Raw genomic sequence first — 258,567 nt, 5'->3', positions numbered from 1 at the left:
TCAAACAAACAAGGTAGGTTCCAAAGTCCAAAACCGAGAACTAGTTATAATAGGGTAGGTTTCAGGTTCTAGCTTTGGAACCTACCCATCCTAGAACCAATCACCCTTAACAATAATTGTAGAAACAAGTTTCTATTTTTCTTTATTTCTAATGTGCCTTTTTCCTCGTGTTATGTATAATAATGGCATGAAAAATGAAAAAATTTCATTATTCTATACTTGATCGGGAGAAATTTTCCTTCGACAATGCATTTTTAACCAAAAATGACAGGACTTGAAAAATGGAAGGAAGTCAAGGATCGGGAAGCGCCGAACATGACAAAGAGGAAAACAAAAAAGAAGTGACAGAGCCGGAGATGCAATGAAATTCGAAAATCGAACCCGTCATGAACCGATGCAAAAGTAAATGTTCTATAAGGAGGAAGGGGATGAGCTACCCACAGATCCGAACAAAACCAACTCTGCAAAAATCTATTATTTCCCTTCTTGCTTGCTGGTTGCGTGTTCATTCTGGTCGGTTCAGACCGGGCTAATTGAATTACTTCCTCCTCTTTTTCTCCCCTGTTCTGGTAATCAAGCCTGCCACGGGTAAAAACAAGAAGGGAAGAAGAGGCGAACTCGGGCCGTTAGCTAAAGGTGAAAATGGCGAGTATGCCATCTGATTATCGCAAATGGTGGGTGCTGAGGCAAAAGCTGATGTGGGTCTGATTAGTCTGTGGCATTTTGGATGGGAGTCGAGGGGTCAAAAGAAGCAACAGATTTCTGGGTACTTTTGTTGACAAAGGGTAAGAAAGCCCAGAACGGCTTTTAATGTTGGAAATTAGATATTAAAGCAAAGGCGCTGCTGGTTCGTGATGGTCCAGTCCTGAATTTCACATGCGATGTGCCGTAGCTTTCGGCACCACTGCAAAATCCCTCCTTTTTTTTTTACCTGCGTCAGTGATCTCTGCTGCGTGCTGTAAGTTGCTTTTCTGCAGCACGCCCGATCGTGCATGTTACTTCATTTAGGATTCACGAAGCCCATGCATTCCACGCTTGAATGATGTTGCGTCCGATGCTTGCGAGAAAGCTCCCACCGACAACGTGTTAAGATGATCGATGTCATTCCATGACCTCCATTGGTGCTGAAGTCTACATGTGATCGGACTGAGACAAAATTGCTTCTCAATTGTATAACTCATGTGACTTCGAGTATTCGCAGGGGTGATATGTTAAGTAGAAAGACGGGACGTCAAAGGTTCACGAAACCACTTTATTAAGACATCATTTCAAAACTCTCGAGATTATTTTAATCATGCTTTCATTACAATAAATTAGATATTTCTTGCTTTTGAGCTTCAAAATAGAACTTGAAGAAGAATTCATTTTTGCAAGTTGAGTCTTGACTTGTCAACGAATATTTGTGAAGAAGTCGCCTTAGAAAATTGTTGGAGTTGGGAGATGGTGAAACGCAAGGATTACTGTGTTAGAATGATGATTTCTCTCGCCTAGAATAACCATGGAAGTCATTCATCACTTTTCAAATGTAGTTTTATTCGAGACATGCGGAAGAAATGATTTATATACATATATAGATATTAGTTGGGCACAACATAGCTTAACAAGAAAAGGGTATTGCCATTAGCAAAGTTGGCCATAGGTAACACCATTGCCAAACAATCATGATCACCGCAACAGTTCTTATTGATTAACTCATAAATATTAGTTCAGACCACAAATTCAAATATCTCATAGTATGTGTCAAGCATGGTAATGTAATGATAAATGGGTGATACTGTCTTTTAAAAAATCAAAAGTTTGAGTTTTGTATAAGAAAAATCTCCGACTTATTTAAGCTTTGGCATTTGCTATCTTATGTAAAGAGATTTTTTGACTTCTGGCTTGCTGTTGGGCTAATAATGATGGGTTCATACCAAGTAGTTATGACTCATTAAATATTTTATGATGTGTGTGACTCTTGCGATAAAATTTAGAGGGTAATTAGTCAAGCACTTTCCCACTTGCTTACTTAAAAGGAAAGAAAAGAAAAGAAGTCACCATCACGAGGCACACATTAGTAATTTTCTTATCACGAGAAACTCAAATTGGTAGACTCTCCTATATTTATCATAAACAAATTTTTATGTCATAAAAAATTTCAAATTACTAAGCTAATTTTCGTGTGATGAAATTTGCTAAAATCTCTAATTTTGCCTCACGGGGATCACTTTTGGAATTCTCTGCATGTGAGAGGAGTAATACCGGCTAGGAATTTTCGATGATGTTAACTCTAAACTTAAAAGAGAGAGAGAGAGAGAGAGAGAGAAGCAAGATGCATCACTTTTTCAAAGTCCAACGGCTATCGACGAAACCGTTCGAAGAAGGATTTTACATTGAATAAGTAACAGTCGAGGGGGACTTCGAATTGTAAGTTCGTAACTGCTCGAGAAGAAAGATTAGTCTAATCAAATCCGAGGAACAAGAAAGAAACTCTGTCGGGAACAGGGGAGGAGAGAGAGAGAGGGGGAGAGGGACGGAGGGAGAGCCATGCCAAAAAAGCCTTTGCCTCGCGATTCGTGCGGCGTCCTGAAAACCTCTCCTTAAACCCCTCCGACGCACGAACAGAGAGAGAGAGAGAGAGGGTATTTACCCTGCGGAAAGTGGCCTCACAAAACCCACGTCCTCTCCCTCGCTTTGACCCTCTCTCTCTCTCTCTCTCTCGCTCGTCGTCTTCTTCTTAGTACTCCCTCTGTGCTCTCTGCAGCCTGCGCGCAGAGACACAGGAGAGAGAGAGAGAGAGAGAGGAGAGAGGGACTGAGAGAGACCCTCCTCGTCGTCTTCTTCTTAGTACTCCCTCTGCCTGCACTCTGCAGCCTGCTCGCGCAGAGAGAGAGAGAGAGAGAGGGGGAGAGGGTGGGGGCGTGTGGGTCAAAGCGAAAAGATCAGTGTGAAATCTCTGTCGTTACGGGGGAATAAACCTGGGGCTCATACATTATGTCTCCCGGAGCTCCATTTATTAAAGCTCGCGGCCATGGCCTCTGTTCCTTCCCATGCAAGCTCACGACTTTCTGGGAGAATCCCTTCTCTTCTCCGAGGTAGGCCTTTTTCTTTCTTTCTCTCGAGATTTTCTTGGGGTTTTTCTTCTCTCGAGCTCCTTCCCCTTCGAAGCAGAGGAAAACGCATTTTTTCCTCTGCTTTCTTTTGCTTTTGGGCGCATGTGGTTTCGGTGAAGAAAGTCTCGGGCTTGATGATATAAAATCTGGAGTTTTACCCAGTTTGTGGAGCCTCATCGCGATGTTAAAGCTCAGTTCTTGTTGGGTTGAGGACTCGACCGTTTCTCTTCTTTGTATTTTTGGAAAAGGGTCATTTTCACTTGAGACCATTTTGCTTTCGACCCCTATGTGTTTGTGAAAGCAGAAAAAGGTCTTAACTTTAGCGCTTACATTTGTTAATCTGAAAATTCTCGGCGTGGATTAATGTTGGGTATCTGATGCTTCGGTAGCGCTGCTATTTATTTATGGAATATCTGAGAATTGGGACCCGATTGGGACATACCCCTTGAAAAGTCTAGGGTACTATTAGGTTTGAGAAGTTATTGAGCTCTGAAACTAAATTTATCAAGCTCTAATGCCATGTCACAAGCTATTTCATTAAATTGTCGACTGAAGAAATGCCTGAAATTGTTATTTTGTTGGTGCCGGGACAAGATTGCAGAGAGTGAGATTGCTGTGCAGAGAAGGTATTTTGTTGAGAGTAATCAACAATTTTAATCATGGATGGTGACGTCCCCCGGTTAACTGGATGATAGGGATGGAAAATGGAGATTGATTTTGAGCATGCCTTTGATTGTTCATGCTCGGTTAGTTGGCTTTTAGGCTTTGTGAAGTAGCACATCGTAGGGAGACAGCAGTAATCTGGTCAAATGAAGGAATGTCTTCTTCTGGGATTTTAAATTGTCCCTGAATTAGTGGTTTCAAGTGACCTTCGCCATCAATTTTTGAAAAGTTCTGTAGTAGAAATTGACTCAAGCGTTGAGTTCACGCTGGGCCTCTGCTGAGAAATCTGGGATAAATGAAGTAGGTAGACAGTATGAAGGCGTGACGTCTATATGAAGTAGGAAACTGGAACTTTCAGTAATTAGGTTCCAAATACAGTCAGGTGGTTTGGTTAAGAGTCTTTGATCAGAGAACACATTTAGGAGCTCATTGGGTGTTTGTTTGTCCTATCTTGTACAGACATTCTGGCTTTGTTGACTTTGATTTGTAAAGTGGGCCAGGGATGTGATGGCTGTCTTCAGAGCTGTGATAATATTTTCTTAAGGACAATATAGGCAAATCATACTGAGTCATGAGGTTCTGGAAGAAAAATGGAAGATTCAAACTGACAATTGACCCTTTGATAGAGTTCATGGAATGTTATGTAGAGCTGCATTTATCGATTAATTCTGTAGAGAAATAAGACCTGGCATTGGTAGTTAATTGTACAGTCGTTAAAAAAAAATTGAGAAATGCACCTGTGGAATCCAATAAAGTTGATTGTATGAGTATCAAAGTCCTTGTTATGAAGTTCACTTCCTCTTGGAACCATGTAAAGCTGGTTGAATCGCAGTTTTCCTAGCTGCAAGATTTCCAGTGTTGGTGAAGTAGTTGTCCTCTTGTTTGAGTGGTTTCTTCAGCATTTAGTAAAGTTGCAATTTCCTCTTACGAATTCCATGTGTCTTTTGGCTGAAAGCATCTCACAACGCTGATTCTTCTGACCTCCATATGTCTCTGATACTTGCCTTTTCCCATTGTATGACAGGTCCCGAGATGGCAGTAGTTTCTGCTTTGCAATTTCGAGTGGTTCAACCAGCATATGTGACCATATTTCTCATCCTCTATAGTGCTCCTGGAGTATGTTCTAGATAAGTATGTAGTGTATGTAGTAGGGAATGAAGCTGTTGGTCCGTCGAGCATTTTATTTGCCCTATCATGTCGACTATTACTCTGAGGGATTCAAAACCCTTAAGATGGTCTGAATGTGTGTGCTGAATTGAAATGCCGAGAGCTTTGTGGGGTTATCATTTTTTTGTGACTCTATCAACTATACTTGACAATTTTGTATAGGTTTCAATTTTGAATGATGCATTAAATCTCCTTTGCTACCATGGCTGAAGTTCATGATGTGCAAGTTATCGAGTCTATGGTTCTTTTCAATTAAGAAATTATACTTGAGACAGATGATTGTCATGGAGTTTTCGCTGGTCGAATGTTTTTTTATCTTTTATTTTTAGCTTAACTGTAAGAGACTGGGAGCCAGACTGGTTCACCCGGTGATATTGTCATTTGATTGCTCTACTTAGAAAGCAGAGCTTTAGTGAAAGGGACATTGAAAAAACACAGCGGTGCTGGGTTTGAATTCTCTAGGTTCAGGTTTTTGACAATGAGGTTGTGAATGTATACTTTGGAAAGAGCATGGCATCATAGCAGGTCATGAAAGTATACATCACACAGACATATATCAAGCGTTCAGAGGAAGTTGATTATTGAGGCCATGAAGAAGATTATGGATACAGCAATATTGGCGAAATTGCCTTTTATTGATATTACTTGTAGTTACACAAAAAAATAATGAATGAATTTTGCTCACGACTTTATATCACATCTTGCGCAAAAGAATCAACCGACTGTGGTACTGGAAGTTGATGCAGCTTCAGCTTCAGAGGAACCTCGATCTCTTGCACTCTGGCGGTAGACCCTGAGGGAACCGTTTAGAGTCGCTGCAGTAGTTATAGATCATGTACTTCTGCTGCACCCAACGGAGCCTGTTCCTGCCAGCCGCGTTGAGGGATTGCTCCTGCCACGCGCTTGTCTGCAAGTTATTGGTGGACTTCGAGCCACAGGAGGAAGACCCGGACGAGACCACGCAAGCGTTGGCGTTGAAGTTCCTGAAAGACGCGGTGAAAGGAGCTTTGGTCCAGTCAGTCTTGACGCGGCCGCCCATCGTCGCCCAGTCATCAGCGTTCCAGAGGCTAGAGTAAATCCTCATGGGTTGGTTGCTTGGGAAAGGCACGCCGATCGACTCCAAGTTGTTGAACACTCTTATGGGACTGTTGTCCACCAAGAATCTGAAATAGGAATTCGCGGGTTAGTCAGCAACAGGGGCGGTATTCTAGTTTCGTATAGAGAGGAAAAAGAGGTCTTCGTCATGAGCTTTTGGGACATTACATGATGCGTCGAGTGTTCCAGACGATCGAGTAGGTGTGAAATGCCTTGGTGGGATCGAACCAGAGGTGAAATTGCTGTTCTCTGTTCCCTTTACCCTGCGAGAACACGTTGGTGTGGAGCGTGTAGGGGTTCCCGGAGAGATTGCCGAGGAACTCGAAGTCGATCTCGTCGTGCGTCGGGCCTTGAGAGGACAACTGCAGGAGCCATAAAAGATAAACCGTAAGATTTTAAGCACGGAGAGGCTCGCATGATTGCTACGCATGGCAAAGAGCGAACGGCTTGTGGAAAAAGACTCACGTAGTATGCGTTGACCGTGCCGGCCGAGTTGCCTTCTACGAGCTTGATCTCCATGTCGATCCTTCCGAAGAGGTACTCGTTCTTGGACTTGAAACCGGACCCAGAGGCCTGGTCGAGAGAGAGCGTGAGCTCTTGGCAGCCGTTGAGTATCTGGGCACGGTGGTCGCCCCAGGTGATGTCGAAGTCCTTGTAGAAGTTGCCGGCAGAGGCGAGGGCGGAGATCGCGGCCAGATGGAGCAAACAGACGCAGAGCCTCGTCGAGGGCGACGTCATCTCAGCCTGTCTTTGACTTAAATCTGAAGAGACCAAAAGAGCAGCACGCGCTTCGGAGTCGGAGGAGGATGAGGATGTTTGGGTCAGGTAGTACGATGATTTTGGTGGGGAGACTGGTGAGGAGGGGAGGGAAGGAGGAGGAGGGCATTTTATAGGTGAACGTAGGAGCTGTAAAGGGTGGGCGAGAGAGCTGGCAAATGCAAAGCTAGGCAAGCAAGTTGGCGTGTGTGTGTGCGCGTCTAGTGGTGAAGCTGGCAAACCTTTGAATGTCTTTTTCGTGAAAGAGGAGTTGGGATAAAGAGAGAGAGAAGAGAGAGAGGAAGGTACGCAGGAAGCAATGGAAAGGTGGTGGTGGTGGTGGAGGTGGGCGGGGTTCAATTCAACATCATGACCGGCGCCCATGACCCAGCCCAGTTCAACCCAAGCTGTCAAGCACGTCATCATATCTTCTGGCTTGGACAGGACAGAAAAGGGAATAACGCGTTTGGGTTGTGGTCAGTGGCTCGCGGGGCCAGCGCCGACCCGTGACTCGCATCAATAGGATCGAGAGAGCTTTGCATGCGTTTGGATAAAGCGTCTTTTTGTTCGGTTCTGAGGTGATCATGTGATGAGTCTGAGCTGTGCGGATGTTAGATCCGCTTTGGCATCGCCTTGTTTTGAAGGGCTCCATGCTTTGGAGTAGCTACGGAAAAGCCTTGATGCCAAAGATGGAAAGAAAACTGCTCGCGCTTCGCACTGCATGGCTTGTCTAATCTTGTCGAAATTTAAAAACATTTTTTATTTCAAAGGTTGTAATTGTTGCACCAAATTATACGGAGGATTTTGTTAGCAAGTATCCTAAGAGCATCTCGTTCAAAAAATTAAGTAAGAAAAAAGTCGTTTCTCTTATATTTTTTTTATTTAATATGACGCGATACTCGTTAACAAGACTCTTTAATAAAAACACTATTTAGTCTTCTAGATATCATCTATACCCACCTGAAAAACTTTTCTTATCCTCGTTTTGGTTTGATCAATGAAATGATCCGGCGGAGCCATATTGTCCATTTTGTCTTGATACATGGAGAACATTTTAAGTAAGAAGAGAGAAGGAAAATGATCATTCAAAATTCAACCGTTGTGATTACCCCCTGTATATTCCTGTCCTCAAATGTTTTTTTTTTTTTGGTAAAGGTCCTGTCCTCAAATGTTCTAGAAAACTAAAAAGGAAAAACGTTCATTTTTATTCCTTTATGCACTTACATTATATAATAATTTTTTATTTGGCGAGGACTAGTTACAACAATGCTTCCAATTGCTAAGATATTGTTCTCTCATTACACGGCATTTGGAAAATTGCCCAAAATTCCAAAATCAATTTTCCATTGGTCAATGCAATCCTAAATTTTTCAAAATTGTGTTAATTTAATTCTGAACCTTTAAAGAAATTATAAATTAAGTCTTAAATATTTTAATGAATTACCAATGTAATCTTTATGCCTAATTTAGGCCAAGAATTACTCATGTGACGGTCTAGTCAACGCTAGTTGTTCTACATAACGTGGCCGACAACTAACATTAACGTGGACTATTTTTTGATTGTTTAAAAATTTTCCGAAATTTTTGTGGATTTTTTTGTACCTTTTTAAATTTATTCACTTTCTTTTCTTCTTCAGAGGATCAAGGGGGTTGCCCATGTGGAAGCTTGACCCTACGGTTCATCATGCCGAGTCATCTGATCGTTGAATTAGTCGTAATCTTGACCGCATCGTTCCAGACGGTATGTCGACATGTATATCAGGTCCATATAAACGAAATCGTTCATCACGCTATCGTCATCTGCCTGAACTTGAAGCTGGCACCAGCCGAGGCATTTATATATCCACTTTCTACTATTATGGTGATGAACTTTGTCGAAGGCTCACGCTAATAATAATCACAAGAAATGTAGAAACGACAATGCTTTCTACATGTGCTACTCACGCGCGATTTACGTGCTCCTAAGAATAAAAGTCGTGACCTTTTTTCTTCTTTTGATCGAAGAGATGGGTGGCTTGAATTTAGAGAGAGGGAGAGACCGTTCGCGGCGCGGGTACGTTTATAATACTCATTATCGGTCGCGTTGAAAGCTCCAAAGGTTTGTTGGAGGTGCAGAAGTGTGCCGTGAGCAATGGAAGTAGAAGATTGAATACGACCATCAGCGTTCTGTATTTTTAATATGAGAGTTAATTGTAAAATTAACCAAAGGTAGGTGATTTAATTGCGATACTAAACAAAAATGTATTTTGTGATTAAAATGTAATAAATCTTCATAGAATATCGCAAACTAAAGGAAAATATATTTTAGATTTTTTATTGTATTTGGTCATATCCTAGCTTCAAAAATTCGCAACATTCGATTTCTTTTGATTTTACATTCGCGACTCTAAAATGCGTCGTGCTAGGTGGTGCAAAGTCAATGACATACGTAGTGCCCGACTTGGGTTCATTAATTTTTTTCCTTTTTATGAGATCTCTTTCCATTATCCTAATGCCTCCATATAGACGATTAAAATCAAGTAAAAAAGTTCGAGACAATTTCATTATCATCTATAAAAAGCATTTGTATACTTCAATTGTTAAAAACATTTGTAGGACGGTCGGCACTTATTAGACTATTATGTTAGCAATTTTCGATCAAAATTAGCCAGAAGGATTCCATTGACAATTCGTTAAAAGATTTAAGGTTGACACAATTGAAAATTTTAAAATTGAATTGGTCTCGTATAATAAGTTTAAGACTGAATTAACAATCGAAACAATAGGTTTATGATTTTTTAGACAGTTTTTTCCATATCATTTTAGCTAATATTTACATTCGATAGTTCAAATTTAGAAACCCATACGATCATGCCTAGAGTAACCTAAACAAATAGGGAAGGAACTGAATATCCAAAATCTTTCATTTCATTTAAATTTGCAATAGCGCAAGTACAAGGTTGACCAAAGAGTTCCGTGAATCAATTCTCATGAAACCACGTACGAAAATAATAGAAAAAAAAAATCATGGCTCTATTTGTTTCATGAAAAATAGATAATTTAAAAAAAATATTTTTCTAAAAAAATCATTTGTATTGCTTAAAATAATTAATTGATTAAAAATGTTTTCATTATCAACAACAATATATGTCTCAACATTTTTACGAACAATAAAGATATTTTTCATTAATTCATTTTTACAAGTGATATAAATTATTATTTTTTAAAATATATATAAATCATTTATTTTTTACGAAATAAATAGAGCCTATATATCATCAAAATTTTGCCTATAGAAATCTTGATTTCCTGCATTCCCGAGGAAGGCGTCGAGGGTACCGCTTAAAGTCTGTGCAGTAGTTGTATATCATGTACTTCTTTTGTACCCATCGGAGCATGTTCCGGCCCTTAACGCCGAGCGTTTGGCTTTGCCACTCATTGCCCGGTGTCGGACTTGATGAGGGACAATTCGAGGACGAGGACGGCCAGACACAGGCACTTGCGTTGTAGCCCTTGTAAGAGGCGATGAACGGAGCCTTCGACCAGTCAGTCTTCACTCGTCCGCCTTGTGTGGCCCAATCTTCGGCGTCCCATAAGGTCGCGTACATCTTCATCGGCTGGTCGGATGGGTATCGCACTCCCTTCGTTCCCCAGTTCCTGTAGACCCTAATTGGAACTTCATCCACCAAAAGTCTGGCCATTTTGCAGAAACAAATGAAACTCGACGTCATTTGGGTGCCTCCGCAATCTCTTAGATATATTTGATTATTGTTGGTTAGGCAATATGGTACAAGCGAGAGATTGTTTTTTCAACGTCAGAACTATTGAAGGAAAGATTTTGTATGAGGGAGAGAGAGGTTGTCTTACATGATGTTCTTAGGGTTCCACACGATTGAGTACAAATGGAAGTCCTTTGTGGGATCGAACCAAAGATAGAACTCTTGTTCCTTGCCTCCTTTCCCTTGCAGGATTACGTTCGTATGGACAACATACGGATCTCCTGATGAATTGCCCAGAAACTCCAAATCGATCTCGTTGTGGGTTGGTCCTTGAGAAGACATCTGCAATATCGGTCGATGAATGCCGTAGATAAATTAAATTCGGCCTAGCAGTATAATAGTGCTGTTGTTGCATGAATAAATGCTGTGGTTGATGAGAAATGCATATGCACACGCACATAAAATGTGGTGACCGTGCCAGCGGAATCTCCCCCGACTAATTTCATCCTCATGTCGAATCTTCCGTACAGATATTCGTTCTTGGATCTGAATCCCGCCCCGGAAGCCTTATCGAGAGAGAGCGTGATCAGCTCGCCTCCCTGAAGAATTTGGGTGCGCCAATCCCCGAAGAGGACATCGATGTCTTGATAGAAATTCCCGGCCGTGGCAGATACGAGACAAAGGAACAGAGAAAGTAAAACAATCGGGAAAAGCCTCGGGGAAGACATATCTGGCATAATTAGGTTGACAATCCCAGAAGGCTTTCCGCAATTTGGAAAAGCCCTATAGGATGATGTTACCTACGGCGCATAGATATTCAAGAAGGAGGACCTTATTTATGCATACACAAACACGATATGGAGGATTGTTATTGGTGACAGCTACAAGAGAGTCAAAATTTGGTAAAAATAGAGCTCTCTAAATTTGATTTGCCTCAAGATGAGATAAGAATTAGAGGAAGGTTCAAATTAAAGAAGACGTAGGAGTCCAGGTTGATAAGAAAATCCCTATTCTATCTGTAAAAACGATTTTTAGCTATATTTAGTGACAGATTGGCACATCTGGAGGATCTGAAGAGACTTGCGCTATATCTATTGTGGCTCCGTACCTTGATGAGTTCAGGTCTAAAACTAGTACTAATTTTTCTTGTTCAGCTAAGGGCTTGTCTAAACGGGCTAACAATTCTTCTACATCCGCAGAAGTAGATCGTTGGTTTGATCATTCGCACGTGTTGTTCTTCCGTCTTCTCAGCGGACAGTAAATGGTCGACTTAAGACAGAAATGGTTGATCTAATCAAATATAATTACTTGATACCCGGAGCTCTAGTTCCTTCGTCTTGTCTTGCTTATTATGGGGACAAGTTGAAAACCTCCTTCCAGCTTCGGTCATCCGTTGGGATGGAAACATTTTTTAAGAGATTGTTTTCTTGTGACATGATTTCCAGCAATGCTGCAAGTCAAAATCAGACACGAAATTTCCCGACGGTCAGCGACCAGCAAAGCTATTCGGGGTTTTACGTGTGTTGTGTTACGTAATACAAAAGGGAATCTCAAAGCAACGATTAGTTTTTCATTATGACTTGTAGCCCAATTTACAGAAAGAACAAAACAATCGAGCAATATGGACAGGCTAGTTCATCGGAACATCGCGCAAGAAAATTCCTTAGGTTCTCTAAAATTTCAGCACTCATTTCTTGCATTCGGGAGGGAGGCCCTGAGGGAAGCGCTTTAGGTCGGTGCAGTAGTTATAGATCATGAACTTCTTCTGCACCCACTTGAGCCTCTGCCTTCCGTTGGCATCCAGCGCCTGAGTCCGCCACACATCGCTGCTGGAAGTGGTCGAGCTGGTGGTGGTCGTGGAAGCACAGGACGACTTCCCGGCCGACCATGCACAGGCGTTGGCATTGAAGTTGCGGTAGGAAGCAGTGAAAGGAGCTTGAGTCCAGTCGGTTTTGACGCGCCCCCCCATGGTGGCCCAGTCATCTGCGTTCCACAGGCTCGAGTAAATCCTCATGGCCTGTTTGTTGGGGAACGGGACACCCATCGATTCCTTGTTGACGAATTCTCTTATAGGCACGTTGTCCACCAAGAAACTGATAGAAATTGAAAAAACCAATATGTTAGCGTGTGTCACGTTTAGCTAGAGAATTGTTACTCTGATGAAAAATCATCAGAATGATTTATGAACATACAGGATGCGTTGAGGGTTCCAGAGGATGGAGTAGGTGTGGAAGGCCTTGGTTGGGTCGAACCAGAGATAAAACTGCTGCTCGCGATTGCCTTTGCCCTGAGTGAATACGTTGGTGTGCACAGTGTAGGGGTTGCCTGACAGATTCCCCAGGAACTCGAAGTCGATTTCGTCATGCGCCGGCCCTTGAGAAGATAACTGCAGATATAGTGTATCAAAAGAATGTTGTCAATCTAATGATGTTTGTCGATGGTAATTAAGTTGGATAGTACTATTAGCAGGCGTGCAGATTTAATGAGTGAAGACACATACATAGTAGGTGGTGACGGTGCCAGCAGAATTGCCGGGGACGAGCTTGAGTTGCAGGTCGATGCGGCCAAAGAGGTACTCGTTCTTGGACTGAAACCCGGAGCCTGAGTACTTGTCGAGAGAGAGGGTGAGAAGCTGGCCACCTTGAGATATCTTGGCTCGCTCGCCGCCCCAGGTGAGGTCGAAGTCCCGGTAGAAATAACCGGCTTGAGCCCCCACCATCACGAGAGAGCTCATGACCAGAGAGACCGCTACTAAAACCTTCATCTTTTCAACACTCCACAACACGGTAAGGAGAAGAAGAAGCTTGAAACAGAGGGCTTTGTGGGTGATGGATATGATGGGTGCATGGGAAGAAGGTATTTATACGCGTTAATCAGCGTTGTTAGTGTTTAAAAAGGTTTGACTCTAGAGAGAGAGGGGAGAGAGATTCTTCCAGCTGTAGACAGAGGATATGAATGCTTAACACATGTCGTGTGGTTATATGGATACTGCGCGTCTGGTTAGCTTCTACACGAGGCGGCTCTGTGTCTCTCATGAGATGGAAATCGCTTTTGTGGCGTTGGCACTTGCGGGAAGCTGTCGTCGAGAGCTTAGCTTAATGAAATTTATCAAATCACCATAAATTAACAATATTTTCCACGCACTTGCACCGTCACAATGCGGTCCACCTCTTAAATATATGTAAATCCAACACCTATCTCGTCAGGTAGGTTTGACTTTTTGATGGGCTTTCAACATTTCCGACGGCTTCCTTACTATGGCAATTGCCCATTCATCAGGTGGTGGCCTCCGTGGACTTTTCCCTTCAACGAGGGATTAAACCTGTCGGATTTTCCGCTCCAGGCCTGCCTTCCTTGGCTCATTGAACTCGTCATGGTGAGCTGGCTCGGATTGGAAATAAGGTCTCGGACATTCAAACATCAACAATGGAAGTTTCCTGATTATATATATGCTCATATGCATGAGAAAGTTCTGTTATTACCCAGGTAAATGAGTAACTCTTCAATGTGACGAGGGGAGAATTTTGGTTGGAGGGGCGAGGTACGAAATTCTACGACATTTTTTAACACTCGAGAATCGTTTACCACAATCATTATCGACATATAGGAATAAGATCAATCACCTGTTTGCGCATATAAGAAGAATGTTAGCAGGAGGGAATTAGAGAAGGGTTAAAGCAATTAGGTTGTGCAATGTACGCACACGCCAAGGAGATATGATCTACCCTAGTTCCTTATTATGCATCGATCTTCTTTATCATTTCCCTTTGAGTTATCCTTGGAGTTGGAGAAGCGCGTGTGACAGGCTAACTGATTAAAGCTATTCTTTGCTTCGGTCCACGCAGCTGCCAGGCCATTCAACCCGCACGTGCCATAAAATAATGTGACTTCCCCATGCTTTGAGCCGCATTGCCCCTGCCAAGGGAGACAAAAACGAAAGCCACAAGAAAGAATACGTAGGAATCTCTCTCTCTCTCTCTCTCTATAAAAAATTTAGGTCTGGTTCTCAAGGAGGGTGTCTCTAGACGTACGTGCTTGAGCAGTGGTTGCATGCACGGGTTTGCCTTCTGCTTTGTTTCCAAAGGTGGAAATCTTATCTGTCTTTCCAATGGGCATGGACCTGGCCAGGTGCATGTAAGTAAACCTCCCCCAAAACTACCTTGTCCCAGTTGAAATATTGCAAGCTGGCGTTTGGTTATTGCTTTGGAAGATTATCTTGTCATGGAGCCTTCGCCGAATCAGGCATGCCTCTGTTGCCTTGCTATGTACCTTCATTCCTGGCCAGAGCTTTTCCCAAAATGCCTGACCAAAAAAGAGAAAGTGCTAGGGACACCACAAGACTATTTAGTACGGTTTTTGTGGCAGTTTCAATCGTGAAAATAACTGATGTATATCTTAATAAGGTGTTTGACGTACATCTTGAAATTGCGATGCCTTTTAACAATTTTTAGCAATAACTTTGACAACTTTTAGAAAGCGTTACGTCGGTTTAAATGCAATGTATGTTAAAAAAAACCCATATCGTTAAGTAGTTAATTACTTAGAACAATGCTTCACAACATAATTTCTGGGTGCATAGCACCATCATGACACAATGAGTCTATATTATGTGAACATTGATACCAATCTACATGCAAAAGTGGCATGTACTAAGTGATGTAATTGGGTATTTATTAAGTGATATTTAGCATGACCAAATTTCTCAAACGACCAATTATAAGTCAAATTACTTGATTAAGTTAATAGTTTTTCCAAGCCCTTTTTAACTATTTCATCGAGGTCATACTTTTTTCTAGCTTTAAACATGACTAAAATATCAAAATGGGTTATTTTTGTTATGTGCATGATTATCCAAACTTTGATTCAACAAATTTTGACGGATGCAAGAAACCATCTCATTGTGTTGGAAGTGTGTAGTAGAAACTTGATTTTTTTATATAAGAATATTGTCAAGAGGAAGCCCAAGTCTGAATCCATAATATATCCCATTAAACCCATTTTCACTTAAAATGTTAAGCTAATAAGTTATGGGTTAACTAGGATTATTAACTCCTCAATACCACATCAAGTATCTAATTTTGTGACTTTTTCTAATATAGCTCATGTGTGCATCTCAACAATTGAGCTTTCATGTACAAGCTTAGGGTTAAGTCTGCTCCCTCTTAATTCAAGTGTGCTTCTATATCAACATGTCTCAACTTAATCTCTACTATCCTTCATCACCAGACTTTTCTTTAGACCATACCATGAAAGTTCACATCATCGGGATTGCATTGGTATGCCATAACACCCACCTTCACCTTAGGTCTCTTCTTCAAATTGAACAATGAATGCTGCTGTCGGGATGGTGTTACCACAGCATAATGCCACTTTCATCCTTGGTCTCTTTCGTCAACCTGAACCATGAAAGTTGCCCAAAAACTATGTTTATCACGAGATTACTTTTTTGAGATATTCACTAGAAACTGATATACATTGTGAGTGGGTCACCAATCAACCATTGGCTCTAACACCAATGTTGGGAGCACACAACAGAAGCCCGATACCTTTACTTGAGGAAATTGCCAAGAGAGAACCAAACTTTGAACTTATCAATATATCTAGTTGGACGTGTTTTCACTAAAAAACTTAAGTCAATGAATTACAAGGTGATTAGGATTATTCATTACTCCACAACACATCAAATATCTGATGTTGGATTTTTTCTAAGACAAATCACACCTATATCTCAACGTATCATCTTTAAAATTATTTTCAATGGAGGGGGTCGCAATTCGGAGTTTATGGAGCTCTCATACCAACTGGGGGGCAAATATTGGCCTTCTTTTCTATCAAAGTGGGTGAGGATGACATTGCTGACATGGATGCATGCCAATCTTCCTTCTTGGCGTGGTTGTGTTGCAATAAATATGCATCATGGGCAGGTGTATGTAGATATGGTTTTGAAATTGAATTCCGTTCTGGGAAACAATTACAGCTGATTAACTTAAAGTTTGTGCACAACGCCTCAAGTGGATTAGAATATTTTTGTTGGTTTACCCTTGTGTATCCCAAGCAATAAGCAGACAAGTCATTCATGGATGATGCCAGAGTGGATTTAAGTAAAAATTATTTTTGACGTCAATTTCCAAATATAAGTAATTAATCGAACTAAAACATAGTAAGTACTCCAGCAATCATAATTTTATTAGCTGTAAATGAAATTTCAAGAGACTAATAATTTGGACTAAGGCCGAATGGGAGGAATCATTCGGAATTAAATGTTTCTAAGAAAACCTGTGGAAAAACTCTGTTTGTTCAGAATTATGTGGACCGTTTCCAAGGTCGGAATCAGAGCTTAATTAGTCCAGTCCGAGATTCGAGTTGTTGGAACCGGACCGAATGGTTCCCTTTGGAATTTAATGGACAATGCCAGGTTCAAGATCGAACTTGGCCAACGATTAAAGGGGAACAAGAAATGAAGTCAAGGCTAGTTAATTATCCACCGACGATCAGCAAGTCGTTCACATCAACGTGTCATGTAAAATGATCGGTGATGATTGGGCATTATGTCAGTAATTTCTAGCAACAACTGACCGGAAGGATTACGTTAGAATTTTGTACAAAGCTTTAGGATTTCATTGATAAAATTGAAAAATTTATGAATGAATTAGCATTCTTGTAATAAATTTAAGATTGCTTTCATAATTATTCCCGATTAGAAGGGTGAGATAAGAAATTCTACAGCACCTTAACTCTCAAGAATCATCGACCAAAATTGTTATCAATACATAGGAACAAGATCAATCACCGGTTCGTGCATATAAGAGGAATTTTAGTATGAGGAAGTTAGAGAAGGGCTAGAGCAATTAGGCTATAGATATGATCTACCCTAGTTCCACATTGTGCACCGATCTTCTTTTCTTTCCTTTGAGTTTTCCTTGGAGATATGAGTGCGTGTGACAGGCTGAAAGATTGAAGTTTTGCTTTGCTTCGGTCTACGCAGCATCAGGCAACCCGCACTTGTCGTAGAATAACGTCACTTTCCCATGCTTTGAGTCGCATCTGCTCCTGCCAAGGGAGACAAAAACGAAAGCCACAAAGAAAGAAAACGTAGGAATCTCTCTGTAAAATATTTAGGTCTTGTTTTCGATGAGGGTGTCTCATCACGTACGTGCACACAGAGTGAATAGTGGTTTCATGTACGGATTTTGCTTCCAATCGGTGGGTAGGCCTGGCCAGATGCATATATATCAACCTCACCCAAAAACTACCTTGACCCAGTTCAAATATTGCAAGGTGGCATTTGTTTATTGCTTTGAAAGATTATCTTGTCATGGAGCCTTCACAAAACCAGTTATCCCTTCGTTGCCTTGCCTTGTACCTTCATTTCTTGGCCAGAGCTTTTCCCAAAATGCCTGCCCAAAAAAACAAAGAAAAAGTGCTAGGGACACTCCAAGACTATTTGGTATGGTTCTTCACAGTAGTTTCAACTGTGAAAAAACTTATGTATATCTCAATAAGGTGCTTGACGATCATCTTGAAATTGCAACGCCTTTTAATAATTTTTAGCAATAGCTCCAACAATTTTTAGAGAGTGTTCTGTCCAATTTCAATATGGTGCATGTTTAAAGAAACTTGTATCACTAAGTAGTTAATTACTTATAACAACACTTCACAACACAGTTTTTGGGCGCATAACACCGTCATGATACAATGAGTCTATGTTGTGAACTTTGATACCGATCTACATACAAAAGTGGTATGTTATAAGTGATGTAACTGGTTATTTATTAGGTGCTATTCCACATGATCAACTTTCTTAAACGACCAATTACACGTCACATTACTTGATTGAGTTATTAGTTTTTCCAAGCCCTTTCTAGCTATTTCGTTGAGGTCAGTTACCTTTTTCTAGCTTTATATATAAGACGAAAATTAAAATGGGTTTAACTTTCTATGTGCATGATTATGAAACTTTTGATTCAATAAATTCTAATGGACACAAGAAACCATCTCATTGTATTGGAAGTCTGCAATAGAAACTTGATTTTTTCCAACTAGAGAGATCGCCAAGAAGGAGCCAAAGTCTAAACCTGCGATATATTATGTTGGACCCATTTTCACTCAAAATGTTAAGCCAATAAATTATGAGCCAACTAGGATTATTAACTGCTCTATACCAAATGAATTCTCTAGTCTTGTGACTATTTCTAATACAACTCATATGTGTATCTCAACAATCTTAACCCCATGTGCAAGCTTAGTGTTAGGTTTGCTCCCTCTTAATTCAAGTATGCTTTTGTATCAACATGTCTCAACTTAATCTCCACTATCCTTCATCACTGGACCAAACCAGGAAAGTTCACATTGGGATTGCGTTGGTATATCATAACGCCCACCTTCACCTCAAGTCTTTTTCTCCATACCGAACAATGAATGCAGCTGTTAATCCGTGCATCACTATATATCATAACGCCACCTTCATCCTTGGTCTTTTTCGTCAAAATGAACCATGAATGTTGCTCGAAAATAGTGTTCATCACAAGATTATTTCTTTTAGATATTCACTAGCCTCTAATACACATCGTGAGTGGGCTACCAATCAACCATCGATTCTGACACCAATATTAGGAGCCCAAAATAGACTCGTATATATTCACTTGGGGAAATCATTAAGAGAAAGTCCAAGTTTGAATTTGTCAATATATCGAATTGAACTTGTATTTCCCTAAAAACTTAAGCCAATGACTTATGAGGTAACTAGGATTATTCAATGCTCCTTAACGCATCATGTCTTTAATATGGGACTTTTTCTTATACAAATCACACGTACTTCTCAACGTATCATGTTTAATACTATTTTAAATAGAGGGCGTCGCAGTTCGGAGTTTCGGGAGCTCTCAAACTCAGTGGGGGGCAAATATTGGTCTTCTTGTATCATCAAAGTTGGTGAGGATGACATTGTTGACATGGATGCATGGTAATATTCCTTCTCGGTGTGGTTGTGGTGCAATGAATAAGCATCTGGGGAGGTGTATGTAGATATGCTTTTGAAATCGACTCCCGCTTTGGGAAACAATTACAGCTGTTTAACTCAAAGTTTGTGCACACACGCCCCAAGCAGATTAGACGATTCTTGTCGGTTTACCCTTTTGTCTAAAAGCAAGAGGTAGACAGGTCATTCATGGATGCTGCCAGAGTGGAAGTAAGTAAAAATTATCTTTTAACGTCAATTTCCAAATTTAAGTAATTAACCGAACTAAAACATGGTAAGTACAGCTATCAAAATTCTATTAGCTATAAATGAAATTTCAAGAGAATAATGTTTTGGACTAAGGCCAAATAGGAGGAATCTTCATAATTAAATGTTTCTAAGAAAACCTATGGAAAAACTGTTTATTCAGAATTATGTAGACCGGTTCTAAGGATGGAATCAGAGCTTAATTGGTCCAGTCCTAGATTTGAGTTGTTGGAACCGGACCGAATTGGTTCCCTTTGAAATTCAATGGATGACGCTAGGTTCAAGATCGAACTTGGCCAACGATTAAAGGGGAACAAGAAATGAAGTCAAGGCTAGCTAATAATCCACCAACGATTTGCTTTCATTATTTCTAGTAGCTCAGCTTACAGAAAGAAAACAAAAAATTGGCAATATGTACACAGTAATTAATCAGAGCACACGTACAAAAAAATCTTTTAGGTTCCCTCAAATTTCAGCCCTCAATTCTTGCATTCGGGGGGAAGGCCCTGAGGGAAGCGCTTCAAGTCGGTGCAGTAGTTATAGATCATGAAGTTCTTCTGCACCCACTCGAGCCTCTGCCTTCCGCTGGCATCCAGCGCCTGAGTCTGCCACGCGTTGCTGCCGGAATTGGTCGAGCTGGTGGAGGTCGTGGAAGCACAGGACGACTTCCCAGCTGACCATGCACAGGCATTGGCGTTGAAGTTGCGGTAGGAAGCGGTGAAAGGAGCTTGAGTCCAGTCCGTTTTGACGCGCCCGCCCATGGTGGCCCAGTCATCTGCGTTCCAGAGGCTTGAGTAAATCCTCATGGCCTGTTTGTTGGGGAACGGGACACCCATCGATTCCCTGTTGACGAATTCTCTTATAGGCTCATTGTCCACCAAGAAACTGATAGAGATTAAAAGAAAAAATGCGTTAGTGTGTGTTCAGGTTTAGCTAGAGAATTGTTACATTGATACATTAAAATGATTCATGAACATACAGGATGCGTTGAGGGTTCCAGAGGATGGAGTAGGCGTGGAAGGCCTTGGTTGGGTCGAACCAGAGATAAAACTGCTGCTCGCGGTTGCCTTTGCCCTGAGTGAATACGTTGGTGTGCACGATGTAGGGGTTGCCTGACAGATTCCCAAGGAACTCGAAGTCAATCTCGTCATGCGTCGGCCCTTGAGAAGACAACTGCATATATAGCGTAGCAAAAGAAGGTTGTCAATTTAATGTTCCTTGTCAGTGCTAATCTGAGTGGCAAAGAGATTAGTATAATTAGCATGCTTGCAAATTTAATGAATGAAGACACATACATAGTAGGTGGTGACGGTGCCAGCGGAATTGCCAGGGACGAGCTTGAGTTGCATGTCGATGCGGCCAAAGAGGTACTCATTCTTGGACTGAAACCCGGAGCCAGAATACTTGTCGAGAGAGAGGGTGAGAAACTGACCACCTTCAGATATCTTGGCTCGCTGGCCGCCCCAGGTGAGGTCGAAGTCCCGGTAGAAATCACCGGCTTGAGCCCCCTTCATCATGAGAGAGCTCATCATTAGACAGAACACTACTAAAACCACCTTCATCGTTCAACGCTCTACAACAGTGAGGAGGAGAAGAAGCTCGAATACGAGTGATGGATATGATGGATGCATGGGAAGGAAGTATTTATACACGTTAAGCAGTATTATTAGTGTTAAAAAAAGGTTTGACTTCAGAGAGAGAGAGAGAGAGAGAGAGAGAGAGAGTCTTCCAGCTGTAGACAGAGGATATAAAACCGCATCAAATGCCGTGTTGATATATGGATAGTGCGCGTCTGGTTAACTTCTACACGAGGCGGCTCTGTCTCTTATGAGATTGAGCTCATTTTGGTGTCGTTTGCACTCGCCGGGAAGCTGTCCTTGGGGGGGGGTGTGGGGTGGGGACAGGCTGACGGATAAGGTTTGCTTTGCTTCGGTCTACGCAACACCAGGCAACCCGCACGTGCAGTAGAATAACGTCACTTTGAGTCGCATCTGCTCCAGCCAAGGGAGACAAAAACAAAAGCCACTAAGAAAGAAAACGTAGGAATCTCTCTCTATAAAATATTTAGTTCTTGTTTTCGATGAGGGAGTCTCATCACGTACGTGGTAACAGATTGATTAGTGGTTTCATGCACGGGTTTTGCTTCCAATCGGTAGATAGACCTGGCCAGATGCATATATATAAACCTCACCCATAAACTACCTTGACCCAGTTGAAATATTTCAAGCTGGCAATTGGTTATTGCTTTGGAGGATTATCTTGTCATGGAGCCTTCGCGGAACCAGGTATGCCGTTGTTGCGTTGCCACGTACCTTCATTTCCTGGCCAGAGCTTTTCCCAAAATGCTTGACCAGAAAACAAAGAAAAAGTGCTGGGGACTCTATGGGCTTGACAAAAACAACAACGAAAAAAAGAAAGTAACTTATTGTTTCCAAAAACAATTTTTAGAAATAAGTCAATTTTTTCTTTTCTTTTTCTTGCTTGCTATGGCCTTGGGTGGCTGACTGCCAACCGTTGGCGGCCTCCGGCCAACCGTGGGCACCGTCGGCCGACCGTTGCCCCACCAACAACGACCATCGTTGCCGTCGTCGTGTGATTGTCGCTGTTGCCACCCATAGCCCACCAACCACTCACGACCGCCGATGATAGCCACTGACCGCTGTTGCTGTTGCCGTAGGGATCGTCATCACTTGTCACGGCCGACCCCGTTGTCATTGCCCGCCGCCCGTCACCACCGTCGTCGCCATAGGACCGGCCAGCGGCCGATGGGCTGTGGGTGGCAATCGTGCGGTGGTAGTCGCGATGATGGTTGGTAGTCGGCGGTCCTACGACGGCGGCGTGACGGGCTGTGGGCGGCGGCGACGGCAGACGGCGATCGGCGGTTCGTGAGCAAGAATAAAAAACAAATAAATACAAAAAATAAAAAATCATACCAAACACATTTCTATTCCTTTTCAATTTCAAGAATATAAATTTTGTGTAGTTACCAAACATCTTATTGTACTTATAAATTGTTTCCCGGAGTATAAATAGAAAGAACTATATCTGAAAAGAAACTGTTCCCAGCCAAGAAACGTACTTATAAGATTAATTGGTATGGTTTTTTGTGGCATTTTCAACTATGAAAACAAACGATGTATATCTCAATAAGGTGTTTGAAAATATCTTGAAATTGTTAACACATTTTAACAATTTTTAGCAACAGCTTTGACAACCTTTAAAAGCGTTACATTCGGTTTGAATGTCGTGCATGTTAAAAAAAACCCGTATTACTAAGTATTTAGGACACTTCACAACACAGTTTCTGGGTGCAGCACCGTCGTGCTTGTATCGTATAAACTTTGATACCGATCTACATACAAAAGGGGCATGTACAAAGTGATGTAATTGGGTATTTATTAGGTGATATTCAGCATGACCAACTTTCTCAAATGACCAATTACATGTCAATTACTCTATCAAGTTATTAGTTTTTCCAAGCCCTTTTTAACTATTTCGTTGAGGCCAGTCACTTTTTTCTAGCTTTACATAGGACTAAAATATCAAAAAGGGGTTTAGCTTTGTATGTGCATGATTATCCAAACTTTAGTCTTAACAAATTCTGACAACTGCGATAAACCATCTCATTGTATTGTCAAGGGGGAGCCAAGTCCAAACCCATAATATATCATGTTTGACTCATTTTTACTCAAAAGGTTAAGTCAATCAGTTATGGACTAGTTAGGATTATTAACTACTCCGTACCACATCAATTCTCTAGTTTTATGACTTTTTCTAATACAGCTCATACGTCTATCTCAACAATCTTGCACTCATGTACAAGTTTAGTGTTATATTTGCTTTCCCTTAATTCAAGTATACTTTTGAATCAACATGTCACAACTTAATCTCCACTTTCCTTCATCACCGATTGTTTTCTCTAGACCATACCTTCGTCGAAGCGGAGGGTGCCATGCAAATGGTCCAGAGAGGACAGAGTTGCATGTAAATATCTACAAGATTTTATCCAAATTCTTTATTTGTGTTTTGTTCTAATAGATTTCATTTATGTTTTCAATTCTAGTGAAGTAAATGAGGCCATAGCCATCTGCAATGCCGCTCGAGCAGAATTGGATGGGGTTGCTGAAAGGATTTGACAAGTGGACATATTGGTGCTGCATACCATTGGACAGGCAAGGGCCTTCGTCCACTTCATTCCAACGTTCAATAATCGAGGCAATCTACAGCAAGTGGAAATATCAAACAATATCAATGAGCGCACTATGCATGCCATGCGCAGAGTCCTCTTCCCCTGTTTAGATATATATATATTTTTTTACTGCAGATATAATTTTGCTTATTAATTATTTATCATTCCTGATTTTGTAATTTGAATTTTTAAGTTACGGAATTAACTCTTTTGCGTTTTTACCCAATATGGGAAAGCGGCAAGGTCATGAATAATGAATGTTTTTGGTTTTTGTTTTAACTTTCCAAATGGCCAACATCTTTTAAACATAAGGGAGGTAGGTGGATCACGTGCTCTTTCAAACTCTACTTTATTTTTATGTTCTTTTCATCGCATTCAAAACGACCACAATAACCCAAACACAAGTGGCCAATATCGCTGCACTCTTACAGCAAGCTTACGATGCGTTCGCCGAAGCGGAGGGTGCCATGCAAATGGTCTAGAGAGGACAGCAGCGCATGTAAGTATCTACAAGACTTTAACCAAATTCTTTATTTGTGTTTTGCTCTAACATATTTCATTTATGTTTTCAGCTCTAGTGAAGTAAATGAGGCCATAACCATCTGCAATGTTGCTCGAGAAAAATTGGATGGGGTTATTGAAATGATCCGACAAGTGGATACGTTGATGCTGCATACCATTAGGCAGGCAAGGGCATTCATCCGCTCCATTCCAACGTTCAATAATCGAGGCAATCTACAACGAGTGAAAATATCGAACAATATTAGTGAGTACATTGTGCAGGCCATGTGCAGAGTCCTCTTCCCCTGTTTAGACTTTTTTTTTTTTTACTGCAGATATAATTTTGCTTATTAATTATTTGTCATTCCTGATTTTATAATTTGGATTTTTAAGTTATGGAATCGACTCTTTTGCGTTTTTACCTCAATATGGGAAAGCGGCAAGGCCATGTTTCTGGTTTTTGTTTTCAATTTACAAATGGCCAACATCTTTTAAACATAAGGGAGGTAGGTAGATCACGTGCTCTTTTAAACTCTGTTTTATTTATATGTTCTTTTAATCACATTCAAAACGACCACAACAATCAAAACACAAATGGCCAATATCGCTGCACTCTTACAGCAAGCTTACGATGCGTTCATCAAAGCGGAGGGTGCCATGCAAATGGTTCAGAGGGGACAGAGGCGCATGTAAGTTTTATCCAAATTCTTTATTTGTGTTTTGCTCTAACAGATTTCATTTATATTTTCAACTCTAATGAACTAAATGAGGCCACAATCATCTGCAATGTTGCTCAAGCAGAACTGGATGGGGTTGCTGAAATGATCCAACAAGTGGACACGTTGGTGCTGTATACCATTGGGCAAGCAAGGGCCTTCGTCCGATTCATTCCAACATTCAATAATTGAAGCAATCTACAGTGAGTGAAAATATCAAACAACATCAATGAGTGCACTGTGCAAGTCATGCGCAGAGTTCTCTTCCCTTGTTTAGACTTTTTTTTTTTTTTACGGCGGATATAATTTTGCTTATTAATTATTTATCGTTCCTGATTTTGTAATTTGAATTTTTAAGTTATGGAATCAACTCTTTTGCGTTTTTACCCAATATGGGAAAGTGGCAAGGCCACAAATAATGAATGTTTCTGGTTTTTGTTTTAACTTTACAAATTGCTAACATCTTTTAAACATGAGGGAGGTAGATGGATCACACGTTCTTTCAAACTCTTTTTTATTTATATGTTCTTTTGATCACATTCAAAACGATCACAACAACCTAGACACAAATTGTCAATATTGCTGCACTCTTATAACAAGCTTACAATGCGTTCGTCGAAGCGGAGGGTGCCATGCAAATGGTCCAGAGAGGATAGAGGCGCATGTAAGTATTTACAAGACTTTATCCAAATTCTTTATTTGTGTTTTGCTCTAAAAGATTTCATTTATGTTTTCAACTCTAGTGAAGTAAATAAGGCAACAACCATCTGCAATGCTGCTCGAGCAAAACTGGATGGGGTTGCTAAAATGATCCGACAAGTGGACACGTTCGTGCTGCATACCATTGGGCAGGCAAGGGTATTCGTCCGCTTCATTCCAACGTTTAATAATCGAGGCAATCTACAGCGAGTGGAAATATCAAACAACATCAGTGAGCGCACTATGTAGGCCATGCGCAGAGTCCTCTTCCCCTGTTTAGATTTTTTTTTTTTTTTACTGCGGATATAATTTTGCTTATTAATTATTTGTGGTTTTTGATTTTGTAATTTGGATTTCTAAGTTATGGAATCGACTCTTTTGCGTTTTTACCCAATATGGGAAAGCGGCAAGGCCACGGATAATGAAAGTTTCTGGTTTTTGTTTTAACTTTACAAATGACCAACATCTTTTAAACATGAGAGAGGTAGGTGGATCACGCGCTCTTTCAAACTCTTCTTTATTTATATGTTCTTTTGATCATATTCAAAATGACCACAACAACCTAAATACAAATGGCCAATATTGCTGCACTCTTACAGCAAGTTGACGATGCGTTCATCGAAGTGAAGGGTGTCATGCAAATGGTCCAAAGAAGACAGAGACGCATGTAAGTATCTACAAGACTTAATCCAAATTCTTTATTTGTGTTTTGCTCTAACAGATTTCATTTATATTTTCAGCTCTAGTGAAGTAAATGACGCCACAGCCATCTTCAATGCCGCTCGAGTAGAACTGGATGAGTTGCTGAAATGATCCGACAAGTGGACACGTTAGTGCTGCATACCATTACGCAAGCAAGGGTCTTCGTCCGCTTTATTCCAACGTTCAATAATTGAGGCAATTTACAGTAAGTGGAAATATCGAACAACATCAGAAAGCGCACTGTGCTGGTTATGCGCAGAGTCCTCTTCCCCTATTTAGAGTTTTTTTTTTTTTTTTTTTTTGCTGAATATAATTTTGTTTATTAATTATTTGTCGTTCCTGATTTTGTAATTTGTATTTTTAAGTTATAGAATTGACTCTTTTGCGTTTTTACCAAATATGGAAATGCAGCAAGGTTACGAATAATAAATGTTTCTGGTTTTTGTTTTAATTTTACAAATGGCCAACATCTTTTAAACATTAGGGAGGTAGGTGAATCACGCGCTCTTTCAAACTCTGCTTTATTTATATGTTCTTTTGATCATATTTAAAACGACCACAACAACCCAAACATAAGTGACCAATGTTGCTATACTCTTACAGCGAGCTTATGATGCGTTCGCCGAAGTGGAGGGTGCTATGCAAATGGTTCAGAGATGATAGAAGTGCATGTAAGTATCTATAAGACTATCCAAACTCTTTGTTTTGTGTTTTGCTCTAAAATATTTCATTTGTGTTTTCAGCTCTAGTGAAGTAAATGAGGCCACAACCATCTACAATGCCGTTTGAGCAGAACTGGATGGGGTTGCTGAAATGATCCAACAAGTGGACACGTTGGTGCTGCATACTATTAGGTAGGCAAGGGCCTTCGCCCTCTTCATTCTAACGTTCAATAATCGAGGCAATCTACAGCGAGTGAAAATATCAAACAACATCAGTGAGCACACTATGCAGGCTATGCGTAGAGTTCTCTTTCCTTATTTAGACTTATTATTTTTTACTACCGATATAATTTTAATTTAATAATTATTTGTCGTTTCTGATTTTGTAATTTGGATTTTTAAATTATGAAATCGACTCTTTTGCATTTTTACCCAATATGGGAAAGCGGCAAGGCCACAGATAATGAATGTTTCTAGTTTTTGTTTTCACTTTACGAATGACCAACATCTTTTAAATATGAGGGAGGTAGGTGGATCACGCGCTCTTTCAAACTCTGCTTTATTTATATGTTCTTTTGATCACATTCAAAACGACCACAAGAATCCAAACACAAATGGCCAATATCGTTGCACTCTTACAACAAGCTTACAATGTGTTCGCTGAAGCGGAGGGTGCCATACAAATGGTCCAAAGAGAACAGAGGCGCGTGTAAGTATCTACAAAACTTTATCCAAATTTTTTATTTGTGTTTTGTTCTAAGAGATTTCATTTATGTTTTTAGCTGTAATGAAGTTAATGAGGCCACAGCCATCTGCAATGCCGCTCGAGTAGAACTGGATGGGGTTATTGAAATGATTCGACAAGTGGACACGTTGGTGCTACATACCATTAGGCAGGTAAGGGCCTTCGTCCGCTTCATTCCAACGTTCGATAATTGAGGCAATCTACAACGAGTGAAAATATCGAACAATATCAATGAGCACACTGTGCAAGACATGCACAGAGTCCTCTTCCCCTGTTTATACTTTTTTTTTTTACTGCGGATATAATTTTGCTTATTAGTTATTTGTCGGTCCTGATTTTGTAATTTAGATTTTTAAGTTATGGAATTGACTCTTTTGCGTTTTTACACAATATGGGAAAGCGGCAAGGCCACGAATAATGAATGTTTCTGATTTTTATTTTAACTTTACAAATAGCCAACATCATTTAAATATGAGGGAGGTAGGTGGATCACGTGCTCCTCTGCTTTATTTATATGTTCTTTTGATCACCTTCAAAATGACCACAACAACCCAAACACAAATGGCCAATATCGCTGCACTCTTACAACAAGTTTACAATGTGTTCATTGAAGCGGATGGTGCCATGCAAATGGTTCAGAGAGGACAGAGGCACATGTAAGTATCTGCACGACTTTATCCAAATTCTTTATTTATATTTTGCTCTAACAGATTTCATTTATGTTTTCAGCTCTAGTGAAGTAAATAAGGCAACAACCATTTGCAATGCCGCTCGAGCAGAACTGGATGGGGTTGCTGAAATGATCCGACATGTGGACACGTTGGTGTTGTTTACCTTGGGGTGGCAAGGGCTTTCGTTCGCTTCATTCCAATATTCAATAATCGAGGCAATCTACAGCGAATGGAAATATCGAACACCATCAGCGAGCGCACTGTGCAGGTCATGTACAGAGTCCTCTTCCCTTGTTTAGACTTTTTTTTTTTTTACTGCGAATATAATTTTATTTGTTAATTATTTGTCGTTCCTAATTTTGTAATTTGGATTTTTAAGTATGAAATTGACTCTTTTGCATTTTTACTCAATATGGAAATGCAGCAAGGCTATGAATAATTAATGTTTTAACTTTACAAATGGCCAATATTTTTTAAACATGAGGGAGGTAGGTGAATCACGCGCTCTTTCAAACTCTGTTTTATTTATATGTTCTTTTGATCATATTCAAAATGACCACAACAACCCAAACACAAGTGGCCAATATCGTTGCACTCTTACAGTAAGCTTACGATGCGTTCGCCGAAGCGGAGGATGCCATACAAATGGTTTAGAGAGGACAGTGGTGCATATAAGTATCTACAAGACTTTAACTAAATTCTTTATTTGTGTTTTGCTCGAATAGATTTCATTTATATTTTCAGCTCTAATGAAGTAAATGAGGCCACAGTCATCTGAAATGCTGCTCGAGTAGAACTGGATGGGATTGTTGAAATGATCCGACAAGTGGACACGTTGGTGCTGCATACCACTGGGCAAGCAATGATCTGTCCTATTCATTCCAACGTTCAATAATCGAGGTAATCTATAACGAGTGGAAATATCGAACAACATCAGTAAGCGCACTATGCAGGCCATGTGTAGAGTTTTCTACCCTTATTTAGATTTATTATTTTTTACTGCGGATATAATTTTGGTTATTAATTATTTGTCAATCCTGATTTTGTAATTTGGATTTTTAAGTTATGGAATCGACTCTTTTGCGTTTTTACCTAACATGGGAAAGCGGCAAGGCCACGAATAATGAATGTTTCTGGTTTTTGTTTTCACTTTACGAATGGCCAACATCTTTTAAACATGAGGGAAGTAGGTGGATCACGCGCTCTTTCAAACTCTGTTTTATTTATATGTTCTATTGATCACATTCAAAATGACCACAACAACCCAAACACAAATAGCCAATATCGCTGCACTCTTACAGCAATCTTACTATGCATTCGCCGAAGTGGAAATTTAAATTGTTTAGAGAGGACAGAGGCACATGTAAATATCTACAAGACTTTATCTAAATTCTTTATTTGTGTTTTACTCTAAGAGATTTCATTTATATTTTTAACTTTAGTGAAGTAAATGAGGCCACAGCCATCTGCAATGCCGCTCGAGTAGAACTGGATGGGGTTGCTGAAATGATCCGACAAGTGGACACGTTGGTGCTACATACAATTAAGCAAGCAAGGGCCTTCGTCCACTTCATTCCAACGTTCAATAATCAAAGCAATCTACAATGAGTGAAAATTTCGAACAACATCAGTGAGCATACTGTGCAGGCCATGCATAGAGTCTTCTTCCCCTATTTAAACTTTTTTTTTTACTGCGAAAATAATTTTGTTTGTTAATTATTTGTCGTTCCTAATTTTGTAATTTGGATTTTTAAGTTATGGAATCGATTATTTTACGTTTTTACCCAATATGGGAAAGCGGCAAGGCCACGAATAATGAATGTTTCTGGTTTTTATTTTAACTTTATAAATGGCCAACATCTTTTAAATATGAGGGAGGTAAGTGGATCACGCTCTCTTTCAAATTCTGCTTTATTTTTTTATTTTTTATTTTATTTTTTGTGACCCAGGAACCTCCGTACGCCGCTTCGCGGCGAGAGTAAACCCTAGGGTGGACTGGGCCACCACCACAGACCCAACCACAAGTAAATCGTGCATTTTGCATTGAAGCAACGCGGACGCGGAGTCTCGAACCTTTCCCCCTGCGGATGGGATACCAAGCCTTAACCATCGCGGCCACCGCGGGCGGTAGTCAAACTCTGCTTTATTTATATGTTTTTTTGATCACATTCAAAACGACCACAACAACCCAAACACAAATGACCAATATTACTATACTCTTACAGCAAGCTTACGATGCGTTCATCGAAGCGGAGGGTGCCATGCAAATGGTTCAGAGAGGACAAATGCGCATGTAAGTATTTACAATATTTTATCCAAATTCTTTATTTGTGTTTTGCTCTAACAGATTTCATGTATGTTTTCAGCTCTAGTGAAGTAAATGAGGCAACAACCATCTGCAATACCGCTCGAGTAGAACTGGATGGGTTGCTGAAATGATCCAACAAGTGGACACGTTGGTGCTACATACTATTGGGCAGGCAAGGGCCTTTGTCCGCGTCATTCCAACGTTCAATAATCGAGGCAATCTACAGCAAGTGGAAATATCGAATATCATTAGTGAGCGCACTATGTAGGCTCAACCATCGGCCCGAAGTAGACGGGCGAGTCATGTGACATCCCGATTTTCCAAGACTATTTTCAATAAATTGAGACGGGCATTTCGTTGGCACGCATATAGTTTTTTCCCTTGAGTCGGCCACTCATGTGAAAACTAGTCTATCAGGTGAAGCAGTTAAGAGTTTCTAATGCATCAAACTCGAGAATTTGACTAGGAAGCGACCTTTCGACGAGCTAATTTGCAAGGGTCATTACGGTACAAATAAAAATCGAATAGAGATCGGAGATAGGTTGACTCGACAAAGGCATGTGATCGAGTGTGGGTGATTCCACCAGATCGCACAATTCTTGTTGATCGGCACTGGACCGACTTTTCTGTTGATTGGGTACCCTGTGTTCATATTTGAAATCTTGAGATTACCTCGACAACCGAAAGTCGTCAATGTTTCAAAGATGTACATTGTGGCTTGAGATGATCAACCACAGGTCAAATGCAAGAAAATTTCCTAAAGGCTACCCGGTAGGTTGGACCGCGCTAGTATCGTGCCAAAGTGAAATTAACCGTGGAGTTGAAATCGAATTCAGAAATTGGAAGTCTAGGTGTGTCACAAATCATTTTAGGAGTATTGACTCATATTTGGAAGATTTTTCATGTAAGCCGAATTTTTCAGCAAAATAATCAGAGAATGGCTAATTTGGCTCGAGAAATTAGTAGGCCCGTCTTTGGTCGCGCTTTTGGGACTTGAGTTGATTCTATGGACAAGTGAAGATGTGAATTGAAATGTGGTAACATTGGATTAATTTTACGGACTTTAATTGGACTCAATTGGAAGAGAATCGAGTGGAATTGAAGAAATTGTTGCACAAAGTTTTATGCGGCGGAAAATGAAATTGGACCCATTGAAATAGGTTGTAGAGGAAATGAGTTAGTGGAAGATAACATGGGATGATGTCATGGTGGTTGGGCCAAAGAGAATGAGATTTGGACAAGTGGAGGGTGGATATTGGCTCTTGGAAAGGCACCCATCAACATCATCTTCAAGCTTGGGACTTTGGAGAAGAGAGAAGGGGAGCTTCGACCGGAAGCTAGCCGAGCCCGACGCCGCCCTCTTCGCCCGCTCGCACGCCCGTTCGCCGGAGCTTGTCGTCGCAGTCGCCGTTCGCCCGCACGCCCGTCGCCGTGCCCGCTAGTCATCGCACCGCCTTCTCGCTCCGCTCGCCCGCGCCAACCCGTCACCACCGTCGTCCAGAGCTGCGTCCAGTGTTGCCGGCTGCCGTTCGCCGTCGCCAAGGTCGCGAGTCCCTTTGCAGCCGTCGAGACCAGGCTGGCGCCACCGCCGGTTCTCCTTCGCTCAATCGATGGATCCGCTCCCTCTCGGCCCCAAGACATCAACCAAGAAAATTGGTATAGCAGCGGATGTTTGGCCCGTTTTGGCCCCCTTCCCGAGCCCGGATGCTCGGCCCGCCTTGAGGAAAGTCGATCATCGCGTCGTCCCCGTCGTTTTGGTCCGCTCGGTTCGCTAATCCGGTTAGTTTAGCTCACTAAACCTTGATTAGAGGGTTAATGATGCTGTATGTGTGTTTAGTTTATGTTAAGTGTTATTAGATGGTTAGTTTAATTTAGTTAAGAGTAGATTATATTAATGTGCTTGATTAACTTAAAGTTGGTTTAATTTAAGGCTAAATGAATGCTTATATTAATATAAGCTTTGATGTGACATAAATGAATTTACTTTTGATTTATTTAAATATCTCGAAATTATTAAATAATTAAATAATATATTATTATTCGAAATTATTAAAATATTATTATTTAATTATTTTCGGAATAAATATAATTATTTATTAAATTAGAAAATTTTGTCAAGACCCTAAATTCTCAGAATTTCGTGCCAATGTTTTCTTTGTGTAGTCAGATTTTGAAATTGATGATTGGATATTATAAATTGAGTGTGGATCGTGAAAAATATGGATATTATTATTTAATTAATTTTCGGAATAAATTTAATTATTTAATAAATTTCGAAAATTATTTCAGGATCTTATTCTCTCAGAATTTCGTGCCAATCGCTGCTGTGTATTTAGAATTTGAATTTGATGATTGATTGTGGCAAATTGAGTGTTGATTGTGATAAATAGGGATTTTATTCATAAAAACCCAAGTGTCGGGTTTTGATGCAAAAATTGGATTTTAATGATTATATTAAATAGTGGGGTTTGAAAAATTGAGATATTGGCTTTTTGATTTGAAATAAGCGTGTCCCCACACACGTGAATAATTTATGGAATATTTTTAATATGAAGAAAAATAGCCGGGATCACTATTTTAAGTGGAAGCATTGATTGAAATATAAAGTGTCCTGGGGTCGAGTATGATTTGGCTGTGTGATAATTAAGAGGAATCGTCTTGGGCTGTTGAGCCAGACTTGCCCCTATATGGGATGCCCACGATGCGTTGCGGGTCTTGATTGATTACGGGCCCATGCTCCTTCGAGAACGCCGTCGATGTATTGGAAGCCGCGCTCCAAGGTGGGAGGCGATGCCGGCTATATGCCAGTAGATAGTCGAACAGCGAGTAGGCTATGCCCTTGTGTGGCAATTAATAACAATTGGAATGCATGTTGAGTGTGGTTGATGTGCCAGATTATGGGACGGAATTGTGTGGCATGGAATGGGACGTGTCATAACGATTTAGTCTTAAAATCAGGACCCCCGCGGTTGTTGGTTATATGAAAGAGAATGCGTTTCAGTTGTTTAAGTTCCTATTACTATCTATGATTGAGTGATTTGAATTGCGCTAACTTGTAGGAAGGAACTGAGGCGAGGTAAGTCTTATGTGTGATGTGGCTAGGCCACCCGGGGTGTATTTTCTTTCTAATAGGGGTTTAGGTGGTTGAACTCGCTGAGACATTGTCTCATCCCGGTTTGGGGATTAAAATTTCAGGTCCCTGGTGGACGGAGCGGCTAGATAGCTTTGGTTGACCTTGAGGAGTTGCAGAGGTGAAGTCATGAGGATTGGAGAATGTGTCCGACTTGTAGGTCGTAGGACAATTCATTTTTAAGAGCCGGTCTTTTGTAGACTTTTGGCTGTAGGCTTCTGTTTGTAATTCTGTTGAATTGTGAAAATGTTATGTTGTGGTTTTGCTTCCTGCTTTTCTATCCCGTATTTCATTATCAGGGGTTTTATAATACGTTCCGCTTGCGCAATAATAAATGAATGGGGTCGGCGACACTACCTGGAATGTCGCACTTGCATGACCATGGTGGGATGTTTACGCGCTCGAGGTTCGGGGCGTGACAAGTGAAGTGGACCGAGTGTGGGAATGAATCCCTACTCGGGATTTCATAATGTGGGTCATGAAATTGGATCGAGCAGTTCGGGTCCGAGCGCAAAACCCTACTCAAATCTCACGCCCGGATTTTTTCCGTACCAAATCCTCGCTAGTGGCCAGCCGGAACCCGGCAACCTCTTTACACAACAAATGACGATAGACCGAAACTAAAACTCATCGGTCAACAGTTAACTAGTGCTGAAAATTATTCGAGCTGGTCGCGAGAGTTCCGAGGAGTAGTGGTAATGAAGGATAAGGAGGTTTTCATTGACGGAACGTTTTCGATTCCGTTCAACGAGCGAATGGCACGACTTTGGAAGAGATGCAACCAACTAGTCAAAACATGGTTTGGGAATTGCATCGCATCCGAAGTTGCGACTAGACTTCACTCGATGGAGGATTCGAAAAAAAATGTGGGAAAATGATCTCAGATTTAAAACAAGGGAACATAATTGTTGCAACCATTTACAACAAGCTTTCGACTCTTTGGAACAAATTAGAAGTAGCCGAAGAAAGATTTGACTGGCCCGATCACATTCTACAACAATACAAGAGCATGCGGGAAAGGGAGAAGGTGACGAGGTTTCTCCTCATCCTAAATGAGACTTACCTCTCATTCTACTCCAAGATCTTGACCATGGAGCCCATGCCGAGCCTTGACCACATCTATCAACTCGCTATTCAAGAAGAGAGTCAACATAGGATAGTGGACCACGGGAAGGGAGGAGATGGAATGGTCCTGGCGACAAGGAGCCATCTTTGCTATTCGCAGAGGAGCACGGGAGCAGAGGAAGAGAGGCGTATCTAGGGTTCCCCGACGAAAACCCTAGATGTTTCAAGAAAACCACCGACAGTCCCAATTTCATTGAACAATCGAACGGCCCATGTTTGCTTCTGGCAGGAACTGGATCCGACGGTCCACGGAGCATCAATCTCGCTGAATCGGATGTTCCACGAGGAGTGAATTTCCATGGGCCGGATTGCTCATGTGGTAGTTTCTTTGGTGGATCGGACGACCCATATGGCCCAACTTTGTCCCAACTCTGGCCCAAGTTTTTTAGCCCACAAATAGGCCCTCCTCAGCTGCAAAAAATAATGGCCAAAAAGGGAAAGATAAATTGTATTGTGATTATTTTAAGCACCCGCACCATACAATTGAAAACTGCTGGAAATTACATGAAAACCAGGAGAAAAGGAAAAATGGAAATTTTCAATAGTTTTTCAAGTTTTTGGCCAACCAATGGGGAAATCAATTACCCATGAACAATATCAGGAGCTAATGGAAGCATTAAGGAAATTGGATGCTTCTGATAAGACTGGAAGCTTCACAGGTACATCATACTCTCTGATGAACTCAATTTCGAAGGATGCATGGATTATTGATTCAGGTGCTAGTGACCATATAGTTTGTGATAATGTTTTCTTTTCCACTATTAAGAAGTTACTCTTTCCCATATCAGTACAACTTCCAAATGGAAACATCACACAAATTACCATGTCTAGCACTATGAATCTTAGTTCTCTCATTACACTTCGAAATGTGCTTTATGTCCCTGATTTTCATTTCAACCTCATATCATTTTCTCGAGTTTGTGAAGAAAATTCATGTTGCATCTTATTTCATTCTGATAAATGTTTTTTTTTTCCAGGCCATTTCGACTAGCAAACTGATGAGCTTGGGTAGAGTCGATCAGGGGCTGTATTTTTAGATGGATTTTTCGCACAGTTTTAAATTACCTCCTGTTGAATTCAATAAATCATTGTGTAACACTACTACCAATTATAAGAATTTTCTTAATAATCAAAGATTTGGTCATATTACATTGTTTCCTTGTCCTCAGTGCCCTATCTGTCCTATGGCAAAACAAACATGTGCTCCTTTCCAAAATAGTACTTCTCAAGCAGACGATATTTTTTCACTAATCCATGTTGATGTTTGAGGGCCTTATCATACTTTGAATCATGATGGCTCTCAGTTTTTTCTCACAATCGTAGATGATTTCTCCCATGCAGCCAAAGAGTACTTGTTCTTGGACTGAAACCCCGAGCCAGAGTACTTGTTGAGAGAGAGGGTGAGAAGATGACCACCTTGGGAGATCTTGGCTTGCTGGTCGCCCCAAGTGAGGTCGAAGTCCCGGTAGAAATTGCCGGCTTGAGCCCCCATCGTCACAAGAGAGCTCAGGACCAGAGCGACCACTTCTAGAACCGCCTTCATTTTTCAAAACTCTCTACAAGAAGGAAGAGAAGAAGCTCGAAGCAGATGGCTTTTGCGAGTGATGAATTTGTTGGATGCATGGGAAGGAGCTATTTACACAAGTTAATCGGTGTTTTTTAGTTTTTAAAGAGAGGTTTAACTCTAGAGAGAGAGAGAAAGAAACTTCTTCCAGCTGTAGACAGAGGATATGAATGCTTATAAAATGACGGGGTTGCTATTTGGATATTGCGCGACTGGTTAATGAGGTAGAGCCAAGTTCTTATGTCATTTGCACTTGCCGGGAAGCTCCGTGGAGAGCCTAGCTTAATAAATTATATTAAATTCACGCAATTTAACGACATTTTCAGGCACTTGCACCCTCAAAATGGGGTCCATCTCTTGAATATATATGAGAATCAAGTGCCTATCTTGTCGGCAAAGGTTGGTTTGACTTTCGATGGGTTTTCAAACAATTCCGACGGCATCCTCATTACTGCAGTTTGCCCATTCATTAGGTGCGCCCTATTCTCCTTGGCTCATTGAACTCGTCACGGTGAGTTCGCCCGGTTTGGAAATAGGGGATACGTTTAACAGGCCGCACTAAAATAGGACTCAGATATTTAAACATCAACAACGGAAGCCTTCTGATATTCGCCCACATGAAATTTTATGACATCTTTAACTCTCGAGAATAGTTGACCAGAATCATTATCGGTGTGTAGGAGCAAGATGAATTACCATTTTGTGCAGAGCTCCTAATCATGCATCTATCTTCTTTATCGTTTTCCGTTTGAGTTATCCTTGGATATGCGCGCATGACAGGCTGACAAATTACAGCTATGCTTTGCTTCGGTCAACGCAGCTGCCAGATCATGCAACCCGCACGTGTCATAAAATAATGTCTTCTTCCCCATGTTTTGAGCCGCATTTGCTCCTGCCCAGGGGGACAAAAACGAAAGCGACAAGACGTAGGAAACTCTCTCTCCCTCTCGATCGAAAATTTCGGCCTGGTTATCGAGGAGGATATCTCAACACCTATGTGCATAGACCTTAGAAAGTGTTGATACTCTTTGGAAACCTTTATATCATATTAGACAATATGACATTTTTCGATATTTGATCAACACGTATCTAGTCAAATCTCATGACATTTTTCAACACTCAAGTTTGAAAATTTAATATAAATGTTCGAAATTTTGATATGTGATTTCAATTAGGGATGTCCAAAAAATCTGGCCTAACCCAACTCAAACCCAACCTGAACATGAAACAAGTATAATACATATTTTGAGCCTTGATATTATTTGGGTAACAGATAAAAACAAGCAAATAAATATATTTTGGGTCAAGTCAGGGTTGAAACATTGTTCGACCCCGGAACACATTAACTCTAAAGTTCCAAACAAGGCAACAAACAAAAACACGTTCTCATCTTTACCCAAGGCCAAACACATACCCTGGTCGACTTTGTCTTCTTCTCCGACGACTGCGCCTTCTCCTTGTCGTTGACTCCACCATTGTCCACGACTGCATCTTCTCGTCGATTCTGCTGTTGCCTTCTTCTTTGCTCCTCGCATTCTAGGGTTTCACTTCGTGGTAGGATCTCCAACGGAGCTTTCGTCGCCTGCACTCACGACTGTCGGTTCGAGATCTGCGGCCACTACTACGCTCCCTCTCTCCTCTGCCTGCACTGTCGGCGCCCGATTGTGGCTGCCCATCTCGGCCGGCGATAGGCGACTCAGTCTCGTGACTCACAAGCTCGCGTTCGTCACAAGAGTGATCGATTCCACTCAGCCCGCGTCGCAAGACGATTATCCCCAACGATGAGTTCTCTCTAGCCAAGGTTTTGCTTTTTCCCCTTCCTCTTTGTATTTTCCATTTCGGGCTTCGATTTTGACTAATTTTCATGAGCTTCGCATTCTTGCATGTGAAGTGGGCTTGGGTTTCTTGTCTGTCCGAAGTCAAAGTTTGATTGTCTTCACGGTTGTTGATTTTCTTACACGCCAGATTTCTTCTCTCTTTTCTCCTTTTTTCTCGTTTGGGTTTCCAGATTGTTGAGTTGTTGTCTATGTCTTTTCTTTCCATAGTGCTTATTTGATCTTGCAAAGCACCAAGAAAGAGAAAAGGCGAAGATATGAGATTCTGCTGTAGTTTCTCTAAGTTGGGCTTTGTTTACTTTCACACATTCTTTAAGTCCACGTCCACCGCACTACTCTTGCATGGAAGATGGCTCGAAAGAAAAGAGAGCTGCTTAAATTTTGAAGGAAAAAAGTCAATTTGTTTGCTTTTGTTATTAGTTATAGACTATGTAGATGAGAACACTGTATTTTCTTGCTCTTTTTAATGTGCAATCAGTGCATTGACACCAGCCAATCTATGTCAAATCCATGCGGCACCGCCATTCCAATTGATTTCATGTTTGATGCTGGATAGTGGATAGTTAGTTGTAGGGTTTTATAGTGGGAGATGATAGGTTATTAAACACATAGATTGCAATGCTATAATGGCTACGAAGGAGGCCTTTCAAGTATGCTGCTTCAATTTCAGTTTTTGGTTTCTTCTTTCTCTTTTTTTCCTGTCAAGTCAGCTGATAGGGGGTTGTTGTTTGCAGGATCAGGAACTTCTTGATTGTTCTTAACAGCATCCAGAAAGGCAATCCAATGCTAAGTAAATTTTATCTGTCAGGTCTACATATGTGCATTTTAAGCGAGCTGTTGTGAGATAATTTTAGCTGTCTCATCAGTAACGTTATGCATCCCAAGTTTATGTAGTCACGGTTGCTGGTGTCTTTGTTTTATCTGGATCTGCTGAATAAATACACCCACCTCACTGATAAATAGTATTTATTAAATACACCCATTTATTAGTAATCCAAGTTTAGTTATTTATGAACTACAAGAGTACTTGGGCTTAACTTGGATCTTAGAGAACGTTGCAGTGATATGGAAATGTTATGATAATTTGATACTTAAGACAATGCTCATCTTAGGCTTACTTTGTTTTACTTTTGCTCAAACAATATACATTTATTTGCCTTTGTTGGCTTATGTATCATAGAAGAAAGCATCTGACTCCCTAACTTACTAATAATAAATGTAACATTTTGTCAAATCCAGTTAGTGTTAGTTTACAACTAACCAGGACCCTGTGACTTAGATGTTTTTGATATTAAAGATGGATAATGTTTCATTGTTTTCTAAAGTTAGCAGTTGGGGCCTGGCAAAAGGAAGAGAAGCGCATGAAGCAACACCAGGAAGAATTGAAGTTGAAGCAGATGAAGAATTCAGACACGCCTTCTTCGTCTGCAGAGAGGATAAGGAAAACTCAAGCTCAAATGGAGACACCTTATCTTGTGCTTAGTGATCATGTTAAGCCAGGCATGTTTTCCTGTGTTAAAAAATCAAGTTGCTATTTCATTATTCACTGGCAATTAAGTACATAGCATTTAAGATTAACCTGACTTTATGAGATGTCAATGTGGAGTGTCTTGTTCTAACCAAAGTGCTCGACTGTCTTTTTGCTTTGCTCCTTCAGATTTTCTACTTATCCTAAATTCCTCGTAGCCTGGGCTCTGTCAAGGATACATTTCTGTTTGCATATATACAGCTTCATAGATCATTGCCTAGACGACTCTTTTTGGATTATATTTCCCCAGGCAATGGTGTTGGGGACCCCAAACCTAGGCGTGCCACCTGAAAGATAAAGTCATGGTAATAGATAGAGATCTCGATGTGTACTCATTAGTGAAGACGGATTCGTTGATCGGCACCGATTTTGATTTGAAGAAATCTCAAATCTGCAACCTTTGGAGTTTGTTTTGTTTTGAAATTATTTGGGATTTGTCTTGATTTGCTGTTAGACTAGGATATTTTTCTATTGTATTTTCGTGGAAATAAATGAAAATTTGACCCCAAAGAAAAAAAAAAAAACAAACACAAAACAAAAGCCGATCTAGAGATCCCATTAGCAAAAATATATTTCTCAGAATATTTCTTTTTGTGTAATATAATTTGTACAATTTTAATCGTTATAGACGTTTAAAAAAGATATCGCTGATTTGAAAAGATATCGAATGGGAAGCGGTTTCTCGGAATATTCCCTAAAATCTGAGGAGGAACGAGAAGAAAAAAAGGAGATTTAAAGACGGGCTTTTGCCAAAATGAAGGCGAACTAATGCCGGCGTCTATGGATTCTCCATCTCCAAAGAGGCTTCGCTCTAAAAATGAAGACGAATCTGCCGACAAGGTAAAGAATTTTGGTGCATAAAATTTCGTTTTTGACCTTGGAACTAGTCGTAAGAGACGCCTCAGATAATCATTGTGATTTTTCTCACCTTCTTTGTTTTTCTTTCGGTGAATCTCAATCCAAAGGATCGGATTAGCTGTTTGCCCGATGATGTTGTAGGCTCTATATTATCCCTTTTGAGATCTAGAGAAGCACAGGCGACTTGTCTTCTTTCCAGAAGATGGAGGCATTTGTCTACTTGTCAGGTCACCAACCTTGATTTCGACTGGTCTGACTTGTTGGACGAGATGAAAGGTAACCCTGAGTTGGCAGAAAAGGAGAGGGCAAGATACGTGGCATGGGTGGACAATGTCTTGCATCGTCACAGCGAAGGATTCCATTTGCGTAGATTTGCGTTATACTTTGACCTGAATATCTCGTATAAGTCTCACATCGACCGGTGGATTCGTTTTGCATTGACAAAACGAGTTAAAATTCTCAAACTAGATTTCGAGCCCGTGTGTGTGAAGGATTTGAGGCGTGATTGTGACCCTAGTCGCTTGCCATATCCATTGGGGCATGAGATACTAATGGATGTTGATATAGGGTGCTCACGACGAGCTCCGGGTCAAAGTAATTTTGGCTGGAACTCTTCTAGTTCTTGGCATGTTGAATTTAAGTATCTCGAAGAGCTCTACTTGAATCGAGTAAGTGTGGAGGAAGAACTCATTGAGCAACTACTTGCCAATTGTCCGGTTCTAGAGCGATTGGTTTTGGAGCATTCTCCTACTTTGAATAGGTTGAGAGTCTCTGGCCAATCACTGAAGCTGAAGCACTTGTGCATAGCATATTGTAAGGATCTTGATCGCGTCGAGATTTATGACACGGGCCTTGTGTCCTTCACTTTCATGGGATGTGAAATTCCTGTGTTTGGACAAGCTCCCGCAACTATCTGATGTGTTTATTAGGAAATCTCATTCGGTGCTTGTGCATAGGACCTTGTCTCAGCTTTCGAATCTTTTTTGTTTGCAAATTCTCAAACTTCAATTTTCTGATTCACCCAATGTAAGAGCACCGACTTTTTTCGTAAAGTTTCGTAAGTTATTTAATTTTTATAATCTGCGTTGCCCATGATTCTCTCTCTGTCTATATGTAGGAAGACCTGCATATTTCTCAACTGCCTAAATTAACAAATGTCAAGCTATTGGAATTGAGAGTCTTTGGAAAAAGAGGTGCCAGCCTACTTCCATTGACTCCCGTGATCGAGGCATGTCCCTGCTTGCAGAGTTTTGTGTTTGAGGTGGGTTTTCGATCTCATTCAAGTCTTCACCTATTTAGGCATTAGACTGATATAGTAGGATGGAATATGATAAACCAAGCCATCTACTTTTGGGTGAGTTGTCGGGACATCATGTGATTAATATATGCATGGCGTGATAATTCTCATAATTCCATTGTAAGTCACGGTTCTTTCTTCCACTGGCATTCTCCCAATCTTGTGGTAATTAATAATATACAGCATTCTTCTTTTGCCACAGATGATCTTGCCATGGAAGATGCTATGCACACACAGAGAACCAAAAAGAGTTGTTGGACCTCCCCATCAGCACTTAAAGGAGGTTGAATTTCACAATTATTATGGTCAACCTTGCAAGCTTGAGCTAGTGAATTACCTTATTGACAATGCCATTGCTCTTGAGAAGTTAGTGGTAAATCCTTGTGACGAAGAATACTTCTCAGACTTGGACAAGTTGAAAAAAGTGATGGAACCTAGAGAACGTGCTCTGCAACAGCTCAATGGAAAGTTATCTTCAAGAATTGAGCTGGTGATTAATTAACAAAACCAGAGCCTCATTCACTTGAGCTGGTGATTAATTAACAAAACCAGAGCCTCATTCACTTGGCATCCATAGTATCGTCATGGTTGACTATTATTCTACATTTTAATCCTCTTCCCCTGTTTAGATTTATTTTTTTCCGGTGCGGATATAATTTTGCTTATTAATTATTTGTCGTTCCTGATTTTGTAATTTGGATTTTTTATGGAATCGACTCTTTTGCTTTTTTACCCAACATGGGAAAGCGGCAAGGTCACTAATAATGCATGTTTCTGCATGTTTCTGGTTTTTCTTTTTACTTTACCCAACATGTCACGAATAATGCATGTTTTTTTTATTTTATTTTGAGTTTTGGTTTCCATTCTAGTTGAGTGGCCAACAACCCAACATTAGGATGTTTCTGCTTTCCATTCTAATTGAATGGCCAACATCAAAACATGAGGTAGGTAGGTAGATCACGCGTTTTTTCAAAATCTGCTCTATTTATATGTTGTTTTGATCACATTCAAAATGACCATAACAAGCCAAACACAAATGGCCAATCTCGCTGTACAAGCTTATAAATAATGCATGTTTCTGGTTTTTATTTTGAGTTTACCCAATTTTCTGGTTTCCATTCTAATTGAATGGCCAACATCAAAACATGAGGTAGGTAGGTAGATTAAGCGCTTTTTCAAAATCTGTTCTTGTTTTGATCACATTCAAAACGATCATAATAAGCCAAACACAAATGGCCAATCTTGCTGCACTCTTCCAACAAGCTGGATGGGTGGGGTTGTCTTCCAACAAGAGGACACGTTAGTGCTGCATACCATTGGGCGAGCAAGGGCCCTAATGAAGAATCAGGCCATGAAGAATCGAGGCCACAACGCCATCTGCAAATATCGAGCAACAGAACTGGATGGACTGGGGTTGCCGAAATCATTCCCATGAGGACATTTGTTAGTTGCTACATACCATTGAGCGGACTGTGCAGGCTTCGTCCGCTTCATTCCCATGTTCGATAATCGAGGCAACGTACAACGTTCTGCAAATATCGAGCAACATCAGTGAGCGGACTGTGCAGGCCATGCACAGAGTTCTCCGCGATGGGGGCCACTTCATTCCCATGTTCGATAATCGAGGCAACCTACAGCGTCTGCAAATATTGAGCAACATTTGCTGCACAGTGGGCAGCCAGTTGTTCTTGCTACCGCCGGCACCGGAGCCGGACCGGAGCCTCCACAGGTGCCACCGCCACCGCCTCCACAGGACGATAATGCGGCAGACAAGGAGGAGGCGGCGAACTAGGCGGTGCCCAGTAGATTTCTCCAGGGAGTCCAGCGATTGCCAGCTTTAATAGATTGTCTGAGTCTTTATTTTTCTTCTGTTTTAGGCCTCCCTCAAAAACTTTAATAGGAATTTCTCTCTATAAAATATTTAGTTGTCGTTTTCGACGAGGGTGTCTCATCACGGTACGTGGTAACAGATTGAGTAGTGCTTTCATGCACGGGTTTTGCTTCCAATCGGTAGATAGACTTGGCCAGATGCGTTGAAAATAAAGCCCTCTTGGCTCATTTCAGTGTGCACATTTCCAGCGCTTCCTTCATGGCCTCCCTCCCTCAGGATCCGCAACTCCTGAGGAAGGGAGGCAACTCCTTTAAATCTAAAGTAAGCTCTTTTGTCCTTAAGAAAACATGCTTGTTATATTGAAATAAAATAAACAAATAGTCAGCTTGATGTTACCGACACATTTGGTTGATTAGAGGATGGTCTGTGATTTAATCCCATCAGGATCGCCGACCACATTTGACTTTTATCAAAAAGGTCATCATTTCGTGAAACACGATATTATTGGTTGATTATTTTTGTACCGGAGTACAGGTAGCAATTTAGTCATTTTTACGTAATCTCAAAAAACCAGCTTAATCTCGCTACACATGACTTTCTTTCTGCCGTATCTCTTCTTCACGTAGATTTTTCGCAGTCTAAAGCATGAATAGATTAGTCCAGACTTCTAAGTCTTTCTACTGGAAAGACACCTATTGTTTATACAAGGCATCATCACTCGTTCATCTCCCGTAAGAGGATTCCTTCTTCCTGCTACCACTCGAAACAACCGACCTTACTTACACGCAACCCGGTCGGATGATTCCTTCTCGCTCCGCCGCTCCTTTACGGAGCCTCCTCCTCCTCCTTCAAGTACCCCGTTGCTAACTTTCACCAATTCTGGAATGGACCTTCATCGGTCAGTGTTCCTACCACACGGACTGCCAGTAAACCTGATGGTATCAAGGCCGTGCTTTACGGATTAAACTCAGGACCATGTTTCTTATGTGGCTTCATGTGCGTTGATGGCGGTAGCTGCTATTTTGGCCTGCTTTATCTCCAACCGTTACCCAGGACATGAAAAACATCAATCCAGAATTAATTTGGTTCGTCAGTCGTAAACCATATGAAGGACACTGCCCAAATGCTACTCACTGGGGAGGGCATCTGAAGCTTTATGTTTATGACGAGAACTTCAATAGTTGAAAGGTGATGGATCTTAACCAAATTGAAGATTGCAATCATCTAGATATGGCATTTTTTCATATGGCCCTCGGTGTCCAAGAGAGACGAAGGAAATTGAAGAGAGGGATCTGTCTTCCGGGTGCCATCCCAGCTCACCTATCTCTTGTGATTTACAAAATAACACTTATGGTTAACAATGTCGAACTAGTGCTGACACCTCAAATACAACTGCAGAGATTTGCAAGGAAATGTGTTTGAGGAAGGGGTGCTCATGGCACTATTTCGTAAACAAACAATTCTCTTTGGTGGAGACTGTTAATTATTATCGATTCATTTTCCCTTTTCTGCCATAACTTACTGATGCCATTATCAATCTTTCCAAGAAAGAGAAGGGGACGAACCGTCTTAATACTAGGGACTACTGTTGGAGCAATTTCGATGTTCTTAGTAAAGCCTATTTGGCATTTATATTTTAAGTAAGGTGAGAAGAAACGATGTCGAGGATGATGATCCAGACTTATGGAGGCCCCAGATAACTAGATTCTTTTATGAAATTGAACATGTGTTATTTACTAGATATACGGTAATAAAAACAAATAGAAGAGATACAAAGTTAAATACTGAAATTTTTTTTTTTTGGTCAACATAAGGGACATGGCAACCGAACCTCCATTGACACTCTACAATGGGAGACTAGTCCGAGAAGCCGAAGATCTCCCTTCTGAGGAAGGAGCCCAAACCCAGCCATTGTCAATGTTTTCTCCATCCGTGCAGCGATTCACTTGTCGACATCGGCGGCGATCTCCACGCGGCTGAGATTGTCAAACTCCCCATTACGCGTCACATTACCACAATTTTTTTTTTTAACATTACTAAATTAAGTAGTTATTTTTTTCAACTCCTTTTAACTATTTTTTCGACGTCTGTTACCTTTTCTGGCTACAGATATGATTGTGGTATCAAGATGTGGTTTAACATTACATGTGCATGATTATCCAAACTTTTGATTTGACAAATTTTCACAAATGCACAAAATCAATCCATCGTATTTACAATTATTTTGAGTGAAAAATGTTGTGATTTAGAATTGGGAGCTCCCATACCAAGCTAGTGAGGATGAGATTGCTGACATGAATGCATGCCTTTCCTTCTTCTTGGCTTGGTTGTGATGCAATGAATATGCATCTAGGCAGGTGCATATCCCTATGCTTTTGAAATTCTACTAATTCTACTTGGGAAGCAAATTTCTACTAATTGACTGAAAGTTTGTGTACACACGCCTCAAGGAGATTAGGATAATCCTGTCGGTTTATCCTTCTGTCTCCCTAGCAGGAAGCATCCAGGTCATCCGTAGATGATGCCAAAGTGAAAGTAAGTAAGATTATCTTTCAAAGTCAATTTCCAGATACAAGGAATCAACCAAACTAAGATATGGTAAGGCTAGCTATTTTGAAGGAGAAAGAAATGAAGTCAAGGCTAGCTAGCTAGCTACAACTCATGCATGCAATTAAAAAAAGGTCCGATCTCAAAGTCAATTCGACCGAGATGACCGAGTTTGAGCAATCCCGGGTTTGATCAAAAGAATTGACCACTTAACAAATCTCACGCATATCAAACAGCTGCCTCGTGCACGAATTGAACCGGACTCAAACAACAAGAGAAGATAGGACATCATCGTTAATCAATCTGATCTCATCATTTACTCAGGCTCATGGGACGCCAACGGTCAGGTCACCGTGGGCGGTCTCCTCACGGCCATTCTAGCCTGTTAGATTAGGATGTGTTTTTGAACGTGAACAAGTGAGCGGGACACTACTAAGAAGGGGTGCCCTCTTGTCATTGTATCCATTCAACTATTTCATAATCAAAGTTTTATTTTCTCGTTCAAAGTTTCTCTCTCTAAAAACTTTGTCTCTCTACAAACTTTGTCAATCCAAGTGAGAGTGAGTGAGTGAGATGTTTCCAAAAATAATTTCTTAAAAAATCTTTTTTCAAAGGTTGATTTGAATTAAGAAAGAGTCATGATTTGGACCATATTTAATATATATGCAATGCTTGTAAATGCATTTATACTAATTCCGAGCTAGCGTTGGCAATTGAATATATTCCATAACCTAGATATTCTTTAATCTAAAATATTTCAAATTTCTTTAAATCCCAATTTGACGATTGCGAAGGTTATGGTTTAGACTATATTCAAAATGTCTGCGATAGTGTATTTATACGAGCCCGAGCTAGTCTTGGCAATTCCTAAGAAAACTTGACTTAGGCGCTCCAACGATGCCAAACGATAGTGATACAAGGGCCTTCGTCCGTTCTATCCGATGTTCAATGATTGAGAAATCTACAATAAGTGGAAATATCCAATCATATCAACGAACACCTACCTCCTCGACAATTCGTCCATTTTATCCCAATGTTCAATAATTAAGGGAATCTATAGCAAGTGCAAATATCCAATGATATCAACGAATGCCTACCTCCTCGACAGTAGAGTCCAGTACCGTCAAAGATGGATGATTGTAATCTAGTGATGGTTGGTTGTCTTTAATGCTTAATGCCGATTAGTTAGTAGAGTCAGTACCGTCAAAGATGGATGATTGTCTCCACAGTAGGAATCCAGTAATGGTTGCTTGTCTTTAATGCTTAATGCCGATTAGTTTTTCAAGGAAGGATGCTTGTCAGTGAATAGTTTTTCAAAGGAGGGTGATTGTTTCAGAGTTGCTCAGTTTATTCACTTCCCTTTCCTTTTCTTTTGTTTTTTTTTTTGTTTTTGGCTTCCATTATTGGAAAACTTTCCTCTCTTTGTAGAGGAATGAAAGAAATGTTCAATTGATTGGAATATGGGGATATAGCAATGGAAAACTTTCCTCTCTTTGTAGAAAAATGAAAGAAATGTTCAATTGATTGAAATATGGGGATGCTATATATGGTAATAAAAACAAAGAGAAGATACTGATTATTAATTTTTTGGTCAATATAAGAAGCCTTCATTTTCTTCGTAGAGTAATGAAAGAAATGTTCAATTGATTGAAATAAGGGATGCTATATATGGTAATAAAAACAAACAAAAGATACTGATTATTAATTTTTTGGTGAGCGTTCATTTATGGCATGTTTGTTAACCTGCCAAACAATGAAAATTTCAATTCTTTTGTTTCTAAGAGTAGATTTAGAACAGAAATACGTTTGGTAAAAATTTTATTCCCATAAACAAATTTATTTTTTTTCTCGAAAATAGATTTCGAATAGAATCGAGAAATAAAAAAAGTTGATTTTTTATTCCCAGGAACAATTCTAGAAGCAAATACTATTTTCTCTCTTTTTTTTTTTTCTTGTTCTTCTTCCCTCTTTCTTCTTCTTCAACTGCCATCGCCGCTTATGTTATTGTCGTCCACCGCCATCCACCATCCGCTGCCCACCGCCGTCAGCAAGGCTCGGCCTCGCAGTGGCCAAGCGAGCCTCGCCAAGGCTTCCCCCGACCATCGGTGAGGCTTGACCTCACCGAGCCACCGCGAGGTCAGCATTGCGGTGGCTCGACGCCCAAATTTGTCGAGGCCGAGCTCGCCAACGCTAAGGGCCGACAACACTCCGATGAAGTCGCCAGCCCTCGTATAGTAGGTCGCCGATCATCCCAAACGCAATTCTATTCCAGGAATTAAAATTTTGGACAATTACCAAACAGTTTAAAATGCGACCGGTCACCTTGAAGGAGAAGAAGGGGAGAAAGAAAGGAAAAAAAGAAAAGAATAAAAAAAATTATTTAAAGTATAAATTTTGAGCATGGTACCAAACCTAATTCTATTTCAGGAATGAAAATTTAAACAGTTACCAAACGTCTTAAAATGCTTAGAAATTCTTTCAGAGAAAAGAATAAAAAAGAATTATTTCTTATTAGAAATTATTGTCAAGAATAGAAACTTTAACAAACCTACCCTAGTTGCAAAAGATCTCCGGAGGGAGGAGCTCGAGTTCAACCATTGTCAACATATGGTCCATCTGCGCAGCAATTCACTTGTCGACATGAGCAGAGATCTCCACACGGCTGAGCTTACTATAGTCAAAAAATTGCGACAAGAATTGCGTGAACGCTCTCGCCTGCTCCAGGGTATTGATAATCAACGCTTCCTCCCGTCGGAGGAGCACCATGACCTCGTCCAAAGCAGCCCTAGCTGCACCCTGCGCCCCCATGGCATAGGCGACTTCTTATGGGCAGAGGGGAGAAAAAAACATCTGTACGACAGCCAAAAAAAAAAAAAGATAAAAGAATTTCGACCAAAAGAATTGTAAATAAATACTCACACAAAATTCAGTTTGTTTGGGCAATAGTATTGCCCCGTTAAACGAGTGGGTCGGGTCAGGTCATAGATTGTCCAACCCAAATCGACCCATTTAACTCGTTTATGACCTATTTACTACAATGCAAAAAATTTTACTCATACCTGACCCGACCTATATTCAACTCATACCTGACCCATTTAACTAAACTTAAGATATATATATGTATTTAAATGGTATTGCTAAAATAGTTTTATACAACACAAATTTAATAGAAAATTTTTATAATTTTTAAAATAATTATTTTAAAAAATCAAAATTAAATTTTTTTATTTTTTAAAAATTAAATTTTTAATTATTTTTATTTTTTTTTTTAAATATAATTTTTCTTTTTTTCTTTTTGTTCTTCTTCTTCTTTGGTCGGCCGCCGGCCACGACAGCCGGCGACTGGCCATAGGCGAGCCTCGAGCTCGCGCAGCTCACCGACATCCGGCGAGGCTCAAGCCTCGCCCCACGCCAGTGAGCTCGAGTCTAGCTAGATTGGCGAGGCTCAAGCCTCACCGAATGTCGGCGAGGCCTCTGCCTCGTCAGATTCAGCAAGCTTGAGGCTCGTCGACATTGGGCGAGCTCAAGCTTGCCCCTTGACGGATCTAGCGAGACTCAAGCCACACTGGGCGTCAGCGAGACCTCCGCCTCACCAAATCCGACGAGCTCGAGCTCACTCGACACCGATGAGCTCGAGGCTCGCCTAGCCGATCGCCATGCCGGCCACCGAAAGGAGGAAGATGAAAAGAAAGTAAAATAAAAAAATCAAAAAATAATAATTAAAAGAGGGAAGAGAGACATTATAAGGTTTTGGTTGAAAATGGGTTCTAAATCCAACCCATTTAAGACCCACATATCTTAAGTCTTTAATTGTTAAACCCATTTAACTACTTTTTGTCAAAAAATAAGTGATCCATATATGACCCATTTATAATTTAAATGGGTCATATATGGGTCTAAGACCCATTTTGCTACCTCTAGGCAATACGATACTTCTCATCCGCCGCTTGAAAAGCTTGGAAAGGGACAAGAAGTCCTGAGTATGCATACATCATAGATTTTTTCCATGAGGAGGAGTTATTATCCCTTTCCAAATTCACCTCCAAAATCTTTTCTGTTTGTATCACCTGATTCTCTCTACTTCATAAAACTCAACCTTATTTTTTCTTTTGAATTAATATCACGGAAAACTCAAATTCAGTACAACCATCACAAATTTATTCCAAATATTTTTTAATCACTAAAAACCCTAAATTGACACATTATAACAAATTTAGTTTCTATTAGATCAAATTAATACCACGAAAAATCACAAACTAGTATATTCGGAAAGTAAAATCATAAACTAGTAGACCCGTCAACTAACTTAGTAATTTAACGGTAAAAATTAATGAAAACTAACTATGAGTAAATTTGTGACATATGTACTAGTTTGAAGTATTTTGTAGTATTTTTCTTTTTTCTTTTTCTTTTGAGGATCTTTCCATCAAATCCAATGCCAGATTGGAATTCACCCTTTTAAATAATTCATCCTTATCTCCACCAGTAGGCCCTTAGAATCCAAGTGCTCCTTAATCAAAATTTATATTTAAATCTTAACTGAATTTCTCCTGTATTCCCTATTTTGCTAAGATTACTTGCACTCTAGATCACTTACCTTCCACATTCAGAACATCAAATTATATTGCATACATGATTTTCAGTCAAGAAAAAAAAAGAAATTGATTGGCCGAAGATTTGATTAAATGGGCTTGATCTTGTAAATCCAGTTAGGATTAGGGCTTCCCGTATAGCACTGTCCTAATCCAATTAAAATGCAATTTATGTGGACCTAATGTTACCAAATAAAAAGTCCTGATATGAAAATTAAAATTATTTTTTATTTAGAAATCAAGGTCTACCCCTCATTTATACCTAAATGGGTCGGCAACATTTCATCACTAGAGGGCCCCGATCACCTATGGCAGCAAGAGCACGAGAGCCCTTGCCCTGACTAGGAAAGGCCCCTAGCTGCTCGCGCCATTGCTGGCCCAAGGTATAAAAAAGAAAAATTAATTAAAATAAAATATCGTAAAATTGTAAAATTTGTCCACTTCAACAATTTTCTATTCTAGCCAAATGTTGATCCAATTGAGAGGTTTAAGACTGAATCAAATTAATGAAATAGGTTTAGAATTGATTGGAATTCAAGATTATGTGTTGCCGTGCTATATGCAACGTAAGTAAAAAAAAAAAAAAAAAAAAAAAAAGAGAGGAAATAAGAGCTTAATGCTGAGTATTATCTTTTTGGTCAAATTAAGCAATATGGAGTTCAACAGTTGGACGTTGAATTCTAAGTTAGCTTTATGCTTTACGCTGATTATTATCTTTTTGCCCTGCTTCTTCCCTTATACCCTTTTTTTTGGGGGGATTCCGTTGTTGGGAAAACAGTTTTCTTTCCTTTTTATGTTCCATAGATACCTTGTAATCATGTTTTGGCGTGTCTATTTTCGGAGAAAGTAATTAGGGTTCAAAGTTAATGTGCTGCAATGCCATATCCAAGTAATAAAAACTAAAGTGAGAAATACGAGTTTACTTTTTGGTCAAAATAATGAACTTGGTGTTAAAGCAAGCAAATTACAAACTACACCTTATTCAGATTTTGTGAAAAAAAAATCGAATGAAACCGTTAACACTTCTAAAATAACATTGAAGCAAGCAAACTACAAACGACAAACTATTCGAATTTCATGAAAAACCGAATAGAATCATTGACACTCCTAAATAACATACCTAAGAGAGTTAACACACTGTATTATACAAAACGAGAGACTAGTCCGGTAAGTAGAAGGTCTGGGTGGGCGGCCTGAATCCAGCCACCTTCATAATGCTGCACATCCGTGCGGCGGTTCTCTCGTCGACCCCACCAGGGATATCCACGCGTCTGAGATTGCCGTAGTCAGGAAATTGCGCCACGAATTGCGTGAACATCCTCGCCTGCTCCAGGGTATCAAGAATCAGCACCTCCTCCTGTCGGAGGACCGCGACGACCTCGTCCAGGGCGGCCCTAGCAGCAGCGCGCGCCTCCATGGCGTCCGCGACTTCATGTGGGCTGAGGAGAGGAAAATAACATAAAGAACAATACTCCTTCGACTAAAAAGAATCGTAAATACTCACCCAGGGTTCCGTTTCTTCTGGGCAAAATAATACTTCAGATCCGCCGCTTGAAAAGCTTGAAAAGCCTCTTGGAGCTGCGCAGCAAGCGACATGATGACAGATCGATGAAATTCACCTCTGAAAAGGGTCTTTGCGTTTCTCTTTTTGAAGAGGACTGAGAAGTTATATCTTGAGATTTTTGCCACGATCAAGGAGTGAATTATATAAAGAGGGATCGTTGTTTCTTTCGCTTTTCCGACTGCTGATCCGTAATTGGAATCCGAGTGCTCCACAGTCAAAACCTGTAATTCAATCTTAACCGAGTCTCTCTCCAATTTCCTGTTTTGCTGAGAGATTATTTGTACTATAGATCACTTACCTTCCAAATTCAGAACATCACTTATGATATATCGCATGCATGATTTTCGGTCAAGCAAATAGATGGATTGGCCGAAGATTTGGTTAAATGGGCTTGATCCTGTAAATCCGATTAAGATTAGGGCTTCCCGTTCAGCACCAGCCCATTAGTCCTAATCCAGTTACAATGCAATTTATGTGGACCTAATGTTATTAAATGAAAAGCCCTAATATGCAAATTAAGATTATTATTGTTATGATTGAACCCCGACCTTTAGGGCTTCCAAAATTCACAACAAATATGTATTCATGAAACCTTTAAGTAATCGACACTTGTGAATCCTTATATGATAAATGCGTAAATCATTCATAAGGTATCAATCCGCCTCAATCGTGATTATTGAAAAATTCATAATAAGATTTTCCCTAGAATATATCGGTCATCTAGGACAAACTTATAAGTACCAAACATAATCAACCCTTGGTTTGAGTAATCGCTAATTAATGCTAGCAATGCAAGAGGTCTCTCACCATGAGAAAGTCCTAGGGATCTATTCAAGAGCAAACCTTGGTTTGAGTAATCTCTACATTTAGCGTACCATGGGGAATACCGCCCTATAGATTTAGGTAATAAAACCTTAAAGTTTGACCAGGAGCCGCCCTCCTCATTATTCCCCAAAAATTCCATTTAAAACTATAATCATTGGACTCCATAGATCGATTTCCCACGCGAGTTTTAGCAACTTGTTGAAGAACTTTCATTGAAATTTGATTTGAACAAAGAAAAGATACAACTGCATCTCTCCCCAGATAAATGAATACACACGAGTGGATCAATCGATGGATCGTCGCTTGGGAGAAATCCGAATGGGCATCCCGTGGACAGGATACGGGAGCGGGTCCGAGGTGACCGGCTCATCGGGGTGGATCAGGGACCAGTCGTAGCGGGTCACCACATGGTGCAGGAGCATGAGGATGTTCATCCTCGCCAGCTGGGACCGAGCGCAAACCCTTGGCCCGCCTCCGAAGGGCATGTACACGTATGGCGGCATCGCCTCATCAAACCGGTCCGGGTCGGAGCTCATCGGGTCTGGGAAGTGTTCCGGGTCCAGATGCTCTAGGGTTTCGTCGAGCCGGGTCTGTTCGTCGGGCCAAGTTCAGAATTCGGGCTGGGCATCTGTCCTGTGGGCTGAGCGAACGTGGGCCTGGGAGGCTACGGATTCGGCCCGCATTTCGGGCCCATTCGAGCCTTCCCAGTCCCATCCGAGCCAGTTGCATATGACCCAGGTCGAGCTAGACCCGGAAGTCCGACTTGGGGCATTTTTATAATATTATACTAATATTTTAATTTTAAAAAAATAGAAAATAATTTATTTTCCAGAAAAATATCAAAAATATCCCATGTTTTCCTAAATAAGCCAAAATCAGAAAAAGCCAAAAATGTTTTATATTTTCCAAAAAAAAAAAGACCAAAATATCCAAAAATCCCTTTTATGTCCAAAATATGAGAAAAATGTCCAAAAAATGTTTTTCTTCCACGAATGCAAGAGAACCCCTCAAAAAAAGAAAAAAAACCTTAAGGTTTAAATAAGATTAGGTATTAGAAGAACATTAGTAATTAACTAGTGTAATTAAGTCCCGAACTTAATTTCTCTAGTTGTGCAGGAGCAAATATTCCCGCCAATATACCACCGGCCGCGGTGGCTCCACTAGATAAGGCTCTGTTGATCCTCAACGAAGAGGTGAAGGGTTCAAAACCCAGAGGAGGCGCTAGATGTATTAAGTGTGACTCAGGGGTGGTGGGTCTTCCTGCTTAAGTGTCACATGAGGGTTTACGGCACGGCTGTCGGCTGCAAGCCGGTTCCTCTAGCACAAAAAAAAAAAATATATATATATATATATTCCCGCCAATATTTCGCTTGGGTTTCTAATCGATTCACCCCAATTTGATTAGTGGTGACTTCGTTTTAAAATTAACTTATAGGTTACAAACTTAGACTATTAAGTCGTTAATTGGTAGATTTAAGAGAGTCTGGGCTAGGTCTAATAGACATAGCTGAACCATTAACCTTCACAGGCGCCCAACCCTAATCAGGCGCCGAAAGAAAAGAGGCCGCAACAAAAGTAAGATAGATTATCTTTCAAAGTCAATTTCCAGATACAAGGAATCAACCAAACTAAGATATGGTAAGGCTAGCTACTTTGAAGGAAAAAGAAATGAAGTCAAAGGCTAGCTAGCTAGCTAGCTACAACTCACGCATGCAATAAAAAAAAGGTCCGATCTCAAAGTCAATTCGACCGAGATGACCGAGTTTGAGCAATCCCGGGTTTGATCAAAAGAATTGACCACTGAACAAATCTCGCGCATATCAAACAGCTGCCTCGTGCACGAATTGAACCGGACTCAAACAACAACAGAAGATAGGACATCATCGTTAATCAATCTGATCTCATCATTTACTCAAGCTCGTGGGACACCAACCGTCGGGCTACCGTGGGCGGTCTCGTAACGAACACTCTCGCTGCACCGACTGCCAGCGCTTCCTTCATGGCCTCCCTCCCTCCCTCAGGATCCGCAACTCCTGCACCGACTTGTTATTGTGTGAATCACAAGTGATAAGTGAGAATAATAAAGCCCTCTTGGCTCATTTTCTTCGATTCTAATTGACTGATACGCATTGCGTATTGGGCCACAATGGTTGCGAGGTTTCAGAGTCGGTCCGACGGGAAATATTGGGCGAAAAGGCCTATCTTTGTATTCCGAATTGACAGCACGCACGTGAATGCAACAAGTCTTTTTTGTGGTCCGAAACCGAAATACATATTTGACCATCACGAAGGCCCAATTTAAACCAGGGAATATATACTATTGAATCAAATTAGCCGAAGAAAATTATTTTGTATAAAAAAATTTAGAAAATTTCAATATTTGTCTACGTTAATGCTGGTTATGTCATATTAGATAACCGGCATCTACATTAACAATACATGGACAAAATTGGTCAAATTTTTCAATTTAGCATAACGATAAAAGGAAGTTCTTAGATCATAGACATAATAGTGTTCGTTTTAAATCTACAGTAAGCTTTTTTGTCCTTAAGAAAACATGCTTGTTACATTAAAATAAAATAAATCCACATAGTCAGCTTGATGTTACCGACATATTTGGTTGATTAGAAGATGGTCTGTGATTTAATCCCATTAGGATCGCCGACCACATTTGACTTTTATCAAAAAGGTCATCATTTGGTGAAAGACGATATTATTGATTGATTATTTTTGTACTGGAGTACTAGTAGCAATTTAGTCATTTTCACGTAATTTCAAAAAACCAGCTTAATCTCGCTACACATGACTTTCTTTCTGCCGTATCTCTAAAGCATGAATAGACTAGTCCAGACTTCTAAGTCTTTCTACTGAAAAGAGACCTATATTTTGTACAAGGCATCATCACTCGTTCATCTCCTGTACGAGGCATTCCTTCTTCCTGCTGCACTCGAAACAACCGACCTTACTTACACACAACCCGGTTGGATGATTCCTTCTCGCTCAGCCGCTCCTTTACCGAGCCTCCTCCTCCTCCTCCTCCTTCAAGGACTCCGCTGCTAACTGTCACCAATTCTGGAATGGACCTTCATCGGTCAGTGTTCCTACCATACGGACGGCCAATAAACCTGATGGTATCAAGGCCGCGCTTTATGGATCAAACTCGGGACCACGTTTCTTATGTGGCTTCATGGATGTTGACGGCAGTAGCTGCTATTTTGGCCTGCTTTTATCTCCAACCGTTACCCAGGACATGAAAAACATCAATCCAGAATTAATTTGGTTCGTCAGTCGTAAACCATATGAAGGACACTGCCCAAATGCTACTTACCGGAGAGGGCATCTGAAGCTTTATGTTTATGACGAGAACTTCAATAGTTGGAAGGCGACAGATCTCAATCAAATTGAACATTGCAATTATCCACTTATGGCATTTGTTCCTATGGCCCTCGGTGTCCAAGTGAGACGAAGGAAATTGAAGAGAGGGATCCGTCTTCTGGGTGCCATCCCAGCTCGCCTATCTCTTGCAATTTGCACAATAACACTTTTGGTTGACAATGTCGAAATAGTGCTGACATCTCAAATACAACTGCAGAGATTTGTAGGGAAGCGTGTTTGAGGAAAGGGTGCTCATGGCACTATTTCGTAAACAAACACTTGTCTTTGGTGGAGACTGCTAATTATTATTGATTCATTTTCCCTTTTCCACCATAACTTACTGATGCCATTATCAAACTTTCCAAGAAAGAGAAGGGGATGAACCGTCTTAATACTAGGGACTACTGTTGGAGCAATTTCGATGATCTTAGTAAAGCGTATTTGCCATTTATATTTTAAGTAAAAGGTGAGTAGAAAAGATGTCGAGGATGATGATCCAGACGGAGGCTTCAGATAACTAGATTCTTTTATGAAACATAACATGAGTTATGTACTAGATATACATTAATAAAAACAAATAGAAGAGATACAAAGTTAAATACTGGTTATTATTTTGTTTGGTCGACATAAGGGACATGGCAACCGAACCTCCATTGACACTCTACAATGGGAGACTAGTCCGAGAAGCCGAAGATCTCCCTTCTGAGGAAGGAGCCCAAACCCAGCCATTGTCAATGTATTCTCCATCCGTGCAGCGATTCACTTGTCGACGTCGGCAGCGATCTCCACGCGGCTGAGATTGCCGCGGTCAGGAAATTGCAGGGCAAGAATCGCGCGAGTGCTCTCGCCTGCTCCAGGGTATTGAGAATCAAGGCTTCCTCCCGTCAGAGGAGCGCGACACCTCGTCCAGAGCGGCCCCAGCCGCACTTAATTTCCCTCTCCAAATTCTCATCTTTATTCTTTTTCCTGGTTCTATCACTTGATCTTCTCTTCTTTTCAATAACTCGCGCTCACTTTTTCTCTTTTGTCTTTTCGGGATCTTTCATCAAATCCATTGTCTGCTTAGAATCCAAGTGTTCCTCAGTCAAAATTCTCTGCCGATTTCGTTCTCATAAGTGTTAGATCTGTGCTTGTTCAAAATTATTTCTCTGAAAGGCAGTGGCGTTGGGGATTCCGAACTTGGGCGCACGTCACCAAAGGGTAAAGTCATAGCAATGGATGAAGATCTTGATGTGTACTCATTAGTAAAGAAGATTCTTGATCGGCTACTCATTTTGGTTTGAAGAAATTTCAAATCTGCGCTTTGTAAACCATTTGGAGTTTGTTTTGTTTTGAAATTTTTGGGATTTGTCTTGATTTGCTGTTAGATTAGGATATTTCTGTCTTATATTTCGAGGAAATAAATGGAATTTTGACCCCAAAAAAAAACAGAGAGAAGAAGCTGATCTAGAGATGCCATTAGCAATAATATATTTCTCAGAATATTTCTTTTTGTGTCATATAATTTGTACAATTTTAAACGTCATTGATGTTTAAAAAAGATATTGCCGATTTGAAAAGATATCGAACGGGAAGCGGTTTCTCGGAATATTCCCTAGAATCTGAGAAGGAACGAGAAAAGAAAAGGGAGATATAAAGACGGGCTTTTGACGAAATGAAGGCGAACTAATGCCGACGTCTATGGATTCTCCATCTCCAAAGAGGCTTCGCTCTGAAAATGAAGACGAATCTGCCGACAAGATAACGAATTTTGCTGCATAAAGTTTCGTTTTTGACCTTGGAACTAGTCATAAGAAACGTCTCAGATAATCACTGAGATTTTTCTCACCTTGCTTGTTTTTCTTTCGGTAAAACTCAATCCAAAGGATCGGATTAGCTGTTTGCCCGATGATGTTGTAGGCTCTATATTGTCTCTTTTGAGATCTAGAGAAGCACAAGCGACCTGGTCTCTTTCCAGAAAATGGAGGCATTTGTGTCACCAACCTTGATTTCGACTGGTCTGACTTATTGGAGGAGATGAAAGGTAACCCTGAGTTGGCAGAAAAGGAGAGGGCGAGATATGTGGAATGGGTGGACGATGTCTTGCATCGTCAACGTGGAGGATTCCATTGCATAGATTTGCGTTATAATTTGACCTGAATATCTTGTATAAGTCTCACATTGATTGGTGGATTCATTTTGCATTGATGAAACGAGTTAAAATTCTTCAACCAGATTTCAAGCCCGCATGTGTAAAGAATTTCAGGTGTGATTGTGACCCTAGTCACTTGCCATATCCATTAGGGCATGAGACACTTATGGATGCTAATGTAGGGCATTCACAACGAGCTTTAGATCTAAGAAATATTGGCCTGAGCTCTTCTAACTCTTGGCATGTTGAATTTTGGTATATCAAAGAGCTCTGCTTGAATGAGTAACTGTGGAGGAAGAACTCATTGAGCAAGTGCTTGCTAATTGTCCCGTTCTAGAGCTTGGTTTTGGAGAGCGCTCCGACTTTGAATAGGTTGAGAGTTTCTGGCCAATCACTGAAGTTGAAGTAGTTGCGCATAGCATGTTGTAAGGATCTTGAACACATTGAACTTCATGACATGGACCCTTTCATGGGACGTTAAATTCCATTGTTCTCTGACAAGCTCCCCCAACTGTCTCAGGTGTCTATTAGAGGATCTCATTTGATGCTTGTACATTAGACCTTGTCTCAGCTTTCGAGTCTTTCTTGTATGCAGATTCTTAAACTTCAATTTTTTTATTAACCCGATGTAAGAGCACTAACTATTTTCATAAAATTTCATAATTCATTTCCTTTCTCGGTCTAATATGTAGGAAAGCCTGCTTATTTGTCAACTGCCTAAATTAACAAGTGTCAAGCTTTTGGAACTAAGAGTCCTTAGAAAAAGCGGTGCGAGCCTACTTCCATTGACTCCCTTATCGAGGCGCGTCCTTCTTGTGGAGTTTTGTGTTTGAGGGGGTTTTCAAGTCTCATTCAAGCCTTCACCTATTCAGGCATTAGACTGATGTAGTAGTTAGGACAAAATATCATAAACCAAAGCCACTGTTGAATCCTATTCAGCTCTTTGCTTATGGGTGAGTTGTTGGGACATCATGCCACAATCCACAAAGACTTTACTTTCCATTGGAAGTTGCTTTATTTTGCAAGTTCTTTCTTCCACCGGCATTCTCCAATGTATTGATCTTGTGGTGATCAATAACATACGGCATTCTTCTTTTGCCACGGATGATCTTACCATGGATGATGCTATGCACGCAGAGAGAACTAAGACCAGTTGTTGGACCTCCCAATCAATACCTAAAGGAGGTTGAATTTTACAATTATTATGGTCAAAATTCTTATCTCAAGCTAGTGAATACCTTATCAATAATGTCATTGCTCTTGAGAAGCTAGTGGTGAATCCGTATGACAAAGAATTCGTCTCCGACTTGGGCAAGTTGAAAAAAGTGAAGGAACCTAGAGAACGTTCTCCGCAACAACTCAAGGGAAAGTTACCTTTAATTGACCTAGTGATTAATTAACAAAACCAGAGCCTCATTCACTCGGCATCCTTGGTACTGTCATGGTTGACTATTATTCTACGTTTTGATCCTCTTCCTCTGTTTAGACTTATTTTTTCGATGGCAAATATAATTTTGCTTATTAATAATTCGTTGTTCCTGTTTTTTTAATTTGAATTTTTAAGTTATATGGGAAGCGTCAAGGCCGTGAATAATGGATGATTCCGGTTTTTGGTGTAACTTTCTCTTGTGCTTCCACCTTTTTGGTGGTGATTAAAGTGGCAGTAGGAGGAGAACGTATTTATCTAGTTATGGTCTAGTCAATCTAGTCAAAAGCAAATATTTTTGTGTGCCTAAATGATAGTGCACTTCACTCGGTACAAACATATCATGCTACTATGTTGCGCCTAGATTAACGTGGGAATTCCCTTGGACATTGTTACCAGCTATAGCGGGTCACATGAGAATACAAATGCGTAGATGTAAGTTATTACCGTATGTTAATAATATGGGCCCGATTAAGTATGAATTGAATTGGGGTTGAGTCAAGTATGGGTTATCAAAATTGAATTGCATAAAAATGGATTGATCAATATGAGAATAAATGGGTCGATTTAGATTGGACCATTTTCCACCCAACTTCGACCTACCTATTTGACAGCCCTGCTCAAATTGAAATTGAAGAATCTAAGAAGAATTTATTTGGGAAGAAAATGTTCATTGTTCATGAGGAGATTAGGTGAACATCTTTTAAACGTGAGAGAAGCTGGTAGATCACATTTAAAATGAACTCTTTCAAATTCTACCTTATTTATACATTTTTTGATTACGCTCAAAATAACCACAATAGCCCAAACGCAAATGGCCAACAACATGAATATCACTGTACATTTGCAGCAGGCTTGATGCATTCAACGAAGCGAAGGGCACAATGCAAATTGTCCTAAAAAAAAAAAAAAGAGGCGCATATAAGTATCTACAAGACTTTACCCAAGTGGAGTAACTAAGGCCACAACCATCTGCAAATTCTTTATTGGCTTGTTGCTCTCACAGATTTCATTTGCTCTAGTGAAGTAACTGAGGCCACAGCCATCTGCAATGCCACCAAGCAACATTGAATGAGGTTGCTGAAATGATCCGACAAGTGGAGACATTGGTCTTATATATTATTGGGCAAGCAAGAATCACGGTCACAAGGTTCTTGTGACTAAGGGACTGTGCATGACCGAAGATCCCAAAAATTGCCCAAGATTTCCCTAGGAGCTTTTGGAATATTTCCACAGGCGAGATGGTAATTGGGCCGAGGATCTAGAACTCTCTCAACATAATGCCAGTAGGTGGTAGGTTAGAAGGGATGATCTCATCCGCCGGATCAAAAAACAATCAATGGTTGTAATTTAAGGGCCACTAGTATAAAAAGGGGTGACCTCCCCTCATTGTATCCATCTAACCATTTCATAATTTTCCAACCATTTCATAACCAAAGTTTATTTCGTTCAATGTTTCTCTGTAGAAACAATTTGAGTGAGCAAGTCTCTTTAGAAACAATTCGAGTGAGCAAGTGAGTGAGCGATTGATCCAAGAAAGGCTTATTCGTTTTGTCGTAAGTACGTAACTCAACAAGAAATTTCCCAAGATAATCATTCATTCTCATATAAATAGTCATTATCTGTCCATTTGGGGCTGATTGGGATTGTTTGCTCCCGCCGGAGGATCACCACCACCTCGTCCAAAGCAGCCCTAGCCTCACCGTGCGCCCCATGGCGTAAGCGACTTCTTATGGGCTGAAGGGAGAAAAAAAAAATCCATACGACAGCCAAAAGATATATAAATACATATATAAAAGAATTTCGACTAAAGGGATTGTAAATAAATACTCACTCAGTCAGTTTTGTCTGAGGAATACAATACTTCTCATATGCCGCTTGAAAAGCTCGAAAAGCCACTCGGAAGTGCTGGGAGGCACGGCGATCAATTTGAGCTGAGTTCTCTCCTTTGAATGATCGCTGAGTTCTCTCCTTTGAAAGGGACAATGAGTGCTGAGTATACATATATCATAGATTTTTTCCATGATGAGGAGTTATTTTCTCTTCCCAAATTCCCCTCCAAAATCTTTTTTGTTTCTATCACTTGATTCTCTTTACTTCTTAAAACTCAACCGCACTTTTTCTTTTCGGTTAATATCACGAAAAACTCAAAATCAGTACAATCGTCACAAATTTATTTCAAATATTATTTAACCATCAAAAACCTCAAAATTGACATGTTTATGAAATTTTATTTTCATTAAATTAAATTAATACCATGAAAAACCACAAATTAATATATCCAGAAAGTAAAATCACAATCCGGTATACGCGTCAACCAACTCAATTTTTTGACGGTAAAATTTAATGTAAATTTGTAAATTTGTGATATGTGTACTAATTTGAAGTTTTTTGTATTATTTATCTTTTTTTTTCTTTTTCTTTTGAGGATCTTTTCATCAAATCCAATGCCAGATTGGAATTCGCCCTTTCAAATAATTCATCCTTATCTCCACCAGTCGGCCCTTAGAATCCAAGTGCCCTTTGAATCCATGTCAATAATTTTCTATTCTCGTCAGATGTTGATCTAATTGAGAGGTTTAAGATTGAATTGAATTAATGAAATAGACTTAGAATTGATTGGAGTTCAAGATTATGTGCTGCCAAGCTATATGCAACGTAAATGAAAAATATAAAAATAAAAAAGAAAGAGAGGAAGTACGAGCTTAATACTGATTATTATCTTTTTGGTCGACTTAAGCAATATGGAGCAATATGGCGTTTAACAGTTGGACGTTGAATTTTAAGTTAGCTTAATGCTAGGTTCCGTAGATACCTATAAGTGATTTTTGTTTGATTGAAAATGAGATATTTATTAAATCATCCGAGGAACTTATCTCTATTTTGGAGAAAGTAATTAGGGTTCAAAGTTAATGTGATGCGATGCCATATCCAATTAATAAGAACTAATGAGAGAAATACGAGTTTACTTTTTGGTCAAAATGATGAACTTGGTGTTTAAGCAAGCAAATTACAAACTACACCCTCTTCGGATTTCGTGAAAAAAAAAATCGAATGGAACCATTAACACTCCTAAATAACATTGAAGCAAGCAAACTACGAACGACAAACCATTCGGATTTCATGAAAAACCAAATAGAACCGTTGACACTCCTAAATAAGATACCTAAGAGTTAACACACTGCATTATACAAAACGAGAGACTAGTCCGGCAAGTAGAAGGTCTGGGTGGGCGGCCTGAATCCAACCATCTTCATAATGCTGCACATGCGTGCGGCGGTTCTCTCGTCGACGCCACCGGGGATATCCACGCGTCTGAGATTGCCGTAGTCAGGAAATTGCGCCAAGAATTGCGTGAACACCTTCGCCTGCTCCAGGGTATCAAGAATCAGCACCTCCTCCTGTCGGAGGACTGCGACGACCTCGTCCAGGGCGGCCCTAGCAGCAGCGCGCGCCTCCATAGCGTCCGCGACTTCACGTGGGCTGAGGAGAGGAAAATAACATAAAGAACAATACTCCTTCGACTAAAAAGAATCGTAAATACTCACCCAGGGTTCCGCTTGTTCTGGGCAAAACAATACTTCAGATCCAGATCCGCCGCTTGAAAAGCTTGAAAAGCCTCTTGGAGCTGCGCAGCAAGCGACATGATGACAGATCGATGAAATTCACCTCTGAAAAGGGTCTTTGCGTTTCTCTTTTTGAAGACGACTGAGAAGTTATATCTTGAGATTTTTGCCACGATGAAGGAGTGAATTATATATAGAGGGATCGTTGTTTCTTTCGCTTTTCCGACTGCTGATCCGTAATTGGAATCCGAGTGCTCCACAGTCAAAACCTATTATTCAATCTTAACCGAGTCTCTCTCCAATTTCCTGTTTTGCTGAGAGATTATTTGCACTATAGATCACTTGCCTTCCAAATTCAGAACATCACTTATGATATATCGCATGCATGATTTTCGGTCAAGCAAATAGATGGATTGGCCAAAGATTTGGTTAAATGGGCTTGATCCTGCAAATCCGATTAAGATTAGGGCTTCCCGTTCAGCACCAGCCCATTAGTCCTAATCCAGTTACAATGCAATTTATGTGGACCTAATGTTATTAAATGAAAAGCCCTAATATGCAAATTAAGATTATTATTGTTATGATTGAACCCCGACCTTTAGGGCTTCCAAAATTCACAATGAGATATGTATTCATGAAACCTTTAAGTAATCGACACTTGTGAATCCTTATATGATAAATGCGTAAATCATTCATAAGGTATCCATCCGCCTCAATCGTTATTATTGAAAAATTCATAATAAGATTTTCCCTAGAATATATCGGTCATCTAGGACAAACTTATAAGTACCAAACATAATCAACCCTTGGTTTGAGTAATCGCTAATTAATGCTAGCAATGCAAGAGGTCTCTCACCATGAGAAAGTCCTAGGGATCTATTCAAGAGCAAACCTCGGTTTGAGTAATCTCTACATTTAGCGTACCATGGGGAATACCACCCTATAGATTTAGGTAATAAAACCTTAAAGTTTGACCTGGAGCCGCCCTCCCCGTTATTCCCCAAAAATTCCATTTAAAACTATAATCATCGGACTCCATAGATCGACTTCCCACGCGAGTTTTAGCAACTTGTTGAAGAACTTTCATTGAAATTTGATTTGAACAAAGAAAAGATACAACTGCATCTCTCCCCAAATAAATGAATACACACGAGTGAATCAATCGATGGATCGTCGCTTGGGAGAAATCCGGATGGGCATCCCGTGGACAGGATACGGGAGCGGGTTCGAGGTGACCGGCTCATCGGGGTGGATCAGGGACCAGTCGTAGCGGGTCGCCACGTGGTGCAGGAGCACGAGGATGTTCATCCTCGCCAGCTGGGACCCAGCGCAAACCCTTGGCCCGCCTCCGAAGGGCATGTACACGTACGGCGGCATCGCCTCGTCAAACCGGTCCGGGTCAAACCTCGTCGGGTCTGGGAAGTGTTCCGGGTCCAGATGCGTCCCGTAGGTCGTCCACAGCACCTGAAAATCAGAATTGGCTCCATGAAATCACGTAACTGTGTACGGCATTTTTTTAAATCGCGAATTTGTCCGCATCCTAATTTACATATCCTAGGCTAAACGGGGAAATGTCTAGGTAGGGAAGGTTTACAATATGAACAAGTGGCTTATTTTAATGCAGCTTGGACCGTCATTTAATAAATCAAGTTAAGGAAAGATGCAGATGACTTCGCTGCCATGCATGCGCGTGACGACTTTAATTTAATTAACAAGCGTGCATGTACTGTGGACATTCTCTTTTCAAAGCAATTTCAATCAAGTGAGCGTGGGCGGCGTACCAAGACTTTTCATTTCCAATTAGGTGAATAAATATGGAGTAAAATAAACTATGGCCGGTGTTGGACTCGGTCTATATTTTTTTTTTTAATCAAAAGTGGAGTTGTATCGAGGCTTTTGAGACTCAATTTTAGGCTTCCCATACGGCGACGACAGCTCTTTTCTTATTTGACCATCACGACACGTCGCTTTGAGAGATGAATAAGTCGTGAAAGTGCATTTAAAGTGTATCAGTTCTAATTCCATGAGAATCGATCAAGGTCAAATTATCGATTGAAACTTTGCGATTGGATTAGAAGTTACGTACCTTCCATCCTTTCGGGATGGTGAATCCTTCGTAGTCAATGTCGACGATGGCTTCTCGGAAAGAGCCGAAGATGGGAGGGAACAATCTTAAGGTCTCACGAGCAACCTTCCACGTATAACTCATCTTCTTAATATCTTCACCATTGATATCCTCCCCTCCTCTTTTTCTGCTCTTGAAATCCATATGTTCTGCAAAAGAACAAAGTTCACTTATTTAATAAAATAAAAACTAACATAAAAAAACCCAAGAGAATATTCTAATAACATAGTCCATATTTTTTTATGCAATGTCACTAATTAAAAACTCAAGACTATTCACAATAGAATGAACATCATATAATATAAACCAATCAAAGACACGAGAAAAAAATAAGTCATAAAACATGCAAGAGATTGTCACCTTTTAGTAGCAACTGATAGCAATGTGGATGCTGAGCCAACATTCTAAAGGTCATAGCGATGGCGAAAGAGGTGGTGTCTTGAGCACCAAACACCATCAACACCATGTTATCGATCACCTCCTCCTCGCTCATCTCACCCCGCAACATTGCCGCCACGTACCGCGGCAGCAGCACCGCCTCTCCCTCCTTATTCCCGCCTCCACCTCCTACCGAATTCTCCCTCTCCAACTCCTCCTTCTTCTTCCTCACAACCCTCACAAACAGGCTCTCTATCTCCTTCCTCGCTCTCATTGCTCTCGAAAACTTAGTTCCAGGGACATTAACTGCCGGCATGAAGACTCCCTCCAAAATCCTCTCAAATATTTCCGGCATTCCCGGCTCCACATCTATCCCTAACAAACATTCAAACACAATGTGGAATGTCAAATTTTTGGTGAAGTGGTATAGGTTGATTCTCTCCTGGCCACTCCAATGTGCATCTAGGTGGCGTTGTACTAATTTGCTCAACTTTGGCACTAAAGACCCCGCCGACGCGCTGCCAAGGCTAGAGGCGACCAGTCCATGGATGTGGCGGTGTTGCTCGCCGTGCTTTTGCATAATGGAGTTCTTGCCCATGAGCTGAACTGAAGAAGAAGGCCACGAGCTTATCACCAGCTTGAACTCACTGGACAAGAAGAACCGGTTCGCTTCAGCTCCACTTACTATCACAGTGGGCGACCCCATCAACCTTGTTTTGAAGATCTTCCCATGTCTCCCCATGCGAGGTTGGACAAAGTCCTCGAATAGCCGGTTGGCTTGCTGGGCTCTGTAGAAATCCATGGTTTCGCCGAGCCACGGGATGCCCATTTGGCCCGGGGGTAGTTTGTGCTTGGTGCTGACACATTTTTGCTTGAGTTTGAGAAGAAGGAACAAGGGTGCTAGGGCTAAAATGAGAGTGAAAAGCCAAGAGGAAATGTAGTGGTTGATCTCCATGGCTAAGAAAGAGTGCGGACGTTGTGTTTGAGAACTTGGAAGCTTATAGTTTGCTGTGGGGTTAACGTGATGATAGAAAGGATGCGGGTTCTCTATATATAGGTGATGTTCCGCTGGTTCAACCATATAATAAGTAATAAAATAATCGAACAAGCTGTTCTTACAACAAGTCAGATGACTATTATAATCTAAGAGGCTAACTGAATTCGTTATTAATTTAATGGCACCATGTTTCAATTTGTCCACGGGAGATACATTGCATAGCGCCCATGCAACTCTTTTTTAAACTTCCAATTATGAGTCCAAGCAATCATCGGCTCAATTTCTTCATACCTCATGTCAAAAAAAAAAAAAAAAATTCTTCATACCTATTAATCAAACAATCAGTTCAATATCATATCGAAATACAGTGGAGCTTGCAGTATTCTCAGGGGGAAAAACACGCATTCTCGCCCACTTTTTTGCATTATATACATTTGAGACTTGATTAAGAAGGGATTACCAAACCAAGTAATGATTAAGTAGCGCCACCCCCCCGCAGGCACGCATGTGCTCTTACGCGTAGTACCTAAACATTACCACACCGCCCACTGAGATTCAATCCGTCTCATTCCTCACCGAGCTGTACCTGGAAATCCTGACTTATTTTTAAGAAGCGAGATATTACCCAGATTCTCCGAGCCGTCCATGGTCAATATGGTTGAATATTCAAATGGCCAGAGGATCCCTAGATATCTGGCTTAGAGGATCCCAGTTGACCTTTAATTTTATATCATTTCTCGTATTTGGCAAGTCAAACCCAGAAACGGAATCTATTACAGCTCCTACAGTTACAACACACAGAGAGAGAGAGAGAGAGAGAGAGAGAGGGACGGGGAACCTAAGTTCTAATCCATTTTTGTGAACTAACAAGGGGGCATGTGAATAATTATTTGATGCACCGCCTGAATCTTGTCAAGTTGGCCGGACCCGGGGGATACGATGCGCCGGCTGAATCTTGTTTTAGGGTTTTTCGTCTTTGAGAAAAATTGTGTTTGCAAGTTTCTTGTGAGTTGGCGTGTCAAGACAAAAGATGGGGAATTGACATCTATGACAGTGATGAGAAATCCCATAGTACAGCAGATGGACCCGACTTTCTTTCCTCGAATTGTGATTCTCTTAATGGCGGTGGGTTCTCTCTATCTGTGAAAAAGAAGGCTTGCTCCTAGCCACATGAATTGCGAGAACTGGGAAAAAGGTATATAGAGAAACTTCAGTGGCTTGTAGTGAGACGTAGGGTGTTTTGCACTATTGAAAGCTAGAATGACATGGAGCGCATATCCGCAAATCCATTAAGGACGACAAAGATAAACATAAAAAGGGGGCCGGTACGCTCTAACTTTTGGAGAATTTTGGTGAAGATAAGGTCCCATATCCATTATTATAAGGGAAAAAATCATCAAAATTCTCAAACTCTATTCAAAATGACAAATTTACCTCAATTTTTTTTTTGACATGAAATATCCTAAACTTTGCTAACCGTAACACATTTACCCCAAACTTTATGACCAATGACATTTTCATCTTATTTTTTATGTTTTTCCTTTTTCCTTTTTCTTTTTTTTTTCATTTTTTCTTCTTCTCTTTTCTCTCCGCCGACCATGGCGAATGGAAGCAGGACTCAAGCAAGGGTGGCCCTCGCTGACGTCGGGTGAGGGCGGCCCTCGCCTGTGTGTTGCCCTTACCAGCCCAAGTGAGGACGGCCCTCGTTGGATTTGGCAAGGGCCATCCTCGCCAGACGCCAACAAGGGTCGCCCTCACCTATATCGAGCGAGGATTGCCCTAACCCCTCGCCCAACGCCAACAAGGGCCGCCCTCGCTCGACGCCAGCTAGGGTGGCCCTAGCCAACCTAGGCGAGGGCGACCCTCACCCGATGCCGATGAGGGCAGCCCTCACCTGAGTCCGACTTCCCTCCACCATGGTTGGCGAAGGGAAGAGAGAAGAAGAAAAAAATTAAAAAAATAAAAATAAAAAACGAAAATATCCTATTATTTAAGGTGAATGTGTCACACGGATACAAGTTCGGGGTTTTTGTATTTAGAACAAAGTTTGAGATAAATGTGTCACGATTAGTAAAATTTGGGATATTTTATGTCACAAAAAAAAATTATAGTAAATTTGTTATTATGAGCAAAGTTTGAGATTTTTTGTAACTTTTTCCTGTACTAGAAAATGTTCAATATAATTTGCACATACAGAATAATATGAATCATATAAAAACATGAAAGGATAAAAAGACGGTTTTCCTCAATTTTGTGAAACTTCACTTTTAGGTCATGACTTGTATGGAAAGAATTAACAACGAGGGAATTTACACCTTAAAGAGTAAAATGGTTTCTTCTCCCTTCTTCGTATCTCTATCTATAGAGACTTTAGTGATCTTTTCAATATCTTCTTTCAATTCCATATGCTGCCTTTATTTTTCTTTTTATGGGAATTCTCAATTTTCTTTATGGTAACCATTTGATGTCTTTCTTCTTTATTTTGGAAAGAGTGGAACTATATCTCATCATACATATCACGTAACATACAGAATTTTTAGACTGCGGAAATATACAATATTCAATTTATACTGTCAAAGACATTCCTGACGTTTCTTCCCCAAGAATGTTAATCTAGAATTCCCTTGAAATATGCAACGTGAGAGAAATAAATTATTTGTCAGTTCACTTCCTCTCCATGTAAGGCTTCTTCAGATACATTTTTTTTATTGATGCAAGGAGCGGACACAGAAAAAAAAGGTTTAGATTAGGGAGCGTTTATTATCTCAGGGAGCAAAAATGGAAATGAAATAATATCATATAACAACCAATGTAATATGACTAGCTAGTAATGAAACTTAATCACGGTACTCGACCCTAATGTCGAACTAGGTATCTCAAGGTTGATGCTATGGTGTCGTCATGGACAACGCGGCTGTGCTTTGCCTAGAGACTCAATTCTCGGGAAACGATGCTTCCACGTCCACCAGTAGCAACGAGACCAGGGGGGCATTTACTATGACAACTCAACGGGACAGACTGCACGATCACGTGCTCGGGAGGATGGTCAAACTGTGTCGCATCAGGCACCCAGCAGGGAAACTGAGAATGGTTCAGCAGCTTGTCTACCAATGGGTTTCCCAATAACTCCGGAAGTGATGGTGAAACGCTCGTCTACCAAAAGGGTTTCCCAATAACTTTACGATGGAAAGTTGCACCGAAGAGGGGCTTCTTTGCGTGGATATGAATCCTTCCGATATGTGAGGTTATCCCAGAATTTATAAAGAAAAAAAAACAAAAAAGATTAGTTATGAGTGAATTCAGTCCGAAAGCCTCCATCCAAAACTTACATCTGCCCCCTCCCTACTGGGGATTAACAAAAAGAATTGTTAGTTATGAGCAGTTTCTAAGAATACCAGTCTGGTTCCAATTTTAGATCCACCAACCCTGATCACTCAAACTAGACCAATATTTTTTTTTAATTTCTTACAAATCTGTAAATACCCTAATCTTTCGCAAATTTTCATTCAATTACGTTGCACACTGCATGACTCACACGGTTACACCCGCCCTAATCCTTCACAAGCCCTAATTACGTTGTTCACGCCTCTTATGCTTGCTCAACCCACGCCTCAGTCACTCTCTCACTTGACTCTTGGTCACGGCTCTCTCAATCACTCTGTTGCTCAACTCTCAAATGCCTCCCTCTCTCCCTCAATTCTTGGCCAATCCCATTTCGAGGCTAGGACTTTCCAAGCTCCTGCTCTGGGAACATTGTAGCCGGTTGCAATTTGGATCTCATGATCTAGTGAGTCTGCAACCTTATTTCAATAAATTTGTTGTTTGTCTAGTTTGTTGTAAGTGCAAAAATGTTTTGAGTTCGTGCTTTCAAGATTGGTTTGGTGGAACGTTGGTGCAAGAAGATTGTTTTCGAGTTAATTCCATGGTATTATTAGTGTGAGATTATTGCGTCTAAATATGTGCTTCAACCATTATGTCTGTACTGTTTGTTTTTGCTAAAATTAGTACGTTTCTGTTGCTATATCACTGGTTTCATTAGCCTAGCCAGTCCAATCCAATTCCAAGACCTGGTGGGCTGTCCAGCTTTTCAGAAACTAGGAACCGGCCTCTCTAGTCCAGTCCCAGTTCCTAAGTGAGAAGTGAGAACCGGTCCATAGGGAAACCAATTACCCCTAATCCCACTCTCTAGTGTCCGCCGTAATTGTGCTCTGGTCGCCACCTTGACACGTTCTGGTCGCTGCCATTGTGCCGCCATTCCCCCCTCCCCCCCGGCGGGGGTCTCTCTCTTACTCTCCCAGAACATAGCAAGGGTGCGTGGGTTGCGCTCACCACACCCAGCCTCGGGCAACCCAAATTGAGGGTCGCTATGCCGGGTTTCTTGGACCTAAGGTTGCGACCTCATATCGAAGTCCACCGTGGATTTGCAAACACAGAGGGGGTGCCTTTACATGTCGAACCTCACCAATCTAGTCATAAGAGTCATCCTATCAAAAGATACACACTGAGACGCCAGTGAACTCTGTGGATCACCCCTTACTAATTCGATATTTCATTTCTTCCTCTCTTTTCTTTCTCTTGTGACATGATTTATTGGAAATACTTTCTCCAGTAGCTTGAACTGGGACTATGGTTATTATATATCTTAGCTTAGATATATTGTACTGTGTCCTACATAGCTACTTTTTCCATCCCTCGAGATGTGCAAGTTCTTTCCATTGAAGATGGAGAGAGGACTACTCGGCGCTCCGCCTAATTATAGCACTGTATTTGTACGAACACTGCAAAAATTTGTACGCAGACTGTGAGACAGGAGCACGTAAATGCTACTTCAATACTTCAACCAACCGCATCGGTCCATCCCCACCAGCCATCTTTACTCCGCTCAGATTCCAATGGATTTTTACTACTTAACGTCGCTTCCCCTGATTTCTCAGGTATATATTCTCATATGCGTCCTTCAATCCGTAGCCTCCCAACCTTAAGCGTTCCTTCCGTGACGAAATATGGCAAGAAGAGGACAATTCGTTTCTTCCCTCGTGGGAGGTTGCGTTATGGTTGTGGGGTGGTCGCTGCTTCTCCAGAGCTTCTTGCTTGTTGAAGTCATAGGCACTGAACTTAAGGATGGGAAGGCCTATTACTCTCCTCCAGGCCCTCGCTCTCGCTCTCCTCCCTCAGGTCAAATCCGTTTTCGCTATGAAGAAATCTCCAGATGCTGACATGTTTGTCATGATTGTTTTGGCATGAAAACGTCTTACGGGTTTGGTGACATTTCTCCTAGTGCGTTTGACTGCTATTCCTTGTTAAGATCAATGAAAGAGATACCACGTGTCCGGAGAGACTCCTGCAGAGGAGTTCATTCGGTCATGATGTATATACGATTTAGTATTAGGCATAAATCGTATGTCTCCTGGAAATGTCGGAGATTTTACTCTTAACTTCAAGAATTCATTGTCCCGACATCTCATGTTCATTTCCCCCTCCTTGTTCTTTTCTTTTCCTTCCATTTTTGCACCTTGATATTATGCGCTATCTTAAATTTTATACCTGATGAACAGGTTCACGCGGACGTGGCAGTACCCCTCGGGTAACTTCGCCGACGACTGCCAGATCTTGTGGCAGCCCGCCGCGGGGACAAGACCCCAGCCGGTCGACGCGGCCTCCTAGTGGAGGTTACTACCGTTCTCCTCCCACTTCCGGAGGCACACCCTCGACTCCAGTGACCACTCCTGTTGATCCCAGGACCCCGAGTACTCCCACCACCACCTCGCCACCGAGCGGAGGTTACTATCCATCTCCGACTTCCGGAGGCGATAGCCCCCCAACTACGGTGACCTCGACGCCACCGGCCACTCCCATCGATCCCGGCACTCCGAGCTTCCCTTCCATCACAGCACCTCCTTTCGGTTTCCCTACAGCACCTCCTTTCGGTTTCCCTCCTTTCGGTTTCCCTCCTATCATAAATCCCTTCATCCGCCCTTACAAGTAAGTTCATCATCACAAAGAGGAATGTCGTGCGCTCGTGGTATATTTTGATCTAATTGAGGAGTGGCGTTTTGGCAACTAGGCCCAAATTTTCAATTTGCACGGAAAACCTATAGTTGTTTTTTGTACGGAATGCAATAGTATTATAGTTTCCTAGCTTAATATTACGTATAGACTATAGAGTCTCTTAACCCAAAATAAGAAAAAAAAACTCGAGGAAACACAATATGCATGAGAAAGTACTTCAGTAAATGATTTTGCAAGAAATGGATCATGAGTACAATGTATATTTCCCCCTTAAAATGCATGAACGATATGCATGGATCAAGTTGATTATTATTTTCTTGTTTCGCATGTATAGTTGTATTCTGTGTAACATTAATTAATCAAGCTTTCGGTCGATGATGTCTATTGCTACAAACTGCAGTTACTATCTATCAAATCCAGGAGTGATAATTGGGCTGGTTGGGTTTGTGATGCCGATGGGACCCGCCTTCCGCGTGACCACGCCCGTCCCCGGGTTCCCCGCTGCCCAAAACCTGATTCAGGCGCTCGGGAACACAAGCGCGGACGGCCTCGGCGCTCTCTACCGAGAAGGGACCGCAGCGCTGCTCAACTCCATAGCTAGCAACAGGTTTCCCTTCACCACCGCCCAAGTCCGACAGAGCTTTGTCTCGGCCCTCAGCTCGAACGAAGCTGCGTCGGCTCAAGCTCGGCTCTTCAAGCTGGCCAACGAAGGCCGTCTCAAGCCCAGGGCTAATTGAAGTGAAACCGATCATCACTGTTTTATCTAAGCTATTCTAGGTTGTCGGAGCAATATGTGTTGGTGTTCGTGTGGTGTCCTCTCTTATTCTTAGCAGGGATTTGAGGTGTAAGTCTGCTTCGTGTACGTTTGTGTACGATTTAGCTTAACTTAGCATGCATGATATTGTTGTTAGCAATATTTTGTCGGTGTCAGATTTCCCATGGATTGTGGTACGTAGACATTAATTTGACTTTCATTTTACTTTTCGTAGGGTTGTAATAACTTGTTGAATGCTATTCGGAAACGGTCGTTTGGGATCATATAAGTGAACTAAACCACATGAACTCATCATCAATTGTCATCCAATTAAACGTGCATGAAAGACGATAGCAAAAGAAGGGGAGATATTTCCTGTCACAGAGTAATTTAATTCTGTTCTTGAAGCTCGAGGAAGAAAATTTTCGGTAATTTTGTAACTTACTAACGCTTTTAATAAATTACCAATTTTTGTACTACCTTGCCGATGTTCATTAGCATAACTTACTATCGCTTTGAACTGACTATCTCATGAATGAAACCACCGACCTAAAATCACCGTATTTTGTCGGATCATACTACCAATTAATTTCAGGTTACAAACTCTCCTCTCGTTACTTACCGAATTTTAATTATTTTTTTTTTGTGCCAGAGGAACCGCTTTGGCCGACAGCCGCCACGTAAACCCCCAGGTGATGCTAGCCCAGGACCCACCACCAGGGCGCCACACGTAATACACCTAATGGTTTGCCAAGTTGCAGGGGCTTCGAACACCTGACTTTTTCCTTCAAAGGCAAGAGCCTACCCAGCAAAGCCACCACGGCTGATGGTTACTTACCGAATTTTAATTGTTCTTCTTCAAACTTTTATTTATCAAGTGAGGGCACAAAAGAAGTTGTAGAGACCTTGTTTTGGGGAGAAGATTAGAGAGGAAGAGAGATTCGTTCGGTGGGCTGGGATTGTTAATGTCGGCCTAAAGAATGTTGCGGGCTTCGGCTAGATCTTATTATTGATGGGCCGGGGGGATGTCCAACGGCTTAGATGAGGGGAAGAATACAAGCCATGTTCCCTCCAAATTCCTCAGGTGGGGAACATAGAATTGTACTAAAGCATACTAACAATTACGTCCGAAGTTGATGATATGTTAAGATAAGTATCCTACAAAACCATCTAGAGGTTCAGTGGCCGGTTAGAAAACTTAAAAATGGCTATTGCCAACTGAGCATATAAACAAAGAGGAGATGGTGCATCGTGGTGGCACCAAAAAACCCTTTAATGGGAGGCTTTATTGACTTCAGTGTCTTAAAACGTGTGAACAAACGAGACACTTTGAGTAAGAAATCAAGTCCAGAAATAGAATCTGAACATTGTCGATTTACATATGGTTCGCGAGTTCCTTTTAAGGGGGAAAGATCAAGAAGAGGGTTCCACTGTATCCAAGAAAGAAAAGATTATAATCGCTCAAGACGTTCATACTAAATGTGTCCCGACCCTAGATATACACAGACCCACAAGAATAAATCACAAAAGAAGAGTATTCAGACTCTCAACTCTCTTGAATGACAGCTTTCCTAATTCTCCAGGATTCTCACGAGTTTTTCTTTTTAAAAAAATAAGTTTTGAAAATAGGATTTCAGTAAATTTGGATCGGGACCACGTTAGGATCCCATCGCCTGCCCATATAGGCCAGGGCGCCGGCTAACGCACTGAGAAACCCAACAGCTACTCGGAACTACCCCATGAGCCTGGCTGGGCCACTCCTTGACAGAGCGCCCGCGTAGCACCCTAGTTTGTCCTTGCGCGAAGCGGGCCGTTTCCCTCTCTTCGATCATTCTACTTTCATAACCCCACAAACACGCCGAGTACCCCGAAATTCAGGAGCTCATGTAGATTCCAGATTAAATGGAAGTCATTTCAAGCCACAATCAACAGAAACACCTTCCGAGAAAAGAAAAGGAAGGACAAGTATGAACAGAGGCGGGCGAAGGGAAGTAAAGATGATCTTTAGAACTGAACAGCATATACCTTTATTATGGTCATTGATTCGTTGGTCGGAGGGAAAAGGTCAAAAGGGAAAGTTGTCACCAGAAACGTCAACATGAGAAGCTCCTCCTCTTGACATTGGTAATGTATTTGAACAGTCGATCTAATTGACATTTGTCATTAAGACACGATTCATTTGGGTCTCTTTTATGGATCGGTGTGTCATCTCATCCCTCGGGCGCACGCGGCTCTTGCTATTTCCAATTGTCATGTTGAAGTCAAACTCTCTAGGCCCCCCGGAGTTTGGCCGAGTGAGATCAAGCGTTTCATCCAATACTGATTATGCGTCTCAATCGTGACGACTTCACTTAAATTAACTAGTTTATCGAGTCACGCTAGCCGCGCAAAAGGATTTTAGAACCTTGGTCAATGCTCGCGGACAAGACAATCACATGCCCTCGGAGAGTTTGATGAAATTGAAAACCCAAAATGTCGCTAAGAACAAGTGAATGGGACATCTACAAAGGTATAATCTGAGAACTAATTAAAGTGCATTATGTGATTAGTAAGATCTGTTGACACCAAAAAATGACCAAACTTAAATTATAATTAACAAGTGATAGACTTAATCAATAATGACAGAGTTTGGTGAAGATAATTCATCGATGAACTAAATAGTTAGCAATTTAAAGAGAATTAACAACTCTTCGATAATGTTATCGGTAGCAAACATCACTTCTTAAGGAGACCCTTAATCAAGGATAATTATCAAATAGAGATATTTTAGATATATGTCTTCTAGCGGAGATATGTTATTACATGATAGGAGATTGCGTAATTTCTTATAACGACCAATAGAATTAGGAATTCAATTTTATTTTAATAATTATTATATGTAACCGTTGTAGTAATTATCAGTAGAGGATTCTAAATACTCCAATTGTCCTCATTCTAAAATTCTCAATGAATCAAAAAACTCAACCTTCTCTCAAATTTATTTTTCTCTTTACTTTCTGCAATTTTAATGGCCAGTCGTTATTGCCTCCGGTTGTTACACATTTGAATTTGTTCTCATTTATTTTCCCATCCAAAATTATGAAAGGATCCTTTGGCAACATTTGTCAATACATATGATCCATTCATATTCTCGGAGGATAATTCATCGTCACTTTTGGTGAAACAAGATTAGATCGAAAAAACATCAAATCTTAGGCGAATCTTAATCGTACAATCGTTTCATGCGTTACTTGGGCATCGAGGTCCGAATCAAACCGCTTCGATAGGATGTCGCCGGTCATGTCCGATTGTCATCGCTCGTCGATTTTGACGGCTCGCGTTGCGTAACGAAATGGCCGGGAAAAAGTCGCCAATTTGAAAAGCAAAACGTGGGGCACGCGAACAGAGACCCATCGAAAACGAGAGAAATGTGGACAGCCTTAGTCAGGAAAAGAAGAAAATTTTACGTGGGGAATTAAAAAGGTGTCGGTGTTTGAATTTCATTCGCCGGGGCGGGTCCCCGAGAGCACGTTGCTACTTGCCAGGGCTAAAGTCGTGGGCCGATCGAAAACGTCGTGAGCCGGAGGAAAATCGATCTCTTCGTTTCGGGAAACGACGCGAAACCATCGGTCCCATGCCTGAACCATGAAGAGACCGTGTGGTTTCATCATGCAAAAGGCGAGCCGCGTGAGCCCGCTCTGGTTCGATTTGCGTCTCGCTTTGGAGTCCGACCCACGTCATGTTTCCCTCGACTAAATTATTTGCATCTATATGGAAGCTAATCTATCGTGACTTGTGAGTATAGATAGCGAAACCACTGACTTTATTGTGGGAAATTATAAAAGACGGGAAAGGTCTCAAAAAAATCATAAACCTTTTACATTCATGTAAATTTAGTAAGAAATCTTTTATTTGTGTTATTTAACTTTAAATATTTTCATTTAGTGCCAATTCAGTCATTTCAGCTAATTTTGGTTGGATTTTGCTGACTGAGTATTGGTCAACTGGCGTGACAAGATTTACACCAACATGAACAATTTTTAATAATATTTTAATATCTTTTTCTTTTTCTTTTTCCTTCTTTTTTCTCCAACCGGTCATTTGGACATCGGCAACCGCCCAAAGGCAACAAAAATGGCAAGGTCGACTCGCCAAAGGCCGGGAGGCCTACTCGCGCCGGGCAACAAGGCTTGACCTCGCCATCGGCCTAGACGGCTTGGCCTTGCCCATGGTCGACGAGGCTTAACTTTCAACCAAGGCAAGCCTCACTGCCCAACATGAGTAGGCCTCACGACCTTTGGTGAGGGCTCGAGGCTCGCTAGTAGGGCAAGGTCGACCTCAACCTCACCTACCATCGCCTCTTGCTAGGCACCGAGGTTCGACGACCAACTAGAGGAAGGAGGAGGAAAAGGAAAAAAAAATTAAAAAAATTAAAATATTATTAAATATTGTCCACGTTAGCCAACCTAAGCAACCAACAAGTCGACAAAATTCGGCCAAAATTAGTTGGAATGACTAAATTGACAACAAATCAAAAAGTTTGGAATTAAATTGACACAATTAAAAAATATTTATTATTATTTTTTTAATACTTTTCCCTATACAAGACAATACTTTTTTTCAAAGGTTTTATTCAAGGACTTTGGTGTAAGTCGCTTCACTGTCTGGTTGAACAGTCCTGACATCAACTATATAAAAATGACTTTGAAATAAGGATGGATATTTTCTTGTCAATTCTCTAAAGTCTTCGGGGGCATAATGTCTAATGAAAGCAATGTCCGCCTACTTCATTGATGGGAAGAAACTCTATCCACTCGCTTTTATAATTGGCGAATTACAAGGGCATATATACCTCTTGCACGTTAACTTATTTGGAGAAATAATCAAACCGAAATCTAATGCTACATTTAAATACTATTTATATATATTTGATCTCATTCCACTTATCAACTTAAACTTTGGATTTTTATTATATAACAATCCCTACGTTTGACCTCCAACCCCTTCTCTCTTTTCTTATGTGTGCACACCTCTTCTGATCATTGGCCTTATCGCCATCTTGTTGTCGCCACCCATCATCAACATTAGCACTCGATCCTCAGTATCCATCAAGCTCTCCCCCACATCGGCATGCAAGGCCCCAAGCTATGGGGCTCAACCTTTGATGGACCATTTGTGGAGAGTGACAATAAGAATTTTGTTAATAGTTTTTTCAATATGGCCATTGTTAACAAATATCCCATAGGCAATCATTAAGCAATTGAGCATTAAAAATTTGTAGCGTTTCGACACTAGAGTCGTGTATAATTGAAAACATTTTTTTATCTTGTATGCTTAGCAGGTGCCTTGTATACTTGTGTAAAACGAAGCTATAGTAGGCTCAAACCCTAGAGCCCTCCTAACCCTAGAGCCCTCAAACCTCAAATTTAAAACGAAGCTATGGTAGGCTCCTATAATTAGTTAATTACCGTCGGCACAATCCACAGTAGATCCTAGTAACAGTCTACGGAGGCTGCGCGATTGACGTGGGATTTTGCTCCTGTCGCTGTTCTAGCACAGTGGTACAGACCATCCCAACTAATCCTCCACTTCCCTCCACCCAATATTGCGCGCCAGCGTGGAATATGGCTTGCTTTGCTGACGTGTCGCTCGACTGGGACAGCCTACGTGTCGCACTTGAAGCCCCTCAATTTCTATTTTCTGGACGGGAAGCCCTCCAATGTGCGGCTTTGTTTGCGAAGAAATTGGGTGAGTCAAGAAGTTTGAGATTTATTACATTTCAATTCCACAGCGAACCATTTATAAAGGTGTCATACCGCTTTGGAATCGTAGAATTACCGAAGAAATTATACATGAGAGAATTAGGGTGAATTTAAAGAATAGTAGAGGTAATAAAATTCGTCTGTCAAATTAAATTGTATGTTTGTTGTTTCTATTATCTATAGCATTTGAGATCGCAATTTTAATTGGCAGTGATTAAAATACATCATGCTTGAACAACATGTATATGGATTTCAACATGCAAAAACTAGCCATTCTTTCGCAATCTATGTAGAAAAGTGAAATGATTTTTTGGAAACAAAAAGATAAGTATTTTTGAATTAAGGTAGCCTTTTTTTAGTATCATATTATTTCTAAACAAAAATTGATTGCATCATAAATTGTCCGCTATTTTCCTAACCTTTTGTTCTTAGTTGAATCATTTTTAAGGTTGAAATACATGAGAGTAGGAAAAAATAGCATTTCAATCCTAAACTTTTGTACCGATTTTGATATATTATTAAACCTTTCAATTATTCTAATTTAAACCTAAACATTTGTGTGAAATTTTAATGTAGTACTTTTCATCAATTTTCACATGAAATTACTAATACAACGGTCCTGTCATCCCATGTTGCCCTATGTGGTACAATTGATGATCCAATGTGAATAAACTTAAGTAAAACGACATCTTTTTGCATTATTTTTCATATTTTTTCTTTTATTTCCATTGAGAATGAAGCCAAAAGCGGAAGCAACATTCAAAGACTAATCTTTTTTCTTTCTCGGAAAATCTCACATGCAATTATCAAGAGACATAGAATTGTTCTTTTATTAACCGAAGCGACGTCCATATACTTTGTAAGAGCTTATAGGTATAAGTACGTCCGGCAGCTGCCAATACTATCCACCAAACTTACACTAATAAACCAACTTTACTCAATAAACTTCTCTTTTAAATGCGAAACAAGATTCGAAGCGCTTTGTCATGCAGGGAAGGCATTGTCCCCGCAATCATTTCTGTCAAATTCCGAGGAGAATATAATTAAATGAAAAGCATCTGTAATTAATCCGTAATTCCAAAAATAAAAAAAAAAATAGACCGCATTTGGAAAATTCATAAAAAGAAATAATAATAAAATGGCTGCTGAGTGACAAGGCTTGAGAGGATGAGGGTCACTTGTACGGCGTCGCCTAGAAGAGAAGCGTGCCCTGAATGTCAGCCAACTTGCGCACCAAAGAGAAAAATGATTGGAGATGAGCATAAGATAGATTCGCTTTATTTGAATAATCCCAATGGCAACTGTCCATGTAAAGATATTGCTACAGTTTCCAAAAAATAGCTCATGATGCCATATCATGGCTCCTCAACAAATAAAAAACATATGGCCGAATAATGTTACAATAGGCATTAATATCCCATGATGTCGACTACTTGTTAAAGTCATCGTACAAGTCAGATCATCTTAACATAAAAGGAAAAATGTCACAAACAATCCCTAAACTTCTACTTAATGTGTAATCTCGTCCCTCGATTTTTAATTTGTTCTTTTTTTTTTAGTAAGATAAGTAATATATTGAATTTAAACCACAAACCAGACAATAGAGGGTTCTCGGCACCAAAAAACTTACACTCATAAAGACAAACATGTCAAAATGAGTAAAAGGGTGTCGAGAGAAAATGAGAACAAAAAAAACCAACCTATGATAGCCAAATAGCCACCTAGTATTAACTAGTAGCCAAACAGTGGCATTAAATAGGAAGGAAGAAGGACAAGGAGTCTAGATAGCAAACTACGGCAACCCACAAAACGGTCCAGCAGCAAAGCAACATCAGTGTTTGAGGAATCGAATCTAGTCCCCGAAGTCAATGAGCCTTCCAACCCACAGTAGTAGCACCTCAGAAGAGAAAAGGCTGTTAATTTGTTTAATTTGGTTTATGAATTATCGATAAATGTCTAATCTAATCCCTGACTATTTGAAAATTGATTAATTTAGTTATTCCAAGTTAACGGAATTGACTTACATGGATTTTAATCTCTTAAATATAAAATAAAAAAAGATATGTGAAATATCCACATGGAAATTACCTTTAAAACATGTCAAATTGTGGCCATCATCCAAAAAAGAGATACAAACCACTTATTCTCTATGCTTTTGTGATTAGTACTCTCATATCTAGCTGATTCCTAATTTGTTTTCTTTTTTAAATATATTTATTGACTCATAATTCTAGTAATCAAACTTAGTTCCACGTCATCAATTAATACTCCACGTCATCACTTAACGGTTTGAACAAACAAAATGATTAGATGAAACATTTGTTAATAGTTATATTATATGAAAGTTCATGGACTATTTGTGATATTTTTCCTAACATAAATCCTGCGCGTATTCGGATGCCCGCTTGATTTTTTGTCGTGCCATATCTGCCGTGGTCCAAAGGACTCGAACCGGCTTTTGTTTCGAGAGAGGCAAGGAATCGGCTAAGAAGCCAGCACAAGATTGAACCCCACCGAAATAAAACGACGATGCCCAGCTGCTACCATTTCAACGGGTATTAAATGCAGAGAGAGAGAGAGAGAGAGAGAGGGGCGCCGCGGAGAGATCAACATGTCAAGCGAGGACGGCCCTACTCCTGCCGGGCCTCCGGACTACACATCACCGATCCCTGCTCGCCAGCCGCCCAACACCATCCCCCCCGTCACTGAAATTCCCGGCGATGGCCCGAACGCGAGCATCGCGAGATCCACACGGTTCATGTGGGGGATGCGGATCGGCTGCTGTACAGGATCGTGGAGAAGAAGTTACGGGCCGATCTTTGCATTAAATGGACGATGCATCGGACGCAGTAGCTCAGCCTCCGCCCAGCCTAAAAACGTGCGGGGGTTTTTGCGGGTACATCGCTCGTCATGTGACTTGACTGCTCGGGTTTTGCTCCAAACATAAAGAGAATCGATGCCTCTCTTTCTCTCTCTCTTTCTTCCCACTGCTTTAATGGCTTTTCCTTTGTAACACATGGTTTTCTCCGTTTGGTCACGAATGGTTTCAGAGCGCCCGAAGATCCCGACTTCAAAGGGTTGACTTCTAGCAGGATGCGTTGAACTTGAACGTGAGACCGTTTAAATCTCATAAAAAAAAAAAGCGGAAAAGTTCTAGCATGGGAGATATCAACGCATATTTATATGACAATTTCTAAAAGATTCGTGTCATTCACCCGATGCGGAAATATATATAAGACGTACTAGGCTCTAGATAAACGAATCAAATCAACTACGTTTTTCTTTTCTTTTTTTTCTTCAGTAAAGCGATAATTTTAAGATTGAGAGGAACAAATGAATTAGTTAAAAAGAGTAAGAACAGAACCAGGTGGTGTGGGTCCCACTCCAAATTCCCCTATAATTTATATCTGTCGGTGAGATGAAAGCGAAACTAGGCCACACGACGAGGTCGAACCCGTAATAACGCTCGTACCCCAAGGTCAAATCACAGCCCCCGACAGCTTCGCCCAATTGCAGGTGCACTGCGCCCCACTCCCAACGTTTGCACATTTGCATTTTTTAAAAATATTTCCTTATATATATATATTTTTATAAAAAGTGTACTAAAAATTCTAAAGCTTATGAAAAGAATATAATTGGATCGTAAAATTTTCAGAAAGCATAATTAAGTACTCAAACTTTCAAATTAGTGCCATGAGATTTTATGGGACCACAACCAAGTATTCTAAAACTTCAAATTATTAGATAAATGCGTAATTTAATATTTAATTATTTTCACACTTTTCTTCATGCTTAATTTGTTTTTCTTTTGCCAAACTAAGTGTGAACATTTAACTAAAAAGGTAAATGGGATATTGAAAAATTCAAACTTAAGACCTCGAACTCTAATACTATGAGAGAATTTTGGAGTCACAACCAATTATTCTAAATGCTTGAGTTATTAGATTAATACATGGTTTATTATTAACATTTGCGATCTAAAAATTTAAGCTGCATATAATTAATGAAATTATTTAATTGCAATAACTTGACAAATTTTAGTAGTTGATTGCATTTTTTTGAAAATTTGAGAACCTAATTATAATTTATTGATAAGTTTTAAAACTTAATTATATTTCTTGATAATTTTATTATTCAATTGCACTCTTGCAGTAAGTTTTAAAACTTTTAACATATTTATCCCTTTTTCTTTTCTTGATTATTTATTATAAGTCGATTTCATCATCCAACTTTCGAGCGCCAATTATGCTTAATACGAAATTAATTCAATTACTCGGGTATTGATTAGACACAATAATAGGGTTGATAGCGTATTAAAAAAAAAATGGCGAAACTCTCGTTATCCACCGTTTATTAGGAATCGATACTATAACAACAATAAATAATAATAAATAATTGCGGACGCTGCATTATTATTTTCCCGCGGCATCGAACGCGGCTTCACTTTTTGGCTTTTTTCACTCCTCTCTCTCTCTCTCTGAAAATGGAATCAGTGGTGCGGTATCCATCCAACGCCTGATTTAATAGGCGCAGCGAATATAAAACAGCTCGTGATCTTCATGTTTCATCCTCCCTCCTCCTCCTCCTCCTCTGCGGTCATCATCTCTTTCTCTCTCCCGGAGTCGGTCGATCCCCTCAATCGTTTCCGCCATTAAAATCCTCTTCCCCGCGCTCCTCCGCCTCGTGACCCATCCGCACAGGTCGACATTCCATCATCCGTCGCTCCCGAGTAGTACTTCCTTTCTTTTCCCACCTCGGTGCTGTGCGCCGGGAGGGGGAATTCCCTTTCCGACTCGCTTTCCCATCCCCCGCTCACGTACCGCCCTCTCCTTTCTTTCTTTTTCCCCACTTGCAGGATCTTTGGTACTCGGTGGGGAGGCTCGGGCTTCCAATGACGGTAGATCTCGCGCCCTCCGCGCCCGCCTGACGTGACGCTGCTCTCCAAGCGCAGATGGTTTGTTCGGTTTCGGAGGAGAGTGCAGACTGCGCCGTGGTGAGACGAGCGAATGGTAGCGGCGGGGAGCGGGAGCATGAAGTTGTACATATCCGCGGCGGGGGCCACGGGGCTTAAGAAGCTGACCATATCCGGCGGCGGCGGCGGGAAGGGGTCGCCGTCGACTGCTGCGGCAGCTCCGGCGAATCCGGCGAATCCGGCGGGCCGTCGGATCGCGAGCCGCGCGGTGCTGCCGGCGGTGCTGGTGCTCAGCCTCGCGCTGCCGTTCCTGTTCGTCAGGGTCGCGTTCCTGGCGCTGGAATCGGCTGCCGCTTGCTCTTCCTCCTCCAACGGTATCCTCTCTCCCCCGCTATCGAATCTCCGTTTCGGTTTGCTGCGTTTTCCTTCGATCGAAATTTCCGATATTCGAGATGCGATTCCGCGAGAGAAGAGAATCGAATAAGGGGCCGTTTCGTGTGAGCTTATCAGTTCGTATCGAGCAACTGCGCCCGTACTGTGCGATCGCGGGTTTGCGACCGTGTTCACGCGTCCGTTCACGAAGTGAATGTTTAAGTTAGCAATGATTCGTCGCCGGCGGCTGCTCCGATCGCCGGCGTTTCATCCGGAGAACTTTTTTCCGGTTAAAATATCGGCAGTTGTAACCTCCGGCGACTGGGACTGTTTTCTGATGGTCTCTCTCTCTCTCTCTCTCTCTCGCTTTCTGTGCAGATTGCTTTGGCTGGAGGTTTTTCGGCGTGAATGACGCGGCTCTGGTAAGCATCACTCTCAAACCTTTCTCCTTTCCGCTTTCAATTTTCGACTCTTTAATCCGTTGAATCTGGGGGCTGTGTGGAATCGCATCGTGTAGTAAAAACGCCGCATGTAATGACATTTTCGACCGTCCCAATACCCCCGGTCGGCACGATAAACTGCGCTAGAGATGTGAATTCCAAATTAGGTCGTAGCAAGAATCCGAACGAGGCTAGTTGCCGAAGCTTCACGCTCTAATGGTGAACGCACGCGCGCGCTTCGTGACTTTCTCTTAGTAAGATTCGAGCTTTCTTCTCTCATGAAATTACTTCACGATTAAGACCGGTCTTCAGTTCTTTTTATGTTCTTGTGGTCGAGGCATGGTCTCAGACGTGCCTCGACCGCCAAAAATCAACCCTCCCTCCGTCCCTCGCGGGTCATCAAAAGTACAATTCTTATCGCATTTCCATCTGGGGTCCTTTGCGCTTCCCCATTGATGGGGGGACCAGTCGCAGTTTCCGGTCCTGATTGTTAGGTTGTTCTTATCAGTGGCCGATGGATGGAGTCTCGTTTCAACTGTTGACCCGTGTCAAACCTTTGACATTTCTTTTTATCGAATTCTCGTGTCGAGGAATTTTATGCGTGTCGGGTTTGGTGAATCCGGACCTTTTTCTCTCTCTCTCTCTCTCTTTTCTACTGCAGATCCTGTGAGCGGTTAAGACTCCCTCGATCTTCCACCAATTATGCATTCTTGTTTCCTTCTGAGGGCACGCCGGTCTTTTCAGCACTCGGTCGCTCTCTCCCCGCTTCTTGGGTTAGCCCGATTTGACCTGTCATTATTTTGGTTCGGTTCGATCCGGCCCAAGATTACACGTCGTCGTTTGGTGTTAGTTCAAACTTGCACATACATGGCACGAGATGACGGATGGGGATGGGGATTTCGTCGAGCCACATCGTTGGCAATGGGCGGATGTGATGCTGCGGTGCCTGTTATTATTGAGGATTAAGCACCCTTTCGAAAAGGTGAATGGACGGTTTCTGGGGGACCCGGAGACGGCTAATGGCCCCGTCTGTCTCGTTGTCTGGTTAATTGTTGGAACATGTGCGGGACGAACATGATTAAAAGGTTTTATCTTGAAATTGTCCAGACGGCGATGCTCGCTCGCGAACAGTCCAGGGATAAGCGCACTTTCAGGAGCTGTCGGCACATCGCACAAGAGGCCAGTTGCCCTGCGATAGTTCGCGACCCCCCCATCGTTCTCCTCCACTCAATCGAAAAACAATATTCGTCTGAATAGAATAAGGCTGAATAATTAGCGGGAACCATTTTCGCCGTTTTATCTTTTTCTCCTCCGCCGAAGTAAAAAAAAAAAAAATAATCATAATTGGTAAAAAAAATTTAACTTTAGAAGAATTCGTTATGCCACGGATGATGTGACGGATGAAGAAAACTCGAAAAAGTGGCCCTTCGATTCCTATGGTGATTGGAAAGGCAACCGTAGCTACTAGCTATGGAAGTAAATCGGTTGTGCCTTTATGTCGAATTAGCTGTAGCGATCACAGCCGTTTGAGGTTTATTTTGTCTGTTTTTGGGTCCGCACGTCAACGCGGTATTTTGCATGTTCCGAGGCCACGCCGCTGATGAACGTGGTGGGGTTGTTGTGGGGCTGTGGGTGCAGCTCAGGGAGGAGCTGACGAGAGCGCTGCTGGAGGCGAAGGAGAGCAACGTGAACGGGCAGGGGACGGAGGGTTCATCGCTGGAGTCGTTCGATGAGCTGGTGAAGGAGATGACGTCCCGCAGGCCCGACATCAAGGAATTCGCTTTCAAGACCAAAGCCATGGTGAGTGTGCGCGAACCGTGCTTCTTTCGATCTTCTTTCACAAAATGTGTGTTTGTTGTGGGTTGTTGGTTTGTTTTGTATCGCGTTGTTTGGCAGATGTCTTTCGTGGGTCGATAGATTTTCTCAGAAAAAATCACGAGATGGTCAGTTATTAATTGTTTGTTGAAGACAAAATTCGTACTAGCGATCTTCATCCCCAAGTGGTTCACGTGATGAGACTCAAAGTCCGTTCACTCATTGCCTACAAGGCCAGGGTAAGACTCGGAGACATTTGATGGCCTTGTCTGCTGTGCTGTCGAATGGCCCTGTTTACTTTCTTGAATATCGTCAAATAATTGATGTTGGCACCCCATCACACCACACTTTCAAGCACAATTAAGTTAATTTGGACAGCAACCTCAAGGGGCCACCGTAATGTTGGTTAAGATGTAACACCAAATTGCGCCTTGAAAAGCATGGTCAAAGTGCGAGTTCTACCGAAGGCGACCCCAGCCATTCCGGGGCAGGGACGTCCTTCTCTTGCTTATTGGATTTTCAATCTGTCACGTTATGCTTAAAGTAAATGGAAACTGAACTAGTTGTTCTCGTGTGCAATTTGCAAATCCCTGTGGTTAGGATGTTCTGGAGTGTCATTTTCAAATTTAAATCTACCTATAACTGTACCAGTTGCATTTTATCAATCCACCTATAATCTTGGATTTTGCATTAAATGCTAGCACCCTTTGAAGGCAAAAATGAATGATCTCATAATTGTTCATATAGTTCTACGATCCTCTTGCTCTGAATTGTACTGATCAGTTTGCACAGCACAAAAGCATGAAGAAGCCGCTACTTTGTTAATATAAAAGAAGGTTGGAAGACCTTCAGGGCTGCAATATTTGCTGGAGTCTTTTTCCATCTTTATGAACTTAATTAATCGAGGGGTATTGCGCACCAGACAAATGGATAGTGAGACTTGTCCTTGCTCCTTGTTTATTGCTTGCCGGCGTTAGTTGCATGCTGAAATTTGTAGTTGTGACCAGACTGGATAATGTGTGGAATCTCCTCGGTGAACTCTATAGTCTGAACAACCTCTAGAATCGTGTAGTCTTGATGAGGATTCTAAAGTCAACTTGTTTTACCATTAACTGGAAGATGCATAATGGGAATATTGGAGCCCTGAAAATTCCTTCCATAGTGCTCAACCTGTACTCCAAGGATTATTCACTTAAGATATAACCTATTCAAATATTGAACACTGTTTCCTGCTGCTGCTGGTGATACTGATACTGGTAATAGTTAAATCTCTAACAGTGTGTGACTTTTCAAAATTTTGATGCTTTTATATTTTGCTTACCAAGGGAGGAAGGACATTTTTAGATTAATTTCTTCCCAATAAGTACAGGACACAATATGGGCTTGTATTCTACTGTATCAACCTCTTTCCATTGTTAAAGAGAGTGAAAACATGGATAAAAGTAAGGTGTTTGCTTTCTGGTGATAGAACAAACACAATATGGAGGACACAGAGATGATTTTTGCTTCAGATCATAATATTCTCGCTCTTTTGCAGCTAAAAAGGATGGAGCGGAAGGTTCATTCGCCAAACAGCAGGAGTCAATTTATTGGCACTTAGCATCACACGGTATACCAAAAGGTCTTCATTGCCTTTGCCTGAAACTGGCTGAAGAATATGCAGTCAATGCTATTGCTCGGTCTCGTCTACCTCCACCTCAATATGTTCCTCACCTTGCTGATCCTCACTTCCACCATGTTGTCCTCATGACTGACAATGTCCTTGCTGCATCAGTTGTGATCTCTTCAACTGTGCAAAACTCAGCTAAACCTGAAAAATTGGTATTTCACGTGGTCACTGATAAGAAAACATATACTGCTATGCATGCCTGGTTTGCCATAAATCCAATCAGGTTAGCTGTGGTTGAAGTTAAGGGACTGCACCAATATGATTGGTCTCAGGAAGTCAACACTCACGTCAAGGAGATGATAGATTTTCATCGTCTTTTATGGAGACGCTTCTACAGGAATCTGAGAGGAGAGGATTTAGATGAAGCAAAAGAAAAATATGTTGAGGCTCTCAGTCCCAGCAACCTTTCCCTCTTGAATCATCTCCGCGTTTTCATTCCCGAGGTAATTCTTTAAATAGAGAGTCTGCTGCCCTAGTTGATGGCATGTAACTGTGAACTTAGTATTTGATCGTTGAGCTGATTTCCACGGTCACAGCTGTTTCCAGATCTAAACAAGGTGGTGTTCTTGGACGATGATCTCATAGTTCAACGTGACTTATCTCCACTCTGGGAACTAAATCTCGAAGGCAAAGGTGTTGGTGCAGTTGTTAATTCATGGTGCGGAGATGACTGCTGCCCAGGAAGACAGTACAAGGATTACTTGAATTTTTCACACCCTACTATCTCATCCAACTTTGATTCGGATCGTTGTGCATGGTTGTATGGGCTTAATGTTTTCGATCTGGAAGCCTGGAGGAGGAGTGACCTCACAAGAAATTACCTAAACTGGCTAAAAAAGGTGGGCAGCCTCTTTGTTTCATAGTTGTCAAGTTATTGCTGTGCTGATTCTGTAATATCGATCTCCCTCTCTTGGATGCACAGATGCACTAAACTATGACATCTTTGCTGTAGCGTTCCGGTTTTTCTTTTTCCAAGTGTGGTAGCATTCGGTTCCCGAAGTAGAATTCTTTTTTTAGAGCACAGCGCACTTCCTTTTTCAGTATCATTTATGTTTTTCTTTGCCTAACGCCTTTTGCCATATTTTCCCATGCACAGAGCCTCAATTCGGGATTGGAACTATGGATTCCTGGAGTTCTTCCACCAGCCTTGATAGCTTTTGATGGTCATGTGCATCCAATTGATCCTTCATGGCACCTGGCCGGATTGGGGCATCGGTTCCCGGACACTCAGGGAAGGCTAGTGGAAGATGCTGCAGTTATACATTTCAGTGGCCCTGCGAAGCCATGGTTGGAAATCGGATCGTCCGAGGTACGGAGCTTATGGTACAGGCATTTAAATCCCTCAAATAAGTTTATTAGAAAATGTAGGATAACCGGTTGAAGAGGACAAAGATGTCTTTCAGCCCTTTTTGTCTGGACACTAGAGCAGATATAAGGAAGGGTACAGAGGGAAGAAGGTGTTGCCTTCAGTCTCTGCCTCCTGCACAGCTCTGCCCTAGGCAGTATTACAGAATATCTTGTCTATAATAGAGAGAGAAAAAGGATGAAGATATATTGTCCTAGGTATATACACCACAGTCAGGTTCAGCCCCTCGGTGTATCCAGAATTATGCAAATCTTTGACATTTATGTAAAGTAGTCTGGTTAGATGGAATAGATTTTGTTCAATAAGTGTTAGAAATGATCTGTAATGCCTACAAAGAGGGGATTACATTCGCTCTTTGTCCGTGATTCAGCTTCCCTTTCTTGCCTTTGCCTTTCTAAGAAGTAACTTGCATCAGAAGTAATACTTGAAAGCCGCGATGCTTCCCCCAGTTTAGGACATAAATTAGTCTCAGGGAGCTCCTTTTGGACTCAAGAAGGAGATAAAGAGAGAGACCATTGCCTGCCTGGAGGGATGATGCCACGATGATTCAGAGCGGATGTGATGTATAAACGAAATTGTTGTATCGGTATGGTAGCATATAGTGAAAATCTCTCGGTTTCTTGATTGTCGAAAGATAATGGTATCAAAATTCAAGATCAGTTGCTTTGAGCCATATGGGTTTTCTTGGAAAGAGAGTGGAAAAGCTTTCGTTTATTGCAACAACTGCAGTCCCTCGACGAGCTCCCTTGTTTCGATGCCTACCAATCTCGCCAATACTGTCCATGCCCACAAAAGTATAACACGGTAGGAAATGAAGGTTGATTTTGCGTGGGTTTATCCAGAATTGGTGAGTTCGTAATCTGGAAAAGAAAGGAAATGTAACACCCATGATTAATTTTGCAGCTATACATCCTGCTTAAAGCATTTTCCCACCGTTTAAATACGAGATTATAATATGTTTTATATAGATGTAGTCTCTCTTTACCCAAAAAATCAAATTTAGAGAATATTTATTGATTTCCATTCACTTGGTCATCCTCCACTTTGCAATCAACCGATCTTTTTTTTTTTTTTTTTTTTGGTGAGAATAATTAATATAATGAGCTTTTTGCCAACATTTATATAAGATCCGGTACCACAAAACTTGTACTCAACACGACACAAAGTCGAAGTGAGTGGAAGGGTGCCGGATACAAAAGAAACTGCAAGAGCGGGCCAAAGCGAGGAAAAGCCTAAACAACAGGTAGAGAAAGGCCACGTAGGGCCAAAGGACACGAAACTCACCTTAACAACCAACAAGGCACGAAAAAGACAGAAAGAAAAAACACCAAGTCCAGACAATAAGAAGCCAATCCAGAGAAGACGGTCGGATCCGAAAGAAGAGGCGGTAGACTATAGCACTCACCCGAAAAGTGAATGCCCTTATCCCATCTACAGTCGTCTCGAATCCACACCAAGAAAACCTAAATATCTGCCGGAGCTGGAGAGAAAATGCACGAATCTATCCTCCAGTTACGCTGAAGCCATCTGTTTCTAGGATTATCTTCAACATTCTTGAAGGTTAATGCCTTATCCTTCACCACTTTGATAAGATGACTTTTGACAGTCGCAACCGCCAATTTATGATCTCTGAAGAATATGTCATTCCCGTACTTCCAAATAAGATAGCAAAAGGCACCAAATGAAAACTGGCCAATGCAATCAACTGATGTTGGTTTCCAAGATTACTCACTGGCGAGAAACTATCACCATTCGAATGCGATAGATCAATGAGATAATCTATCATCGACTTGTAAACATGCCTCGACATATAAGAAATCCTTTTCTTCTGAACACATGCATGTGTGCGATGCATGCATGCAAGGTTATGGTCAAATGCACCCGAAATAAGTGACGATGAGAGTCGGAGAGTTGAAGATGATCCTATCTTTTCTACTTTTCATTTAAAAATGTTACGTTAGTATTTTTCATTAGACAAATTGACGGTATTAACAGAAACACTCAATTACTTCACTTTGATAAATTTTAAGACTTAATTGCATTTTTTAAAAATTTTAGGATTTAATTGTACTTTCACGATAAGTTTAATGACTTGTAATACACATTTCCCTTCTTTCTTTGTTTCAAGTCACCAGAGATAATCTTTTTCTAGTCACCTAGTGACTAGTAATCTACAGAATATGGGGAAAAAAAGGTGTACCGAAAAGCGAAAAGTCATGAGAATGCATTCACAACGCAAGCTACGTATCGAGCAAAACTTGTCTATGAAAGTTACGAAGGCAATCTATATATATGAAAATGACTAGTGCATGTGATCTTGACGCATGGGGCAACGACTTTAGGTTCGCAAAAGCTAGTGCTTTTTCTTGAACTATTTTTCTTGTGGCTGGTCTTTAAGTTTTTTTTTTTTTTCATTCCAAGGACACAAAAATCCGAGAACAGTGTCGATAGAAATCGCATTTCAAATCGATGCTGATGAACGTGGCCTGCGTTTAAAGTAAAGAAGAGGAGAGAGATTAGAGATTGTATGACATGTGAACAGAATGGGGTGGCCGAGGGACTGCTTTTTGGAGAAACTGAGGATGTTTCTCTCTCTTTCTTTCCTTCATGTGAGATCAGTAAAAGTAAAAAGGACCAGCGCCAAAAGAAGGACGATTTCATTTGATGCGCTTCAGTACTGTGTACTGTTGACAAAATCCCAGAAGCAGCAGTCCTTGTCGTGCATGCCCGTGGATGAACATTGAGCAGGCAAAAAGACGAAGCAGATAGCACGATGATGACTGCACAGCGACCGGGTCCAGCCACGCAGCTGGCTTGAGAGATGGGATTAGGAAGTATGGCCAATTTGACAAGAGATGCCTGTCGTTTTCCATGGCCTAAATCAAGCAGAAGTTGCACTTGCAAATATACGCCAAATCTATAGATTCGCACTTCGATTCTGTTGACCATTTTGCTTGTTCTTTCTTGTAATTTGGGTACGAAAGACGCTTATTCTGTGCTGTAGTTTGAGATTAAGGAGATCACAGAGCTGAAAACTCACAGCGCACAAAAACGGACGATCAAATAAAAAAAGCAAAAGACAATTAGTTTCTACCTCTTAAGAATAACACGCGTATTTTTGAAAAATAACCAGAGCAAACAATCTACATAAGCAAAATATAATAACAAAATAACATAATTAGAATAACACGTGAAAAAATTTATTATTGAAATTCACTGAAACCGAGGTTACGTCTCCTAGCATAAGCACTTTGTGAATTCGTTGGATTTCAAAGAAAGCGAAAATATAATGATAATCCCCTCTCACAATTAGGGCAAAAGAGATTAAGAATTGCCAAAAAAAAAAAAAAAAAAAAAACTCACTTTTGCTGTTCTCTTTTTCTTTTCACTCTTTTTTCTTTTTCAGCCCATTGATAGCTAACATCTTATAATTGATATGAAGTGCAACTTTTAACCTAAAAGAAAAATTAATGAAAAAGACAAAAAAGTCCTTAAAAAAATTTGGTTTCAGTCACCATACTACCAAGATTATCAAATTCAGTACATGTTCTATTATTAGTAGGCCTAGCTTCTAGATTTTATAAATTTGACATGTATTGCCCGCTTTGCAAACAAGACCTTGTTTACTTCATTCATCAAGTTCTCACATTTTACAATTTTCATCACCCTTAATGGCTCATTTGAATATCTTCTAAGTCTGGAGATTCAAACCTCATATATGAGTGTTTGATTAAGTTATGTTAATCTCAAACAAATTATGTTAATTAAACATAATATTTTGCTTAATCGACGATTACCAGATCAAAGATCTATGGATGTAATCGGACGGTTTAAACTAGAACGATGGATGCAACTTTCACTGGTCCTTTCTTGCGTAACAGTGAGGAAGGCCTTCAGAAAAAGCATTTGACGTAGAACAGGAAAAGGAAAAAGAACTCCAAACTTCAGATGAATCCTAGGACAAGAATACTTCGAGGCTTGCCTTTCCCAAACTCTCCATTTACGTTGCAGGAAGAGGGGTTTTCTGCATATATTCTTCTTGTAGAACGAAAGGAAACCCCAAACTTTTGACGAAATTAATCACTAACATGACAAAACAAATGGCATAACGCAACAAAAAAGTAAAGATGCAATCTTTTGGAATCCTTCCTACGCACGTTTGCATGCATGTGTGGACTTAATTTTTTTGGTTTTCGTTTGGTCTACATGTTTGCTCTTACTTCTTGTTGGAGGAAGGAAGACTTCTTGCCCACACACTAAAATTCATTCTTTTCTTCATGCCGTCAACCCCTTGTTGTCTTATAAACTCGGCACGTCTGATTCTCCGCTTCAAGTTACTTCTTCCAAGTCTAAATCTATTCATCGAGACCTTTGTAGAACCGCGCAAGTTCAGCAATCATGGGTATCATTGGAGTTGTCGCCAGACGCTTGGACGCATTCATCGGGTGCGTAGCTATATCACAGCGCATGTCGTGCATATATTGGGAGATTGCTTTTGTCAAATTTTTTGTTCTTATCTACATCTACGCGTTTAAGTTATGTTAGCTGGATGGGATTGGTCAATCAAAATGGACCGATCAATCAGCCTCAGATCCTTGGCGTTTGGTTATAGGTTACCTCACCAAGACAAAAATGGTTTCCTACCGATAGGGGCCGTCTATGCTTGTCCGCTAACGTGGCATGCTATCAAACTGCATTTTTTATTTTAACGTGCGGTATTCGCACATCCTGTCTCCTCAATTTCTCTCTGCATATTTATCTTCTTCAGGACAAGAGAATACCCTTTAAGTGTTTTATGTCTAAATGGTGTCGAGGCTTGCATGAGGCCTCAGACGAAGCAATATAAGGACTCACTTAGGTCCATATATTGGGATATTACTTTTGTCAACGTTTTTGCCCTTATTTATATCTACACGATTAAGTTATGTTAGGAGGATGGGATTGGTCATTCAAAATGGACTAATCAATCAGTCTAGATTCTGTTATAATCAGTGGATCATATATGTATGAAGCACAATACATATACTATTTCCCACTGTTTGAGAAAACGTAAAGTATATATGATCTTGTCGGGCAATCTCATAATTGGCAAAATCTGATGCGTTGTTGGTTTTGCAGCAGGCCTGGAGTGATGCTTGTTTTTCCACTGTAAGTTTTGAGTTTACTACATAATACTGTCATTTTGTCATTAAATGGATAATGTCGAAGAAACTTGTGAAATCGAGATACTGATGATAATCAAATGGGGTTGATCGTTGCAGGTATGCATCCATGAGAGCGATTGAAAGCCCTAACAACGTAGATGATCAGCAGTGGCTGACCTACTGGGTCTTATACTCCTTCATAACGCTATTCGAGCTATCATTTTATCAAATTCTAGCTTGGTAATAAATGCATGCATGCCCATGCACGTACCGTTTCATTCGATTCTCTTTCATGTATTAATTAATCGAGAACCTTGCTGTATCATTCGCCAAATATCAAGCATGCACGTAATGTTGATCACGATGTATATATCAGGCTACCCTTCTGGCCGTACTTGAAGCTTTTGTTCTGCATGTGGCTGGTGTTGCCAATCTTCAATGGAGCTGCATATATTTACCAGAATTTCGTGAGGAAGTATGTGAAGATTGGAAATCAGGTGAGCTCAAGTTATTCGGAAAGCCAAAAGAAGATCCTTCTTATGATGAGCCTCGATGCAAGAAAATCCGTCGAGCGGTACATTGAAAAATATGGACCCGATGCTTTTGATCGAGTCATCAAAGCGGTAATTTTTCTTCTTTCTTTTATTCCCAGAAACAAGACGATCTCTCTTTCTGTAAAAGAGACTTTATCTTCTTGATCTCAAATTTGTCAACATTCGTGCAGGCCGAGAAGGAAGCGAAGAGGCAGAGGGAGATGAGACCTTAGTTCGTTTGTTCCTTCGTTCTTTCTACCTCACGAAAAACTCAAATATATATGTAACCCATATTCACAGTTCTTCGTGTAAGAACATTTGAGAATAGTATATATTCACGTCGAACTCAGTATAAAGATTGTTCTGTGCTTTGTTCGCCATGTCCCTTGTAAATGTAATAACCTATGGTTATAAAACATGATGCTGTTCATAGTTTGGAGCATGCATGCATGTGCATGTAACAACCTAAGGTTATAAAACATGATGCTGTTCTTAAATTGGAGCATGCATGCATGTGCATGTAACAAACGAGAGTGATGAAACCCCAGTACATGCGAATCTTCAAATGAAATTCGATAAGCAAACCAAACCATTTTTCATTTAATAACATGTTAAGTTCGACATATCATCATGCAACATAACCTCCCGATACTGTGATCAAGTTAAAATAAATTAACCGATCGCATAAAACTAAGGAGGACCACAAGACGTGAATAGATAAAACCTAGCAAAGCCGACGAGCTCTAAAAAGCAACCGTAAATACAAGGTTCTTACTTCATCTTAACTCCGGTGGCAAACACGAGTTCTTCCAGAATTCAAGCACTCGAGGAAACAATCCGAAAAATACTGATACGGAAATTTAGAGTTGCAGAAGTTAATTGACGTGGCACCAAAAACACTTGCTACAATCACTTTAGAGAAACTAAAGGAATAATTAACCAGCCTCTCGAATTGGCTTTCACACCACCCCGAAATGCTTGCCAAAAATCACCTGGAAACCGAGGAGCAGTGATATTACACATCTTCAAAGTCACCCATTGAAGGGTAATAGTAGCCGTGCTTCCTCAATTCCTCCTCAATCACTCGAACAGCAATGGCATGGAATAGGAGAATTAGCAATTATGAAGCACGGCCTTCATATTCTGTTGGAGTAGAAGAACCTCGCCCACTAAAACTCGTATATCTTTGCCGACTTCACTTGAGATTCCGGAACCATAGTGACTCCAGCAAAAGGGATTGTTGAATGAATGGGGATGGAGTTATCGCGGTCCATGTTCTTGCTCGGTTTCAGAATATGCTTTGCTCCAGCGCTCAGTTTTGTTGGACCTGGTTTGGCAGCTTCAGTCGGTTTAAACGACAGACCACCAGGCAAACTTACTAACCCATTCTGCTGAAACCCATCCTGAAGACATACTGTGCTGCATGCTCTTTCCCCGTTTGAGTCAAGCTCAAGTGATGGATTCTCTCTCAATATTGGTAGTTCCACTCCATGTCTCTGCAGTTTTAAGTTTGGCTTGTCATGCTTCTGGAGATCATCCACTCTGACAGCAGGCCTCTTCTTGGTTTTCTTACAAAAACTAGGAATTTTAACACCGAAAGACTTTGACCTTGTGCCATCTCCTAAATCAGTTCTGTTTCTATAGCTCATGCTAACAGCAGAAGTCGGCTTACTCCGCGGGAGCACAGGCACATATGGTGGGCGTGGGCAAGCTATAGATGACACAACCAGAGGATTGTCCACTTGTGAAGCCATGGTATTGTAGGGAAAAGAAGTAACCGGTGGAAAATGCATATGTGGAGTTGAGAAAAAGTTGTTTCCGGGTGTACCATAGGAATGAGGAATGCCGCCTTTGTCACAAAATGGTTGACACTGAGGCCTTGGGACACTTTCCCGCTCTGATGCATTTGGTATTGGTCTCCAGAGAGATAGATCCTTAGAGAAGCTCTTCAATTGTGACGGTGTATGCTCTCTAGAGTCTGGGGCTGGACGACTAAAGGTAAACCAAGGAGGTAGTTCCTTATGGGAGCTTGGTAACTGCCACTGCTGTGCTATTTGCTTACGTTCTCTAAAATCTGGACTTACAAAAGGAACAGTTGGAGCTGATATTTTAGGATGAGGTAGAACCTGCTGGTTTTTTAGCTCAGGACCCCTATTCGTCTGTTCACAGCTCTGATGAGAAACGGATCGTGAAACAACTTGAGAGTCTGCTCTTAATGTTTCAGCTCCAACCATAAAGGGCTCAGGAAGGTTAGTCAATTGGAAAACCGAAGGAGAAAAAGGATGGTGACTAAAAGGGCGGTGCTCAAACTTGGGATTTCTTTGTGCTGAAACTTTGCCATCTGGAAGTAATACATCACTTTGCCAGCCAACGCAGGGATTGGAAACTAAGGATTCAGGAGCTTTTTGGGGCAATCTGAGATTAAATGCATTTTGACTGTCAAATGAGGGGTGTAGAGTTCCTTTTGGTGTTCTCAGAGCTGAATATGCAGACCAGTCATGTGAGAAAGGATTATTCTCCGATAAACTGTTTTTCATACTACTTGAAGGATGATGCTCTATTATGATTTGTTTATCAGTCCAAATTTTCCCATCCTCAGATCCATGTGTCTCCCTGCTGCTTCTACCAACAGCAACATCTTTTCCCATCAGCCGCATCGTCACTGGGGTGGTAGTTGGCGACATATAATCTGCATTTTCCTTAAAGAAAATCATCCCCTTTCCTTTTTGGTTCTCAAAAAGGTCAAACTGTCTGCAAGCATTGACAGGGATGGTTGTCTGGTTTAGGTCTGCATCTAGCAGGTAAGCCGAACTGCTATGCCTTTCAGAGTTTTGCCAGAAAACATCAGCTCTGGTCGTGTCTTGAGATTCCATGCCACCTTGGTTGGACAGCAAGAGCAACCTCGAGTTCTCTACAGAAAAATTCTTCATGGGAAACAGGTCCAACTGATCTTTTTCACTCACTCTTTCTACAATACGATTCTCTTTCAATCTTGAATAGTCTCCCGTATTTCTAGAATGAAGGAGACTCTCATTAGGCAAGAAATTTGAGGAACCTGGTATCATTTCCCACTTCTTTACCTGGGTAGGCATAGGACCACTTGGGTTCAGCTGAATCAACTCACCATGTGAATTGAGAGGTAAGCCCAGAAAATCGTCATCCGTAGATTTTCCTGTTAAGGAAATAATTCTTTCGCTCCACTCAGGCAAATGAAACAAGTTGCCGCTCAAATTCCTTGGAGGAAGAAAGCATAATGGTTGTTCAAGTACAGCATAGTCAGCTGCATCTTCCACTGTAGACAGTGAAGACATGGAAAGCCTCCCACTCAAACTTTCATTGATCGCAAAACAAGATGAAGATGATCTTGTAACTGCCATTGCCATTGGTTTCTTTCCAACAAAATCATGGCCGGGACCATCAAAGTATTTCATCAACTCTGTACCAGAATTTTCAGGCCTAAAAGCACCACTGCCTGCACTAACATTTGAGCATGACGCAGCCCTTCCATTCACTGCCTCTCGGAATGTAGAGTAGTCCACATTTTGGCAGGTATCATCCACAGCCAACTTCATCTGATCATACATTTTGAGACGCTCATGGGAAACCCTCGCAATTTGCCTTGGTGAATTAGATTCTTCTGAAAGATCCACAATATCCTGACAACTAGCTTGAGGCCTCACATGATTTCTTACATCAGCATGATGACAGGTATCTGGCAATTGTCCTTTTCCAGTAATGGCTTGATCCTCAGTTCCGTCTTTCCCACTATCAGGGAGGTTGTCACCAGCTCCCATTACTTGGACCAGATCTCTTCTTCCAATCAACTGACCATGGTCCTCATCTGCAGGAGCATCAAGCACGTACATAAAACAAATTTTCAAAGTTTGGCTCGAGTAAAAATTTAATGGTAAACTATGAAAGGGACTCTTGCCTGTGTAACTTGTACGCCTGCCAGGCTGTTGAAGAATGGCCTGAGAATTTGATTTTGCTTGGGTCCCTGACTTATCATCCTTAATCAAGAACCTCACATGCTTTTCAACTAGTGCAGCCTGAGAATTTACATGGGCACTGCTCTGTCTGTTACAGACTGTAGAATCTTGCCCAGAAGAAGATCTTGCACGTTTTTTGAGAATGCCACGAACAGGATATTCTGGTTTCAGGCGCTTGGCAACAGACTTACATGGTTCCATAGTTTTATGCTTCTTTGGTGAAGATAACGACTTGACACTGGGCTTTTCCTTGTTTACGCTTGCAGCATCGAGTATGTCATTTTTATTCTTCTTGTTGCATAAACAATTTACATTTCTGCTCAAATGGGATGCAATTTTCCGCCTAATCTTTGGACTACTCTCCTGAAACAAATTTTGAAGAACTCAGTTAAATGATAAAAGAAAGACTTTCCATCTGCAAGAAGTTCAACTCTGGCATCATTTAGTAGAAGAGCTTGGCTACAAAAGGTATTCAGTTTTTGGCATTAAGTACTGATACTGCATAGGAGTACTTTAGCTTCAACTGATAATAAGCATGCGCCCATATGCACGCGGGATAGAATCTTGCCTAGAAAAAGATCTAAGGAAGCATTGTCGATTTCCAGATTTAAGCATGTGGTATGTGACAAAGCCCAGCACTATAAACAAATCTTCATCAATTGCTAGAGATAAACCTGATGCGTTAATATCCACCCATCACTCCTATTTTGACCAGAAGAAACCACACATTCCTTCCCCTCCTTCCATGTGCAATTTTCTAGTTTCTTGGAATATTGGCTGTTAAAGATGAGGACAGTTTCCAGGTTTAAGAAACATAGAAGATGCCACTTCTACGAGGCTGTTGGACAAAATCTCAAACTTAATTTTTAGGCCAACATCTGTCAATTTTTCAACAGCAAAGCAATACCAGAAAGAAATGATCACTCAAAGGCCCTTTGAGTGGGATCAGTTGCTCAAGTACTTGTCCAATTCACAGCATAAGCCATACACCTTATTCGAAGCCTAACTCATGTTCCTCTAAACTATAACCAAATAAAAAATGCTCATCTCGTGAAGTCTAATTATTAAAGGACAAATGGATGCCAGCAAAAGGAAAGCACTCTCTTTTCATGGCTTTGATAAACCTAGAATGAAAAAGATATAACGGTTCAATGACCTATAAGACTTAATTTTTACAGTTCTGAAGACATGGCTCTCTACATCCACTTTGAAAAGAGTCTTAACTATGAACATCATGAAGTATGAAAGCTGCAATGGATGCTGCACTACTGTCGTCCATTTAAGAAGTCAAGAAATTATAGCCATACGACTCCCCAAGCTATCATCCGCTCCAACTTTCGTCTCCTACCTTTGTGTCTTTTCTTCATTTCCAAGTGACTCAGATCTCACTGCCAATAATAAAACTTAGAGGACACAGTAAAATGCAATTTCACCTTTCAGCAGTAATCTCCATGTATGTAGACTTATCAATAGATGACATTCGCGAGAGGCAATTGGGAGCAAGTTGATGGCGAGGTTTAAGTTATGGCTCAATTGACCAGAATTACCATCTAAAGTTCTTATAGGTGAGCCCAAATAGAAGAATTTGACATTCAACTTGTCCATTCTTATAGTTGAGCCCAGACACAGACTTGACTTCTAGGCTGATGCTAGACCATATGTTCTAAACCATAAGAGTGATTTAACCACATATTAAGATTTCCCTGAGTTTCATTTCATGTTGATTTAAATTTTGATAATAGAGAGTTAAATAAGGTACTCTTGGCCAAATTAACTACTTGTATCTTGCAGGTGATTTTATCAGCACCCTCCAATCAATACTGGCCTTCTGTCAGAACCAAAAGTTTAGGATAGAGTAGATGGTGATTTATAAGTTGTTTATTTGATCAGTGCATTGTTTTCCAGTATATATATTTCCAAAAAGAAAAACTTTTTTTCCCTTTGAAAATGCTATTATAATATAACAGTTAATAAAGATGATATTCCATCATGGAAGCTCAAATTGGATACAATATCAATAACACTTAGTGACTGAAAATTTTAATAAGAAAATAAAAAAAGAAACCAACACAAGTCAGAAAAGCTAAAGATCCTATTGAAGCCAACACAAGCTCCAAAATAGATGCAGATGCTCCAGTATGAATCAGCAATCAGCAAGAGCAAAGTCAAGATTGAAAGTGGTTGTCAACATAACAAAGATTCCAAGCACATTGAATGCATATAAGACCTGACTATATACTAAAAAGTCAGACAAGTCATCCCTAGTAGAGAAGTACACATAAAATTAGCAGGAAGAATGAACTCGTGCGCTCTATATTGACATGAACATGCAAAAGCACGATTATCATCCTTCATATATAATCATAGAAAATCTTCTACTGCAAGATATCTACTTAGACAAAGCGCCATAGACATCGGTATATCTTGCCAACTACACCTAAACATACATTGCATATTTTGACACATTGACATCATATGTAATTCAGTGAATGTATCGTCTAACCAGTTATGAATGGGCAGCACCAAAGTTCACAAGAACCCTAGTGTTCTGGAGTAGTGGCTATAACTAACATCCCACTTTTAAAAGCATATAGATGATAGTAATCAAATCGAATATTTTACCTCATCATCATTCATATGATGACAACTACAAAATATTACATCCTAAAATACTCAGCGATCAAATACAGATGAGATCCCCATCAATAACCTAGTACAAAGGAGAATCTCTCTCTATCTTGCATGCACGTGCATGACTTAGAGAAGAAATCATAGAAAATCTACAGCTTATCTGGCATCGGCACCAGAACAACCCCGGATCAGTATCAGAGTGTCCCCATCATTGCAATTTCACTGACTAGTTAATAAAGATTATATCGCATGCAAAGACCATCTACAATATGTTGGATCATGCTTAACACATTCTCAATTGAGCGATTAAATCTTTGCCCAAGGTGCTGATTTGAGAAAAAAGACATACGATCTTCCCTTCCTGAAGGCACCCTACAGACGCATTTCCACCAATGATGAATATGATCCCCAACCCAAGAATGAAAGATAATGAAAGGAAGATACGAATTCGTGAGAATTTAATGGGTAGAGAAATGTGAACCCATGATTACATATCCTACAAAATACCCCAACAGTAAAAGTGAGAGAAAACAGCATCATCAATCTAGGATACGTTTGCAAAAACCAAGGAGGACGAGAACACTTTCTTAAACTTATCTAAAAAACACCCTCCTCAATTATCAAACCGTACTATGCAGCTGGAACACCCCCACACACCACACACACACACACACGCACAGTCATTGCTCTCTCCTAGCTACCGAAACCACAGCTGAAATCACCCCGTTAAACCATGAGAAACCCCATCTCTCGCGTCGCTTTTAACTTTTCTCTTTGTCTCAAATCTCATTTGCTTCTCAGCTCGCACGACCAAGTACAACTACAAGGGCCATCGGTCGCGTTTCGAGACGTGCACGTCCTTACTCAGCTTTTCCACCAGTGATTTTATGGGCAAGGCTGAGTTGTAAAAAGATCGAAACGCAACCGAAGGAGCGTGGCAAATTAAGACTACGACTCGCTAATCAGCTCACTTTTAACATAATCATTTCCCTGATGTCGACACGACCGATCAAGTGCCGAGCAGTCCAAGGCCCTTCAGAACCGCGAAATCAAGCGAAATGGACATTATTTCATGGCGTAACATGCGTACCTTCTTAATTGACCCATTTCCGCTGATCTTCTTGAGCTTCTTCTTCTTATTCTTGTTCTTCTTCTTCTTCTTCTTATGAATTTTCCCCACGGCCGACACGCGTGCCCACACAGTGTTCTTCTTCTTCTTCTTCTTCTTCTTCACCTTATTCTTCCTCGAATTCGCAGCATCTGTGGCTCTACGACGAGACTTGTCTTCTTGTCGTTCTTCTTCCTCTTCCTGCTCCTCCTCGTCCTCCTCCTCCTCGTCTTCGACTCCCGTAGAGTCCTCGCCACCGCTAGCCCTCTGGACCTGGGGCGACATGGCGAAGATCTCGACGATAGAGCGCTTCTTCGGGGCTCTCGGCTTGGCCTTCGCCTTCATCTGCCGCTTCTCCTCCTGCCTGGCGAGACAACCGTCGACGTGCGCGTTCACAGCATTCACCGTATCCGCCGTCAGGACGCCACAGACCGGGCAATCGAAGGTGATGATCTCCGATCTCGGCGCCTCCCCCGAGCTCCCCCGCAGCTCCCCGAGGCCGGACGACCCTCGGGAGACGAGACCCCGCGCGTCGCCCGCGCCTCGGGGGGGCGCGCCGAGGTCGTCGCGGGCGGTTGATCTGGCGATCTCGAGCTCGCGCGACCACCAGCGGAACTTGGGGACGGGCATGGGAGGCAGGAGAGACTCCGCGAGTTCCCGAGCGATCGCGCCGTCGCCGCCGCCGAAGGGCCAGCATTTCGCGATGTCCTCGCTCCTCGTCTTCAGGGCGTACTCTCTAGAGAACAAAGCAAACCAACCCCCCCAAGATTAAGGAAGAGAGAGAGAGAGAGAGAGAGAGAGAGAGAGAGGAAAGGAGGGGAATCATGCATGGGGAAGAGGGGAGAGAGAGAGATGAACTTACCGGATGGAGAATCCTCCGAACGAACCCGCCATGATTGCTCAGCTAAGACGCAAGTAGAATCGCCCGCCGAAAGAGAAGCGAATGCGCCCGCAAAGGAGAACAAGAGAGAGAGAGAGAGAGAGAGAGCTAGCTGCTAGGCAAAGATGGACAAGGAAGGAAGACGAAAGTAGAGCGCGTCACGTGGAAACTGAAAGCGAAAGAGAGAGGGAGGGAGAAGAGGAGACATGACGAGAGAGGTTCGTCAATGGAGGAAACATTTGGGTGGCTTGATGCGCAGATGAGAGAGGGTTAGAGAGAGAAAGTAGAGAGAGAGAGATGGGGGGGGTTGGAGGTGTTGTTTTCCCGCTCTGGTTGGAGAGAGAAAGAGGGAGATGGGAGATGGTGATGATAGCTTTACCTTTCCCTAATTTATGACTGACAGCGACCTATGAGACCCCAAGCGAACGCTCTAAAGTAAGTGATAAAAAAAGAATATTTTCCTCCCATTCCCCACTCCTTTTCCTTCCTTTTTTTTCTTTTTTTTTTCCCTCCCTCACTTCCCTCTTAAAATATGTACTCCTTATAAATATTTTCTTTCTCGCACTCTCTTTAAGATTTTTCTATTTCGAAAAAATCGATGTTCCGAAGGAATAATTTTGTAGGAGGTTGTTGTTGATGTTGCTGTGGGGACCACCCATCTTCTTCCTCACTGCACAAACCAAAAAAAAAAAAAATCATTTTGATAATGCCACGTGTGTGTCCGATACGACTTCTAATTGAGATCGTTACAATAATTTAATATTGAACAGTGTCTTCATCCAACGACTTAAATTTTTGCAACGGATTGATAGTAGTCTCATAAGAATTTCACGTAATGTCATAATTGAAGATCCTAAATTTAAATATTTATAAATCTTATTTGTCTCTTCAGTTAAATATGAACAACACTTAGTACCATGCAATAAAGATTAGACTAAATGTGAGAGGGAATGTTAGAATAATTAAATATTAAATTACAACTTCACGTAACAACTTAAACTTTTAGATGCCTAGTATCTACATTGCTAGCTTGACTATATGCGATCTCCCTCCTTTTATGAGCTTTAGGTTTTTCTAGGATAAACTTTTGAATATGGTATTAGAATCCTATTCAAAGTTGGGTTATTTCACGAGTGTGGCAATGGACCCTGCTCATGAGAATGGGGTGTCGAATTGAGCTTATATTCTTTTCATATATATGTGATTTCCTTTTTTAATAACCCTAGACTTTCTTTTTCTTTTTCTTTTCATATATATATATATGTATATATGATACCGGAGTTAGGGTTTTGACTCGGCTCATTTCGCGTGTTTGTCGAATTCTTTGAGCGTGAGAAGGTGATGTTAAGTTAGGACCTCACTCTACTTATAAACTTTAAAAAAATTTGATTGGGCGTCTGTCTTATTTTGTTGGTACCGTAATTTTACTAAGTATGGTTGTCGAATGGGATTATGCTCTTTTTCTCCATCCAATCGGAGCCCTCAATGTGGGACAGCAGGTACCGAACGCACGGAGTAGATCTAGGGGTCTTCTGATGAGAATAAGGATGTCTCGTTACGTGTCGAGATGCGGTTAGTCTAGCGAGAACAGGTCCCGACCGTGACAATCCCACGCGCCAGCCCTCTCAGCGGAGGAGCTCCTCACGAGCTCCCCACTAGGCGCGTGTCCGTAGGGCATCGCCACGGAAGGAGCCGGTTTAGATAGATTCGCGTGCTATTTTAAGTGATATTTCATCTCACTACGTGTACTATCATGGAAATATCGAATTTCTACTTCTTTTGTTAAAATTAGAAGGACAATTCGAATTGAAAGTCGTATTTTAGGAGACCATTTTGTGATCAAGAAAGTATCTTATTAATTATGTAGATTGGTCAATCATTTCTCTGTTTATATATTAGAACGATGAAATAATCGAAATGCAGTCCGACGCTTCCTATAAATTTATCATTATAACTTTCGACAAACAAGCGAACATATTTCAGAAGTTAAGATCTTGATCCTATTAAGTTATTAAGCTTTCAAATGCATATGCAAACAAATTTCTAAACCAAATACGTTACAATTCGATCTCATGTTCCCTTGTGTTTTTTAGATAAAATCAATGCAAATAGCTCGCCAACACCTATGTTATGTGTAAAGTCAAATTTCAATTTTCGGTGTCCATCCCCTAAGTTACTATCACGCCCTTACATTAAGATCGAGTTTAGTTTTAGTGACAACTTCAATAATTTTATAGTTATAATCCCGAGATTTCTATTTATCGAGGTTGACAAAAACCAGAACATGGAAGAAACAGTTTATTAGAGCTTGATATCGATCGCAATGATCCAAAAAAAGTTACTCACATGTGAGTGGGTAGCGTGTGCATGGAGGCTAGAAATGCTCGTGAATCCGGAAGAACAAGTGCTATCAACGCCTCCAAATCATTCAAATCAATATTCATAAGTCAATACGGGAGTAGTTTTCCTTTTCCTTTTAGTCAACCGATTTGGGGCAACAATCAGTGGATCAATCTAAGGAAGACTGCATCAAGTGAAGTCATTCGGATTGAAGCGACAAGAGAAACAGTCTAATGGCCATAAATCAAGGAAATAGTTTGTGTATGAAAAATGACTTGCGCACTTTCACTTTGAATTATTGACATTAAAGGGAATTTGACTGCGAAACTAATTCTAAACACACGCGTCGAGCATTTGACGGTGAATGTGTTAAGTGTTTTGTTACACCGGCAATGAACCCCACCGATAATCTAAGCATTATTTGATCCCTCTCGTATAGTTGATTAGCATAGTTACCTATTACAATGAATGAGCATGGCCCATCTTAGCAAAAAAGTTCAGAGTGTACATGTAGCAATGTTTACAAATCATTTCTTTTGCATTACATCATTTGATTTACGGACAAGTATTTGCATTTAGTATTGATAAGATGTTATTTAAATTCATTAAATGCATTTTAGACAAATTAAGGGTGTCAAATACATATGCTAAATATTAATTAGCTTTTAATGTATGAATAGATTATCCAAAATTATATTGGAGCAAAGTAATAATTAAGACTCACTTACCATTGTTAATAGCTATATCATGTGATTGTGAAAGAGTCTATCACATTACCACAGATTATCAGTACTTAAATCAATCCCCCAAAAAGCATAATCTGCTTATTTCTTCATGTTTTAGGATCTATTTGCAGGGATATTAACTTTTTACATCTTACCTTTATATTATAATGATGGGTGAAGTTCTATTTCTGCTTAATGTCAAACATCATGCAATACTTTCTGTAAATTTTAAAGTCTCCACATTCCTCCATCTTAGTTCGAGAGAACTTCCTCCCATCATGCCTTTTATTCGTTAGTTACTAATTACATACATCGTCCACGCATAACCTTAGCTATATCTAAATACATGCGAGGTCTAACTTAATAATTCCCCCACCAAAAAAGGGGGCTGTAGAGAATTTCCTTCAGCCATAGATGGCGAAAATCTTGACCTCGCACCTATGTGACTGAGTTTCTTTTTTTGCTTCCAAAACGAGTTCATAGAAAAAGCAAAAGTTAGTAAACAAACACCCACATAACTAACATTTACATTTTGATTACCTACAATGATCATAAGTCAAGTGATTCTGAAACATATTAAAAATCCATGTTTCTGTGTCGATTCATACGAATAGTAAAACACTTCTGTCTTTTTATCAACAATGCCAATGATTCAATCAGCCATATTCAGATTCTTTATTAGCTAATAGGGGTGTGCAAAATACACGGGAACCGCCCGGACTGCTCAGAACTAGACCAGAACCGCCCGGAACCGGCGGTTCTTGAGGGAACCAGTCCGGTTCCCGGTTCCATGGGCGGATCCACCCGCCTGTCCACCCGGACCGAACCGGAACCTTTTAATATTAAAAAAATTACTAAAAAAACCCTAAATCTCATTTCACTCCCTTCGTCTTCGACTCCTAACCCTATCGCCATTTCACTGCGTTTACTTCTCCCGCTATCCACATCTCCACGTACTTAAATTTAGTTTTTCTTTTTTTGGCTTGTTTTGATGTCACGTAATCGTTCATGTTGAAAACAAAATTATTTCGTGTCAAGATCGGTTCCATGGATCCACTGAACCAGGACCGGATGACGGTCCGGTTCGGAGTGGATCCACGCAAAGAAACGGATGGATCTCGGTTTCAATTTTTCGAAATCGGTCTTTAGCGGGCAGTTCTCGGTTCTAGGTCGGGAACCGCCCGCTCTGACCATGCACACCTCTATTAGCTAAGATTAATTTTCTTTTTTCCCTTCAAAAATAATTTGTACATTCGGCTTTACCAAAAAAAAATAATAATTTGTACATTCGTCGACTCCAACATTATTACCCCTAAATTTTCACAGCACAGAGATGTCCTTTCGACGCAATTTATTTACCGTAAAAATTAAAAAAAGAAAAGAAAAAGAGAACGAATATTAAATAATCACATCAATCCCTTCTCTCTCTCTCTCTTTTAACTCGACGTTGCCACATGGAACAGGTGGTTTCCATTTATGTGGTGTATCCGACGCACGTGCTGCGTCGTAAGGAGCGAAGGCTTTTTGTTCCGACTTTTGTCATCCAACCTCAGCCACTCTCTTGCCACCACCACCAACCCCCCCCGCGCTCACGCTCTTGCCGCGGCGCGTGTCGTTCAGCACAATCCAGCTCGACGGATAAGTGCCAACCTACTCACCTACTACTACTTAACAAATTGCATCACAATTTCGGTACGGCTATTTTTCCGTTTATTTCTCAAAAATAATTAATTTACAATATTTTTTTTTCAAAAATAATCATTTACATAATTTCAAATAATCAATCAATAAAAATTATTTTAATTATCAATAATAATTTATATCTAAACGTTTTCGTAAGCAACGGGAATATTTTTTCGTTTGTTATTTCTTGTGGGCTATACAAATAATTTTTTTTGAGATAATTTTTTTTTCGAATCATTTTATTTTTCATGAATTAAATGGAGTATCGGATGTGAGTTTTCATTGCACTAACACCTTCAATCTAAAGAAATACTTCCATTGTAATGGAATTTCTTTTTGGAAAGAATCTCATAATAAATCTGAAGATATGACGTTTGAAATTAATCCAAATTACTTCTAGAGAAATCATTGTCCTAATTCTTCAAATTACAAATGAAAGGCTTATAAACTTTGAAATAGTACTTAGATTGTGCCTGTTACATATATGTAATTTATCATGTATGGTGTGGCGTTATTTGAATTCTTTCTCGAGATATTTATTTTCAAATAAAATTTACATTCTAAGCTAGAATAAGAAAGTTAATCTCACCCAATAGATCTTATAGCGAAAAAGGATCGAAGTCCAAAATGAGAAACTTTAAACGGCCAAGAAACTTCTGTAAAGTACTAAAGCACCATTGTGAATTACGATACATCTACTTAATTAACTAATTAAGGAAAGTTTACAATTTCAGCACGCTGCTTGTCTTGCTTCATTTTTATAATCAATTCTTTACAAATATTTTTATTTAAATAAAAATTCATGAAATACTACATCCTGATTAAAGCTCATGTCTAGTTCAATCTACACTTGATCATTTTCTAATATAGATTTCACCTGGATTTATGTTTGGTTGAGTTTGCATGCATAATATTTTGCATCAATAGAATGGTTGGAGGATGTCCACACACATATACAACTCACAAATAAGCTAACTAAGAGGAATACTTTCCAATTAAGGATTAGGAAAACACGACCATTTTTCGAAGTTGCGAAAGTCTAATGCTTAAATGGACTCTACATTTTCCTCTTTTACTGATTGACCGAAGGAAGTTTCGTCCAATCGAGATGCGTATCATAAGCTATTGATTAGAGTCGCAACGTAAATTTCTCCCAAACTAATTCACACGTAAATTTTCATGAGAAGAAATAAAATATAACTTCGCAACCTTGGTGACGCAACTCCCCTCCCCTGCCCCCGGCCCTATCACCGTGCTGCCCACACGTGTTCGCGTGGGGGACTGGGGAACCCGACAAGCGCGTGCCGGCACGCGCCGCGGACGGGGTCCGCGGGGAGGGGAGGGGAGGGGAGGGGAGGGTGGGGCTTTAAGGAGGTAATCGATGGGATGGACGACAGTCGCTGTTTCTTACTTTCTTTCTAACATGAGAATGAACAGTTGCGTGATGATGCCGAGACAGGACACGGCCCCAGAACCAATAAGCTCCCCCCAACTTGCACGTAAGCGGGTTGAAAAGCGAGACCCAATTTTGCCCCAAGCAATCGCGCTTCAGACAACGAGACCGTTGTCTCTCTCTCTCTCTCTCTCTCCTGATGCCTGTCTCTCGCGCGCTGACAGTTCCAAGAAGGATTGATCATATCCTGCTCCTTTCCATTAGGCATCATAACATATCCCACCGATGGATACGGAGACTGCAAGCGTTGCTTCGCGTCAATTGATCGCGGATTTATGGCGTCGGGTTTCGGCCGTCGATGTCTGTGGAGGGAGGGAGAGACGGAGAGAGCAGAGAAACCAGGCGAACATCATGGTTCAGGAATGAAGGGTCTCGAGCGCAAGAGATGAGCGACCCGCGAGATTGAATGAGCTCGCTCATGGATTGTGAATACCCGCGCGAGTTCTTGATTGCTGCATGTGTTTCCATGACTCGGGTGATGGATACAGACATGGAGAGAAAGAGAAACCCTTCCGGCGTCGTGTCAGGCGGGATCTACATATGCACATGTGGTGAATTCAGGTGTCCCCCGAGCTGGAATGCGTGAATTCGCAGGTGGACGGCGGCGGCGGCAATGGTGATATGAAATTGGGTTCGAAAGAGTCAGTTACATGTCTGAAGATAACGATTCTTCGGGCTCCGATGCTTAAAGAAAGTGGAGACCTACTTTCGTCTTTGTTGAGCTCCCACCTTTCTAACCGGGCTGCACAGTTGGGGTGAAGATCAAAGTGTAGAATTTGCAGTGTTACTGGTCTCATCAAGCTATTCGCCTTCTTTTTAACTTGTGGATGTTCTTTAGATCACAGATTTTGCTTAAAACCTGTCCTTTTATTGAGAAGAAACATCTACTTTAACCGATCTTAATAAATAGATAAATGCTATGACCCAATTCGTCGTTAAACCACCCAAGGCTCAGGCGACATTCATTATCACAATCGATGGCGGGCAACGGAACATTACCACCATGGAATGAGAATTTGTAGAAGAGCATTTCATCTTATTAGTCCCTTCTCCATTTAGGGTCCTGATTATGCATGGAGTAACGAGAAAACAATCAAACTAGGCCTCGATATCTGACCTGATAGATGGAAATTTACAAGTTGCTGGCCCTCTCTCTCCCGTGGATGTTCGATCTGCAGACAATCTTATTGCCGAAAAACCTGTCCTTTTATGGAGAAGGAACACGTACATGAGCAGAGAGTAGTATGGCGACGTACCAAAGATCATGTGCATTTGCGTGCTCCGTTGTGTGTGCGCGAGTGAGTGAGTGAGAGAGAGAGAGAGAGAGAGAGAGAGGCTAAGGAATGGACAAAAGAAAGTGTGGGTTTGACTCCTGAGAAGAAGCTAGAACTTGTAAAAGCGCGAAGGAGCATGCAGACCACAATCCAAAGCCTTTTTTGTCGCAATGCTTCGCGATGCTTTATGCATAGGAAATGATATGTCCCCCGACCTCCCCAGAAAGCATGGGTTCCCTTTCCCTCCCATTATCTTACTTCCCCAACACGAATAGTAAATCTTTATTATTACTTCATGCACAGTTGGATTAGGTTCAAAGGCATTTTGCCAGCACACCGGAGCTTGTTTCGACATCCGTGTTTCGCTTGATCATGCAGAGACCCATGCTTTTCACGACAACACCATGGGGGGGTTCCCACTTCCTAAGAACAGTACCATATTTAGCTTGATCCAGGAGGATGATGATGAAAGAAAAGTCCATCGGATGACCTGGGAAATGCCAACTGTTTCGTAAATTCCTAGATTTAACTGTTCCAAAGAGATGGTTTCAAAACATGGGATTGCGTTTGCCTGTGGAGGGAAGGGAACAAGTTCGTCCTGCCATCCTAACTATACTCCTATAGTCGGGTAGGGTTAGCTCCGTGGCCATTTATTATTTCTGAAGCTAGCGATCGGGTTTAATTAATCATACGTACCCTGCACAGTTCCCGCCAAAAGCATTTATTTGTGGAACGCATGAAAGATGATGTCAAGATACATGGAACACAGGAGAGGGCAAACGTACATGTGAATGTGTACTTGTATTTACTGATTGAAAAGTATATGCAGAGAGAAAACTATTTCATAGAACATTGGCAAAATCAATCTAGACTGAATATATTGCGCTCTGAAAATATCATAACATAAAATATCAACTTGCAAATACATGGCGGGTCAATTCGTTAATATCTCGCGTTAAATGACTTTTACTTTTAAAAAATGCATCAAAGAGTTCCTATGAAAATCAAAAGAAATTCATCAAGATTTATTATTTGGAATTTTTTTTAGATAGACTCATTTTAGGGTGATGGATATAATCAATCACAATATCGAATCTTTGTGAGAAGTTATATTTGCTTTAGTTGGACTGATGTGAATCCCTCCCATTATTCCTTTCATATGTGGCTCACAACCTAATAGATTAAGTCTACCTGATATCTTCTCAAACACATTCACTCAACGACTTCAAAAATAAAAATAAAAATCAATAATACGAATATCCAAGCGTCCCAATCATTTGAGAAAATGAGCAGGTGCTGCCACTTTATATCAACCAGCCAAGCAATTAGTCATCAATATGTAATTATATTATCTAGAGAGAAAGAGTAGTATATTACAACTGAATTACAATATTAGTAAGCTCAAATGATGCGGCAAACTTCGATTAGTGTTGAATGTGGTCAATTTTTATATATATATATTCGCTTGTAGTTTTGCCACAACACTCAATACATCAATTTTGATAACCAATCCAATAGATCCAGCAATAGATCCAGCATTACTATATTCTAAAATTGTGATGAGTTATATTTGCGATCTCGGTGCAATTAGGGTGTTTTAGCAATTTATACTCTGAAAAGGTTTAATTATGCATATGCACATGTGCATGTACATATATATATATATATGCATTATTCCTAAATATTTATATACAATGAAGTGAAATTAGGCTTGGACTTGCCTGGCTATATGCTTTGTGATCATCTTAATGTCGCATGCTACATCATTTGCATCTTGAATTGGATGGCTGTTTGGGATGCTCTTTGGCGTCTCTCAAAATTATCTCTCCTTGCTTATTGGGTAACGGAAAGTTTAATTCCCCCTTCTAGATGGTCAAAGAAAAGCAGCTCCTTTGATGTTCCTTCGGGGATAGCCAATCCCCCCCTTAATTCTGTACTTGACAATTGACCCGTTCCTTAAAGTCAACCCTGCTTTGACTTTCTGGTGAACAAAATAACCTGTTCTCATTGATTTTTCTTTCTTGATAGTCAGCTTTCCTCTCATGACTTGAAGCATGAGATGATTACATATTTTTTTGTGACAAGTTACTTATTCCGATCCAATAGCAAGAGGCCTCAGCTAGAATTGAATGTAACTTCCTCTTCGTGACCAGGTGAAGGAGGACCTTCCTCGGCTTTTAGGGTTTCATCGGCATAGTAAATGGGCTCTTGTCTCTTTCTGAATTGAGATTTACCCAATGGCTAATGTAATTTAATTTGCAGTATCATCACTGGTGTGTTTTTCTAGCCTAAGTTGAGCATGCATATTACTTTCTGAATGGGCGCTACTATGCTGACGGTGCCCGTTTATCGCAAGTGAATGGACTTCTTACCGTAATTAATTCAACAATGGAAGCTAGTTAAGAAACAATGCACGATGCACATGATCTGCAACAAAAATCCACTCCTTGTTTTGAAAGTTCGACGGTGTGTGAAGTGCTTACCATGTGCTATGGGCGTGATTTGATTTGGTGATGCCATTTGTTTTCGATTTAAATTATATTAGTCAACTTGTATGTCAGTTTGAATTAGGGTTGTTCATGTAGATTTATCGAAAGTCAAAGTTAACCTTTTTTCTTTTCCATAAAATTTAAAATATTATGTGCATTTTAAAAGATTGACGAAAAAAATCATAGGTCAATATCCATGTCTAAATTTTTCTATTATAACAAATGGAAATACAAGCCAATCATTGATTTCACAGCTTCTTCTTCTTCATCTGTTTAGACCTTACATAATTGACACAAAATGTAAATTAATTTGAACCTAATAAAATACGCTTGTGGTATCAAAGAAATAACAAGTTTTTCGAAGACAGGTATTTGTTTTATTTATTTTATGGATAAAAGGTTGAGAATATGGGCTAGTGCAAATACTTTATATGGGGATTATCATAAGTCTCTCGCATAAGTCAAGTGTGAACCAATAATAAAATTATATATATATAACCAATCTCACTCAGAGCAATAGTGTCTAGATGCTCATTAGTTCTTGCCGTTGATTTTGTTGTTGTTGTGGTGAATATATGCATAGTTCGATTTAGCATGAAAGGAAATGATTGAGCTCAATCATGAAATGCTCGATTCATAATATGAACCTATCTCGACCAATGTATATGTCTAATTCAGCATGAAATGATGATGTCAGATGAGGGGTGAATGGAGAGCAACATACCTTCCTATATGCTAATGCTTCATTTGTTTTGGAGAAAATAAATAATTTGAAAAATATTTTTCTATAAATAATTGTTTATATTACTTGAAATAATTAATCGACAAGAAATGTTTTCATAATTGACAATAATTTAAGTCTAAACATTTTTATAGACGATGAAAATACTTTCCATTTACTCATTTTTGTCATTGATACATGCGATTATTTTTAGAAAAATATTTTTCCAATTATTTATTTTTGGCGAGACAAAGGAGCCTAAATGTCTTTCATCTTCCTTAATCTAATGTCAAATGTCATTTTCTTCGTTTCCCACTGGTCGCTCGATTGGAATACTGCCTAACTCCCCAACAGTGAGAGCGAGTTTCGCTTTCTCCTAGCAAGCATCGGGCAATGATGCTTCAGTGAGGTAAAAAGTGTTGCTTTTCATATGATCTCCAGCTTTTCTTAAAGATCGAAGAGACAGCAAAGATAGAATATATATGTTACGTCTAACTTTAACGATCAATCTTTCAAAATGAAAAATAAAAGTAATCTCTCGATTAACAAACTTCACCTAATTAGGTTTTAAGGTACTTTAAGGCCTAGTAGAAACAAAAGCCTTGATGGAGATGGAGAAACTTCAGATCCGTGACAAGGGCTTGGCTCAAATGCACAAGGTCCCAATGGTATGTGCTAAATCATCAACTGATTGAGATGGAAGAACTTTTTGTTGTGTGAGAGAGAAAGATAATTTTGTATTAAGTAATACATGCAACAATCGATAGAGATTAGTATGTTATAATTCAGATAAATCATCGCTGGAAAGTACACTCATGCTAACCTAGGATCGTATCGAAGATTTTGGCGCCATGGAGAGATTGAAAAGTAATGTAGCCATGTTAGTCATCATTAGGTTAGAACAAAAAGTGAGTTTACCGGATAGTCCTTTTCCTTTAATAGTCAAGGGAGACGGACGTGTAGATCCGGTAATCTGAATGCCCATTAATCTTAAAGGAGAAGCTTTTCTGAAAGCTCTAAGTCTCTGGAATGAGATGAGATGTTCATGTTAGTTAATACTACAAGCAGATAATCATCAAGAGTATCTTTCTCCATTTGCTGCACCATATGCTTAAACTAAAAGAACTTAAACAATAGACAAAATGGTAAGGTAATTTACTAAAAATTCCTTACAGACCAACCAACCCGACCTTACTTTAATTTTGAAGTTGCGATGAATTTGCCATGGAAGATTGTTCTTGCTTGACAACTTGCAAATTTCATGAACTAGTTAAATATAAATCTTTAACTTGGGCAAGCAACCGTGACTCAAAGCAATTTATATATAATTTGTGAGATTGAAATGAATGATCTTTAGTTTTGGAATTATAAATTTCCCCATAACTGATAATGTCCACTCTTAAGGTTGAGATAATCTTCTTCTTTTTTTATAACCGAGGGCTCCACCATGGGCCCTCTGTGTCTGGACACACCGAAAAGCCAGGCTTCTATATCTCGGGGGAGACTAACACATGACCCTACCACTATGGCCTCCTATTTAAGACGTGTTAGCAGTTGTAGAGTTTCGTCCCTGGGACCTCTGCGATGAAGTACCCAAAACTGAACTAACTTAGCTGCCCACCGGTGAGTTAGATAATCTAGTTTTTTAATCCGACAAAAGACGAAAGTTTTGATTCTTGAGCAATGCCATGTGGCTACTCCGGGTATGGTGCGAAAATAAAGGGGAAATAGATAGAGATGGGAACTTGGTATAATAAAAATTGATGCAAGCAACCCAAAAGACCTACCTAACTATAGATATAAAAACCGGTTCAAATTCTATATACTTCTAACAACTTTGCCTTGGGAGGTTCGCTTGTATAAGATATGAGATGGATGATGTACCTCAGTCCAGATATAATTTATTGCCCTACTTTACAAAAGATGTGCTTGAGCTTAGAAAAAGAAAACAGAAAATTTATTTGAAAAGGGCACGACCACGACCTATGTCATGGCTGCCCTACCAACTCTAGAAATAGTAATTATATATAATTAACCTTCACCATCAGATCAATTAACAACTCTCTATCGTCACATCACTTCTAACTTTAAAATAAAGTTTCTTCTTTTTAATTATGTGGTAATTCTGGTTTAAGAGTTAATGATTTATGGTTTTTCTTTGCCAAGGAGAATTCTGATTAGTTAGGTCAGGTAAGATTGCCAACAGTCTTATCAATAAAGAACCTTTTCACCTTTTCATTCCCCTAGAAAAAGTTAAAGTGCACCGGCTATCAGTTTTCACCTATACTTTGCCTAGGAATCTAGTATACTATACAGCCACTAAATGTCATTTAGTTCTAATTTTATCCCTCTTTTAGTTGTTAAGGGTTTGGAAGCACTTCTCAAATCATGATTTGTCAAACCAGCATCACCCATTAGCTTTAATAAAGCTTTAAAAAAAAAAAAACAACACGTGTCGATCGTTCATATGTTACAAGATTATTATCAAACTTGCGAAATCAGATGAACGTTTGGTGTATTCACCCACCGGTAAATTAGAAGTTGGGAGAATAATCGAGAGCTCTCTTTCAAAAAGCAACAAATCGATTCGATCAATCAAGTTGTTGAATCTAGTAAAATACATGCCTAGCTAGGAGTTACAGAAGCGATTCAACTCTAAGATTTATGAAACCAAGTTACGCAATTTGCACTTGTGATAGTATATATACCTAGTTCAAGGGTCAGTATGGCGATTGAATTAATCAATTGAAAAGCCTAATAGAAAGATCAATCTCTTTGTACCTCAATTATTAGTTAGGGTTAGATGATGATCAAGTTTAAGTCAGCGTCAACTTTGAATGAATTAAGCAATTTTTCTAGTCGATCTCTAACTGGAATCACCGTTAAGTGGGTCAAGCTTAAGATTCAAGGGTGTTGAGGCTTAAGTTAGGGAAAGCTAATTGAATAATTACTACTTTAAGGTCACTCGACTTAGGTAATTTCTCCACATCTTGTGTAACTGAAAAGAAAATTTCTCATATGATAACTATCCTTACATATATATGTTACTTTTATTTTCTTTTTCTTTTTAGTTCATATTATAGTCATTCACTTTGCTTGAATATATTGAGCTAGAGAATTTAGAATCTCTGACCAATCTATTGGTTCAACTTGAGAAGTCCTTGTGAGATTTTAATTCTCAACATGAATGGCATGCCTTTCGAATCGGGAACTAGATGACACCACCCGGATCACAAAACCAACGAGAAGTAATGATAACGCATGTCGAATTCTTCTTTGCTGACGACCTTTTTTGTTAAACAATACTATCAAAATCTTGGTGGTAGTGGGCCTATTTGTGTACACTTGAGCGAAAAGCAAAAAAAAAGAAGAAGCCAAAATTAATGTATTATTTAGATTTTGGAATATTATGATAAATCATCCACGAATTTATGTGTCGACATTCAACTATTGCAAAAGTTTCATATTTGAAAATAAAGTTTCATTTTTTAAAATAGTCAAAGTGCGTGAATTGAAAGATTTTTTCTTTTTTTGGGGTTAGTTGTCATAGAGTTGAAAAAGTGAGATTAAGCAAACGGTAGAAAGTTAAAAATCAATCCAAACAGGCCGCACGACTTTCCCTTATTAGAGTACTCATCTCGATCATGGACTTCTTCGGTGTCTTGTGCATCGCTTATTTGGCTAATTTGCAAGTCTCTCGTATCATGAAATTTCCCTCTTTTTCCTTTTTTCTTCGAGCCATGCTAAAGATATAAAGAGTGATTTATGATGAATGCGTCAAATTCTTGTAGAGTGTGTATATGTATATGTACACACACACCCACACAAGGTCGTTATAGATAGCCACTACATTAAATTTATGACGTTGCTCGGTAAAATCATCCCCGTCCTTAATCCTTATGCAAAAAGTTTTCCTTTTTCATGCGGGATCGGCCCACCCACGACATAGGTGATTTGGGCCTTGCTGGACATTGACAACCAAGCCCATTGGGCTTCCAACGTCAATACTATTTTCGTTGGTGGGTAAACATTGCCCGGACCGTCACATAACAATATGTATCGATTTACAAATGAGCCATCTTCAGTCATACGTGAATTTGGCAGGCGGGAATTTGTGTCCTAAAAACTTTCCAAGTCAGATTATTAAAAACAAAGAAACAATTGGCGAAAAGAAAATGATTAAAAGTATAAATTCATTTGTCTAGTAAAAAAATGAATTATTTAAAAACTTATTTTTAAAGACGATCGCTGGTACTATTTGAAATAGTTAATTAATATTTTTTTGGTTAATAATTATTTATATATGAATATTTTCGTGATGAAAATATTATTTATTTATTTTAATAAATGATATAAACGGTTATTTTTAAGGAAATATTTTCGAAATATTTTCCTCAACATTATTCTCGTAAGTTCCGATCACTACAAGGAAAAAGATAAACAGCGAAGGAGCCAATAATTACGTCTCCCCCTCTCTCTCTGTCTCTCTCTCTCTGTGCCAGGAGTTAGGGTTTCTCCGAATCTTTTCTTTCCTCGCTACAGTCAAGGGTTCACCGCATCGCTTCAATCTCTGCTGAATGCATCATTAGATTCTCTCTCTCCAGGTACCTCTCTCTCTCTCTCTCATCTCCGTCAACGGAGTCTTGAACAGGCCCCGCCGCCGCCGCCGCCGCCGCGGTGCGCCGCCGCGAAGGACGACGTTGTTGTTGGGATTGCCGTGACTTGATTGGAGGACGACGGAGATAGTAGTCGTAGCGGTGTTCGTTTCCACGTGCCTCGTGAGGTCACGTTTCCGCTGGCCGAGCGGCGGGCGCGCCGTCGTGTAGCTCGCCGAGCTGGGGGAAGGGGGAAAGTTTCGAGCTTGACGGTATTTCCATTGGAGGGTGCTCTGTGAAATTGTGATTGGTTTAGAAAATCCCATTCGTTTTTTTCCTTTTTGACTTTTTCGGCTTTCGGGTGTTGTTGATCGTGGGTCATTTATGTCAATATTCGAACATGGTTGGTCACTCCAACTGTTTTTCAATGTGGTTAGAGTCTGGAATGGAGATGTCATATGCACGGATCGGTTTAGGCCAATTTTGGTTGGAAAACTATGCGTTACTTACCTTCGGGATCGACTGACACGTATTTGTGCTCGAACATTTTACGGATAACAATAACCGTAGTATCTATGATTTAATGCATCCGGCTGGAATTAATTCACTTGTCATATTTTCTTTTGAGTAGATGCTGAGGAAGTTATAGCACGGACTTGTTGCGGCTTATTAAGTGGGTAAGTATAAGCTATTTCTCGTTATTGGTACGCAGGGCCAGTGGAGTGGGGGAAGGGATCATAATAGACACCGCATTCATTAGCTGCGTGCTTTCTGTTTTTACGCAGGACGAGGACTACTTTGCCCAATATGGCAACTCAAAATTCAAGCGTTGCAAGAGCCGAAGAACTCAAACTTCAAGCAAATGAAGCATTCAAGGGTAGGCATTTGAGTTTCCATTTCGCTTTACTTCTATCCATAATATCTGTATTAGGAGATATGTGTATTATGTTGGGTTGCCAGCAGTAATTGTGGTTTTCCGCCTTGAACAGAATGTATCCGAATAAATTTTGTGTGTGTTTCCCAATTTTTCTTGATTTTAACACTAAAGAATTGAGGACGAAGTAACAGATAGATCGGTTACTAACTGGAAGAGGAAGGAGTTTTCACTTATAAAGAAAGCTGGAAGAAAATAGTTCTTATGCCAATAGAACCTTATATGAGTTTCTACCCTCCTCATGAGTTGAAACTTTTTCTCATTGCAAAATTATTAACTTGTATTCTTTGAATAAGTCAGAAATTGCTTCTATTTTCCTTCTACTTATAATGACCTGTGCCAACTTCTTCAAACGTGTAGCTCACAAATATGCACAAGCTATTGATCTGTATAGCCAAGCAATTGAATTGAATGGTGAGACTGCTGTATACTGGGCCAACAGGGCATTTGCTCATTCTAAACTGGAGGAGTATGGAAGTGCCATACAAGATGCTTCCAAGGCTATTGAAATCGATCCTAAATATTCAAAGGTGTGGCATAAACGAAGAATGTTGTGTTCTCTCCTGCTATCTCACATGTTGTTGTTCTCTCTGCTGATGGCATCATTTACTTTTAGGGCTATTACAGGCGGGGTGCGGCTTATCTTGCCATGGGGAAATTCAAAGATGCGCTCAAGGATTTTCAGCAGGTATTTTACTCTTGTCAACTTTTCTTTTTCATACCTGTTTTCATGCTGGGAAAGTTGCAGCTAAATATATTATAGGTTCTTTCTCAACGATACGTCAATTTGGTAGATGGTTGTTTATACTCTTTGGCTTGATTTTGTTGTAACTGATTGGTTCTTCATTTTTTTTTCCTTCCAATTATGAAGAATGGAGGTGCTTTTTATGCTGCCTTCTTTATAGAGTATAGGTATTTATGACACATCCTGTCTTGGAACAGTTTGTCCAGCTAACCTCATCCACAATCAATGTCTATGGCATCACTGCAAAATTTTGAAGCTTTGGTTTGTGATTTACATGTGATTGATGGATCTTATTGTACAATAATTTCTGACAGTTGAAGGTCGTCTTTATATGAAAGAAAGGATGAGTGACCCTCAACAATGATCCTTTGTTGAAGCTTTTTGTCAACTTGTTGATATCACTGGATTTAATGATCCATATATTGTTACTTCTGTTGTGCATTTATTAACAAATTTGTTTCTTAGGTTAAAAGACTCTGTCCGAATGATCCTGATGCAAGCAAGAAATTGAAGGAATGCGAAAAGGCAGTAATGAAACTCAAATTTGAAGAGGCAATTGCTGTACCAGAATCTGAGAGGCACTCCATAGCAGATTCAATTGATTATCATTCTATAGGTACTTATCTTATTGAAAAGTAATTACTCAATATATGTCTTTCTATTTTTTATCCCATTGTTTGATCTTCTTCCTTCTGCTGTATATGTCTCCGCATGTTTAACTTTGCAAGAAGTAGGCTTTTCCTTTTTTTATGGTTAAGTTTCCTTGAGAATATTGCATAGAGGCTCACAAAGTTAAATTGGGCTTTTTTTTTTTTTTTTTTTTTTTTTTTTTTAATGGTCAAGTCCTCTGGATATTCATACAGGTTTGTATATTTGAATGTATCTTGCACATTGAAAAGATACAATATGTTTGTGATGCTGCTTGCCATCTGAAATTAATAACGTGTAATGGTAATGTGTGGCGGGGCATTACTAAATTCTAAAAAGTAGGAATCACCATTGCAATGCAGGGATATTAGGGATAATTGGTTGCCCCTATTTAGTGATTGATGTAGTTTTGTGGACAATAGAAAGTTTTGATGAGGATTAGGGTTAAATTGGGGGAGTTTGAAGTTTCTTCTTAAAAATCACTTATGTAGAAGTCTGCCTTGTATTCTGTGAGCTAAATCTTTGATTCTTAGGAGAGAAGATTAGTTGTCTTGATAGTTTAAGTTTAATACAGTCTTATTTCCCTCCTTTCCCACTGAAGCCCACTAAAGATTCTTTGGGACAAGAGAAGTAGATGAAGTAAACGTGAAGTTCCCCTCTGATATTTGATTGAAAAGGTTATCTATTTAGGTCTCATTTGACAACCTAAGACGTGAAAGCACCATTAGAGTTATTTTGATCTACAAATGGATGCTGCACTACTTTACTGGTATGATCCTGCTATTTGGCCCAAAAAAGGGGCTTTGAGAGGGTGAGGTCTTTGGAATTATGTATGGAGCAATTTCAGAACCTCTATGGATTGGAAGTTGTCAGAAATTATGCTAAATTTATCCGAAGATATGAGGAATGCATTAGCGGTATCTTTGGGAGTTTCGCATTTCGGGTTTGCTGGGACACATTGTGGTGGCATACTAATGACATTTTTAAAGTTCTCACCACCTACCAATGTCATTCTGTTTCTATCAGAATTATTGTATCTTTAAAGATTGAATCTTTGATAACCTGAGGAATCGTAGTTTTCACTGTCAAGAAATATTGGGGAAGCACCCTATCATGGTCAAGATAATGTAACAGCAAAACTTAGTTAAAATTGTGGAATTCTTGGATGGATGATGATGGTCAAAATCTATTTTGGGAAACCTAGTATCAAGGAGACGGTAAATAAAGCTTTCCTTAGTTTGATGATTAAATTTTTATTTAGCTGTTAAATCGCATTAAGAAGTACCACTAAAATATTTTTTAAATATTTTTATCATTATAGGAACGGTCCCCAATTCATCGTCTTTGTCCACCCAAGCGGCTGTAGCTTCTGTAGCAGTTGCAATTGTGGCGGCAGTGGTAGTGTTGGTGGGAACTGCAGCAGCTGCAGTTGTTCTGATGCTGCTGGTGTGTCTAGGGGCCTATTGGTGGGGTTATGGCGGTGGCCTCTTTTCTAGGAGTTCAGATATTGACCTAGGTTTGGGTCCACTGAGTTTTGAAAATACCTTCTTCTAATGGTTAATAAGGGAAATATCTGCGTATTTTGATGTTAATTCGAGAATAAAAAAGCATTCTTTGGAATAAGCAAATGGAATTTCTCTTGTATGTTTCCTATGTTTCATTATTTAGGCTTCTTTTGATCATTATGATGTTTTATACTAGATTGTTATGATGTATATTAGTATCTTTTAGTGAAGCAAACAAGATACTTATTTTATGTGAAGTGGTTTTTTATGCTTAGTTAACAGTATGGAGAGGTTAGTGTCTTAGTAAATGATTCTTCATACCAAAGTAGGAATGCATATGAAAGGAGATTTGGGACATTAGTTTTTATTTTTTATTTTTTAGCTGCTTCTTGCTCCCAGGTACTGGGAATACAAACTGTATTATTGGTTTTCTTTTCTTCCTTATTTCCTTTTAAGACCACTCCATCAAGTCAACCTCAAAGTTTGATATTGGCAGGGATTTATAGAAAATTTGAATGGTTCATTGTGAATCCGAATGTAGTCCTTCCCAAATCTCACTTTTGCTGTTGAGGTTTTTGTACATGTAAACTTTTGAAATATTTAACATGACATTGTCTTTTTAAATGTATTTCCTTACCTGACTTCCTCGCATTATGCAACTTTTAGGATATGACTGGCTATAGTGTCTCTAGTTTTTGCAAAGTATGCCAGATATGCAATTATCTTGAGTCCTGTCTCCTAGCAGTTTATTCGGCGAATTAATTTTTTCATGGATGCAGACTTTAGTAACTCTTTTACTATCATTTTGCATAACAAGTGTTTCTTTGTTTTTTTTTCTTCTTTTTTTGTTTGTTCTAATGCAGATGTGGAGCCACAGTATTCTGGTGCAAGAATAGAGGGAGATGTTGTTACATTGGATTTTGTGAAAAGGATGATTGAAGATTTTAGAAATCAAAAGTGCTTACACAAGAGGTATGTTTGGCTACAATGAATCGCTAGTCAAAATTTGTTTCAGTATTTCCTGGGCTCAGCAAATCGCAATGCTGCAGATATGCATTCCAGATTGTCTTGCAAACAAGAGAGATGTTGCGGGCATTGCCTTCTCTTGTTGATATAAATGTTCCTCTTGGAAAACACTTCACTGTTTGTGGTGATGTACATGGTCAGGTAATTTTCCTTTACATTTTTTTTTTTGGTAAAGGTAATTTTCCTTTACATTCAGCTTCCTTAACCTGAAGAATTGTCACTTGCTAAACCTAAGCATTATGCAGAAGTACTGGTGGCATGCTAGGTGGTTACTTTATGATGAGAATGCTCATATATTGAATGTGATTAGTTGCCGAGGTATTAGCCTTTCATGTGAAACAACTACATCTCAGAGTTAGTACTGGAGCTCTGTCCAGAATTGCTGTCAATTTACTGGCTTAAATTGTATCTTCTCGATTTCACTGATGCGGCAATGAAGCCGAATCGACAAATTATGATATATTTTCCCATAGTTCATCATTCTTGTTAGTACTACAGGCATCAAATTTGAAAATACAAATCACTATCAGAAAGGATCAATAAAGTGCACTGTAGCAAAAACGTTGGAGTTATGATAGCCTAGTGAGAACTTTCATTGTTATGCTGAATTATTAATTCGTTGTTCTTTGTGCTTGGTTGACTGAATTAATTGAACAAAATGATTACTGGGTTTTCTCTTGGTCAGTAGCACGTGGGTTTTCTTTGTGTTACTTGTAGATTTGATGGACTGAAACTGTATACAAAAAGTTAGCATACAAGCTGGAGTTCATCTCAACATTCATGAATTTTTTTTTTGGCCAGTAGAGCATCCACAAACATTTCCTTTGGCAACTTTACTGCTGAGCAGGCAAGGGAGAGAAGGGCTGGGGTGATATTTCTGATGTCTCATTTATGTAAAAGATGTAGTTCTGTGCCAGCGAACGAACCTCGTCATGCCTCTGTTGGCATGAATTGCTTGGTCACTGTAGTTTGATGAGCTGCACGCGCTGTCGTCCTTTCTAACATTTCTTAATGGTGGTGAAGTTGACAGTGAGTAGGACATATAGGAAATTCTGACAGTAGACTGGTAGAGAAAAGTCTCTTGCACGAGAATCTAGGTGCTCGGTGAAGAAAACTGATAGAAATAGGCACGTAGGGAATAAGTTTATGGTGTACTCAGATGGCCATCTGAAAGGACATGCAAGAAAATGTTTCTATATCATTACCTGCTTTGGGGAACAGGTTTCTGATGCCTTATAACCATTGAGCTTTAGTTTTCCACCCAAGTTAGTACTTTTATTGAGTGGAGATGATAGTCGATTGTGCATGGGGTGAAAGATTGATTCAGCACTCTGTTGGCTTTTGCATGAGAAGGTTTCACCCACCCCGCTTTTCCTCTCCTTTGCTTCCTTCTTCTGCGGTCGGAAGCTTCATCCTCTTTTCTTAAGTGTGAGATTTTCACCTTGTTATTGTGGCTTGAGTGCTGAAACATCTTCAAGATAACGTATATCTTTATGTTGGAACATGGTGTTATAAGTGTCATTACTAGACTGTTGAATCACTATATCGTACCAAGTTACTGTTCATTTACCATCGTAAGTTAAATTGTACATCGAGTAAATATAGAACTTTTTTTCTATTTTTCCTTGACTACTCATGCTTCTGGAATTGCTTGTGTTGCTTCTTGCTGAAAATTGTATGTCTACTTGGTTCATCAGTGCTAATGCATTCTTCATATGCAGTTTTATGATCTTTTGAATATCTTCGAGTTGAATGGGCTTCCCTCAGAAGAGAACCCTTACCTATTTAATGGTGACTTTGTGGACCGAGGATCATTTTCTGTGGAGGTGATCCTTACCTTGTTTGCATTCAAGTGCATGTCTCCATCAGGTAAACCCTCTCTAGTCATGCTTTTAATTTATAATAGTATCATTTTCTCTGAAAGAGTTGCTATGTCATTTTGTTTCTGTTCACAAAAGCACCTTCTTATGGACTCACACTTTCGTGTTTTCATCATTTCCTGTCACCCATTCTATTAGTCTATGCATCTTAACCTTTATTGAAGCCTATTATAAACAGTGCAAACTGCAAGGCATATTCCTTTTGGTTGTCATTAAGATCTAAGACTTTTTCTACTTTTTCAGCTATATATCTTGCCCGAGGAAATCATGAGAGCAAAAGCATGAATAAAATTTATGGCTTTGAGGGAGAAGTTCGATCCAAGTTGAGTGAAACATTCGTCGAGCTCTTTGCTGAAGTGTTCTGTTGTCTTCCTTTGGCGCATGTGATAAATGAGAAGATTTTCGTGGTTCATGGAGGTCTATTTAGTGTTGATGGGGTGAAGCTTTCTGACATCAGGTCAATTGATCGGTTCTGTGAGCCTCCTGAGGAAGGTGAGTTGGCACATTCATGACCTTTAATAGCCAGTAACAATTCTTTGTGTTGGGATTGTCTGTCACACCCCCAGATCTCTCTCTCTCTCTCTCTCTCTCTCAGTGCCTGTCCCCCCTCACTGTCCCCAAGCCATCATTACCCACCGTCTTTTACTGCACATGAAGAATAGGTGTTTGAGATGGTCTGTGCCATTTATATAACTTCTTGTTTTATATGTTAATACCTGATGTCAGGTTTGATGTGTGAATTGCTCTGGAGCGATCCCCAACCATTACCTGGAAGAGGTCCTAGCAAGCGGGGGGTGGGTCTTTCTTTTGGTGGAGATGTCACCAAAAAGTTTTTGCAAGAAAACAACTTAGGTATCGTTTACCGTGCTTCAGTTTTCTGTTTTCCTTGTGCGCGTGTGCATCTCCTCCTTGCTACGTTTAATCAAATTTCTCTTATCATTTTAGTGGATTGACTCCCATTCCCCTTAACAGATTTGGTCGTGCGATCACATGAAGTGAAGGATGAAGGCTATGAGATTGAGCATGACGGAAAACTTATTACCGTATTCTCTGCGCCAAATTATTGTGATCAGGTACTTGGATATTCCAAATTGTTACGCTTTGTTCTGTTTGCATCAGGGGAGTATATGAGCGACAGTCCCGTCTCTTTAGTTCTGCCATAACTATTGTTGAATCATTGTGCTTTCTCTATCTGTCGATTTAGCCAAAAAGGAAGAAAGAGTCTGTCTTGGTTTGTCATATCTAGTTATGCATGTTATTAACCATTGATTTCAATTCCTCTCAGATGGGTAACAAGGGTGCTTTTATTCGATTTGAAGCCCCTGAGATGAAGCCCAACATTGTCACATTTTCTGCAGTGGTCAGTTACTTATTTGACTTCCCCTTCTGTCGATTTTTTTGTCTTTTTCACTAGTGCATAGCAGGCTCAGGAAGCATCTCAAGTTATTAATCTGAATAGAAATTTAGATTATTTTCACTAATTTGTTGGATTGCATTGAAAAAAATTGCAGCCACACCCTGATGTGAAGCCCATGGCATATGCAAACAACTTCCTGCGTATGTTCTCGTAGTCTATGAATCTGATTGATGAATTCAAGATTACTGCGAGCGTATGAAATCTGGATAAGCTGAGGAGCTCCCTTGTTCTGGGTATGAGGTGCAATTTATTTCAGCCGACTGAATGACGAGATAGGTGCTATATGGAAGCAATTGTAGCTTTGATGCGCTGACAAAATTTGCGCGCCCTTTTTAGATTTTTGGACACTTTCCAGGAATCCCCTGGGTGGGATTTGGGGATTTTGTGGAAAGAACATCGTTGTACCGTCTCTTGTAAATTATATGGCTTCATTTTGGTCTTTACTGTCCAACAATTTGTGCTATCGTCATGTTCCCTTTACTTTGGTCATTTGGATCGGAAAAACGAATAAAGTTGCTATTCTTTGCTGGGTCGATGTTGTATGTTGTCCCCACAAGTGATTTCATCTTCTCTTTGCTTTAGAATAAATTGGCTCCCCGCTTAGGATATGGAAAGCGAGGAAACTATGCAGGGAAGAAAAAAGAAAGTTCCCTCCCACAATAGAGCATCGGCTTTTGCTCGAGAGAGATTGTACATCGACTTGTGTTAATGTAATGCAAGAACGAATCTCGAGGAATAGAAGGGCAACATTCAGTCTGTCTAGCCCGTTGTTGTCCACATGGATTGAGATTCACCGGCAAGCTCACAAAAGTGTAGTAGACGTCCTCTAGATAGATAACCGTGGCCCGTCGCCATCCCTGTGGTTGGATGTTGCACAGGATTTGAGCCGACAAATTCTGTGGATAATCCCCGTGCGAAGTTAATTTTTGGTTCATCGGTCAAATTTATCGAATTGGAAGCCAAATTACTAGATTTCGTTAACTTGAATATACTATAGAATGATAACATTAAATATTTTCATATAATTTAAAGACTAGGTGAACATTTGCCAAAAGTTTTAAGAATCATATTGAACAAATTAGTAGTTTGGAAATGAAGGTCAAAATTCAGGAAATATTTATATAATTATCCTTTGCAGACGTGTTCGCATTGGAAAGTTTATTATACTGTCATGCTCTCCTAAAACTTTTGATGGGATCAAAGCCAGTCCCTCGAGAACAGGACCATTGGCAACCGATTGCTTTGTCAAGTACCTAGCGCCCCAATCGATAAGGTGATTGACTATGGTATGAAGAGAAAAGATCCAGACGGCACCTGGGAATCAAATTTAGTTCGAGCGCCTTGACTTGCTTCCACAGCGCAAACTTAATCCATTGATCCATGCAAGACCAAAACTTGACATTCGGGTGAAAGTCGGGGTATCAATAGTTTGGTTCAATTCGGGTTCTCGCAAATACCCAACTCAAACATGAATGAAGCATGCCTTTTGTGACCTAAACCGAGTAGAGCCAATCCGAGAACACGGTTTAGTTTGGTCCTGGTCTTCTTTTTTTTATTGTTTCCTAAGGTGAAAAATCCCGTACACAACTCTGAACCAGTGACTTTGATGCTCTTGGACTTACGTGCAGGAAAGGACACAGAAGATCTGTGAAATGTAGGCAAATAATTGATAGTGTGAAGCTCAAACCGAGTCTCCCTCTTCGCGAAATTGAACATAGAAATTGCACCTTCGAGTACTTGTTCCATCAGACTCGTTCTCCTCTCTGTAAATTTCTTTCCACTTCGATTAAGGAATGGAAGAAAATTAGATTCAGAACAGGAATCCCCTTTTAGAAAATTTATCCAAACTAGGAAAATTACTTGAATAAGGAATTTATTTTTATTTTTATTTTTGGGCTCAAGCTTGGGTCCCTTAAGGCATGCACAAGGCCTCAGCACCTAGGTCCATGGTGGTCGTGGTCAAGACCCTAGCGCCCATGCCCGGACACTCGAAATGATTTTTCGTGTATGCACACTTTTTATCCTCTTGCACTTTCATTGTGTGTTCTGATCATTAAATATAACATTTGATCGGCTTAGTAGTGGGATTAAGATCAAATGGACAAATCTATTTATGGGAGAGTCAGCTTGGGCGACATATCTGAAATGCAAGAGGGTTAAAATGAAAAGGTTAAACAAAGGTACAAGTGGATCATGATGAGCTTTTCTTTTCCTCATGAGAGGTTAGACGACAGATCTGAAATGCATGCAGGTTGAAATGAAAAGGGTTTAATTGAAGGTACAAGCTCCAAACAAATCAAAAACAAGAGGCAGGAAAGAATTGCGATTGTACAATGGCAGATGTAGAGAATGCACTTGGGAAAACGAAGCAGGAAAGGAAGATGATGCAGATGGAGGAGGAAAACCGAGGCCAGAGAGCCTTTTACCTCAGAGAATCCAGCACGATCCCTAAAGTTTCAAGAACCGCAACCAAGATCAAAAGAAAATCTAAGAATGGCATTATTGTCGATGTGCTCGAAAGGGTAGTAAATCTCTAAAACTACTCATAAACACCACACTCACAGGCCAAGCGACAAGTGGAAATTGAATATTGAATATCTGTAATGAGATGCAAAAAATAGTAGTAGGATCATTATACATGGATAATGCTGATTCTTTCAAAGGATGCATGCAAAAAAAAAAAAAAAAAAAAAAAACTCAAGGAACGACCGGGCTTGGGCCGGCAAGGGCACCCTTTGTCGGATCGGGCAAGGGTTTGCCCTCTCCAGCTCGAGCAAGGGCAGCTCATGCCTAAGCTGGCAGCCTCCGCTGGCCATGGCTCGGCGTTGATCGACGGAGAGAAAAAGAAAAAGAAAAATCAAAGAAGGAAAAGAGAAGAAAAAAAAAAATAAAAGGAAAAACTCAATAAAAATTTGGAAAATATTTGAAGTTTTTCAAAATTGTTCACACTAGCGTTGGTTGTGCCACATCAGGCTAGCATCCATGTTAGTAAATTTTGGTTAAATTGCCGGATGAACTCAATTGACAAGTTTTAAAAATGTTTAAAGTAATAGGTTTAGGACTTTATGAATAATTCTCTCGACATATTTCAATGCATATAGTAATCCAAGATGTCAAATTGTTGTGAAATTGAACCAATACCATATTAAAAAAAGTAATCAAAGAAGACATCAATATTGATGCATAAATAATTCTCTAAAGTCAATAGATATTAAAAAAAGTAATCAAAGATATCAACTTCGTGTACCATCAGGAATTGGATCCACCTAGGCTGTGAAAATGTGGTTGAACGCCACCAGAATGTCGTACTATTCGTGCACTAATAATAGAACTAGTTAAGCTCAAACCAAAATCCTAAAATCATATTTAAACAGAAAATTCAACAAAACTTACACAAATCCATCGTCTAATGGTGTCTGTCGCATCTCAAGCAAGGGCGTCACAACCCTCACCCGCTGCCAACGAGGCCCTGACAATTCTCACCCGCCACATTAAAAAAAAAAAAAAAAAAAAAAAAAAATTCTAAAAAATATTAAATATTGTCCATATCAACACCGACCATGCTATATTGGATGTTAGTGTCCATGTCAGCGATTTTCAACCAAAATTTACTTAATGGAACCAATTGGGAAAATGTGAAAATGTTCAAAATTCAATTAGCAAAATAAAAAGTTTTAGGATTGAAATGGTAAAATTGCAATTGATTTAGGATTTTTGGACAATTTTCCCAAATTTGAACAAGAAAATTAATAATCTTTCACCACAACCATCCCTTTGGTCCAATTATAAAAATGTGTCAATAAATGCCAACTATTAACATGAAGTGCACGTTAAAGAAGCCATCGATATTGCATGAGGGAAACTCTGCAAAAATTGAATCTTGTTTTGTAAAGATTTGGTCTACAGCTTTCGGTTGGCAAAAAAATCGAGTAAATTAAACGACATGACAAGTTGTCATGAGCAATTAAATTTTGGTCGCTTGTTTGAAAGGAAAAATATAAAAGAAATAGTAACCTAATATCCAACCCAAAATTAATCCAATATGCAAACTTATATAGATAAAGAAAAAACTGTTGGCTTGATAAGATTGGAAAGTGTATCAAAATTTCAAAATGAAGCTTTGATGGTGCTGAGTTGTTCTTTTCTTCTTCTTTTTTAATCGCTACAAGATCAACAATTCCATGACCTTAGGCTTCTGTTGCGGACATAATAATTTCGTTGTTTCCTTTCTGCATTTGCCGATATTTGAAACTGATGTTTAAGCCCCGACACAATATCCCAAAACCCAAAGCTAGCTTTGGTAGCTTTGCTAGTTCTGCTAGCTCTGGTAGCATTTCTGACTATGGCAAAAGACAGTGGGCGTTTCATATTTTCCTGTGAGGGAGTTTGGATCGTATATTTTTCTTTTTTAATTATTAGCTGTAGTCTGATCTTATTTCATGACAGACAGGAATGAATTCATGAAAAGCAAGGAATGCATAACTCTCTTGAAAAAAAAGCGGAGAAAAAAGCTGCCAAACAAGAGTGGTCGACATCCTCCACAACCATGAATAACAATAAATGCAATTCGGCCCTATGTTTATGCAAGAGAAAGAGACCTATGATGAGAAAGTCGTGCTTAACCAAGGAAGCATTGAGCTGTAAGTCTGATTGTTCGAAGCCGGACACATCATTACCATCTTGAACTATTTCGGACTTTGATTTTTCATTCAAAACAAGACTGAGGTAGAAACTAAAGAAAAACCATTCCCCACACCCTATCAAGTGCTTGTTGCCACTTTTGGGATATTAACAATCATCTCTATCTTGTAAAGTTGGGGTCCCAACCCAACATCTAAAATATCATAGGTCACTTGATGAGAAAGGGAGAGTGATATCAGGTGGTCCTCATGATGACTCTCCATCGACAATACTATAAAAAGAGCTTCTTTAACAATTTTCACCTTTTGTTTTCCTTCCAATCTATGCTTCTAAATCAATAATTAGAATAAGCGTTTCCTGACATGCTCACAAAACAAATCAAAGAAAATAGAGAATTATTTAAGAAGCGATCTATTAGTCCACAAAACCAAACCCATGACAAGCATGAAATTATTTCGACAGCGTGAAACGAAGAAAGGGGCTCACAAGTTCAATGATGAGCCCAATGCTGGTGCCGGTGAAGTATGGACAAAGATGAGTTGGCATCGTAGATATACAACATCTCAATTTCTACGGTAGTGAGGCGTAAAAAAAATAAAAAAATAAAAAAATAAAAAAAGAGAGAATGGGAGAGAACAAATTATTTTGGCTTAGAAAGAAAGAAAGTGAGACCTGTAAAGAAAAAGAAGAAACAAAATAAGAAGAACAAACCAGTAGACCAAACAAAAAATCTAATGTTTTAAGAGGAATGGCCCAGCTGTCCGTGTTGGTACGGTGCGCGGTATTCCCTAGGTCATTAAAAAAAGAAGAAGAGTAGACCAAACAAAAATTTAATCTTTTAAGAGGAATAGTACGATAAAAGGTATTATGGTCAAAAGACAAAAAAAAAAAAAAAGAATCTCTTCAAAACACACACAAAAAGAATCTCTTAAGTTAAAATTGGAGTGGAAAAAGTATGACCCTTTCAAAATGAAGCTTTGAATATGGTGCCGGGTTGGCTCTTTTCTTTACAAGAAATAAAAACTATTCAAGAAAATATATATATACACACAACAATTATAATACATTATGAAGGAGTTTAAATATGAAAATACATTTTGACAAAAAATTGAATTGAATTTTATTTAATAAAGATTGGCTTGCGAGCTTTTCATTGGCAAAAAAATTGAGTAAGTTCGACAACGGACGAAAAGTTATGAACGGTCAAATTTTCAACACTTGTTTGAAAAAAAACTACAAAGAAATAGTAACCCAATATCCAATCCAAAAATAAATTTAAGATGCAAGAAAAGACAGTTGGCTTGACAAGATTGGAAGGTGTATCAAAATTTAAAAATGAAGCTTTGATGGTGCTGAGTTGTCTCTTTTCTTTACGAGAAATAAAAACTATTCAAAGAATAGGTATGTATACAACAATTACACTGCCTTCTGGCTCAATATCAGCTCTGATTTTGACTGCGGTCATGTTGGATTGACCCAAATTTTGAATTTCATATTAGTGACGGGGTAGGTCTTGTTCGTTCTGTGATTAGAAATATTGCATTTACTTTCATGTGTCAAGATTTTGAAGATAGAAAATTATTTAAATCATGTGAAAATATTGAGTTTTCAGAATGCTTGTTGAAATCGCTGCTCTTTCATTCATGAGTCCTTATTTTGAGGGTACAAATTTGTCCCTTCATTCACGAGCAAAATGGAGCTTTTGACGTTAAAAGGAAAATGGATTAGCCTCAGTACAGGCATTTAAATATGAAAATATATTACCTGTAAAAACAAATCCCTTAAAAATTGTGGAATTGGATTACCTAATAATATATAATATTGAGATTTCCATTATTCTAAATATCACCAAAATTTATTACTTTACAATATTCTGTGCCTTTATATTTCTGTTTATAATGCAACCTTTGAAGTTTAGAAAACGATAACGTTATAACATCATCTTTCTAACGCCTATATTATACTTGGTTTCATGTACTATTGGGAATTGGATCCACCTATGATGGTGAAAATGCGGTTTAATGCCACCAAAAGATGGTACTACTCGTGTGATACTAATAGAACTTGTTAAGCACAAATCAAAATATGCATACACAAAATTCAATGAAAACTCACTTGAATCTAATGGTGTCTGTCGCATCTTGAACAAATTTTAACTAATCCTTACTTGATTAAGCTTTTTGATCCTGGAAGAGCATTTGGATTGGGTAAGCCAAAGAAGTGTCATGACAAGAAAGCTTGAAAGAACTTTAAGAAAGACAAAGGATTAGGGAAATGCAATGAAAAAGAGAAATGACATGACAAGTGATGAGATGCACGACAAAAATGTGAAAATCAGACTCCTATTATTAGGAATTTGAATGGGAAAATTATTCAAAAAGTCCTAAATTTATTACATTTTTACCAATTCAGTTTTAAATTTTAATTTTATTAATTGAGTCATAAATTTTTTCATGTTTTGTCAATCAAGTGCATTCACCAATTTTAGCCAGAAATCGCTGATATGAACATCAATCATCAGCACAACCAGCACTAATGTAGATAATTTTTTTATAATTTTTGTTGGAGATGGAAGATATGGGATTCATGTCTCCAAGTCGTCGTCGTCGATGGTGGGGTGAGATTAGAAGCTCTACATGCGTTGAAGGGTAAATGAGTGATGGAATCGAGCAATGGACATGACAGTGCCGAATGGTCAGCCAACACTACACGGATTCCCAGAGCTGTAGTGTCATAAGCACGAGTTCAAGTTCATCAGCCTTTGTTGCAGTCGCTGGGATGAATTTCCCCTATCCTTCTTATTTCGATCAAACCATGAATTGAGAGAGGTGCACTCCATTCCAGCTACAACACCCTCAATCTCATGCTGGCGATTTAGAACGAAGGAGTAGAGGGGGCGCCAAGCTGAGCAAGAGGATCAAGTAAAAGTTTCGACAAAAATTAATTGAATGAAATCAATTGGTAAGACGTGAAATATTTAGTATTCTATTGGCACAATTAAAAGTTTTAGGACTAAATTAGCAAAATTACTATAGATTTAAGATTTTTTGGACAATTTTCCCAAATTTGAATAAGAAAATTGAAAATCTTTCACTAAACTCATCCCGGTCCAATTCTAGAAAGGTGCCAACAAATGTCAATTATTAACATGAAATCCACATGTCATCGACACTGCACAGAGACGCTTTGCAAAAATTAAATCTTATTTCATAAGGATTGGGTCGCGAGCTTTCCGTTGATAAAAAAATTGAGTAAATTAGATGACGGATGAAAAGTTATGATTAGTGATTATTTGAAAAGAAAAATATAAAAGAAATAGTAACCCAAAATCCCACCCAAAAATTAATTCAAGATGCAAACTTATATGGTAAAGAAAGAACTATTGGCCCGACAAGATTGGAAAGTGTATCAAAATTTCAAAATGAAAATTTGATGGTACAGAGTTGGCTCTTTCCTTTAAAATCCACATGTAAATGTTTTCCATGTCAAACCAAGAGCTGTAAGTCTAATTTTTCGAAGCTGGACATATCATTGCTATCCTGAACTATTTTGTTCTTTGATTTTTCATTCAAAATAAGCTTGAAGTAGAAACTAAACAACTAAATAAAAACCTGGCCCATATCTATCAAGGTGCTTGTTGCTCTTAGAAGCCACTTTTGGGATATTAACAGTCTATATCTTGGAAAGTTGGGAATCCAAAACAACATCTAACATATCATCAATATCAGGTGTCCTCCGCGGATGACCGATGGATGATGAGTCTCCATCGTTGGAATTCTATGAAAGAGTCTTGGGAACCAGGATGCATGCCACTTTCATACGATTGGGTAGAGTGGCACAAGTTCCCTGCCCGCTACCACCTGGACCTCCGGCGGCATTCAGTGGCCCTTGTTTGACCACTCGCTAGATTCGGTTGTGGGGGCCATGAGCTTCGAGGTCAAACCTAGCCGGTGAAAACGGAAATAGGCAAATCAAGCACGTCGAGAAAGCGATTCACATAGAGCTGAGGGGATCAGTTCACTCATGAACTTATATATGGACAAATTCAGGACACTGCTATGAACATGAAATCGTTAATGTGACTCCGAATTATGGGGAAAGAGCGAAGGAATAGATTAGGGATGCCTATAACCTCGTGTGTTTATTGTTGATTGAGTTTCTATAGTGTGTTCATTTTCCATGTTTTGCTCATTTAATATTTTGTATGGAGTACTCATGAGTTGGAATCCACGAATAGAAACATGCCCCCGGCCATGGACGGGTCTTGCTTGGTTCGGATCGGCATCTTTCTCCAGTCGGCACCGGCATGTCAACCTTATTGGACTCAAATATGCACTTTTCCATAGAATGTCCAAATTGATCACAATTTAAGCAGATCATAGTTAGAGAAAATCTCTCCCTAACATGCTCATGAAAAAAATCAAAGAAAATAAAGAATTATTGAAGCAGTGACGCGTTAGTCCACAAAACCACATACCCATGATAAGCATGAAATTATTTAGAAAGGGGTTCATTTGGAGAGTTCAATTTTGAGCCCAATGTCGATGCAGGGGAAATTTTGGATAATGACGAATTGACATCATAAATATTCAACTTTTCAATTTATACGACTATGGAGGTGTTAAGAAAAAATAATGGGAGAGAAAATGAATGATTTTGGCTTGGAAAGAAAGAATAAGAATGAAAGTGAGGCCTGTTAGGAGAAAAAGAAAAAGAAAAAAAAAGTAGACCAAAAAAAAAATTACTTTTGTAAAATTATAAGAGAAGCGGTAAGCCGTATGAGAGAAAATATAATCAAAACACTCCAAAAAAAAAAAAGAGTGTCTATAGTTAAAAGTGGAGTGAAAAAAATGCAGCTCTTTCCAAATGAAGCTTTGAAGATGGTGAACTATTCATAGAATAGGTATATATAAATATACTTATAATATCTTAGGAAGAAGTTTAATTATGAAAAATTATTTTGGCAAAAAAATTGAATCTTATTTCATAAAGATTAGGTTGCGAGCTTTATGTTGGCAAAAAAATCGAGTAAGTTAGACGACGGAGGAAACGTTATGAGTGATCAAATTTTGATCACTGTTTGGAAAGAAAAATACAAAAAGAAATAGTAACCAAATGGCCAACCAAAATAAATTTAAGATGCAAATTTATATGGGTAAAGAAAAAGCAGTTGTCTTATTGGAAAGTGCATTAAAATTTCAAAATGAAGCTTTAGTGCTAAGTTGGCTCTTTTCTTTTAAAAGAAATAATTTTTCAAAGAATAGGTATTTATACAACAAATATAATACCTTACGAAAGAATTTAAATATGAAAATACATTACTTGTGAAAATTGATTCCTTAGAGATTTCCAATATTCTAAATATCATCAAAATTTATTATTTTTTAATATTTTGTGCCTCTACGTATCTCTTTAGAATGCAAATTTGAAGTTTACAAAAGGTAATACTGTAACATAATCTTTCTAATGCTTGTATTACACTTGGTTTCAGGCATTCACACTTGTTTAACTTAGAATATGGGCAATTAAATTATTTTATCATTAACCCCCTAATTCCCTAGTAGCACACTAATTTGGCATTATTATGGTTAGAAAAAAAAATGTATCTTCAACATATTTGCAAAAAGAAAAAATAAGAGGCAAGTTTTGGGAAAGAGAGCAATAGTATTAATAAGTGGAGAGTAGGAGGAGTATTGCTGTCCCTTTCGGACATGAGAGGGCTATGATTCTTATAGAGAAAAAGAGTTTAACATCATTTATGTCTTAATTAGTTGATAAGACCTTTTTATACATAGTTCACTTTTACTATTATAAATGAATGATAGATAAAAGTCTTGGATGATAAAACAACTATATCATCTAAGACTATATGTGCAATTTTCGTTCATTTTTTGAATTATCAACGCAATAAGAAACAAAAAGTTCAAGGATGAAAAAAAATCAATAAGCTAAGGCTACGTTTGATTGTTCGGGTAATAATCAAGATATGATAGGATAAAGTAGGATATTAAATCCTTTGGATAATAAAGGCGGACATATCTAATCCTATCAAGTGTTTAGCGCACTTCAAGATAAGATTAAAAAATAAATATGATATTCATTTAAATTATAAAATTAAAAATAGAAAATTCAATTAATTAAAGGCCATGGAAAAAACCATAGATCTAGGAATTTTGGCCACCTCTGCAGTGGCCACCTTTGAAAACGGCAAGTGATATCTTCTCTTTTGTTAAGTTCTTTTCTTTCCTTAAAAGTTTTTCTTTTTTTTTATCCAATCCGGGCTTATCCCACCCTCTGCCTCGGATTTTTTATCTGGCATTTTATCCGGATATATCCAGGTTTGTCCGATCCGATTAACATTCCCAAACATTGGATAGGATAATAAATTATCCTATCCAGACTCAAATCCGGACTATCAAACACAGCCTAATAGTTATCGATCGATTGTGATCTATATGACAAAAGTATGCCATGCGACAGTCACAAACACCAATTGGAAATATCCCATGGGAAGCACTCGAGCGAACAATCAATCGGTTTCGACTATATATACACACATACATAAATACACATATGCCCCCACAGCATTTTTCTTCTGTTGGGAAATTCTTTACTAGTTTTCATGGGCCTAAGGAAAAAAATAATGGGCTAGCAAGTAGCAAATGGTGTAGAAGCCCACTTAGGCATTGAACTCTGTAAGAGTCCCTCGATTAAAAACTCTAGTAGAGCCGAATTACAGTTCTCGGTCATTCTCACTCCCTTTCTCCTCCATTTTTTTTTTTAGGTGACCAAGGATCCACTTTCTCTTGTCGGCTTATGCCGATTCGGTATTCGCGACTATACCCCGGGGGAGACTAGCACAGCAACCCACCGCCATGGACCTCCATTTAAATTACGGAGCCGATTAGGGAATTCAAACCCAAAACCTCTGAGGAGGAAACGCAAGTCCTCAACCATCTCAGCCATGCGTGGCTGGGTTCTATCTCCCTTTCTCCTCCATTTCCCACTCCTCAAGATGCAAGAATAAGCACGAGATGGAGCAATGCAAAATAATAAGGGCAGTGTCTCGGCGATCTCATGCATTGGCAAGCCAGCATCACGATTCGCTACGAACTAAAGCGATACATATCATTTACTTACTTATGATCGGCAGATGAAATTCGTCTCTCGGTCCGATGAATCATCAAATTCCAAAGAGTATCGTCAAGAAACTGAAAAAGAATTTGCAAAATTCAGTGCGATCGCCTTTTACCCGACTCTTTACTCGACCCGACGCGACCGTGGAATCCATTTTGTGGGTCGGGCCGCACAGGATCTCGACTTCCGTGGGCCGCGCAGGGGATGGAATCAGGCACGGCCCACTCGTTTCGCTCCACGTGTAACCCTGAGCGCCGGCGGCACCCGGTTGGAGTCCTCCATCGTCGTTTTGAGGGGAGGCCGCGGGGGGAGGGACTAGGGAGCTTGGCGTTCTCTCTCTCTTCTCTCTCTCTCTCTCTCTTCCTCTGTCCTCTGCTGCTCGTTCATGGTTACGCGAGCGACTCCTGGCGCACTTCTCCGTCGTCGTTTTTGTTGCCTTAAAGAAAAGAGAGACCTCCTTACAATCATTCGATTCCGGGTACTCCTCCATTCCTTCCCCGCTTTTACTTTATTTACTCCTCCGTCGCCGGCGTCGTTTTTGCGTTTCGGGATTGGAAAATCTCTCCTGCTCTCGCTCGCTCCCTGGCTCGCTTCCCTTTCTCGTGCTGCCTGCCTGCCTGCCTCCCTGTCTCGGGTCGGTTAGGGTTTCCTGCAGATTTTGGGGGCGAATCGATGGACTTCCGAATCGAAAATGCGAAGCGTTTTGAGCACACTTTGAGCCGGCTTTAGAGGAGCCCCTTCCCGGAAAAGCTTGGTGCTTTCGAGGGCTCGTGGACCCTCGAGACATTGCAATCGGCTGAAATGGACTCTTTGATTGGGGGGGAATTATTGTTATTGGGATCAGGATGATTCGCGATGATGAATGGAGCTTGGGATTTCGATTTCAAAAAATATGTAAAAAAAAAAAAAAAAATTGGTTTTTTAAGTGAATGGGAGCCCGGCGTAACGGGACTATTGCTTGTTTTCGGAGCCTCCGTGTGCAATGATTGATTTTCATACGTCCAAGTCGTTACCTCTTTCTGGGATTGGAGAAAAGTCCAGGCCTTTTTCCCTCCTTCTTCCCCTGTTCAGTTTTATCTGCTAGGCTTTTGGAGCTCTAATAAAGATGGCATTTCGAAAATAAAAGTCCCGTTCCGCTGGAAATTCTGGATGTGCTTCCAGTCTCGACTGCGCTTCCCGTGCGCGTAAAATTGCATCTTTCATTTTCAAGACTAATTATTCGTGAGGGGTTTGTGTAGATGTTTGCGAGTCTGTGGCACTAAAATGCTCATGATAAGTAAAAGAGCATATAAAACAGAAAAAGGAAAGAAAAGGAGAGAGGAAGCAATTGGAAGAGTCCATTTTGCCCCCACTAAAGGGTAGAAGTTAATTATCTGATACAGGCATGAATTTAACCGAATTTTGAAGTTTCCCACACTAATTTAGTGCAAGTGAAGTTCAATTTCAAGCTGCTTTTGATGAAGTGGCACTTGTTAAATCTCTGGCTTTGAGATCTTGCCATAGTGAACTAGAACAGCGTTGATTGAAAGTTTTTTATTGATGCTTCAGTGATTGAGATAGAGAGGCACATCTTCTTCGGGTATGCATTTCCTTGAGTAACTTTTGTTTGCATCAAGTGCACAGAAGATCCAATTTCAGTAAGTATCAAGTGCTCTGAAGATATTCATCTATTGAGGTTCTTAATTATAGTGATTCCAATAGAATCAACTGATCAATGGTTATTTGCTCAGATGCCTCTAAGTAACTCAGTATTTTTGCTCTGTACATTAGGGTTGTCTGATGTCAAAACATAATTTGCTAATGATACCTGTCAGTTGTCCTGTGGCATTTTGTTTAGTCCTCCCTCCAAACTGCTTTGGAATTTTGACATGGCAATGGTATTTGTGCTATCAACTACGGCAACTTCTAATTAAGCCCTTCTCCTGAGGAGATTTGTGGACGGAATTTTTGGTTTTCTGACAGAAATACAGAGTCTGTGGACTCAAACTTATGCAGAATTTATCTTTGCCCCCCCTAATGCCCTTACATCATGCAAAATTTTCAAATCAAGTCTGTTTTTTACATGGATAAATTGGACCTTAGAATTTTTCCGTTCAATGATATTCTGTGACCCTGCAATGTGCGGACTTTGAGGAATTTCAGATATCCTGGATGAAGTAGAGTGCATGGAAAGGCTTTGCTGAGGGAGAGAGGAATTGAGCTGCTTGTTTATATGCACCATGTCTATTTTGCTCACTGGATTAGGATTGAGCTCCATTTTTCTAATTTCATCTTTATAGCTTTTCCACTCGAGGGAGAGAGGAACTTATGTGCACTTAGACTTTTAACTGTGAGTTATATCCATGCATGCTCCTGAGGGTTGCAAAATCCTAGGATGGTTGACTTTAACTTAAAAGTCATACTAATATGCTTTGTGTGCTTTGTCTGGTTGGACAGGAAGTTAATTGATGGAGTCAATGGAAGCGGCGGTGGTGGAACCCAGTGCAATCAACCCTGGTCCGATTGATGGATCTGTACTTTATGATCAAGATAAGCATGTCTCATCAGCAGTTTGGGATGGACAGGTGTTGTTTATAATATGGACTTCACTGTCTCATGATTTCAAGTTTCCTAATGTTTTTCCAGTTATAATAAGTTCTTTTAAAAGCTCATGTTCACTAGATTGTGCTAATGCTACATTGTCAGATGATGTTCGAAAAAGTGAAAGTAATTTTTGGAGGAATTTCTTGTAAGCAAAAGATTATGATCCAGTTTCTCAGTAGCTCTCTTCAACCAAAAAACTGTATTCTGTGAAGCGAGTGTAGTGCATGGGGAGACGCACGGCTAGTCGTGTTTCTCATGCATCTTTGTTTTCAGTCAGCTCCTTCTAGCATGTATCAAGGAAGCTAACTAGAGGGCTCTGTTCTAGATGTTATAATTCTCACTTATAACGACTTTGAAGAACTTTAACTTGAATCTGATGCAATTTTCATAGACTTGTAGTAACTCAACAGACAATTGGATGTGGCACTTAGAAATCATAAAATTCGGTCTTTGTCTTAGCAAATTAATTTTAAGGATAGTTGCTGGCAACCTGAGAAATTCCTTGCACAAAGAAGCTATGGCTCCACTGTATGAATTATATATATATATCTGTTTCATATGGGTTTACAGTACAATTGCATTGCTATTTAGGAGCGTGGTGCACTAAGATGTCATGAGCACACATCAAAGCTGGATCAATGGAGACTCACTGTTAAACAGACAGAGTTAGTTGAGAAGGCTGGATTTGGGTACTTGAGGTTAATTCCTGCTATCAGTCTGGACAATCCGCTTATCTCTGCTTTAGTTGAGAGATGGAGGAGAGAGACAAATACGTTCCACATGAATGTTGGAGAGATGACAGTAACTCTCGAAGATGTTGCTCTCTTGCTTGGACTTGCGATTGATGGAGACCCTGTCATTGGAATCACACATACATCTTGCAATGCCGTCTGTGAAAATTTCCTTGGGAGAGCCCCGGAAGCTGGTTATGCTAGTGGTGGCATGGTCAAGTTAAGTTGGTTAAAAGAGTTTTTCTCTGATTGTCCTGAAGATGCTCCTTTTGAAGACATTGAACGCCATACACGTGCATACCTGTTATATCTGGTAGGAAGCACCATATTTTCTACAACTACAGGGAACAAAGTCCCCGTAATGTACCTGCCATTATTCGGAGATTTTGCCCAATGTGGAAAATATGCTTGGGGTGCAGCAGCACTGGCTTTCTTGTACAGAGCACTGGGGAATGCTTCTCTTGCTTCTCAGAGTACTATCAGTGGATGCTTGACCCTTCTCCAGGTTATTGTAATTTTCTCATTTATTTCACCACACATTGCAGTATTATGGCAGGTTCAAGTGCTGGTGAAGCTGAAGATTAGTTTCATATCATTGATAAATTCTTTGCTTCATCATAGATGCATATTCTCCTAGGACGTCATATGTGGTCATTTGACCTTTCTTAGTTTCACTTTGCAGTGTTGGAGTTATTACCACTTAAATATTGGGCGACCAAAGCTTAAGCATGATCCAGCCCATGATTGCTTTCCTTACGTACTTCGGTGGAAAGGCAAACAAATTGGTCCAACGGCCAACCGTGATGTCATTTTCTATCGAAAGGCATTGGATGCCTTGAAACCATGTGATGTAAGTACCACTTTTGATTCTTCCTCCTCGAACTTGTACCATATGATTTTATCATTGATGTATTTTGTGGAGTGAAAGAGAATTCCAATTACATTGGTTCTAGGTGGAGTGGCGCCCTTATATACATATGGACAGTAGAGTGATACCTGAAGATATTAAAAGCAGTCTTAGCCTGGGAAGATCGAAGACAATGTTGATATGTTTTGATAAGGCTGAAAGACACCTTCCAGATCGTTGCTTAAGGCAATGTGGAAAGCCTCAGCATATTCCCGAGGAAGTGCCGCAGTGGCAAAGGAAAAATCGTGGAGTTGATGGAGGTGTAGATTTGTCAGGGAAGATGGAATTCGAGCTTAATGAGTGGGTGAATCGCAGACATAATATTGCGGAAGGTGATGGTAGCATAGATGAGAGTGAATACATGGAGTGGTACCTAAAGATTACTCGTCGATTTGTGGGCAGGCCCATCTCACTTTCATCGGAGTTCCAAAGAACGGTAAGACTATCAATAACAGTAAGTCAATTCTCATTGAACAGAATTTTAACTTTCTTGATTTGCTGTATATCTGCAGAATTCTGGTTTAAGGGACATAGCCCACATTGCTGACACATTCCCGATAGATGGTCTAGATCCCCAGCAGGTAGAATCAATTGCAAGGATCAGGTATATTGCCCATGAATGTCTGAGGGGCCAGGTTGAAACCCCAGTCATTGCATCGGGTATCGCAATAACAGAACTTGGTAAGAGGGCACGAGGTAAGGAAAAGGTTAGGAGGAAGAGCTTTGTGAAACGAAAGCACAAGGATGAACCAATGGACTGTGATGGAACCAGTGAAGATGATCGGTCACAGTTTCATGGTGCCATTGTAAAAGTCGATGAATTGCCATTAGAGCCTACCGAAATTGACAACACTTCGCAGCTATGTAATCTGGGCACAGAGGACCATTCACAGATTTGTCTTGTCTCTGTTGATGGAGATCATGTGCAGCTCTGCACCGTTACAGATGGAGAAGCCAATCATCAACATCCATTTCAAACTGTTGGTGAACTCACTGATGTGGAGCCATTCCATCATGGAGTTGAGGATGGTGGATCACAGCTTGATGCCTTATCTATGGAAGTTGAGGAATCACAATTTTGCAGTGGAAATAAGGAGGTCCTTGATCCACATTGCCAGAATGCAGTGGATAGGGCTGATGACTCACATTTGGCACATGTTACTGGTGATATTGAATCACAAACTGCGGTGGAGGTGTGAAAAGCATCTTCTGTAATTGCAGTAAGTTATTGGTGCTTCACTTCGTCATCCATCATGACATATAAATAGTTCTCTTCATTACTCGTATATGCTTTGCTCCGTCTCGGTACATGACTTAACCCCTCCCATTTCATTTTCAACAGGAGGCATCACAAGACTTGAGTTGGGCTTCTCATGTACTTTCTTAACCACATTAAAGTGAGGTGATTTCAGCTGTGAACGTTCTGACACCTGCAATAATTTGGTTTGGCCGACCTATATATGTTCTGTGCAATACCCGAGGTTGAGGTCCTTCAACAGTCTTTGCTGATAAATAAATATCAGCATCAGCTTAATTTGAATGCCGGGAAAAAGCTCGAGTTTCAGTCTTGAGAGGGTAGTTATGCTTTCATTTTTTTTTCCGTTCTTTCATAAGCTGCTAAGATTGATTTACTAAATGTTAGACAAGCTTTTTGTAGGAGCTTTAGCAGCATGCATCTGCTTGTTTTTATTTTTAACGCATGCAGAAAGGTTCTGTACAGAACTCTTCTCTTGGCTAGTTGTGGTAGTGTGATATATTTGTAACATAGGCATGACCAAGGCAATCTTCCCTATTCATATTCTGATAAATAGATTCTAAACTAGTGACGAAGAATATATTTTGTTGTCATTTCAGTTTCTTGGTTTGGTTAAGCAAAGGATTGCTATTCATACTCCAGTTCAATTGTTTTGGCTTTCAGGTGGATAAATCTTCTTCTCTAGTTTTCCTCCTTTTGGAGAGTAGGTCTTTTATTTTTTTGAATTTTTACACTTGACAGCTAAATCAATAACTCTAAACTGCTGATTTTATATTTTTCTAAGAGAGACATTGCTCACAATGGCCTGTCATTTTGGGCTCCGTTTGGTAACTTTCTCATTTCTTCCAATTTCTATTATGTTGTTTCTTGGAAAAAAAAAAACAAAGAATAGAAATTGATTTGGTAACATAAACTAATTTTTCTATTTCCCGAAATGGAAATGTGATTAGAGAATAGATTTGGAACATAAATAAAAAATTAAAAAGAAAGTAACTTCTTGTTATTGGAAATGATTCTAAAAATAAGTTATTTTCTTTTCATTTTTTCTTCTTTTCTTCTTCTTCCTTGTCGCTCGCTATCCACTAGCTAGCTACCACTACTAGCTGCCGCTGCTGCCGTTGGTCATCAATTTGTTGCCATAGCGGCAGTTGTTCGCCCGAGGAGCAAGAAGGAGAGAGGGAAAAAAAGAATAAAAAAAAATTTATTAGAAAATTAAAATAAATTTTACGTTATAAAAAAATTTATGAATCGTCCAAGCGCATTCTTATTTTTTTTTTATTTTGAAAATAAAAATTTTGTATAGTTATCAAATATATTTTTTTATTCAAAATTATTTTAGAGAATAAAAATAGAAAAATGTTATTTCTGAAAAAAATTAAAACAGATCATTAGATGCTTGGCATCGCCCCCTTATGGGGTTGCCACAAAACCTAGAAATTGCTCTTAATGGGGATTTTTGAAAAAAAAAAAAAAATGGGAATATGTAACAGTGTTGAAAGGGACCCATTTCTCGGAGAGAGTGGTACAACGTATGACCATTGCAGGTTCTGCTAGATTTGTCTGGTGAAGTATTTCACTCGAATTCAAGTTCGTCTAGTAAAAAAGTAAGAATATCATCTAACGTTCTACCTTGCATTTGTTTTCTCGTACTATTTCTGCAGAAGCCACACACATGCATATTGTTATTATTTAAAAAAAAAAAAAACAGTAGATATTTGTAAGTTTTGAACTTGAGTTGAGCTTGCTTGTTCTGACCCCGCTGTACGCTTGATCAACGGATAGTTCTCCATTTTCTTTCTTGTCGTAGTTTTTCTAGTGACAAGTCGAAATCGGAAGAGAAAAGGGTGAAAAGAACACAGGGTGGTTTTCACATGAAAGTCGAGGAGAGATTCATATCGAATGGGAATGGGATCACGGGAGGACCTCAAAGCTAGTTAAGAATTTAACCAAGGAAAATAGAGACACTGGCTAGAATGATGTATTACTACCAAAACTATACTTCCTAAGTCAATTTTCACCATATCGCCTGCTATTTTGGAGTAGCTTAACACTCCAAAATTTCTTGCTAATGGAGAGAACAAAAAGGAAAAAAAAAAGTGCCTTCGCTTTCAGGACTCCAGCAATGAAAAAGGCTTTTAGTGACTAGTGAAAGCACCCGAGAACGGGGAAAGAATTTTCAGACGCTCGAAAGTTTGACCATGATGCAGTGGCGTCGTTCCTCCGAGGAAAAACCGTAACTTTTCTTGATCTTCCATTAATGATCTCTCTCTCTGTCTCTTTCTCGGACGCACGTTCTCTCGCGGCTTAATAATTTTCACTTGTCTGATGAGGTGAGACATGCGCTTTGAGTTTCCCACAAGAAACACCGGCCCCCTCCCTTCAGACAAGAGCTGTCCAATTTTTCACATCCTTGCTGACCCTACCTTGGCTTCAAAATCTCACTCATGTCATGCCCCACCGTCTTTAATCAAGCTTGCCCCACCCGTCGTTTCAAGTCACGTCCCTCTCTCTCTCTCTCTCCGTCCTTGTTGAGAGCTCCGTCACTCACCCATCAGATGAAAAGAAACCCACTTCGCTTCCAAGGTCACCCGAGCTCACTGCAACCGACCACATTTCAAAACCTCAGCCACAATGCTTTCGTCTCCCTCCCTCTCTCCTCTTCTCCTTCTCCTCTTCCTCGGCGTGCTCTTCTCCTCGCTCTCTTCCTGTTACCCTTCTCTGCCCATCAATGCCCCTCCAAAGACCACCGCACCACCACCACCACCACCACCTTCTCGTACGAGCACCAACTCCGGACCAAACGCCATGCTTCCCTCGGAATCTGAGACCCTGTTCAAGATCATGGAGTCCATGTCCTCCGACCGAAACTGGAGAGCCTCGTACCCGCACCCGTGTGGGGCAGGCTCGTCCTGGCCTGGAATAGAATGCAAACCCGGCAATGACAAACACCTCCATGTCTCGAGGCTCAACTTCGGCACGCTCCCTAACCCGACCTGCAAGCCCACGGCCACCTTCCCTTACCTCATCTTCTCTCTCCCTCAAATTCAATCCATCTTCTTCTTCAACTGCTTCACCCGCACCAGGACCACCCTCTCTGTTTCGCCGAACCGGCTCCTCAATTCCTCCCTCCGGCAGCTCGGTCTCAAGTCCAATCCTGCTCTCGTCGGTCCAATCCCACCCCAGATATCCTCCCTCAAGTCCCTAGAAGTCCTCACGCTGTCCCAAAACCGCCTCTCCGGTTTGATCCCGGTTCAAGTGTTCAGCCTGAAATCCTTAATTCACCTTGACTTGAGCTTCAACCTGCTCACTGGCACCATACCTTTCCAAATAGGCAATCTGAAGAACCTTGTGGGCCTTGATCTGAGCTACAACTCACTTGGAGGCTCGATCCCGGGCACAATTGGCCAACTGGGTCAGCTTCAAAAGCTTGACTTTAGCTCAAATTTGCTCACAGGTAGAATTCCTGACACCATCGAGAAGCTGAACTCTCTGGTCTTCGTAGCGCTAAGCAACAACGGGCTGGGAGGAAAATTCCCTACTGGAGTGTCAAAGCTGCAGAATTTGCAGTGCTTCATCATGGAAAACAACCCAATGGGCATACCTCTTCCTGTACAGTTCGGCATGCTTGTGAAATTGCAAGAGCTGAGGCTTGCCAATTCAAGGTACTCAGGGACTATCCCTCCTAGCTTCGCTCAGCTCAGGAACTTGAGCACATTGTCTCTCCAGAACAACCAGCTGACTGGCGAAATCCCCGTCGGGTTCGGGACTCTGTCCCACATATACCACTTGAACCTGAGCAGGAACTTGTTGACCGGTGTGGTCCCATTTGATGCCGGCTTCTTAAAGAGGCTGGGCAAGAACTTGGATCTCAGTGGCAATCCTGGGCTGTGCCTGAATCCAACCGAAGCGTCCAGTGTCAAGATTGGTGTCAGTGTTTGCAAGACCAGCAAGAACGGCTCTTTGATCGTGCCGATGAAGCATTCTGAAGCTGCATCTCTATTTCTTGATTGGTTCTTCCTTATTGGTGTCCTGGGTATTCCCCAAGTATTGTTTTCAGTATGGTTTTAGTGATTCTGTCTTCTCTCTCCCCTCTTTTGTCCATCTCATTTTTACTTATTCGTTTAGTGGGTTTTATTTTAATTTGAAGGGCAGTTAGGTAGTAGATTACTTAGATTCTACTCCACTTAGCCAAAAAAAAATTAATACCAGGTATATAGTTCTGTACTGCCCATGAGCTATAATTTTTCTTAAGATATATTAGCACCGATCTTGCAAAAAATTATCATCTTAGTTTATTCTAATTTGAATTGGAAGGACTCTTGAGAGTTTCCATTTTGCGCTTCGTTTAACACTTTGCCCAGAAGAATTTAATGAGACTGGCGATCTGAAGCTAATTGCACGCCAAACCAACGATGATCTATTATTTAAGGACGTGAGATATTCCAATGTTCTTGTATTCTTCATCGGAATTCATAAATATGGCAAGATTACATAAACTAGAAAAAAGAAAGTTCGTACTCTAATTCTTTTCTCTCATTTCATGCACAAAGTCGTTAGGTAGGACTAAGAAGTATGACTTTTGTTAAGAGACGGCCTGACGAACTCCATATAGCTCTTGATTTCTTAGAAAACAAAAGGTTATTGTGGGAGTCAATTGAGTTTGAATGCTGGCAAGAAATCAGTACCACAGTAAAAAATAAAAAGATCAGGTAAAACTTCATTATGTTCTCATTTAGAAAAGAGGGGTTCGCAGCTTCGTGGAGATCTTATGTCTGCCATATTGCAATCTTTGTGAAAATTACACCAGCATGCCAATGAGGAAACACATCACCTGACACTGCTCGTGAAGGACGTGAGGTCTCCTGTCATAAAGTCGACCCTTCACACTTGCTTGTCAATCAAAATAGCCTGGCTGGTCCCCGGTACAACTTCTTTCCAAAAGAATTTCGGCCAGTTTCCAGTTTCTTGGGTCCATAATCCCGTAAATTCTGGCTAGAAAGAACCCAAGGAAATACACATCAGAAAATCAAAGTAAAAGAAATATTCAACAGATGGTGAATGCTGCCAGAATGATGCTTTGGTTTGATGTGTTACTGAGGTTTTTGTGACAAAACATGTTCACTCGATGCTTTCTTAGACCATTAAGTAATGCAATTAGTGCGATCAATTAGGATTTAGAAACGAGATATATAGTCTTTTCGTTTTAAGCCATATGAATTTCCAATTTTGCTTTCAACTTTCTAGACCATGTTCATGAGGGAAAGACCAGTACTTGAGCTTCTTTCGTTATGGAAAAAGAATCAGGAGAATGGACAAAGCGCTACTTGCCGAAACAAGGCAACATGATCATCGCCAAGAATTCAAAGCTCCAAAGATAGGGAGGCACATGATCCTACGTACGAAGTGCATACTAGGATTCGGTGTCATCTTCAAGTGGGGGAAAAATCCTATGAAGCCTGCTCTGCAACAGTGGTGATCCATCATCCAAAGTGATACGTTTTTCTATCGGTGATCAATCTAAGATTGTGGCTCCTACAAGAATTTGAATAATTGACCACGTTTTGGACCGGAGCAAAGCCAAGTGTACTTGTCCAGGGTCCACGAATCCAAGAATAAAGATGCATAATCTAGCAGAAAGATTATAGTGTTCTCACTACCTTTGCTAAACAGTAACGGGTTCACGAGAAAAAGTGAATTTGTCGATAATAATTCGTTGTTTTTACCTAGTTAAGTTGTTGATTCATGAGTAATTTAAGGGCGCTGAACGAAGGAACTGATGATTCGTTACATTCAGGAATTTCGTGGACGTTGGGGAAACTATGTCTGCAAATCTACCAGCGGTAAACAACAGTTGCGGGGCGATGTGAGGGACAGGGATTCGTGAAAAGATGGGAGAGAGGTGAAGAGGAAAACAGAAAGCGGGGAGCGGTGGTGGGGTTTGGTCCTTTGATGAAACAAGACCTCGCCACTGAGACTGACCACGAGGAATCCTTGAGAGAGAGAGAGAGAGATGGAACCCACCTCTTTGCGTTCGAAAAGGTTTCAACTTTGTCAGCAGCGTAGAAATCTGTATGCGTTTTCGTATTCCATTTTGGATCTTCTTTTGAAGTTATACTACTGCCCTCACTTTTCAAACCTTAGCATTGTCCTTTCTCTCTCTCCTCTCTTCCAGTATGATCAACTCTTTGATCTCTTGGAGTCCTGCGTGGATTCATCGAATTAAAAAGTTGTATGAACTAAGTGCTATTTGTGCGTTGCCAGTAGAAATATATGCATAAAAGTGGCTAAATTTACGTGTCACTGAGTCATGTGGCCCGTAACTAATTTTTTATGATCACTCTAGCAATTGTAAAAAAAAAAAAAAAAAGTACTTTGTCATGCTTCATAAGTTAAATATATTGACACATAATAAAAGATAACATGTTGATCATTACAACACCCTTTTCATGGAATCGGGTAAGATTGTTGAAATTTCAAATCAAACTTCAATTATTTTTATGATATTAAACCCCCTTCATTTTGTGTCTCTCAATTTTGATGACTGTGTGAGCATGTAATTGCTATTACACTCGCGCAAAACGAGGGCTCAGCAGCTAGTTAACGATGCATTCCACTCAAATCCTGGTCACTCCACTCACTTACTTACATGAGAAGCGATTTATAAGTATAAATCTCTTCCCCATGACAAGTTATCGCCTCATTTCTCAAAAAGAATGTTAAAAAAAAAAGGTGGACGAAAGGTTTCATCTTACCTAAGTTCTCCTTGTTTCCTGTCTTGCATGGAGAGTGCAAATGGACCCTCGTGATGCATCCCAACCCATGTTCATGTATGCCCTCCATTTGCTTCAGAATCCTGTTGGAAACATGTGCTTTGAGGACTTCAATTCTTCCAAAATGAGAAAATGAGGCAAGTGATCCATGAACTTTGATGACTTTGATCCAATGTATAATGTTATTTTTGAATTTTTTATTTGTTCTATTGATCCTTAAACTTTGGTAAATGTTAAATGTGGTTTGTTAAACTTTTAAATATTTTTCATATAATTTAGGGATTGCATTGAATACTTATTAATAATTAAGGAATTACGTTAAAAATATTAAAAATTTAAGGAAGACGTTGCATATCAAACCAAAGTTAATGAATCACTTGTGCTATTATTCCTGAATATAACTCACTATGCAATTACTACACAAAAGGGAATGGACCATGCTCCATCTTCCGGAGAATCCATCCCACCCTTCCTCTATGAAGAAACCAACAAGCAAGAACGATCCAAAAGAAACCTTGAAACCCCCTCCCTTCCTCTCAATCAAAGAAAAAGCACACCAGAAATACCTCAATAAATGCTCCCAACTCACACAACTTGGGCCATGCCTTGTACACCCTTTCTCATGCCGTCCCAGGTGTTATGCAATAAATGGAAAACAGTACAGAAGTCCTCACTGTCATCCATGAGAGAGAGAGAGAGGGGGGGGGGGTGTTGGGGTTTCCTCATTTGTACAATTTGTTTTTGGGCGTGAAAGAAATGAGAGATGAAATGATGAAGGATGATTGCATGAGCGGGTTGGGGACACCATCCGTCCACGACCATCGCCATTGAACCAGGGGTATAGACCATGGCCAGTTGGTTAAGTGATTGTGCCATAAGGCATGCCAAGTCTGCAATACGCCTAATTCAGTCATTGAACTAGGGGTACAGACCATGGCCAGTTGGTTCAGTAACTGTGTCATAAAGTATGCTAAGTTTACAATAAGCTTTTCACTCATCTTCACTCACCTCAGGTGTGGGAGGTTACTATATCTGTGTATCAAACGGTAATTAGAACTGTAGTCATGACGTAGTGTCTACCTTCATTATCGTGAAATCTCCTAATATGGGAGTGACATTGCGAGTCTCCCACCCTAAAACAATTCTTCCGCCTGTTTCTTCCCCTTGAGCCTTTTTTTGGACTTGTTCAGATCCAAGTACAATTTATTTTTGGGCGTGAAGGAAATGAGAGATGAAATGATGAAGGACGACCGCACGAGCGGGTTGGGGACACCATCCGTCCACGTCCATCGCCATCCCTAATTCAAGCAAAAAACCATCAAATGTAAACATATAGAAATGGAAGCCGTCGCTATCACCGGCCTCTTTCTCTTGAGCCAATTGAAAAAGTCTAGCAGAGCCCCCACGTGGAAATGCCAGGTACTACATTGCCTGAGAAAATATTCAGAAGAAAATATTGGGTACGTTTAGCCCTCCATCGTGGCAAATAAGAAGACACCTCAAATTGCGCCATGTGTCCAACGTGGGCCACATTGTCAGGGAAATTTCCCCCCATTTTTCTCTCTCCCTCCTCTGCACACTCTCTCGCCCTTTCTCTATCTCCGATCGCCCTCTTTTTTTGTGTGTGGATTTCTATGTATTTCCAATCCGACCCATTCACTAGATGAATGCATGGATGGTGATTGTCGCAAAAATGTTCGATACCAAGTCAGAGGACCATTATATCTAGTATTCTCACCATCCAATTTGAAAAATGTGTTGTATGGTTGCCCAACTTGTCCAAGTAGTCTGTCAAGTCAGTGTAATCACTTGATCAGGAGCTGGGAGGAGGATTTAGTTTTAGATTCCCCTAATCGTCTGTGGAACTCTATCTGGAAAGCAGAAGATGTTGTACTAAATGGAGAGTTGCTTCTGAAAATTTTCCCGAATGCAGGAGATTTTGCTTAATCCTCATGCAAACTGGGCTTGAACTAATGCTTTTGTTTGTTTACCTTTCATTTTTTGATTCAATCCACTTCCCTGTTCTTCTGGATCTGTTGTTGCTGAGAGAGCCCATTTAGTCCATGTACTTTGGTCTTTAGATGAACGAATGCAAGCTCATTTCCCATCCAAAAGAGAAGACAGGCAAAAAGGATATAGGGATCTTCAAAGGACCCTTTCAGTCTTTAACATATGGACTCCTGCGTTGGCCTGTGATCGTGTGCTGTTTTTGCCTTTCTATCATTTATTATGTTCTTTTTTGAACAGAGACCGATAAAATACATATCGGAGTAAACATTGGTAAACATTTCATCTCAAGTGAGGGCCCTTTTTGTTGAAGCATTTCAGATGCCCTTTCTTGTGAAGCTGACGAGGAAAACAGTTTTTAATTTTTAATGTATTAGTTTTCTAGAAAATGTGCTTATAAGGTAAAAGTGGAACCTTTTTCCATTGAAAAGAAAAAGAACCCAGTGAGGAAACTTATTTGTTTTCTCTGATCAATTCCCAGTGGTGACGGGAACATCCACTGAGCCCTTGGATGACACTTTGGACACCAAGAATTGTTTCATCTCAAAATTCTCATGGAGATTCACACAGGTGAAAGTGTTAGTTCTTACTGTTCACTGGGGTGACGAGTACAATTACAAACCAAAAGAGAAGGAAAAACGAAGATAAAAACGTAAGAACAATGTCACGGGAGGAGGTGAGGGTGGCTGCAGATGGAAGAAGGGCGTGCATCTTTTACAGGTTGATGGTGGACTCCCTCATCCATGAGAAGCAACTGGCAATTTTTGAACTGACCGTCATCTAACTCACCAGTCACCATGCTTGTGTTTTGTGTCCCCTGCTTCTCAAGAAAATGAACTCACGCGATCTCTTGAGCAGAGGAAAAGAAATCTATGCATGGCTAATTTTGTCTGTTCTTTTCCTTTTCTTTAAGCATATTCGGTAGAAGCCACAACGCAGGAGAAAAGATCATGCTGGTCAATTGGTCACCTTATTAAAGGACTGAGTTTTTCTGGTTCGAATCGTTGGGCAGCTGTTTCATGAATTTGAAATTGTTGGGGAAGGTTGAATGAGAGGAGACTATACTCTCAGCCGTGTGCACAGAAGGCTAAAATTTTTGCCTGTTTGACACGATCAAGTTAACCCAACTTCACTCAAAAGTTTGGCCTAGCATGAGCGGAGTTAGAGTATGACCCAAACTCGCTTAAGATGTCAATTGCATTTTCAGTGTGGATTCTTTCTTTCATTCAGGGAGTAAAGAAGGGTCTGCAAGAGCAAATTTGAGCCGCGTGGTATGTGTGCAGCTGTTTTGGTTTGTTCCTTAAACTAGCTCACGTTCTCCGTACTTATGGGGTCCATGAACTTCACGGGTGATTGAATATCAGTATTTTGGCCCTGTGGTGATGACCAATTCAAGGAAGAATGCCATCAAATTTATTTCGATCTGCAGAGGATTTCAAAAAGGTTTTCTCGAAATACGGGACGAACTTGCTGATCTTGTTATCGAAGAATTAATTTCAGGCAAGCAATTTCCAATGCACACGAAGAGAAATCAAGATACTCACAGATGTTGTCGAAATCAGAGACATTTGCTGGGCATGCCCGATTTGTACAATAATCAACAAGTAAATTGCATGATCATAAGTTTTGGGTTGAGGAAGGACCACTTCCCATTTTCAAAAGCCTGGGGAAAAACTAAAGTAGGCAGGGATACAACTCCAAAGTGTGTAGAAAGCAGATCGATCTTCTTAACAAAACAGCCCAATGAGCTTTTTTTCGGTTTGTCAATGGTAAAGCAACTACACATTGCAAAAGTACAACCATCGACTAGTAAAAAATAATGCGAGTTTTACTTCAAATTCCTACATGTGCTTCTTCGGTCATCTTTTCTCAATAGAAAATTTCCAAAATTCATCTCCTGCAAAGGATTGAAAACTAGGTAAAATGGAAAATCGTGATGCAAGTAATTAAAAATTACTGTTATTGACGTGACTTTCTTCTGCCGTAAGCTTTAAGTTTAAATTGGGAGGGTAATTTATTCCCCCCAAAACCACGATTCATGTAGTTCCATATCTCATCTACTGAAGTTAGCTCCCCATTCGTCAATAACCTAAGTTTGTTTAATTGTCAAGGAGGTGGCGGTGGTGTTGCCAGGCCCAAGTCTCATTAAAAGACGCATTGGCCAATGGCCATCACTCTCAAGACTCTCTACTAAGCGGCCTGCAACTCAGCATTATCCTCCAGCTACTTCATATAGAAACTCGACTAGACAGCTCAACTACACATCTTTTCTTCTTTTTTACGACAAGCTGAACTGCATCAAGAAAACATCCAATATTGTGTTATGGAAAAACCGAAAGAGACGGGTTTGGGCATGAAGTGAGCCTAAATTGACGTAAAGAATGCCGGGTCATTATCTGAAGTAGACAAAAAGTTACAAAAGTGCGTACATCAATATCAAAGGTCACTTTTTTTATGAGAAAATGACATCTCTTTTTCGTAAAAGTAAAATATTTCTTCACATTTTATTTGGGTTCTAATCGATCCATAATAAATTAGTGATGATTTTAAATTAAATTGATTTTCAGATTTAATTAATTAAATTAAGATCTCGAAGTTTGACGAAAGATGTGCATCAGGTCCGGCTCATAAACAAGATCGAACCAAACCAAAATCAACTAGTTGTATGTGGTTTCCACAAGTTTTGGTCTGGTTCCTAGTTTTCGATCACTCGGGAACCAAACTGTGCCAATCTAGTCTCTGATTATGAAAACTAGAAACGGGTCCTTCGGTCTGGTTCTCAATTCTGAAGAGGGACCGGACTGGTGCTGCAAGAGAACAATTAGGTCAAATTTCATGCAGCAGAAATTAGGGTTCTCTCTTTTGCCGCATGCCATTGCACTACGAAAAGGAGAAAATAACGCATGGCTTTACAAAAGCTGTGGCATGGATTCTCAGTACCTTTTGCTGGTGCACGATGCATCCTACTTTTGAAGTACTTCTAGTTTTGTCCCTCATTTCGAAACATACATGATGTAACATCTTGATGATCTACATTTTTGCAGTGATTGATTTCATGCTTGAAATCAATAAGGATGACAAACAAATCTTTCTTTAGTAAGAACTTAATTGATATTTGAGTTCATTACTGATATGATGATTCCATAAGTTATAATTTACATGGGATTTATCGTCCTCACAAATTTATGTCAGATCATTTCTTTTGGGACAAAATTTTCTACTCAGCCAATTCTGTCAAAGTTATTAAGGTCCTCTTTGGTAAAAAAAATTTATGTTCCCAAGAACAAAAAATCTATTTTTTTGTTCTCAAAAATAAATTTGGAATAGAAATAAAAAATAGAAAAAAATAACTTCTTTCTCCAAGAACAATTCCTAGAATCAGTTCTTATTTCTTTTCTTTTCTCTTCTTCTCTTCCCCTTTCTTCTTCTTCCCTTTGGTCGGTTGCCCGCCTCAACTATGGTCGGCGACCAGCCAGACGAGGGCCGGCAACCTTGCTAGACCACCTCCAAGCTGGCGTCACCTAGTGGTGGCCAACGAGGCTGAGCCTCACGTCGGCTAGCGAGGCTTGGCAAGGCTCCGGCGAGCTCACCGATCTCGCCTAGCCAATCGCCAGCCACGGCAAAGAAGAAGGAGGAAGAAGAGAAAAAGAAAAAGAAAAAAAGAAAAATATAATAAAGTATTAAAAATTAAAAGAAACAAAAGAATTTAAGAATTTCACGAACGTATTTCTATTCCCGGAATAGAAATTTTGAATAGTTATCAAGCACGTTTTTTTGCTCAGAAATTGTTTCCGATAATATAATCAGAAAAAACCATTTTTGATCAAAAAATTTTCTCTGGAACATAATGGTAGTTATGCACCGAATGTTACAAGTAAACAGATTTTTCGCTGACCGTTAGGCCATTTATGGTACGAAGGCCGTGGATTATTTCTGTATGAGTGAGATGGCAAACTTTCAAGGAAAAGAAATAAGATATGTTTTTGCTTGATTATACTGCTTAACTTGTCTCTTCCCTAACAATGAATTTTTTTTCATTAGCAGATAACTCGTTTTATTTTAGATCAAATTCATGACTGAGGTGGTTCTGGAACAGCACACTAATGATGTCCGCAAATGGAAAAAAGTGTCTTTCATTAAATGGAGCAAAAATTGGAAAAGAAAGTTAACCATGTTCCTGAATTGGAACAAAGTCAATCTGGTTGAACGGAGGAAGGAAAGGAATTAGAATTGATGGGTAACCGCCGCATTGATGCACAACAGCCCTCTGTTTTGACGATATAGTAAGAATCCTCCATGTTCACCGCCAGCATGAGCTTGATAATCTCTCTAGAAAGAACCCAACTTACATACATGTAAGAAAGCAGAGCCGGCATTGGAACGAGTCCCAGAACCGGAATCAAGAAAGCCCACAAATTGTTCTCGCCTCACCATCAGAGGCGACGAAACAGAGACACAGAACGACCACTCCCAAAACAGGACGAGTTCTGTTTGTTTTGTTGAGTCCAGCGGTTGCAGTCATTCCCGTGGTCGCCTTATTCAAGTCTGATCAGTGATCATCGCAGGTAACGATCCTCTGCTTGTTCAAATCGAGGTTGCTCTGACTCTGCTGCCAACTAATGTAATAGGCCACGATCATCGCAGGTAACCATCCTCTGCTTGTTCGTGGCCTACCTCCCCAGGGAGGGCGCACTCTTTCTTCTGCGGAGTGCCCATATAGAACGACTCTGAACACACCAGGACTCTGGTAGGAGAACACCATAAAGTCATTGTTCTCCACTAAGTTATCCCGCACAAATTCTTGCCAGCCGTCTTCAAAATAGGCGTCCCGTGCCTCAAAGTCACCTTCAGTGATCACTGCAGCAATGACATGTGAAGGTGACTTTGGAGGCACGGGACGCCTATTTTGAAGACGGCTGGCAAGAATTTGTGCGGGACAACTTAGTGGAGAACAATGACTTTATGGTGTTCTCCTACCAGAGTCCTGGTGTGTTCAGAATCGTTCTATATGGGCACTCCGCATGCGAGGAGAAAAGAGTGCGCCCTCCCTGGGAGGTAGGAGAAGGAAGTGAAGTCCAAGAGTATCACAGTGATGATGATGATGATGAGGACTACAACGAGGAGGAGGAGGAGGAGGATGAAGGCAGGAGCAAACGGTCAAAAAAAGAAGGTAATAGAAATCATTTAAGATTCCTTAATTTTCAGCACATTTTGATTATATTGGGCGTCCTTAGCTTCTAAACGGTGAATTTGTTAGTTTGTTTGACTCTCCTAGTGTTATCTGATATTCAGGGAACGTTGAAGAGAGGAAAGCTGCTAATGAAGATCCTATCGATGTGAAGAGGTACATCGACCTTAAAAATCCTTACTTCGTGACGGTGATCCAGGCTCTAAGAAGTTCTTACTTGGTATGCTTGCTCTTCAATCCCGCTTTTCGTCTTGCATTTTTTATCCTGTAGAAGTGTGAGCTCGTTATGAATGTTTTTCTCTTGCCTTCATAGATCCGCAGTCTGTCAATTTTGCTGCAATGTCACTCTTTCTTTCTTGCTCTAGAGAATGATCATCACAGAACACTTATTTTTACAAATGAGAGATTTTGGCTTAGAATTATTGACATAGAGTCCTCATCACATTCACCTGTCTCGTTGCAGTATGTTCCACGCAGTGTCCTTATCAATTATGAACTCCAGTTACCTCAGGCCATTTTGTTCCACGATCCCACTGGGAGGACATGGAGAGGGACGGTTAAGGTGTGGACAGACAGCCGCACCTGGATCACCGGCTGGGAGGCCTTATGCCGCCATACCAATTTAAAGAAGAACGACTGGTGTATATGTGAGCTTCTGGAGGAAAATGGAGTCGCCGGTTGCATCATTAAGGTTCACATCATAGGAGGCAACAGTACCTGAAAGCCCCAGCTCGTGGTGCCCAATCCGATCTGGGACTTTGGCTAGTTGTGATTAATTTTTTATGTGAAAGTTCCAGTTATTTGAACAGTACTTTATTACTATGCTGGACTTCAATGTGGTTCCTGTTGTGTCATCTGTTCAAAACAATGTTGCAGTGGTCTTTTATTCGGTTCTTCAGTTCTTGCAAGTTATATCTTTACTTGAAATTGCACTGGGATTTATTAGATAGAACAAGCTGGCATGAACGGGTGGTCCATATTCACTGCAAACCAAAGGCTCTAACTTCATTGCTTTTCTTGGACAATATTTGAAGCTGCAACAAATCTGCCCGCGAGCCAACCATACTCACCTTATCCTTTCTCTATCTCCCATTCTTCCACATACAAAGCCTCACTTTGCTTCCCTCCATTTAGTTCAGCAAGCTCAGAGAGGTAACCCTCCGCTTAAAAAAAGGTATTGAACGTTTTCAACTGGAAATAGGCACACACACATTGTCTTCCCAGAAAGATCTAGCTCTTCTCACTGCTGTGAAATGTTCTTGATTTCTAAGGCTGTGGAATTCCAGGATATGGCAACCGCCTCTGCTACAATCGCTCCTTTGGCTCTCACCGCCTCTGCCTCTGCCATGAGCAAAGGAAAGAGGACGAACAATCTGAATTACATAACAGGAATGAATGCAAATAGTAAAAAAATTATGATTAAATTTGTCAAATTAAAAAGTTCAGGACAGAACATACAATGATGACATTTTTGATAATTTTCCCGATTCTTATCAAATGCCCTTACAAAACTTGCTAACAACATTGAAAAAATAACAAAGATTCAAGTTTCAATTTGGAAAGTTTTAGATATTTGAAAGATCACGAGTGAAGTATTGCATATTCAGTATAATTTGAATTGCAACCTTGTCCCTTTTTTTCCAATGTTGTGCTAATCATAATTCGATCAGCAATAACAATGGGGCTTCTCACGAAACTTGTTGGTAAAGCTCTCTTTCGGGATCACGCAACATTTGCAACTTGCCACCTAGGCAATGCTGACCCAAGCGACGTCGACCTCACGATGGCCAAGTGAGACCGGGCCTCGCTAGTGGATGGTGAGCTCAAGGCGACCTCGTCGAGGGCCGATGAGACTCCGATGAGGTTGCAAGACCTCTATGGCCAGTCACCAGCCAACGCTAAGGCCAACAACCGAAGAGGGGAAGAAGAGAGGAAGAGAAAGAAAGAAAGAAAAACTTGTTTCTTATTTCTTGAGTTGTTCCTTGGAACAAGAAATAATTTTATTTTTTTATTTCTTATTTTTGTTCAAAATCTATTCTCAAAAACAAAAAAAAATTACCAAATGCGTTTCTATCATATTTCTATTTCGGGGAACAAAAGAGCAGAAACATGTATTCCGGAATGTATTCCGGAGAGCATTACCAAATGCTCCTTTAGAGAAAGCATTTTCCTTATTATCTAAAGGGGAAATGGTTTTCTCCTAGTTTGAAGAACAGGAAAGTGGATTGAATCAAAAAATGAAAGGCAAACAAACGAAAGCATTAGTTCAACCCCAGTTTGCACGAGGATAAAGCAAAATCTCCTGCATTAGGGAAAATTTTCAGAAGCAACTCTCCATTTAGTACAACATCTTCTGCTTTCCAGATAGAATTCCACGGACGATTAGGGGAATCTAAAACTAAATCCTCCTCCCAGCTCCTGATCAAGTGATTACACTGACTTGACAGACTACTTGGACAAGTTGGGCAACCATACAACACATTTTTCAAATTGGATGGTGAGAATACTAGATATAATGGTCCTCTGACTTGCTATGGAACATTTTTGCGACAATCACCATCCACGCATTCATCTAGTTGGAAACTTAACTTCCTCCATGAAGATGTGGCCCAAGATAGATTTTCGTGACGGGAGGAACTTCGAAGCTGACATTGAAGGTGGAATCCTATATTGAAAGATCATGCCCCCTCTCTCCCTCTCTATATGCTGGTTCAAAATGCTAATGAATTGAAACAAGGAACGTCAAATCAAGCATATCAAGTCAAAAACTAGTTGGAATCATGAATCTAAGTTTAAGTTCAGATTATCAGCAGCTCAAAATTCATAAGAAAAGTAAAACACAAACTTAGAGCTGCTCGAGGCCTAATCAAGCATCATATCATGAAGAAACATATTCCCTAACGAGTGATTTTTCTGTGAGCAGAATCATGATAGTAAAATATATACTACCATAATCTAATTTCCCTGGCCACATCTTCATTCATGCAGACAAAGTTTTTGGTGAACGAAAGATGGTGACTCGGAATTCCTTGCTAGAGATAGGCTCGAACACGCATACATCTCCGGTCCCTAGCTTGTTGTCATGGATAAAAGGCTGGCCACCCTCCAGAAAAGAACTGCCGGTTGATAATAAAAGGGTGCATGTCGCTAATTGGCTTTTTCCACCCATTCCCCTTGGTAAATCCATTCGGTACAGCTTTAATTTCACAGCTATCCGGTATTCAATTGCTACTCAATGATGTGCCAGGGCAAGTAGGAGCGATCAGTTTTAAAGATGGATAGATTTCCAACTTGAAATCTGAAAAGTAATATATCAGAGTTAATTTTAAGTTTTTGAAACTAAGAATTGACCTCGAAAATGGCCAGGCTTTTTATTTTTATTTTTTTATATTTCCTTGTTTCATTTTATCATGTGTGTAATATTAATATTGATATGTCAAATATAAATACAACTCTTTTTGCTCTAGGATAACATGTCAAATACATTCAATTTTAGCAAATGCTTTGTTTGAAAAAAAGAGAGTAAAGGAACTTAATTAGGATTAGAGATAAACTGGTTCTATCACAGGTTTTTCCTTGAACCGGCCTTGCAAGTCCTAGGTTCCTAGCAAACACAAATTGATTTAGTATTTTAGGATCGAAAATTAAATTAGCCAATGTCGATTCTCAATTTTTGGAATCGAAACCAGATTGGTCCCCTTGGGAACCAACCAGTTCAATTTCTAGGTTGAACAATTTGGTTGCCCACCACTGACAGCCCGTGTACGTCGCAACACGTATTGTAACGTCGATGCAACATCTAAACTGCCTTTTGTACTGGCATTGGTGAGGGCATTATGACTTTTCTTCGGCAAACTGTAACATTCATTTTCACGTGTTGTACGAGCCACGACCGTGATCAAACAACCCGTGGGGCTAACCCATCATACAAATGGGCCTCGATGAGGCCCATTCACCTGACCGGCCCAAACGCCCGTCACCATCGCCCATCGTCGAGTCGCTCGTGCAGTAGCAGAGCGCCGCCGCGGCGTCGAAGCTCCCGAACCGGGTCCGCACCGTGTCTGCTTGTCTGAAACCTCCGCCGGCGGTTTCGCAATCCGTTGCTGCCTTCACTTCTTCAAGGCTCCTCTCCGACATCGCTTCCGCGACCTTGACCGGCGATTCTCCTCCTGCTTCCACCAGGTCCTCGATCCTCCGGAAGCTCCGGGAAGTTCGAGTATAATGCGAAGAGTTCGTCCAATCACTCGTCCATGAAGGATCCCAAGCAGTTCTCCACCATCGCCGATGCATGCTTTTAGTTCGTTGATTGTCAAATTTGTATTCTTTCCTCAAAATTTCCCGATTTGGCACACCTGCTTTGCTTCATTTGAATTCGACAATGTGTTTCTGAGCTGAGTTACGTGGAACGGATTTCTCCTTTCTCCAACGCAATGAATATTTTCTTGCAATTAACCATCAAAGTTCACGTTGCAAGTTATTAAAATTCTGTTTGGTAACGTTTTCATTTCTCTTAATTTTTATTCTTTTATTTCCTGAAACAAAAAAGAAAAATTGTTTGGTATGTTAATTAATTTTTTTATTTCATAGAATAAAAAAAGTAGCCCGATAATAGATTTAGAATAGAAACAAAAAGTAGGAAAAAGTGATTTATTGTTCCTTGGAATAATTTTTAGAAATAAGTTATTTTCTCTTCTTTTTTTATTTTCTTCTTTTCTTCTTCTTTGCCACCGCCACCCCCACCCCCCTCTGTTGCCTGCCGCCGCCGGCCGGAGTGGCCATGGCGGTCGGTGGCAGCAGGTGATGTTGTTGGTGGTCATCGATAGCGGGGTCAACGGGGGCGATGGCAATTAGTGGCGGCCAGTTGTCGATGGTCAACAACGACGATTGTCAACGGCAGCGACGATTAGTGGTGGTAAGAAAAATAAGAAAAAAATTAAAAGATATTCTACATTACAATTTTTTTTTGTAAATCGTATCAAACGCAATTATATTATTTTTCTATTCCAATAATGGAAATTTTGTATAGTTACCAAACGCATTCTTTTATTGAGAAATTGTTTTGGAGAATAGAAATAGAAAAAGACCATTTCTATAAAGAAATTTTTTGCTAGAGTAGAAGCGTTACCAAATGGATCTTAAGATGATCCACTTATGTAATTGATAGAGTAACTTCGGCACAAACTCCAATGAATTTGGAAGATTCTCTTGAAGCTGTAAAATATTTTCATCTATGTACATGGATTGAATTCATCTAATTCTCAACCGGTAAATCTAGAGGATAAACTTGTAGTTGTCATTATGATCACAATTCATTGTTGAAGATCCAGAGTGGGGTATATAGTCTCAAGATTCTAAATAGCAACATGGCAGGATAGATGCCTTGAAATATTTTGTAAGTAGCCACCAATCACAAATTCATTGTTGAAGGTTCATATTGTGTAATTGTGTAACAACTCGGTCTCGTGAGGGATGGGAGTCCGGCTTCGTCGTGAGGATGATGAAGGGGGCAAGAACGAACGAAATAAAGTGTTATATCTTATAAGGTGTGATATCAATCTTAACTCACAATGAGGCATTTTCTAAGTGAAGCCTAGAAGAACAAAATTGTGAAGGCGATGGCAATGCGACCACTACCTTGAACAAACAATATCATTATGAATGAGGCAAGAGGTTGATCCTTACAAATTGAGTGCGAGTTTTCTGGCAAATTGTGTAATTTAGTGTGAGTCCAATAAATCACTATACTATTTTTCAATCCTTCTGTTATTCTGGTTGTTCTTGTCTACATATCATTTTTTTTTTTTGCTGAAATTGTTTGCATATAATCGTTGTTCACTGTGAAGCCTATGATAATTTTGCTTGATAATTAAGTACTAGATAGATGCTGCAAATCCTTTTGGGAGGGTTTTCCTCATTGACATTTGAATTGCTGTGTAAGATAATCCCATAACATCCGTTGTGTTAGTATAAAAAAAGTATTACTTGTTACAGATCTAACATTTAACAAGACAATGCTCGAATACATCACTCATCATGTCAGATGTAACATTTAACAAGGCAATGTGTCTTTGCATTTAGATGCACCGGTGGTCGAACTTCCTTACACCTAACGAACTAGTGTTGATCCCGCGACTTTTTTTTGTCTGTGCAAGCTACGATCGCATGCCTATCGACGGTTTTATGTTTTTATCATGCCTCGGTTTTTTTTTTTTTTTTTTTGAATGTGATCAGTATATACTTTTGCCGAATCCCGGTCATCCTTCCTCGGATTCATCCACGTCAAAGAGACGGCTGGATTTTTGTACAACCCCTTGACATGAAGATGGCCTCTTGCCGTTGATGCCAGTGGAAACTTTCTTGCTTTGGCGAAAAATAAAAAATAAAAATAACAGCCATTGAATTAAATATTCATGAGAAAAGTCCTGGCCATCATGGAAATTAGATCGGGTGTGGAGAAGCCTCCCAAAGCTCTTTGAGGGTCATGGCGACTTTGCCAATTTTTGACCGTCGCCTACCGCCCACGCGACCTCGTTTTTTTTTTTTTCCAAAATTGTCTTCACAAATTTTGGAGTTTTTCCGTGCATGCTCTTATATGAGACACTGCCCGACAACTGTTAGAGGGACGTCGCGACCCATCGGAGAGTCGGGCGACCTGCGAGTCGTGGCATCTAGTGGTCGCGACTAGATCTAGTGTCGAAGGCTTGAGCGGCGACTAGATCTGGGTTGTGCAATCTCGCCGCCCCTGGATCTAGGTTGCAGCATCACGCGACCTAGTTCCGGGCGGCGAGGTTGCACGACCCCACCGCGACCCGGATCTAGGGCGGCGAGGTCCTCCCGCGACCTCAATGCCTCGGATCTAGATCGTCGGAGGTCAAGGCGGCGTTGCGTGTTGCGCGCAACCCGCCGCCCCCATCCGGGTCCTGAGGTCGCCGACGCCGGTGGCCGGAGGTCGCTAATGGCCACTACCCTTGCCAATCAATTTTTTTAATTTTCTTTTGATAATTTTTTTATCACAAAACTCATTTGTAAATATAATTCCTCAAACACCATTTTGCTCAAAATACTTTACAAAAAGCTTTCAAGATATAATTTACCAAACACAGTTTGCATTTTAGAAAACACTTTAACTACATTTTCCTAAAGACTTTTTCCAAAATGGTTCCAAACGCACCCGAAATTATATAAACTGACTTTTAATAATAGCAATAATTATTTTCTATATTTATATTTTTTAAGCTAAAAGAGTTCTTGTTGAACTTTTCTTTCGGGGATCAGATTTTCTCGGGGACTGAAAAATGGCCTAATAATGACGTGCCATCCCATCGCCGATAATCAATCATCTCATCCCACAAAGATAAACGTTCGCGTTTCTCGAGACGCTTGTGTTGGTTGTGTTCTACTTCTCCACGTCTCTTACCGTTCCACCCGACGATACGCGCCGCGTGTAACCCATCCCTCCATACTCGCGCTCTGAGTGGTTGATGGTTACGCATTCGGACCACGTGTCACTCGCCCAGCAGCGAGTGGCGCCTCACGCGGCTCGTCTTGCCGGGGATCTCTCCTTCGGTGTTGGGCTCTAGAGGCCGGTGCCCCTGTGGGCCCCACCCTCCCTGGCGAGAGCTTTTCGGGGGAGGATAATGTATTCAATTAGTATCCCCTTACGTGCTGACGGAAATACCCCTCTTTTAAAATTTATTAAAATAGTTAAATACTGTAAGTAAACCGATTTATACGCGATGAGTTGACGATTTCGACCGAAAATTGGTGGAGTACGGTAGAATTTTTGCGCGGTGCGGTGTCAAAATATCTTTGCAACCATATTGGGCCATTCGTTTATATATATATTTTTTTGGAAAATATTTGCTAATTGCCAAAATGTCAAATGATACTTGATTTTTGAATTATATGAAAAGATTATGCGTGAATTTAGATCAAAATTCACGTGTTCTAAAAATTTTTAGATACTTCTCACGTTACATTAAGCGGGCCATAAACCGGGAAAAACTAAAAATTAAAATAAAAGTCAACCTAGCTTCATTTGGTAAGTTTATATTTCTCTCAATTTCTGTTTTTTTGTTTGTTTTACGGAACAAAAAAAGAACATAAATTCGTTTGGTAATGTCAATTAATTTTTCTACTCCCCTTAATATAATAGTAGTCGGAGAATAAATTTGGAATAGAAATAAGAAGTAAAAAAATTAGCTTCTTATTTTTGAAAATAATTTCTATAAATAACTTATGTTCTTTTTATTTTATTTTATTTTCTTCTTTTTCTTTGCCGGCCACTACCCTCCACTATCGCTTGCCACCAGTCAACCGCCACCGCTGACTAGTCGATCGTCATTGCCGGTTGACCGCCATTAGCCAACCTTGGTCGACCACCGCCACGCCGCTTGCCGCCGATGACCACGACGTTGCCTCCCACCGCCCGCCACCTCGAGTAGCGGGAGGCGGCATCAATAGTCATCAACAGCAAGCGGCGGGGGGCGGCAATGGTCAACGGTTGGCGATCGGTGGTAGTAGTAAGGAAGAATAAGAAAAAATTAAAAGAAATTTTACATTATAAATTTTTTTGTAAATTTTACTAAATGGATTCTTATTTTTTTTTTTTGAAAATATAAATTTTATATAATTACCAAACACGTTCTTTTATTGATAAATTGTTTTAGGGAATAAAAATAGAAAAATACTATTTCTGAAAAGAACTTGTTTCTCGGAATAGAAGTGTTGCCAAACGAACTTCTAGAAAACTGATTTAGCTTCATTTAGGTCAAGCTTTTTATTAAAGCGAAGTTCTTTCATTTGCATTTGAAACTTCGGACCTTAATAAACTCAAATAAAGCAACTCATCAAGTAACAATAACTTTCTTTTTCTTTTACTCAGCACTAGCTATAGTAATGATGATTTCATTAATAAGCGTTTCAAAACACTTTTTAGATACCCATTTAAAAAAATAAAAAATTGCACACTATCTTTCTCATGTTACATATAACTTATATGTAACCAACCTATCGAAAATCAAAACTTTCCCTTGTTAAATATCAATTAGAGGTTTTGAGACCCTATAGGCTGAGGAGATAGCCAAAATGACCGACCAAGCTTTGAATTTTTTTTGGGGTTTGAAATTTTTACTAGTACTTTAGAATGTTCAAAAGGGAATTATGAGTAATATATAATTATATTCTAAAGAATTCTTATGATTAAGTGTTGCATTTGGTCATCTAAATTTCCAATTAGGATATAATACAATATGATAAAATACTAAATCCATGGATTTTGTTATATAATATCCATTGTTTAATGAATTGCAATAATAAAGTTGATTTCAAATTTTATGATGTCTATTATTTGATATTTATGACATATAGATATAAATGAACCTGAAAACACATAAACGAAAATTATAAAAAAATCTTTCATAATTCATTGCCAAATCTAGAAAGAGAAATAAACATGATCATTTACCTCTGCTACTACAAAAAGTAGTTTTAGTTCTCTTGCTGCTTTCGTGAATTTTGACATGAACCAAGGAGTTATGAAGGTAAAGAAGTTTCAACTCTCTCACCATTTTCGTAAAGTCTTGACATGAACTAAAAAACTACAAAGATATCCCGAAACTTGAACATGAATGAGAGACATAGAGGAGAGCGAAAATGAACGGAGTAGGTCTTTTTTAAGAAAGTCTACGGTCTCTCATTTTTCGAGAACAATCCTTTTTGAGTTCGAGTTTGTTCATTTAAAATCGAAGTTCTTCTATTTTATATTTATTAACATATATTTTTTGACGGCGGTATTTTCACCCCTAAATGACTAAATTCACTCTCATTTATATTGAAAAGACAAAACTGTCATCAATTTTTCAATTACAGTCGACAGTTTTAGGAAATGGCCCCACTCCTTATTTTTTTCTATTTTATTTTATTTTATTTTATTTAGGATAATTATCATAGTTAAGCATTTCACAATTTTTTTTTTAGCATATTATTGATATGTGAATTCTCGTATATTACAATAGTGTTTTATATGCTCCATGTAAAATTATTTTACTAATAGCGAGAAAAAAAGATATTCTTTGATATAGTATAAAACTGAAAAATCTCTTAATTATCATTGATGATATAACAACCTCTCTATTTTTTTGTCCCTCTTATATAAAAAAAAAACTCACTTTTTTTGTGAATTTTTTATTAATTCCATCAATCTAAAATATATATCAAGTCTCTTTATTTACTATATCAAAAATTTATATTTTTTTCTTACTATATTGGCGAGATATTTGAATACAAATTATGTGATACGTTAGAGAAATATCTAGGATTACACTAAAAACATTATTTATCATAAAATAAATTGATTTTTTAAATAGTTAATGGATGAAATTAATTTTTGTCAATCTAGAATAATGAAATTGCATTTGCATTGTCAAAAAAAAATCTTACTTTATGGAATGTTTTGATTTAATTAAATTTCAATTACTTAACAATTTTTCATAAATTTAATTGACAATGTAGAAAAGAAAAGATTTTTTTTTTTGGAAATTTTAGTTTTCAACAACACAAATTTTTATTGAAGTAATATCTTATAATAAAAAAGACATCATGCCTTTAATATATATGACAATTCTACAATAAACAAAATTAAACACATGAAATTCTTAATTAATGGCAGGTAGTTCTTACTAGATAAGAAAAGTAAATAAATTTGAGACCATTGATTTAAATTGCAATTAAATGTAAACGGTAATTTTATCTTTTTGGTGAAGATCATGTGGATATAACTATACAAGGGGTGGAAACAGCGCTACCCTTTTTATATTTATATTCCATCTTTCCTTAATAAAAATATTATTAAATAATAAGCTATACCATAATACCTAAAAATACGTAATAATATAAATACCAAATAAATATATTATAAAATAAAAAAGAAACTTAGATATGTAAATAAAAATAAGAACAAAATGAAATGGGAAATTATTGTTTTTTTAGGTTATTTCTTTTAATATTAGATAATGATACGACGACTTTTATCCTCATCACCAAAAGTTGTTCAGGCAATAAACGCGGAGATCACTTAAAGCCAAGAGGCCTCGCGATCCACGATCCGATTTCCCCGCACTCCACTCCAACGTTCAGCTATATATATAAAGCTCCGTCGCCGCGCCCGGTCAAGTTCCTTGCTTCTTTTCCTCTCTTCCCTCCACCTTCCCCCGCCTTCATCTCATCTCCGTTTCAGATTCTTCCAGAATTCCTGGCTTCGGCCTCCCGCGTCAGCCCCCGGAAGATGTCCAGCGCAGATTCCCGGCTCTCGGCCCGCGCCCGGCTGGCCGTCCTCTCGGCGCACCTCGCGGCGGCTTCGATGATCGAGCCGCCGCCGCGAGGCGGCGGCGGCGGCGGCGGCGGCGGCGATCCTCGAGCCGAGCTGCGTCTCGGCCCAGGGCCTCGTCCCGCCCCCGGGAACCTCGGCGGCTCGCTGGCCGTCGTCGACGAGCGCACCGGCCGGAAGTACGGGGTTCCGGTTTCGGAGGAGGGCACCGTTAAGGCCATCGATTTGAAGAAGGTGAGCTTGCGATGCGGCGCAATCTGATGTTTTTTTCTTGTGGATTTATCGGTTGCGAGATGAGGTTGCTCCGAGCCGAGAGCGTTTGATTTGGGCGAATTTGGAGTTTCGGTCGGGTAGATCGCGCCTGAACGCGCGAGTTATCTTACGAAATGCCCGCGCAGGCCTTCAGGACGTAGTTGCTAGCTCGTGTGATAGCATTTTTGCTGCGCGTTATTTCGTGTCGATGTTATGTCCTGACGTTTGGATGTCGCGCTTGTTGCCGGCGATTCGACAGATAACAACTGGAAAGAATGACAAGGGACTCAAGCTTTACGATCCAGGATATCTGAACACGGCCCCTGTTCGGTCGTCGATTTGCTACATCGATGGGGACGAAGGGATTCTCAGGTACAGGGGCTATCCCATTGAAGAGCTGGCCGAGAGTAGCTCCTTCATGGAAGTGGCTTACCTCTTGAGTGAGTGTTCTCTCTGCTTTTTCTTGCTCTTGAATTTCATATTTTTAACCTAATCTCAAAGATCCTAGCAAGCATGTATTGTCTGTTCATTAGTAACCCTTGATGGACAGGATGATTTTTGTTTCATGAGATTTTGATTGCTTTGTCGGTTGAGAATTAAATCTGTTTCCCATTGCAGTGTATGGAAATCTACCATCTGAAGGTCAATTAGCAGACTGGGAGTTTGCTATTACTCAGCATTCAGCAGTTCCACAAGGAATACTGGTTTGTGTCCCATTCTCTCTGTCTCACCTTTTTCAAAATTTGAGTACTACAAAAAAAAAACATTTGTGGAGTATTATTTCTTTCACGGTGGACCCTACATTACCTTTTCCTTTCCATTTGCTCACTCACCCTTTTCATCTTGAACCAATATTTTTTTCTTTCACTGATGGTCCCTAGATTCAAATGTAGGCTGTAATTTTGGTCCAAGTGATATGGATGTCATTTACGTTGGAAAATGTTTTGAGTGTTAATATGGTGCGTGTTGTTGTTGATTAAAACAGCTTTGAAAGTGCAAATTTTTTCATCTAAGGTAAATAAAATTTTCGTACTCTTTAATTTTTCAATTTTCAATTCAAAGTGTATTGTTACCTTTAGAGTAAACTTTAATGCCTAGAGGGCACTTGTGATTGTGAACAAGACCTACATTTGCTTTACTTTGTCATCTTTAGATTGGCTTGTCATGCTTTTACCAATGAAATGTTTTGTTTTGTCTTCCAGGCAATCTTTTTCTGTTTTCTCCTGTGACTTCTGAACTCTTGGTATTAAATTCTGGCTCTTGCCATTAGTAGAGAAGGCTAGATCTAGTTTGCATTAGGTGTTCGAGAGTAAGCACATCATGTTGTTGCTTTTCCATGAGTGAGCTAGAGGGCAACCAACTTCCTGCTCGTTTTTCTTTTCTTTTGATATAAAGCAAGTAAAATCACACAATCATCTCATCAGATGCTTTAGACTATGTAGAACAGAGCTTCTTGTTTGCTCTCTCTGTTCTCTTGGTTTCTTGATCCTTTTCAGCTTGACTGAGGTCCTTATAGGACTAAGCAATGTTAAGTGGGTGTGCTATAACTCTCATTTACCTGATGGTTGTGACTCATTTGTGTTTCATTGTGGGATTATTATGTCGCACTGAATTGCTCTAATCCATGTTCTTTATGTAGGATATTATACACGCAATGCCACATGATGCACATCCGATGGGTGTCCTCGTCAGTGCAATGAGTGCTCTTTCTGTCTTTCATCCCGATGCCAATCCTGCTCTGAGAGTACGTTACTTGCAGAAGCTTATTTTATTTGGTCCTTGCATTTCTCTGCTCTCTTTGCTTTGCCATCACGACCTTGTGTTTATCATGTAATATTACCTCTAGATATTGCATTGTCTATCCATGAAATACAGATGTGCTTGTGACATTCAGTGTCTGATATAACCATTTCCGAAATAAAAAATGGTAGGTGCGTGTGCCTGTTGACACTTCTTCATTGACTATCTTTAGACCTTCCAATTAAAACTTGAGTTTTCAACCATCTTCCGGTTCCATTGATATTCATGGCATGGCATGATCATTAAATGGATTTTCTCCTTGAATTTGTCAAGTTGAAAAGAGAGGGATATTCTTGCGATTATCTGTAATAAATAATTTAACATGGGACTGAGGTGTTGAAACCTTGTCTGTCCTGTAGAAAAGCTGTTGGATGCTAGAATTGCCATGTGGTACTGGCCAGTTAAATGTAGCTTGTAGTTTGAGTTTCTGAAAAAGTCCATGCAAAATATTAATCTAAGCAGATTGCTAAATTAGAATTAGCTGGTCAGACGTTTGTTCACTCATTTATCATTCTATTGTAATATTTTTCACTGTCTGGGCTTGTGGGGTGGGTTGGGGGTTGAAGGTGGTTTGGTTTGCTTGCCTACGCAAAGATAACCTTTTCTGATGAAGATGATCTGCACAAACAATACTCAGTTCATAAAATTTACGAAATTATTGTAGAAGTTATGCTCTTCAGTCAAGTATACAGCCATTATTCCATTATTTGGTTTACAGGGCCAAGATCTTTACAAATCAAAGCAAGTGAGAGATAAACAAATTGCTCGCATTCTTGGGAAGGTTTGCTCTCAATTTCCTATTTTGGCTTTTCTTGGCCCTTCTATAACTTCTCTTTTTACTCCATCTTATATGCTGCATGTGAAAGCCTTGGCCTTAGTTGCTCTAAGGTTCACTCCTTTATGTTTGGCTCCTAATAGAAAATATTCTGTGAATGCAGGCACCAACTATTGCAGCTGCTGCATACTTGAGAATGGCAGGAAGGCCTCCGGTTCTCCCATCTAGTAATCTTTCTTATGCAGAAAATTTCTTATACATGCTAGATTCATTGTAAGTGTTGCTTTATTTTGTGCTTTTATCTAATTGATGTTCCTTATTAGAGGCGAAGATTGAAAAAGGGAAAATCAGACTTAAGAGGAGATTTTTTATCGAATTTCAGGGGTAATCGTTCTTACAAACCTAATCCTCGGTTGGCACGGGTGCTAGACATCCTCTTCATATTGCATGCTGAACATGAAATGAATTGTTCAACCTCTGCTGCTAGGCATCTTGCATCGAGGTATTCCTCTTTCGAGCCCTTACTGCAAGGATGGTCAAAGTCATAAATTGGATGGATAATATTCTGCAACTGCTTTTGTAGTGGTGTTGATGTGTACACTGCACTTGCTGGAGCTGTTGGAGCTCTTTATGGTCCTCTTCATGGTGGAGCAAATGAGGTACTTATCTTGTCCGTTCCATTATGATGAAGTCTGAAAAGGTCTCCTTTAGTAATGACATTCACTTGGGGGTTTAGCCAAAAAAAAAAGAAGGTACAAAGATGAAGTCTGAATTGGCCAAGCTGGATGCTTCTCTTGGACTTTCCTTTCCTTGGTTTCTGTTTCACATAGTAATGAATTACCATCACCTGAGGCTACTTATATTTTCCTGTAGGCTGTGCTTAAGATGCTGAATGAAATTGGAAGAGTGGAGAACATTCCAGACTTCATAGAGGGTGTGAAAAATCGGTAAGTTCATGGTTGAAATTGATGACATAAAATGGCATGAACCATTGTATTTGTGTTTGACATTTAATTCGTTTTTTTTTCTAGGAAACGAAAAATGTCGGGCTTTGGTCATCGTGTGTATAAAAACTATGATCCTAGAGCAAAAGTCATAAAGAAACTGGCTGAGGAAGTATTTTCCATTGTTGGTCGGGACCCTCTAATTGAGGTAGGTAGCTCTGAATTTTGTTTCTTGAAGGATGAGTACCTTTTTTTCTGCTATTGTCTTCTAGCATTAATAAGGATAATACACTTATGTAGTTGTGAAAAATTATATGAATCAATCTCCTCTACATAAAATAGGCTAAGTACCTGTTCATGTTTATCAAGTTACTTTCTATGATAATCCTGCTTGTAACCTCCACTCCACAAATAGGGAATAAGTACCGAAAGATTTTGCTATTATTGTTCTTAACTAACCATGCTTTACTTAATCTTTGATCGCCTTGTTTTGACTGAGTAGAAACAAGCGTCTTTTTGCCTGTAGAGACAAAAAGTAATTTGACAGTGAAATTCATCTTTCTTTGAAGATCTGACCCTCTTCTGAATTCTTTCTGAGAAGGAATGAAAACCTTCATCAGGGCATCTGCTTTCCAGAATATACATATTAAGTACTTGCCTATACATTCCACACTGAAAACATGGTTTTGGTTTGTTTTCTTCGTACTTAAAGCTCTCATAACTTAGACAGCTCCGTGCTTGAAGCATTTATTGCCGTTCATATGGCCTCTCAGCCAGTTGATTGTCTTGGTGGAGACAGCATGATCTTGATGATAAGAAAAGGTTAAAGATTTGTTAATGTGGACCAAGATTTTGCTTTGAAATAACATTGCAGAAAGGAGTTTAGGCATTCTGGATTGTGCTTATGTGTCTACTCTGATTTTCACTGCAGGTAGCTGTTGCTTTAGAGAAAGCAGCTCTGTCAGATGAATATTTTGTGAAGAGGAGGTTGTACCCCAATGTCGACTTTTACTCTGGATTAATCTATAGGTACGTCGACGTCAGTGTGATGTTATAATGCCTTTAAGGTTAGGATGGTTGAAGATTGAAAAACTCTGATTCTTTTGCAGGGCAATGGGATTTCCGACAGAGTTCTTCCCTGTTTTATTTGCAGTCCCTCGAATGGCTGGGTACTTGGCGCACTGGCGGGAGTCCCTGGATGATCCTGATACAAAGATCATGAGACCACAACAGGTTAGCTTCTCTCTAAAACTTCCGTCGTATAATCTCTGACCCTCTTTGAGAATGACCAGTACGCCATGTGAATGACCGTTTTCTTGTCTTCAGTATCCATCAAGAAAGTCCCTATTGACGAAGTTAATGTGATTTGTCGTTTGGTTGCTAATTTTCGTCCGGTCTCTTCTTGATCACTAAACTTCTGTAATCTCTCCGGTCATTCAGGTCTACACAGGAGTATGGCTGCGGCACTATATGCCTCTGAGAGAGAGAGCGGTACCCACCGAAGCCGACAGGCTTGGTCAGGTGTCCATTTCAAATGCTTCGAGGCGGAGGTTGTCTGGATCGGGAGTTTAGCTGGGGGGCCTTGGTTTTTTCTCGAAAAGTCGGAAGCGGAAAAACCAAGTGTATGGGAAACTAGGGATATTCTTAAAAGATGCTCGTTCATAGCAATGCAATAATTTCCTGGGCATGGGGGTAATAAACGAGCAACGCAATAATTTCCTAGGCTTGGTTGGGGTGATAAAGAAAGCTCTGCTGGCGTGTGTTCTGTGATCCGCAACAATTATTTTAAGGTGTATTTGCTTGGGAGTAAATTTCATGTTGGTAGAAAATAAATTTTTCAGGACAATGGTTAGTTTACTTTTGTTTAGTAGTATGTGACCGTGTGTGGATCTTTTTTGAAAAATGATTTGAATCTAATGACTTTCTTTCGAAAAAAATAATTTTTAAATATTTTTTCTTTCCTTATTCCTCTTCCTTTGACAGCGATGTCCACAGCCTCCTCTTCGCCTCTTCCTTCCCTCCGTTGGCCGCTTTTGTGAAACCTCACAGCCGTGCCAATTTCGGTGGCTGATTCGCATTCTCCCTCTTCTTTGCCCGGTTAGACGGAAGCAGTAACCATCCTGTTCTTGGAGAAATTGTCGTCCGCTCCTCTTCTCGGCCTCTGCACGGCTTCCTCTGTTTCAGCTTCTTTGTTGCCGTCATTGTTCTTGTTGTTTTATTCAGAAAGTGTTTTTACTTTTTAAATTTAGGAATTCACTAAACTAATTTCATTTATGAAAATTTTCCTTGTTGAGAAGTATTTTTGGTTAACTAATAATTTCGACGAATCAAATGAGTGAAAGTTCGAAAAATTAATCGCAAGAAGATACTCTCTTTAACGGTCGCAGTCTTAGTTCCATTGTCCCTTCTTCCTCTTCCTCCTCTTAACCTCTCTCTCTCTCTACTCCAACCGCACGTCTATAACGATCAGGAAAAGCGACAGTTTCCCTGAATGTTGACTAGAAAAATGCAAAACACACAATCTGCTGGTCCTCCGGTGCCTCAGCCTCTACATACCGACCGCCGCGTTCTTCATCTGCAGCTTAGCACCACGGGCTCCAAAAAGAAAACGAGTTCAAGCGAAGCGATCGTACGACCCTCGACCCCATCTCGATCTGATTGCAGCATCCGCGCTATGCAGCTAGCTACTCGTTCTCTTGTAGTGAAATCGAGATGATGAAAATGGAGCTCGAGTTCGCGTTTCTCACAGGGCGGTGTGAAAGCCAACGCGAGAACAAGTCTTTCCCACTTTGTATCAAGAGGAATGATCTTGACTCGAACCAAGCCAAGAAACGAATATGAAATTTGAAAATTTGCATTGGAACTACCACTGCATATGTTCCCAAGCTATTAGCCATCGACCACGATATATATAGCTAATCCAGGCTCTTCATGAAAAGTTTTTTATTTTATTTTATTTTATTTTTAATACACTAAAAATATACCGTCAGTACTTCTAATTTCTATGTAGATTCGATGCGAAAGCAGATGATGCAGCCATTACTATTTTAATCACTTTGAAAGTCGGAAAAAAAAGAATTCACACGATTTTAGCGGAATAAAAATTCCAAAAACTCCGATGTTTGCATTTTACGTATAAAAAGCATAGTATATTCGATTCCAAATGCTTTATTCTACTGATTTTTATTTTTTTATTTAATTTTTTTCTTTTTTCTTTCTTTTGTATTAGATGAAAAAATATATTTAAAAAAAAAATGAAGGGGAAGGGAAAATGGCAGTTGCTCCATTGTCGTTGGATCCCGATGATGATGGGAGATGGCTGGCAGAGGGTTTGGTTGAGTGCTGCCACCGGTGGGGTTGGCCAAGAGTGGTAGCCCTCGGCCAAATCTAGGTGAGGCTTGACGACCCTCGCTGATGCTTGATTGGCCATTTCCCACCAGCTCTGATGGGGTTGGCAATGGCCCTCACCTGTTCTTGATTGGCTTAAATATTTAGCTGACTAGCGAGTTAGCTTGTTATTTGAAATTGGTATGATTATTTTAGGTCATTATTTAAAACAATATCAATCATGTACTTTTATTGGAGAAAATGATGACACTTCAAATTCTTTTTAAGAATTCACCCTTAATAAAATAATAGAAAAGTCTCAAAATAGGATTCGAAGTGAATATTATTTTAAATAAACCCTATAAGAGTTTGAACTAGTTATATCTATTTCAAATAAAGGCTTAAAATGGTTATGTTTGTTATAAATAAAGGCATGGTTTTTTGACGATCAATGATATTTTCGTCATTTATCATTTCCTTTTTTTCTTTCCCTTAGTTCTTCTTCTTCTCTCTAATCATCGGCAATGCCCATAGAGGGCTAGGTGAGGGTTCGCCCTCACCCAATTCCGTTAGGACCACCCATGTCGGCCATAGGTGAGGGATGGCCTCGCCTGGGTGAGGCGACCCTCGCCCCTCGGCCACCTCGTTGACCCTTTCTAGCAACCGACAATGGTTGCCAAGCTCTCATTGCCTTTGCTAATAGTTGTCGGCCAAGGTCAGAAAGAATAAGAAGAAAAGAGAAAAAAGAAAAGAATATTTGGACAAAAATACTCATAACCAGTCGAAAAATTTAGCTAGTCTATGCAAAATCAAGTCCTTATTTGAGAAAAAGAGGGTATTTGAAATTTTTATTTAAGGAAATGAAGACACTCTGAGTTCTTTTTTTTTATAAAGAATTTTCCTTAAAATAATTCACTTATTAATTCTTTTGTCTTCATCGTCTTCAATAGGTATGTCCAAAGGAATTTTTGGCATATAATTCCACCAAAATACAAAAAGCGAAGCTTTCGGGCTTCCCCTCTCTCCTTCCTCTCTCTTCCTCCTCCTCCTTCCTCATCAGTGGAATCTGGAGATCTTCTGCAGCCACATCTCCGTCGATCTCCGCCGCGGCTCTTCTCCCGTCGCCACCGGCCGCCCTCCGCCTCCTCTCCGTGCTCCGATCTTCTCTCATCGCTCGCCGCCCTTCTCCGCCTCGTCTCTCCCTCTCCGTCCTTCCTCGTCTCGCCTTCTTCGCTCCCCGCGTCCGCGCCTGCTGCTGCTCCTCGGCGCTCCGCCTCCGATCTGCCGCTGCTCGCCGCCTCTCCGTCGTGCCGCGGCCTCCGTCGTCGTCGCGATCTGCTCCGTCGCCTCCTCTGCTCGTTGAATCTCGTCACGATCCGGTTCGTATTATCTGGTTTTTCTTTTCTTTTTCTTTTTTTGGTCCTCCTTTCTTTCGGTAGGATTTGGTCGCTGATCGCGGAATTGAATTGATATATGCATTAGCTCATGCACCGAGTGGCATTTGGAGGCGTGCGTTCTTAGTTTCGGTCGTGAATTTTCTCTTTGCTTCGTAGGATTTGTGTTCATGATGCTTAATTTTCTGTCTTGATGATTGAACGATCCTATAGTTCAAAACTCCAAAATGCGGAAGTAACCGATTCTGAAGAAATCATGTATAAATCCTCTACACATGTCCCACCAGATTGATGAAAAGATTGATGTCTCCAACATGTCCCAACAAAGTGAACAGAAATCTGATGGCTCATTAGCAACAATCTACATCACCAAATCTAGGATTTGTCAGTTCCTTTTAGGCAAATTGGCAAAAATGGATCCTCCAATTATGACCCAGCTCGGCAACCTCCTAAGTTATCAACTTGCGACCATCCTGGAGTGTAAGGATTCAGAGGATTTCCTCCCCGGAAAAAGAACACTGGCAATGACTCTACTTTCAAGAGGACCAGCTTCCTCATGTGTTTGTTTCCTTCGGTCCACAAAAAGAATAAATTGTTCCACTCCATGCCAACTTCAAGAGTGTATTCTTCATACTTTACCTTAATGCACTGCAGAGCCCAAGGCAATTCGTCCTTCTGGACTCCAATACCTGTAGAATTGTCACAAGGATGCAAAATATAAGTCCAAACCTGCTTGGAGGATGAACATCTGATGAACAGATTGCTTCTAGATTTAATTAACTCCTTGCAAATAACACAATCATCATTGACATCACGCCATTTCTACATTCTGTCATATGTTGGAAGTCTGTTTAGTAAGACTAACCAGTTGGTCAAAGCTATTTTAGGTACATTAGGCTTTACCCAGGTTACTCGATGCCAAGCCACTTTGAGTTTAGCTTTCCGAAACGCATTTTGCTTTTATCCCTATTTTTTTTCTCTTGATGAGCATCCTATCCTATTCATTTTTTTGTTCATACGAATCTGTGATGAAGGCCCACTGTCATGTAGTGACAAATCATGAATTTTTGTTAGGTATTTACTTGGTACTGAATATTTCTTTTGGTTCTTCCCAATGAAGATACAGACCAATCTTCTGCCCAAAATTATATATTTTCTTATCTTCATGTTGCAGTAGATTTTGCAAAGATGTCTGGTCAAAGCCAGCGGCTGAATGTGGTTCCTACCGTCACGATGCTTGGAATCATGAAGGCTCGCCTTGTTGGTGCTACAAGAGGCCATGCTCTACTCAAGAAGAAGAGTGATGCTTTAACTGTGCAGTTTCGTCAGATCCTGAAGAAAATTGTATCGACAAAGGAATCAATGGGGGACATCATGAAAGCATCCTCATTTGCCCTGACTGAGGCCAAGTATGTTGCTGGCGAAAACGTCAAGCACGTTGTTCTGGAAAACGTTCAGAATGCTTCTTTGAAAGTCCGATCCCGACAAGAGAATGTTGCTGGTGTGAAGCTTCCCAAATTCGAATATTTTACTGATGGGGAGACCAAGAATGCCCTGACCGGATTAGCCAGAGGTGGTCAACAAGTTCAGCTTTGTCGTGCTGCTTATGTGAAAGCCATTGAGGTTCTTGTGGAGCTTGCTTCGCTGCAAACATCATTCCTGACTCTTGATGAGGCTATTAAGACCACCAATCGTAGAGTGAATGCACTGGAGAATGTTGTGAAGCCCAGGTTGGAGAACACTATAAGTTATATCAAGGGTGAGTTGGATGAACTCGAGAGGGAAGATTTTTTTAGGCTGAAGAAGATTCAGGGATATAAGAAGAGAGAAATAGAGAGACAGCTTGCATCTGCCAAGAGATTTGCAGAAGAGCAGTTTGCAGAGAAGGTTTCCTTGCATAAAGGAGTTTCCATCAATACAGCCCACAACTTGTTATCGGTAGCAATGGAGAAGGACGAGGATATCATTTTCTGATTTGCCTGTGTTTCTCAGGTATTTGATTCAGCTGTGCTGATTGTTTTGGCTTGAAAATTTCTCAAAGTGGCCATGGATTAAAGCTTTCTCCATATTAGTCTCTTCATTTGGGCGTCTTCTCCTTGATTTGTTGATTTAAAGCCTCATCATGTCAAAGTCTCTAGTATTTGTTCATCTAGTGGCTTTATCTATTAGTTCGCTGATAAGCTGTACTTAATCGGATCTGTTCTCCATCAATAATTTATGTCATGGTGTTGATTTTTCCTGTCTTTTGCCTGAAGGATGGCTGTACGTAGGTGCAGTCCCCCGGGGACTGTGACAAACGTGTCAGGAATCTAAAGAACACGCGTAACAGAAGCATCTTGTCAGCTTTGTTTCTAGGCAAGACAGTGGACATCTCGTCTTCGTAACAGGAGGATGGTATACTGTCAGGGTATCAAAAAGTCAACGAATTTCACTAATTATCTGGATTAGGATGCATGAACCAGTGCTGGTTCCAACCCTTCCAGGGATTCAGTAACAAAAGGCGATTCAGGGTCACAGTTGATGCCTACCTTTCATGGAACACATCGACGCTTTTGTATCGTGAACTACAGCTATCCCCACTTTTATTCCATACGCATTGCTGCTTTCGAGTACCAATGATTCTTGGATAGTGAGTTTTGGGTAGAAATGCGAAGGGTAGGCATTGATGTCAAGTCGGAACAGACAACACGCATAAAATGCGTGCCCAATCTCACACGACACATGGTCACTCCTCTGACACGGTTCAGATTAATGGTCAAGAATAATATACACAGCGAAAATCTCTAGTTTGCTTGCACAGCATTGTTTCTCTCTCATAGCAATCAAAGCTCCCGGAAAAAAGGGAAAAAGAAAAATCACGATGCCACTGGCAGTAACAATTTCTGGGAAAAGAGCCTGTTCAGCTCCTTGAAGTGACTGAGAATGGAAGAAATGCTGAGTTTTATTAACAAGCCATATCGCTCAACATCGCTCCTCGTACCTGAGGGACCTTAATCGCTTAAATCATAACTAAATGTCTTTAAATTATTGTACATGAGCAAATGCAGTTAAACACAAGGTGGCCGAAGGATCCTGAGAGGCACGGAGGCTTGGACAACCTGGTGAAGAAGGCGAAACATTGTATAATTCGGATGAGCTCATCTTTTCATGTATGAGCGCTATCCTGTATTGACGTTCCTCGCAAAGCTTCTGAACAAAAGCACGCTTCTAAAGTCTTCTCCCCATAGGTTTCGTCACTTTAGAAGACGAAGCAGAGTCTCCACTGGATGGCCCTCGTGGCCTCATCAAGGGAGAAATACTGTATGACGAGGCAGAGGTACAGTAAGGGGTGGAGGTAAATCAATATTCAAAGCGGACATACAATTATGAATACCTGTAGTCTCTCTGGATTGCATTTTTCTTCATGGCTGCAATGTTTTTCACCTCTGGACTGTATAAAACGAGAAAAAAGGGTTGGCCAAAAGAAAAGAGTGTTTTGCTTTGCCAAAGATATCCAAACTCTTCTTACCAAAAAAAAAAAAGATATCCAAACTCATGCAAGTAACATATAGTAAATTTAAGTGCTGCAAAGCAGCGGGAGTTAACCTCTTTAGAGCCTCTATCTTTGCCTTCTTCATTATATTGCTCTTCAGATAGGAGACGTTGTACGATCCACCTAGAGATCATTAACGATGGTAAGGAAAATAGACGAGATAATGCTTGATGGTTCCACTTTTGTGCGTCAGCAGTTCATTGTGCAGTTGCCTAGAAATTGCATTCTTAGTGAACCTAAAGGAGAGCAAGAGAGAAGCAAAGTTAGCACTACCCACCGAAACTTCTCTTATTGCTTGAAGGTGGCACCTTTGTGCAAAGACGAACTTGCCGGCTTTGTTTCCCTGCAGATGTCAAAAAGAGCAGATAAGGCCAATTTGGTGATGACGCTATTGAGGTCAAATTTTTATCAGACAAGGCAAGCTCCCAAATATAGATCTATTAGTTTACACCGCAGTGCCAACAAAACATAGTTCTGATACCTACGAACAAGACCGAAGATTGTATGGCCTTTTACAATGAAATCATTCTATCCTATTAATTGACCAGATAGCCTGTGATTCAAACAGATGCAGATAGTTTGTGGTATGAGCATAACATAAAAAATTTAACAGGAGGCTGAGAAATCTTTATCTAGCTCAAATAACATACGGGCATCCGTTTCCTTGTATCGTTGCTTCATCCTGTCCAGCGACTTCTTCTGAGCCTGCTCTATGTCCTTCAACTTCGCCTGAAGCAAAATTGATATCCTGCTTCAATATCACTCAACACTAACATAATGATGCCGAAAACATGTATTTCCAAAGCGGAATCAAGGTAAGATTGCAGACGGTCCAGTTGCTTGCTCATGGAAGAGCAACATGCCAAGAAAGTCAACATTGGGAGCTTGGAATGTATGTTTTAGGTAAATGAGCTGAGAATTCACCTCATATAATTGTGACCATCTAAACGAAACCCCCTTATCCTCCATTCTCTCATTGACAAGCTTGGTGTTCCGACTACCAAACTCTTTCTCATAAAAATTCTTCCACAGATCATCAGTGATTGGAGTCAAGTCTCTTCCCTACAAGAGAACAAGCACCATTCAACATTCACCAGTGATGACAAGCCCAAATTGAGAGAAAAGAAGGAGGGGAAACTAACGGCAATCCCAATCAAATCATCACATAAAAAATCCTTACTTTCGTACTCTTCTCTATGTGCATCAACTGATCAACCGTACAATGTGGCAAAATCCTCGAGAGAAGCTGAGGATCAGTTCCGCCGACGTCGCCTAGATATCTCAAGTTATCTATCACGGTCCTGACGCAGAGATCGACCAGCGAAGGAGGCTCGCTCTTCATCAGCATGTTCCTACCAAACTCACATCCTATTCTCCTACTGCCGACTTCCGACCTCATTGAGCTACACAAAAGCAGATTACTAAAACATCATCAGAGCCACAATTCAATCCGAATCAACTCGATTCCAACCGCAAAAAGTACCGCGCCCCTGCCGCCGCCCCCGCCGCAGCACAGGAGTCAACAACAGAGTCTCGAATTCAAACGAATCAAAGGCCGTCCGGCCACAGGAAACGCACAAAATCGATCCAATTCAATACCACACAACGCCTACACACGAATTGGTGAAAATGATGTTCGCATCATCCTATGCAGGTCAGCTAATCGATATGTATATACGAGTATGGGAGGACGTCGCGGAGCTCACCGGAGCGATCGGCGACGGAGGGGAAAACGCCGACGGAGCCGATCGGAGGGGTAGCCGGCGGCGGGGGAGGGGAATCCGGGGCCGCTGGCGACGGGGGCGGGAGGCGATCGGGAGATCCTGGGGACGAATTGAATCAACTGGTGGTCGTCATCGCTTGATCTTCGCGGGGTCGAAGGGATTGAGAAGGCGGAGATTCAGACGGAACGCGCTGAAGAACATCAATCGAGGTCATATCGGCGAGGCTCGACGGGGACGAACTCTAGGATATAAATAGAATGCAAAGGAGTAAGTAAAAGGGATAAAGTGCACTTTTTTTTTCCCCAAAACTTATCTTATTTGCAATTTGAAATTGAATTTTAAAACTTTTAAATATCACAACATTTAAGAAATTATCAACCCTGATTTTTGTTTTAAAATTAACTAAAGCCTGTTTTGACCAAAAAAAAAAATTGACTAAAGAAGATAAAAATAAAATTACCGTGTTTTGATTCAAATCCTTATTCTTTTAATTCTAATTCTTTTAATATGAAATCATAGTAAAACGATGATTGTAAGATTGAAGATAAAAATTAAGTTGTGATCTTATGATTCATGCTCTAGTTAATTTAATGCCACATAAGAAAAATAAAAAATAATAATAAGTAACGTGAGTTAGCTGAATAATTTGATTACATTCATTTCACAAGTTTCAAAGTTCGATTCTTCTTTTTTATCTTTATTACAAAACATGGAAAAGGAAAGACATGGCTCCGTACGCGTGCTTTGGGGGTCGGAGAATTGACAACTGGTGGGTACAGTTGCAACTGTTCGTTTTGCCTGGTGTGCTTGTCGGGCCGAAGTCTTTCGGGTTGCTTCGTGGTCGTTTCCACTTTTTTTTTTTTTTTTTTTATATGTATCGTTCTTTTTAGAAGCTTGGGATTGACGTCACATCAATGAGAGTTTTCCCGAGAGATGTTCCCGAGCTGCGTTACCAATCATCAGGTCTACCTTGCTTTGAATTTCAATGATCTCCTCGATTACGCTTTGGATCTCTAACCTTCCGATCGAGGAGAATTTTGTGTTGGAATTCTCTCCCAAAAACCTCCTAAAAAGGATTCGAAATTCTCCAAGATGGACTCGCTTTGAGAATTCGGTCTTCCTTTCACTTCCGACTACCACGTGCTTTCTTATCGGAGCATAACTCAATCTGAATCGTTTCGACCGATACTTCCTCTGTAAGTTATCTTGCTCATATGCTTCTTTCATGATTAGGCTTTTTATCGAATCATCCACTTGGTCTATTGCTCGTATTCATGTTCCTCCTCACCATCGAGACACGGGTTTGCGTATGGAGTGCGAAGCGAAAGCTCGATATGTACGGAAGACTCGCCTAACGGCATTTTATGAGATCACCGGTCTATTCTCTTCTATGCTCGAACTTGAGGAATTGTGTCAAAGACCATTCAGCTAGGGTTCTGCTGGGAACGGGTTACTCAAGGCCCCTATGTTTCGCATTTCATAGTGGTATTCCTCGGTTGGGAGGAAGCCCTTAACTGCACTTCGGGCTTCAAGCATGCTTACCGTTCGAGATTTTCTAGGACTCCCGGTCGGAGATGCATAAGAGTGAAGCATTGAAGCTTCGACACCGCTTCCTCGCGCTAGAATTTTGAGGCCTGGTCTGGATCTACCAGCTCCAAAAGACAGCCTCTCTCCTGTAGAACAAAACCTACACAAAAGAATTTAGGACAGATAATTCACGCTGAGACAAGACAGATCGCAGTAGGAAAGCTGAATAAACAAAAAGATGATGACATAACCTTTAAGGGAAGTGCTTAAATTTTGATTGGTAGTACTTTTTGCCCAAAAGAGGATCAACTAGTTATAAACTAGGAAAGCGAAAATCAGATACAAAAATTCAATATGCTTTGGCATTTCTAGGAAACTAAGACACATGACACCGGAACACAAAGCTAATATGCACAAAATCACAGAAAAGGGACAAAATTTGCGGCTTGAGATGACGCTTTTACCCTGCAGTTTCAGACATGAGAAAAGAGAAACCTGTGGCCAGCATAAGAATGAAATTGGGACAATCATTTGCTGAAAAGTATGAATGCATTAAGATCTTGTCCATGGGGTGAATGCATTAAGATCTTGTCCATGGGGTGAAAAAATCAACCAGCACTCGGGGATCTCTCATAAAGGCACCAAACTTTCATTGCCATTGAAGAAGACTCTGCCAAACCGACAGTTGCACGTGATTTGCTCCAACCTATACAGTTACTATTCCATACTAGAAACTGAGGTCAGAAAATCAGACCACATTGTTTTAATATATACAAACCACATGCCTTCAACTTATGTAGCCGAACTATCGATTATTGGCAGGCCACCGCTAGCCACAGGGCATTTGCCTCGACATTTCCTGGCAAGATACAACAAATTCATGAAGCCTATGGTACACCGCAAGAAGAATTGTCATGTTCTAATAACAGGGCCGTTGTACATCCCTCTTCGGATCACAAAGTTATCAGGAGGTTGGAACTCTTCTAACCAAGTTATGTTGGAGTATGTCGTCCCATCCAGTTCAAGTTCCCCTTCAAATCAAAAGAAAGTTAAAATCAGAAGAAATGCACATTGAAAAATTAGCACGGAGAAAAAATCAATTAATACCTGGTAGATCCCGTCTCGGTGATTTCCTAAAATAAGTGCAGTGCCTTCCATTTTCTGATGAATAAGGTGGAGACAGGATGTCAAAAATAGCACAGGGAGTGATTGCTCTAAAACAATGGATGTTGCCTCCACTTGTGGGATAAAGAGTGGTCGTTGGACATGGTGCAGTCATCTCAGTATCTTTGACGAGCTTTGCTGCTCTTGCTGCAGAAAGCAATAAATAAAATGGCATGATAAATAAGCACAAGGCGTCAACTTTATGAGGAGCTTCTGCTTTGCAGAAAAATGCGAAATAAGTTGGCATAATTACTTTAAGTAAATATGTTTTCAGTTTCTCTGCTTTCCCAAAAAGTATCACAAATCACATTCATAATTTTTTTTTGCTTGGTTAATCATTCATATTGTTTGAGTACATGCTGTTTCAGTATTGCAAACCGCGTTCACAAATCGCATTTATCTGCAAAAAAAAGTGGGCACAACTATAAGTACATACTATTTCAATTTCCTCAGCTTTGCGAAAAGTACCACAAATTGCATTCATTTCAAGCTATCTGATCATCTCCAGATAAGAACAATTTGCATTTTCAAAGCAATGTCGAGAATGCAATATGATGTTAATATACCACTCCAAGAATATATATATCCCTTCACCTTCAAGGTAACACCTTGGCATGTATATTCTACGAGATAGAACCCTCAATATGACGTTCCACATTCTATAGGGACGTTATATCTTTGTTCCCGTGGCTGGATAAAACTGTCACAGAGGCTGATTGTATAGTTCTCAAGTCATACGACAAAACCATTTGTGGTCTTAGTTCCGGTAACTATCATCTCATAGATCCAAAAGAAGCAGATGATGGCTGATGGCGAAACAGTCTAAGGGTATGTTATGTCTTCGTTCTAGTGGCATGATAAATTGTCAATTAGGACAATTGTGCATATTCTCAAGTCAAATGGCTAAACCAATTGAGGTCTCGATTGCCCAGAAACTTTCATCTCCATAACAAGGTGAAAGATTTCACTATATGTGCATAAGGTACAACTTAAATAACTTAATCCCTCTATGCAATGTACCCAGATCAATTAGACAGAGAGGCTAAAACCACTAAAGAAATTAGCATGCTAGCTTAACTAGTTTTGGAGCTGCTTCCTTTTTCGTTTGTTCTTTTGAATTACTGAGACCATCTTTGTGATGCATTCAGTAAGGGTAAACAACTGAATAAGCCATGTGCGCTTATAGTATAAACTAAGTACGACGAAAAAAAGAGAGGGAAAATCAACTCTTTCAAGCAGAGCATTTTTAGCATGTCCCCCCTATACATAGGGCAAAGAACTTTGGTTTTATTTCCTGTTGGGTAGCCAGCCTACAGTAACAACTTGAATAAGTAAGTGCATTTAGTAATTCTCAACCTCTGGACATGTAAGGGGACAATTTGCAAACTAAATCACTACTCCCAAATCATAAAAGTTGAATGCGCAGGCAAAAGTTTGTATCTTAGTTTGAAATGCTTCACAGGTTAACCAACAATATTCCATATCCACCTTCACTAATATGACATTACAAGATCCCCCTGAACATCATCTCATGAATAGTGTAAAGTTAGAAGTAAGCTCTTAAAATTATTAGCAAACACTGATCAGCAAAATCAGACAGAATATAATGGTGTTGCGTGGTCAATGGAACATTTTGACAATAATCTAAGAGCTAGTTGGGTCAGATCAAGTGTTAGAGAACCTCAAAGACCTATTAGGGGCAGTCCATGATATCAAAAGCAAAGGGTCCCAACTTACTTCCATTTCCTCCATAGGACATTGGTTGACTTTGAGACCATCATTTAAGGACCTATCTAATGACCTCTCATGAAGCACTCTCTTCATCATTAACTGTAACGTATGCATTCTATTCCACACACTTCTCCATTTAATATGCCATACTACAGTACCATCGATAAAGTTTAAACAATCCCCTTCTCTACCAAAAGAGAGAAAAAGTAACCCACTATTAGGAAAAGAACATAAATGTGAGAAACTGTTCAATCATTGCAAATGAACCTTCACCTGTCTGGTAATTTTCTCAAACATGCATACCGCTTCTTCTGTTTAATCCTACTTGAGTTTTTTAATCCTCCATGTCCATCTTAAAAAGTAAATCAGTCAAACCAAAATAAAAAGAGGTCTGTAACGCAAGTCCAAACATAGGCATGTGTACATCAACACTCACTCTATCTCCACTTGGAACCTTCAAAGAGGTCAACATTAACAAACGGGTGGAAAAGTTCCATACCTAAAAGCATACTTCTAAAAGGATTTCAACAACAGGAAACTTAGAAGAGTTAAAGATGAAGAAACACAAAAAGACGAACCTTGCAATGGATCACTAGGTGCAACTGTATCAACCCAATCAAATGATTTTACATGCATGGACCCATATACAAGCTTGCTAAGCACAGTCATTCCGGGATGATTGTGAAGAGGTATGATTGAGGAAGGGGGCATGCAGAAGATTCCAATCTACACCACGAGACAAAAGCTACTACAATTAGGAAATCAGTTTAAAATTGGCAGCATGAGCCCAGTAAATCTCATCCTGAAAACTAAAGAAAAATAGTGGAAAATAGGAGGTAGATTCTCACAGAGAAGCTATCAGATTCATGTAAATGCAGGTATCTGATAGGTGGAAGTGATGGACGACTTCCATTTCTTTCAGGCACTGAACCTGACCATGTACGTACTGACTGCGCCTCTTGCTCGAGCGCTACATCAGAGGGCTTGATTTTATCTGAAAGGAGACAAGGCCATAATTAGAAGCTAAATCTCCCATTGGCACAATAGCACAAAACTCATACAAGTACATCCAAGAAAAGATTCAGCAACTCATAGACCATTAACAATATGCTAAAACTACTCAAACGCACAAAATTAACATTCAAAAAGAGATTTTAATAATGTGAATCTCATGAAGGGAGAAGAGGAGAAAAAGAAATTATTTAGCATATGAAGACCACTGTGCATGAAACGACAACCAAGTGATACTTTTTATAAATGTAAAACTGCTCCCAGTCCCAACCATATTAACACGAAATAAGCTTCAGCAAATAAAGAGGGGTGGGCATCCCCTAAAATACCAACAAACCTGCTTTGCAAACAAAGTAATCAAAGTAGCACTACTGTAGAAGCTGACCCAAGTACATAGCCTACCAAGGATTACTCAGATACATGAAACCCAATGACTAGTTGAGAGCTCTAAGAGCACTTGACACATCAAATCAGGACTTTTCTCTAGGAATAAGCAAAAGACCTTTTTGGTCAGTAAAGAAGTCTTCAACTAAGAGAAAAGGAATAAGCATCCATCCATGTAATTGGCTTATAAGGAGGCATAAGTTACACATAAATATATTTACTCACCTAGCACAGCACGAACTCTTTCAAGAGCTTCATCTGAGACAGGTCCATCTGACGAAAATGACGCCTTGCAGATGTTATAAAGTCTCTGTATATAATATGGCATGACGTAAAGATGATACCAGCTACCACACCAAACAAATCCCACAAGTCACCACGCTTATAACGCCTATTCAAGGATCTGATCAAATCGCGTAATTTATCAGTAACTCTATCTCATTCTGCAAATGAAAGACCCACTAATAGGCCCACATTGTAGCTATGCATGCAATCCTCTCCAGTAATCCTTCTTAAGAGCAGCTGCTGTGACTCTAAAAATTGAATTTTGCAGGTAATTGGACCTGCAAGCATGACATGTTTTCAACTATTATTACAAAAACGCCATACATTTCCAATGTATAATAGGAGAGACCTACAAATTTCAAAAGTAAAGAGCGGAAGAAATTGCATACTCAAAATTCGTCACAGGAATGAATTCACTGTGACAATCCAATCCACAAATTTAATTTTAATTTATAAAGAACAACAATTTCTCGAGACTTAATCGAACTAAGATAATCGCCCTAACACTGGGAAGCTGCTCGAAACCAGGACCTCGCATAAAGATCAAAACTGCTTGCCCTAATTCGGCTTCATGAGTATGCTTATCCATGACAGATTAACAACGACACGAATTAAGGACCCACAAAGCAGCTCCATAAGTTTCCGATTCTCTCTTTCACCATAACCTCAAAAAGTCTAATGTCGATCAAGAAAATCAGCGATTGTCAATTTACAAAACAGATGCCGCTAAGAATTGAATCATCAACCACGAAAAAGCAAGGGATCGACAAAAATCAAAAACAAAAAAATTGCATACGCGCACTGGATTTGCGCGGGCGAGCGAAGGTAAAGCATCACGAGTCTGAAGGAGCACGGCGTTAGAGAGAGAGAGAGAGAGAGAGACTATCATTGCTAAAGTTCCCTCATTCGAGCCACGGAAAACCCCGACACCAATCCCTCCAACCGACCCAACCGTCGGAAATCCGTCACGAGACCGACGCAACACGACGCAGCCCGCGTCGCCCAAGACACGAATCGGCGAAAGACGCGGGCGTTAGCATCCTCCCGAGCAGATTCGGGGTCCTAGGTCGGTCGGGGCGAGGGCGCAACGCGACCCAATCGATGGCGACGCGAGCCAGAGAGACCCAGAGGAGCGCTTACCGGGAAGTGATCGGAGAACGTAGACGACGGCGGCGGCGGCGGCGGCGGCGGCGGGGCGGGTCGCCGCCGATCGGCGATGCGATTGGGCGGGAGGGGGGCGAATCGAGCGGATTTGGGAATCCGCGAGATCTTTCGAGGTCGAAAGGGGAAGAATGAGATGCGTCGGGAAAACGGGGAAAATGCGAGAATCGGTTCTTCGGCCTCGACTGGTGGTGACGGTGAGGCTTCGATGGGACGATGAATGCGATTTGCATATTTAAACAAGAAAAAATAAAATTTTAAATAATAAAAAAAATATTAATAAAAAAAACAACAGCAACGGAAATAGGCTCCACACGTGTGCTCGGGTTTTCACCGTGCGCCAACAACAGAAACAGGCTCCGCACGTGTGCTCGGGTTTTCACGTGCGCCAACAACAGAAACAGGTGCTGCTCGGGTTTTCACCGTCCGTGCGCGTACTCTTTTTTTTTTTTTTTTAAAACTCTTTTCTTTTTGCGTCGGATCTTCTTTTTTTGGCCTTTTTGAAAAGTGGGGGTTAATTCCGAAATGCTAGAAGGGGAAGTGAACGTAATTGTGATTCGAATCTCCTTTCGATAGCGGAATATCTTTAGATTAATTTTGATGATGAAATTACAAATAGTATACCTAGTATATGGCAATGCATCTAGCAATATTTCTTAATATTCTCTCCCACTCAAAATGACACTAAATTTGTAAATAATGTCTTTGAATATTGTATTTGGCAATTGAAAGAATGTAATAGAATGCAAGGACGGTGCAAGCATCCTCACTTGTCGTGTAAGTTTGGGTTTAAAAAAAATGCATTTAGATGTAATCGTATTAAATGTATTACTTTATCGTCGCTGCTGTTGTTGGGGGCCAACACTATCCTCAAAAGTAGCACTAATGCTTCACGTGCATACTATTGGTCTGTATTTTTAGATGGAAAGTGTCCATTTTACACCTCCAATCATATGCAAGTTCAAGCCTTGCATGACAACAAACAGATCATGGATGTAACTAGGTCATCATAGGGTGTGGGCGTCACCGCAATGCAATAGAACGAGGGACATATTGAATAGATGGAGAGTTCACAAATTACTATAAGATCACATAGTTGGGATGCTATCACACAATATGAACATTATCAATGATCAACTTTGAGAGATGGATTTTAATAGAAATTGAAAAAGAGAACGATTACGAGATTGCAAAACTCTTATACCTAATTACGAAACGTGATCAACAGTGTATTAATTAATAATAATAATTAAAAAATTACAAGAAATACAAGTATATAGATGTGAGTCTCAAAAGATGTTGTGGGGTCAAGATATCATACAAAGTACAGATGACAACACAACATTACATTAAATCCCTGCTGTCTAATGATGTCTCTATCAACACTCTTTAGGTCGATGTTGGGACTCCCTTGATAAGATCTGAAAACTTCTAAAACACTTATTGTCCTAATTGCTAAACAACAAATTTACTTTTTACTGATAAGAGACCAGCTTTTCTGCATGATTGATTTCAATAATGCAAGTCGATAAAGCTTAAATTTGGTAACCGAAGAAACAAGAACCCGTGATATTTTTGGGCTGAGAAACAGGAAAACCATCATCAGATTTAGATATTTACACTTGCTCAACATCAGGACAAAAGATCCAAGCAACTCAGTCATCTAGCTCACTGTTTGTGCCAACTTTTATCAAATGAACGCTCTCTTCTATGTTTGAAATGGAGGAATCACTACAAGGACAATGAATGGACATGCTCTGGCTGGGGTTCTGCCAGAAGTGGTTTCTTATGGCCCTATATTTCGCGTTTACGGTCGAAATCCCTATGTCAGAGAGCAGGTCCTGAACTGTGGTCCGGCCTTCGAGCACGCTTACAACTTGAGACATTACAGGCCTCAGAGTGGGAGACGCGTTGGTGCACAGGAGCGCCACGTCGAGCATCAGCATTGCCTCCTCGCAAGGATATTCCGAGCCCAAGTCTGGATCGACCAACTCCAACAGACACCCTCTCTCTTGCAGAACGTATGCCTGGACACGAAATTAGGACAGATAGAAACCACGTTGAGAGAAGATACTTGAGATTCGGACAAGCAAGAAGATTATGAAATATTTTACAAAGCAAGTGTAAAAGAAGAAAAAAGTGACCCTTATAAATATTTCTTGTATGCCCTTTAGCATTGAGAGGAAGCTAATTTTACTTAGGCACATGACACTAGAGAATAGAAAGCATATGCATATATGCACGATCGCAAAATAAAGGAAGAAAAAAGTAGCTCAAGAGGAGGTTTTTACCCAGTCAAGAAGATAGACAAATTCTTCCTTTGGCCTGTAGTTTGTGTTGCTCTTGCCACTAACAATTTCCAGTGCAACTACTCCAAAGCTGTACACATCTGCCTTGTCTGTTAGATAACCGCGCATTGCATACTCCGGAGCCATATAGCCACTGCAAGAGTTGGAGGCCCACTGTGTCAGCTCTAGCGGGTAGAAACTGGAAAAGGAAAACTACGATTTTGAGGCTCCACCTCCTTACGTTGGTACTTACATGGTTCCAGCAACTCTTGTGCTGATGTGGGTTTTCCCATCCTCATTGAGCTTCGCCAAACCGAAATCAGAGATCTTAGGGTTGAGATCCTTATCCAACAGCACATTGCTAGTCTTGATATCTCTGTGCACAATCCTCAGCATTGATTCTCCATGGAGATAGGCCAAACCTCTGGCTATGCCAAGGCAAATTTTCCATCTAGCAGGCCAATCCAGTTTTAACTTTCTGGTAGCATCCTTCCCTTTAGTTCGAGCAAATTAAGTGAAGAAATTTGTCAACGTCCATTTATAATGGAACTAATGCATCTTTAATCAGATAAAGTACCAAGCTCACCGAAAAGAGCACGAGAAAGGCAGTTGTTTTCCATGTACTCATAAATAAGCGACAACTGATTTCCCTTCAATACAGCATCCATATAATTTTACCAGGTTTGGGTGCTGTAAGCCAGATATCAAGCCTATTTCATTTACGAACTCACGATTTCCTTGCTTAGATTTTGATGAGAGCTGCTTCACCGCAATGACAGTTCCATCTGATAGTTGACCCTATACTCCAAAATGCAGATATGTCAGAAAATGGTTAGAACTGGAATAATTGAGCTACCTTGTGCTTGCTTCGTATGATGCATTCCACATCCCTAGAAAGGGAAAAACTCCATGTTCATTTTTTCAGAAAGCTTAGCTTAGCTTTTCTCAAAGGACAAAATTCTAAAATCTGTCGTTGCGTCAAAGAAAACAGAGATATAAGTCGCTCTCATGCTTTTCACATTTCTTCTATTGCCCAGTGCTGCTCAAGCACTTAGAGCTTTTATTCATAAAAATAATTGTATAACTAAGGTCACGAAAAATGACAAAACCCAAAAAGCCACCTTAGTGAAGGATGGATGGATGTGGCCATCAGCTAACTCAGCATGTCTTACAGAGAAAGACCAGTCACTCAGTAAGGCTTACAATATTCAGTGTAAAAAAAATTCAGACAACAGAATGAATGCAAAGAAATCAATAACCATGGCATAGAAAAATCATGGATTTACCTTATAGACTGCCCCAAATCCACCCTCGCCAATTTTGTTTCCAACATCAAAGTTCTCGGTAGCAGCTTTGATCTGTCTTAAGGTAAATACTCCTGTCTGTAGATCTAGACTTTTAAGTTCTGCATAAGGCAACATAAGATGTTACAGGGGTGGAGACACTTACGCTTAATGAGTACCCTTTAGACTAAGGTTTCTACACTTATTTGGTTCAGTTATCTTCTATTTCAAGACAACTTTATCACTGCACACTATACAGAGATTTCTAGAAAGAATTGTGATGTATTAATAAGTTATAGCAAATTTCAGAGGGGAAGTCACAAATGCAGTGCAGAGGTTGCATTCTAGATTTTGGATAGCTCGTGAAGCATTGGAATATCGACGCTGATTGAGCTTGTCTTAACAATCTATATTATTCGCTCTTAGTCCTGTAGGGAATGTAGAAGACCACCAGTTTGTTTAAGAACAAATGAGGAGTAAGCATATAGCAACGGCTTGTAAGAGATCAGTTTCCAAGTGGAAAGCTATAATTATCAGATAACAGAAGCAACTTCATTATAGTTTTCTGAAAACATGAAATTCAAACATCAGAAGATATACTTCAAGCTGGATCACAGTGGTTCTTAGTACAACCTCATACCTAATTTGGGTGAACCAAATACTCAAATACCATTCTTCTGAATTTATAAGTTAGATGAATGACTTTGCTGCTGGAATCGAATGCAAGAACGGATTAAATAACAAAGTGGAGGACATCAAGTGCTCAATTATGATTAAGTGCCCTTGCAGAGTTTGTTTTGTGAGATATGGTAATATGAGATTTTTATTATTTTATTTTTCTTTCTTCCTTCTTTTAAGTACCACAGTGAAAGGAAATAATAGTTCAGATCCAGTGTACCTTTATCAGGAGATAACTTGCTTCCCAACCAGCCTTTTCTCCACATAATACCAAAAATGAGGATCAGAAGAACTGCAGCAGCAATAGCAGATCCAGCCACTGCGTTGACAACATAACTTCTATTCCCATCAAGTGAAGGAGGTTTAAAATCTGTACAAGAAGGGTAAATTTAGGTATATGAAATTTAAGTTCCACTGAATGTAATTAGAAGCAGTAATTGCTCAGCATAAAAAGAATCATGGACCAGTCCTCCTCTGTTAGTCAATGAAATTTCATCATAAGTTCACAATTTCAACTCAGATCTTGCAATAGACTCAGTAAAGAAGTAAGCCTGTTTCTCAATTCATATATCCTGTTATTCCTCAAAAGCTCAAAGGATTTGCTTAAGAGCATTCCAAAGCATGATGACACATGTATTACAGAACATACAACTAGGGTTTCCAATGGGTGGCGACATCCCTGGTATCATAATTTTAGGCCAGGAGAAATAATGCACACTTATTTGCATGCAGCTAGACATTAATATCATTAGTTTGAATGGTAAGGGGATCAAGTTACTGTTACACAAAAGAGCTCATAAAAGAGTGAAGATAGATGCAGCTCTTAGACAGTTGTGGTGTTAAAACTTTGGATGCTTGTGTAAGAGTAAACCAAGAATTGCAGTTAAGAAAATAGATCCACTTACCAGGATCTACTGATATGGCTGATATAAGAGGTCCATAAACTCCTCTCACTGGGATACCTGTTGTACCTCTCCCAGCCCAGTAAAAGTGGATCTTTAGTGTTTTACTTGATACCACAGCTGTAAACGTCTTTACAATGGCCTTGCCAGTGCCACCAGCTTCATTTTCAATGTTGAAGTCTTTTAGGACCAACTTCTCCTATGGTAAAATATATATAAACTTCATTTGCATACATGTGACAAAGAGGAAGAACCTCTTTCTCTTTCTCCACTAAGTAGTCACGTTACCTGGATATAGACATCAAATATGCGCTTTCCCAGGCTGTTGAAGGAGCTGTCATTTGAGAACTTAATCTCTGCGAAGTGGAGCCTGACTGTGTAATTTCCATTGAAAAGACAAAGCCCATAGTATGTGAGTGAAAGAGGAGAAGCACGTGCTGTCGTGTATAGTTCTGAATCATGAACAGAGATGCTTGAAAGAACAGAAGTATTGCTCTCAACATAATCATCTGAATCAATGTCATTATCCAGGAAGTTCCCGGTGCTGCTAAATGCCCAGCTCTGGCTCTGACCCGAGTAATACATTGAAGCCCCTCTCTGTTCATTATCAGCTTGATATGTCACGCCCGCAACATTTGTTTCCTTACCTCCACAATTGATGTACAATGAGGATTTATCTGTCAAAGAAACCTACAGATTAAATTAAGAAATGGAAGATCTACATTCTTTTTAGTCAACCCAAAGTGTAATCAAACATTTAGGTGAAAACCAGGAATTTATTTATTTGCAGACCAATATTAACTTTTTGAGTCCTAGCCATGCATTAGAAGTGTCACGGTAGAATTCTCCGCTGTCAAATAATCAATTAAGGAAAGAAAGCACGCTGCTTTTTACCTCATTTAGAAGCAATTGTAAAAGGCAGTAATCAAAATTAAAATGGAATCAGGAAATTCATTCACCATTCCTAGGATATGTTGTTATAGCAGGATTCTAAGATATTTGGAGTGTCTCATAGCACGCTGATTTTCTGGAATTGTTTGCTTACATTGTTTACTTGATGCAGCACATGGGAAGTTTCTCTTCAGGCATGGTGGCACTTTATTTCTGCAGAAAAAGGGACAAGAATTGCCTGTGCATAAGCTTTTAGGAGCAAGCTCGTGAACAAGAGAGGCTAGACTAACAAAAATCTGAGCCAAATGTAGCGATGAGGAACACAGCCATGCCACATAGACAAATGATCTCACTTATGAATTGCCATAGCTTACAGTTTATCTGCTGATGAAGCGTAGCTTTCCACTAAGTTCCTATTAAGAGAATAAAAAGCAGCAGTCAGTCCAATTTTGCTCATGTGAAAGTGTAGATATATGAGATAAGAACTTACATTCATACTTACACACTCCCTCGAGGACAGTCGGTGGGACTTGAGCTTTCCCAAGTGAAGTTGTTGTATGATAGATCCCTGAAATGAAGTCGAGAAAAGTAAAAGTTTAAGTAGTCAGGAAAATTAACTTTCAAACAACATAGGACCAAACTCCTAGTGGAGACAGCATCATATAAATAGATTGGTGCGTCAGAGTTCCTCGAAATGGATATGTTCACTGTTCAACAATAATCAACCATTGACCCTATGTAATAAAGACTGGAAAAGCAACACAGTTCATTTGACCTATCATGAAACTTGATCCACAACACCTCCATTACTTAAGGGAGACCTATAGATTTTGAAAGTTCAGCTTGAAGGAAATTCTGCTTACACATTTTTGTTTCTTCCAAGAAGCCATGAAGGAATGGTGCCAATGAGCTCGTTCCCAGTCAGATACCTAGAAGAAAGGGAAAATTTTGTTATATGGACTATTTATAGAGACTAAGTTTGAGAATCTAGAATTTGGACAAGTTAATTGCTTACATAAAATCCACTCTGACAAGATGGTCAAACGATGATGGAATTTCGCCAGTCAAATTATTGAAGCTCAGGTCTCTGCATTTTTTTTAATAATTAGATTAGTCTCAACAAACGGATCGAAGAAAGCTCATAATATGTATATCTGATAATCATATAAAGTCAACAACGCAAGTAATCTTCTTCTGCTTAGTTAGCACACAAGTACCGTTAAAATTTCTATCTTGACTTGTTCAGGAAGAGTCAAAAGGTTTAAATGCAAGTATTATTTCAAAAGTATCATGATGTATGCAAATTGTAATTTTTGGAAATATAGTATATAATCATTTTCTCAAACTCATCAAATTCAGGAGAATAAGAGATGCTCCAACGTACATTAAAGTATCAAAGAAACAGTCAATTTTGTAAATCTGTGACTGCATACATCGAACTTCAAATAAGTTTGTTCTTGTGTGATGATTATATGAGAGCCTTCAACAATTCACTAACAGAAAAAATCAACTAAGTACGTGGAACAAATACTTACAGGTTCTTAAGTTTTTTCATGGCACCAATATATGCAGGGATCTGTCCACCAATTAAGCACTTCCTAAGTATCCTGAAATGCAAAAGCACAGTAAAGTTCTTATCTTTGAATGCTACAATTTATTTTAAACAAAATCAATGATAATGCAGTTCCACAGCTATGAGCAGCAACTAGGATATCCAACTCAATCAACTCACAAGGTCTTCATGGAATGCATGTCACTCAGCGGCGGGAAAGAGGACACTCTGCCTTTTAGATCACTGATCCTCCTAAAATTTGAAAGAAAAGAGCCCCATCAATTTTTTAATACAACTATTGGGAAATGAAAAGCACATAAGGTAAACTATTGTCTGGATTTCTCTTGAAAATTTGATATTAAAAGCTGTTCAAATATAATAACAGAAACAGGTTCGGTGATTTATAAATATGGGAATACCCTGAGGATTCCCAAAATTTCTAGAAGGTATGATAATGAAGATACTGGAAGAATTCCTTACAAAATATTTTGGCTGAGAGAGAACATTTATAATCTCAATATGTGCATTTAGTTCATCAAATATCACAGCAGACGAAAGTAGATAAGTTGCATTAAGCAAAATAATTTTGGCTTTATCCAATATAGGCCTGTTTCCAAAAATAGTTTTGAAAATGACAACAGTGTCTATACTGTTAACATGCTTCAAGAACAATTTAAATCAGGGTCTAGGAGTTGCATACAGATCACTTAAGCTTTTTAATGCAGAGATACTTGAAGGTATAGGGCCCTCCAGAGAGCAACCTTCCATTTGTCTGCAAAGTCAAGACAGAGATGGACTTAATCATAGTTATGACCCAAAGACAATGAAATCACAATGATAGATAATGAAGAAAGCAAACTTCAATGTCAAAACAAGGAAGCTTACAGTTTCTCAATGCTTGTCCAGTTTCCTATGAATTCAGGTATCTTTCCAGAAAAAAGATTGTCACTTATCCTCCTATTGATCAAGAGACAGATACTTTATATTAGTCTGATTCATTAGATCCCTAGCACAAGATTATGCATCCAAGGATGAAATTACGATCTATGGAAATTCTCTTTGAACAAGACATGCTATAAATCATGCAAAAGGAAGGTGTTGATGATTGAAATGGTCCAGCAATTAAATTTTTCATCAACTTAGAATGGACTGAGTGAAGCTAGTCATCCGTATGTTGTCTTGAGCATGTCTACCAAACATGAGCTGAATTGAAAACGACCCACTTACATGTCGTTCAATTTGGTCAACTTGGAGAGCTCTACTGGCAGTTCTCCTGTGAAAGCATTGGATGATAGTATGCTGTAATACAATAAAATTAGAAACAAATCTTTCGAATGACCAAGTGAGACTGCAAGGACATTCTAAGCTTAGGGACAACTTTAAAGAAAGTGAAGAGGAAAAAAATTACAGTTTCTGTAATTTGATCAAATTCCCAATTTCTGGTGGAATTGGCCCTGAAAAGCGGTTTCCTTCAATGGTCCTGGAACATTAACGTACAGATTTCTTGTGAGGTCTCCCAATCCAGGTAAACAAAATTCCAGACACAGGTAGATAAGGTCTGCCGTGGGCCAGGCAAAGTTTCTAAATAAACAGAATATCGAGCAGCTTCATGGCTGTTTTATCTGCTATCTGTTCTTGTTCTGTTAGTTTCTTCCTTTTTCATGACCAAAGTTAAGCAACGACGACGCAAAATTTCGTCCTTATCAAACTTGATGAACATGAATAGGGACATTGAATTTCACATCTGAGCTGCGGTGCTAGCTATTAGTGCCAACTAGACAGTTCAAATACAAGTGTCGATCAAGACAACCACCAACCCAATCAGCATCTGCGGTGCTTGCACATGTGGACAAACTATGGAAACATGATACACAACAGTAGATTCACATACAGATTTCTGAGGGAGGTGATCCTTGTGAGGGCTTTGGGAAATGGCCCGGACAATCGGTTCCCCATAAGAGAGCTGCATGAAAAAATTCCGCCAAAAGCATAGGATTCATAACTTTCTTTGATCATACAATACAACAGAAAAGCAACGACGGTATGTGAAGTGAATTATGAGGCACATACAACTCCTCCAAGCGCATGGAAGCCCACTCAGCAGGTATTGTGCCGGTGAGGCAATTCCGACTCAGGTCCCTTCAGAAGCACACAAGTTCAATGCTATGTTAAAGACTTGATAAGATCATCACATTCATCTCAGACGGTTCGAAGAGAAACAGCAACCGCGGGTCATGGCGTTTACTCACAGCGACTTGAGGTAGTGAAGCCTGGAGAACTCCGGCGGGACAGTTCCGGTCAGATTCTGTGCCTTTAGAGCTCTGCATCAGCGTTCCCAAGTGCGGGTCAGTTTCAGATCAATCCTTGATGACTTTCAGATTAGTGACCAATAACACTCCAACGTGACTGTGTATGTGACCGTCAAACAACTTCAAATTTTTTGCCCAAGACGCATCAAGCTCGGTCAATAGCATTTCAGAACGCAACGCAATAATAGAGAACATTGTTAATGAATTCCGGGGGGAAGAGAGAGAGGGAGAGAGAGAGAGACATGGCGATGACGTGGCAAGTGGTATTGTCGTTGAAGGAACAGTCGCAAGTGACATTGCTCTCAATTCCTGCTTTTGCGCCGCCGCCGCCAACCCCATCCTCATCATCCTGAGCCTTGATCCAGTTGTCTCGGCCACTGCACGGGTCTTCCTCGAAGTTCCAGTCGGTCTTGCCCAGCTTCCTGCCTATCTCTCTCAATGCCTTCACTGCAAAATGCAACACCAACGCAGCCCGCTCCATTTCCTTATAAATTTCACCCCAATGCTGCTTCTACTTTCTTTAGCAACTAAAAACAAGGAAAGGAGGCACGTTCGACTTTGTTACCTTCCGTTAGATGGAGCGTCGCCGAGTCCGAAATCGCCGAGGTTGGGAGCAAGTATAGTAGTCCCACCAAACAGACGGAACACGTAAGAATCAGCAGCTTGGGAAGCCCCGAACCAGCACCCATTTCGTGTGCCAGCCTATAGATTTGCAATGCTCCGTTTTAGCTCAAGCTCTCTGTATGTATCTAATGAATGATCCTTCTATTCTAGAGAGAGAGAGGGTTGAAGATTGCTGTTAGGGAAGGAATCCATCGGAGGATGTTTAAATAAACGAAATCATGGTACCGTCCAAAATCAGGACCACTCGATTGGCTTTTCTGCCAATGAGGCCGAACCAGAAATTAAACCAAATAATATTATAATCAACGCTACAGGAGATGTGGACCCATGCGTTTTGGAATGTTTCTACGCATTTGAACACATGCACTTAAAACAACTGCTAAAAAAGATGCGCCCGTCGTTCAAAGGATATGATGTCGAGGGCTCTCTGAAGGGAGTGGAGCTGACTGAATAAAAATTCCGGGCAAGCTGTCGGTTGAATTCCACCGTAAGTGTTTGACCATCGAAAGCAACTGCACTCTCCGTGAATTGCTGTGAGTCTGATCTTATTTGTGCATGACAAATGGGAGCAGCCCCAACTCAACGAGTAAGCAAAGACCTATGCATGAGTTTCGGTCGAGATCGAGCGTGCCATCACCATTTTTTTTACTAAAGGTTGACCAAAAGCAATTATTCTAAGAACTATGTCATTGAGCTAGTTACCTCCTATCGTCATAACTTATTCGACAATAGCTCGGTTTCGCCGATGTGTATAGAAGAGCGGTGATGATTTGAGACTAATTCCTCAGCCATTCATACAAATAGACCAAAGGGGAGAGAAAGCAATAGGCCCAACAACCATGAGATGATTTTTTTTCCCATATTTGCAACTAGTCTTAGTCAAATTGGAATTGGATTTCTCTTTGGGATGAGCATTTCTATAAAGAAAAATGATTGGGTGATAATTTTTAATCTACTATAAAAATCATAGTTTATTCTGAATCATAAAAAAAAATCAAATAATATAAAATTATAAATTATCATAGAGCCTATTTCTTTAAAAATTTATGATTCACATCAAACTGTTATTTTCATAATAGTTCAAATTTTATTATACTAACAAAGTCCTTTTGAAAAGTGCCTAATAAGCCAAACGGTGGGGTTTTGTGACGGTAGGAATCAGTCTTATCGTAGTTGCGCATCTTCATGGGGGAAATTGGAAGATGGGTTCCACTGGTTTTACGTGTTAAACACATGCTAGCCCTGTGCTAATCGACAGATGACCAGCAGCCAACTGCACAGCTAAATGCAGAGTCGAAGTTTGGTTCTGAGCTATGCATTGATGAGTAATTCCACAGTCAAAGTCCACGCCTTATGAATGGTTCTTGAAATCTTTTGTATGATTCATTAAGTAATTCGTGGGTCCTTCATGTGAAGCTTTTCTCATTATACATAAAGTAATCAATGCAAAATCTCTCCATCAGTATCGTCCAAAAGCTTACGCGTTTTGGAGCAGTAAATGCGTCAGCCACATTGAGAGTGACAGGATGCAGAGCGCACGTACTTTTCCTTCCCTGTTGCTCTCGTCTTCTCTCGTTTCGTTTGCTATCAAAGTTGCGAAGAGATTTGATGAAATCATTATTAATCGTTCTAAAAATTTAAACAGTATTTTTATTTAGTACTAAACATGAAAATTTAATAGAATTTGAAAAATTATGAATTCAGAACTTCTAATTTTGATATAATGTGAGAATTAATGAAATCACTAATAATTATTCTAAAATTTTAAATTGTTAGATGAATACACGATTTATTATTTAAATATTTTAATAATATGAAATTGGGAGAGATTGTCCCACCCATAATTGTGATCCTCGAAAACAGTCAAGAGGGGAAGAGCAGTGAAGGATTAAAGAGCCATAATGCATTGATGTAGTGAAGATTGAAGGCGCCATGCTTGGTTCATTTGCCTGGTCTCCGGCCATAAGAGATGCATGCAACGTCTTGGGAGGGGCATGACAAAACCTTGTCGAATGACGCACCATCTTTCTATACAAATCCCGAAGCTTTCGGGGCGCGGTGGAGCGTAGATGCGACGCTACATTACAATTTACACGGCGCGTTATCCATCCTCTTGAATGATTGATCCGTCAAAAACAATCATTCACCGGAATGACATTAAAGGAGAAGATCATGATGTCACCATGCTTGGATCCACGGATGGAAAGACGAGGACGAGCTCCAAGAACGCGTGGGGACGCACGGAAAAGTAAGAGGCGGCTCGGTGCGCTTGAAAACGCGTCCGTTTAGGCTGAAGTCTTCCTCGTGCAGACAAAAATGGATGGTCCATCATTCTGTCTGAATCTAATGACGGTGATAACGTTTTCTTCCCACAGAGTCCGAGCGAGAGAGAGAGAGAGAGAGGGAGAGAGAGAGAGGAAGCTTCCCTGCCGAATTGCCTTTTAGACACAAATCATTCGCTTGCAAGCTGGCATTGGAATATGTCTGGTCCATGAAACTTTGAGACTCAAGTCGATCGTGCTCAGCTAGTGACCAGTCATTTCAATAACATGACATGATTGTCGTGTAGACAGCCAGAAAAGGAAATCATGTCAAATCCCATTTCCACCGAGAAATCAATTATCTTTTTTGACTCCATGTAGGACGGTATAACGGGTCACTTGGGTCCGTGATGTAGATAAAAATGGCTGATTGTTCTCTATCTTACGTCAATCTCACTAGCATAGCTCGAGGATTCCGTCTAGTATTATTGAGCTTTAGGTTGTCACAAGAAGGGGATAATGTCATCTTCATTTGTTAGGTGAAGAGAGGTTACTTTTATTATGATAATGTATTTTAGCAATGTGGAAATATAGTTAACCATACGCATGGTCCCTAGACCGTTAAACAAATGCTCATCGTTTGACTATGAATGGTACCCGACAATTGAATTTGTAGATATGAAGTCGATTTCCGAGAAAAAAAAGAAGAAAATTTGCATTACCAAAATTTATATATCTCGTTCTTGGTGTTGTGGATGTCGGTCCAGTATTACATTATCGGGTGTGTCCAAGAGTACATGAAACGAGAAGTCAAATTCCCACCAAGCGATGCTAAAGTCAACATTTTAATTGGAAATGCCATGCTCTGCGTCATATCAACTATGATGAAACATGATTAAAATCAAATGCGTGCCGTACCATGAGAAAATGCGACTTCACGTGAGTCGGTTTGACTGGTGAGACACTTTATCTTAGGCGAAATTACCTTAAAAAGTCATTAATTTATTATGCTTAAGCCATTTTTCAATTTGACCCATTTAATCATAACTTTTAAAAAAATTATTAATTAAGTCATTCTGGTTATTTTTGGTCGAAAGTCACTAATATGAGCCCCAACCATCCTACATTCTACGTGGTAGCATAGTTGAAGCTAATATGGATAATTTTATTTTTTGAATTTTGATTTTTAAAATTTCTTTTCTTTTTTATTTTTATTTTTATTTTGATTGACAATGGGCGCTGGCAACCCTCGTTGGCCATGAAGGCTTTGCTCATGGCTGGCGAGGCTGTGATGGCCTTAGGCAAGGCCACAATCCACTAGGAAGGCCCTTGCTCGTGGCATGGCAACCATGGGCTCACTTAGGAGGTGCATGATAACCATTTTGTTCTAGAAATAGGTTTTTGAAGAGAAATAGATTTTTATTTCTATTTCTAGAAGAAATTCTAAGCAAAAATAACCATTTGATAACGACATAAAATTTCTACTTTAAAAATAGAAATTCATTTAATAACGACACAAATTTTTTTCTTTTCGAACGGTGGTGGACTAACGATCGGCGACGGGGCGGTTTCCAAACCTATTTCGGAACAAGAATCTATTTCGAAATAGAAAAATGGAATAAGGCGCGTTTGGTAACGATTTTCGGGAGTAGATTCTAATCAGGCGATTCTTTTTATTATGTAAGGAACTTATTCTAAGCATTTTAAGCCGTTTGGTAAGCGTCCAAAATTTCCGATTCCTGGATGAATAGAAGTGCGTTTGTCAGTATTCATTAATACATTTCCAAATCAATTTCTTTTAATTTTTAAATAATTTTTTTACTTTTTCCTTTTTTTCTTTTTCCTTTTTTTTTTTTCTTTTCTTTTTTTTTTCCTTTTTTTTTTTTTCTTTTTCTCATCTTCTTCTTCTTCTAGCCGGCGACCTCACTAGAGCGTCGCCGGCCGGGCGAGGCTCGCCCGACCCCGCGAGGCTCGGCCTTGCCGATTTGGCGAGGCCGAGCCCCGTCGTCGTGGTCGCCGGCCTCGTCGGGGTTGGGCGAGGCTGCGGGGCCACCGGCGGGCGGGCGAGCCTCACCGGTGGCAGGCGAGCCTCGCCGGATCTGGGGAGGCCGAGCCTCACGGTGGCTAGGCTTGCCTCCGGCGAGCTCGCCGGACGGCGGCGGCGGCGGCAGACGACGGACGGTGGCGAGCGGTGGTGGACGGCGGTCGTGAGATTGGCCGAAGGGAAGAAGAAAATTTCTTGATTTTGATTCTCAAATTCGTTTTAGGAACAAGAATCAACTTTTTTTTTTTTTGTTCTTGATTCTATTCCCAATCTGTTCAGGGAACAAATTTGTTCCGGGAACAAAAATTTTACCAAACGCGATTCTAGGCCGAAAGGCGATTCCAGAACAAAGAATTTGGCCACTGTTTGGATGGTTACCAAACAATAAGTTTATCAAACATTTTATTCCAAAAAGCAGTTTATAATAGAAAAATTGTTTCTGGAACAGAAACAAAGGTTTGTCATACACTCCCTTAGTGCCTTTGGGTAATGGGGGTTGCTAGTGACCTTCGCTCGCCATAATAAAAATACAAATACAAATAATTTTTTTTAAATAATTACAAAAAATTTCTATTTCAATATTGGTTGTGCCATACAGAACAGTTAGCATCCACATTCTACCAAATTGGCTATAAAGATTCAATTGATAAATTGTCAAAAAATTTAAAACTAAATTAGTTTCAAAGGATTAGGATCAAATTATCACAAATGCAATACATGTATGGCTTCCATAGTAATTTTTCCCTTTAACTATGGTCACCGTGGAATTTACATCGGTTCAAAATTTCATATGTCGTAGTGCACCATTACCACGAGAATATATTACCTCGGATCGATCCATCTTGGGCCAAAAAAGATACACCGGTTCATCGAAATTAGATGTGATGAACCGAACGCACACAGATTGCTATTAAACGGCCAAAAATGCAAACGGGAAAAAGGGAGACAGCTTACTTTCACGTTCTAAAATAGCTTCGTCTGTTTCATCAAAGAGATGAAACATACCGTTTGTTTTAAACGATGAGCTCCCGATTCTCCATCATTTATTTCTGGTGGCGTTTCTCTTTTACAAATCAATTCTGTTATCGCCAACCATCATCGATGCTTTCCAAGTCTCGTTTTATAAGATGTAAATCCAATCTCGATGGGCTCCGTATCAATAACAATTCAAGAAAACACATCTAATCGTTGCAAGAAACGATCAAAATACTATGTTGCTCCTTTAAGGATCGTTCTCAAAAAACAGGTGAAGATCATCTACCGAGCAACTGATTTAATTTTGAATGAGAAATGCATACAGAAGCAAGTTCCAAGTATCGGGGACCCCCGGGAGACACCAGTGGCTGCAATCTATGGCTTTGGGGCCTCCATATCCGAAAACGCCCACATGCCCGTCTTTCCTTAATGCCGAGAGCGTCGTGATGTTGAGCAACTGGACTGGCTTCGACATCCCGCGCAACACCTTCTCCACGATGGCCTCCGCCGGGTTCGTGCCTACCGGATAGCTCGACCCGAGCATCGGCTGAGTCTGCGCCCGACAATCCTTCGCTCTCGGGTCCCCCCAATCCCTCGAACTGTTGTGCATCGACATCAAAAGTCATTAGTCCGAAACATGACTACCTTGCATTAATTGGCGATCTAAGCCTCCCTTACATTCACCTAACAATGCAGCAAATCAGAAACGGTCTCGGGCCACGCGAAGGTGCGAACTTACTTGGAGTGAACTGGCGATACACCTTGGAAGAAGACTTTGGTGGTCTTGGGATCTATATTGAGGTCTACCCATTGGGCCCATGTGGTCAACCCCTTGTCAAAAGCCACGAACCGGTTCATGTCCTTATACGTACGCTTCTCGTCTCGAACCAAATCCCATCTGTCACATCAAGAAACCATATAATTTGTGCAGCTTTATATGAGCTAAACTCTGCATTCGCAATTTGCTCAAAAAAAAAAAAAAAAAAAAAAAAAAAACTCTGCATTCGCAAATCTAACAAAGGCCAATGCAAAAAACTCAACTTAGGAATGGATATTAATAGAAATGATTCATCAATTTGAACTCAATGTATAATATAATCTTTAAATTTTTAATTTGTTTATATGATATCTAAACTATAACCCAATGTGTAATGTTGTCTTTCAATTTTCAATCTATTCAACTTTGTCTTTGGAGTTAAGGTATATGTTTAATTTAGTCCCTAAATTATATGAAAATGTTTAATGTTGTTCATGAATTTGAATTAGTAGAATGATTAAGCTGAACGTGCATCAAAAGTTTAAAGACCACATTTAACAAATTGAAAGTTTAGAAACTATATTACATATTTAGCTATAGTTCGGGGACTATTTAAACAAATTAAAAATTGATCAATTATATTATACAATGAATCAAAATTTAGGGATCATTTATATCATTATTCATTTAGGAATCATATAATATTTGGGGAAGGCTTACGCTTGTAGACTTCCTCTGTGGGTCCACCAGTGCCATGAGTTGAAGACTAATACATCCATCCCTTTCCATAAGTTCCCACCGTTGATTGAGTTTAGATCTAAGATTCGCCCACGTTTCCTCGTCAGGATGTCCACCAAGAACGCGCTCCGGTGCAGCATGATGGAGACGTTGTATGCCTGTTTCATCGTATTATAGTTATAATAAGAAGTACGAGGACCTCGTCTTTGGATGCACTGCGAATCTTGGGATGTATGCTTTGCTTTTAATACCCTAAGGGCAACGAATTAAGGACCACGTGAATGTACTCTACGCAAGAGATTGACCGACAATCCTATTAATGATCGAACTTTGTATCACGAAAACTCTGTCAATCGAGACAATCCGATTCTCCCGGATTACAAGTCACACGAGATATCATTAATGCAAGAATCAATGGACTGACAAGGGCAGACGGGTTCGAACTTCCGAGGGGTTCTAGCTGACATAAGTCTCCATCACATGGCTCTGTAACGTAAGGAAAACTTCAGAGATTTCTGAGCGTGATAATGATGCAAATGACTAAAAACAAGATCTTCACTAGACGTCAGGAGGAGGCTGGACAAAGGAGTGAATTGACACCACCATGTAACAGTGTTTTGATAGGCTAGGTATGGACAAAACGGAAGAACGAGATAGTTACGACACATTGAACCGAAAATGGTGACAGTGGCGCGAATTCAATAAGGATCTCCGAAGTGGGATGATGGACCCAAAGAAAAGAAACGGCATGAAAGAGGGGGATATTCAATTACCGGGAACGTGAAAGTGGAGATACCCCCTGTTCTGGAGAAGGCGTATTTTGCCTCCGGGACGGAGGCATGAAGCATGCACGTAAACGATTGCCATTGATTCAGACTGAGCGAGTCCCCTACAAACATGATGCGCTTCCCTCTGAAATTCTTCAAGAAATTGCTCCCGCTAAACCTGCATCAAAACCATGAACTTTTATTTCTGACCAAACAAACCATGTTTCCCAACTAATCCATCATCTTTAATTGCTTATTGAAGGGATAATCTAAGGGCTCGATGCAACCGGGAACACATTAAATATATACTGGAAAATTCGCCCAAAAAAGCGAGGAGATTAATGGAATGAAGTGAGCATTGTTGATGATCAATGAGAATATATACCTGGCAAATTGCAGGACAAAGGTTGCCATCTGTATTTGAGGTAGGACCGGTCGTGCCGGCCGTTCTTTTGGCAATCGAATGCCTGCTCGAGGAACGGGCAGTTGAACGAATTGTAAAGAGGATAGGAGGAATCGTACACCCACCTCCCCTGGAACACATCACACCCTCTCTTCCGATGCTTCTCAATCTCCACTTTGTTATGAACATCAACATCCTCACCCTGCACTCCCTGCAGTATGAAGATGAGGAGAACGCAAATTACATGAAATGAAGCTTCCATGCATGCGTGCAGGAGAAGGAGACAAGTGAATGGGCTGAACTGAAAGAGAGAAGGGGGAAGTTATATAGGAGAAGAAAGCATATATTTTTGTTGTAATGAGGTGGAGAGGAGATCTAATAAACAAATTTAGACAGATCTTGAGTGGTCATTTGAATAAAACTAGTCAAATTCAACAGTATCACCAACAAGAGTTTTGTCATGTATCGTTCAACTTTGAACTCAACAAAAAAACTAGTTGGAACTCCAATATAACATTCATGACCAATTGTGACTAATCTGCTAATGCTATTGACTCTGCCTTTTTTTAATGGTTAATACAACGAAGGACTACAAACTGATATGTTTAACAAATTTATTCAAAACTAATTTTTGGGCAATTAAAAATCTTAAATTGGTATATTATGACAAATTTACCTTCCGTTAGTTTCTACTAATTAAATTAATATCACGAAAAATCATAAATGAGCACACTTGTGACAAACATAGGGGAAAACCCCAAAACTATCACGTGTTATGTAATTCAATAATTTGATGGTAAAGTATAACGGAAATTAACGGGGGATAAATTTGTTATAGATGTACTTTGAAGTTTTATGTTGTCAAAAATTTAATTTTAGGTAAATTTATATAAATGTATTGATTTGAGTTTTTCGTGATATTAATTTTTTTTTTTTGATCTAATGTGTTTTTTTTTGGGTAAAGTTAATGTGTTAACCCTTCTTTAATTTCCCCAAAAAGGGACAGCTGTCATTAAGCCATGGAAACAAAAATGTCTTTCTAGTTAAGCAAGTTTGAGGATTGGTGCTGAAGATGAAGGCGGGAAGAAACGGCAATCCCCATATGATCATTTATTACCGGATTCTTAAACAAAGTGTTCTGGTGTCCCTGGCCAATAAATATGAGACAGTTGCTGTTTCCTCTTGACAGTAAATAGAATCTCAGATCTGTGGGGCGAGTTTCGCTCACCAGGAAGATAATAAAGAAACCGTACTTTGATTAAGTATTTTTATTTATTTTTTATTTCATTAATTCGGTTAACACTGCAATTTTTTTTAAAATGGACATACTTATGCCACATTTATTACAAACCACTTTTCGCGTTGTAGAAAATCTCAAACTAGCACATGTATAATATAATTAACCCGAACTAGATTTTGTGTTAATGAAAAATTAGGAATTTTAGTAGATTTTCGAAACTTCAGGGAGCTTTGACGACAAATTTAGCAAATTTTTCAATCTAACATTTTGGTGATCGATGGTTTTTGTAAGATAAAAAATAAAATTAGGATAAATATGATACAAATGTATATGTTTGAGATTTTTGTGATATAATAATTAGTTTTGAGTTAAATTGGTTGGTGTATATTGGTTTGTAATTGTGGGTGGAAGTAACCCTTATTGATTAAGTGGAGAAATTATAAAAAAAGTTTCAAACCTATTGCGCTTATGTTAATTTAGCTTAAACATTTTTATTTGAACAAGTTAGTCATAAACTTTTTAATGATTTTTCAATTCAATCCAAAATCTTTTAATTTTGCCAATTTAGTCCTTAAACATTTTACGAATTGCAAATTTAGTCTTAGACCTTTTGACAATTTGTGAATTTAGTCATTCTGACTAATTTTAATTAGAAATCGCTAACGTGATGATTTAGTCAGTGTTAATTGTTACATGTGATATAGTTGATGTCGACTTAGACAACTTTTACAAATTTTATAATTTTCTTCTTTTTTTCCCCTTTTCATCTTCCTTTTCTTTTGTTTTCTTTTCCCTTTGCTAGCTATTGCAAGGTGGCTGATGAAGGCAGCCATTGCCCAAGGCCAACGACCTTCAGGCTTGTGGAAGGAAAATTGGAAAAATTAAAAAAAGAAAAAGAAAAGAAAAATTTAGAAAATTTAAAAAATTAAAAATTATCCACATTAACGCCATTTATATTGCCTAGATAGCTATCACTATCTATATCACCAAGTTAGTGAGTTCTAATCAAAATTAGCAAAAATGATTAAATTTGGAAATCATTAAAAGCTCTAGGACTATATTAACAAACAATCAAAATGTTTAAAACTAAATTGACCAAATTAAAAAGTTTATGATTAAATTGATATAAATACAATGGAATTATAACAATTTTCTTTGATTAAGTAATCCACACCCAAAGTTAATAGTCAACTATAGGACTTAAACAAAATAAACTACTTAATGACTCAAATGCGACATTCATGGCTACTTACGACTAACTTGCTAGTGCTATTGACTTTGCCTTCATTTAATGGGTTAATATAACAAAAAATCTCAAATTGGTATATTTGTAACAAATTTATGAAAAACTAAATTTTCAATTACCAAAAATCTCAAATTGATACATTTATGATAAATTTACTTTTCATTAGTTTATGTTAAATTGGATTAATACAATGAAAAAACAGAAATGAGCACTCCTATGACAAACAAAAGGTAAACTCTCAAATTATGTATTATCCAATTCAATAATTTTATGGTAAAATTTAACTGAAACCAACGGAGGATAAATTTGTCCCAAATATATCAATTTTAGGTTTTTATGATAAAAAATTAATTTAAGGTAAATTTATTATAAATTTATCAGTTTAGAATTTTCGTGATATTAATTTTTTTTTGTCTACTGTATTAACCCTTCTTTAATTCTAAAAATTGATCTACTGTCATTAACCCTTCTTTAATTCTCCAAAAATGTCTTTCTAGTTAAGCAAGTTCGGGAATTGATGATGAAGACGAGGGCGGGAAGCGACCGCAATCCCCATACGATCATTTATTACAGGATTCTTAAACAAAGTGTTCTGGTGTCCCTGGCCAATGAATACGAGACAGTTGCTACTTCCTCGGGACGGTAAATAGAATCTCAGATATGGTGAGCGAGTTTCGCTCACCAAAGGCCTTACTTTGATTAAGTTTCCACATATTTTATTAATTTCGTTAATACTACCAAACATCTTAAATTGATATACTTATGCAACGTTAATTACAAACTAATTTTTGTGTCATAAACAATTTCAAATCATACATGATAAAACTAATTTTCATATAACAGAAAATTAGGAATTTTAGCAAATTTTCAAAACTTGAGGGAGCTCTAAAGGCAAAATTAGCAGATTTTTAAATATTTTGGTAACAAATTTATCAAAAATTAATTTTTTTTATTAAAGATAGGGATTAATTTGTCAAATGTGTGCTAGTTTGGGATTTTTTATGATAAAAAAATTAGTTTGAGATAAATTTATTAAATATACCAATTTGAGGTTTTTTTGAATATTAATCCTATTTTTTATAAGATAAAAATTAATTTAGGATAAATGTGGTTAATTTAGTTCTAAACATTTTAATTGCTTCAATAACTCTTAGAATATTTTATGATTTGCTAATTTAGTCATAAATCATTTGATGATTTGCGAATTTAGTTATTCCAGCTAATTTTAATAAAAAAAAAACTGTGATGTGATGATTTAGTCAATATTAATTGATCGATACTAATTTAGACAATTTTTACAATTTCTTTTGATTTTTTTCTTTTCTCTTCTTCGGGTGGCCAATGAGGGATGCTGTTGCCCAAGGCCAACCACTTCAGGGCTTGTGGAGGGAACATTGCAAAAAATAAAAAAGAAAAAGGAAAAAAGAAGAAACAAATTCAGAAAATTAAAAAAAAAATTGTAAAATTTTCCATATTAGCTTGTTGCTCGTGCCTACTAGGATGGTTCTTGTTGTCTATACCACCATGTCAGCTAGTTTCAGTTAAAACCACAAATCATTTAAAAGTTTATGATTAACTTGGTAAATCTCAATTTACTTAGGACTAAATTATCTCAGTTGAAAGGTTTATGAATGAATTGACACATCTATAATATGTTTAGAACTTTTTTGGTAATTTTCATTGATTAAGTAATAAGAACCATAATTTGAAAGGAGAAAAAAGAAAAGAAAAAAGGAATAAGAACCACACCCAAAGTCCAGAGTCAGAGAAGGAGGGGCTCAGGCCTTCACGACGCCGCTTATGATGCAATGAACATAAAGAAGCAGAAAAGAATACGCAGCCACGACGCTGCTGATATGAATGATACGTCGATTGTAGTCGATTATAATACGTACAGATGCAAGAGTAAATGTGGGTAACATCTTTGAATCGACTTTAATTAGGTCGTAAGGTTTATCGAGCTCTGATTATTCGGCTCTGCTCTATCCAGAGTGAATGGGGAAGATGGTATGCACAAATTTACCCAGTCCGTAGAGAGTCTTGTAAAGAAAAAAAAAAGAACTATTCTCTCTTGCGCTGTCTCCAATGTGACTGCAGTAAGAACGAATTCTACGGAAGAGAGAAGTTGAAGTCAGAAGTGGACGACCCTTTTGAGAAAAGCAACAAGGTATGGAAGAGATTGAAAGACAAACTGACTCCAGGATCCAAACGTGCCAATTAATTTTTTCTTTGGGGACATCTGGGTAAGACAGGAGGACCCTGAAATTACGGAATCTCTCTTCATAGTTCCTTGTGCTTATGTTCATTTGGTTTTAAGCAACCAATTGGACAGTGCTCATTTTGGTGTTCGGAGTACTTCCGAAGGAACAATACCTTGTGCGTTAAGAAATCTTACAAAAAACGCTTCCTTTGTCGAGTCACGCTGTAAGCCCATGTTCCTCGTTCTTGCCAAATTACCCTGCATCTCGCGCAATAACATGCCTTTTCAGTGTTTCACTTCGAATTTTCTTTTTTGTACTTGTTTGGTTCCCGACTCCTGAAAAACAGATCTTCTGTGTGCCGACCATGTAATGTAAAGAAGAAGAAAGAAACAGTGGGAAAAAACCCCAGAGATAGAGGGAGGATAAACCGTGTAAATCGAGCAGTTGATTGGAATTATAGGAAGGTTTCATTTTATAGCTGATGTTTCTTACTTTTCTAAGTAATTCCGCATTGAACAGCAACAGAATGACAGAGTTGATGCAAGAAGCTCAACAGAGTGCTGGTAAATTTTCTATGAGATACTTGAAGAGCATGTGTAGAAGGCTATATTGGCTATTGATAATGACAATGACGTAGTCATTTACTTTTGTAGATGCTGCTCTGTGGCTGTTTCTCAAAGCTTAGGAACAATGATCTGTAGAAATCCCTCCCTGCTCCAAATGGCCACAACCCATTAGATAATTGTTTTCCTAATGTATAAAAAATGTAATTAAGCATTCTCAACACAGGAAGAGATAAAGCAGATGTGAATAAACATGCTCAGTGAGTATATTTCCCGGTATAAATGCCTAATAAAGAGCAAGTACCAGCTGAGAAAAGCACAAGTTGTTGACATGAACAGCAGCTGAAAGCAGTTCATGCTAGGTGCAAAGGATCAAAAAATGACATCCAACTAATGCAGCAATTATGCGCTCCCATGATCAAATCTTGATCCTTACCTCAAGATAATATGTACAGCTACATTGAAGTACGTTAGACAACCTCTCTCTGGTATCAGTGGAAGTAATCTTTGACCTCTATTCTCTTCATACTTTACCCTCAGATAAGTGCAAGCAAGAAGCCACAAATGAATGGTCAAGAATATAACTTACACAAATTCTGCCGAGACACTATCCTTGTTTACATTGGTGGGGAGCGGCCATGTGATCTGGTAGGGTCCTTGTGTGATCTCTCTCTTGTGATATGACATAATCGATTCATTTGAAAAGCCAGATACTTGCCAAGGCTGACGCATTCCCATCACAGTCAATCTGTCGGATTGAATAAGTTATTACTTATTGGACTTGAAATTCTGGATACCACTTAAGCATCTCATTTGTCTATCTGCAACAGACTTGGCCTTATCTCGCTCTAGCAAACAGGACGTAAGTTAAGTTCTACTTGTGCTTTATGAAATGGGAAAATACTACCGTACTTTTGGTCACTGACTTCCACTCTGATATCCTTGCTGCTAACTCCAGGAACTTCCACAGTCAGAACATAATTGCGTTCTGATTCTACCACATCCATTCGTGGGGACCATCTAGCCCCTACATCAGTTAGAAAGAGAAGAAAGGTTATGCATGTCCAATCCAAGAGAGGAAAAGCAGATTCTCCCATTATAAGCCCATTTTTCTTGCTTCTAAATATCGGCATAGAATTTCTTTAGATCCAACCCAAGCTGATGATAGAACTAGAATAGATATTTTATGTTTCCTCTATGAATCTTGTTGCTCAAACTGTTACTACATATGCTGTGCGGCAGCTATTTGCATTTTCCAACTATGGCTTGAGTTTTGAAGATATAAATGATCAATATCTGGCACAACTAGGATAAATCTTTTCCTCATCAATGGTAGTGATTTCTCAGTGAATGGGAACCCCTCCCAGCAAAAAGCCCATTGTCATCTTCCCAGTTGATTTGCTCAAAGGATGCGGCGCGAGAGCATGGGTTTCCATTAGACAATAAATGAGCATCATTTAGTGCATACTATATATCACAATGTGCTTATCTTGATCTGAATCACAAATGGAAGAAAATCTTACGGAACAGCTATGGAAAAAGACAATCCACTAACCCCTGGAGTTTAGAGGATCAACTTTCTTCTTCAAATTGGATTGCTTTTGTCTACTGACTCTTCTGTTTGGCCGAGCAAAGCTAGGTGCTGGTTCTGCTGCAGTTAAGTTGCAACACTGCGCTCTAGGTTGTATTAAGCCAAAATTTGGCAGTTTTTGTTCAGTTCTTGAAGGCCTCGAAAATGATGGAGCCTCAGAAGCATTGCAAGAGCCCTGACAAGTGCCAGGCTGAGTTGGTCTCACCTGCTGTCATTATTCCGATAAAGAAATAAAATTAGTAATTGGAGTGCAAACATAAATAAGTTCTGGGAAAGTGATGTGGACAGTTTAAGCAGCGAAGGTACCTGATCAATTGAAGCCTGCCTCATGAAACTACCTTGTGAACTAGACCCTTGCCTTGCAAAGTACATTCTGTTGTCATATCTTTGGATCACAGAGTTTAAACTAGCACTGCAGTTCTGTGAAGAGAAAATGGAATGAACATCAGAGAGAAAATAAATCATTCAAAACAATTGTACAGCCAAAACAAGAAACTTCTAAGTAGAACTATAGAAACTTTGAATGTTCAGTGCTTCTGAGATTAATTTGGAATTATGACAGTATTGACTTTCTGACTTTATATAGCAGAAAACTGTCGGTTAAGTTATATTTTCAAGTTACTAATGTTAACAACTTTCAGGGACTACAGGAACTAAGGTATGATTGTATGAGAAGATGAAAGTAGCTCCAGGTTCATGGGATCCCCAGTACTACATCTTCTCATGTAAAACTACATACGTGTCAAAGCTTCCCTTTATATGCTTGTGTTTACGGTAAACATACAAAAAGCAATGAAACTCTTATGATAGATTCACATTCATGACACCATAGTCGAGCAGATTGCGTCATGCCAATTGTATAAGAAATCAAATGAAAGCAGAACCATAGAAACTTACCCCTCTACAACTAAAAGTCCTACTGCATGGACCCAAGATGAAGAAGGAGATCGTTCTGTTGCTCCTAATTTACTAGACTAAAATTAGAATCGAACCGTTTTACCAAACCAGTGAATCAAGATAATTTATCACAGCCTTACGATCAAAAACCAGTTTTTGCATTCAGGCATTTTATACCAGTGATTTTGACAAACCGCACATAATTACAATGGGTTGTGATCGCAGAACGGGCATCTCGAGGGGACCGTAGGATTGCCCGAGCTAGATAAAGAAGCTTCCACGTTTTTCAATTCCCTCCCATATTGTGAATTCAAACCCTTAAACGTCCAGGTTTTTCATTGAATGCCATCAACGCACTCGCTGACATCAACCCAACAACGTGGCAACTACCTCCTTAAGTTAAGAATAAGTGCCATAAGTAAACAACACACCAACATGATTAAGTACAACTCAACAATTCCTCTCGGTCCTTGAACCTGCGAGTATTCTATGATGCCCGTGGGCCGCATGTCCATTTTAAGGCAAGAAATTAAGACATGTGATCTTTGGCGATACCCATTCTTAAATTCTTAATGCTTTAGTTATCGGAACACGCTATCGTCAGAATCCACATGCGACACGACCCCAATTACTTTAGCCCACGAAAAGATTTTATATAAAGATTCGAACTTTCCCTCAACGTGCTAACCAAGTTTCCTTCTTTTCCTTATTAAATAAATATTCCCGACAGCCCGAATCGAGGAATCCGTATAGCTCACCAGAGGCACGACGCGAGCGGCGGCGGAGATATCTTCGCCGGCGACGAAGTGGCCGGCGATCGTGCTGATCCTGCGCCTCGCGACCTGACCCTCCATTTCCCTCGCGTCGACGGAAGCCCGGTGCCTTTTCCGAATCGCAGGAGCCCCAGGAATCTCTATAGATGAAATGCGATGACGAAGACGAAGGTAACCACGACGACGATTTTTAATACGGAACGGGGGACGCTGGGGAGTGAGCTCCAGATATTCTGCTCGTGGCTGGTTGAGGATTGGGTGGGACCCTTGGAGATGCAAATATCTGAGGAGGAGGAAGCAGAGCTGCGTAAGGAAATATCGGTGCAAATTGCAGAGCAAAGCAAAGCAGATACTTTTTGTCCACGTGGCAGAGAGGCGGCCACTTTCTGTCCACCTGGGATTTGTCAAGACTCGCCCAGAAATTTGTCAGAAAAATCAGTACCCCCAACTCAAGTTGAACTCGGGAATCTAGATATTTCCTTTTAGCAAAATTACCACATGCAAAAAGTGTTTAATTTTATGTCCATTCATTTCCGCCGTATTTAACTCAGCGTTGATTTAATTTAACGTGCTTGCACATGATTCATCGTTTTCTCTTTCGCGATGCATAAAAAAAGATGGAAGTCTGGTCTTCTAGAAGGCCCGGCCCGGCAAAATTTTCAATGAATCAAGGAGCAGGTGCTCGGAAATTTCCGAAAGTGTGTGTTAGAACGTGACAGGCAAATGGATTTGACGGGTATCGTTCAAATTAACGCAAACAGAGGAAGTTAAGTGGGGGAAATACAATCGCCTAGTCATTTAGTCAACACGCCATCACTGCATGATTTGAAAAAGGGGCTCGCCCTTCACGTAAAGAAAGACAAAAGAAGCAAATTAAGATATGAAAGCTTTTAATCCTCGTTCCCTTCCCCTAAACCCAATCGAGAGAGATTCTTGGGCCTTTGACAAAATACATCACGTAAGACCGCACTAAACATTGGATGGCAGGTGCTCATGGAGAGAAATACATATATTTAATTACCATTTTCTCTCTTTTTCTATTCCGTACCCTTGACTTAAATTCCCAACTCGGTCCCCATCGAGCCGCCGGAACTCGGAGACCTCAGGACAACTTCTGATCCCCCCAATCGCCGCCGGTGCGGAAAATTCCACGACCGCGTTCCCCTCCCCACCTCGACCTCAACGGTCCGCCAGCTCCGCCACCACAGAATAATAAAAAAAAAGGTAAAAAAATTGATTAATTAATGAATGATATCGAGACATGCTTTGGCTTCATTCAGAGGCGAAGAACGCAGACTGGTCAAAGGTCAGAATTCCACGCAAGGAACCACGATATTCAAACCCAGTCATCCATCACCCATCGGTCGCCCAAAAAGCCTCGTGTCCCCATGGCCATAAAAGTCAAACCTCCTTCTCTTCCCCTTATGCTTGCTCTGACTCTCTCTCCCTCTTTCCCTTTCCGACCCACCAGCAAAAAAGTTTTCCAAGTTTCAAACTTTCATCCACATTGCTCGACCGATTCTCTTCCCCCTCTCGCTCTCTCTCTCTCTCTCTCTCTCTCTCTTTCTTACAATTTCACGATCGATTCTGTCCGCAAACGTCCGCTAAGGTTGGCCTTCTTTAAGGATATTGGGTCGGTTCGTGATCTTTTCGTGAGGTTTTTGATAGGGTCTTGACGAGTCAATCTCGTCGGAATTGGACCCGGAAGTTGGTTCGTGCCATTTCGTTGCTCTGTTACCTACCTCGACGCGGTTTGTCCCGATTACTTTCGATCTGAATCCGCTCCGTGGTGGGTGGTTTCCAGTTTGGTGATCGGGCTTCTCGGGTGTGCGAAAGTCTAGTGAAATCATCGGATTCGGTTTCTTGCGATCTTGGCGATCCGGTTTGATCGGAGAGCTCGTCCTGTTTCCGGTGCTTTGGAGTCAGCTTCCTCCTCTGCTTCCGAATATTGACTTCTCGAGAATACAGCTGACTTCTCATATTCAGAGTCCGATCTTCGGAGCTCGGCGCGTTCGATAGGGAATTGGCTGGCTTCAGGTTCCTGGGGTCTGTGCTTTGGATGTTAAGGTCGTAGAGAGTGAATCGACGATGGATGGTTCGCAAGGAAAATCGAATGCTCCGGCTCCGTTCCTGGTCAAGACCTATGAGATGGTCGATGATCCTCAGACGGACTTCCTGGTGTCCTGGAGCGAGAACGGAAGCAGCTTCGTGGTGTGGAGCCCGCCTGAATTCTCCGGGGAACTGCTCCCTAAATACTTCAAGCACAACAACTTCTCGAGTTTCGTGAGGCAGCTCAATACTTACGTAAGATTCGATCTTGAACCCAAGATATTCTTGGTTCTTTTCTGTTCCGCGATGTTTCTTTACCTAGTCCGATGTTTGCGCATGTTCCTGCTTATCTTCTTAGAGTGGGTAGCTGAATTCTCTGTTCGTGAACAAAAACCAAGGACCTCTCCAAAGTCGAAAGATAACACCTGGTGTGCTAGAGATCCTTGGTTTCAAGTTTTATGCTGAATCAAGCTATGATTTGCTGCTGGTTATAGAGGTTCTCCGTCTATCTCCAGTATTGACATACTCTCGGATCGATTCGTTCTTGACTACGGGAATGAGGTGTGCTCGATCTAGTCTCTAGTGCTCAGGATAAATCTCCAGCTTTGGGTAAATTGAAACCGGTGGTTGTTAGTGGTTTCCTTAAAATTTTTTCTTGCTTGGTTGTCGATGCAAGTCTTCATTTCACTTTTCTCTCTCGTCTTGCTGTTGGCTGTACTCTCATTATTTCTGTTTTTTTTTTTTCCTGGTTGTCGTAATACTGGAACACGTAGTTTAGGTGAGCAGGTTGATTTATCCCCGTACCTGAATTTCCTCGTCTGATTGATCGATTTTGATTTTTTCCTTGAACAGGGCTTTAGAAAGATAGATCCCGATCAGTGGGAGTTTGCAAATGAAGAATTCATAAGAGGGGAGAAACACCTTTTGAATAACATCTACCGACGCAAACCAATCCATAGCCATTCAGGGCAGGGTGCTCGGTTATCTGATACGGAGAAACAGATGTACGAGGAGGAAATCAAGAGACTGCGACACGAGAAGAGCTCACTTCAGTCGGAGCTTCAAAGATATCAGGGACATAATCCGGATGTTGATTTCCAGATACAGTTACTACGTAAGCAATTCCAAAATATGGAACAAAAACAGACGCGCTTGATCGCCGTCTTAGCTCAATTAATGCAGAAGCCGGTATTTGCTTCTCTTTTTACGCAGCAGTCGGATAGCCCTACCAAAAAGAGAAGGTTGGCGGAACTGGATCATTTACATGACTCAGATGACAAGAGTGGGCTAGAGAGTTTGAAATTCCAGAAAGAAAAATTCAATGGTGTTCCCTTTTCTCTACTAGATTTGGACTCCGTTGAGAAACTGGAGCAGTCTTTGCACCTTTTAGAAAATCTCCTTCAAGGAGTCGATAACACTTCAGGCGCAGAACAGCACGACTTCGGAGCAATATCGTTGCCTTGGCCGGCGGGTTTCACCGAGAGAAAGGAATCTTTGGATGATTCTGACAGGCATATCCGCCCTTGGTCACCCGGGTCACCTCCATCTCCGAAAGATGTTGCGTTGTCACCGGAACTAGCACTAGGAACAGATCACCTCGAGAGCCCGGAGACATCATCGGTGTGTCTCAACATGGACATCAGCCTCAAATCGTCAGTGATCGACGTGAACATGGAGCCGGCCTGTGTCCCCGACGTGGAAAACTTGAAAGAACAGATTCTCGAGAAAATGCCTGGTGCGCCGACTGCGGTCAACGACGTGTTCTGGGAGCAGTTCCTCACTGAAGCCCCTTGCGCGTCCGACTCCCAGGAAGTGGAGTCCGAAAGAAGAGAAGGTAGCGGGAGCAGGAGCCCCATGAAGCTGGCTAATCGCGGGAAGTTCTGGTGGAACTCGCATCTCGGGAACGACTTTACGAAGCACGTCGGGAGCCTCGCTTCGGAAGGAAGGAGTTGATATTCATCGGTTCTGTAGGAACACTGTAAACACGTTCTTTTCACCTGCATAGGCTGCTGGGTCATTCATTTTCCTTAATGGTTGTATACATACAGGATCCCTATCTCTCTTTCTATTGATAAAACAGCATCTGCTGCTCGGTATTATTCGTTAAGAACTGCATTCGAACGAACTGATGCGTCGACCCAGCCTAACGAATGATCTGTTGCCCGTTTTGCACTCTCCAAGATCCTGAAAAGAGCTTCATGTCGGGAGGTTTGATGATGCGTTTGTCCCTAGGACGATGCAAAGATTCTGCAATCCGCAGCAGTAATCTCGAAACGTAGCCCTCGTTCGACAAGGACGATGTACATCTCTGTTTGGCTACTAGGAATGTCGGCGACGCGAGTTCTTTACACAGTTCAATCAGTACGTAGGAACATGGGGAGCATGTGCCCAAATTTCGTTTGGAGTTGGATATGCATTTCAATGGTGGGTGACAATCCGGTTGACTGAAGTCGAAGGCAAGATTTCGATTGTCAAATAGAAGAAAAATCGCAATTAAATCAATTTTTTTCGAGTTTATAACAGTTAGATCTAACACGACGAATCATGAGATATAGGAAAATTGGATAAGGAATAAAACGTCCTTTTATAATTGTTTGAGATGCTAATTTTTCTGCAAGACAGAGAGTTTCAAAGCATAATCACTTCTATAGGGAAAGATGCATAATTATATATCATTTAAAAAAAACCAAGTAATATACAATTCGGCATGTTGTGGTCACAACCAGTCCATCGAAACTCAGCACCGAACATAATTTTCTCTTTTAAAATTTTCCGGAGTGAAACCGAGAAAGGGCCCATTTTTTAGAATTCTTTTATTAAATATAATTAGACATCATCTTAGGTAAATCAAAGGGGTAAAACAAAAAAGATTAAAAAAAGGAAGAATGTTTCTTCAGATCTACGATTTTAGACCAACGAAGCCGATCGCGCAACAGCAACAGACAATTACACCAAAACCGAAACGCCCAAGAAAGAAGAAAAAGTCAGTCCTCGTCGAACAGAAGAAGGAAACGCCGAAACCGAAGAAGCAACAGAACTCCACCCCCGCGCCGCACGCCATTCCATTCCCGTTCGAAATCTCTCGCCGGCTTCTCCAGCTCCCCCCTCGCGCACGACGAAACTCTCTAATCGGATCTCTCCCCAAAACCTCTGGATCCCTCCGCCTCGCGTCGGCAGCACGTCAGGTCAGTGCTCTCGATTCCACCTCCCCCTCCTCGTCTTCTTCCCTCGCGTTTCGATCCCTCGCGATTCCGACATTGCGCCCGTTTCGGATGGCTCGAGCTCGTTTTACGGCGATCGATCGTTTCCTTCGTCTGTCGGTGCTTTTCGAATGGCGATTCTTTTGGCCTTTTTCGATCCTTTCATTAGCAACCGGAGGTACGGAGACGCTGTTCGTGTCGATTGCGATTCGCGTCCCGTCTGAGTTTGGTCGGGTTGCTGGTTGGTTTGCTTGTGGAGAATGCCGTGGGGAGAATCTAGAATTTTGATCCGGTTTTTGGTCCGTTGAATCGAATCCGGACTGACGTCTCAGCAGAGTTTTGAAATGTTACTGTTTATCGTTTGGTTTAATGTCCCGAGTGAGCTCAATCTTGCCTCCGATGCCTGGCTTGTTGATGACGGCGAAAGAAAGTTGTCTTGAATGTGTTTTTGGTTGTTGAGTGGTTGAACTCGTTCTCATACGTATTACATATGTTTTTCTGGAAGCAGGGAAGGTTGCTTGAATCGAGTTTTATAGGTGATTGGAAATTGGCTAGCAGAAAAGTTCGAACAGACACCATTTATTTCTTCCAAATTTCATCAGCTTTCAGATCCAATCGGCTACTCTTTGAATGAGAGACTGTGTATCTTGTAGTTTTGCTGGTGGGACCACATATTCTGCTGTCTTGTTAGATAATGAAGTTGATATCGACAATATCCTGTAGTGTTAATGGCTCGAGCCTAGTGAAGGAAGGAGATGTTCGGCAGTGATTTGGTTGCAGAAGAGGTTGAACACACCATTAGAAGCTGCAGTCAAAGTGGAAGCCAGGCCGCAAGTCTGCGTCGAGAGCCTTCTTTCTCGGGATGGTGCAATGAGGATGGCGTAGTTCTTTTAAATATTCAGAAAGAAAACTCTGATGAATCAAATGAAGAGCCTGACTTTGAATTGCCGTTTCTCCAGCAGAACGAGCAGGGAAATGGGTTTCTAGGCCACAGTAGATATCAGTATAATAAGTTCCAGATGGATACTGTGCATATGAATGGAAGCAGTGTGGTCAATTCCTCTATACATGGAGAAGCAAGTAAATCTGAGAACTACTCTTCCCTAAATATTGAAGATGGATCATCCGTTAGAGAGAGAAATCTCTCAAATTTCAGTGCAGATGGCCTCAGTTCTATTAGTGGTCGTGAAGTATCTGCACCGGATTCCGAGAGTTCTATCTCTACTGCTAATGTGCTGAAGACATTGTTTTTCATACTTGTATGGTATACTTTCAGCACCCTTTTGACATTGTAAGTTACTTCATCTTCTAGTCAATCTTGAGAAATGCTTGTTTCCTTTATTTAAGTGGCATGTTGATGTACTCCTTCATTGTATCTCCCCCATAATGTGAGTAGGTACAACAAAACCCTACTAGGAGATGATATGGGAAAGTTTCCCGCTCCCATGTTGATGAATACCGTCCACTTCACTATGCAAGCCATTTTGGCGAAGGGCATCACTTGGTTTTGGTCTCATAAATATCAAACTAAGGTTACAATGTCATGGACAGACTACTTTGTGAGAGGTAAGCCTGTGGACTATTAGTTTTTTATTTTTTTATTTTTTGCGATTAAAGGTGGCCCTGATTCTGCATGATAATTGAATCTCTTTTAGACACTTGATATCTTGAAAATGTGTATAAGTTACGGTGGTGCTAAGCATGGATATGGTGATGTATGTCCAATTTAAAAGCTTACAGCTTTGGCTTCAGTAGTTTATCCATCAGGGCCTCTTTGATGAAATGATTGTGACCAATTTGAGTCTTTTAGTTCTCCTAGGGTTGGTTTTGTTCACAACCACAGGATATTTACATTTCTTTCTGTAATATTTTTGAAAATTAGTTAATTAACTTTCGATCAACTAATGCGACAGATGGAATTTGCCTTTCACAGTTGTACCAACTGCACTTGCAACGGCCATGGATGTGAATCTCAGCAACGAATCCCTTGTCTTCATCTCTGTTACATTTGCAACGATGGTGAGTTTTTATAGTTGCATGTTAAAGATGCTTGCCCATGCTTTCTTTGTTTGCTTTTGGTTCTATGTTTCATCGGCTCATTCATAGTTCTAGTTATCATCCCTTGCAAATTGGTCAACTTCAACTCTCTGTTTTTTTTATTTTTCTTTTTGCAGTGTAAATCAGCAGCTCCTATATTTCTTCTATTGTTTGCTTTTGCTTTCAGGTGAATTTTCTTCTTAACCTTTACCGCATCAAAATTTCTGCAACTTTTCTGTAATTTTGCTAAGATGTCGTCAGACTAGCATTACCATCCTGCTTCAAAGAGTCATTATGATTTATATGACTATAATTGTGTCTCACAGTACTTTAAGATTCCCAATGATATTGGAGTTTCTTGTTTCAGAATGGATGTTTGGTATGTGTTCTCTGTTTTCGTAATCATCTAGTTGAATGTTTGTTTCGATCTAGTAAAATTTCATGGTTGTATGTGTATACTGAGCAGTCATATTATTCTACTGGCTCTCTTTTCATCCTTCAATATCTGTTGGGAGTGGGATGGAAACCTCTATACTTAAGGGCTAATTTTATGTTTTTGACCAAGTTGTCTTGGATGGCGACATCCCCACAGAGTCATGATATCTACTGTTTGCTAGGTTGTGCAGTGATGGCTGATTTAATCCTGCTCCTCGATATTATAACAAAGAAGGATCAATTTCTTTGCATAGAATGGCAGAGTTTCATTATATTTGCATTTGCTCATACCATTCCAAATCCCTCTCCTTTGTCCTTTATTCATCTCCTAGCGAAATCTCATTCATTCCCTGTTCTATCTTAATGTTTTGTTTAAAGGTTGGAGTCTCCCAGCATTAAACTCTTGGGTATAATGATTGTCATCTCTATTGGAATCTTATTAACAGGTATGTAATGGATTTTTAATTTGTTTGTTCTATTTATTTATGGATTATGCCTTGTCAGTATTTTATGTTAGAAGCCCAGATGCAGTAATCTTTTTAAGTTACTGCAGGAATGTACTAAAATTTATGAGTCAAGATGTGTTGGCCTTAATAATTTTTTCTGTAATTTTCTCTGGGTTTTCATGATTTTTCCTTTTTTGCCTTGGCTTTTTTTTATTTTCTGCTTCTCAGTTGCAAAGGAGACTGCTTTTGAATTCTGGGGGTTTATTTTTGTTATGCTTGCTGCTGTTATGTCTGGATTTCGCTGGTGCATGACTCAAATACTGCTTCAGGTACAACATACATTGTCCTTCATTCATCACTTCTAGCAAAGATATGCCAGTTGCTTGGACTAACTTTATTTCTGTTGTCTTGTTATCTTGGGGGAAAAAAAAAAACTCTGAATCCTAATGCCATTACTGATCTGAAGAAAGAGGCCTATGGTAAGTGTTTCTTTCATTTCTCTCGCAGTAGTAGAACAACTTCAAGGGCCTACAGGTTCTATACTATGTTTTCTGTCTGTTTGAGCGCATGAATGTTCTGTTTCCTTATAAAAATACTGATCCATTCGACTCTGTAAAAGTTCAGTGTTTTTATAGAAAATGATGGGTAAAATACAGAAGATAATGTTAATACTTGTACAAGAGCATTAGATATTTATGTGGAGAGTTATATCTTGGACAGTGTTCAAGTTTCTTGAAAACCTGGTCTTGTTGAATTGTTGTGGATTTTTGGCATTTGTTCAATGAAATGGGAGGTCTAAAATGGGGTTAGTTCTGCTACATAGATACTAGTTTCTGCTGTACAGGTGAAAATTACTTTTTGAGCCAGCTTATCTAAAAGAATTTACTCAAGCTTGCCATTTGATCAATGTTACACTTTTTTTATCTTTAAAATTGATTGCAAATTATAGATAATGATGCACACACGTCTTGATTTTTGTTTCAGGTTTAAAAGATCCACTGACCTTGATGAGCTATGTAGCTCCGGTGATGGCACTAGCAACTGCTTTTCTTTCCCTTTTGTTGGATCCATGGGATGAATTCAAAAATAATAAATATTTCGATAATTCACATCATGTCACACGAAGTTGCTTACTGCTGCTTCTGGGTGGAACACTGGCCTTCTTCATGGTAGGTACATTGCGTACATGGTGGAACTTGTATCACTTTTAAGCTGGTGTGTTATTTTTATATGTAATTTCATAGTTGAGCTGCTTGTTGCTACTATTATGTAGGCTTTTTTGCTAGTTGCTGCTGTTTAGAGGTTTGACATGTCTTCACATTGTCCTTTTGTTGCAGGTTTTAACAGAGTACATTCTTGTCTCAGTGACTAGTGCTGTTACAGTTACAATTGCTGGTGTTGTCAAGGAAGCTGTTACCATTTTGGTGTGGACTTCTCTCTACGTCATTCTTGCTTGTTTATATGGACATGTATCTTCAGAAATATGTGCTAAAATATTCTGTAAAGGTTCAGTTTTTTTCTGCAAAAGCTCATTGTCATTAAGAGAGAATTAAAATCATTCTACAGTAAAATGTCCAATGTGAATGAAAGAGAAGATGAAAATTTTCCTCAACTCTTGTTATCTCATGTTTATTCAATACTGAAACTAACTGGGTAATCAGCTAGCCATGTGGGAAGAACTGACCACTCCGACGTACTTCATCCAATAAGGATTATGTAATATATGCCGGAGTGGCCTTCTATGACGTCACCGACAAGACAATAGTTTTATGTCTGACTTGTTAGTTAATTGATGACTAGGCTTTATTGGTCCAGTAGCCTGATGTTACTTAGCGTATCTTGGTTCTTCTTCTTCTTCTTCTTCTTCTTCACTCACACACTTCCATTTTTAGATATTTTTTTGTTGTACATTATTATTATTAACTTAACCCTATTCATGTAGAGTTGCAAGTCATTTTATTTTGTACTCTATGATGTTTTTCAGGTTGCGGTGTTCTATTTCCATGATGAGTTTACCTGGTTGAAGGGACTTGGTCTCCTGACAATTATGCTTGGCGTCAGTTTATTCAATTGGTACAAGTAAGTTCACAGTAGATGCAATAGTATGTGTTCTTTCAAAACTATCTTTTTTCCATGCAGGATAAATAATCCATCTAGTTAGATTTGGCACTGCTTTGCTATCGGCTTTTATGCTTTGTCACTTGTAATGAACATCCACAGATGCCTAGGAAATGCATGTCTTACTCTTGCATTATTTTGATGTTCATTTTACTCGATAGTGCAGTTTTAATTTTTATTTTTATTTTTTTTCTGGGGTGCACATTTTACCATGTTGATTTCCTGTGAACAAAGAAAAAGTTATTGATGAAATGCCAGTGCCAACTTGATTAACAGACAGATACAGCATACCAAATTGTTAGATTTCAAACTTTTTGGATAATTGCTGAAAGACCCAAAACAGATATTCTACTCTGAGAGCTGAGAATTTTACTTGCCAAAAGTAGGTGGAAGAACAGAATAGGCCTATCATTTGTTGTTGTGAGAGATTTGAATACCCTGCTAGGTCTATTATTCCTTGTTGCTAGATGTACTATGGCCTGACCACGCAAGGCGTGCAGCATTACTTAAATGAGTCTCATAATATAATATCATATAATACCTAGGAAAAGCATGTTTGATATTAAACATGCAATGATGCAAATTATTAGAACTTGCATAAAAGAAGTTCACAAATGTGTATTTTGCTTATTGTAACTTTGAGATGCTTTAAGGCCACGATAGTGTCAAAGAGGCACGAGTCATTTGAATTCTCTTCAGGGTTGTAGCTCACCTTTTCTGTCAGTTTTTAACTTGTGTTGGCAAACTAGTGGACTACATAGTCCATTAGCAGAAGCAGTCTAGACTTGCACAGGGACAACCCTTTCAGTGCTAGTTCATCACTTGGTTTTTACTTGGCTCTTACATGTCTTTCTTCAATATGAAGGTAAATAGAGTTTATCCTGTGAATTTTTTCTTCTAATGAGGTGTTTGCTCTATTGACTGACTGTCATGATTCTTAGTCCTCATCTTTTTGTATGATTTGTTAGCTAAATCACTCGTTTTGTTCCTTGTTTCATTTCCACTGTGGTGTTAAGGACTAATCATCTTCTTTGTTCGTTGATTCTGCAGATATCAAAAGCTACAAAAAGGGCATTGTGAAGATGATCATTCGGGATCACCTGCAAGAAATGCTTCGGCAAAATACGTTATTCTTGAGGAGATGGAGGATCAAGATGATGAAACTTGATTACTGCAGGAATATGATCCTGTACTCTTGATGAGTCTCAAGTGAGTTTATCTCCACCGTAGCGGGATTATATTAAGTTGCTTGATATATCATGTCTGTTGCACTTCAATAAATCTTTGGAGCTGTGCTTTAATGTCATGCTTATAAATCTCGCCTGCAAATGCATGACGATGCATAGCAATTATGCTTGTTGACCTGTTCTTTTTTCATTCAGGACAGCTTCTTGAAGCTTTGTGAAAATGTCTCATCACTTCTGGTGCTGAGTTTTGTTTCTCCACAACGGTCACTGCGAGGCCCTGTCTGTTTTTATATGAAGACACGCATTTTGGAATTTCAGTAAGACTAGCCACGCATCCTTGCCGCTTGAGTGCCTGCAATCAATTAAAAGCCGATGCTCTTTTCTCGAGCATCCGTCAGAGGTTTCCCATTAGGCGGTCGTTGTTTCTACACATCAAGACTGCTAAGTGGCAAACCTTTATTTCATGAGATGTAATTCCAAATTGGATAGCCTTTTTGCGCTAAGATGCTAAACACGTAGACGACCATTGTGTACTTAGAATTATTCCAAGCATTCTGCCTTTTGGTTTTCTCCGTTTATTTCACTCTTCCTTCTCATCTGGTCCCATTGTGGGATTGTTATGGCTGTAACATGTGGACCACTTTACGTGGCATCTATAGTGGAAGTCGGTTCTTTGTTCGAGCAGTGTCCTTTTTGATTGCATCTTCTTTTTCCCTTTGATCTAATAATGCAAGACCTTTCCTGCACGCGAAAGCAAATTTATCTTGGACACTTTGTCCCGATCGAGTTTTTCGCTCTATTTTTTTTTTCTTTAATCAAAACTAATTGCGTCATTACCGAGTGCGGTTGGTGTCAATCCAAAAGGACTTGTCATATCTCGCCCTTTGGATAGTGTTGCCTTGTGGAACGCGCTAGCGACAAGAAATAAGTGGGAAGCTTATCTCAATGCTAGTGGAATTGAACTATGTGGCTGCGTCCAACCAAAAACGTTCTATTCTTTATTACACGTTTATATCCTTTCAATGATAGAAGCTCTTGAAGTGAGTGCAGGTGCGAGGATTGAAACTGAAACTTAGTAGCATAATCATAAGCAGCAACTGGAACTTATGCGCATAGAAATGCCGTCACGAAAACTGCAATGAACTTGTTCTTCTGGCGTTTGAGGGCATCCCCTTTCTTGACTTGATAACTATTTGCACCGGCAAAAACGATATGTATTTCCATAATGAGCGAACCTCTAGTGCTTGTTCTGGTTCCTAAGACACAAGGAAAGTTCTGCTAACTAGAGGTTGCGATTGTTCTCGAGAATCAGTGAATAGGCACTTGGTATTAATTTCTGTGGAATCAATCATTCTTGAGAGGAAGCCATCAATTTCTGTGGAATCAATCATTCTTGAGAGGAAGCAGACGGGAAGTTTAATAGGCGCAAAAGTCAATGTAGACGGTTTCACGAAGTCACGTTCTCTGTCTTGCGCAATTAATGTTGTTAGATAGTGACAATAAATTTTCTTCCAAAGACTGTTCTCCCTTGTTGTGGAATGTTAGTTGATCTATCCATTTCTTCTGGCCTACTTGGGGAGGCCAAAGTTGACCCACACTCTTATGGTTCAAGATTTCAACATAACCTTAATGGTGCCAACCAGACCATTAAATTCTAGACCATGTAAAAAAGATTATAACAGCACTTGCACTCAACAGTGTCAAAGAGCAGCTTTCCAGCTCACATGGAGGTGATTCCGGATCGACCTTTCGTACCTTTCTTATTAGTATTTACTTACCTGTTCTTCCAGATATCATGACTATCGCTCAGTCGCAGATAACCTCTTGCAAGAGACATCCTTGTACACGACTCTAACTGGTCTCTGGTAGGATGATTTCTTCTTGTCTCCGTGCTCCTTCTCCGAATCTCCTCCTTCTCTCTCTTCTAGTACTCCTTCCATCACTAACTATGGCCGAGTCCTGGAATGGATCTTCATCGGTTAGTGCTCCTGCTGCGTGGAACGCCAGTAGACCTTACGACTACAATCTACCTCGAGATGGTTTTCAGGTGGGTATCAAGATCGTGCTTTACCGGCAAAACTCAGGGCCAAGTTTCTTTTATGGCTTCACATGCTACTCCGATGGCCTCTGCGACTTTGGCCTGTTCATTTTCCAACTGATTGAGGACATGAAAAGCGTCTCGCCAGTGAGCGTGTGGTCGGCTAACCATGGTAAACTCATGGAGGACACTGCTCAGCTGCTACTCACCGAGGAGGGCAATTTAGTCTTACTGGGTAGCAATGGAAACAAGATTTGGTCCACGGATACCGCCGATAGGCGTAGGTCAGCCGCAGGGTTAAACTTGACCGAAGCTGGAAATGTCGTGCTCTATGACAGAAGCAACGCAATCATTTGGCAGTCTTTCAATCACCCTGCAGATTATTTCCTTCCTGGACAGGTGCTACATCCCGGAATGAAACTTACGGCGACGTCACCCACGCCAGATGGGAGGGCACCAGTCTACACATTCGCTGTTGAGGATCGTGTAGGCTTTGTGGCATCTGTAACAACACGTGGTTCTCCCCAGACTTACTATAAAACGAGTGATGTAAGTAAAATGACAAGCGACATCGGACAGGTTGCAGCATTTTACACGAATGGAAGATTCGGTGAGTTTGTTCTTCCCACCACGTCATTGGCTCAGTTTATAAGGCTGAGTTCTGACGGGCATCTGTGGCTTTACGTTCACGATGGGAACTATAGCTTCAATTTTAAGGATGTTCTCACAGATATGATTGGCTATTGCGGTTATCCACTGGTGTGTGGGACTTATGGCATTTGTTCAGAGGCGTCTATGAGCCGTCAATGTCTTTGTCCAATTGAGACAGGATACTTCAAAGAAATTAAAGAGAGGCAACCGGAAAAAGGTTGCAATGCTAGCACGTCCATCTCTTGCGATTCTCCAAATCACACTTTTGCAGAAATTAAAAATATCTACTACTTTGCTTTTTCTTGTGATATTCGTGCCGATATCCCAAACACGACCATAGAGATTTGCAAGGAAGCTTGTTTGAGTAAAGGGTGCTCATGCACAATGGTATTATTTCACAATGATACGACTTTCTCTGGTGGAGACTGTTATTTGGTGTCAGATTCCTTTTCGTTTATGGATAACACTTACACGGGCCGTACCCCTAATGCCTTAGCGTTGATTAAAGTAGACAATGCTTCCAGAAATCTGATGTCACCGCCTACAAGAAGGGGAAGGGGACGAACTAGGATCATACTTGGGACTACTGTTGCAGTCGTCTTGATGTTTTTGGTTGGCACATTTGGCATTTTTGCCCGATGTAAGGTAAAAGCAGATGATGTTGAGGATGATGATTCAGACTTACCGAGGCTGCAAATAACTCGATTCTGTTATGAGGACCTGAAGGCCATGACAGGAGATTTCACCGTCAAGCTAGGGGAAGGAGGATTTGGCTCGGTGTTTTTAGGAACTTTACCCAACGGCATTAGGATTGCAGTTAAGCGCCTTGATGGTTTTGGTCAAATAAAGAAATCATTCTTGGTGGAGGCTGAAACCATTGGCATTATCAATCATGTCAATCTGGTAAGACTACTTGGATTTTGTGCTGAAAAATCACTTAGGCTTTTAGTGTATGAGTACATGTGCAATGGTTCTCTTGATAAGTGGATCTTCCATAAAGTTGAAGAGTTTGACATCTGTTGGCAAGTAAGAAGAAAGATTATCCTCAACATTGCCAAAGGACTAGCCTATCTCCATGAGGAATGCCATCAAAAAATAATTCACTTAGACATCAAACCCCAAAATATACTACTGGATGAACATTTCAATGCGAAGCTTGCTGATTTTGGGTTGTCGAAGCTTATTGGTAAGGACGAAAGCCATGTCATGACGACCATGCGAGGAACACCAGGTTACTTGGCTCCGGAATGGCTAAACTCTGTTATCACGGAAAAGGTAGACGTGTACAGTTTTGGCATTGTGACGTTAGAAATCCTATGTGGGAGGAAAAATGTGGACCGATCTTTGCAGAGTGATGAAGTGCATATGTTGACCCTTTTCAAGTGCAAAGCAGAACAAGAACAACTACTGGACATGGTTGATAAGTCTAGTGGTGACATGCAACTACACGGCCAAGAAATTGTCAAGATAATGAAAATCGCAGCATGGTGTTTGCAAGATGATTATAGTAAGAGGCCTTCCATGTCTACAGTGGTTAAATGCTTGGAGGGCCTAGTTAGTATAGACAGCTCAAGTTATAGCTTCTCTGTTCCTTCTAGTCACAGCGAGCAGATTGTTGACGAAGTTACTCAGCTATCAGCCTTGCAATTATCAGGTCCTAGGTGAAGAAGTCCAATTTCTAACGTAAGTTCTGACGCTTCGATGGTTTGACTCCTTTGATAGTGCTGAGATTCTCAGTTCATCCAGATTACAGCGATTACATTGTGGATCAATTTACCAAGCTAGCCTCGCGATCATCACATCCTAGGTGAACAGAACTTGTTTTACTCATAAGTTCCTAGGCATTAATTCTTTAAGAGCTCTCACTGCATTATTAAACCTTGGTATGAAGTCTTCGTGCAAGATAATGATATGAATGGGGTAAATGAGTTTCATTAGGGGCTGACATAATCTCAAAGGACAAGAGGATGATGAACGATGGTCAAAGGCAGCATTTAAATGGGATATCATGCATTGGTTTGTTGTTCTTGAGCAAACACTGAGCCACTAACAAGTCTAATTTAAGGTATTTTAAGATGCTTGTCAACCTGTGCAATCTCCCATTCAGATCAGCTTCACTGAAGCTTTGTGAAAATGTCTTGGTCACTTGCTTCTGGTCGAGTCCTGGTTTCTCAGGTTCGCCATTTCACTCAAGCAAGGCTCCTTCTGCTTCTGATACGAAGACAGGCAACTAGTAATGCTAACAAGCGATTAGCAATGCTGGACATCTCCATCTCATGAGATGGACTCCCGATGGGATTTAACCGTTTTGCCGTATTTTCCAAGATGTTAACATGCAGAGGGCCACTGTAAGCTTCATCATTTCGAGCATTTGGCGTTTTCATTTCCACCATTTTCTTGTACTCTGCCTTCTCATTTGGCTCATTGTGGGATTTCTATTGCTGTAACATGCGAACGCATTAGGTGTCATTCATAGTGGAAGTCATTTCTTTGTTTTAGCAGTTTGCTCCCATTTATAGTAATGTTCTTGTTCTTTTCTCTAACAGTGGTTAATCTTTCCTGTGTGCGAAACCAAACTGTGCTACATGACTTTGTTTTCCCATTATCATCACTCAGACCTGCCTGCGTTCTTGTTAGCTTCATCAGCGGCTAAAGCAGGTTATGAAGAACCTACAAAAATTTGCACATCATCTGCTTCAGGAACACAAAGGAGAACTTTTCAGTTTAAAGGAAGAGATTAAAAGGTGTTTGATATTACGCTTTGACCTTAGAAAAACCCGAACATCTTGGGTCTATATATCTTTTCATCAAGATAAAACCCAATGTTGATAAAGATTTGTACATCTCAGGATATGGAATTCCATATGGCATGATCTATAAACTATATGAATTAAGATTATCATTTGGGCCATTGTTGATGATGAGTTTGCTTTATGTGGTCTAAAGATCATATAGTGTCATTTCGGGATTCCCATTAATATAGGATATTGAAATGATCAAAAGGTTTTGAACAATTGTTCTCAAGAACTCACATAATTAGAGATGAGTAGTTTGATCACTAGAGATGGGTTCCAAGAAAATTACCATCCAATTCACTTGTAAATTATATAAAATATGATTGGGCCATTCTTCTACCTCTATCGAGATATCCGATGGTTTTACTTTCAAAGAAGTTTGATATTCAATCCCTCGAAAGGAAGAAAATAAACCTTGACTATTAGTATACAAGGACAAATTAAGAAAGTAAATGTTAATAATGGAACACATAGCATAACTGTTAATGTTGATCAATTAAATATATCAGCTCCTAAGTGAAAGTGCTAGTACGTGCACCTAGAGGGGGGGGGTGAATAGGTGTAAAAACAGATTCTGCAAAATGCAGTGAAAACCTTTACTTTTTTAACCTGAGTCTGAATAATAACAGACTTTTGAAACTGAGTCTGAAGAGCAGCAGATTTTGAGCAAGATTAGACTTTAGCAGTTAAATAGAAGTATGAACAAAATAAAGGAGTTCAGGGAAAAGAATAGAACACAAGGTTTATAGTGGTTCGGCTTAGACCAAGCCTATGTCCACTTTCTCACGCTAACAACCTTCTTGGCTGAATTCCACTATGCAATCAACAAGAGATTACAACTTTGAGTGCAAACACTTAGTAGTAGATCACACTATCTCACTAAGTCACTCTTTTGATATTTCTCTCACGATTACAAACGTTTAAGCTCACCAAAGACAAGTGTATAAACAAAGATCGCTCAGACTTTGGAATTATAAATTCTACGCTCCGTCTCTTACTTGCTCATCGGTCCTTCATCTCCTTAAATACCCCTTTACTTCCAAACTAGCCGTTGGACAATATCTTGAGGATCGTCTTCCAATCTACCCGTTGGACAGATCTGTATCTAGAAGATTTGGTAGCCGTTGAGTGACAAAGGTAGAATCCCAAATTGATTTCGATCGCCCATACAAACAGAATCTTGGTTTCCATAAGTAGAGTTTCTTCGTATAAAAAGTTATTGTCTCCAAGATTTAATTGTCAATCAATTAGATTGAGTCAATCAAATCAATCTTGATGCAGAATCCAAACCAGATCACTAGTCGATATATGTTCGGGGCTTGTGTTACGTTCTGTCGAATCTGGATGTAAAGTTAATAGACTTTACATTCTGAGTCTGAGTGCAATAGATTTTATAATCTGAGTCTGAGTGCAATAGACTTCACAATCTGGGTCTGAACATATTCTGCTTCTGAACAATTTTAGCTTTAAGGTCTGAACATAGTCTGAATAAGTTCAGCTTCAGTATAGAGTTGTCTTCTAGTTCTTCATTCTCGTTCAGTCTGGAATTTGTCAGAGTGAGCAAACTTCTGATGTAGAACAGACTTTGACACTAAAGTTTGGCAATCTTTAAACTTTGACATAGAAGTCTGGAAATTTTCAGAATATACTTTGGACATGTGTTACGTTCAGTCTTCTGGCCGTCTTCAGACTTTGACAATATCCTTTACATGTTCTATCATCTGCATAGTCTATTACTTAACCATTAAATATGTTAGTAGCCTTTGATTTATTTTGTCATTTTCAAAATATCATAAGGAATTTCCCTAACACTAAGTAGCACCGACACCGATATATAATACGTAATATGATATGACACGCTGACATTTCATTTCTCAAATAATAGAGAATTCTAATACGTTGGGACACGTTATATATTAAATTTATATTTTTATATATACATGATAAATGATCATTTTTATGATTATTTTAATCAAATTAATTTGATTTAAATTCACAAATAGATAAATAATAAAAAATAGCATAGAATGAATTTACACTAAAAATATTAATCCACCATTTGTTAATTTCATACATTGTTTCAATTTGACAAATTCAACTCTATTTCAATAATTCATAAAACTTGGAGGGAAAAAAAAAGAAAAAGTAATCCACATTCTAGACTCAAGTGTCATAACGTGTTGGAAGAGAAGATAAAAAAAAAAAAAAACTCAGGGGGTGAATTTTATATTATGGGAAGTGAGAATCATAAGGGAAGAGAAGACTAGTTTTTTTTTTTCTTTATATATTTATGTGGCACCCCACGAACGGCCCCCAACGGCCCCCGAAACCGTTAGGGTCGCCACTGTTCGCTTACCTTTCACTTGACCTGATAATATAATACTCTGATACCAAAGAATTTCATTATAATTCATAAATCCTAGGGGTTTACATCTTTTAGATCGGTCCCTGCGCAATTTGTATGGCGGAAGCGTATCCAACAACTCCATTCCCTATATTCAGAAAACGATGCACACCAACTAAACATTTTTATAAGTTAAAGCCGAACACTTTTATTTACATAACTTGATGGACATCATTAATCGGTACATCAAAATGCCAAGGTTTTTTATACTCGGTTATATTTTAAAAGATGACCGATATCTTTTCCAACAGTTATATACTTAAAGTCTATCGATCAGTGTCAGCGTCCAAAAGTTCCTTCCTTTGCTATCCTCCTCCTCACAGCCATATCTAACCACTCGGTCCATCTGCTGGTGGCGGCGGCGGCAGAGGTATATTGTCTAGTCTGAAATGTTAGTCCCAAAACGGGGTGAGTACAACCACTCAACAGTAAAAGATTTATCAAGCTACATCAAGCAGTACCATCAATATCTAGACTCATGCAGGATAGACAAGATCAGGTAGTCAAGGGATCATTATACATCAAAATCATGAAATTCTTTAATGCAATGGCAAATGCAATTTCAAAAGATTCAGATGCATCATGTCCAGATTACACAAGTCCCGATCATAGGGCCAAACTATAATGACACGTCATGCCATACAATTTAGTCCCATAACCAGACCACACTCACACTTAATATAATCGTCCGTTTTATTATTCAAAAGGTTTCATCCCCCAGAGGACCAATGTTTGCATTATTCTGGGATTTCGCACCCATTCCTGGTGTCACGGAAGCCTCCGGGCATATATTCAAAATACAACCGGGCATCCAAAGGGCATCGAATCATTCGAACCTTTGGGCATCTCGCACTTCACCTGGCATCACGAGGAATCACTGGGGACCATAGACATGGTTACCTCGGCCATCCGGAATTACGTACCGACAAGCATACCACTGGGCATCCCGAAGCTCTTGGGGAAAAACCTCTGGGCATGTATTCAAAATACAATCAGACATCCAAAGGGCATTGAATCATTCGAACCTTTGGGCATCCCGACTCCCGAGGCATCGTTGACTCGAGGTTCCAACGGTAATAATTAACATCTTAATTTTCAAAAACACTTTTCAATGCAATGACAAAATGTCTCTTGAGTCTCATCACATCTCAATATTACACGATATGCCAATGCCAGTATCATCATATCACATAACAACCCAAGATGCATTCACTTTTGAAATCAGTTGAGCAAAGTCGGAGTAAAACAGCTTAAAAACCAGAATGTGCAGTTTTAATGAAAATTTCGGAATAACCCCTAAATGAACTCAGAAAATTATGAAATTTGGATATGTTGTAAAAAAGACCTAAAGGAAAATGTTTTATGAAGAACACTAAGTCAGATTCATTGTATATCGAGAGCAGTAATTTCGATATTCCTTACTAACACTCTGTAATAGCTTCCAGATTTAACATTTATAAGGAAAATCGTTTTACTGACCAAAACTTGTCCATTTATTCTCAAATTTTGATATGTTATTCCTAAGGATGTTTCCTACAACTTTAATTAAGGATTCGAAGTCTAATTCCGGCTAGATAATTACAGAAAATTCATGGAGTCACCGAAGGTCACGCTGTTCTCTACAAAACAGTATACTAACCTAAAGAGAATTATTCCTACCCTTGAATCTCGGCATCCAACGCCCACAATTAAGTATATACAAGTATATTACACTACAACACACCCTCTTCACTTCCAAAAATCCACCATAGTTAGATCTCTAAATTCTTGTTCCAATTTAAAATTCGAAATCCACAATACATGCCCTGTTTTTACTTAGCTTCTAGGTCTAGCTTCATCTTATATGTCAAAATCAACATGCAGCTCTCAATTTCACATTTTCTCACATCTACCAACTCTTCACTAGATAATAACAGCATGTAAATACATAGGTTGATGAACTTCCACTTGCCTCACTCCTAAGCTCAATCGACAAACTGAACAAGAAGCTCGCGGGTCTTTGGATGCGGCTCAACAGCGGCGAAGACCGACGGCGGCAGCTTGCATGAGCATGGACGGAGGGCGGTCTCCTTTCCCTCTTCCTTCGCTGCCCTCTCTCGCAGATCGCTCGCTAGAACTCTCTCTCGCTCGCTGGTTATTTCGCTCGGTTCCTCTCTCTCCTCTCTCTCAATCACACGAGCACTTTGCTCTTTCAATTCTTTAATTAATCTAATTACTGCATGCAGGTTATTTGGTGGCATCATCCAATGAAGCCAGCTGGTGAACGTGGCAGGTGGAGGAAACGTGTCCATCTCCTCTGGCCGCATGGGCCTCGACGGCTGCCCCTTCGTGCAGCTGTCCTCGCTTGAATTCCCTGCTGGCATGAGGTCTCGGTTGCGTGGCTTTTGCTGGCCGACCCATCTCCATGCAGTGAACGTGGCAAGGAAGTCAGCCTCTCCAAGTTTATTGACTCTTGAAGGAATAACGTGCATGGAGCATTGTCGATCCCATGGTCTTCGTGGTCCAGCCATTTTCCTTTCATTCAATCCATCAAATGTACTTGTTCATGACTAAAATTCTTGCATAGGGGAAGAACCCGACAAACTTGTACGGTGATTCAAATTCATCTCTTCACGTGCTGATTCACAAAATGGAGAGGTGTGCAGGGTCCTCGTGCACGATCCAACTTCTCCAAAATTAAATTCTTAATTTCAGCAAATGCGTGGGCTGAAATATATTTACTTAACGTGACTATACGGGGCAGCAGCAATGTACATAGGAGGTTTAGTTCGTAGGGTACGAATGTAAGTGGAAGAGGGTCTCAGTCATGATGTTACACAGGGATAATTTTTGACGGTCGGACCATTACCAAAAGTAGCATATCGGTCCAACAATAATACAAATCAATATCCATAAATGGCACCAATGACATAGTCCGAATGATACCTCCATCACTTAGCTACAGACCATCGCGCGTCAGCAAAATTTTTCGGATGCCACAATTTATTATTTATTATTATTTTAAAATACTTTTACATTTTGTTCTCTTATTTATTACAAATTTTTAAAATTGACCTGTGTGTGTCGGAATTCCGAACTTATATTTTGAAATTCTCGCCTCACGTGTCGAAGAGTGTCGGGAGAGTGATCGGGTGTCGAATATTTTGACACTTGTTGACCGAGTGTCGAGAGTGTCTGACACGAAAAGAAAAGAGAGTGTCTGACACAACATGAAAGCTCTCGAAAAGTGTTGGTACTTCCTAAATCAGCTCATAAATAGAGGATGGATTTGCTATTGTTCTTCATGAAGAAAATAATTAGGGACGAAATTAAATAGTCAACTTGTTTCATTCTTAATGGTTCTAGCAAAAATTAACAAATTTCAGAAGAAATTATGAATTTTCTGCTACAAGGTTTAAGCGGTTTAGATTAGAGAAAATATTTCTGATTAGATGTCAAGTTTTGTTGACCAATTGATGAAAGATGAAAACCATATAATCTAAACAATCACACGGTGTTGTTGTAACAAGCAATTTGGAATCTTATGGGAAATTGGGGATGGACACGAGAGCGTTGCGTAGCTTGTAGCCTTTCCGTGGTTCGCAATAAAAGTTATGTAACTCGAAGGTTTGAAGATATGCTTGTGTTCTCATTACTTCTATGAAGGTTGACTTCGTCAATAAAAAGTACTTTGTCTTTTGTTCTTGTTTCTTGTTGTGGCCACTGCCGGCGCTTGCCAACCGTCGGCCACCTCTTGCCGCCCGTGGCCATCGTCGGTAGTTGACTGCTGGCGACGGTAGCCGCCGCCCACAGCCCACCGGCCGCCACCCCCTCCTGTGGTTGGTGGGTTGTGGGTGGCAATCCTACAGCGGCAGTTGGCAGCGACGGTCGGTGGTTGTGCGGCGGTCGTGCGACAATCGTGTGGCGATCATGTGATGATCGTGCGACGTTTGTGTGACGATCGTGTGACAATCGTGCGATATTCGTGTGACGATCATGCGACATTCGTGCAGTGGTCGTGCGACGATCATGCGACGTTCGTGCAGTGGTCGTGCGGCGACGAGTGTCGTCGGCGTGCACGTGAGTATGAAGAAAAAATAAATAAATACAAAAATTTATAAATTTTTACCAAACTCATTTCTATTCTTTTTATATTCCAAGAATAGAAATTTTGTATAATTACAAAACACCATATTTTACTCAGAAATTGTTCCCGGAGTAGAATTAGAAAAAAACTATTTTTGAAAAAAAAAATAATTCCCTGGAATAAAAACGTTGCCATGTGCACCTTAACTATCGCCAAATTCATGAATGGACCATCGGTCAGTGTTCCCACCGTATGGACCATCAGTAAACTTTACGACTTCGATATGATCCAAATCTCTGACCCCCCCTCTAAACTTTTTAGATATTCATCTCAAGGTCGTGCTTTCCAGGCTAAACTTAGGACCGAGTTTCTTATGTGGCTTCATGTGCTATGGTTTCGGAGGCGGAGAATGCTATTTTCGCCAGCTTGTTTTCCAACCGACACAAGACATGGAATACATCAATCCATCGTTAGTTTGGGGGATTAATCACGGGCTCATGAATGACACTGCGCAGATGCGACTCACCCAGGAGGGCGATTTAGTTTTACTGGGTGACGATGGAAAGAAAATGTGGTCCACAAATACCACTAGCAAGTCAGTGATAGGCTTAAACTTGACTGAAGTTGGAAATCTCGTACTCTACGACAGAAATGACGCCATCATTTGGCAGTCTTTCAATTACCCTGCAGATATAATTCTTCCTGGACAGGAGCTACGTCCCGGCATGAAACTAATAGTGAAGTCAAGTGTGCCGGATGAGACAGAGCGGGTCTACACGTTCACGACTGATGATCATATAGGCTTCGTCGGATCTGTAAGGGCAGCCAATTCTCCCCAAATTTACTACAGAACATCTGATGTAAGCATAATGAAGAGCGACAGTGGATGGGTTGCAGCACTTTACGAGAATGGAACCTTTGGTGAGTTTGAATTTCCCTCGATATCTTCAGCTCAGTTTATCCGGCTGGGGGACGATGGGCATTTGAAGCGTTATGTTTATGTTGAATACTTCAATGATTGGATCCCCACGGATCTTCTTGAGCGTCTTGGAAATTGCGATTATCCACTTGTATGTGGTAGTTATGGCATTTGCTCATATGCCTCTCATGGCTATGATTGTGAGTGTCCAAACGAGACACAGCAAATTGAAGCAAGGGCTTTCATCCTATGGTTGCAATCGCACCTCCCCATTCTCTTGTGATTCGCATAATAACACTTTTGCAGAAGTTGAGAAGATCACCTTCTTTGCTTTGTCAAACAATAATATTAATGCAAACATCTCAAACACAACTGTGAAGAGTTGCAAGGAAGAGTGTTTGAGGAAAGGATGCTCATGCACAATAACAATATTTAATAATCAAACTAATTTCTTTGGTGGAGACTGTTATTTATTATCAGATTCATTTTCCCTCGTAGACGACTCATACGCGGAGCATTCCAACTTAGCCTTTATCAAAGTCAACCATAGTTGAAATGCGCTGATGCCATCATCAATCTTTCGAAGAAAGAAAAGGGGACGAACAGTGTTAATCCTAGGAACTACTGTTGGAGCAGTTTCTTTGGTCTTAGTAAGCATATTTGGGATTTATATTTTCAGAAAGGTGAGAGGAAACGATGTCGAGGATGATGATCCAGACTTACTAAGGCTTCAGATAACTAGATTCCCTTGAAGGCCATGATAGGAGATTTCAGCATCAAGCTTGGGGAAGGAGGATTTGGCTCAGTGTTTCTAGGAACTTTTCCCACTAGAGGTAGGATTGTAGTCAAGCGTCTTGATGGTTTTGGTAAGATCAAAAAGTCATTCTTGGCCGAGGCCGGAACTATTGGCACAATCCATCATGTCAATCTGGTAAGATTACTTGGATTTTGTGCTGAAAAATCACATAGGCTTTTAGTCTATGAGTACATGAGCAATGGTTCTCTTGATAAGTGGATCTTTCATAATGGTCAATGGTTTGACGTTTGTTAGCAAGTGAGGAGAAAGATTATTCTTGATATTGCCAAAGGACTAGCTTATCTCCATGAGGAATGCCATCAAAAAATAATTCACTTAGACATCAAACCCCAAAATATACTTTTGGATGAACATTTCAATGCGAAGCTCGTTGATTTTGGGTTGTCGAAGCTAATTGATAAGGGCCAAAGCCATGTCATGACGACCATGCGAGGAACACCAGGTTACCTTGTTCCAAAGTAGTTAAGCTCTGTTATCATGGAAAAGGTAGACGTGTACAGTTTTGGCGTAGTCATGTTAGAAGTCCTATGTGGGAGGAAAAATGTGGACCGCTCTTTGCCGAGTGATGAAGCACATATGTTGACCCTTTTCAAGGGCAGAGCAGAACAAGAACAACTACTGGAGATGGTTGACAAGTCTAGTGGTGACATGCAACTACGGATGCACATGACAATGTTTCTATTTTGGGGAATTATTTCTTTTCAAAAATAGTTTTTTTATTTTATTTTTTATTTCTACTCCGGGAACAGTTTCTGAGTAAAATAGGGTGTTTTGTAATTATACAAAATTTTTATTCGGAATAGAAAAAAAAAATAAAAATGCGTTTGGTAAAAATTTATAAATTTTTGTATTTATTTATTTTTCTTAATCATGGACCCGACCCGACGCTTGTTGCCGCATGACCGTTGCACGAACGTCGCATGATCGTCGCACGATTGCCGCACGAACGTCGCACGATCATCGCATGATCGCTGCACGAATGTCGCACGATCATCGCACGACCGCTGCACGAATGTAAATGCGTGCCGCACGATTGTCCTATGAACGTCACACGATCATCGCACGATCGTCGCACGAATGTCGCACGATCGTCACATGATCGCCGCACGATTGTTGCACGACCGCTGCACGACCACCGACATTTGCCACCGACTATCGCTGCAGGATTACCACCCACAACCCACCGGCCACGGGAGGGGGTGGCGGCCGGTGGGTTGTGGGCGTGGCCGATGGGTTCTGGGCGGCGGCGATTGTCGTCGGCGGTCGGCTGCGAACGATGGCCGTGGGCGGCAGGAGGTGGCCGACGGTTGGCAAGCGGCCGGCGGTGGTCACAACAAGAAAGAAGAACAAAAGAAAAATAGAAAAGAAAAAAAAACTTATTTCTAGAACTTGTTCCCGAGAATAAGAAGCTACTTTTTTTTTTTTGTTTCTTGTTTCTGTTCCAAATCTATTCTCCAACAATTTTTCTATTTTGGGGAATAGAAAAATAAGTTGGTGTTACCAAACAGATTTTTGTTCTTTTTTGTTTTTGTTTTGGGAACAAAAGAACAGAAATCGGGAGAAATAGAAATGTTACCATGCAGGCCCTACACGGCCAAGAAGCTAACGAGATGATGAAAATCGCAGCATGGTGTTTTTGTAATGACCCGGGCCTCACTGTATAATATTGTCTGCTTTGGACATTGAGTCCTCACGGACTTAAAACGCGTTATACAAATTAAAGGGACTAGCCCAAGACTCCATGCCTAAGCGATGTGGGACTAGACACTCTCCACCCCTTAATAGCACAACGTCCTCGTTGTGGCCCCCACATGCGGTCGGGAATCGGCTCTGATACCATTTGTAACGATCCGAGCCCTATTGTGTAATATTGTCCGCTTTGGACACTGAGTCCTCACGGCTTTAAAATGCGTCACACAGGTTAAAGGGACCTAGGCCTTTATAAACTAGCCCATGACTCCCCCCCTAAGCGATGTGAGACTAGAGAAGACCTCTCCCCTTCCTTGGGCTGTCACAGTGTTTGCAAGATGATGTTAGCATGAGGCCCCCCATGTCGCAAGTGGTTAAATGCTTGGAGGGCTCAGCTAATATAGAAGATGACTTGAGATGCAGCTTCTCAGTTCCTTCCGGTCACAGCAATCATAGTCTTGATGATGCTACTTTGCTATTGCCCTCACAATTATCAGTCCTAGGTGAACAAAACCAACTTCGAGCATAAACTCCAAGGCTTAGATGGGTTGACTTCTTTTGGCGTTTCTGCCATATAAGTTTTTTGTCTCGTAGTCGTGCTTATGATCAAATAATTTAAATGAATTTCTTAGTCGCTTGTCATTTTCGTTTAATTGGCTGAAAAGTCATGGTACAAATAAGGATTCCAACCATAAATCAGTTTTCAATAGACGATGCTCAATTCCATCACTCTTTCTCGTTGCGATCCAAACACAAAATTGACATCAAGGCAACCTTTCTTGTACGATACCTTTTGCAAATCACCATACTGTTTCTTGTTGTCAAGACTATGGTATCTGATTTTTCTCATTTCCAAACAAAGCAGCAGGTCGACACACAAAGCAATGTGTCCTTTTTGAAGTGTTTCTAGGCCTCATTCATATAAAAAATAGCGAGTTTTTCTATACCGACCCAGGTAAACTTAACACATTGTCGAATAAGCAAAACGTTCCTCTTAAAGAAAGAAAGATCCTCTCTCTAATCAAGATGTGTCACGCATCAGATGTGCCCATTAACATTTTGGACACCGTAATTTGAGTAAGAAGAAGTCTGACATGGATGGATCTGAAACTGTTTATAAAATGGGTTGCTTGTAAAAATTGCTCGAACACCCAACTTCAGAGATGTACCACGATAATAATTTAAATTCCAGAACAGAAATAGGTAAATTTGGCAAGAATGGTTTATGTAAGTTTCGCCAAAGGTAGGGATTTTCCAGTGGGAAAATCTACATTGTTTGACTATAAGAAAAGGACTATGGCCAACATACAAGGCCAACTTCAGAGAAGTCCGTTGAGTTAAGAAAAATGCCTTACTGAGGAAGCCGTGACGTCGGTAAAGTTGCTGACGACTCTAACTTATGCCACAAGCTTGCGAGAGTTGACGTGCGACATGGCTGGGCAGAGATTGAATCCAATTCTTCCTCCTGCTCTTTCCCTTTTTCCCCAAAGAAACTAGAAAGAACAGATTATTTACTTCATATTGGCTGCATCTTCTTTATCTTCAAAGCACCAGCTACAATAGAGGAAGAAAAAAAGCAGAGCATCAAATTGGCGGAGGCCGACAGAATCACTTCGCTCTTTTGAACCAGACACAGACATAAAGTTGACAGTGGCGATAGCAAATACCACGTACATATTCCCTCGAGCTTATATCAATCGCATTTGGACACGGCTTCGAACGCCAAAGCTATAAAATTCAAGACGGCAAATGCGAAGTAAGCAACCAAAGCATTGTCGGAATAGGCCGTGAATGACGGTCACTGGACGCCATGAGCGGCAGGGCAAGTAATATCGCTCCAGTGCTGGACGATGAGACATCTCCGTGGGCCTACTTCTTCAATGTTGCTCCTCCGAGTCCAACTGTGCTTCCACTTGCTGTTTCGTACCGAAAGTCTCCACCCGTAAGTACAAGACTGTGGGATATATTGCTTGGGGCGCGTAGAGTGATTTGAAACCACACACAACGACTGTTTGATTTAATGCCTGAGAGACGCTCGAAGATGAGTAAAACGAGTACGCTGGTGCGCTGAAATATGCTGAGGCAACCACGTACGATATGATTAGCAAGGTGTTTGCAAGATGATTTTTGTAAGAGTCCTTCCGTGTCTGCAGGTGTTAAATGCTTGGTGGGATTAGTTAGTACAGACAGTTGAAGTTATTGCTTCTCAGTTCCTCCCGGTCAAAGCAAGTAAATTGTTGATGAAGTTACTCAGCCATCTGCCTTGCAATTATCAAGTCCTAGGTGATGAAAACTAGTTTCTAACATAAGCTCTGAGACTTCAATAGAGAGACATCTTCTCAGTTTGTTCAGATCATGGCAATCACATTATCAATCAATTTACCGAGCAAGCCTGGCTATCATCCGGTCCAGGGTGAATAGAACTTGTTGTGCTTATAATCTCCAATACGTCAATTCATTAAGAACTCTCACTGCATTATTAAACTTTCAGTATCGAGTCTTCCTGTCTGATTGCAATATGAATGGGGTAAACGAGTTCCATTTCTAAACATAGGAGCTGACATAATCTCAAAGGACAGGAGGATGACGAACAATGGTGAAAGGCAACATTTTCTTTTTCTGCTTTACATGCATCGGTTTGTTGTTCTCAAGCAAACACAGAGCCCTCAACGAGTCTAACTTAATTTATTTGAAGATGCTTGCTGACTGGTACGATTTCCATTCAGTTCAGATCAGCTTCATTGAAGCTTTGTGAAAATGACTCGGTCACCTGCTTCTGGTCGAGTCTTGGTTTCTTGGGCTTGCCATTTGAAAAGGCCCCTCCTGTTTCTAATACGAAGACAAGCAACTTGGAATGCTAGCATGAGACTGCTAAGCAACACTTCTTCCTATCACGGGATGGACTTCCGATGGGATGGCCGTTTTGCCTTATTTTCCAAGATGTTAAGCATGTAGAGGGCCACTGTAAGCTAGGATATTTTGAGCATTCGGCTCTTTCATTTACGGCATATTCTTCTACTCTGCCTTCTGATTTGGGCCATCACGGGATTTTTATTGCTGTAACATGTGAACGCACTAGGTGTCACTGATGGTGGAAGCCATTTCTTTGTTTGGGCAGTTCCCTTCAATCGATAGTAATGCTCTTTTTGTTTTTCTATGAATGTTTAATCTTTCCTGCGTGTAAACCACATTGTGCAAGATGCATTGCCTTGATGGTTGCCCAGTTCTCTACTATTTGTTTTCCCATTATCTTTCATCACTGAGACCTACCTGAGTTCTTGTTCAGCTCATCAGCGACTAAAGCAGGTTGTAAAAATTTGCAAATTATCTAAATTAGCACAAATGTAAAATGTTTAGGACTTTTTTGGCACAAAGTAACAAAAGAATTCTTTTTATAAAGACTTTCCTCCATCCATTGCACAATAATAAACTCATAAGCCATTTCTAGAAATGCTTCACCATGCCATTTCAAAATCAACTGCTTGATCTGGATTTATGCAACAATTATGCTTTAAACATCACTTCTTCCATTTTTATAAATAAAATGCCATGCCATGTCTTTCATACTCATACAGTACTCAAATCTATATCAGTTTTAATTAAGACGTGAGTTTTCAAATTCATAGAAAATATAGCATCACTTACCTGGATATGCCTCAAATCAAATAACTAGGCTAACTCGAATCCACGAACTCCGATTCATATTATATAAGTGAGAAATAGCATCAAAATCAAATAAAATACTATCTCAACTAACGACTCAACTAAACTATGCTTATTCATTAATAAAATGAGACTTACAAGCTAAAAAAATAGCATATCTAAAGTGATTATTTAAATTGTCTGCAATGCGGAGCTTTGAGTGTGACACTTGGTCACACTATAATTCTTTCCACCGAATCCTGTTCCGAATGTATTTATAGTCAATAGAAAGCCCTTTCAATGTGCTACAAGAATCCCAACTTGATCATCCCAAAATCAAGCCAAAAATTGACAAAATGTGGGCTCGAAACTGCTGGACGCACACTGTCTACTACTCGCGGGAAACTTCGACATTTTGTTTTGGGTAAATCGTAAGCTCAAATCAACATCCATAAAATCCTACCGCTCCACGACACCTTAAAATATTATTTCTATAAAAATATGTAGCTCAGCGACTCAAAAATCAGATTTTGCCGCTCAATTTTCTCAAAATTCCGAATTTCAAGCCCTAAGTCCAAAATTACTCCGATTGGACGAACGGGGGGCGGGATTACTTACTGGGTGGCTTGGTGAGGTGCCTGTGGCATGAACACACAAAGCTGTCTCTCCTCTTTCTTCTCCTTCTTTCTTCTTTTCTCCTCTTTTCTTTTGCCCGAACTTCTGCTCGAATGTGTGCTATCTTTTCCTTTTTTTTTATTATCTCTTCCCCCCCTTTTTTTTGTCTTTTTCTTTCTATATTTAAAGTGGGTCCGACCTAGTAAAAAAATCTCAAATTACAAAAATATACTACTGGATGAACATTTCAATGCGAAGCTGGTTGATTTTAGGTTGTTAAAGCTAATTGATAAGGATGGAAGCCATGTCATGACCACTATGCAAGGAACACCAGGTTACCTCGCTCGGGAATGGCTAAGCTCCGTTATCACGGAAAAGGTAGACTTGTACAGTTTAGGCATTGTGGCGTTAGAAATCCTATGTGGGAGGAAAAATGTGGACAGCTCTTGCCGAGTGATGAGGTGCATAGGTTGAAACTTTTCAAGTGCAAACCAGAACAAGAACAACTACTGGACATGGTTGATAAGTCCAGTGGTGACAAGCAACTACACGTCCAAGAAGTTGTCAAGATAATGAAAATTGCAGCATGGTGTTTACAAGATGATTATAGTAAGAGGCCTTGCATATCTGCAGTGGTTAAATGCTTGGAGGGCTTAGTTAGTATATATAGTGTAACGACTCGGGCCCCACTGTGTAATATTGTCCGCTTTGGACACTGAGTCCTCATGGCTTTAAAACGCGTTACACAGATTAGAGGGACCAAGTCTTTATAAACTAGCCCAGAACTCTCCTCCTAAGCGATTGGTGACTAGAGAGGGACCCCTTCCCCTTCCCTGCGCACGTCTGAGGACCGAAGTGCAGACGCCCCACCATCCCTTCTCCCCGCGCACCGTCGCTTGGGCTGTCACACTTTCCACCCCTTAGGAGCACAGCGTCCGCGCCAGTGTGGGGCCTAAAAATGACAATATTATGGCTTGGGAGAGGAGTGCCTTTGCCCTTGCGTAATGCGTTTTAAAGCCGTGAGGGCCGAAGGCCCAAAGCGGACAATATTACATAGTGGGAGGCCCTGGTCCTTACAAATGGTATCAAAGCCGACTCTTGACTGCGTGTGGGGCCATATACCCAATGTGCGGGGAGGAGGGATGGCAATGCCTCCACGCCTCGGTCCTCGGACGTGCCCAAGAAAGGGAAATGGGTTTTCTCTAGTCCCACATCGCTTAGGGGAGGAGTCCTAGGCTAATTTATAAAAGCTTTGGTCCCTTTAATCTGTGTAACGTGTTTCAAAGCCGTGAGGACTCAGTGTCCAAAGCTCTGACGCTTCGATGGGTTGGCTCCTTTCATCCAGATCACAGCGATTACATTGTGGATCAATTCACCAAGCTAGCCTCGCCATCATCAGGTCCTAGGTGAACAGAAATTGTTTCATAAGTTCCCAGGCAGTAATTCTTTAAGAGTTCTCACCGCATTATTAAACCTTTGGTATGAAGTCTTCCTGCAAGATAATGATATGAAGGGGGTAAATGAGTTTCATTTTCAAACGTAGGGGCTGACATAATCTCAAAGGACGAGAGCATGATGAACGATGGTCAAAGGCAGCATTTAAATGGGGCATTCAAGTAAGACATTTCCTTTTTCTGCTGTACATGCATTGGTTTATTGTTCTCGAGCAAACACCAAGCCACTAACAGGTCTAATTTAAGGTATTTGAAGATGTTTGTCAACCTGTACAATCTCCATTAATTGAAGCTTCGTGAAAATGTCTCGGTCACTTGCTTCTGGTCAAGTCCTGGTTTCTCAGGCTCGTCAATTCATTCACAGCAAGGCTCCTTCTGCTTCTGATACGAAAAAAAGGTAACTTGTTATGATGACAAGAGATTGCAAAGCTACACATCGTCATCTCGTGAGGTGGACTTCCGATGGGATAGCCATTTTGCTGTATTTTCCATAATGTTAACATGTAGAGGGCCACAGTAAGCTAAGAACATTTCAAGCATTTGGCGTTTTCATTTCTGCCATTTTCTTATACTCTGCCTTCTCATTCGGCCCATTGTGAGATTTTTATTGCTGTAACATGCGAACACCTTAGGCGTCATTCATAGTGGAAGTCATTTCTTTGTTTGAGCTGTTTGTTCCAGTTGATAGCAATGTTCTCCTTGTTTTCTCTGAACAATGTTTATTATTTCCTGCTTGCGCAACCAAATTTCCCATCATCATCAATGAGAGCCACCTGAGTTGTCCAGTTCTTCAGCTATTAAAGCAAGGGTGGGAAGAACCTACAAAGATTGCAAATCAGTGCTTCTGGAAGAACTCAATGGCCAACAATCAACACAAAAGAGTCGTGGCTTTTTCTCCATTTCTTAGAAGAAGATACTAAAAAAAGGCGCATGACATTACTTTGCGACCTTAGAAAAATCACTACCGCGCAGTATGTCAGGAGTAGATAAAATGTTGAGATGTGACATTCTAATTTGACCAAAATATTTAAAGGTAACCCAAAGTTGATGAAAAGTATGTATATACTAGAATATAAAATTCTTAAACTAATATCACATGATCTATAGACTATATGAACCAAGATCATCATCTGAACAGTCATTGACAATGACTTTTGGTTTGCATGGACAAAAGGCCATATGCTATTTGGGAAAAATTGTCTAAAAAATCCGAAACCCATTACATGGTAGCCAATTTAATCTTAAACCTTTTGATAACTCAATCTAGTCCTATATTTTTTAATTGTGCCAATTTAATTCTAAACTTTTTAACGATTTAGCAAACAAGTCTTAAACCTTTTAGCAAATTGCCAACTTAGTTATTCCAACTAATTTTGACTTAACATCGTTGATGTGGTAGCCTAATTAGCGCTAGCTGTCTTATGTGGCGCGACCGTCGCTAATGTTGACAATTTTTCAAATTTCAAAGTTTTTTATTGATTTTTTCTTTTTTCTTTTTTCCCCTCTTTTTACAAAGGGAGCCAGTGACCTCTGCCGCCTTTGGGCGAGGGCCGTCGACCCTGCCTAGCCCTGAGCGAGGGCATTGCCCTTGCCTAACTAGATCTGGCGGTTTGTAGTTCTCAAGCAAACACTGAACCCCCAAGGAGTCTAATTTAATTTAATTGAAGATGCTTGTCAACTTGTACGATTTCCATTCAGATCAGCTTCATTGAAGCCTTGTGAAAATGTCTGGGTCACTTGCTTCTGGTCGAGTCTTGGTTTCTCGGGCTTTCTCATTTGAAAATCACAGCAAGGCCTCTTCTGTTTCTAATACGAAGACAGGCAATTTGGAATGCTAACATGAGACTTCTAAGCGGCACTTCTCCACATATTGGGATGGACCTCCGATGGGATGGCCGTTTTGCCTTATTTTCCAAGATGTTAAGCATGTAGAGGGCCACTGTAAGCTAGGATATTTCGAGCATTCGGCTCTTTCATTTCCGGCATATTCTTCTACTCTGCCCTCTAATTTGGGCCATTGTGGGATTTTTATTTCTGGAACATGTGAACGCATAAGGTGTCATTGATAGTGGAAGCCATTTCTTTGTTTGGGCACCTCCCTTCAGTCGATAGTAATGCCCTTGTTTTTTTTTTTTATGAATGTTTAATCTTTCCTACGTGTAAAACCAAACCCTGCAAGATGCATTGTCTTGATGATTGCCCAGTTCTCTACTATTTGTTTTCCCATTATCTTTCATCACTGAGACCTACCTGAATTCTTGTTCAGCTCATCAGCGACTAAAGCAGGTTGTGAAGACCCTACAAAAATATGCAAATCATCTGCTTCAGGATCACAAAGGAGAACTCTTTAGTTTAAAGGAAGAGACAGAAAGGTGTTTGATATTACTTTTTGACCTTAGAAAAACCCGAACATCTTGGGTCCATATATTTTTCATCAAATAAAAATCCACTGTTGATGAAAGTATGTACATACGTCTAAGGATATGAAATTCCCGCGTTAATATTGCATGATTTATAGGCTATATGAATTACGGTTATCATTTGAAACATTGTTCATGATAAGTTTGGTTTACGTAGCCTAAAGATCATATAACATCTTTTCGGGATTTCCATTAATGTAGGATATCGAAACGATCAAAAAGTTTCGAATAATTGTTCTCAAGAACTTACATAATTAGAGATGAGTAGGTTGATTGCTATATAAGGGTTCCAAGAAATTACCATTCAATTTGCTAGTAAAGTATATAAAATATGATTGGGCAATTATTGTACCTCTTACGAGATATCCGGGGGTTTTAGTTTCAAAGAAGTTTGATATTCAATCCCTTAAAAGGAAAAAAATAAACCTTGACTATTAGTATACAAGGAAAAATTAAGAAAGTAAATGTTAATAACATAAAAGAAATGTTATTGACGGAAAACATAGCATAACAGTTAATGTTGATCAATTAAATGCATCAGCTCATAAATAAAGGACGGATTTGCTATTGTTCTTCATGAAGAAAATAATTAGGGACGGAATTTAATATAGTCAGCTTGTTTCATCCTTAGTGGTTCTAGCAAAAATTAACAAATTTCAGAAGAAATTATGAATTTTCTGCTTCCATGTTTAAGCTGTTTAGATTAGAGAAAAGATTTCTAATTAGAAGTCAAGTTTTATTGACCAATTGATGAAAGATGAATACATATAATCTAACCAATCACGCGGTGACGTTGTAACACGCAATTTGGAACATTAGGGGAAATTGGGAACAGACACGAGAGCATTGTGCATGTTGTAGCCTTTCCGTGGTTCGTACTAAAAATGGTCCAACCCGAAGGTTGGGAGAATTACCAAAAAAGTCATAAATTTATTGCAATTATGCCAATTCAGTCCATCGGCCAAAATTGGCCGGCCGGCGCTAAAATGGATGCCGATCGAAGACAGCCGGCCGACAAACGTTGATGTGGCAATTTTTAATATATATATTTTAATATTTTCTATATTTTAATTTTTAATTTTTTTTTTTTTGAATTTTGAATTCTTTTTTTCTTTTTTTCCCCACCTTCTCCTTCCTCTTGTTGGCGAGTCAACCTTGCCGGTCACTACCGATGCTCGCCCCCGTTGGTCTTTGGCGAAGGCAAGCCTCGCTCAATAACGGTGAGGCTGTCGTCGCCACATCTGGCGAGGCTCGGCCTCGCCCAGCCATGGCGAGGTTGAGCCTCCCTAACCACTAGCGAGGTCGACCTTTGCCTTGGCTAGGTGAGGCCCCGCCCTTGTCGGCCACTAGCGAGGTCGACCCTCGCCTTGGCTAGGTGAGGCGGATCGGCTGGGTGAGAGGCCTTGCCCAGCCAAGGTGAGGTGGTCGACCTCGCTAGTGGCCGGCAAGGGCCGAGCCGCTCGCGATCTAGTGGGGCCTCGCCCTCGCCAGCCCTCGCCTCCGGCCGGCGGGGTGAGCCTCACCATTGGTTGGCGAGGCTGACCTCGTCGGCCCTTGTTTCCGGCCGGCGCCGGCTGGCCAAGGGAAGGAGAAGATGGGGAAAAAAAGAAAAAAAAGAATTCAAAAATTCAAAAAATATTTTAAAATTAGAATAAAAGATATTTAAAAATGCCACGTCGGCGTTTGCCGAACGGCCGGCGTTCACATTAGTACCGACCCGGCCAATTTTGGCCGGATGGACTGAATTAGCACAATTATAAAAGATTTATGATTAAATTAACCAAAAAAAAGTTTAGGACTTTTTTTTTTGGGTCAGAAAAAAAGAAGAAGTTTAGGATCAAATTAGCACAAATTGCAATAGGTTTAGGGCTTTTTGGTAATTCTCCCCTCAAAGGTTTGAAGATTGGCTCGTGTATTTGTTACTTATAAGAAAGTTGACTTCGTCAATAAAAATTGCTGAAAATCTCACGTGGTAGTACCTTACCATATCTATTGTCAGTTGTCATGCATGGGATGCCTCCCCACTTTTTTGAAACGAGGGAACATGAACATGAGATTTGTTGCCGAGTATGACCTTCAATTACTTTGTCTGAACTTTGAGACATAAAATTTGGGATATCTATTAGAGAGAGAAGAACTTTTGTCCTTAATTGGTGGCAGAGACGTGTAGGTATCGGTATGTTAAAATAAGGAGTGCAGTATCGTCAACCCATTGAGGTTACTTGATAGGTGGGGCAGCCCCAGCGAAGCTCTTGAGCTCTAGTGTTGTGGTGAGGTACAACCTTAATCACCGCCATGTCTATTGTCAATTGTCATGTTTGGGGATGCCTCCCACTTGTCTAACATGAAGGAATGTAGAACTTTTTGTTGACTATTTTAAGCCTTCGTTTATTCACAAATAGATCAAGAAAAAAAGTTCATAATTTTGAATAGTTTAATTTCTCTTGTATCGTGCATACTCGATGTTAAAAATTGAAGTAATTCGAATTAAATATGCATAAAAAGCACTTGTTAACATGTGAATGATCAATGAAGAATTTTTATCACTCAATTCATTTTTTATTTGCTTGATTTCACAATCTCTTCACACATTGATGTTCATTTAATTACTATTTGTTGATACCTAATTTTGACAACCTTAAGGAAATAAAAGATAAAATTGCATCAAAACAAATAAAAGGAAAAAAAGAGGGAAAATCAATCGATTAATTATACATGTAAGTTGGAAATTTCAAATCTTGATAAATGCGGAAGCAGTCCCGATCGAGGATCAAGATTTAGGGAATCAGTAAATAAAGAGCAAGAATTTTGATAAAATGGAATGAATCAAAACAAAATCAGTGATCGCGAAATTCTTGTGGAAAGTGGCTGTTTGAAATCGTTATAAAGAGAGCCACAATTTTCGTGACAAAGGGGTGAAAAAAATCGAAAATTTCGAGAGCGAATTCGGGGAAAAAAAAAAATTCGAGAGGAAAGTTCGTGCAAGAAAGAAAGAATTCGCGAAGGAAAAGGAGGCTTCTCTTCGTTCTTCTAAAAATACCACAGAAACAAAAGAAAAAAGCTGTTGAGGGAAAGAAGTCAAAGTGAGGAAAAGAGGAGAAAGTACAGCAGAGAGAGAGAGACAGATAGGGGACGTGCGACAGGTGAGGAAAAGAAAAAAAAAAAGAAAAGAAAAAACAGCAAACAGTTCGTCTTCCTCAGGCGTCTTCGCCCCCTGCGGCCTCCGTCCGCGAACATCCACGCCAGCCTCGTAGCCGGCGCTCGCAGCGGGCCTCCGCCGCGCCTCCGCCTCCCATCCTCTCGCCGGACGCCGCTGCTCCAGCGCCACCCAACGCCTGCAGCCGAGCCGCCGATCCCCGCGACGCTGCACCAGCCTGAGAACCCGCGCCGTGCACCGCACCAGCAACGCCTCAGCCTGCTGCAGCCACGATCCAGCACCTCTGCCTGCGCCTCCGCCTCGCCTGCAACCTGCAGATCCCGTGACCCGCCTGCTGCTCGCGCCTCCGCCGATGTCGCCCCTGTCGCCGCGTCTGCCAGCCTCCGTTCGAAGCCCCGTGCCGACGTCTCTTCTGCCCGTCGCCAGCGAACCTATGCTCGACTCCACGGGAGCTCATGCTGCCGCTCCGCCGCCCCTCCGGACGCCGCATCGCCGCTCCGCTCCTGCAGTCAGCCCCTGCTCCACCAGCGCCCGACGTCCGCGACGCCGCTGCAACTGAGCACCAACCTCTGCCCAGCGCTCGTCCCGACCTGCAGTGCCGGACGCCAGAAGCCCCGACGCCGACGCCCCTGCTCCGCCTCCGCCCAAGCCGGATCGCTGCCCTTCCATCCCGACGCCCCTGCGGAGCCTCCGTCCGACACTGCGCCGCTGTCCCTGCTCCGCCCGACGCCGTCCCCGCGCCCGCGTCACCCCCGCGTCTGACCGATCCGCTCCGCCGCGCAGCAGCCCGCGCCGGACGCCATACCTCCGCCGGTCCCCTCGCTGGAGCTCCGTCGCCGGTCACCCTCTGCCCGGCGCCACCCACCGCCGCTGCTGCCCCTTTCCAAGTCTCCCTTTAGGTGGTTTTTGTTATTTTTATTTTTAATTTATTTTATGCTATTTAGTTTTTTTTTTTAAAGTTCTGTTATTATTGTACAAATTGGAAAATTGGAAGTTGATTTTCGAATATTGTAGGCATTACCCGAAATTATCGTAATTATTAATATAATCCGTAAGACGTTGGATCATTTTTTTAATTATATTAATTTTTTGGGCATTTTGGTAGTGTTTTGATTATTAAATAATTATAATTATTAATTTGGTCCGTAAGATTTCGGATCAAATTTTTAATTATTTTGAACTTTCTTATATCTTGTGATATTTATGATTAAAATAATCGTTAATTTAACTTTGTAAGACGACGGATTATTTTTTCGATTATTTTAATCCTTTATTTAATTAATATCTTAATTAGTTTAGATATAATGTTTATCTAATAATTGCTTGTCTCGAAAGAACACTAAAAAAATCCAAAAAAAAAAAAAAATCAAAAATCAAATCTTGCATCGGAGTTGTTGGTTTAGTAAATTAGGATTGCACCTTTAGATAATTTTTGGAATAGAGCATGATTGATTTTTTTTTTTTAATATATAGATAAAATCTTAAATAATGTTTACACATTTTGATAATC

General features: G+C 40.1%; 24 protein-coding genes, 1 long non-coding RNA gene and 1 pseudogene across 38 annotated transcripts; 15 read left to right on the top strand and 11 right to left on the bottom strand.

Moving 5' to 3' along the window:
• Positions 1-2,610: 2,610 nt before the first annotated feature.
• LOC104441757 lies at positions 2,611-5,156 on the top strand. Its single transcript, XR_725001.3, has 2 exons — positions 2,611-3,074; positions 4,780-5,156. It is a non-coding gene; the product is annotated as an uncharacterized LOC104441757 (long non-coding RNA).
• A 365-nt stretch (positions 5,157-5,521) lies between these two features.
• LOC104441748 (probable xyloglucan endotransglucosylase/hydrolase protein 16) lies at positions 5,522-6,896 on the bottom strand. The gene is made up of 3 exons (XM_010054963.3): positions 6,483-6,896; positions 6,186-6,379; positions 5,522-6,085 (listed from the first exon to the last, which is right to left on the bottom strand). Exons 1-3 carry the CDS (start codon positions 6,753-6,755, stop codon positions 5,677-5,679), a joined length of 876 nt encoding a protein of 291 aa, XP_010053265.3. The 5' UTR covers positions 6,756-6,896; the 3' UTR covers positions 5,522-5,676.
• A 3,146-nt stretch (positions 6,897-10,042) lies between these two features.
• Positions 10,043-11,208, bottom strand: LOC104441739 (xyloglucan endotransglucosylase/hydrolase protein 22). Its single transcript, XM_010054950.2, has 3 exons — positions 10,930-11,208; positions 10,620-10,813; positions 10,043-10,445 (listed from the first exon to the last, which is right to left on the bottom strand). The coding sequence occupies exons 1-3, from the start codon at positions 11,206-11,208 to the stop codon at positions 10,043-10,045; spliced, it is 876 nt and encodes a 291-aa protein (XP_010053252.1).
• Positions 11,209-12,021: 813 nt separating this feature from the next.
• On the bottom strand, positions 12,022-13,283 carry LOC104441732 (xyloglucan endotransglucosylase/hydrolase 2). The gene is made up of 3 exons (XM_010054939.2): positions 12,972-13,283; positions 12,664-12,857; positions 12,022-12,564 (listed from the first exon to the last, which is right to left on the bottom strand). The coding sequence occupies exons 1-3, from the start codon at positions 13,233-13,235 to the stop codon at positions 12,159-12,161; spliced, it is 864 nt and encodes a 287-aa protein (XP_010053241.2). The 5' UTR covers positions 13,236-13,283; the 3' UTR covers positions 12,022-12,158.
• Positions 13,284-20,138: 6,855 nt separating this feature from the next.
• Positions 20,139-21,291, bottom strand: LOC104431817 (xyloglucan endotransglucosylase/hydrolase 2-like). Its single transcript, XM_010044368.3, has 3 exons — positions 20,990-21,291; positions 20,674-20,867; positions 20,139-20,579 (listed from the first exon to the last, which is right to left on the bottom strand). Exons 1-3 carry the CDS (start codon positions 21,254-21,256, stop codon positions 20,174-20,176), a joined length of 867 nt encoding a protein of 288 aa, XP_010042670.2. The 5' UTR covers positions 21,257-21,291; the 3' UTR covers positions 20,139-20,173.
• A 19,546-nt stretch (positions 21,292-40,837) lies between these two features.
• Positions 40,838-41,945, top strand: LOC104457284 (F-box/LRR-repeat protein At3g59200). The gene is made up of 2 exons (XM_039299100.1): positions 40,838-40,909; positions 41,035-41,945. The coding sequence occupies exons 1-2, from the start codon at positions 40,838-40,840 to the stop codon at positions 41,842-41,844; spliced, it is 882 nt and encodes a 293-aa protein (XP_039155034.1). The 3' UTR covers positions 41,845-41,945.
• A 23,294-nt stretch (positions 41,946-65,239) lies between these two features.
• LOC104457272 (taxadiene 5-alpha hydroxylase) lies at positions 65,240-67,539 on the bottom strand. Its single transcript, XM_010072213.2, has 3 exons — positions 66,567-67,539; positions 66,168-66,355; positions 65,240-65,545 (listed from the first exon to the last, which is right to left on the bottom strand). The coding sequence occupies exons 1-3, from the start codon at positions 67,537-67,539 to the stop codon at positions 65,240-65,242; spliced, it is 1,467 nt and encodes a 488-aa protein (XP_010070515.2).
• Positions 67,540-72,527: 4,988 nt separating this feature from the next.
• On the top strand, positions 72,528-74,628 carry LOC104441724 (protodermal factor 1). Its single transcript, XM_010054925.3, has 3 exons — positions 72,528-72,756; positions 73,137-73,563; positions 73,991-74,628. The coding sequence occupies exons 1-3, from the start codon at positions 72,585-72,587 to the stop codon at positions 74,325-74,327; spliced, it is 936 nt and encodes a 311-aa protein (XP_010053227.1). The 5' UTR covers positions 72,528-72,584; the 3' UTR covers positions 74,328-74,628.
• Positions 74,629-84,567: 9,939 nt separating this feature from the next.
• Positions 84,568-91,328, top strand: LOC104441697 (probable galacturonosyltransferase 15). The gene is given in 8 exon segments (XM_010054906.3): positions 84,568-84,814; positions 84,941-85,371; positions 85,748-85,791; positions 87,448-87,609; positions 89,162-89,186; positions 89,189-89,736; positions 89,830-90,132; positions 90,390-91,328. Coding segments are annotated over 7 exon segments (1,647 nt in total). The 5' UTR covers positions 84,568-84,814; positions 84,941-85,091; the 3' UTR covers positions 90,675-91,328.
• Positions 91,329-94,972: 3,644 nt separating this feature from the next.
• Positions 94,973-96,778, top strand: LOC104441684 (HVA22-like protein f). 2 transcript variants are annotated; one of them, XM_010054874.3, is made up of 5 exons: positions 94,973-95,104; positions 95,778-95,807; positions 95,921-96,043; positions 96,180-96,426; positions 96,528-96,778. In XM_010054874.3, the coding sequence occupies exons 1-5, from the start codon at positions 95,058-95,060 to the stop codon at positions 96,567-96,569; spliced, it is 489 nt and encodes a 162-aa protein (XP_010053176.2). In that variant the 5' UTR covers positions 94,973-95,057; the 3' UTR covers positions 96,570-96,778. The 2 variants fall into 2 exon arrangements, with proteins under 2 accessions (XP_010053176.2, XP_010053181.2); XM_010054879.3 differs by having other exon boundaries at positions 94,991-95,104; positions 95,781-95,807.
• Positions 96,779-96,912: 134 nt separating this feature from the next.
• LOC104441674 lies at positions 96,913-105,264 on the bottom strand. The gene is made up of 4 exons (XM_039300896.1): positions 104,927-105,264; positions 104,047-104,800; positions 100,268-100,688; positions 96,913-100,177 (listed from the first exon to the last, which is right to left on the bottom strand). The coding sequence occupies exons 1-4, from the start codon at positions 104,956-104,958 to the stop codon at positions 97,506-97,508; spliced, it is 3,879 nt and encodes a 1,292-aa protein (XP_039156830.1). The 5' UTR covers positions 104,959-105,264; the 3' UTR covers positions 96,913-97,505.
• A 14,810-nt stretch (positions 105,265-120,074) lies between these two features.
• On the top strand, positions 120,075-128,914 carry LOC104441647 (serine/threonine-protein phosphatase 5). Of its 5 annotated transcripts, none has more exons than XM_010054817.3 (15): positions 120,075-120,233; positions 120,856-120,901; positions 121,010-121,101; positions 121,519-121,688; positions 121,775-121,846; positions 122,369-122,519; positions 123,873-124,067; positions 124,920-125,028; positions 125,106-125,223; positions 126,804-126,951; positions 127,206-127,454; positions 127,689-127,814; positions 127,935-128,035; positions 128,248-128,322; positions 128,474-128,914. In XM_010054817.3, the coding sequence occupies exons 3-15, from the start codon at positions 121,032-121,034 to the stop codon at positions 128,531-128,533; spliced, it is 1,644 nt and encodes a 547-aa protein (XP_010053119.2). In that variant the 5' UTR covers positions 120,075-120,233; positions 120,856-120,901; positions 121,010-121,031; the 3' UTR covers positions 128,534-128,914. The 5 variants fall into 5 exon arrangements, with proteins under 5 accessions (XP_010053119.2, XP_010053126.2, XP_010053152.2 ...); XM_010054824.3 differs by having other exon boundaries at positions 120,985-121,101; XM_010054832.3 differs by lacking the exon at positions 120,075-120,233 and adding an exon at positions 120,294-120,496.
• Positions 128,915-140,460: 11,546 nt separating this feature from the next.
• On the top strand, positions 140,461-146,236 carry LOC104441623 (protein MAIN-LIKE 2). 3 transcript variants are annotated; one of them, XM_010054797.3, is made up of 8 exons: positions 140,461-140,635; positions 141,706-141,794; positions 142,594-142,721; positions 143,332-143,976; positions 144,154-144,321; positions 144,425-144,814; positions 144,891-145,598; positions 145,721-146,236. In XM_010054797.3, exons 3-7 carry the CDS (start codon positions 142,605-142,607, stop codon positions 145,575-145,577), a joined length of 2,007 nt encoding a protein of 668 aa, XP_010053099.2. In that variant the 5' UTR covers positions 140,461-140,635; positions 141,706-141,794; positions 142,594-142,604; the 3' UTR covers positions 145,578-145,598; positions 145,721-146,236. The 3 variants fall into 3 exon arrangements, with proteins under 3 accessions (XP_010053099.2, XP_010053086.2, XP_010053094.2); XM_010054784.3 differs by lacking the exon at positions 141,706-141,794 and having other exon boundaries at positions 140,462-140,635; XM_010054792.3 differs by lacking the exon at positions 140,461-140,635 and having other exon boundaries at positions 140,642-141,794.
• A 1,998-nt stretch (positions 146,237-148,234) lies between these two features.
• LOC104441614 (receptor like protein 29) lies at positions 148,235-149,857 on the top strand. The gene has a single exon (XM_010054770.3). The coding sequence runs from the start codon at positions 148,265-148,267 to the stop codon at positions 149,699-149,701; it is 1,437 nt and encodes a 478-aa protein (XP_010053072.2). The 5' UTR covers positions 148,235-148,264; the 3' UTR covers positions 149,702-149,857.
• Positions 149,858-159,275: 9,418 nt separating this feature from the next.
• Positions 159,276-160,319, top strand: LOC108957707 (B3 domain-containing protein At5g25475). Its single transcript, XM_039299086.1, has 4 exons — positions 159,276-159,288; positions 159,391-159,465; positions 159,703-159,818; positions 160,062-160,319. Exons 1-4 carry the CDS (start codon positions 159,276-159,278, stop codon positions 160,317-160,319), a joined length of 462 nt encoding a protein of 153 aa, XP_039155020.1.
• Positions 160,320-170,719: 10,400 nt separating this feature from the next.
• On the top strand, positions 170,720-176,632 carry LOC104441604 (citrate synthase, glyoxysomal). The gene is given in 15 exon segments (XM_010054759.3): positions 170,720-170,993; positions 170,995-171,055; positions 171,058-171,158; positions 171,436-171,616; positions 171,795-171,880; positions 172,816-172,920; positions 173,695-173,757; positions 173,915-174,024; positions 174,134-174,253; positions 174,335-174,410; positions 174,625-174,698; positions 174,783-174,903; positions 175,627-175,724; positions 175,805-175,928; positions 176,136-176,632. Coding segments are annotated over 15 exon segments (1,563 nt in total). The 5' UTR covers positions 170,720-170,882; the 3' UTR covers positions 176,268-176,632.
• A 2,367-nt stretch (positions 176,633-178,999) lies between these two features.
• On the top strand, positions 179,000-181,655 carry LOC104441587 (V-type proton ATPase subunit D). 2 transcript variants are annotated; one of them, XM_010054748.3, is made up of 2 exons: positions 179,000-179,401; positions 180,594-181,655. In XM_010054748.3, the coding sequence occupies exon 2, from the start codon at positions 180,605-180,607 to the stop codon at positions 181,388-181,390; it is 786 nt and encodes a 261-aa protein (XP_010053050.2). In that variant the 5' UTR covers positions 179,000-179,401; positions 180,594-180,604; the 3' UTR covers positions 181,391-181,655. The 2 variants fall into 2 exon arrangements, with proteins under 2 accessions (XP_010053050.2, XP_010053043.2); XM_010054741.3 differs by having other exon boundaries at positions 180,591-181,655.
• A 640-nt stretch (positions 181,656-182,295) lies between these two features.
• On the bottom strand, positions 182,296-184,909 carry LOC104441568 (transcription elongation factor B polypeptide 3). 2 transcript variants are annotated; one of them, XM_039313713.1, is made up of 8 exons: positions 184,655-184,909; positions 184,129-184,369; positions 183,873-184,010; positions 183,599-183,677; positions 183,226-183,291; positions 183,002-183,071; positions 182,790-182,846; positions 182,296-182,714 (listed from the first exon to the last, which is right to left on the bottom strand). In XM_039313713.1, the coding sequence occupies exons 2-8, from the start codon at positions 184,345-184,347 to the stop codon at positions 182,624-182,626; spliced, it is 720 nt and encodes a 239-aa protein (XP_039169647.1). In that variant the 5' UTR covers positions 184,348-184,369; positions 184,655-184,909; the 3' UTR covers positions 182,296-182,623. The 2 variants fall into 2 exon arrangements, with proteins under 2 accessions (XP_039169647.1, XP_039169641.1); XM_039313707.1 differs by having other exon boundaries at positions 184,129-184,351.
• Positions 184,910-186,825: 1,916 nt separating this feature from the next.
• LOC104441557 (plant cysteine oxidase 4) lies at positions 186,826-192,148 on the bottom strand. Its single transcript, XM_010054708.3, has 6 exons — positions 191,915-192,148; positions 190,715-191,052; positions 189,943-190,088; positions 189,673-189,820; positions 187,307-187,510; positions 186,826-187,230 (listed from the first exon to the last, which is right to left on the bottom strand). Exons 2-6 carry the CDS (start codon positions 190,815-190,817, stop codon positions 187,112-187,114), a joined length of 720 nt encoding a protein of 239 aa, XP_010053010.1. The 5' UTR covers positions 190,818-191,052; positions 191,915-192,148; the 3' UTR covers positions 186,826-187,111.
• Positions 192,149-193,216: 1,068 nt separating this feature from the next.
• On the bottom strand, positions 193,217-202,662 carry LOC104441547 (probable LRR receptor-like serine/threonine-protein kinase At1g07650). The gene is given in 25 exon segments (XM_010054699.3): positions 193,217-193,962; positions 194,227-194,377; positions 194,477-194,717; positions 194,810-194,873; positions 194,875-195,021; positions 195,510-195,628; positions 196,405-196,554; positions 197,090-197,285; positions 197,375-197,763; positions 198,132-198,190; positions 198,352-198,390; positions 198,480-198,545; positions 198,841-198,906; positions 198,993-199,064; positions 199,513-199,584; positions 199,710-199,781; positions 200,230-200,301; positions 200,415-200,486; positions 200,757-200,828; positions 200,938-201,009; positions 201,421-201,492; positions 201,600-201,668; positions 201,779-201,850; positions 202,081-202,285; positions 202,404-202,662. Coding segments are annotated over 25 exon segments (3,105 nt in total). The 5' UTR covers positions 202,528-202,662; the 3' UTR covers positions 193,217-193,590.
• A 5,293-nt stretch (positions 202,663-207,955) lies between these two features.
• On the bottom strand, positions 207,956-210,669 carry LOC104441535 (protein trichome birefringence-like 38). The gene is made up of 5 exons (XM_039299080.1): positions 210,416-210,669; positions 210,011-210,182; positions 209,220-209,395; positions 208,482-208,640; positions 207,956-208,341 (listed from the first exon to the last, which is right to left on the bottom strand). The coding sequence occupies exons 1-5, from the start codon at positions 210,667-210,669 to the stop codon at positions 208,041-208,043; spliced, it is 1,062 nt and encodes a 353-aa protein (XP_039155014.1). The 3' UTR covers positions 207,956-208,040.
• Positions 210,670-215,517: 4,848 nt separating this feature from the next.
• Positions 215,518-219,301, bottom strand: LOC104441518. 3 transcript variants are annotated; one of them, XM_039313688.1, is made up of 6 exons: positions 218,904-219,301; positions 217,555-217,668; positions 217,213-217,456; positions 216,570-216,684; positions 216,247-216,405; positions 215,518-215,844 (listed from the first exon to the last, which is right to left on the bottom strand). In XM_039313688.1, exons 1-6 carry the CDS (start codon positions 218,997-218,999, stop codon positions 215,829-215,831), a joined length of 744 nt encoding a protein of 247 aa, XP_039169622.1. In that variant the 5' UTR covers positions 219,000-219,301; the 3' UTR covers positions 215,518-215,828. The 3 variants fall into 3 exon arrangements, with proteins under 3 accessions (XP_039169622.1, XP_039169615.1, XP_010052982.2); XM_039313681.1 differs by having other exon boundaries at positions 215,518-215,805; XM_010054680.3 differs by having other exon boundaries at positions 215,518-215,805; positions 217,213-217,453.
• Positions 219,302-220,317: 1,016 nt separating this feature from the next.
• On the top strand, positions 220,318-223,092 carry LOC104441506 (heat stress transcription factor A-4b). The gene is made up of 2 exons (XM_010054666.3): positions 220,318-221,222; positions 221,820-223,092. The coding sequence occupies exons 1-2, from the start codon at positions 221,007-221,009 to the stop codon at positions 222,918-222,920; spliced, it is 1,317 nt and encodes a 438-aa protein (XP_010052968.2). The 5' UTR covers positions 220,318-221,006; the 3' UTR covers positions 222,921-223,092.
• An 810-nt stretch (positions 223,093-223,902) lies between these two features.
• Positions 223,903-231,079, top strand: LOC104441486 (probable sugar phosphate/phosphate translocator At1g06470). Of its 3 annotated transcripts, none has more exons than XM_010054658.3 (13): positions 223,903-224,152; positions 224,676-225,458; positions 225,564-225,733; positions 226,101-226,186; positions 226,342-226,391; positions 227,018-227,085; positions 227,314-227,414; positions 227,552-227,564; positions 228,070-228,254; positions 228,423-228,509; positions 229,070-229,164; positions 230,254-230,412; positions 230,591-231,079. In XM_010054658.3, the coding sequence occupies exons 2-12, from the start codon at positions 224,923-224,925 to the stop codon at positions 230,369-230,371; spliced, it is 1,509 nt and encodes a 502-aa protein (XP_010052960.2). In that variant the 5' UTR covers positions 223,903-224,152; positions 224,676-224,922; the 3' UTR covers positions 230,372-230,412; positions 230,591-231,079. The 3 variants fall into 3 exon arrangements, with proteins under 3 accessions (XP_010052960.2, XP_010052943.2, XP_018731504.2); XM_010054641.3 differs by having other exon boundaries at positions 230,586-231,079; XM_018875959.2 differs by lacking the exons at positions 223,903-224,152; positions 224,676-225,458 and having other exon boundaries at positions 225,570-225,733; positions 226,081-226,186; positions 230,586-231,079.
• Positions 231,080-231,959: 880 nt separating this feature from the next.
• LOC104441475 (G-type lectin S-receptor-like serine/threonine-protein kinase SD2-5) lies at positions 231,960-235,580 on the top strand. Its single transcript, XM_039313661.1, has 2 exons — positions 231,960-232,120; positions 232,201-235,580. Exon 2 carries the CDS (start codon positions 232,261-232,263, stop codon positions 234,742-234,744), a length of 2,484 nt encoding a protein of 827 aa, XP_039169595.1. The 5' UTR covers positions 231,960-232,120; positions 232,201-232,260; the 3' UTR covers positions 234,745-235,580.
• Positions 235,581-242,859: 7,279 nt separating this feature from the next.
• Positions 242,860-257,819, top strand: LOC120286691 (annotated as a pseudogene).
• The last annotated feature ends 748 nt before the right edge of the window (positions 257,820-258,567 follow it).

Source organism: Eucalyptus grandis, chromosome 1 (assembly GCF_016545825.1).
Source record: "Eucalyptus grandis isolate ANBG69807.140 chromosome 1, ASM1654582v1, whole genome shotgun sequence".
Lineage (NCBI taxonomy): Eukaryota > Viridiplantae > Streptophyta > Magnoliopsida > Myrtales > Myrtaceae > Eucalyptus > Eucalyptus grandis.
This window is presented reverse-complemented; position numbering and strand designations above follow the sequence as displayed.

What these genes read in the sequence shown, in the direction of transcription:
- LOC104441748 (XM_010054963.3), bottom strand. Translation starts at nt 6,755, where the DNA reads ATGACGTCGCCCTCGACGAGGCTCTGCGTCTGTTTGCTCCATCTGGCC. An exon ending in GCACGGTCAACGCATACTAC is followed by an intron (nt 6,380 to 6,482) that starts GTGAGTCTTTTT and finishes TGGCTCCTGCAG; the next exon opens with TTGTCCTCTCAAGGCCCGAC. An exon ending in TGGAACACTCGACGCATCAT is followed by an intron (nt 6,086 to 6,185) that starts GTAATGTCCCAA and finishes TTCCTATTTCAG; the next exon opens with ATTCTTGGTGGACAACAGTC.
- LOC104441739 (XM_010054950.2), bottom strand. Translation starts at nt 11,208, where the DNA reads ATGCCAGATATGTCTTCCCCGAGGCTTTTCCCGATTGTTTTACTTTCT. An exon ending in GCACGGTCACCACATTTTAT is followed by an intron (nt 10,814 to 10,929) that starts GTGCGTGTGCAT and finishes CCGATATTGCAG; the next exon opens with ATGTCTTCTCAAGGACCAAC. An exon ending in TGGAACCCTAAGAACATCAT is followed by an intron (nt 10,446 to 10,619) that starts GTAAGACAACCT and finishes CAAAATGGCCAG; the next exon opens with ACTTTTGGTGGATGAAGTTC.
- LOC104441732 (XM_010054939.2), bottom strand. Translation starts at nt 13,235, where the DNA reads ATGAAGGTTTTAGTAGCGGTCTCTCTGGTCATGAGCTCTCTCGTGATG. An exon ending in GCACCGTCACCACCTACTAT is followed by an intron (nt 12,858 to 12,971) that starts GTATGTGTCTTC and finishes CTATATCTGCAG; the next exon opens with TTATCTTCTCAAGGGCCGGC. An exon ending in TGGAACCCTCAACGCATCCT is followed by an intron (nt 12,565 to 12,663) that starts GTATGTTCATAA and finishes AATTTCTATCAG; the next exon opens with TTTCTTGGTGGACAACGTGC.
- LOC104431817 (XM_010044368.3), bottom strand. Translation starts at nt 21,256, where the DNA reads ATGAAGGTGGTTTTAGTAGTGTTCTGTCTAATGATGAGCTCTCTCATG. An exon ending in GCACCGTCACCACCTACTAT is followed by an intron (nt 20,868 to 20,989) that starts GTATGTGTCTTC and finishes CTATATATGCAG; the next exon opens with TTGTCTTCTCAAGGGCCGAC. An exon ending in TGGAACCCTCAACGCATCCT is followed by an intron (nt 20,580 to 20,673) that starts GTATGTTCATGA and finishes AATCTCTATCAG; the next exon opens with TTTCTTGGTGGACAATGAGC.
- LOC104457284 (XM_039299100.1), top strand. Translation starts at nt 40,838, where the DNA reads ATGCCGGCGTCTATGGATTCTCCATCTCCAAAGAGGCTTCGCTCTAAA. An exon ending in AAGACGAATCTGCCGACAAG is followed by an intron (nt 40,910 to 41,034) that starts GTAAAGAATTTT and finishes CTCAATCCAAAG; the next exon opens with GATCGGATTAGCTGTTTGCC.
- LOC104457272 (XM_010072213.2), bottom strand. Translation starts at nt 67,539, where the DNA reads ATGGAGATCAACCACTACATTTCCTCTTGGCTTTTCACTCTCATTTTA. An exon ending in CTATCAGTTGCTACTAAAAG is followed by an intron (nt 66,356 to 66,566) that starts GTGACAATCTCT and finishes GTTCTTTTGCAG; the next exon opens with AACATATGGATTTCAAGAGC. An exon ending in CCATCCCGAAAGGATGGAAG is followed by an intron (nt 65,546 to 66,167) that starts GTACGTAACTTC and finishes TCTGATTTTCAG; the next exon opens with GTGCTGTGGACGACCTACGG.
- LOC104441724 (XM_010054925.3), top strand. Translation starts at nt 72,585, where the DNA reads ATGGCAAGAAGAGGACAATTCGTTTCTTCCCTCGTGGGAGGTTGCGTT. An exon ending in CTCTCGCTCTCCTCCCTCAG is followed by an intron (nt 72,757 to 73,136) that starts GTCAAATCCGTT and finishes CCTGATGAACAG; the next exon opens with GTTCACGCGGACGTGGCAGT. An exon ending in CCCTTCATCCGCCCTTACAA is followed by an intron (nt 73,564 to 73,990) that starts GTAAGTTCATCA and finishes TACAAACTGCAG; the next exon opens with TTACTATCTATCAAATCCAG.
- LOC104441684 (XM_010054874.3), top strand. Translation starts at nt 95,058, where the DNA reads ATGGGTATCATTGGAGTTGTCGCCAGACGCTTGGACGCATTCATCGG. An exon ending in CGCTTGGACGCATTCATCGG is followed by an intron (nt 95,105 to 95,777) that starts GTGCGTAGCTAT and finishes TTGGTTTTGCAG; the next exon opens with CAGGCCTGGAGTGATGCTTG. An exon ending in TTGATCGAGTCATCAAAGCG is followed by an intron (nt 96,427 to 96,527) that starts GTAATTTTTCTT and finishes ACATTCGTGCAG; the next exon opens with GCCGAGAAGGAAGCGAAGAG.
- LOC104441674 (XM_039300896.1), bottom strand. Translation starts at nt 104,958, where the DNA reads ATGGCGGGTTCGTTCGGAGGATTCTCCATCCG. An exon ending in GAAATGGGTCAATTAAGAAG is followed by an intron (nt 100,689 to 104,046) that starts GTACGCATGTTA and finishes AATTTGTTTCAG; the next exon opens with GAGAGTAGTCCAAAGATTAG. An exon ending in CAGGCGTACAAGTTACACAG is followed by an intron (nt 100,178 to 100,267) that starts GCAAGAGTCCCT and finishes ATGCTCCTGCAG; the next exon opens with ATGAGGACCATGGTCAGTTG.
- LOC104441647 (XM_010054817.3), top strand. Translation starts at nt 121,032, where the DNA reads ATGGCAACTCAAAATTCAAGCGTTGCAAGAGCCGAAGAACTCAAACTT. An exon ending in GTGGTGATGTACATGGTCAG is followed by an intron (nt 125,224 to 126,803) that starts GTAATTTTCCTT and finishes CTTCATATGCAG; the next exon opens with TTTTATGATCTTTTGAATAT. An exon ending in CTGTGAGCCTCCTGAGGAAG is followed by an intron (nt 127,455 to 127,688) that starts GTGAGTTGGCAC and finishes ACCTGATGTCAG; the next exon opens with GTTTGATGTGTGAATTGCTC.
- LOC104441623 (XM_010054797.3), top strand. Translation starts at nt 142,605, where the DNA reads ATGGAGTCAATGGAAGCGGCGGTGGTGGAACCCAGTGCAATCAACCCT. An exon ending in CAGCAGTTTGGGATGGACAG is followed by an intron (nt 142,722 to 143,331) that starts GTGTTGTTTATA and finishes ATTGCTATTTAG; the next exon opens with GAGCGTGGTGCACTAAGATG. An exon ending in GATGCTTGACCCTTCTCCAG is followed by an intron (nt 143,977 to 144,153) that starts GTTATTGTAATT and finishes TTCACTTTGCAG; the next exon opens with TGTTGGAGTTATTACCACTT.
- LOC104441614 (XM_010054770.3), top strand. Translation starts at nt 148,265, where the DNA reads ATGCTTTCGTCTCCCTCCCTCTCTCCTCTTCTCCTTCTCCTCTTCCTC.
- LOC108957707 (XM_039299086.1), top strand. An exon ending in GAGTGCGCCCTCCCTGGGAG is followed by an intron (nt 159,466 to 159,702) that starts GTAGGAGAAGGA and finishes TCTGATATTCAG; the next exon opens with GGAACGTTGAAGAGAGGAAA. An exon ending in CTCTAAGAAGTTCTTACTTG is followed by an intron (nt 159,819 to 160,061) that starts GTATGCTTGCTC and finishes GTCTCGTTGCAG; the next exon opens with TATGTTCCACGCAGTGTCCT.
- LOC104441587 (XM_010054748.3), top strand. Translation starts at nt 180,605, where the DNA reads ATGTCTGGTCAAAGCCAGCGGCTGAATGTGGTTCCTACCGTCACGATG.
- LOC104441568 (XM_039313713.1), bottom strand. Translation starts at nt 184,347, where the DNA reads ATGAGGTCGGAAGTCGGCAGTAGGAGAATAGGATGTGAGTTTGGTAGG. An exon ending in ACATAGAGAAGAGTACGAAA is followed by an intron (nt 184,011 to 184,128) that starts GTAAGGATTTTT and finishes GTTCTCTTGTAG; the next exon opens with GGAAGAGACTTGACTCCAAT. An exon ending in GATGGTCACAATTATATGAG is followed by an intron (nt 183,678 to 183,872) that starts GTGAATTCTCAG and finishes ATTTTGCTTCAG; the next exon opens with GCGAAGTTGAAGGACATAGA.
- LOC104441557 (XM_010054708.3), bottom strand. Translation starts at nt 190,817, where the DNA reads ATGCCATATTATATACAGAGACTTTATAACATCTGCAAGGCGTCATTT. An exon ending in AAGAGTTCGTGCTGTGCTAG is followed by an intron (nt 190,089 to 190,714) that starts GTGAGTAAATAT and finishes GTCTCCTTTCAG; the next exon opens with ATAAAATCAAGCCCTCTGAT. An exon ending in ATGAATCTGATAGCTTCTCT is followed by an intron (nt 189,821 to 189,942) that starts GTGAGAATCTAC and finishes CTCGTGGTGTAG; the next exon opens with ATTGGAATCTTCTGCATGCC.
- LOC104441535 (XM_039299080.1), bottom strand. Translation starts at nt 210,669, where the DNA reads ATGGAAGCTTCATTTCATGTAATTTGCGTTCTCCTCATCTTCATACTG. An exon ending in TCCTACCTCAAATACAGATG is followed by an intron (nt 210,183 to 210,415) that starts GCAACCTTTGTC and finishes GTTTTGATGCAG; the next exon opens with GTTTAGCGGGAGCAATTTCT. An exon ending in CACAGAGGAAGTCTACAAGC is followed by an intron (nt 208,641 to 209,219) that starts GTAAGCCTTCCC and finishes TTGATGTGACAG; the next exon opens with ATGGGATTTGGTTCGAGACG.
- LOC104441518 (XM_039313681.1), bottom strand. Translation starts at nt 218,999, where the DNA reads ATGGAGGGTCAGGTCGCGAGGCGCAGGATCAGCACGATCGCCGGCCAC. An exon ending in CCGCTCGCGTCGTGCCTCTG is followed by an intron (nt 217,669 to 218,903) that starts GTGAGCTATACG and finishes TTCTCTTCACAG; the next exon opens with AACTGCAGTGCTAGTTTAAA. An exon ending in TGATCCTCTAAACTCCAGGG is followed by an intron (nt 216,685 to 217,212) that starts GTTAGTGGATTG and finishes TAACTGATGTAG; the next exon opens with GGGCTAGATGGTCCCCACGA.
- LOC104441506 (XM_010054666.3), top strand. Translation starts at nt 221,007, where the DNA reads ATGGATGGTTCGCAAGGAAAATCGAATGCTCCGGCTCCGTTCCTGGTC. An exon ending in TGAGGCAGCTCAATACTTAC is followed by an intron (nt 221,223 to 221,819) that starts GTAAGATTCGAT and finishes TTCCTTGAACAG; the next exon opens with GGCTTTAGAAAGATAGATCC.
- LOC104441486 (XM_010054658.3), top strand. Translation starts at nt 224,923, where the DNA reads ATGTTCGGCAGTGATTTGGTTGCAGAAGAGGTTGAACACACCATTAGA. An exon ending in TTGTTTGCTTTTGCTTTCAG is followed by an intron (nt 226,392 to 227,017) that starts GTGAATTTTCTT and finishes TTTTGTTTAAAG; the next exon opens with GTTGGAGTCTCCCAGCATTA. An exon ending in TATTGGAATCTTATTAACAG is followed by an intron (nt 227,086 to 227,313) that starts GTATGTAATGGA and finishes TCTGCTTCTCAG; the next exon opens with TTGCAAAGGAGACTGCTTTT.
- LOC104441475 (XM_039313661.1), top strand. Translation starts at nt 232,261, where the DNA reads ATGATTTCTTCTTGTCTCCGTGCTCCTTCTCCGAATCTCCTCCTTCTC.